The sequence below is a fragment of the Leucopleurus acutus genome, assembly GCF_964270905.1.
Source record: "Leucopleurus acutus genome assembly, chromosome: 16".
Taxonomy (NCBI): Eukaryota; Metazoa; Chordata; class Mammalia; order Artiodactyla; family Delphinidae; genus Leucopleurus; species Leucopleurus acutus.
Window position 1 is genome coordinate 64,891,655 of NC_139158.1, and position 252,170 is coordinate 65,143,824.

At 50.2% G+C, this 252,170-nt stretch overlaps 3 protein-coding genes across 6 annotated transcripts; all 3 read left to right on the forward strand.

The window, feature by feature from the left end:
• Positions 1-61,393: 61,393 nt before the first annotated feature.
• On the forward strand, positions 61,394-62,657 carry LOC309973538 (inositol polyphosphate 1-phosphatase-like; the record flags this gene model as incomplete). Its single annotated transcript, XM_082857824.1, is given in 3 exon segments — positions 61,394-61,460; positions 61,463-62,338; positions 62,341-62,657. Coding segments are annotated over 3 exon segments (1,260 nt in total).
• A 66,484-nt stretch (positions 62,658-129,141) lies between these two features.
• DLGAP4 (DLG associated protein 4) lies at positions 129,142-221,703 on the forward strand (the record flags this gene model as incomplete). Of its 4 annotated transcripts, none has more annotated exons than XM_082857354.1 (11): positions 129,142-130,140; positions 133,458-133,699; positions 136,392-136,506; positions 139,126-139,176; positions 142,230-142,470; positions 183,394-183,755; positions 185,896-185,975; positions 186,839-187,251; positions 217,944-218,035; positions 218,924-219,079; positions 219,925-221,703. In XM_082857354.1, 11 exons carry the CDS (start codon positions 129,142-129,144, stop codon positions 220,141-220,143), a joined length of 2,970 nt encoding a protein of 989 aa, XP_082713480.1. In that variant the 3' UTR covers positions 220,144-221,703. The 4 variants fall into 4 exon arrangements, with proteins under 4 accessions (XP_082713480.1, XP_082713478.1, XP_082713479.1 ...); XM_082857352.1 differs by lacking the exon at positions 185,896-185,975 and adding an exon at positions 186,230-186,318; XM_082857353.1 differs by lacking the exons at positions 139,126-139,176; positions 185,896-185,975 and adding an exon at positions 186,230-186,318.
• A 12,679-nt stretch (positions 221,704-234,382) lies between these two features.
• Positions 234,383-242,582, forward strand: MYL9 (myosin light chain 9). The gene is made up of 4 exons (XM_082856436.1): positions 234,383-234,475; positions 238,123-238,332; positions 240,757-240,918; positions 241,796-242,582. Exons 2-4 carry the CDS (start codon positions 238,149-238,151, stop codon positions 241,966-241,968), a joined length of 519 nt encoding a protein of 172 aa, XP_082712562.1. The 5' UTR covers positions 234,383-234,475; positions 238,123-238,148; the 3' UTR covers positions 241,969-242,582.
• The last annotated feature ends 9,588 nt before the right edge of the window (positions 242,583-252,170 follow it).

Genomic DNA, 252,170 nt, shown 5'->3' on the forward strand with positions numbered 1-252,170 from the left:
AGGGCACGTCAGGAAATCCTCTTGGACTTGTGTGCACAGCAGCAAACAATGATTTTGAGCTAACTGACCTCCGAGGTCCCTTCTAGCCCTGGAAGTCTACAGCTTAAAGTTCATGAAATATTCCATTAATTGTCCCCTTGGCTTTATTTCTATTTTAGCATTGCTGTGGAATAGAGATTTTCAGAACATGTATCCATATTTTTTTCTGGAACTTTTATTGTTTCAGTTTCCACATACAGATCTATGATCCTCCATCTTGAATTAATTTTTGTGTGAGGTAAGGATCAAAAATCTTTTTTTCTTTTTCATACGGATATCCAGTTTTGACAGCACTATTTATTGAAAATAAAAAATAAATATACTTTTTTTGTAAATATTTTTTAATTGAAAAATACATATCCTTTCCCCCACTGAATTTCAGGGTCGCCTCAATAGCCAGGTGTTCATATATGTGTGCGTCTGCTTTTTGTACTCTCTGTTCTATACTCCTGATCTACTGGTCTATCTGTGTACTGATGGTACACTGTCTTAATTACTATAGGTTATTTTTAAATTAAACTTTTAAATTCACTTTTTATTGACATATAAGATTATATTAGTTTCAGGTGAACAACATAATGATTTGATATTTATATATATTGCAAAATAATTGAACATTTAATTGCAAGATAATTGTAGGTTCTCATACAGTTGTAAGAAATAATGCAGAGAGATCCTGTGTGCTCTTTACCAAGTTTCTCCTAGTGGTAACATCTTGCAAAGGTATAATACAATGTCACAACCAGGATGTTGATATTGATACAATCTACCAATCTTATTCAGAATTCCCCAGTTTTGTACTCATTTGTGTGTGTGTGTGTGTTTTCAGTTCTATACAGTTTTATCACACGTGTAGGTTCATGTATCCACCACCATCGAGATACACAACAGTTCCATCTCCAGAAGAATCCCCGTGTTTCCCGTTTTTAGCCACATCCACCTCCCTCTCACACTCTCTCCCCACGATATCAACCATCCCTAACCCCTGGCAATCACTGATCTAGTCTCCATTTCTATAATTTTGCCATTTCAAAAATGTTGTATAAATGGAATCACATAGTATGTAACCTTTTAGGATTGGCTTCTTTCTCTCTGCATAAATTCCCTTGAGATTCACCCAGGTTGTTACACTATCGATAGCTTGTTCCTTTTTATTACTGAATAGTGTTCCAGGGTGTGGATGTACCCTTTTGTTTAATCATTCACCCAGTGAAGGACGTGAATTGTTTCCAGTTTGGGGCTATTATCAATAAAGTTGCTATGAACATTCATATACAGGTTTTTGTGTGAACCTAAGTTTCTATTTCTCTTGGATAAATGCCCACGAGAGTGCAATTTCTGGGTTGTATGGTGATAGCATGTTTAGTTTTTTAAAAATACAGACTTTATTTTTTAGAGCAATTTTAGATTCACAGCAAATTGAGTGGAAAGTACGGAGAATTCTCATATACCCCCTGCCCCCGCATTTGTACAGCTTCTCCCACTATCAAAATACCCCACCAGAATGGTACATTTGTTATATCTATGGATCTACATTGACACATCATTATCACCTAAAGTGAATAGTTTATATTAGGATTTACTCTGTGGTACATTCTATGGGTTTGGACAAAGGCATGACACGTATACCATTATAGTATCATACAGAGTAGTTTCACTGCCATAAAAGTCCTCTGTGCTCTGCTTATTCATCCCTCCCATTTCCAACTTCTGGCAACCACTGATCCTTTTATTGTCTCCATAGTCGCCTTTCCCAAAAAAGTCATATAGTTGCAATTATACAGTATGAAGACTTCTCATAGTGGCTTATTTCACTTAGTAATATTCGTTTGTTTCCTCCATGTCTTTTCGAGATGAGCTTGATAGCTCACCTCTTTTTTGCACTGAATAATATTTCATCGTGTGGATGTACCACAGTTATTTATCCATTCACCTATTGAAGGACATCTTGGTTGCTTCCAAGTTTTGGCAATTATGAACAAAGGTGCTATAAATATTTGTGTGGAGTTTTTGTGTGGACCTGACTTTTCAGTTTATCTCGGTAAATACCAAAGGGTGCAACTGGTGGATCATATGCTAAGAGTATGTTTAGTTTAGTAAGAAATTGTCTTCCAAAGTGGCTGCACCATTTTGCATCCCCACCAGCAATGAAATGAGAGTTCCTATTGCTCCACATCCTCATCAGCATTTGGTGTTTTCAGTGTTTTGAATTTTGGTCATTCTAATAGGTGGGTAGTGGTATCTCCTTGTTTTAATGAGCAATTTCCTAATGACATATGATGTTGAACATCTTTTCCTATGCTTACTTGCCATCTATATATCTTCTTTGGTAAGGTGTCTGTTCAGGTCTCTTGCCTATTTTTAATTATTTTCATTTATTTATTATTATTATTGTTGGCTGTGCCATGAGGCTTGTGGGATCTCAGTTCCCCAACCAGGGATGGAACCCAGGCCCTTGGCAGTGAAAGTGCAGTGTCCTAACCACTGAACCGCCAGGGAATTCCCCTCTTGCCTATTTGTAAATTGGATTTTTCATTTTCTTATTGTTAAGTTTTAAGAATTTTTTGCATATTTTGGATAGCAGTCCTTTATTAGACATGTCTTTTTCAAATATTTTCTCCCAATCTGTGGCTTGTCTTCTCATTCTTTTGACACTGTCTTTCATAAAGCAAATATTTCTAATTTTAATAGCATCTAGCTTATTATTTCTTTCACAGGTCATGCCTTTGATGTTGTATTTTAAAAGTCATCACCACACCCAAGATCATCTAAGTTTTCTCCTATGTTGTCTTGTAGGAGTTTTATAATTTTACATTTAGGTCTATGATCCATTTTGACTTAATTTTTGTGAAGGGTATAAGGTCAGTGTACATACTCTTTTTTTTTTTTTTTTCCTGTGGGTGTCGTTCCAGCACCATTTTTTGAAGACTACCTTTGCTCCATTGGATTCCCTTTACTCCAACACCAGTTGACTATATTTATGTGGTTCTATTTCTGGGTTCTTTTCCATGGATCTGTTTGTCTATTCTTTCACTAATACCACACTGTCTTGATTACTGCAGCTTTACAGTAAGTCTTAAAGTTGGGAAGTGTCAGTTCTCTGACTTTGTTCCTCTCCAACAATATTGAGTTGGATATTCTGGGTCTTTTGCCTCTCCATATAAACTTTAGAGTTAGTTTGTCAATATTCATAAAATAACTTGCTGGGATTTTCATTTGGATTGTATCAAACCTATAGATCAGGTTGGGAAGAACTGACATCTTGACAGTGTTTTCTTCCTATCCATAGATGCGGAATATCGCTCCACTTATTTAGTTCTTCAATTTCTTTTCATCAGTTTTAGAATTTTCCTCATAAAGATCTTGTATATATATATATTTTAGATTTATACCTAAGTAATTCCTTTCGGGAGATGCTAGTGTAAATGGTATTGAATTTCTAAATTTCAAATTCCACTTGTTCATTGCTGGTGTATAGGAAAGCAATTGACTTTTATGTATTAACCTTGTATTCTGCAACGTCGCTAAATTCTCTTATTAGATCCAGGAGTTCATGTGTAGCTTTATTTAAAACAACAACAACAACTGTCAAACTGTTTTCCAGAGGAGCTATACCATTTTACATTTCTACCAGCAATGTCTGGGTCATCCAGTTTCTCTGCATCCTTGATCGCATTTGGTGGTGTCGCTACTTTATACTTCAGCCATTCTGATAGGTATATAGTCATAGCTCATTGTGGTTTTAATTTGCATTTCCTAATGGTTAATGATGTTGAACATCTTTTCATGTGTTTATTTGTCATCTGCATGTATTCTTTGGTAAAATGTCTATTCATGTCTTTTGTCCATTTTCTAGTTGGATTGCTTTTTTACTGTTGAGTTTTTTACTGTTAGAGTTTTATATACTCTAGAACTTAGTCCTCCAAAGTATAGTTTTCAATATACCCTGAAATCTAGTATTTTTTTAAAGATTTAAAACATTTTTATTTTATATTGGAGTATAGTTGATTTATAATGTTGTGTTAGTTTCAGGTGTACAGCAAAGTTATTCAGTTATACATATACATATATCTATTCTTTTTCAGATTCTTTTCCCATATAGGTTATTACAGAGTATTGAGTAGAGTTCCCTGTGCTCTACAGTGGGTCTTTGTTGATTATCTATTATAATATCTATTATCTATTATCTATTTTATACACACAGTAGTGTGTATATGTTAATCCCAGCCTCCTACTTTATCCCTCCCCCTCCCATCTTTCCCCTTTGGTAACCATAAGTTTGTTTTCTAAATCTGTGAGTCTATGAAATCTAGCATTGTTAGTCCTACAGCTTTATTCTTCTTCTTCAATATAGTCTCTACAGTAGAAAGTCCTTTGAACTTTCATATAAATTTTAGAATGTGCTTATCAGAACCTTGAGAAGATTTTGATTTGGATTGGGATCTATAGATCGATGTGAGGAGAAATGACACCTTTCCAATAGTGAGTGTGCCAGTTTATGAACATAGTATATTTCTCGACTTATTAAGGTCTTATTTAATTTCTCTCTGAAAGGTTTTGTAATTTTCAGTGTAGAAGTCTTGCACATCTTTCATTAGAGTTATTACTAGGTATTTTATAGGCTTTGGTGCTATTGTAAATGGTATTGTTTATTTAAATTTTATTTTTAATTGTTTAATGCTCATACATGTAAATACAACTAATTTTTGAATATTGACTTTTTATACAGAGATCTTGCTAAATTCACTCATTTTAATAGTTTGCTTGTAGGTTCTTTGGATTTTCCACATACACAAAATGTCATCTGTGAATAAGGATATTTTTACTTCTTCTGTTCCAATTTTGTACATTTTTCCCTTCCTGATTGCACTGGCTAGCCTGTAATGTTGAATAACTATGGTGATAGTGGACAGTTAATCTAAAGGGAAAAGCATTCAGATTTTCACCAATAAGTATGATGTTAGCTGTAGGGTTTTGTAATGCCCTTTGTAAGATTAATGAAGATGCTTCTATTCCAAGATTGCTGAGAGTTTTTATTATGAATGGGTGTTGAAGTTGATCAAATATATTTTCCACATCTTTTGAGATGATTATTTAACAAACTCTATTAAAGTGGTGAATTACATTGATAGATTTTTGAATGCCAAACCAACTTTGCAGTCATGGAATAAATCATATTTGTTCATGATGTATTGTGATTTTATACATGATTAGATTTGTTATGTCAATATTTTGTTTAGTAGTTTTGCATCTACATTCATGGAGATATTGGCTTATAATTTTCCTTTCTTGTAATGTCTTTTTCAGAATTTGGTAACAAGTTTAGGCTGAAATCATCAACCAAGTCACGAAATATTCCCTCCTTTTTTATTCTCTAGAAGAATTTATAGAATTGATTCTTTTTATTTTCTAAACATTTGAAAGAATTCACCACTGAGATCATCTGGGTTTAGAATTTTCTTTATGGTAAGTTTTGTTTTGTTTTGTTTTGGCCACGCCGCATGGCATGTGAGATCTTAGTTCCCCAACCAGGGATCGAACCTAAGCCCCCTGCAGTGGAAGCATGGAGTCTTAATAGGGTAAGATTTTTAGTTACAGATTCAATTTCCTTAATAGATATGACTATTCAAAACTGTCATTTCTTTTGTGTCTGTTTTAATAAGTAATATTTTTTGAGGAATTTGTCCACTTCAATGAAATTATCCATTTTTTGGCATAAAATTGTTTACAATATCTTGTTACCTTTTAAATGTCTGTAGCATCTGTAGTGATGTCCTTTCTTCATTCCTGATGTTGATAATTTGTGTGATCTTTTTACCTCTGTCTCTTCTTGATCTTTTTTCAGAGAACCAACTTTCGGCTTTGTTAATTTGGAGGTCCATTTTATTTATGTATTTATTTATTTATTGCTTGCCTTGCGCAGCATGTGGGATCTTAGTTCCCGACCAGGGATCGAACCCATGCCCCCCTTCAGTGGAAGCACGGAGTCTTAACCACTGGACTGCTGGAGAAGTCCCTGGAGGTCCACTTTAAATTAAAATTCTCAGCTTGAATTTTTTTTTGGTAGCTCATCAATACTTACAGTTCAGACCTAAAAGCCATGTGAGGGCCAGTCAATGTCCATACCTTCGCAGGTGAGATTTTTCTTTACTCTCGCACAGATCTCAGGCTGAGACAGACAGTTGTCTTTGCTGCCTGCCTCTGTGAGGCAGAATTTCTTTTTAAATTCACCATTTTTTTTCTGTCATGTAGCCCTTCCTGAGTCCATAATTTATGCAGGATGGTCGCTGACTCATTTGGCTCTCTGCCCTGTGTGGGCCATAGACTTTGTGTTACCTGAGCTGTAGGTGTCTGCGTGGCATCTCACAGCTTCAGTGTGCGTTTCTCATTGGTCTCATGTTCCCAATTTGAGGATTTCTCTACTTTCTTTAAGGCTTATCCATTTCCATATTTTTTTAAATCTAGGATTTTTAGATGTTTCATAATAGGAAGATTTTAGTATCTCAGACCTTAGGGCATTTGCAGTGGCTGTTCCTTCTATCTGGAAAGCTTTTCCCCCAGATACGTGCAAGGATGTCATATCCCCTTCACTCTTTTCCTCACGTATTACCTTCTCAGAGAGCACTACCTGACTACCCTATTTAAAATTAATAATCGGCACCAATTCTCCAACTCTAGCACTTCCTACTCCTCTTACCCATATCTACCTTTCTCTTCCTTTTTTCATAAAACTTATAATCACCTAATAAACTGTATCATGTCTTTCACTATGTTTTTGCTTATTGACAAGTCCCCTATGCTCTAGGAAGGCTGGACCGGTATCTTTTTCGTTTACGGAAGTCTCCCAAATTCCTAGGACAGTGTCTGACACATAGCAGGTTCTCAGTAAATATTTCTTGAATTAGTTGAACAAATAAAGGAATGCTTCCAGAAACTGGAGCCCTCTTGTTGGACAGAGAGAGAAACAGGGGTCTCGAGAGAGAAAGGGATTTGTCCAAGGTCACCTGGAGAGGTGGTGGCAGAGCCAGGACCAGAACAATTACCCTTGACCTTTGTCCAGCACTCCACAGTACTGAAGTACAGTCACCGTCTCCTTGGAGCTTTGCCCCAGCCCCCAAGGTGTGGGCAGCACAGGAAAAACAGTCCTCACTTCACAACACTGTTGGCCACTTGCTCCTGGAAGCATGGCCTCCCCCAGTTCGGCCCCCCAGCAGTCTCTTGGTCTTTCTTCTGCTTCTCTGCTCACATCATTTTAGCCTCTTCTGCGCAACTCTTTTTTTTTGCCATGAATACCTTTTGCTGAAATACTGTAGGACTCACTTTCACAATAAGGTAACCAAACTGTTTCTAATAGAGGAACCAAGTAACATCCAACTCTCCATGTACAGCGTCTTGTCATTTCTAGAAAAATCCTTTCACATTTTACAATCAGCTTCGGCTGGAAGGCCTGGGCTGTTGATTGAAGCCCAGAGGGTCTCTGGAGATGCTGCTTTGTTGGCTGGGAGCCCCACCTGCCGCTGAGGAGGCCACAGCCCCACCGACGGATGAGGAGGCCAGGCAAGATGAGCTGGAATGTAGGCAGGAGCTGGGTTCTGCATGTAGGGATACCCAGACTGTCAGTTTCTCATCCCTCCTAGATGGGCTCTGGAAGATGGTCATTTATGTGCACCTCTTGGGCTGCACCCCACAGGCCTATAAGGCCTGTGCTTGCCCAGCTTCAAGACCAAAGAAAGAGCCCAGAGTCAGCAACAGAGACATCAAAAAAAAAAAAATTCAAGCTGAGAATTTTAATTTAAAGTGGACCTCCAGGGACTTCTTCAGCAGTCCAGTGGTTAAGACTCCGTGCTTCCACTGCAGGGGGCGTGGGTTCGATCCCTGGTTTGATGAATGGGGGAGCTTACTTGTCTGAAGCAAGTCCTGGTGCGTGACACACGGCTGTGCGCGGTGGCCTGGGGGCAGGACATGGCAGCAGTCTTCACTCTGCTCAACTCTTGAAGGTTGCCGATTCTTAAGGTTCTGCCCAGGTGATTTTCTTGTCTCTCTCGATGCCCTCTCCGTGAGTGACTTTGTCTACTCCATGCCTTCCCTCTCTCTGTCTCCAGCCCCAGCCTCTCCCCTGATTTCCCATCTCTCTGGACATCTCCTTACAAACCTCTGGTGACTGGGAGGCCCCTTGGGTGCAGGAGAAAGGCCTGGGTATGGAAGGCAGAGAGCTAGCTCCATCACCCACTTGGATCAGTCATTGCTGCTGTCTGAGCCTTGAATTTTCTCTCCGAGAGAAATGGGGTTGGCCTCACAGGTTGTTGGCGGGCGGTGGCTTCCAGGGAGTCTGTGGATCGACAGCCCTTTGAAAACTGTAAACTACGGAGCCCGCAGGAGGAGCAGCTCCATGTGCCCTGAGATCCCTCACGTGGCCCGGGTGCCCATGTGGCCTTCCTCCCGTTTGCCTTTTGCCCAGTCCTCGCCTCTCAAGGCTGTCCTATCAGCTGCTCACACCAGAAACCTGAGCCTCATTTTTGCCTCCTCCCCGCCCGTCGCCCCACATCAGGATCCATCAGCAACATTGATGATTCTGTCTCTTTGACATCTCTTGATTCTGTCTCTTTGACATCTCTCCCGACTATCTCCTTCCTCTCCCTTTCCACAGCTGCAGCCTAGTCTAGGCCCATCACTTCTCTGGATGGTTGCAGTGGCCTCGGCACTAGCCTCCCTGCCTCCAGTCTCACGCTCTCTTGATGGCCATCCTCTACACTGGCCACGATTAAACAACATTGGATCACATCTTCCCTGTCCTCTAAACCCTGTAACAGCACCTCTTTGCCTCCCAGATGAAGTCTGAGCTGTTCACCTGGTACTCAAAGTCTTTCCTGATCAAACCCCTGCTCTGGCCTCAGCTCTGCTGCTCTCCACACGCACCCGCACTCAACTGTTTGCTTTTCCCTGAATCCCCTGTGCCTCCCGCCTTTTGTTCATGCCAGTCCCTCCACCCAGCATTTCCTCCCTTCTTCCCTTGCCTGCTGTGGGGGTTGTCACAGCCCCTGTAGTGCACTGCAGAGTAGGAGAGTGAAAGGTGTACACACAGCATGCAGGCATTTTGATATGACAATGATCCCACTTTTGCCAGAAATCTTTGGAAATATCCTCTCCTCCCCTAGGCTGAACCATCAGATGTGAGAGTTGCCTCTTAAACCCAAGATTTAGACTAGTGTGATCAACCAGATGGGCTGGTTTAGGGTTTAGGACACAAGGGTTTAGGGTTGACCAGATATCCACGGGGTGAGGTATGTCTATGAGATGCTTTGAGTGGGATTCACTAGATACTAAGGTGGGATCTGGTCACATCTTTGCTTGAGCTGCTGGTGTCAGATTCCCTGGTGATGTCAGCCTTGGGGCCGGCTCAAGAGGACTGAGGCCAGAAAGGGGCTGAGACCCATCTGTCCACGTCCTTTCATTTCTCCCCCTCCACTCAAGGGTCCTTGAGCTGCCAGCTACCACTCCTTCCCAACCTCACAGCAGCACTTTGTTCGGGTCTCGGGGGGCCATTCCAGCAAGTTTTAGCATAATCTGGGACTTTATCCTGGTTCCACCACTTTCTCCCTGTATATCCTTGGATAAGTGAATTAACTTCTTTGGGCCTCAGTTTCCTTTCTGAAAAATGGGGTTCTTAAATCCTACCAACTGCGGTATTCAGAGGATCAGCTGAAATGGTCCCTCCGAAGCTTTTGGTGTATGCACAGGAAATAAATTGTCCTTCTGTCCATCGCACTCCCCCTACACTCTATTTCAAGGGAGAAGACTTTGTTCCATTCACATCTGAGATACTCTTCCTATTCTGCGTGTGGCCCAGGGCCTAGGGCCTAACGTATGACAGGTGCCCGTAAGCGTTTCTGAATTGGTCATGTAAGGGAGGGTGACTTGGGGGGATAGGTAGTGCCCTGTCCAGGGCATTCGGACATGGGGTAAGGGCAGCACAAATGCACCTTCCCCTTACGTCACACAGGCTTTAGGTTTTGAACCCTACAGACCCGGGTTCAAATCCTGGCTGTGCTCTTACTTGCTCTGAAATTTGGGGCCTGTGATCACCGGTCTCCATGCCTCAGTTCCTCATCTGAAAAGGGATGGGGGGGATCCCCAGGTCAAAGGGGTGTGATGAGGGTCAGAGCCGACACACAGTAGGTACTCAGGAAATGGGACCCAACTCGTCCTCCTCCCTCCGTCCCTCCCTCCCTCCCTTCCTTTCTTCCATGTGAGAGATGTCTCCAAGGAGACGAGAGGAACTATTTAAGGAAAAGAGCTAAGGCTCTGGTGGGAGCAGATGGTAGCTCGGGCATCTGGGAGGCTGAGGCAGGTGGTCTGGCCCTTCAAGGAGACAGTGGAACCCAAGCACCTCCCGTCCCCAAAAGCACCAGGACGGGCCCTGGAGGTGAATCTATGTTGAGGGGCAGAGAAAAAGCATTCCTGGTGTCACAGAGAAGGGACAGAACACTGGACCTGGCTGTGCTTTGGACTCACTTGATGACCCTAGAAAAGTCCCCACCCTCGTCTCTTGCCTGTGGGCAAGCAGCAGGCCCCACTGAGTGGGGTGCGGCAGGGAGAGGGCAGGACTGCGGGCAGGAGGCTGCGTTCCAGGCTGAGAGCAGTGTGAGGGAAGGCACCTGGCAGAAATTCATCCATTCGTTTGCTCACTCATCCACTCATTCCATTCATAGGAATGAACGGAGCGCCTTCCTCAGCCAGGCCCCGAGCACACTTCATTTCAAGCCCTCCTCAGGACATCCTTGTTGTGGTACTTTTCCCCCCAGTGTACAGATGAGGAAGCTGAGGCTCTGAGAGGCAAAAGGAGTTGCCCTGGTTCACAAAGGAAGTCAAAGATTCTTTCCCAGTCTTGTCCTCATTTTTCATAGATCCCCACCACCTTCAGTTGAAAATCCTGATTCCTCAGAGGACTTCAAGGTTGTGATGATCCAGCCCTGGCTGCATTCTGGCTTCACCTTTGAACTCTGAGACTTCAGCCCCAATGAGCTGCCCACAGTGGCTTGCAAGGGCCCGGCCTGGCCTCCAGGCCTTAGTGTACATTGTCCCCTCTTGCTGGAATGTACACTCTGTCCTTCCTTTGCTCATCAGACTAAGGCCTGCACAACTTGGGAGTTACCTCTTCCCGGACATCTTCCCACACTCCCCCGACAGTTGGTCAGAGCCCCTCTGGGAATGGTGGGTTTTCTTGGGTCTCCCCTGGAGCTGGCAAGGCTCCTGAGACCAGAGACATTCCTCCTACAACTGTGTATCCCCGGTGCCCAGCATAGGGCTTGGCCCAAGTGGTATCAGTGAGCATGGAATGAATGAATGAACAAGATGAGGAGCACCCTGGGGCTCCACTACTAGCTTCACTCCTTTTGTTCTCCGGGCTCCACTACTAGCTTCCACTACTACTCCTTTTGTTCTCCAGACATTTCCCAGGCACCTCCTCCATGCCAGGCTTGATGCCAGCCCCAGGGACAACAATAACCCAGGTTTGCAACTTACTCTGTGGTTTACAACGAGCTTCTATCATAAAAGTCACAACCACCCTGCAAAGTAGGTGCTCATGCTTATGTCCATTTTCCAGATGTGGAAACTGAGGCCCAGTGAGGTTGAGTGACTTGCCTAGTCACAGCTAGTACGTGACAGAGCCAAGATCTGAACCCAGGCTTGCTCAGTCCAGAGGTCACACTCCTTCCACACCATCAAGACAAAGCAAAGCAAAGCAAAGGAATATGTGAATACTCAAAAAAATTGGAAAACAGGAAAAGAGAAGGAAGAGTGAAGTCCTATATTCCGCCCCCCCTTCGACCCTGGGATATATTTCATTAACGGTCTGGGAATCTCCTACTTACTTTTGCTGAGCCTCTGTCTTCAAGGAAGTGACTTGGTCAAGGTCACACAATGCAAGCAGCAGGATGTGGACCCAGATTGCTGGCCACAATTTGAGGTGAATTCAATGTGGCTTCAGACGTCAAGGAGCTATATCCAGTTTTATGTAAGAGATGGAAGCAAACAGGTATGTTTTACTTTGGGTTCCCCCCAAAAGCAGCAGCCCCTGAGACAGTGACTTGAGCACAGGTAGTTCATTTGGGAGGTGATCCTAGGAAGTGGGAGGGAGGGAGTCTGGAGAGTGAGACAGGAGAGGAGAGAAAGTCAATAACGTGTGCATTAGCACATGGCCACTGGAAAGCCATCCTGCTGGGGACCTTCCGAGGAACAGTGGAGAAGATGCCTCAGAACTGTCTCCCTGAAGGAGGAGGATTTACCCACTGATTCCTGACCCCATGATGGAAGGATGCTCCTAAGGGCATTAACTCCGCTGCATTTCCAAGTTGTCCTGTGCTTGAGCTCTTGTGACTTCAGAAAATGCTGTCTGTTTACAACAGCTAAGACATGGAAGCTACCTTCACGTGCCCAACAACAGATGAATGGATAAAGAAGATGTGGTACATATATACAATGGAATACTACTCAGCCATAAGAAAGAATGAAATAATGCCATTTGCAGCAACACGGATGGACTTAGAGATGATCATACTCAGTGAAGTAAGTCAGACAAAGAAAGACAAATATTATATGATATCACTTATATGTGGAATCTAAAAAAATAACACAAATGAGCTCATTTACAAAACAGAAACAGTCTCACAGACATAGAAAACAAACTTGCGGTTACCAAAGGGGAAAGGGAGGGATAGATTCTGAGTATGGAATTAACAGATACTCACTACTATATATAAAATAGATAAACAGCTAGAAGTTACTGTATAGCACAGGGAACTATATTCTGTATCTTGTAATAACCTATAATGGAAAATAATCTGAAAAAGAATATACATATCACTGAATCACTTTGCCATATATCCGAAACTAACACAATATTGTACATCAACTATACTTCAATTATTTTAAAAAAGCCATCAGGCAGAAGAATTGGAGAGAGCTGTTGGCTGCCTCCAGGGGACCAGTGTCTGGGAGCTGTCCACCTTGTCTGCTGCTGGACCCCAAGGTGGGTGGCAAAGCCATTTGTTATAAGGTGTTTGAGGCATGGTGTGTCTTTGCAATCATAAAGCATCTGGGGAGTCTACAGTTAACAATACTGTATTGTATACTTGAAATGTGCTAAGAGTGTAATCTTAAGTGTTCTCACCAGAAGAAAAAAAAGGTAACTATGTGAGGTGTGGACATGTTAATAAACTTGATTGTGGCGGTCATTCCACAATATATACATATATCAAAACATCAAGTTGTACACCTTAAATATATACAATTTTTATTTGTCGATTATACCTCAGTAAAGCTAAAGAAGAAAGAAAGAAAGAAATGCTTGGTAATACCAAGGGGAAAAAATAAAGTATCTGGGGTGACAAACTGGAAATGGGGAATGGGGCGTAGAAGTTAGGGAAGGTTTCCCCAGAGTAGGTGACATCTGAGTCGAATTTCAAAAGATGAATATCCAATGGGGGAGAGGCATTCCGGGTAGAAGGACCTGCATAGGCTGAGGTGTGAAACAGCTTGTCTTTGGGAGAAACTGCAGAGCCTGTACCTGAGTCATGGGATTTGACCAGAATTGAATTAGGAGAGGGTACAAAAGACAAATGGTGAAGAGTTTTGAATACCAGGCTAACGCTGAATACCAGTTCAAACTTTCACCCCAGGTGGTGGGGAGCCAATGCAGAGTTCTGAGCAAGGGAGGGACACATCTGTTTTATAGAAAGTTCTCTCTGAGGCTGGTGTGGAGGATGTATTGGAAAGGGAGAGACCGGAGCAGAAGTCCTGGGAGGAGGCTGGAGTGGTCCAGTCAGGGGATGCAGAGGCTGAGCCAGGGCAGAGACAGAGCAATGGGGAGGCGGGGCCAGCCCCAAGGGCTGTGTAGGGGAGAGAGAGTTCATCGCACGCAGTAGGGTGAGGAGAAAGAGGCCAACCCTCACTGCCTGCAGGGGCCCTGGGATTTTCCTCCCTCTCCATTTCCCCCAGGGGCTGACCAAGGCTGACCAGATGCCTCGTTGACCTGGAGAGCAGTGTTGGGGCCAGGCATCCCCAGATCTGATCTTGACGGATATGGACATTATCTGGTTTGGTCACAAGCCGAGACTCATCATTAGCTAGATGTGGTTACCACTCGGATCTAGTCATTACCAGAGCTGGTCTTTACCCAAGGCTGGAGGTTACCTGCTGCCAAGTGGACTCTCTCCACTTGGTTTGAGTCATTCTGTCCTCTCCTAGGGTCTTTCTTGAAGTCTGTGGCTCTGCATGGTCTGAGCTGGGGCCTGATGGCAGGAGTCAGAAGAGAATCTGACACCCAGGCTGCTACAGCCTCTTCCCCATGATAACCCCTTTCTGGCCCCTGGCTGAGTCAGGCAAACATCCCACAGTCCCACAACTTCTGTTCCCTTCAGAGCCCTGACCGCTCTGTGCTGTGCTTGGGTTAGAACACACGTTCCCAAATGGACCATGCCTGTCCTCAACTCTCCCCGTCTCTCTCAGTCTCTGCATCTCTCTTTGAGTCTCTGTCTCTATGAGTTTCTCTCTCTCTTTTTAAATACGGACCTCAGGGACTCATGATTGAGTTAAGAACATCCTTGGCTCATGACACAATCTCAGGATTGGTCCATGCACGGCCCTGTGTATATAATACAATACAATACACTATAAAACACAACATATGTGCCTGTGAACCACTGTCCCCTACCCACCCACCCCCGCCCCAAGAACTAGAACAGAAACAAAATCTGACATCCATTTCTGTGCTCCAGCCCATCCCATCCCCCAGCTCTCTGCCAGAGGTCACTAATATTCTGAATTTTGAGTTTATCCTTCCCTAGTTTCTTTGATTTTAGTCTTCTTACATGGATGAATGCCTAAACAATTTATTTGTTTTTACTTATTATTTTAAACAGCATACTGTATAGAATGTTGTCTTAAAAAAAAACACCTCAACACCACGTTGGTGAGAATTCATCCATGTTGTGTGTAGTTGTAATTCATTCATTTTAAGGGCTGTGTGTGACTATACCACAATTTATTTATTTGTTCCTTCTCTCGTCAATTGATAATTGGATTGTTTTCAGGTTTTCTGATCTTACGAACAGTGCTGCCGTGGATATCCATCTGCATTTCTCCTAATGCTCTTCAAAAATGTGTTGTGTTCCAGGATCGGCATCACCTGGAAACTTGTTAGAAATGCAGACTCTCCAGCCCTGCCCTAGACCTGCCGAATCAGAACCTGCCTTTGAACAAGATCCCTGGGGGATTCCTATGAACACTAAAGTTCGAGAAGCATTGGCCCAGGCTACGTGTGCAGGGTTCTCTTGGGCACACGTATCCAGGAGTGGATTTGCTGGGTCACAGTGGTGTTGCAGTACAGAGAGCTGCACTGATCTACCTCTTTACCCACACTTGGTATTGTCAGACTTTCTCATTTTTGCCAGTCGCATGGGAATAAAGTGGCAACTCATCACTGTCTGGACTTACCTCTCCCTGATGACTAATGAGGTCAGGCAACTCGTGTTTACCGGCCATGTTTCCCTTCTGTGAAATGCCCTGTTGGTGATTTTTGCTCTTCTGGGCTCACTCAGCTCTGCCCCTGCCTTTGCACTTGCTATTCTCTCAGCCTGGAACAACTTCCCCCTTCACTACCCGGTGTCAGTTCTTCCAGGAAGCCCTCCACGACTGCTGCTCAGGCTGTGAGCCTCTTCAGCCTCACTGGCAGGAAAACTTGGTGTCACTGTCCCTTCATTTCATCTCCTGGAGGCTCTTCCTCACCAAAGAGATCGCAAACCTTATGGCTTGGCCCCCACAGAGTTTTGATTTTTTTTTTTTTCAACTTAGTTCCATCATTTAAAATTTGGAAAACTTTGTATTTTAAAAAATCTGAAAAATTTTGTATTTTAAAAAATCGGAATTGCTGATTTATCTTCAAAAAAACAAGCTGTAACCCCACTGGGCCTCTTTTTCTACATGGCAACAATCAGCTGGTGCTGAGTAGGGGCTGCCCCTGCCAGACCATGTGTCACAGTCCCCACACCTCCATGCTCACCGCCTGCTTAATGACCTGCCTGGGCTCTGTGAGCATTTAAGTTTGTGACGCTTGCCTAAGCACACCAGTTGTTTATTCCTCTAAATCTCTCCCATCCTTTTCCTTCTCCCCATAACTCTGTCTCTGTCCCCCCTCAGGCCTTCACACCTGTCCCCTGGACTGTCACACCAGCCTCCCCACGACCTTGCTTTTCTCGTCTTGCCCCTTCCAGTCCACTGACCATGTCACAACCCCACTCAAGAACCAACGGTGGCTCCCCATTGCCTTCCCAGGCATCTCCTGACTTCCTAAAAAAAAAAAAAAAAAAAAAAAAAAAAGCAGGGACTTCCCTGGTGGTCCAGTGGTTAAGACTCTGCGCTCCCAATGCAGGGGGCCTGGGTTTGATCCCTGGTCAGGGAACTAGATCCCACATGCTGCAACTAAGACCCAGTGCAGACAAATAAATAAAGAATTATTTTTAATTAAAAAGAAAGCATTATTACATTATGAATATTTCATGTTCACAACAAAGTCTAGAGAACAGCATAACAAACACCCATGTACCCACCACCCATCTTAAGAAATAAACCATTTCAAGTGTAATTGAAGCCCCATTACATTCCCTTCCCTTTCTCCCTCTGGGTCACTACTCTCTTGAATTTGCTCTTTATTACTGCCATGTGTGTTTTTATGTAATACACTTATATTACATATGCATGTGTCCCTAAACAATATAAAGTATTGTGGGTTTTCAAACTTTATATATCTGGCATCAAACTGTGTCTTCCATCTGCAATTTGCTTTTTTCATCCAATGATGTATTAAAAATTTTTTTTATTGTATTGAAGTATAAAATTCATACAAAGAGTACACGAATCATAAGTGTACAACTCTGAATTTTCACGAATTGCATCAACAGTGTGTTTTTCTGAGATTTCTTTTCATGGATGCATGAGACTTGCATTCACCTATTTTGAAGATCATGGTGTGGAGAGCTTTCCCACTTTCCCATCACTATTTACCCCATCTCTGCTTGATGGACAGCTAGGCTGTGTCCAACGTTCCACTATTACACGACGCTGCTATGAACATCCTTGTATAAGTCTCCTGGGACCCCTGTGTGAGGTGTTCTCCAGGGCAAAGCCTGCTCATCTTCAACCTGACCATATGTTGCCAGGTCACTGCCCAGCCCTCGGCTCTTGCTGGCTCCCAGCTCAGACAATAAGGTCTTCCCAACTGCTCCAGGCGGCACATTCTCTGTGGCCCTATTGACACTCTGCCCAAACATAAACCACCTCTTTGCCTGCCACACACTCTCCTTCCTCCCCCTGGAACTCCAGACTCACTTCTCCTTCCAGGCCCTACTAAAGCTGCCTCCTCCAAGGAACATGACCTCATGGTGTCATCTCCTCTGAGTGATATCCTCTCACCACAGTTGTCAGAGCCCATGAAGACAGAGACAAACCTAGACCAGGCAGTGGGAAAGGAGAAGGGAGGCATGGATGGGCAGCTAGGGAGTGTGAGAAACTGGGATATGTGCTCAGGGCTTTGATGGATGAATAGGAGTTTGCCGGGTAGAGATGGTGGGAACGCATTGCAGACACAGGGAAAGGCAGAGAAGCACTGGAACAGACGTTTCTGGGATGAGGATGAGGCAGGGTGGGTGGGCAGTGGATCAAGCCGGAAAAAGAGCTTGTAAGGAGCCTTGAATGCCAACCTTTAACACCATTTTGACTCCGCATTCAACTGGCATTCTTGGGAGATGTGGGAGCCAGGGAGAGTGAACACATTCATTTGACACTTACTGAATGCCAGGCACCAGCAAGGAGCTTAACATCCATTATCTCCTTGTTTCCTCGATCCCAGTTGGGGATACTATACTAGTGTTGTTCCCATTTTAGGTGAAGAAACTGGGGCTCCAAAAGAAGAGTCTCTCATCTCTGATCTCAGAGCCTCAGGAGAGGTAGGATGGGTACTCTGCCCGGTCCATCCAACTTCAGGGATTGTCTTTAACCCCCGTGCTGCCATAGGCAAGAAGACACCAGGGAGAGGTTTCTGCCAGAAACAGGTCACCAGGAGGGGGCACACGTTCCCAGCGGCAGGACCCCTAGGTTCGAATCCCAAGGGCCTCCTGACTCGCACGGTATGGCCCAGACCAATCTCGTCCTCTGTGGGCCTCAGTTTCTCTGCTCCACGGGGCCGGCGCTCGTCCACCTACGTTCCCGCTGACCCACTCTGCAGCCTGGAGTTCCAGGTTCCCACGCTCCCGCAGCCCGCGCTGTGTGACCTTGCGCCAGTAGCCTGCACTCTCTGGGCGGCCAACCAGGGATCTCCAAGCGCCCTTCCGGCTCGCGCGCGACCCAGCGTCGCCGGCTGCGGAGACCCTCCCCCTCCCCCCCGGGGTTGCGGGGGCGTGAGTGGGGGTGGGCGTTGGAAACGGCGCCCCCCCCACCCCCAGCCCCGGGCCGGTGGCTGCATCCGCGCCTGGTTTTGGGCGCAGCCGCGCGGCCCCCTCCCCCGCGCGCCTCTCCCCGCCCCCCGCCCCCCGCCCCCTCCCCGCCGCTCTCGGGGAGCCGGGGCCGCGCGGCTCCTCCTCCCGCAGCCGCATCTGGGGCGCCGCGCCGGTCAGAGGAGAGGCATGGGGCGCCCGCGGGCCGGGGCCGGGGCCGGGGCCGGGGCCTAGGCGAGAGGACCTGCGAGCGGACCTGAGCGGCGGCGGCGGCGCAGCGCAGCGGTCGAGCGGGCCGGAGGCGGCCGGGGCGCCGGGCGCAGGTGAGGGCGCGGGGGTGGCGCGCGGTAGCCGGGACCCCCTTTCCGGGGCCGGTGCGCCCCGTCCCTCTTCAAGACCCCCAAATCCGGTCTCCTCTCGGACAGACCTCCCTAAACCGAGGGGCGGCGCTGGCGCAGAAAAGCCCCCTCCCCCTGCCAGTTCTGTCTTCTGAGCCCCAGAACCGAGGGGGCGGCTCTGCGGCTGGGAAGCCCCCTTCTCTGGGTGGGATCCCCCAATCTAGGTCTCCCCCGACCCTCAAGCCGGGGGGCGGTGGCGCTGGGCCCGGAACCCTCTATCCGGGGCCGGGCCCCCATTCCACCTCTTTTTCCCGCGGACTCCCCCTTGTCAACCGGTTGCCAAAGCTGGAAAGCCTCTCCTCCGGCCCAACCCTCCATCAGCAGGGTGGACAGGGGGGTCAGGTAGACCCCTCCCCTGCCCACCAACCTTGGAGCTAAGGAGACGGAGGGTTCTGCCGGCCGGCCGGCCCGGGCATTCCTCCATTCAACCCAGCTGCTTCCGATCCCGCCTCAGTAGCCCCGGGAGCCTGCCCGGCCGGCTACCCCCTTCCCGAGCTCTTTCCCCGGACCTGGCATCTGGGGAGGGGGCAGGGGCCACCCCCCCACCCCCGCTGCATAGCGCCCCCTCCCTGTTTGCGTACCCGGGAGGGGCCGGGCTGACCTGGGCACCTGGGCTGGGGGGGTGCTCACATGGCTACTGGAGGCCCCCACGTGCGGCGCCCCACGGTGAAAGGGGGATCGTGTTCAGAGCGGGTGGCGGGTGGACCAGGTGGCCCGAGAGGCCAGCTGGGTTCAGATGTGCCTGGCCTGCTGGGAGGGGATATGTGCTACCTGGACATGTGATGGCCTCTGGCCTCTTTCGACCAAACCTAATGCCTCCAGTCCCCCTCCATCCTTCCATTCCTCTATCCCTTCATCCCTCTCCCTTCTCCCTTCTCCCTTCTCCCTTCTTCCTCGGTGCTGCCTGTGTTGCAGAGGGGCTGCCAGAGACTGTTGATGTGGGGAGAAAAATGAAATAGGGGAAGGGCTTATGGGATGGGGAAGGCCAGTTGGGGGATGAGGGGGCGGAGGAGGTGCCCCTAGAATGGGAAGCTTCAAGCTTGGAAAGCAGGGCTAATGGGGGGAGGGTTCCTGCACCCACACCTGCCTGGAAGTGGAAATGACAGAGGTGGAGGGGGCTGCAGTCCCCAGCCTCAAGGGAGGCTGGGCTGGCCTGGCTCTACCCGGTTGCACCTCCCGGCCCAGCCCAGTTCCCTGGGGTCCTGGCTCCCTCTACCTCTGGGCCTTCGCTGGTGGGAGGGGGCTGTGTCTTCTGCCAGGCCAGAGGTGGTGAAGCGAGATTGTACAGGACCGTCCCAGAGAGGCTGTTGGAGGAGCCCAGTTTCTGTCCCACGGGGGGGACTGTGGGCTGCCTGGCCCCAGGGTGGCCTGAGGGGCCGGAGCCAGACTCCTGTGGGCACCAGGACTGGGTGGGGCCGCAGAGCCGGCTAGCCCGTTGGTAGCTGGAGTCGGGAGCCACCGCCAGGCCCCGGAACTGGGCTGTTGGCAGCCAGTCGGTGGCAGATGCCAATTGTATTCCCAGCAGCTCCTGGAGACACTGGCTGTGCACGTGGGGCAGGCGTGTGTGCTCGTGCCTGCGCCGTGGCAGGGGTGCGCCAGGGCTCCTGGGTCCTCCTGGAGCTGAGAGACGGCCGCTGGACTTCAGCGAGTGTGCTTGTGTGTGGTGTCCCTGGCACCCGCCCCTCATTCATCTATCAGAGGCCAGGCTAGGCCTGTGCAAGGCGCTGGGGACATGTGATGGCCTGATGTGGTCCCCACCCTCGAGGAGCCCCTGTTTTGTCAGGGAGAGGCGGTCTGTGTTGGGCACTGGAGACGGAAGGCAAGGTCCAGACTGGAGAGGAGGTGTGGGGTGGAGCGGGCTGATGGACGGCTGTTATGTGGGACCCGGGGCAGCATTCCGCTAGTGCCAGCCTTGCTATGGAGCTGTGGGTTTGAGGGCTGTGCCCTGAGCGCGAGGCTGCCTGGCAGCTGAGTTGGTGTTTTTGAAGACAGGCTGTGCAGCACTTGGAAACTAAGGATAGATTGTGTACTTTGGAGCTTTCAGAAGACTCAGTGACGTACTGGATGTACCGGGGGCACCCACTGGCATCTCGTTAGGTTCTTGTGTGGTTTATGGGCCACTGGCTTCATCAGTGCCGGCGTTTCTCCGTGATGGGGAGGCCCTGAGGAATTGTATAGGGCACTCTGTGTGATGGGGGCAGGTGGTCTCTACCCTCCTATACATCTGTGATTGATTGATTGATTCATTCATTCATTCAAAAAAGCATTAAAAAATAGCACTGTCTGATTACAGTGCATTTAAACACTTTCACTTAAACATTCTGGAATGTGAATTCATAAAATCATGAATGCAGATTTTTTTTTAAGCACACAGTAAGTACTCAGTAAATGCCCACAGCTCCCAGGATGAAGCCCAGCCTCCTTCCCCAACTCGCTACTCCTCTAGCCACATCTTGCACCGCTGCCCCCCCCCACACACACACCTTTTGGCTCCGATCCCCCCAGCCTGCTTTCAGTTCCTGGAACAGGCCAGGTTCCCTCCAGCCTCAGGGCCTTTGCACACGCTGATTCCTCTGCCTGAACCTCCTGCCTTCCTTCCCCTCATTTTCCTACTTAACTACTACTAATCATCCAGGTCTCCAGAAGAAAGCTCTCCTTGGTACCCAGGCCAGGTGTGTCCCTGTCACCACCTTTACAGCCCCACGGGCCTCTGCCTTCACTGACCCAGTCACCGTTCCTTATTATTGGATGTCGCTCGGTGTGGTTGGTGTGGGGAGGGCCAGGGTTATGCCTGCCTCTTCATGCCATTCCCCTGGGGCTGAGGACAGGTCTAGGCCATTCTCAGTCAAGGACTGGGTGGTGGGGTATGGTGGGACCCTTGGCCAGTCCCAGTCGCCACCTTGGCCATCCCTGTGGGTTCCTGGCCTCCAGCTGGGTCTGCAAACCTAGAGGCATTTGGCTGGGCTCTGATGGGCCTGTGGCCTCTAAAATCCCAGTACATCTAGGAGCCCCCAGAGGCTCTCCATGAGGGTGAGGGGCCGCACTTGGGCAAGACCCTACATCTTCGGTGGTGTGTCTGTGCCCATCTTGCCAGGCATTTATTCCTGAATCAGTTCATCTGCTCACATCATCACCTATTTACTGGTTCATCCCTTCTTTCTTTCACTAGGCCACCAGCTCCTTCACCTCTCCAGTTCCTCATCCTCCATTCTGTCTTTGGGCCACCAGTGCTTCCTGAGGCCTGCTGAGTGCCCACCCCTGTGCCAGGCATGGGGACCCAGAGGCCCCCCACAGGGCCCTGCTCTGTAAACTCTAGTCATCTGCCAGGCCCCTCTCAGTGATGGAGGCTGGGCTGCTCGAGTGCTGGGAAGGGGCCACTAGTTAGGACCTGCAGGGAGTGCTTCCTGGAGGACACACACTGGATCTGGGGTGGGTTTTGGAGGATTCGAGGGATTCGGGTCGATGGAGAATGGCGGGGAAGGGCGCTGCTGGCTGAGAGAACTGCATGGTTAGAGGCAAGGAGGCAGCCAAGTGCTGGGCAGGCTGGGGGTTGGCGTGGGTATGTGTCCTTCTAGGAGGAGGGGCTTCCTGAGCAGGCTGGCCATGGAGGTGGGCAATGTGCTGTCATGGTGGGTGTCCAGCCTGTGCCAGGAGCCTTGTTGCTGCCTTGCTGTGTGCTCTTGGATGAGACATGTCCCCTCTCTGGACTGCCTTAGTAAAGTGAAAGCTAGGGCCTGGTGAACTCAGAGGGGCCTTGCGTCTACCCACAGTCTGGAGTCTGTGATCCTGACGTCCCGGGAAGGGAGTCCTCAGGGGCCCTGCCTCTTCTTTGCGCGTGAGGAGGGCTGTCCCACATTGGGGCTTGGTGGCTTTGAGGGGCTGGGCGTGAGGCTCCGAAGTTCCTTCTAATGGAGGATCCTGATGGTTTAAGGGAGTGTGGAGGCCGGCTCAGCTGGGAGGGGGCCCCTGCCGTGCAAACTGTCACTCCACCCTCTTTGGGAAAGGCTCTCACTAAGGAGGGGCTTCCTGTGTTGCACCAAAGACAAGCCCACTCCCCTCTTCATCAGACTCTTGTGGGGGGAACCCTTTAAAACTCAGGTGACTAGATTTTCTTTTGTTGTGGCCTCTGGGGGGGTGGGGGGTGGAGCCTGTTCTGCTCCCACACCCACTCCACAGTGTCTTCTGGTGGTTGCCCCAGGCCAGGACTGAGGCCTGTAGGGTGTGTGCGATACTCTACAGTTTGCAGAACACATTTAATCCCCTCATCTTCTAACCACCCCCAGGGAGGGGTATGCATAAAAACAGAAATTGTCTCCATTTGACAGATGAGGAAACTGAAGCTCAGAGCAGTTGGGTGGCTGCTCAGGGTCACTCAGAGAGTGGGGATAAACCCAGGAGTCCAGGAGTCCCCTGGACCGAGCCCTGGGGGTGCCGGCTCCGAGGGCCCCCTTGCTCACGGATCGCAGATCATTTCCCAAGCCGAGGAGCGGGGCCCAGATCCCTCTGTGCTGGGTTTCGCAATGCCGCCTCCTCCTTGCCGAGCTGTCTGACGTGGCCTTTTCAAAAATGAATGGAAGCAAATTTTGTTTGGAAATTTTTGCTACACCCTATAGCAGGGCTAGTTGCAAAACCAGGCTTGGGGATCCCTGCTGGTGTTGATGATGATAATAGTAATGACAACGGATCATTGACTAACACCCATTCATGCCACAGAGCATCAGTGACCGTCGCCTAGGAGCCATGCACAGTGCTGGGCCCTCTGTTGAGCGAGCACCGCCTCTGAGCACCGTAAATCCAGGCCCTCCTTTTGTCCCATCCCACCCTATGATTACTCTCCCCACTTTACAGACGAGGAAACTGGGGCAAAGAGAGCTATAGTAGGTTGTCCAATGCCCCACAACTGGTGAAGTGGTGGCACCAGGATTTGAAACCAGGTGGGTTAGAGTTTAGAGTCTAGTCTTAGCCCTGTGTTATGGAAATTCTAAAGCTCCCATTTGTTCAACAGAAGTGATGGGTGGAGGGCATGGAAGGCGGGTATTAGGCCGTGGGAATCAAATGTGGGTGGCAGACCCAGATCCTGGTTTGAGGGCACCTGGACATACACTGCAGGTGGAGCTCAGCCTGGTCTGAGAGCGCCTGATGTCACTGGTCACTCACTCAAGCAGCACCTCACCTCCCAGGCCCTGCTGGAGGCCCCGGGGGAAGCATGCTGTTAGTAAGAGAGCCGTGGCCTGTCCCAGCTCCTTTAGTTGCCACTAACACACAGTTCCGGTAGGTGGCCCATCTCCCCGGCTTCCGGGGGGGACAGGGAGGTGACATGGGTCCTGAGAAGTGACCGTGACTGCAGAACAGAGGGAGAACAAAGCGCTTGGTTCCTGGGGCCGTCCAGTGACGGGGCAGACCCATCTCACACAGACACCGCAGCCCCCAGGGCCCAGTCACAGGGGTGCGGGTGCTCCTGAGAAGGCAGAAAGCAGACACAGCATTTGTATTCCTCTCTTCAGCGTAAGAAGGCCTGTGCAGGTGATCCGTCTCCCGGAGTTTACTTCAAAAGTGGCTAAAGCGACATTTGGTACACGAGGGGGTCATCTTTAGAAAACACATGATGTGGGCGGGTTCTGTCTTTGACAATGTAGAAATGGGGCCAGCATCCCGGCACATAAATGGAGTACAAGACCACTTATTGAGCGCCTGCTGTGTACCTAGCACTGTGCTGCGCCCCACGACAGGGGCTCAGAACCACACCCCACTGAGGTGCTTGTGATCGTGCAGGTGGGGGTCTCTGTGATTCCAGGTGCCAGGGCCGGGGAGTGAGAACTAGGCCTCTAGTTCAGACATTTTTCTTTCTGCAGTGACAGATGAGCCCGTGGTGACAGAGGTGGGTCCAGGAGGCTTTTGCTTTGCGGTTGCTAGGAGATAGGGGTTTGGAGTTCGAATGATGAGCTCGCTCGCTGCTGTGTGTCACCGACTGAATCCCAGCCCCTCTCTGAGCCTCATAGTCTCCATCTATTTGTGGGACACTAGGGGTTAAGTCTCCGAGGCTCTCCCAGCTCAGCCTTCTGTGATTCCAGGGGTGAATCCAGCTGGGCTTCCCTCTGGGAGCAGTCAGGGAGCCTTCACTGTCCTCACCCCTGACCCTCTGCCTGGCTCCCCACCACCCCCCTGCCCCCCAGCCCCTGCCAGAGGGAAGGAGCCTCCCCTTCCGCCCACTGCGGGCTGACTGCGTGCAGTGACGCAGCAACTGAGGGCTCTGGAGCGCAGCTTGGAAACGGGGACCCGAGTTTGCTAAAGACAGGGGAAAAAAAGGTTCTTCCCACCACCTCCAGCTGCCTGCCTGCCTGCCTCCCTCCCTCCTCCGGCTGCCGCCAAGCCCTGGCACCTCCTTGGCTCTGCCAGATCCGCTTTGGGGTGGGAGGCTCGGGGCTGGAGTTTCAGCTGAACAGGGCCCAAGTTCAAGTCTCTGCATGCTGGGGTCTTGCTGTGTGACCCTGGCATGGTTGCCTGTCTTTTCTGGGCAGGGTGCACTGTGAGAGCCGGGCTTTGGGACACTGGAGCTGAGCAGGCAGCTTTGCAGTGATGGCTCTCGGGAGTTGTCCTGGCTGGACTCGGCCTGCTGTGGGAGGACAGGGCCCTCTGCCACCTCTGTTCTCCACGTGTGCACCCCGCAGTGAAGGGGGCAAGGTGCTGTGATCATCCCCATCTTATCTCCGAGGATACTGAGGCTGTACAGCTGGTGCGGGTAGAGCGAGGATCTGAAGCCAGGTCTGTGTGACTCAGGCATCCAGGTGAGAAGGCAGGCAAGTCCCAGGCAAGAGGCCAGCCTGGTGACCATGACCGCCCCCCGCCCCCGCCATGCCCTCTCTGGGTCTCAGTTTCTCCATCTGTGCAGTAGGAGTGGGATGGGGTAGAAGGGGTTGAGGCTGCCCCGGCCCATCTCTGGGCCCTCACCTGGCTGTGCTGGGAATTTTCTGAGCTGCCCCTCCGGTCCTCGAAGCTGAGGTGAGATGGCAGGGAGAAGGTGTTAGTGTCTCATGCCTCTCCTGGGTAGTGGGGGGAAACCTGCCACCTTGGGGGTGTGAGAGATTCCTGAAGGACTGGGAGTGTGCAGGGCCTTCCAGGGACGGAGTGGGCGGGGACGGAGGCTGGTTGGCTCTGGGCAGCCTGGTGGTCTTGGCGGGTCATGGGGCCAGACCCACCTCTGCCAGTCTGTGCATCTGACCCTTGTCTGTCTGGTTCATCAGGGCACTCGGGGAGGGTGTGGGCGTGGACAGGGAGGTATGGCCGCCCGTGGGCCCCTTCCCACCCCTGTGTGCGATAGGTGTATGTTTGGGTGTGTGGGGCTGGTGTGACGTTGCCTTCGCTCAGGCCAGGCCTTTTGCATATTGTCAGATCCTCCTAACACTGGGAGATAGATATTATCATCCCTCTGGACTTCCCTTCCCTTTCTCCCTTTCTCTTTCTAAGTATTCATTCAACAGACAACATGGTAGGTGCCTGCTCTGTGCCCAGAGCAGGTGCCAGGTACGTATCAGTGAACTGAGCCCCCGGTCCCAGCCCTCTGGGGCCCACCATCCTCTTGGGAGGCCAGTGGTCATAACCTAGCCTCCCAGATGAATGTAAACGCACATCAGTGACAGGCGCGGCTGCTGCAGAGAAGCACAAGGAGATCTGCCCTAGACTGGGGCGGTCCGGGAGGGCTGCCCCAGGGAGGTGACACTCAAGCTGAGACCTGCAAGTGGGAGTTAACTGGTGCAAAGGCCCTGACCTGGGGGCAGCATGGGGAGCGTGAGGGTCTCAAGCCTGGAGGGAGCTTGGAGGAGCTCGATGTGAGGGGCAGTCAGGGCCTGGAGGACCACACGGTGCACTGCTGACGTACAGGGAAACTGAGGCTCAGAGAAGTGAAGCAGCCTGTCCAGGTGGGGCTCGAAACTTGGCCGGATGTGCGTTGGATCCCTGAGGGGTCCCTGGGGAAAGCTTTTGGCTCTCACTGAGTCCAGCTCAGGTCGTTTGAGTGACTTGCCTGAGGCTCTGCAGCAAGTCAGAGTGGAGCTTGGCCCCTCCTCCCAGCCTCTTGGGCTCCCCCTGCAAGGGTGCTTCCCACTGAGAGAAACTGGGGAGCCACAGAAGGTTCCGGAGCAGGGCAGACCCACAGTGTTCTCCTGGCCGGCCACGCCTCAGGCCTTCCCGGCACTGGCACGGAGCGTTGGCCATCTGCCTGCCTGGTGAGGCTGAGGCCAAAGCCGACTGACTGCTGACCCGGTGTGTCCTCACCCTCTGCTGCCACTGGACGGGGCAGGGGCAGAGGCAGCCGGCAGCCCGTTTGGGGGTGGGGGGGTGGGCAGGGGCACCACCGCACAGCCTGCAGCCCCGAGGCTTCCAGGAACCATTTGCCAGCCTGGGTTTGATAAATGACAAGGCCATTCCTGGAGGCTGGGGGAGGGGAGGCAGCCTTAGGCATGGAGCCCTTGGGGTGGGACTAGGGGTTTGGCTACGAAGCAGAAGTTGGGCTCCTTCCCTGCCCCATGTCCCCTTCTCAGGCATCTTTTGACTTCAGCACGTCGTGGCCTCTCGTCAAGATGACTGTCCCGGCCCTCTCCCAGGTCTCCTGCCCGTATACCCTCCACACACAGGCAAAGAGATGGATCCAGAACCACACCCAGCCCCTTACACCCTGTCACGGCCCAGAGCCCTGAGCAGTCCATGCCTCTGTCACCTGCGCCTGTCACACCCTCACCTACGGATCAGCTGAAGGACTTGGGACTCCCAGAGCACACATGTCCCCTGGCCCCCAGCCTCCCTCTGCCTGGAAAACCCTTCCCCAGAGTCTCTGCTCAGGAGCTCCTGTTTGTTATTTCCCACTCAGCTTAGGCCTCATCCTCGTCCCATGTGGGTCACGCCTGCCCTCCAGGCAGGGGCCAGGCTGGTGCCTCTTGGTTCCCCCAGCCGTGCCCAGCCTGAGGCCTGGCACACAGTAGGTGCGCAGCTCATAGGTGTCAGCCAAGCACGGTTGCGCCCAGTGACCAGGTGCAGCCTGTGCCCCCTCAGGCTCCTGTCCCACAGAAATGTCCGGGTCAAGCCCAGGTCACGTGGCAAGTGCCTCAGACCAGAGCCCAGCCCGTACATCCCACTGTGGCCCCTCGCGCCTCTCCTCCCCAACCAGGAGCGGGGGCGGTGGCTGCATGAGCCCATCTGGGGCGCCATGGGGGTGCCCAGGGGCTGAGCAAGTGGGAAGCTTGCTGATGGGTCTCCCTCTTTTAGCTTGTGGACCCACCAGGGCTGTTTTCTGCCAACCTGGGGAGAAGCGCAACTGTTTGAAAGGAGTACAGTTCTTGTTCTTTAAGCCCCTGAAATTTGGGGTCTATTTATCACTGCTGCCCAGTCCATACAGAGTAATACCAACACCTATTATGTGCCAGGTATTATTCTAGGCACTGGGCATAATAAAGAATTGAATGAAAACTGATATGTGAAAGCCTTTATCTTTTTAAATTTAATTAATTAATTAATTAATTGTTATTTTTGGCTGCGTTGGGTCTTCGTTGCTGCGCGCGGGCTTTCTCTAGTTGGTGGCGAGTGGGGGCTACTCTTCGTTGCGGTGCGCGGGCTTCTCGTTGCGGTGGCTTCTCTTGTTGCGGAGCACGGGCTCTAGGTGCGCAGGCTTCAGTAGTTGTGGTGCGCGGGCTCAGTAGTTGTGGCGCGCGGGCTCTAGAGCGCAGGCTCAGTAGTTGTGGCGCAAGGGCTTAGTTGCTCCGCGGCATGTGGGGTCTTCCGGGACCAGGGATCGAACCCGTCTCCTGCATTGGCAGGTGGATTCTTAACCACTGTGCCACCAGGGAAGTCCAAAAGCCTTTAGCTTTGAGCTGGCGCATGGTAGGCTCTGTGGGTTAGAGGAGTTCTTTCTGATCTGTACTTGTGTCTATAAACAGTCATAGGAAGCAGCCATAGAGGGAAGGCTGAGGTCAGGGGGAGGCATGAGAGGAAGGCACCCCTGCATGCCCAGCCTGGGAGACATAAATTGCACCCTCTGGAACCAGCCCCCAGTTGCTCTCTGCCCTCTCCTCTACCCCCTCTCAAGGCTGACCCTCTGTGTTAGTTATCTGGTGCTGTATAACAAATTATCCCAAAACTTAATGGCTTAAAATGATAATAAACATTTATAATCTCTCTCATACATACACACACACATTCTATCTCCAGGAGCCACTCTGAGGGAATCTGGGGATCTTTTTTTAGGGAATCTTACCCTGTCATCAGTGATAGGTTAAACCAGAGTGATGCTGGCTGTTTCCTGTGGGACGTGGGCCAGAACTTGGCCTTGGCCATCTCTCCAGTACAGCCAGTGACACTGGGTCAGGGGACCCACTGTCCTCTCACAGGTGGGGAGATGAGGCACAGAGAGCGAGAGTGACAATCCGAAGGTCTCCCAGCCGGCAGCTGGTAGAGTCAGGATTTGAACCCAGACCAGCTGTCCTCGGCATCCAGGCTCTGTGCCATCCTGCCTCGGGTGAGAGCGGGTGAGGGCCGGGAGGTGGGCTCGGCTGTGTGGGGCCTTAGCGCCTGTTTACAAATGAAGCAGCGAGTGTTGATGTCCAGCTGTTTCAGTAAACAGGTTTTTTTTTTTTTTTTTTTCTGCTTTTGTTTTTAATTGAAAGAGCAAGACTGAGTGGAAAGGTGGCGACTGCCTCATCCCTGAGGACCCTGGGAGGCTTTCTGGAGCCACGGGCGGACCTCCCTGCGTGGCCACCAGTGAGCTCTTCCACCCACAGGAGGAAGTGAGCCGACTCTGAGGGTTGGCTCGAGTTCGAGTCTGGCTCTCCTCACCAGCTGTGTGACCTTCAGCAGGTCACAGAAACCTCTCGGAGCCTCAGTTTCCCCATCTCTTCCCCGTGGGATAACACGTCACTGCCTGCCTTGGAGGCTTGGTGTGACGTTGAGGTGACGTAAGATGTTATGGAAAAACGCAAACAAGCTTTTTGGCCAACCCAGTACCTAGGACGGGGCCTGGCACATAGCAGGTGGTCAAGAAAAAGCAGCTGATGCTGTTGTGTTCTCTCATGACTGCCCCACCCCTACGCACACACACATTCTGGAGGCTTCTGGCGTTCCTTCCCCACACCCCAGTGCAGACCAGCTCACAGAAGGTTGGCCCGGGCTCCCAATGAGACCAGCTTGGAAGGGAGAGCCAAGAAGTGGACACTCCTACGTGCAGAGTGCCTGCACACACAGGGATGCGTGCTTATGGCCATTTTACAGATGGGGAAACAGGGGCCCAGAGAGGACTTGCCTGAGGGCCTCAGTGGTAGAGATGGGGCTGAACCACAGCCTCTTTTTAAACATTTTTTATTTATTTATTTATTTATGCTTTGGCCGTGCCATGCAGCATGCGGGATCTTAGTTCCCCGACCAGGGATCAAACCCAGGCTCCCTGCAGTGGAAGCACGGAGTCCTAAACCACTGGACCGCCAGGGAAGTCCCGAACCACAGCCTCTTGACTCTGAACCTAGTGCTCTTTCTGCTATCCCACTCTGAAAGATCGTTGGGAGAAGCTGAAGAGAATTCTAGAAGCCCTCGGTGGCTGGGAGCCAAGACACTTGGGTTCTCCACCCCTCACTGCCCCCAGACCCCCATGTGACCCTGTTGGAGTTGCCTCCCTCTCTGTGCCTTTGTTACAAGGTGGTGGGGAGAGTCTGGACTGCCTGGGACCAAGGCCTCTTCCCCCAGCTCCGTGTCCCCCTCCCCCAGGTCCCTCCTCTGCTGGCCTGGTTTGTCCGTGGCCCACATTCAAGGCAGCTGCTTTTGGGGAGGTCAGGCATTGGGAACCCTGCTTGGAAAAGCCCACCCAGACCCGCCCCTGGCCCTGGGCCCCAGGGTGGATTTCCCCCTGCCGGGGCAGGGGCCGTGGGCCGGGCGAGTGAGTGAGGCTCTCCCAGCACTCAGGCCCACCGTGCCCCCCACTCCCTCCCTGTGTGTCCTGTGTTGGGATTAGATATATTTAGACAGAACGCTCTGTTCTGTACAGATTCCACGTCCACTGCGCCTGTCAGGGCTGGGGAGGCGGGGCCTGCGGGCAGCCACACCTGGTACCTGGAGCTCTGGGGCCGGCTGGCTAGAGGAGGGCAAGCCCATCAGACGGGTTGCAGCTGACTGTGGATGCCGCCCCACCCCCCAGGACCACACCTCTCTACCCTTGGCCTCCAGGTCACAGCCACACTCAATCACTGGCTCTCCTCCCGCTCCCCTGTCCCCGACTTCCTCTGTCCCTCTCAGTACCTGGAGCACTTTCTCCTTCTTGTAGTCAGTCAGCAAACATGGATTCGTGTCTGCTATGGGCCACTCCCTTGCTGGACTCTGGGACATGGAGATGACTATGGAGGACCCACAAGGTGGCCACATCACAGGCTGGGAGGGGGATCACAGGCCACCAGGTCATCGGGATCTGTGTTGTGATAGCAGGCAGCGCTGGGACAAGGGCTGGGGGGATGATCAGTGAAGGTTTCTTGGAGGAGTTTTCCAAGCTGAGACCCACAGGTTAAGTGGGAGCGAGCCGACTACTGGGGCCGAGCGGGCATTCCTGGTAGAGGGAACAGCACGTGCAAAGGCCAGGAGTTGAGTGAGGACCCGGCTGCACTTGGGAGAGTGGAGAGCAGGAAGGTGGGCGGGGACCTTGCTGAGCCGCAAATGCCAGGTGGAGGGTCTTGCCCTCCCCTTCCCCCACCACCCCCCGACCCTGGGTGCTGGAGAGCTAAGGGACGGTTTTCAGTAGGTCAGTGGCCAGGTCTGGTGTGATGAGTGTGCAGGGTAGCTGGCCAGCGGTTCTACCTGCCGGGCAGCCCCGTTTCCTGCGGCTTCCTGCGGCAGATGCACTGTGCCCGGCCAGGTGGGAATCAGAAATAGCTCACACGTGCTCAGCGCTCGGTGAAGCGGCTCCACCCCCCTCCCCCCCTCGCCCGACCTCCCCCGCCCCCAGCGCATTTCATGTGCACCTGGGTCAAGGACGGCTCCGCTCGGAGCTTGCAAGCTGGGTGACCTTCTCCCTCCGTTTATTAATACACCGCCCACTGGGGCTGCAGGCAGAGCTGGGAGAACTCTGTAGGGGTCAAGGAGGGTGGCAGACGGGGATCCCGCAGACAGGGGAAGTGCTGAGGGGTTGGAAGATGATATCTGCCCCCAGGAACACTATCCAGCCAGATAAACCCCAAAGTACAAAAATGAGAGTAAAAATTCCCCGGAATCCACCTCCCTGTGGTGACCATCGTCGACATTTTGATGTCAGCCTTCCAGAGGCCCCTCCAAGTCGATCTGACCTGGCAGGTGGATTCATTCATTCACTTATTCATTCCTTCAGCAAATATTTGTTGAGTGCCCAATCCACGCCAGGCCCTACAGTGGGCAGAGGGGACCTGGATCTGAGTGAAACAGACACTTCCCCACTCTCAGGGGACTCAAAAAGCAGGTAGAACAGTGGTGAGGTCCACAGGGGAGAGTCCTGGGAATGATGGATGCAAATGAGAGGTCTCAGCCCAGGCTGGGGGTCCGGAAGGTGCCTGGAGGAGGTGACACTTGGGCTGAGACGGGAGGGATGAGAAGACATTCCTAGTGGAGAGAACGGCAAATGTTCAAACCCTGCAGTGTGAAGGCAGTGGTGTTTTCAGGGAAGAGAAAGGAAGAGGAGAAGCCTGGAATGTTGGGATGAGGAGGGAGGATGAGTTAAAGCATGAGGGGGGTGACAGGGACCAGACTGTGTGCAGCCTCAGGGGCTGTGGTCAGGGTTTACATAAGAGCATGGGCACTGGTGCCATAAGGCCTAAGTTCAGATCCCACCCTGCCACTTACTTAGTTGACTTCAATCAAGTTACCTAATCTCTCTGTGCCTCGGTCTTCTCATCTGTAAAGTGGGGCCAGTAATGGTCCCAACCTCATAAGACGGTTGTGAGGATGAAATGATGTAAAAAAGTGCTTAGGCCAATGCTTGGTGTACACAAAGTACTCTCATAAATTTTAGTTCATATAGTTTTGAAGTCATCTGCAAGTGAAATGCATATGTGTAGACGATTTTGCATAAATAGGGTCATATGAGTCCTGTTTGTCTGTAGCTACCTTTCCCCTTGATGCTGGCCATCTTTCTGAGTCAATGACTACAGAGTATTATTATATTTAAAAGTTTTGTATTGAGGTGTAACATATGTGTGGTAGAGTACACTAACCTTAATGTATATATAGTATGGCTTGATTCATGGGTATATGTATATATAATGGAAAATAATGGAAGTAACCAAGATGTCCTTCAATGGATGACTGGATAAACAAATTGTGGTACATCCATTGAATGCAATATTATTTAGCAATAACAAGAAATGAGCTATCAAGCCACAAAAAGACATGGAGGAGCTTTAAACACAATTACTAAGTGAAAGAAGCTAGTCCGAAAAGGTTACATACTGTCTGATTCCAACTGTATGACATTCTGGAGAAGGTAAAACTGTAGAGAAAGTAAAAAGATCAGTGGTTGCCAAGGATTCGAGTGGAGGAAGGGGGGGTGAGTAGGTGGAGCACAGAGGATTTTAGGACAGTGAAACTCTTCTGTATGATACTGAGGTGGTGGATACATGACATTAGACATTTGTCAAAACCCATAGAACTTTACAAAGAGTGAACCCTAGTTTAAACAATGGACTTTAGTTAATAATAATGTATCAATGTTGGTTCATCCATTGTAACAAAGGTACCACATTGATGCAAGGTATTAATCATGGGGAACTACAAGGAGGGAAGAGAAAGGATATCTGGGAACTCTGTAGTTTCTGCTCAGTTTTTCTGTAAACCTAAAATTGCTCTAAAAAACAAAGCCTATTCATTTAAGAATGAAAAATTAAATTAAAATGTAAAAAAATTTTAAAGGAAAAAGATGAAAACAAAAATCACTAGTGGTGTCTGCGGTAGCTTTGGAGCTATGTCCCATTGATCGTTCTGTCCGGGGAGGTTTTTCTTCTCCGTGTGGGCTGACACTCCAGAATACCTCTGTGTTTCACTTCTGTTCCCTCTCCCTGCTCATGCCTGTGGTGGAAGCACATCCCCGTATTACTTAAAACTCTTCCAAAACATCATGTTCAGTGGCTCCCTAAAGCGAGAGGTGATTTAAATTCTAATGACGGAGTAGGAGCCATTCTATTCCTCCGTTCGTGCGTGTTTGAAGAAAAGAATGGAGATGGAGAAAGCGATGGAATCATGCGATCTCAGGTTATGGGTGTTACATTTTAGGAGAAATGATTTAGCATCACAGCCTCTTACTTGGTACCAATGCATCTCAGAACCTCAGTATAGTTATCTTCAAAATGACAGAATGAGGTATGTTTATACTCTGGAAATAAATGATTATGAATCCTTGAACAGATGAGACTTAGCATTTCAAGATTCAAAAAATGATAGAACCTCTAAGTTGAAAAAACCAGTCAAAGTATTCTAGTTTAATCCTTTCCCCCCCGCTTCCAGTGTAACTCTCACTGTTGTGGCCGCTACCATTGCGGAGCACAGGCTCCGGGCACGGAGGCTTAGAGCCCAGCCGCTCTGCGGCATGTAGGATCTTCCCAGACCGGGGCACGAACCCGTGTCCCCTGCGTCGGCAGGCGGACTCTCAACCACTGCGCCACCAGGGAAGCCCTCCAGTGTAACTTTGATTTATTTTCCTTTTTAAAAAACAGCTTTTATTGAGGTATAACTGACATAACAATAAATCACACTGAGTCAAAGTGTTCAAATTGATAGGTTTTGACAGATGTATACACCCTGAAACCATCACCATGATCAAGATAATGAACATATCCATCCCTCCCAAAAGTCTCCTCATGGCCCTAGGTAAGCCTTCCTCTCCCCCCCTTCCCCCCTCCCACTCTACTCTTGCCCCTCCCCATCCCCAGGCAAGTATTCATTTGTGTTCCCTAGAATTCTATATAAATGGACTCACACATACTCTTTTTGTCTGGCTTCTTTCACTCAGCGTAATTATTTGGATATTCATCCATGTTGCAGCATGTATCAGTAGTTTGTTCTTTTTTATTGTATTGAGTAGTATTCCATTGTGTGGATACGCCACAGTTTATTTATTCATTTACTTGTTGATGGAAATTTGGGCTTCTTTCCAGTTTGGGGCTATTACAAATAAAGCTTCTATGAATTTGTGTGTACAAATCTTTGTATGAACCTATGCTTTCATTCCTCTTGAGTAAACACCTAGGAGAGGAATGACTGGACGATATGGTTGGTGTATGTTTAATTTTTTAAGAAACCTATCAAGGTGTTTTCCAAAGTGGGTGCACCATTTAAAATTCACACTAACAGCGTGTGGAAGTTCCAGTTCCTCCACATCCACACCAACACTTTGCAGCATCAATCTTTCCAATTTTAAGTATTCTAATAGTTGCAGTATCTCCTTGTGGTGTTCATTTGCAATTCCTTAATGACCAGTGATGTTGAGCAACTTCTCACGTCCTTATTTTGCCATCTGTATATCTTCTTTGTGAAGTGTGTCTCTTTGTACAACATCTTTGCCCATTTTTATCTTTTATTTTTAAAAATATTTATTTATTATTTATTTTGGCTGTGCCAGGTCTTAGTTGCGGCAGGCATGTGGGATCTAGTTCCCCGACCAGGGATTGAACCCAGGCCCCCTGCATTGGGAGCGTAGGGTCTTACCCACCGGACCACCAGGGAAGTCCCTTGCCCATTTTTAAACTGGGTTGTCTGTTTTCTTATTCTTGAGTTTTGTGGGTTCTTTTTGTATTCTGGATACAAGTCCTATAAAGGATATATGTTTTGCAAATATTTTCCTCCAGTCTGTGCATTGTGTTTTCAAAGCACAGGCATTTAAAATTTTCGATGAAGTCCAATTTAACAATTTGTTCTTTTCTGGATTGTGTCTGTTGTTGTCTGTCATATCTAAGAAATCTTTAGCTCGTCCAAGATCATAAAGGTTTAGTCTGTGTTTTCTTCTTGAAGTTTTATAGTTTTATGTTTATAACTATGATCCATTTTGAGTTAATTTATATAGTGTGAGATATGGATTAAATTTCACATTTTACTCATAAATGTTCTATCATTCCAGCACCATTTGTGGAAAAAACCCTTATGGCTCTGCTGATTATCTCTGCTCCTTTGTCAAAAGTCAATTTGAGAATGAACATCTTAGCAATATTAAATCTCCTAGTCCATGAGCAAGATATCTCAGTTTATTTAGGTGGTTTTTAAAAACTTATCTCAGCAATAATTTAGTTTCCTGTATCCAGGTCTTTCACGTCTATTGCCATATTTATTCCTATTTCATATTTTTGGTGCTGTTGTATATGGTATTTAAAAATTTTAATTTCTGGTTGTTTGTAGCTAGTATATAGAAAAATTGATATTTGTATATTCATCTTATATCCTGCACCTTGGTAAGCTTACTTATTAGTTATAATAGCTTTTTTGTGTGTGGCTTCTATTGGATTTTCTTTATAGGTGAGCATGTTATCTGCAAATAAAGATAGTTTTATTTCTTTCTTTCTAGTCTGGATGCCTTTTGTTTCATTTTCTTGCCTTATTGCCCTGGCTGGAAACTCCAGGGCAGTGTTGAATAGGAGTGGTGAGAGTGGACATCCTTGTCTTGTTCCTGATCTTAGAAGGGAGCTTTCAGTCTTTCACCATTAAATATGATATTAGCTGTGGGGTTTTTGTAGATGCCTTTTTCAGGTTGAGGAATTTTCCTTCTATTCCCAGTTTGCTGAGAATTTTAAAAACCAGGAATGGTTACTGGATTTTGTGAAATGCTTTTTCTGTGTCTTTTGAGATGATCCCATGGTTTTTCTCTTTTATTCTGTTATGAAATACATTGATTAATTTTCAAACATTGAGCCAACTCTACACTCCTAAGGTGAGACCCACTTGACCTTTTAACATATTTTTGAATTAGATTTGCTGAAATGTTGTTTAGGATTTTTTTTTTTTTTTTTTTTGGCTGCGTTGGGTCTTCATTGCTGCATGCGGGCTTTCTCTAGTTGTGGCGAGTGGGGGCTACTCTTCGTTGCAGTGCACGGGCTTCTCATTGCGGTGGCTTCTCTGGTTGTGGAGCATGGGCTCTAGGTGAGTGGGCTTCAGTAGTTGCAGCACACAGGCTCAGTAGTTGCGGCACATGGGCCCTAGAGCGTGCAGGCTTCAATAGTTGTGGTGAGTGGGCTCAGTAGTTGTGGCGTGTGGGCTCTAGGGTACATGGGCTTCAGTAGTTGTGGCTCATGGGCTCAGTAGTTGTGGCTCGTGGGCTCTAGAGCGCAGGCTCAGTAGTTGTGGCGCTTGGGCTTGGTTGCTCCACGGCATGTGGGATCTTCTCAGACTAGGGATTGAACCTGTGTCTGCTGCATTGGCAGGCGGATTCTTAACCACTGCACCACCAGGAAAGTACCAGGATTTAAAAAAAAAATACATCATGTTCATTGCACAGCATTTTAGTACTGTAAAGCAGAGGGGTTTTGGGGTTTTTTTTAAAGATTTATTTATTTATCTTATTTATTTTTGGCTGCATCAGGTCTTAGTTGCGGCACACAGGATCTTCTTTGAGGCATGCGGGATCTTTTGTTGCGGCGCGCGGGCTTCTCTCTAGTTGTGGCGCACAGGCTCCAGGGTGTGTGGGCTCTGTAGTTGTGGCACGTGGGTTCCAGAGTGTGTGGGCTCTGTAGTTTGCAGCACCCGGGCTCTCTAGTTGAGGCATGCGAGCTCAGTAGTTGTGGCGCCCAGGCTTAGTTGCCCCGCGGCATGTGGGATCTTAGTTCCCTGACCAAGGCTGGAACCCGAGCCCCCTTCATTGGAAGGCGGATTCTTTACCACTGGACCACCAAGGAAGTCCCTGTTTAGGATTTTGACATCTATATTCATGAAGGCTGTTGGTCTGTAGTTTTCACTTATTGTATTGAGTTTGTCTGGTTTTGGTATCAGGGCCCCATAAAGTGCAGTGGAAAGTATTTCCCTCTCTTCAGTTTTTTACAAGAGTTTGTATAGAATTCGCATACAAATGTTTGTTTAGAATCACCAGTGAAGCCATCTGAGCCATGAGTTTTCTTTGTGGGAAAGTTTTGTCTAAAAATTCAACTTCTTTAATAAATATAGGGCTATTCAGGTTGCCTATAGCTTCTTCCATGGGCTTTGGTAATTTGTATCTTCAAGGAAATTTGTCCATTTTATCTAAGTTGTCAAATGTATTGACATAAAGTTGTTCGTCATATTCCTTTGTTATCCCTTTTAAAAAATAACAGCTTTATTGAGATATAATTTATATATATTATAAATTATATTATTATATATTATATTGAGATATAATTTATATACCATACAATTTACCTATTTAAAGTATAAAAATCAATGTTTTTAAAAAAATTTTATTGGAGTAAAATTGCTTTACAATGTTGTATTAGTTTCTTGCTGTACAGCAAAATGAATCAGTCATTCATATACATATATCCACTCTTTTTTAGGTTTCCTTCCCATTTAGGTTGCCACAGAGCATGGAATAGAGTTCCCTGTGCTATACATTAGGTTCTCATTAGTTTGTGTATTTCATACATTAGTAGTGTACATATGTCAGTCCCAATCTCCCAGTTCATCCCACCCTCCTCCCCTCCTGGTAACCATAAGTTTGTTCTCTACCTCTGTGACTCTATTTCTGCTTTGCAAATAAGTTCATTTCTACCATTTTTCTAGATTCCACATGTAAGCGATATTATATGATATATGTTTTTCTCTTTCTGACTTACTTCACTCTGTCTCTAGGTCCAGCCACGTCTCTCTCTGCAAATGTCACTATTTTGTTCCTTTTTATGGCTGAGTAATATTCCATTGTATATATGTACCACATCTTCTTTATCTGTTCCTCTGTCGATGAACATTTAGGTTGCTTCCATGTGCTGGCTATTGTAAATAATGCGGCATTGAACACTGGGGTGCATGTATCATTTTGGACCATGTTTTTCTCTGGATATATGCCTATAAGTGGGATTGCTAGGTCATATGGTAGCTCTATTTTTAGTTTTTTAAAGAACCTCCGTACTGTTCTCCATAGTGGCTGTATCAGTTTACATTCCCACCAACAGTGCAGGAGGGTTCCCTTTTCTCCACACCCTCTCCAGCATTTATTGTGAAAATCAGTGGTTTTAATACCATTGTACACAGTTGTACACCAATCATCACATCAAGTTTAGAACGTTTCATCACCCCCAAAAGTAACTGTATCCTTATTAGAAGCCACTCCCCTTTTCCCACTACCCACTCCCCTACCCTCAGTCCTGGGCAACCACTAATCTACTTTCCACCTCTATTGATTTGCTTATTTCGGACACTTCATGTAAATGGTATCATACAATATATGGCCTTTTGTGACTGTCTTTTTACACTTATCATAATGTTTTCAAGGTTCATACAAGTTGTAGCATGTAACAGTACCTCATTCATTTTTATTGCTGAATGGTATTCTATTGTATGGATACACTACATTTTATCTATCCATTCTTCAATTTATGGACATTTATGTTGTATCCACTTTTTAGCCATTACAAATAATGCTGCTATGAACATTGCATATAGGTTTTTAAAAAATAATTTATGTATTTTTGGCTGCGTTGGGTCTTCATTGCTATGTGCGGGCTTTTCTCTAGTTGCGGAGAGCAGGGGCTACTCTTCATTGCAGTGCATAGGCTTCTCATTGCAGTGGCTTTTCTTGTTGCGGAGCACAGGCTCTAGGCGTGCGGGCTTCAGTAGTTGTGGCACACGGGCTTAGTTGCTCCGCGGCATGTGCAATCTTCCTGGACCAGGGCTCAAACATGTGTCCCTTGCACTGGTAGGCAGATTCTTAACCACTGCACCACAAGGGAAGCCCTGTATATAGGTTTTTGTGTGGGCATATGCTTTCATATTGGGGTTATATATCTAGGAGTGGAATCACTGATTCATATGATGTGTTTAAGCTTTTGAGCAACTTCCAGGATGTTTTCCAAAGTGACTACACCAGTTTTCATTTCCACGGCAGTGTATGAGGGTTCCAGTTTTTCCAGATTTTCACCAACATCTGTAGCTGTCTGTCTTTTTAATTATAGCCATCCTAGTGGATGTGAAGTGGTGTCTCATTGTGGTTTTGATTTGCATTACTTTAATGGCTACCGGTGTTGAGCATGTGTTTATTGACCACTTGTGTCTTCTTTGGAGAAATGTCCATTCAAATCCTTTGTCCATGTTAAAATTGGACTACTTATCTCTATATTATTAAGCTGTGAGTGTTCTTTATATACTTTGGAATATAAGTCTTCTATCAGATACATGATTTTCACATTTTTTAAAATATTTATTTATTTTGGCCGTGCCGGGTCTTAGTTGCGGCATGTATGTGGGATCTAGTTCTCTGACCAGGGATCAAACTCGGGCCCCCTTCATTGGGAGCGTGGAGTCTTACCCACTGGACCACCAGGGAAGTCCCCGATTTTCACATGTTTATCCCATGCTATGAGTTGTCTTTTCACATTCTTGGTAGTGTCCTTTGTAGTCCTTTTCAATTTTGATGAAGTCGAACTTACCTATTTTTTTCTTCTAATGCATGTGCTTTTGGTGTCATATATAAGAAACCATTGCCTAGTTCAAGGTTGTAAAGATTTACACTTGTGTTCTCTTCTAAGAGCCTTATAGTTTTAGCTCTTACATTTAGGTCTTTGATCCATTTTGAGTTAATTTTTTGTACATGGTGTGAGGTAGTCCAACTTCGTTTTTTGTTTTTTTTTTTGCACGTGGATATTCAGTTGTGCCATCTCCATTTGTTGAAAAGGCTGTTCTTCCCCCCATTGAATGGTCTTGGCACCCTTGTTGGAAATCAGCTAACCATAAATGTGAGGGTTATTTTTTTTCTGGACTCCTAATTCTGTTCCATTGATCTATCCTTATAACAGTACCACCCTGACTTTATTACTATAGCTTTGTAATAAGTTTTGAACCTTACTATCCTTTTAATATCTGTGTAATCTGTAGTGATGTCACCTCTTTCATTCCTGATATTGGTAATTTGTGTCTTCTCTCCCTCTCTTTTTATATTTTCTTTCTTTGATCTATCTGGTTAGAGATTTTTCAATTTTATTGACCTTTTCAAAGAACCAGCTTTTGGTGTGTCTGATGTTTCTCTATTACTTTTCTGTGTTCTTTTGTTATTGATTTCCCATCTAATCTTTATTATTTCCTTGTTCTTACTTAGTTTGGTTTAATTTGTTCTTCTAGTTTCTTAAGGTAAAAGCAGAAGTCATCGGTTTGAAACCTTTCTTCTTCACTAATATAGGCCTTTAGTGCTGTAAAGTTTCCCCGAAGTACTGCTTTAGTAGCGTCCCAGACATTTTGATATGTGATGTTTTTGTTTTCATTTTCATTCAGTTCAAAATTTTCTAATTTCCCTGTTGATATCCCTTTGACCCATGGGTTATTTAGAAGTGTATTATTCTGTTTCCCAATATTTGGGGATTTTCCAGGGATTTTTCTGTTACTGGTTTTTACTTTAATTCCATTGTGATCATAGAACGTATTTTGTATGAATCGAATCTTTTAAAATGTGTTGAGACTTTTTTAATGGCCCAGAGTATGGTCTATTGTGGTAAGTGTTCCATGAAAAGAATATGTATTCTGCTGTTATTGGGTGGAGTGTTCTATAAATGTCAGGTCAAGTTGGTTGATGGTCTTATTCAAGTCTTCCATATCCTTATTTATTTTCTGTTTCACTTGTTCTATCAATTATTGAGAGAGTGATATTGAAATCCCTGACTATAATTGGGGATTGTCTATCACTTTTTGCTTCATGTATTTTGCACTTTTGTTATTAAATACACAAATATTTAGGATTATTGTTCCTCTTGATGAATTGACCTCTTAATCATTATAAGATGACTTTCTTTATCCTCTAAAAATACTTTTTCTAATGTAAATATAGCCCTCCAGTTTTCTTCTTTCTTTTCTTTTAATTTTTTTTAAAAAAGTATTTATTTATTTGCTGCCTGAGGTCTTAGTTGCGGCACGTGGGATCTTTCATTGCCGTGCACCGGCTCTTCGTTGCGGTGCATGGGCTTCTCTCTCGTTGTGGCCCCCAGGCTTAGTTGCCCCACGGCATGTGGGATCTTAGTTCCCCGACCGACCGGGGATCGAACTGGCATCTCTGCATTGCAAGATGGATTCTTAATCACTGGACCATCAGGGAAGTCCCTCTCCTATTTTCCTTTAATTAGTGTTAAAATGGTCTACAGTTTTCCATCCTTTTACTTTTAACCCACTTGGTTTTATTTTTATATTTGAAGTGCATTTCTTATAAGCAGCATATAGTTAGGTCTATTTCTTTATCCAATCTGAAAATTTCTGCCTTTTAGTTGGAGTATTTAGACCATTTACATTTGATGTGATTGTTAATATGGTTAGGTTTAAATCTTTTATCTTGCTATTTGTTTTCTACTTGTCCTGTCTGTTCTTTGTTCCCCTTTTCCTCTTCTTCTGCCCATTTTTTAGGATTAATTAAATGTTTTTATAATTCTATTTATCGCTTGTTGATTATTAGCTATAACTCTTTGCTTTGTTATTTTAGTTATTCCTGTATAGTTTATAGTATACATCTTTAACTTACCACCATCTACTTTCAAGTGATATTATATCACTTCATGCATAATATAATTATATATAATAAATTCTTATTATATATATAATATATATAATATATAATAAATACATAATGTAATAATATATATAATGTATAATAATAAATATATATAATAAATTCTTATTCTATTATGCATTTTACTTTTACATATTTTAAATACAACATGACATTATTATTATTTTCGTCTAAACAGTAAGTTAATTTTAAAGAGATTTAAATAATGAGAAAAATAATCCTCCATATTATTTATGTAGTTACCATTTCCAGTGCTCTTCATTCCTTTTTGTAGATCCACATTTTTCTCTGGTATCATTTTCCTTAAGCCTGAGGGACGTTGACTTTTCTTTTAGTGTGGGTCTGCTGGTGATGAATTCTTTCAGCTTCTCTGTCTGAAAAAGTCTTTATTTTTAACCTTCATTTTTGAAAGTTATCTTTGCTAGACACAGAATTCTAAGTTGACAGATTTATTTCTTTCAATACTTTAAAGACGTCGTTCCCTGCTTTCTCACTGCATTATCTTTGGCAAGAAATCTGTTGTCATTCTCATCTTTTTTCCTCGGTATGTAACTTTTCTTTTTAACCCAATGGCTTTTTTTTTTTTTAATATTTATTTATTTATTTATTTGGCTGCACCAGGTATTAGTTGCAGCACACGGGATCTTTGTTGTGACACGCAGGATCTTTAGTTGCGGCATGTGGGCTCTTAGTTTCGGCATGCGGGATCTAGTTCCCTGACCAGGGATTGAACCCAGGTCCCTTGCATTGGGAGCGTGGAGTCTTAACCCCTGGACCACCAGGGAAGTCCCTTAACCTGATTGCTTTTAAGATTTCCTCTTTCTCACTGGTTTTGAACAGTTTGATTATGATTTACCTTGGTATCGTGTTCTTCCTACTTCTTGTCCTTGGATTCATTGAATTTACTGGATCTGAAGGTTTACAATTTTTCACATGATAGAGTGACACTCAGGAACAGAGAGGAAGTACCAAGCCGAAAAACTTGGGGAAAGCCACTTCTGACTTAGTTTCCCTGTCAGGTGGGCTGAGGGATACCTGCATTTGAGGGCATTCTGTTTTCCTTATAGGACTTGCTTCTAAGATCAAAGTACACAGTGACAGAGTGGCTAAGGTGTCAGGTAACTGGGTACAACTCTTAACTTGTTGACTCAGCATCTCTTCTGGTTCCTTCTGTGTTGAGACATGGGGCTTCCAGCTGGGAGGACATTAGGCCCTGGCCAGTCATGCCCCAGATCCACAAGGGTGCAAATTGAGACCCCCTTTTTTTAGGACAAGTTGGTATAGAATTGTTTTAAATTAGGATTTAAAAAGCTTAGAATTTTACATATGCTTGACCTGGCAATTCCAGCACCAGGAAGTTATCATAAGAAAACAGTTCAGATTATTAGAGCCAAAAGATGTGAGTTTGAACCTGGCTGGATCAGTGATCAGCTTTGTGACCTTGGACATATTACTTAACCTCTCTGAACCTACATTTGCTTATCTATAAAATTGGGATTTTAATCATTGTATTATCTTGCTGTAGTGAGGATGAAATGAGATCATATGAGGGTTAAATGAGGTAATGTGTACCAGATACTCAGCACAGGGCCAAGTACAGAGCAAATCTTGTGCTGCTGGGCAATGTTTTGATAATGATTATATATGGAAAATAAAAAGACTAGAACAACATGCCCAGAATATCAAAAATGGTCATCTCTGGGAGAGGAATCATTTTATTTTCTAAATGCTTTTCTGTTTTCTTCTAGTTTTCTACAGTGAACAAATATTGCTTTTATAATGAGGAGAAAAAAATAGATGGCAGTTAAAACACAATGTGTGTCATTCTTCCAAAACTTCTTTTGAAAGGGGTGAGAAACCCAATGGGCCAGGCTAGAGGTGGGAGTGGCAGGGCTGGAGAAGGGCCGGGTGACCGGTCCTCCATCTCCAAGACCAGAGCCTGGGTTGGAATCTGAAAGGAGGCTGTGGAGGGAGGTGCTGGAGCAGATAGAATTCAAGGTCCACTTACGGTATGCCTCAGTCAAGCATCTTTGCTGCTCTGTGCCTCAGTTTCTGCATCTGTAAAATGGGCATATAAGAGGCTCTGTCTCATAGGGTTGTTGAGACTTTAGTGACTGTTTAGTTTTTGGCACAGTGCCCGGTGAACAGTAAGTGTCAGCTGTTTTCATTGTTATTATTACTATTCTTATTATAGTCATTCACCATTGCCTCTAGTGTAGGTGGTGAGGGGTGGGGACTGGTCAGTCCAAAGTGGGGCTCCATCTCCCTCACAAGATGAGAGACGTGAGAGAGACAGCTCAACCCAGCTGGAGACCCTTGGGCAGGCCACCCCATCTCTCTGGGCCTTCTCTCTGGGCCTCTGGTTCCCCCTCTGATCAGTGGGGACACTTGTTTCCACATGTGAATAATAAACGGGCCCCCATGTCCAACACCTACACACCAGTGGCACCTACTGTTGGTTTCCTTCCCTTCGTGGATGACACCTGTGTCAGGGAGAAGAGTAGGAGAGGCCATGTGGCCAGGCTGGGTGGGGTCAGGCACCCCAGCCACCCAGAGGCCGGTGCCCCAAAGCCCCAGATGTCCCTCCTCCAGCTCCCTGATGGCCGTGGAGGGAACGGGAGCAACATGGGAACATTAATCTTCCTCATTAACTCACTTTGCTCTGGAGTTGTAGCTATTAGCCCTGCATGCAGTCAGAGCAGCAGTCAGAGCCGGACAGGGGTCACCCAGGCTGCTGGCCCACTGCCTGCCCAACCTCTGCCCAGTACTTGCTCTGTCCCCAGGGAGAGGGGGCCAAAGGAGGGGGTTTCTCTAGCAGCAGAGTTCCTTACGTCACTAAAGACGGAGGCAGAAATGGAAGCCTTGACTTCTGTTCACTTACTGACTCACAGTCATTCGAAGGCTGTTTCTAGAGCACCTACTGTGTGCCAAGGAGACCGCACCTTCCATATACTTCGCATGTGGCTGGGAAGAATGGGGGGCAAGTAGCCGGAGATGAGGTCATAGAAATAAGGGGGCACATAGCTGTAGGGAGGACTTGGCATTTTCCCTGAGTCAAGCCAGAGTCGTTGGAGAGCTTGGGGCGAGGAGGCGACGTGATCAGATTCGCATTTCATGAGACTTTTCATCTGGAGAAGGGGCGCCATGAGGAGGCTGGCTGGGCCAGTCATCCCAGCAGTGTGGAGACTGACCAGGGAGGCGTTGAGGGTTGAGGGTTGAGGGTTACCATGGGGATGAAGGACAGATCAAGGAGCTGGGCAGGGCAAAGGGTTCACGTCCTTCCAGTGAGTCCTTCCCAGTCTTTGCGCCTCATCTTCTTCACCGAGAAGCGCGCTGATCTACAAGGCCCCTCTTCTGTCAGCTTGCAGCCTTTCCGCTGCCTGGCCCATGCCTTGTCCCACCCATCCCAGGCCTCAGCTACAGCGCGGAGCCAAAGCCATGATCGTGAACCTCAAGGACCGTAAGATTGGCTTTGTATGTTAGTGTTGACCAGAGTTTGCGTATATCTTAGCTCCTTTCATCCCACAGCACCCAGGGTAGGTAAACAGAAGTCTTCACATTTTACGGATGAGGAAACTGAGGTGCAGAGAGGTGACGTTTCTTACCCAACGGCACAGAGCTAGTGGCAAGCAGAGCAAGGACTTGAACTCAGGTCGGATGGATTGCCAATCCCATCCTTCTCCATTATTAACTGTTCCAGTGGTCCCTCCCAGCTCTGGGTTCAGTGAAATAAGCACCGGCAAGTGTTGGGCACCTACTGTGTACCAGGTGCCATGTTGGGTGTGTCACTTAGCATCATCTTCTGTCCTTGCCAGCCCCAGGAGGGAGTGTTCCCATTTCAGAATGGAGGCTCAGAAGGGAAAGGAGTTGCCCAAGGTCAGAGCTGGCCACCCGGGTCTCCAGTCTCTCCAGCACCTGCTATCTCATCCTAGCTCCCCCCGCACCATTCGAGGTCCCCTCAAAGCCAGTGACCCCAATTTCCCAAAGTAAGGTATCCTGTTAGCATCTCAAAGAGCCTTCTGCCTGCCGCCATGTATATTCATGGAGGTTCAAAGAGGAAGCTCCAGACAGGAGACTCTCTTCTTTCCTTCCAAGAGCAAATTCTCACCCTCTCAGATGCAGGAAATGTAGTCTGGCTGGGAAAAGACTTTCTTTCTTTTTCCTTTTTCACCAGAGTTGGTAAGAGAGAACTGCTGCCTCCAGCTCTGACGTCTGAACATGGTTGGTTCAGACTTCGCCTGGTTGGTTCTAGGAGTTGGGAGGGCATGAGAGCTGCTGGCTGAGTAGAGTCCTCTGTCCTCTCTCCAAGGCCATCTGGTCTCTCTTTAGAGTGACAGAAAGCGGAGGTCAGAGTGCGAGGGGGCCCCGCAAGCCAGGGTTACCTGCTCACCCAGCTTAAAAGACACCACATAAATGGGGCTCTTCTCCCTGCCTTCGTGTATGTTTGAAAGTTTTCATAAGAAGTTAATAAAGGAGTTTTTTTAAAAAACACTAAAAGCAAAAAACAAACAACCCAACTCTGTAGGTGGATGTCCTTTGGGGGGAGGGCCACCCCTTCTGGGCGTGGCAGCCCAGGCTTTCATAGTCAGGCTTCTCTAGTGCTGGGGCTACAATGAGGGTCTGCTCCCTAACACTCCCTCTTCACTCCACCCTTTGCATGTGCTTTCCCCTCAGGCCTCACGAACTCCTGTTCATTTTTCAAGACATTTCCCATGTCACCTCCTCTCTGAAGCCTTCCCTGATTCCTTCAGGCAGTCACACCTGCCTCTCTCAGAGCCCCTTGTTCATCTTCTCTCACCAGCAGCCGCCACCAGTGCACGAACAGTGCTTTAGGCGCTATGCTCTGTTCTTTACCCAGGCTATGGCTTTGATTCCTCATGCAGTGGTCCCACATGTTCATGAGGAAACTTAAGGCTCAGAGAGGTGAGGTCACTTGCCCAAAGTCACACAGCAAGTGAGTAGTGGGGTGAGGATCCAAATGAACGTGTGGCTACGTGGCCCAGCCCCCAAACCACTCCCCGCTCTGCCCTGCGTTATCACACCATGGCACTTTGTAACACAGATCTTTCTGGCTTGATCACCCCTGCTGGCCTGTAAGCCCCCCAAGGGTGGGTCCCAGGCCCTGGACCCTGTGTACCCAGCTCAGTGCTGGCACCGGGGTGGCCAGTGAAAACCTAGATCCGAAATGGGTGAAAACCTAGATCCAAAATCTTGGAGACCATTTTCCCTGGTCCCTGCCATTACAGAGTGAAAGCAAAGGCTTGGAAGTCTCATGGAACCACCTGTAGAGGCCTCAGGAGCAAGAAACCCAGGGAGGCTAGAAAGCCACCGCCCCCAGCTACCCACAAGGATGACCAGATATTTGGGGAGCAGTGGCTCCTTGGACTGCAGGGAGGGAGGGAGGGCAGGGCTCAGTAGACAGCAGGGAGGTCGTGGTTGCTGGATCGTTCAGGAAGCATTGATTGAGCACTTACTGTGTGCCAGGCACAGTGCGAGGCACTGGGGCAAAGCTGCAAACAAGCCGGACCCAGTCCGTACCCTCACAGGGATCTCACATGTGAGGCGGAGCGTAGGCAGTCAAGAAATTGACAGAAATGCTCCCGCATTGGAAAGAATGATGGGAGGGGTCTGGGGAGGGGGGCAAGTGTCAGAGGCTTTCAGGAGGTGGTGTTGAGGCTGAGCTCTGCCAGGTGAGGGAGCCTGTCAGGGAGGTATGGGCTGCAGGGTCTCCCACGTGGACTGTGCAAAGGCCCTGCGGTGGAGAAAGTCTGGGCTCACTCAGGGACAGATGAGAGGGGGGTGTCCCTGAGGGCAGGGGCGGGGGTGCCAGAGGAGGTAGGGAGCCACTGGCGAGATCTGAGGGGGTGACAGTAGAGGCAGCATTTGGCTTGAGCTTAGTTGCAGGGACCCAGATGAACATGGAGACCCCTGGTAGCAGGCTGGTGTGTTTTTCAGGGGAGTTAAAAGTGGACCAAATCAGGACAGGGGCTGTGGATGTGGAGGTGAGGGGCCAATTAGATTTTAGTGGCAGGGCCTGTTGGCTTTGTGTTGGGCTGTGTAGGGGACAGGAGGGGGACACTGACTCCCAAGACGGGGGCTGGGACACACAGCTGAAGCCCTCCTTGTGAGGGTCCCCAAAGTGGCCCGGGGGCAGCTGAGTCCCTGGCACAGGGTGGTCCCTTTCTCTGAATCCATCGCATCCCAGCCTGTGTCTGGAACTGGAGGTGAAAATTGTGCCTCCCGCCTGCGCCCCAAATTGCCCCCTGGGGGTGGCAGAAAGCCAGGTGCCCATTTTAATTCTCTGACTGTCGTACTGTTTTATTGTTCCTATTTGGGGTTTTATTATTATTGCTGCTAATGGTTTGAAAAAGCCTTTTAATTAAAGCTACAGGTTGGAGCTGGTGCCCAAGCCCCTGGGGTGGGTAGGAGGAGGCCTTGCTGAGTCCTTGCTCCCTGCCTTACAGAGCTGGGGGCTTCCGCGCTGGGGTCTGGGGTCCCTTCCGCAGGAATACTAAGGCAGGAGGCCCTGCCATTGAGACCATGGCAGCAGCCACTGTGGGGCTTCAGCCCTCCTGTGATGCCACCAGAAGATTGTCCCAGGACGAAAGTCACATGACTTTTGTTTCCTGTCAGAACCTTCTGTGGCTCCCTAGTGCCCTCTCCTACAGGAGGCTGTGGGCCTGGTGGTGGAGAGCTTTTGGGACACATCTGGGTTTTGAGTCTTGTCTTTGCCACATACTGGCTGCAGGCCCTTGGGCAAATTGCTTAACGGCCCGCAGCCTCAGTTTGCTCATCTGTAAAATGGAATGCTGAGTTCTTGCCTCGTACATAAGGTTGTTAAGAACAAAGAAGATCCAAGCGTCTGGCCCATACTGAGCACTCAGTGAGTGCTCAGGGTTATGTGGTTGTGATTGTCAGGACTGTGAGGATCACACGGCATGTGCTCTATAAACATGAGCTGCCATTTATCACTGATGTTGTCACTCTTCTCTTTCTCTCTCTTTTCTCTTCTTGTCCCGGAACACGCAGGAGTCTGGACCTGCGCTTTACCTTTGCACAGGCTGTTTCCCCATCTTTGGTGCCTCCCTCCACCCTTGCCCATCCTTTCTGGGAAGCCTTCCCACCCCTCCCTGGGACCTGGGTTCTCAGAGCTGCCCCCTCTTAGGGGCCTGGTCTTCTGCCTTTAATTGCTGGTTTATTCCCAAGAGTTGCAAACTCAGGTGCCTGCATTGACCTAGCAGATCAGGTCAAGAGGAATGTTATGGAGGGAAGGACTATAGCCCTTTTGTAAGACCCTTGTTTCTAAGAGCCGCTCCCATCCTGTGGCCATCCTCCCACCTCCCCAGTTACATTTGCCAATCCAGTCCACACTTACTGAACATCTATTTTTGTGTTGCCCTGAGCTACAGGGTACTTCCTCCACCGACTTCCTCCATTTTCATCCTTGTAACCACCCAAGACATCTTTCTGTGCTCATTTGATGGATAAGGAGACAGAAGCTACAGAGCTGAAGTTTTGCACCACCAAGGTCACCCAGTTGACAACTGTTATGCTCCATCTGGTGCTCACTCCCTCGACCAATGTTGGCAACTGCATCAAAATCAAATTTCTGCCCCAGGGCCCTTGCACTTGCTGTTCCTTCTGCCTGGAACTTTCTGCCCGCAAGATACCTGCGGAGCTTCCCCCCTCACTTCATTCAGTCCTGAGTTCAAATGTCACCTCCTCAAAGAGCCCTGTTCCATCTTTTATCCTGCTTTATTTTGCCTCATGACAGAGGTCACACCCTGAAATATTATACAGTTGTTTGTTTAATTTCCATCTCTCCCAGTGGACTTCAAGGTCACTAGCCACGTTCATTTTGCTCACGTCTTATCTCCAATCCCCAGAATGGTGGCTGGCATACAGTACCAATAGGTTTGTGGCTGAGTGACTTTCCTGGTTTGCAGACTCTCCATGTGAGTGGGACTGGGGTTGGGGGGAGGCATTGGGGTTCGCAATCCCAGGGGCAGGGGAACTGGAAGGCCCAGCTGTGCCCCAGAGGAGGCTGCACCATCAGCATCTCCTCCCTGCACTGGTTTCCTTTGCTCCCTCCATGTGCCCTGACCTCACTGTGGCCCTGAATCCAACCAGAGTGGACAATGGTCCAGCTTTGCTCCTACCTTCTGGGGCTGCTGGAGCCCGGCAGACCCCACACAGACACCCCACCAGCACCTAGTCTCTGTCTCTGCCCTCTCCCTGCTGTGCCCACACCCCTGCCTCCCCTTAACAGCTAATCCATTGGAAGCTTTTGGACTTGGGGGTAAAAAAGGGGAGCTGGGAACATGGGGGAGAGGAGGTGGGTAAGACTCAGTAGCTACAGCGTTTCCCACATTCTCAATCAGGATGACTAAACCCATTTTGCAAATTAGAAAGTAAGGCCCAGAAAGGTTAAATTACTTGCCCAATGGACAGGGCCCAGATTCAAGCCCCACATTTTTTTATTCAGACGCCCATGGGAGGTCAGACATGTTCCAGGCCTGAGGGCAAAGCGAGAACCCATGGAGTGTTTTAGGAGTTACTGCCCAGTCACCCAAGAATTCATTCAAGTGACATTATTGGGTCCAGCGCCATGCTGTGGGGAGGGATCAGAGGGCAGCTGTAGGTGCAGTGGAGGCCGCTGGGACTGCTAGGGGTGGGCTCCGAGAAAGTCCAGATTTGGGTCTTGAAGGATGATCAGGCATCCCCTAGCAGTTGAGGAAGGAGGGGAGGGAAGTCCAGGTAGAGGGGAGGCTTGAGCCTTTCAGCCGTGAACAGAGACGCCTGAGGGGAAGGTGGGTCAGCAGCCCCTTCTGTTTCGAGGCTACTGGGAGCTGGAGGGTGGGGGTTGGGCTCCTCTGGCATTTCCCGGCTCTGGGACCCTAAGGGTTGGTTGCGGCAGCAGAGGTAGGAGTTGTAGTGATAACCCCTCCCCTCCGAAGGAGGAGCTTCCACGCAGGGGTGTTTTAAGCCCAGCCTTCCCTTCCCCGCTGTGTCCCGTGAGGGCCCACAGGTGGGCCCGCTCCTCTACCCTCTGTGCCTCTCCCAGGGGAAGAAGGCCCAGGCTGGTGTTGCCTTCCACCTGGGCTCAGGTGTGAGGGGAGCTGGTGACGCCGTGTGGCACCCAGAGGCCCTTACTCTGTCCAGGAACTGGGGGTCTGGCAGGCCTGAGTTCCTGCCCTGGGCTCCGCAGCCCGCGCATCGTGGAGGCTGGTGGTTTACGCCTCTGAGCCTCAGGGGCCTCAGCTGTCCAGGAAGCGGGAGGGTCAGAGGATTGAGGCGTCCACTTCTTAGACTGTGTGTGCAGTGGGAAGCACTGTCTGCTCAGAGCTGGGTGCTGGCGGAGAATCAGCCACGAGTGCGAGGGGGAGGCAGGGAGGCCCATCTGGAGTCTGCTGGAACAATAGTAAAAATCACCCATTTAGTCAACATGTATCGAGCACCACCTGTGTGCAAGGCCCTGAGCAGACTGGCCTCTGCCCTCAGGGAGCCCGTCCAGTGGGGGAGACAGTTCTCATCCAGTTACCACAAAAATAAATAAATGCAACTGTGCGATAAAGTGGAGGGTCCCAACCTAGTCGGGGGTTGGGAAGTCGAGCTAAGCTCTGATGAGTGACAGCTACCCACGTGGAGACGGACGGAAGGGCAGGGGGAACAGTATGTCAAAGGTGCTGAGGCAGGAGCAAGCAGGCCAAGTTCGAACCCGGGAAAAGCCTGCGAGGCTGGCGCGCGGTGAGCCAGGGGAGTGAGAGCGAGAAGGATGAGGCTGAGGGGGGAGGGAGCCTGTGGCCACAGCAGAGCTGGAGGCAGGAGCAGGGAAGGCAAGGAACCGGGAGTAGCCAGTGGTGTCTGATTAGCATATTCATGTTCATGCCAACCCTCATGAATATGCTAATCACTCAGGGGAGGGGAAGGTGGGGGGTGGTGTCTCCTCTCTCTGGTAGAGGGAGGCCTAAGATCCCAACCCCCTCACCTTCTGGAAATGGAACCCCAAGTAGGGGTGCGGGCCCCCCAGTCCCCAGGGTCAGCTCCTCCCTTCTGGCCGCCCGCCAGTCCCTGCACACCCTCCCTCTCTCAGGAAATCCCAGCTGTTCAGGAAGTGGGGATGGTACGGGAGAGGGGTGTCCCTGGGACGCCCGCACACACGCTGAGGGCTAGGCCCCATCTTGTGACTCGCCTGCATGTGGCCGGCTTCACTTCAGTGACTCACGCTCCGTGGGGCATGTGGGGGGGGTGGGGGAGCTCAGGGAGGAAGCCAGGGCTCCCTACGTCACCAGCCCCAGGCCCAGTGCCTTGGACACGTGCACCCAGCTGAGTGCACCCCTGAGTGCACCCAGGGGTTTCCGCTGGTCTTGAGGCACTTCGGTCCCTGTGGCCACACCCACCCGGGCCCCTGACTGTGAGTCCCCAGGGGGCAGGGCTGAGAAAAGTGAGAAGAGAGAGGAGAAGCTGCTTCCCAGACAGCGCCCCCCTCCAGCCTCCCGTGAGACCCCAGGCGGTCCTCGCGGCTAGGTCTGGCCCCTCAGGGGGCGGTCAGTAGGCAGATGGGTGAGGGGGTCAGGAGCCAAAGTGCTTTGATGCAGGGGCTGCGATTCAGTGGGTGGAGGGGGTAGCATTATTAGCTGTCACCCAAGTAGTGAGTCAGGCACCCCTCCCCGCTTTGAGTCAGCCCCAGGGGCTGGGGAAGGGGACTGGTCAAGGTCACATGAGAGCAGTTCGAGCCAGACCTCCCCAAGCTCCTCCCACTGCTCCCCCAGGCTCCTCCTGGAGCAATTCGTCTGCTCCTTGGTAGTTCCTAGGAGAACCTGGGGCATTTCCGTCACCCTCTTTGCGTAGAGAGGGAAACTGAGGCTCAGAGAGGGGACACGCGCCCCGCTGCTCAGTCCTCTGCCTACACAGCCCTCTTTTCAGGTCCCTGAACGCTGCACCGAGCTGCTCCCTGCCCCAGGGCTCTTGCCTGGCGCTTTCCTGTCCCTGAAACCCTTCCCTGTTCCTTCTTATCCATCAAGATTCTCAGCTTGCTGTCCTTTTCAGAGGGGCCCTCTGTAACCCTGTCTTGGCCCCCTGGTTTTCTCTGTCCCATGCCTTTGGGACACTTATCACGATTTATAACAGTTTTTTTTACCAGTTTTGTCTCTCCCCTTTGCTGAAAGGTAAGCTCTGTGAGCTCCAAGTCCACATCCGTCCCGTTCAGGGCTCTAACCCAGCACCTGCCGTAGAACAACAATGACAATAGAAATACCCGGCATTTACCGAGCAAGTACTCCATGCCAGGCACAGTGCAAACCCCTCCAGAGGCCTTGATCCCTCAGTAACCCTTTGAGACAGGCACAGTTTCCATCGCTCCTGTTTTAGAGATGAGGAACGCGCCTGCAGGAAGGAGACAGGATTTGGTCTTGGGCAGTCTGCCCAGAGCCTGCACTTCCATATAGGCCACTGGGCTCCCCCCCGTCACTCCCTCTGCTCTAATGCACACAGTAGGTGCTTGATAGATATTGGCTGGGTGAATGGACGGGAAGACAGGCTTCTCCCAGGGCCACCCAGACTTTGAGGGAAGAGCCAGCCTGTCACCCCAGCTTCCGCCTCCCAGTGTTTTCGGATGCTACTGGGGCATCGTCCTCAGCACCCAGTGGGCACCACGACAGTTTCCCTGCTTCCTGCCTCCTGGTAGTACGGGCTCAGCTCCCCGGGAACACCTCATTAGGCTTTCTCCTCATTACTTTAAGCAGATTGAAGAGTGGGAACGGAGACAGCCTGTTGGATCCGGATGTCGGGACAAGAGGTTTAATTTCCCAGGAGCCCCTGGCAGCTGGAGCAGACCCCTGAGGTCGGAGAGGGGGCTGTGAACACAGGCACAACAGCCAGTTGGGGTCTTCCCAGGGTTGAATGGAGCTGGGCGGTGGCCCTGCATGCCTTCTCCCTGGGCTGGGGTCTCCCTGGTGAAAGGGGCCAAAACAGAAGTTTTATGGCCAGGGGCCTCCACACACTTGCTGTGTGACCTTGGGCAAGTCACTCCTCCTCTCTGGGCCTCAGACTCCTTTTTGATAAACGGCAGGTGCAGGATGGCTCCAGTCTTTGCACACTGTGAGGAGCTGGGAAGCTGAGGGGCTGCCTCCAGAGGGAGTAATGGGAGCACTTGTTGACTGAACGGTCAACAGGGTGGGCACGTGGGTGCGGCTGGGCGGGGGACCTGTCAGGACAAGGGGAGTCTGTTGGGGGCTAAAGTCTTAGATTGGCAAGCACCCTAACCTTGAAGGCCAAAGCCGCCTGGCAATAGCCTCAGTCCCGCCGATGTTGAGTAATGGCCACGAGATGCCCGGGCGCCAGCAGCCGCCGCACTTGGTGAAATTATCTGTGATTTATGGGTTTGGGCCCCTCAGGAAGCAACTGTCTGAGCTCAGAGAAGCCTCAGAAAAATGGGTCAAGCAGGGTGGGGCCTGGATGGAGGCAACCACAGCCAACTAGAAGGGGCTCAGAGACTGACTCCTCTGACCCATGGTCCTGGTGGGGAAACTGAGGCCCACGGAGGGCAGGTGACATGCCCAGGGCCACTTAGCAGAGGGATTCCTCAATGTCAGGACTTGTTACTCTGCCACTTGTGTGCCCCAAGCTGCCTGGCACACCCATTTTGTACCCTTGTCGTTTGCCAGCAAAGAGGCTTCTCCCTCTAACTGGCAGCAGAAACCAAAAGCCAGAGCTGGTGTGCGGTGCTGGGAGGTACTTTAGACGTCAGGGAAGGCCGCTCAGAGGAGGTGACCTTTTGGCTAAGCCCTGTGGCATGAGAGGGAGCCAGTTGTGTGAAGGTAGGAAGAGAGTGCGCCGAGTGAGGGGACCAGCACAGGCATGAGCTCGGAGGTGAGACGGGCTGGTGCGTTCAGGGAAGAGCGAGTAGGGCAGGGTGGCCACGGGGGCTGAGGGGGAGGGGCAGGGTTAGTGATGCTGGTGAGAAGAGCGGGAGCTGGTTAGACCCCCGAGGGGTCTTCCAAGTCCCAGCCAGGCGTTCGGGCCTCCTCCTAAGTGCACTGGGAAGGCTCTGGAGGTATGTGAACAGCTCTGCTTTACATTTTCCAAAGACCCCTCCTGCCTCTATGTGAAAAGTGAATTGGAGGGGCCCACGGGGAAATGGGGAGCCTGGGATGCTGGCTGCTGCCGACTCTGGGGCAAAGGCAACCAAGGAGGACCCAACCGTGGAGCTGGGATTTATCCCTGGGATTCTCCTTTAAGCCTCTCACCACTGTGTGGGCAGCAGCCAATTCTAATGTCTCAAAACCCATTCCAATCCATGATCCCCTTGATGCCCTACTCTAGGGCCAAGGACGCCCCTTCTGTACAGGCAGTACCACATCAGACAACTTTTTGACTTGCTCAAGGTCACCCAGCTTGGAAGGAGCAGAGCTGGGACAGGAAGCCAGGTTTCTGGGTCCCCCCACTCTTTAATGCCTCCCCTGCCCCTTATCCCCCACCAGAGGTCAAGGCCGGGCCTCCTTAAAGGAAAACAATTGGGGTTTTGAGGCTACCGGGAGCCCTCTGTTGGGTGGATTTGAACTATAGCTGCACGTGCATATGTGCGTGCACGTGCATATGTGCGTGCATGTGCATATGTGCGTGCGCACACACTACACTCAGCAGGGAATTGGGGACGGGAGCAGCTTGGGTGCATGTCTGGACCTCCTCTTTGCTGGAAAACCAGGCCAGAGCTGGAGGGGCCCCAGCAGTGCTGCCCTGGCCCGCCCTCTTCCTGGCACTTAGATGCCTGCTGGCAAGGGCACTGGCGGGCAGTGAGTGGCCGCTGGCCCATGGCTGCAGCTGACACATGTTGTCTCTGGGCCACTTCATGTCTCTGCTTTTAGCAGAGGACCCTCCAGCAGAACAAAGGGATCACCTTGGAGGGAGCTGCCTGACAGCAGTGCCGGCTGCTGTGGGCATGGGGGAGTCCTGTTCACCTTGCCACGGGGAACTTGGTTTGGAGCAGTGAGAAGAGATCTGCACTGGGAGATGGGACCCTGGGTTTTCTGGGGACTTGTGGTAAGTCAGGTCCCTCTCTGGTTCTGGTCCACAGTTTTCCCATCTGAACAGCTGAAGTGGAGTGGGATAGATCTGGTGATTTTAAAGGCCCATTGGTCTGAATCTCTGCTCTCCACTTCACTAGCTGTGTGATCTTGAGCAGCTAACTTCACCTCTCTGAGCTTCAGAATGTTTCTTGTTTTTGTTTTTGTTTTTTTGGTGCACTGAGTGTCGTACAGGGATCTCAGTTCCCTGACTGGAGGTAGAACCCGGGCCACGGTGGTGAAAGCCAGGAATCCTCACCACTAGGCCACCAGGGAAGTCCCAGAATGTCTGTATTCTTATCCTCATTTTAGTCCTTACTTTGCAGGACTTCTGTGAGTAGACGCAGGTAAAATTCTTGGAAGACCGGGCACACGACAGGCACCCAGTCATAGTTAGCCTCACGAATAATAACACGCACACAATCTAACATTAGTAGCTAGCATTCATCGGGCCCCTCCATGCACCACATACTTCTGTGCGTTCACTCTTCACTGCAGATCCATGAGGTCAGAACGCTTATTGTCCCCAGTTTACATCGACAGAACTGAGGCACAGAGAGGCAAAGGGCCATCCTGAGATGACACTGCTGGGAAGTGTGGAGCCTGACTGGCCATGGCTCCCTGCCTGTCCCCAGGTACTAATCTTCCTTCTTGAATTCCCAAACCCCAGCAGAGTCAGCTCCTGGGAGTGTTTGCTAAAGGGAACCCTGTCTTAGGAGAGCTGCTGGGGTTTCAGCACCATGGATAGAGCCCAGTGACCACCGGGCCCTGAGAAGAACGAAATGGCTCTCAGCTGTGGCTGGGGCCCTGGATGGCAGGTCGTCTTCAGCGGGGTGGGACCCTCATCCTCACCATATGGAGATAGCAGGGCTCTAGATGAGCCAGCAAAGCCAAGGGTCCACCCCTTCCCCTGGCTCAATGAGTCCACTGGATACAGAGGCTCGCCTTCCTAGAAGGGAAGGAGCCAGGGCGCCACTTCCAGGTCCCAGCATCACCGCATGCCCATCCTAGGCTCTAGCGTTGCCATGGCAACAGGTGGCGGTTGCACACCTGAAGACCTGGCTCTAGGAAACTCCGGGTGACTTGGCCTTGGGAAACCCAGGAGCTGAGTTTGAAGGGGTCGCCACTGACTCAGCTCTCCCTCCAGCCCACTGTATAGATGGGGAAACCAAGGCCCAGAGGAAGGAAAGCTGGATTCCTGGGATGTGCTAGCTGGAAAGTTTCCAGGGATCAGCTGGCCCCACTCCTCCATTATATAGATGAGAAAATTGAGGCAAAGGGCAATCATCAGGGAGATCTGCAATAAGCCCTCCTGCAGTTGTCTTCTGGAAGCATTGATTCTTTTCCTTCCTCATATGTGCCATAATTTAAAAGTATGTGTTTTTGCGTGTTTGGTGTTTCTTCCCTGCTGGCAGGCAAACTGGGGCCAGGGTCATTTGTTCGTGGCCATATCCCAGGGCCAGTGCACACCACAGTGGTCACCATGGTGTAGACTCTGGGGCCAGTTGTCCTGGGTTCAGATCGTAGCTCTGCCACTTACTGGGTTTGAGACCTCAGGCAGGTCACTTCTCTGTGAGCCTCAGTTTCCTCATCTGTGAGATGGGGAGAACGATGGCACCGGCCTCATGGGGTTGCTTTGCACGTTTGCCCAGTTAGTAGGAGCACTGAGCCTTGTGGGTGGCAAGCGCCAGCCAATGTCAGCTGTTGTCTTTGTTGCTCGTTTGCAGGCACTCCAGGAGGGCTTTCCTTCAGGACATCAGGGGCAGACGTTTTTCATTCCAGCAGATATTTACTCCTCACCTGCCTTGTTAGAGGGCCTTGAAATTTAGCACATACTGAAATCCCTTGGAGAGACTTGACACTTCAGATTCCTGGCCCCGTCGAGATTCCTGGGGTCTGCACCTCTGTGGGCAGAGTCCAGGGTCTGCATCTTTATGAGCACCCCACGCTTGTCATCACTGGTGGGAGACCGTTGTGGCTGCCTAGAGGGGTTCGGTGATGAACTGCCCTGCAAGCACGGGCTGGTGGGCTGCTAAGGCAGCCCTGTTCACCCTTAGCAGGGCCTCGGGCCTCGCTCCACAGACACTGGAAGCCTGAACAGGTGCTGAGCCCAGGGGAGGGAGGGGTAAACCCTAAAGAGGAGCCATCAGGGAAGGCCTCCTGGAGGCAGTGGTGTTTCAAGCAGGCCTTGAAGAGTGGGGAGGATGTTGCCCAGCTGAGATTGGCAGATGGAATCATGGATGGGGGAGCAGCACACGCAAAGTGGTGGAGGCAGGAAAAACAGGTTGTGCCTGGTGTGTGGTGTGCGATGAGCTAGTAGATGATGTATTCAGAGAAGTGGGTGGAGTTTATGCGGCTCACCAAGGACCTCGAAGGCTACACCTTATCCAAGTCCTTTCACTTCCTTTCTCTGTCTTCCTTCCATCACTACAAGGTCTTAGGACCCATTTATTCAACCCCTGACCCCAATTATCCTCCTTCCCAGCCCCAGGTCTTCCCCATTCACTTTCTCCTCTTTCTCATCCATACCCTGACCTTGAAGTCTGTTCCCTATGAAATGGGAAGTCACAGTGGCTGAAAATGGGTTGATTATGGTGGGAATGGGGTCCTGGCAGTGAGGGGGTGTGTCTTGTAACAGGACCTTTCAGTACTTTAGCCCAAGACAAGGGCTCTCGTGGTAGGAACTCAAGACATGACAGAGGAACAGGGAGGAGGCCAGCATGGCTGCAGTGCCTTTTCATGGGTCATTATGAGGATAAAGATTGATGATGCCCGCAAAGTATCCAGGGTTCATGCTGGCACATAGTAGGTGTTCAGTAATTAATGTGCCCATGTCATGATTTTCCCAGGTCAGTTCTGGAGTAATTATTAACAGCTTCCCTTTCAATCTTATAAGCTCTTGGTTTGGAAGATAAATTATACAGTCATTGCATCTATCAATAATTGCTATTTCTTGGGAAGCTTAATTCCCTAAGGTGCTTCTGGGAGAGCAGCATCTCCGGTATCCCCAGGAGGTGGCCGCCTTCCTCATACCGACATCCTCCCCACCCTAGCCCCACTTTCCTGCCCCTGGAGGAGCAGCCCCAACGGGCACAGTGGTGCTCATGCCAGCCCCCCATCCTCAAGCGAACAAGAGTGTCAGCATCTCACAGTTGCCATATTTTCAGCATGGGAGTCCTGGGCGGCTGCGTGATTTCCCCAGCTGCATCTCTGAAGGAGGTGCCTGGGGACAGGAAAGTGATCTGCACAGGGAGGCAGGACGTTGGCATGTGCACAGCCTGGTCTGTCCCCCTTGCTCAATTTGACCTTGGGCCTGGCTGGCTCCATCCCACCATTGGCACCAGTTGCTTATGTGCTGGAGAGGCAGTTCCCCTGTGGATGCGGGGGGCAGAGACGAGGTAGTGGATGAGTTTCTCGGGGCTGTGGGACTTGAGCAAGTGCCTGGGTTGTGGTGAAGACAGTCCCTCCTGGGCAGGGCAGTGGGGTGGCCTCCTGCGATCTCAGCCATCATCCTGGCCCTGGGGACATTCTCTCTTCATGCCAGCACCTGCCCCGTCCTGACCCTTCTGAGACTCAGAATTCAGCTTCTTTAGATACCTGGATTGGCAGGTGCTTGACAAAAAGTGGGCCTCACTTTCTTGGCCTGTAAAATGGGCCTGATATTACTCAGCTGTTATTTCTATGGGGCGATCAGATGATATGATGGCTGACAAGGGGCTTGCTTGCCCACAGTACCAGCAGGTGGGGAGGGAGTGGGTGATGACATTCTTTTGTTCCCACGGTGTCAGCACAGACCTCTGCACACAGTAGATGATTACTCAGTGCGTCCCAGCAGCAGATGGCAGGGAGGTGACGTGTGCTGAGGGCTCTGTCTCCCCTTTGGAGAGGCCAGAGAGGGATGTAGTCACTGATGCCTGGCCCCTCCTACTTTGGGCGTGAGGCCTCTGCTGCCCCCAGAGGCTGGTCTGGCGGGGAGAGGGGGGCACTGTTCCCATCAGGGTGACTTCACCCTACCTGTCACCTGGCAGCACCATGCGCCCCTAACTCAGGAACCCTGAAGACCTGAGGGCTCAGATGCCAGGCCAGGGAAGCTAGAGTTGTGGTGGCGTGTCTGTGGGCCCAACAGATCTAGATTTTAATGCCAACTCTAATGCATGCTGCCTCTCTGACCTCAGGCAAGTCATTTTGCCTCTCAGAGCCTACAGTTCCCTCTGTAAAATGGGGATAATGGAAGAGGGTTCGCAGAGTTAGGGAGACCCGATTACATGGCACAGAGGAGCGAGTAGCACCTGCTGCTGCTGGGATTACCCTGATCTTCGTGTCAGCTCTGCCCGTTGGCAGGACCTGGCATGTCATTGTAATGATGCTGTAAACGGCAGATGCCCTACAAGACATTAGGGCAGTGGGCTCCGCATCCCGGCTTAGGTGATACGCTTTCCTCTTTACGCCCCCCTCGCCTCGACGCCACAGCCTCCCTTCCTGCTCGGATCCAGGTCCCCAGGCTGGGCGACCAGCACGCACCCATCGCCTCTCTGGAAGAGTGATGATGGTTAGGTTTCCCTTGATGCGAATGAGAGTTGTAACAAATTGCACAGGATTAAATTCAAATGACCAAAGGAAGATGTTATTTAATATTGCTTAAGCTGATGGCCCGGAGGGTGGGTGTCGATTCCACCAGACGCTGCAACTGAAAAGCCAGGTTCAGAAATGTCAGGTATCCTCCGGGAGCTGCTCTGTGTCTCTGAGAAAGCTGCCAACATTGCCCGGGCGTGCAAGCCCTCTTCCAGCTGCTGATAGAAGAAAAGAAAGAGGGAGAAAAGAACAAGAAGTTTGCAGTTGATTTCAAGCCCCTGGCTGATGTACTGGTACAAGAAGTTATAAAACAGGATACGGAGAACAAGTTTCCAGGCTTGGGGGAAAATTTTTTTGGAGAAGAATCCAATGAGTTTACAAATGATTTGGGGGAAAAGATTATCATGAGACTTTGTCCAACAGTGGAAGAAACAGTAGATCTTCTCAACAAAGTCCTTAATGGTAACAAGTTGGCATCTGAAGCATTAGCCAAGGTTGTACATCAGGACGTTGTCTTTAGTGACCCAGCTCTGGATGCAATAGAGATCAACATTCCGCAGGACACTTTGGGAGTTTGGGTGGATCCTATAGATTCAACTTATCAGTATATAAAAGGTTCTGCTGACATTAAATCCAACCAAGGAGTCTTCCCCAGTGGACTTCAGTGTGTCACTATTTTAATTGGTGTCTATGACATACAGACAGGGGTGCCCCTGATGGGAGTCATCAACCAACCTTTTGTATCACAAGACCTAAACACCCTCAGGTGGAAAGGACAGTGCTACTGGGGCCTTTCTTACATGGGGACCAATATCCATTCATTTCTGCCTCCCGTCTCTCCAAGAAACAGCAGTGAAACGCAGAGCCAAGTGACCCAAAACCCCAGCTCTGAGGCGGAATGCTCCCACCCATTCTCAGATGTCATTAATACAAGTGAAAAGGAGACCATCAAGGCCGCACTGTCACGTGCGTGTGGAGAGCGCATATTCCGGGCAGCTGGGGCTGGTTACAAGAGCCTCTGTGTTGTCCTCGGCCTTGTTGACATTTACATCTTCTCAGAAGATACCACGTTCAAGTGGGACTCTGTGCTGCTCACGCCATCCTCAGGGCCACGGGTGGGGGAATGGTGGACTTAAAAGGGTTCTTGGAAAGAAACCCCAACTCGCGGCTTGACTTGCCACAGTTGGTGTACCACGTGGGAAACAGAGGCGCTGCTGGAGTGGACCAGTGGGCCAACAAGGGAGGACTAATCGCTTACAGGTCAAAGAAGCAGCTGGAGACATTCCTGGGCCTCCTCCTCCGACACCTTGCGCCTGTGGATGCACATACATGGACGAGCTCCATCCTCAGGGACTCGAAACCCAGCTGTGAACCTAGTTTCCACCTCTCTGTCTTTTGAAGACAGCTTTGTCCTATTGACAGTCAAAGTTCACCTTCCTCTTTTGAGGAGCATTTTTCCATTATGTGTTCATAATGTTAAATGTCAATAAATGACTGATATTCGTGCTGCAAAAAAAAAAAAAAAGACATTAGGGCAGGTGCTAGGGCTCATCCTGTCATAAGTATTTATTGAGCATCTTCTGTGTCCCAGCCACTGGGCTGGGGGCTCCAGATACATCAGTAAGGAAAAGAGATAGTGTCTCCCCTGCTGGGCTTACTTTCGGGATGGGACTCATCGAACCAACCAGTACATATGATGTACTAGAATCCGGGGGATGTTGCATGCTATAAAGCAGGGCAAAGGGACAGAGAGTGAGAGCACGGTTAGACAGGGGGGTCCAGGTCCAGGATGGCCTCTCTGAGGAGGTGACTTTTGGCAGAGACTTCAAAGAAATGAGGGAGGGTGGGAGTCGTGTGGATATCCAAGGAGCAGCGCTCCAGGTGGTGGAAACAGCAAGTGCAAAGGGCCTGGGGTGGGAGTGGATTGTGACGGAAGAACAGCTGGCAGGCCAGTATAGGGGGAACAGAGGGTACTTGATGGGGAGAGTGGTAGGAGATGAGGTCAGAGGGCACATGGAGGCCAGATGTGTTTGGCCCTATAAGCCAAGGCATGGTCTTTGTCTTTTCACTACTAGTGAGGTGAGAGCCCTGAGGGCTTTGAGCAGAGACTTGCATCTTAACAGCATCCTCTGGCTACTGTGTGGAGACCAGGCTGAAGGGATCAAGGGTGGAGGCAGGGAGGCCATGGGGAGGCTACAGCTCTAATCCAGGAGAGAGACGATGGTGGGTGGGACCAGGTAGCAGAGGTGGAGGTGGCAAGGGGTGGTTGGATTCTGGAGATGTTTTGGAGGTAGGGACAACACGATTTCCTGATGGATTGAATGTGAGGAGAGAGAGAATAGGAGGACGGAAGAGGAGGAGGGAGGGGCAGAGAGAGAGAGGGTGTTAAAAGCCACAAGGCTGGGTGAGGTCACCTGTGTGGGCAGAAAGGGGACTGAGCCATGGCCACTTCAGGGAGTAGCATTTGAGTGACTGTAAATATGTCTGGTGAACTGAAAATCAGGATGTGGGTCTGAGTTATACACATAACACAAAGACATAAAGAAGAATAAAATATTTTCTATCATAAAAACCATTGGAAGGTGTCACAGAAATGAGCTGAGTGGTCAGGAGGCCCAGGTTCCATGCTGGCCCCCCGTGTCTGCTGTGTGGCCTTGCTTAGGCACCTACCCTCTCTGGGACTCTGATTCCTTTTGGAAGGTCTTGACTCTCTGACTTCAGGCATCGCCCGTGGAGACACTAGGGCAGCCGTGAGGCTCCAGAGGGCCTGCAGTTGTGGAAGCAGGGAGGAGGGGTGGGCAGGGGAGCTGAGGGTGGGGAGAAAGCTGGCCTGGAGAAGCTCCTTCACTGGAGGATTGCAGACAGGGAGGCCACAGCTGAAAGGAGGAGAGACTCATGCAAAGCCGTGGCAGGTCCTGCTGGGATGACTGAGACGGGGCAGCTCCTGCAAGAGGCACAATGATATCAGGCTGGACCTTTGTCCCAGCGAAGTGCTGAGCCAGCATATAGGCTGGGCTTGACCATATTCCCTGGGTGCAGCTCCTCCAGGGCCCGGCCTGGTAGAGGAGACCCTTTTCCCCCCACCATGGCCTTTCCCTGCTGCTAACCTTCCCAGGGGCGTTTTTTTGTTTCTACCATAAAGGGCAGAAGTGTCTCCGATAAGCACCTGGTCACAGAACTCAGCATGCGGCAGCCACAAGGGACCTAAGAGCCCATTGTACAGCTAGGGAAACTGAGGCCTTGTGTGGGAGAGTGACTCACCCTGGCCCCAGGAGCTGGGGCAGAACTGGGGTTCCAACCTGGTTCACCACTTTGCCATTCAGAACTCCGGCCTCCCCTCCCCCACCCCTCCTGCCGTCCTCTTTTGTTTTCCACACCCTTTGTCAAGGGTCAGTGGGGGAAAGGGGGCAGGCTCTTGAGGCAGGTTGACCTGGGTGCCAAACCCACTTGTGCTACTCACTTGCTGTGTGACCTTAGCTGAGCCACTCAACCTCTCTGAGTCTCATTCTCCTTGTCAGCCAGATGGATGTAATGATGACAACCTGTCAGGGCTGTGGGGAGGAGCCAGCTGATAGCTGTGTGTAGAATTGGAAAAATAGGCTGACCGGTACCAGTCTCATGCCCCCCGGGCTGATGGGCATCTGGGTTATCAGGTGGGGGGGGGGTGATGCCCAGACCTAAAGTGAAGGTAGTGTCGAGAAGTTTCTCCCACTTGACATTTCTTTTTTTTTTTAACCCTCTATTTATTTATTTATTTATTTATTTGGCTGTAGCATGGCTTGTGGGATCTTAGTTCCCTGACCAGGGATTGAACCCGGGCCATGGCAGTGGAAGCGCTGAGTCCTAACCACTGGACCACCAGGGAATTCCCTCCCACTTGACATTTCACACAAAGCTGTCACACAAAGCACTCCCAGAATTTGTCTCCGAGGGCCAGGACCCTGTGGGTGTGGTCTGGAGAAAAGGTCGGAGCGATGCCCGAGAGCCATCCTCTGCTCCATTAAATGCCGTCACCTCCATGTCCAGCCCGGCCACACTTGAGATGCAGCCACACTGCTGGTCAGCGGACAGTGGCCAGGGCAGGTTGGGAGCCAGCCCCAGCAAGAGCTGTGTCTCCCCAGTGTGAGTAGCTGGGGTGGCTTGATGGGGCGTGGCGGTGTGGGTGACGGGCAGGTGGCCCGGTTCCAGGAGTGTCATGGACCTTGGAGTGGCTGCAGCCGCCCCACACCGCCTGTCTCCTCCTCTTCCCAGCCACACCTATCAAGAGTGTGGACTGTGCTCACTGCTTCGGCCTTTGGTTTCCGCCCTGCCCGCAGCTACTCCGCTTCCTCCTTCCCTCGCCAGCTGAGCTTCTCAGCGCTGTTGACTATGCTCACTGACCCCTTGTATTCCTCACCCACTGCAGCCTGGATCACATCTCACCCTTCCGTGGTCGTTGTCCTCTGGGCATTGGCACGTGCCCTGACTGGGACCTCTGCTAGCTTCTCTGGCTATCAAAGTATCTCATGCTTTTGCCGGTTTCCCTTCCTCTGTTGGTCCACGAGATGTTTCTGCTTCTCAGGGCTCTATCGTGGCAGCCTTCTTTTCTCAGACCACACCCTTTCGGGGGGACTCATCCACTGCCACCGCTTCAGTGTCCTTCTGAACACCCACCATCCCCCAGACCCCCAGCTCCATCCCCTCCCTTTACCCGGAGCTCTGCTGGATGGCACTCCCGATGTCCCAGAAGCACCTCCTGCTCAGCCTGTCCAGAGGGACCTCAGCATTTGCCCTCAAGCCTGCCCTTGCCTCTCTGTCCCCTGATTCGTGAGTGGCACCATCGTTCTCTGCGTGGACCCTAATAGCCATAGCATCTTCTTTGCCCCCATCAGCCTTTTTTAAAAACAGCTTTATTGAGGTATAATTTGCATACCCTAAAGTTTACTTATGTTATTCATTTGGATGAGATTTAATAAACTTATAGTTACCACAATCCCAAATCCCCTTGTGCACATTTGCAGTCGATCCCCACTCCCATCCCGGGCCCCAGGCAACCACTGATCTGTTTTCTAGTTTTACCTTTTCTAGAAGGTTCCTATAAGTGGAAACATAATATGTAGTCTCTGTGTCTAACTTCCTCCACTCAGCATATTGTTTTTTATGTTCATCTACGTTGTTGCATATATCAGTACTTCTTTCCCTTTTAGTGCTGAGTGGTATTCATCTTATGGATATATGCCATTTTGTTTATCTGTTCACTGATTGATGGGAATTTGGATTTGGGGCTATTATGAATAACGCTGCTATGTATATTCACGTACAAGTCTTTGGAGGGGCATGTGCTTTTGCTTTTCTTGCATTCCTCCCTTTTTTCCACCATCCTGCCAACCCTGATTTTCACTGGGAGACCACATGGTTTCCTGGACACTGACTCTACCTCCCCCACTCAGGGATAGAGCACATGAGCCAGGCTAAGCCAATCGGTGTTTTCCATCCCCCAGGCACAGTGACTGGTTCCTGGATGGGCATATGACATAAGTAAGTCCAATCAGAGTGACACTTAGGACGCCGGTGCCTCTGAGCCCAAGATGGGCCTCCGGGCACAGCTGCCCACACTAAACATGGGGCCCGAGAGTCGGTAAGCTCCTGGCGTGAACGATTTCCCTCGGACAAAGGAGCTGACGGCAACCCTCGCCAGGCTGCATCCGGAAAGACCACCATGAAGGAGGCGTGGAGACCAGGAGCTCTGCCATCTGGCGTCACCCAGAGGCGTGTGTAGCCCCAGGAGGGGATCTGAGTCTGAGTCAAGTCAGCATTGTGTTAAAGGGAGTGAAAAGCCATGTGGCTGACAGGGTCTTGGTGCTCGGGCCGGTGTCAGGCCTGTGCCTCTGAGGTGGGAGAGCCTAGTTCAGGACATTGGTCCACCAGAGACCTCCCGGCTCCACATAATATCAATCGGCGAGAGCTCTCCCAGAGAGCTCCGTCTCAGCGCTAAGACCCAGCTCCACTCAATGACCAGCAAGCTACAGTGCTGGACACTCTATGCCAAACAACTAGCAAGACAGGAACACAACCTCACCTATTAGCAGAGAGGCTGCCTAAAATCATAAGGTCACAGACACCCCAAAACACACCACCAGACGCGGTCCTGCCCACCAGAAAGACAAGATCCAGCCTCATCCACCAGAACACAGGCATCAGTCCCCTCCACCAGGAAGCCTACACAACCCACTGAACCAACCTTAGCCACTGGGGACAGACACCAAAAACAACAGGAACTACGAACCTGCAGCTGATGAAAAGGAGACCCCAAACACAGTAAGAGAAGACACCCCAAACACAAAATGAGAAGACAGGAAAACACAGCAGATGAAGGAGCAAGGTAAAAACTCACCAGACCAAACAAATGAAGAGGAAATAGGCAGTCTACCTGAAAAGGAATTCAGAATAATGATAGTAAAGATGATCCAAAATCTTGGAAATACAATGGAGAAAATACAAGAAACGTTTAACAAGGACCTAGAAGAACTACAGAGCAAACAGACAATGATGAACAACACAATAAATGAAATTAAAAATTCTCTAGAAGGGATCAATAGCAGAATAACTGAGGCAGAAGAACGGATAAGTGACCTGGAAGATAAAATAGTGGAAATAACTACTGCAGAGCAGAATAAAGAAAAAAGAATGAAAAGAACTGAGGACAGTCTCAGAGACCTCTGGGACAACATTAAACACACCAACATTCGAATTATAGGGGTCCCAGAAGAAGAGAAAAAGAAAGGGACTGAGAAAATATTTGAAGAGATTATAGTTGAAAACTTCCCTAATATGGGAAAGGAAATAGTCAAGTCCAGGAAGCACAGAGAGTCCCATACAGGATAAATCCAAGGAGAAACACACCAAGACATATTAATCAAACTATCAAAAATTAAATACAAATTACTCAACATAAAAAGAAACGAAACTGAGTTATTTGTAGTGAGGTGGATGGACCTAGTCTGTCATACAGGGTGAAGTAAGTCAGAAAGAGAAAAGCAAATACCGTATGCTAACACATATATATGGAATCTAAAAAAAATTTTTAAAAATGGTTCTGAAGAACCTAGGGGCAGGACAGGAATAAAGACGCAGAGGTAGAGAATGGACTTGAGGACACGGGGAGGGGGAAGGGTAAGCTGGGACGAAGTGAGAGAGTGGCATGGACATATATACACTACCAAATGTAAATAGATAGCTAGTGGGAAGCAGCTGCATAGCACAGGGAGATCAGATCGGTGCTGTGTGACCACCTAGAGGGGTGGGATAGGGAGGGTGGGAGGGAGACGCAAGAGGGAGGAGATATAGGGATATATATATATGTATAGCTGATTCACTTTGTTATAAAGCAGAAACTAACGCCATTGTAAAGCAATTATACTCCAATAAAGATGACACTTAGGACTTGGCTGGAAGATTACTCCGTCCTCATGCTCCTGACCATGTGATTTGTGTGGAAGCGCTGCGGCTGTTTGCACTCACATGGGAAGCCAGCCTTAGGATGGAGCTGACGCATGGAGAAGTACTGGGTTGAGAAGATATCAATGAGACGGAACTGGAACTCTGACTGAGCTGTGCCTGAAGTCCACCAATTCTGGACTTTTTCAATTATATGGGTTAATCCACTTTATGTTAAAGCCAGCTTAAAATGGGTTTTGTTGCTGTTGTTGTTTATAGCTCGGGCTGGCAAAGTATGGCCATGGCCAGCCTGTTCTTGTAAAAAAATTTTGCTGGAACACAGCCATGCCCATTCATTTCCATATTGTCTATGGCAGCTTTGGAACACTGAATGGTGCACGAGGCTCAAATATTTACCATTGACCTTTTGAGAAAAAGTTTGTCAACCTCTGTTATAACCCAAAGCTTAGTATTCAATATGTACCCCAGTTACTCAGGATAGAAACCTAGGCGTCATCCCTGACTCCTCTCTCTACTTCATCCTCTACATCTAATCAGCCCCAAGTCTGATTGATTTTATAGTCTAAATATCTCCTGAATCTGTCTGCTGTCCCCCAGCCCCAGTACCCCTGCCCTAGGTAGACCACTGTCAGCAATCAGTGGGTCACAGCGCCCACCTCTAGGCTGCCCCACAGAACTGCTGGGTGATCCTTCTCCCACCCAAACTTGATGAGCCCTTGGGCTCCCCACTGCTCCCAGGGTGAAGGCCACACTCCCTGATTGACACTGCAGGACCCTCATGATCAAGTCCCCACCTGCAGTTCCAACCCTATCTCCCCTCCTGCTCTACCCTCTCTTCCCAGAGCACACAGATCAGCTCCCACCTGTGCGTAATTCCTCCCAGTTCCCCCCACATGGCACGCTGTGTCCCTCTTCCTTACACTCTTCCCCACTTTGTCCACCACTGGACTCCTGTGCGTCCTCCAAGGCCTAGCCAGAGGCTCACCTGTTTTTTGATATTCCTCTGATTCCCCCAGGCTGATCGGGGCTCCCGTGGGCCACGCCCGGGCTTCCTTCCACGGCAGCCCAGTCATATCCACCTCTCATGTCTGTTCACACATTCGCTACCCCCGCTGACTAATTCATCTTCTCGCTTAGCTTGGTCCAGCTCGGGGCCATACACAGACTAAGGGCTCAAGAAATGTTCGTGGGGCACAATGTTCCCTGCCCTCTGCTCCAAAGCCACCGTGAGGAATCAGGGGTCTCCTGGCTGGACGAGGCTTTGAAGGAGGGACCATCTGGGCTCAGTGTTAACAGAGGTGATGGAAGGATTGGAACTGCCTGGGCCTCCCGGGCAAGAGCGCCTCCAGGAGGTGCAGAGAAATGCCTCCCAGGATTCAGAGAAAGGAAAAGTAGGGCAGGAGAGAGCGGGTCACTGCGGCAGCCCCTTGAGAGTGCGGAAGAGAAATGAAGGGATTACGAGGAAATGTCATTAAAATAAAGATCTTCCCTGGCCTCTCGGGGCGCCAAGAGGAGGCCAAATGGCCAGTGAGGGGGCCACCGGGTCCCGTCAGAGCTGCCGGAAAGTTTAGGGATTTACAAGACTGGCCCTTTGGAGGATTTGGGGAACATCTGATTTCTAAATCCTTGAATGAAAACACATTTGGCCACCAGCTGGCTGGGTGCTGGGTGAACCTTCCCAAGAAGCTTCTGTGGAGGATTCAGGGGAACACTGCCCTCACCCACTGTGGAGGTCTTGGCTTCCACATGCCAGGGCTCAGGGCTGTGGCCCCATTCAGTGCTCCTTCCAGAAGCGGGTGCTGATGTGAGTCCAGTACACAGAAAACCAGAAACCAGACCAGGCCTGAACTCCCTTATGGGACTAGAGTGAGGAGCAGATGAGACAACGGATGTGAATGTGCCTTGCAAACTGTAAAGTGCTGTCACACCCTGTCAGTGTCTGTCCTTGATACAGCCTTCCCAGAGACTCCCCCAGCTGAGTGAGTCACCCTGTTCTCCCCAGACTGTATATAAACCTCACTCTTGCACCTGTCCCTTCCGTCACAGACCCTAAGGTAGGACGTGTCCCCCGCCAGACTGAGATCCTTGAGGACGGGGACAGGTACATGATTCTTCCACATCTGGCTCGGTTCCTGGCCCAGAGCAGGAGTTTGACAGCTAGTTCTTGAATGACCTTGACTTGTAGAGAAGCAGTTAACTTGAGGGTGCTGGGTAGGCTCAGTTTGTAAAAACAGGGACCAGGTGGTACGTGGTGGAAATCTTTCTAATAAAATGACACAATGTTTCGTAAGTTGTGGCTCAAGCAGTGTGAGCGTCTGGAAATGCAGTCTCAGGGTTGAGAATGCTAAAAGCTGTCTGGTCCTGTGCTGTCCGGTAGGGTAGCCACAAAGCACGTGTGGCTATTTCGATATCAATTTAATTTAAAGTTCAGTTCCTTAGTTGTACTCGTCACGTTTTGGGTGATCAGTAGCTGCACGTGGCTCTTGGCCACTATAGGACAGTGCAGTTGAGAGCATTTCCATTACTGCAGAGAGTTGTCTTGGACAGCACTCCTCAGTGCGGGGAAAATTCATGTCCGTGCGCTATCTCAGGCCCTGATCATCTTGGGGGCTTACCTCCAAGATTTCTGGGAGAGAGCTGGGGGCTCTGGAGCCTGACCAACCTGGGTTTGGATCCCTGCTCAGCCATCGACTTGTGCAGCCTGAAGCAAAGGGACTTCCGCCTCCTCCCTGAGGCTCATCTGCAGACTGGGTGACCGTGTGCCTGCACAGAGCCGTGACACTTAGAGAAAAAAGCTTGTAAAGGGCTTCTCGGTGTCCCGTGCAAGAGTGAGTGAACCGGCTACGTGGCAGCTCTCAGTGGGGGAGCCTCCAGGCTCCTGGAGCTTGGAGCTCAACTGCCCAGGGGCAAGGCAGGCTGGAGCACTTCCGGGCACTGAGGGCCAGTCTGGGGCAGTGGCTGGTGGGCGTGCCTGGCTGGGGGCAGTCGGTAGGAGAGGGCGAGGCTGGAGCTGGTGGGGCTGAGGCTGGGCAGGGGCAATGAAGCTCACTCCTGAGCCCCTAGCTGCGGAGGAGGACGCTTTGCAGTCCGAGTTAGCATGCACTTCCTCTGTGTAAAACTCTCCGCTGTCCACCAGCTGGCTAGAGGATAGTAATTAACAATAATATGAACATAATAGCAACAATATTTACTGAGCATTTTCTATTTACCAGGCACTGTGCTAAGAGTCATGATACACATATGCATTAGCTCGTTTCCTCCTCGCAACAGCCCTGTGTAATAGGTATATTGCTCTTACCATTTTACAGATGGGGAACACTGAGGACATTTGTTCTAAGTCACACAGTTATGAGGTGGTGGAGCAGGGGTCTGACCCCAGGCTCCAGAGTCTATGCTTTGGATAAAGTACAGACTCCTTACCTGGTCTTGAAGGGCCCTGCAGAGCCCTGCAAAGCCGGCCTTGGTCACCCTTCCACCTTCATCTCGGGTCGCTCCTCACCTGTCTGGTCAAGTTCCTCAGACACCCCAGGTGTCTCCTTCCTATGCCTGTGCCGTTGTTTATTCCTTGCCCTAGATATCCTCCCCTCTTCCCCTTAACCCTCCACAGAGTCCTGTTCATCCTTCAGGACCCGGTTCTAGTGTGAGCATCTTGAGGCCAAGGACTGGGCCTAAGTCATTTCTGTGTCACAATGTCCAGCACATGGCTTGGAGGATTGGAGGTCTTGGTAAATTACGGGTGGTGGATTGGAGGGGGATGAGTGAATGGATGGAAGGATGGGTGGAGCAGGTGGATGATGAGTCAAGGGGAGAGAGTAGAAGTTGGTGCATGATGGGAAACTGGATGGGTGGACCGGTGGCTTCTGCTCAAATGCCAAGGGGGAGATGGGGCCTGAGCTGAGCGCAGGGCAGTGGTGTGGAGAGCAGCGGCAGTCTGAAGGCATTTCGGGGCAGAATCAGCAGGGCTTGCAGGGGACTGAGGGGTGGGGAGGGGTCCAGAGCGACGGCCAGGTTTCTAGCTTGGAGACTTAGGAGGATCATGGTATTTTCAGGGAGGAGCAGGTTTGGGGGAGATGGTGATGAGGTCCATTTCACATGTGGGAGCGTGAGGGGCCCATGGGGGGAAGGTCTGGGAGGCAGCTGGGGAGATGAGCCTTGGACAGGTTCAGGGGCAAGGCCAGACCTCACAGAGACTCGGAAGGTCATGTGGCTTCAGGACTGAGGGCTAGAGCACAAGCCGTCAGGAAAGGCGGAGGAACCACGGTCCCTGAGGTAGAAGAGCCAGGAGGGACACAGCACAAGGGGGGAGGGCACTGCCACGTCACAGACACCCATAAATCATTGCAGGCGGTGTGCTGCGGGCAGCCAGGGCCGAGGGGATGCGGGCAGGAGACTCAGTGCTGGAAATGGGCCAGGAAGGGTGGCGAGGTTTTGACCAGCCCAGGGAGGGGTTACCCTGAGCAGGGAAACTGCACAGGCCGAGGCAGGGAGCAGAAATAGGCAAGTTATGTCCACGTACCCTGAGGGCCTCGGAGCCTGCGGCAGCCAGTCAGCTGGAGAACAGGAGGCTCCACGCCTTTTCTCTGCCCCATCTGGCACCCTGTGACCACAGCCTCCAGGGCCTGGGAGCACTCTGGGTTAATCTGGGTGCTGTGCTACGTGGGACAAGTCACCTCCCCTCTCTGGGCCTCATCTGGAAACTGGAATCAGCGCCACCTGCCTGGTTTGCCGAGAGGAGTGAATGAGATGTGGGAGTGTGAGAAGCCCCCACTTGCATGAGGAAACTCCATAAATGCTATTTTAAAAACCTGTTTTTGCATTTCAATTCCACAAATATTTATGGAACTAAGGTTTGGTGTAAATCCATTTTGTAAATTAAATTTTCATACAACAAATACCATTTTACCTGGGCCTGGGGTGGCAAGGTTGGTGAGGCCGTTCATTGTTTGAAGAGCCCTGAGTCAAATTCTTTTCTTTTCTTTTATTATTATACATCTTTATTGGCGTATAATTGCTTTACAATGGTGTGTTAGTTTCTGCTTTATAACAAAGTGAATCAGCTATACATATACATATATCCCCATATCTCTTCCCTCTTGCGTCTCCCTCCCACCCACCCTCACTATCCCACCCCCTGGGTGGTCACAAAGCACCAAGCTGATCTTGCTATGCGGCTGCTTCCCACTAGCTATCTATTTTACGTTTGGTAGTGTATATATGTCCATGCCTCTCTCTCGCTTTGTCACAGCTTATCCTTCCCTCTCCCCATATCCTCAAGTCCATTCTCTAGTAGGTCTGTGTCTTTATTCCTGTCTTACCCCTAGGTTCTTCATGGCATTTTTTTTTCTTAAATTCCATATATATGTGTTAGCATACGGTATTTGTCTTTCTCTTTCTGACTTACTTCACTCAGTATGACAGACTCTGAGTCAAATTCTTTTGAAAAGCCCCAGTTGGTTCGTTTTTCGAGTCAGTGAGGATTTCAACTTTCCAGGCTCGCAGAGGGAGGCTTTCATTTGTTCCTTGTGTGTTTTGAAAAGATCCTCCCAGCTGCAGTAAGAAGAGGGACTGAGGGAGACAGCAGGGCGTCCAGGAAGGGGGCTGGTGCAGTGGTCTGAATGAGAGATCATGGTGGCCTGGACAGGGGGTGACTCTGGGGATAAAGAGAAGGGGATTCGAGAGATGTTGAGAGAGGAGGAACGTGCATAGGAGCCCTTGGCATCTTGGTTACCGAAGAGCGTGAGCTGGTTCCAGGTACCTGGTTAGATGATGCCTTAAGAGACAAGATCTCTGGAGAAGAGACCCTGGACACGTGGCGTGTGACGTGTCCACAGGGTGGCGGGCAGAGCTGCCCGTGGGAATTTGGCTTTGCGGACCTGGCCCTCCAAGGGGCAGGCTGGGCTGGAGAGAAAAATAAAATGTCTGTGAGAGGGAAGAAGGGAAAACCCAGAGCTTGTGACAATTAGCCAATAAATATTTTTTCAGCATTGAAAACATTTGTTGAGCGACGCCTTCCCTGAGCACCTCCGTGTGCCAGGTGTTGTGGTGGGCACTGGGGACCTGGCGATAAACCAAGCACACAAACTCTCAGCCTCGTGGGGCCGACATTTTAGTGGGAGGGGCAGGGTGTATTCAGGATAAATTGCTCATTTGCATATAAGCCTTACAACCTTACGAGGAAGGTGCTGTAATTATTCCCATTTTAGAAGAGAGCAGCTGAGTCCCAGAGACGTTAAGAAACTTGCCCACAGTCACTCAGCTATGTAACTGGCAGAGCCTGGATTTCTACCTCAAGCCCATGCTTTTCTGTTAAGAGTCTTACCTGTTGTGCTGAAATGCATCTCATTGACAAGGTCAGGTCTCAGCAAAGATCTGAAGGAAGTGAGGGGGTAAGGCTCACTGACATCTGGGCGACTGACATTCCAGGCAGAGAAAGAGCAAGTGTAAAGGCCCTGAGGCAGGAGCATACCTGGTATATTTAGGGAACAACGCAGAGGCCAGGGTAGCTGGGGCAAAGGGAGTGAGCAGAGAGTGAAGGGGAGAATCGGACGTGGTGGAGGGACCACCCGTGGCATCTGTAGGGCTGTCAGCTTTTACTTGAGGTGAAGTGAGGCCATGGAGGGTTTAGAGCAGAGGAGGGGCAGGCTCTGACTTGTGTTCTAGCCCAATTCCTCTGGCTTCTGTGTCCGGAGCAAGGGCAGAAGCAGGAGACAAGAGAGGACGTGACTAATCCAGGCAAGAGGTGATGATGGCTCAGTCCACAGCAGTGGTAACATGCAGGTGGTGCCCCAGCTTCTTGATACGTCGTGAAAGTGGCTTCAGTAGGAGCTGCTGATGGCTTGGGTGTAGAGGGTGAGGGAAAGAGAGGCATCAAGGATGACTGCAGGGCTTGAGCCTGAGTGGCTGGTAGGAGGGGGTTCCATTGACTGCGATGGGGGCAGCTGTGGGGAAGCCGCTTCATAAAGTACTTTCCATGTGCGTTATCCCTTTTAATGCCCTGGCTACTCTCTGCAGTAGGTGTTGAAACTCTCGGAGGTTACGTGATTTGCTCAGGATCACTCAGCCAGAATGAGGTGAAGCCAGGACAGGAAGCCAAGTCGCATTATAGCGTTTGGAATTTTGATCCATTCATTCAATCAGCAAACATTTCTGGAGCACCTTCTGTGTGGTAGGCACTGCACTGAGCGTTGACAATGATGACCAATGACGATGGCCCTGCCCTCGTGGAGCTCCCAGTCTGATGGAGAAGGCAGTGTCATCCAATGATCATGGAAATGATTTCCTCACATCAGCATAAGTAGCGAGAAACTGAGGGAGCCCTAGGAGCCAGTAACTGGGGACTTGGACTGGCTGGAAGGTCAGGGAGGGCTTCCTGGAGGAGGCAAATGTCAAATGCAAAGGCCTCTGGGACAGAGGGTCTGTAGGGGTGTTGGGGGATTCTTGGGAAAATACTCCCTGGTTTCCCAGGCCATAGTGGAAGAACCCCAAGGGAATCACAGGCTCCCAGAGGACAGCTGTCCATTGGGAAGTTGCAGAATCTTTCTTTTAGTGTTGGATTATTCTACCAGCTTTATTGAGATAGAATTCATAGACTGTACAATTCTAGATAGAATCCGTATACTGTACATATACTGTACCCGTTTAAAGTGTACCATTCAATGGCTTTTAGTATATTCACAAAGCTGTGCGTCCGTCACAGCAATCCATTTTAGAACATTTTCATTATCCCAAAAAGAAACCACGAACCCCTTAGCTTTCACCCGCTCCCAATCCCCCCACCGGCAACCACTCGTCTACTTCCTGTCCCCACAGAGTTCCCTGTTCTGGACATTTCATATAACTGAAATCATACCCTATGTGGTCCTTTGTGACTGGCTTCTTTCACTTAACATAATGTTCTCGAGGTTCATCCCTGTTGGAAGTCCCTGAATCTTAATCACCATCAGAGCTGACAAGAACCTAAGAGACTGTCTTGTAGGCTTCTCCCACCTGTTGTAAAGTGGGCAGTCGGGAGGAGACTTGCTCTGGTCCCTCAGCAAGGAAGTTGGGCGGACTCCAGGGCAGGTCTTGGGACCCCTTGCCCCACTGCCCTGCACAGGATGCCTCCCTCTGCCGTCACCTCTCTTCCTTCCGCTTTGGGCTCCCACTGATTTTGGCTAAAAGTGACAACTTGATCAGGCACGCATCCTCCCAAGCACGGAATTTTCACGTACTGGCAATTTTCACACCCCGTGGTGCAGCTTGGAATCTTTTAAGAATTTGTGTCTGCTAATTCAGAATGTTTTGGAGGTCAGTGTTTTCTTTTCCTTTTGTTTAAACACTTTTCATCCAGACGGTTATGCCTGTTTTTCTGGGTTGGTGATTTCCTCACCTGGGGAGGCAGGGCCACACTGGGGTTAAATACCAGGTCTTAGAATCAGATGCCCTGACTCTTCCTCCGTGTGGGTAATTACTGAAGTTCTCTGAGCCTCAGTTTCTCCTTTTGAAAAATATGGCTAACATTGTAGCACTGTGAGGAGAAAATGAGGTCAAAGGGGGTGTAGATATAGAGAAGTTAGAGATTATGAGGGCTTTCCAGGGCCCTGGTGTAACCAGGAGAAAAAGATGAACCTCCCCCATCATCCACTGCCCCTTTCTCCGTATTCCTACTGTGAACTGACCCCTGGACTTCTTCTCCCCGGGCTGAGGGGGTAAGCCTGAGTTCAGATCCCAGCCCAACCACTTGGATTCTGTGTCCCCAGATCAGGTAGATGACCCCTGTGTCTCTGTTTCTCCACCTGCAGAATGAGAGAACAGGGGCGGGGGCTTCCACTGAGTCCTCCAAAGCAACCAGGAGGCTCCTGGGAGCGGAGGTGTGGAATGGGGGGGGGGGGCTTTTTCTTCTCCCAGGAGGGCCTGGTTCCTGCTGATTTAAAGATCCAATCAGGGGCTTCCCTGGTGGCGCAGTGGTTGAGAGTCCGCCTGCCGATGCAGAGGGCACGGGATCGTGCCCCCGTCCGGGAAGATCCCACATGACGCGGAGCGGCAAAAACAATAAAATTAAAATTAAAAAAAAACAAAAACAAAATAAAGATCCAAGCAGAAGCAGCAGCACCACCTGTTCAGCAGAGGTGGGTGGAGAGGGACACCTGGCTTCCCTGTGCCTCTCACGAGACGAGACCTGTGATGTAGGAGGTCAGGGGGTGGTGTTGCAGCACCTCCTGCTCTGAGTGCGGGGGACAGGGACCGAGCCTCTTTGAAGGGTCTTTTTCAGGCACATACTCTGTGCCAGGTATTCTACTTGCATTATCTTCTTAATCCTCACAGGAGACCTCAGAGGTGGTTCTCTTATTTCCATTTGACAAGCAGGGAAACTGAGGCTCAGAAAGGGGCAGGTGCCTGCCCAGTGTCGCCGGGAGAGTGAGGGCTCAACTGGGATTCGAACTCGGGACTGTGTGACTCTGGCCCCTTTCCTGACCGCCCCCATTCAGGGAAAAAGAGGGAGAAGCAAGACGGGGAGGATCTGAGCCTTTGGAACCCCAGCTTCCCAGCTGCTGTGGGGATTCTGTGGGTGGTGGGGAAAGCATTGTAAATATGCATGACATGCAAATACCCCTCTGAAAAACAACGTAGGGGCCCTCGTGAGCCGGGATGCCAGAGTGCTTTGGAAAATGTAGTGTTGTACAAACACTTGGGTTTCTATGATGATTGCTCCGTGGTGTCCCCCTCCCCAGCATCCCCAGGGCCAGTCCAGGGGTCTCAGGGTGGAGGGATTATCCCCGGCCACCTCCTAATTGACGTTCTCCTTCATTCTTGCAGGCACCCGTGCCTCCCCACTGCCAGGGGCCCGGTGGCCGGAACCTGGTCACTCCAGGTACTGGAGGGCCCCGTCCCACGTTGCTTCCCGCCAGCACCTCTGACCAAGCGCCCGGAGGGATGTGTGTGCCAGCCCTCGGTCCAGCACCCGCTCCCAAGGTGACGCCTGCTGCTTCCCGACTGGTTCCCATTTCCCCTCCGCACGTAGCTCCGGGGTTGGTAAGTAACTGTGTCTGCAGCCTGGGCACACGGAATCAGGGCCGCTCATCCACAGACCCGTGCTTGGCACAGTTGGGAAGTGTCCAGCCTTCCCACCCAGCGACACCCACGTGCTGGTGAAGGGACCTCAGTGAGAGCTGTTATACGTCTGGGCTCAATTTATAGTTTAACTACTTGTCTCATCCAGTCCTCCCGACAACCCAGAAGTTGAACACAGTGACTGAGCCCATTTTACAGAGCAAACAGCCTCAGAGAGGAGAAAGCACCTGCCTGAGGATGCACAGAAAGCCCAGCTCTATCCATCTCAAAGGCCAGCTCTTAACACACCCAAGGGGCTGGGGGGTTGGTGACACGGGCTCAGACAGGGAAGGGGAACGGCGGGCTGGGCCGGAAGCCGTGGAGCCTATGAGACCCCGGGGGCGGGGGCTGAGGTGAGGCCATCAGAGTTTCTGAATCTTGGGGAGCCCTGTTGTTCCTGCCCCTCCAGCTTGTTCCACCGGCAACCCTCCAGTCCCCAGCATGCCTGACCCCAACATGGATGAGGGGCCCGGTCCTGCAGCATCTCTGATCATCCTTCCCACAGCAAGGATCCCAACAGGGTGCCCCAACTCAGCGCCGGCCACAGCGCCGGGCACCACTTTCCTGCATCTTATTCTCCTGCCACCTCCCCAGGTTGTGCAGGTGTGACTAGTTCACAGTTGAGGAAACCGAGGCTCAAAGGAGCTCATGGGGGGACTTCCCTGGTGGTCCAGTGGTAAAGAATCCACCTTCCAATGCATGGGACGCAGGTTCCTGGTCGGGGAACTAAGTAAGATCCCACATGCCGCGGGAGAACTGAGCCTGCGCACCACAACTACTGAGCTGGCACGCCTCAACTAGAGAGCCCACGTGCCGCAAACTACAAAGCCCTTGCGCTCTGGAACCCGCACACCACAACTAGAGAGAAGCCCATGCGCCGCCAACGAAGTTCCCACGTGCCACAACTAAGACCCGACACAGCCAAAAAAAAAAGAGGGAGCTCAAGGGGCTCGCCCAAGGTCACCCAGCCACCACTCAGCGCTACACGGGGTTGTTGGTTTAAGATCTACCTCCTAGTCTGGCCTCAGCAACCCAAAGGTCAGGAAACATTGCTTCATTCCCTACCGGACAGCCAGCATCTGTGCCTGGCACGTAGTTGGTATACGTGGGAGGAAGGAGAAAGGGAGAGGAGGAAGGCGCTCTCACCTCCCTCCACCCAGACGCTAGCAGGACCCAAGAGCCCACTGGCCTTTCGGCCAGCCTCTGGTCCCTGCTGACCCCAGAGAGCTGGCAGTCCACTCAAGCCTTCAGCAAGGCGGCCAGCCCCTCTGGTCCCCATTCTCTCATCTGCCAACAACTGGTCAACCTCCCTAATGGGATGGTTATGAGAAGGGAAAAGACTCGTAAATATGGATAGTATACCAATGCCACAGGATAATAAAAACCCGGGAAGTTCGCTGTAGGTAATGTATATAGGAGTGCTTCTTCAGGAACAAGGGCTGCACGCTCGTCCGGTGCCCCCTTCTTAGTACTAATAACTGTGAAAGGGGCCCTAGTAATTAGCTGCCCCCCGGCCCAGCTCCCCCGATCTGGCCTGGGCTGTTGTAGTGGCTACACACAGCTGTTACATTTGGCGGAGCAGCTGTCCTAGGAAAAGACGTGATAAGGCCACCTGGTCTGAGAGCTGTGTCTGTGGGATTTAATCATATGCAGATACTCCTGGTGCTGCCCTAGGCCCTGCATGCCCTCCCTAGGGACTAAGTATGTGAGAGGAGCAACCTGAATGACAGCGGCCGTTGCGTGAGCAGTTACTATGTGCCTGGCATTGTGCTAATGCTTCATTTTCTTCATCATCTCAGTTAAGCTCCTAGTGACCCTGTGGGAGGTCGATGGGGAGACCGAGGCATGGACCTGGGGGAGAGGGCTCACCCGGCAACACTCTGGTCCTTCCAGAAAATTACCACCACTCTCTGCCCACCTCCCTGCCCCGCCCCGCACCAGCCAGGCCTGGCCGGAGGGGCAGGATCGTGGCCTCCAAGAACACAGCATAGCTGGCAGCCCCTGGCATGTGTGGCCCAGTGACGGAGAACGGGATTCCTTGGCACAAGCTGGGAGCGCAGCCGTCAGCACTGCGCCGAAAGATGGAGGACCGGGCGGCAGCGAGGGAGGTGTTACTGCTGCTGTTTTGCTAACGAGCTGGTTATTTAAAGAACAGCCCAAGTCGAAGTTGGGAAATTGGATGGGGAGTCTCCGTGCCCAGGGCAGAGGCAGCCAGGGGTCCGGGAGCCTGGCTAGGGGTAGGGACAGAGTAGCCACACATTCTTTCTTTTCATTTGCTTTCTATTATTAATAATGGTAACAGCACTATAAAAGTCTGGAAAAGGATTACCTTTGTGAAGAAAAGAGGATATAAGGATTGAGAGTGGGGCAGGAGGGGTTTCTGAGGGGTAAGCGGTGTTCTATTCATTGACCCAGGTGGTTTTGTGATCATTTATTGCAGTAAACATTTTTGTTTTGTGTACTTTTCTCTATGAATTAGGTTTCACAGTAGAAAGGCTAAAGAGCAATGCTAACAGTAATAGTTAATACTTCTTGAGCACTTACTAAATGCCAGGCTCTTTGCAAAACATTTTACCTTATTTCATTGAATTCTCACAGAGTCTATTATTCTACCCATTTTACAGAGGAGGAAAGTGAGGCTTAGAGGGGTAGAGTTATTTATCATGTTGTCGAAGAGCTCTCAGGTGGGAGAGATGGGATGAGAAACAGGACAGACTGACTCAGGCCGGCATCACTGTCCCATGTTCGAGATTGGGGGCCAGGAAGTTCCCCCCAAAGGGCAGGGGATCCTCCATTTGTCCCTCAGATGTGGATCGGTGCCATTGCGTTCTTAAGGCTTGGGAGGCCAGGCAGTTGTCTGTGGCCGTAGGCAACACATGAGGCATCTGAGAGTGTGACAAGGGGTCAGAGCAGAGCATTTAGCCATCTAATGTGTTGACGGATAGGAATGGGACCTCCCTAGGGATGGGCTAGGGGAGGAGGCCAGGGCTCACCCAGGAATCACTCAAGGTAAAAAGAGATCATCCAGGTGAGACAGGGTCAGACCCAACCTCTGAACTAACTATACGTGGGGCCGACCTGCCATTTCCTGAGGACCCACTGTGTTCTAAGTATGTCCATTATCTTCCTCAGTCTTTAGAACAACCCCGAGAGGTCAGTGGTATTGGCCCCATTTTATAGATGAAGGTACTGAGGCCTCCAGAGAGGAGATGACTGGCCCAAGTCCACACAGCCAGTGATGGGTGGAGCTGCTCCACCAGCTCTGCTGTCTCCAGGGCCCTGTGTCCTGTGTGTGCAGCAAGCACTGCTCGGGGCTGGGGTCCCGGCCCGGCAGGCACCTGGCACGGAAGCTCCAAGCAGCCCGTGACTGGAGTCAAGTTCTAAGGCAGACCTGTGGGTCCCCAAACTTGTGCTGGGAACATGGCCTGGAGGGTGGCACGGCAGAGGGTATCTCCAAGCCCCAACGCAGAGGCGCCTGCTTTGCAGACGGCACCAGCCCCAGAGGCGTTCCTGCATTCCCGGAACATTTACTGAGCGCCAGTCCCTGCTAGTCTGTGCCCCTTGCAGAGCACACAGCCTTAGGGAGGGACAGATATTATACAAACACCCCAGCAGATAAACTGATTACGCAGCGACTCCATCGATGCTTCGAAGGAAATTAATGGTGACGTGATAAAGATGAAGGGGGAAGGGGGCCTGAGTGACACAGAACAGCATCAGAGGGTGGCTGTGGTGCTTTACTGAGTAAAACAGTCCGATTGTTGCATCTCTGGTGGCGGCTGCTTTCACCACTGTGACCTCCAGAGGTGACACCTACCTGCTGCGCACTTGTCACGTCCTGCCTGGACCCTCAGTGGGTCCCAACCGGTCCCCCAGACTCGCCTTTCCCCTCGTTACTGAGAGTCAGACCCAGTTGGGGATGAGGCCCAGGGAGGAGGGCAGCTTAACGGGGTGCACATGGCTGGCTGGACCCCGGGCCAGCACCACCCCCCGCCCCCATCCCCAAGCCCCAGCTACATTCCCATCAACTCACTTGCGTCTTCCAATAAGCACTCTCGCCAGAGACACTGCTATGGAGACACCCTGGATTTGCTTTTTTTGATAACCGTTTACCCTGCCTGGGAAGACAGATGCTACCTTACAGACACTCAGAGAATCTTAAATATTTGGCAGAGAAACTTATACTGGTGAAGTCAAACTCTTGCAGTCACGGAATCTTAGCCATAAATAATCCAGCGAGAGCAAACATACGCGTTTTACAAGTAGGTTCACTGCACCTTTCCTGAAGACAGTGATAAATTAGAAACTACCCAATTATCTATCAGCAAGAGATGGTTAAATAAATTACGGTCCAGCCAGACAATGGTGTTCTCAGCGGCAGTGGAGACAGTGCTGTAGATATATTCTTGTTGACATGGAAACATGTCCGTGGTGCATTGTTGAGGGAAAAATAGGAGGTTATAAAATGGTGTATGTTGTATGATCTCATTTTTGTTAGGAAATGTATATATAAATATATGCGTGCTCCTGCCCAGAAGGACAACCATTATACTGTTCGTAGCATTTTCCTCTGGGTGTGAGATATGGACAAGCTCTATTTTTATTTTTGCTTGTATCATTCAGGTACTTTTCAGGTACAAGTGACAGAAAACCCAACCCAGACTGGTTTAAACAAAAATGGAATTGATTGGCTCGTGAATGTAAAGTCCAGAGGCAAGTCCAGCTTTAGGCTCAGCTGGATCCAGGGGCTCAGACCTTGTCACCAGGACCTGATTTTTTTTTCTACCACTGTTTTTTAAAACATTTATTATTACTATTATTATTATTTTGGGCACACCATGCAGCATGCGGGATCTTAGTTCCCCGACCAGGGATCAAACCCATGCCCCCTGCAGTGGAAGCACGGAGTCTTAACCACTGGACCGCCAGGGAAGTCCCCACGACCTGATTTTTATTATTTTTTTTAAACACACTTTATTTTTTTTTCTATTTTTATTTATTTATTTTATTTTATCTTTGGCTGCGTCGGGTTTTAGTTGCGGCACGCGGGATCTTCGTTGTGGCGTGCGGGATCTTTCGTTGCGGTGTGCAGGCTCCAGAGCGCGTGGGCTCTGTAGTTTGCGGCACACGGGCTCTCTAGTTGAGGCATGCGGGCTCAGTTGCTGTGGCGCGCGGGCTCCGTAGTTGTGGCGCGCGGACTCAGTAGCTGTGGTGCGTGGGCTTAGTTGCCCCATGCACGGCATGTGGGATCTTAGTTCCCGGACCAGGAATCGAACCCGAGTCCCCTGCATTGGAAGGAGGATTCTTAACCACCGGACCACCAGGGAAGTCCCCCCAGGACCTGATTTTTAGTCACCATTTCTCAACTCTGCTTTCTCTGGGTTGTTCCCATGTTCTCATAGGGCTTTCTCATACAGGTGATAAGATGCCTGTCCAGAGGAACATGCAAGACTTCTTCCCAGATAGCTCAGACACAAGTCCCAGAACAGAGTCCTGGCATTGATTGGTCAAATTTATGGACACGCCCATTCCTTAATCAAGTGCTCTGATTGACAGCCTGGGCCTATGTACCACCCCACAGCTGGAGGTGGAGTTGACACCCAGAACTTTACCAGTGGAGAGTGGGGAAGAGTAGCTTCCCCAAAGAAAATATAGGGCTGTGGCCTAAAGTAGACCCAACAATAGCCAAACACAGCAAATTCCCCCTCCTGTACTTATCTGAATTTCCCAAGATGTATAACTTTCAAATCAGAAAAAAACAATACAACTATTGAAAGGAGTCCTGATCCCAGACCTTACCATCAGAAGCTCCCTGAGGCAGCTTTAGACTCTTGGAATCAGAATGTCAGAATCTCTGAAGTGCCAGTTCGGCTCAGGAGACATCGGCTCTCTCTGTGTCAGAGTCCACTCTGGGCCCAAGGGGCGGTGGGGGAGGGGAGCCGTCCTGGCCTCCAAAGGTCTTGTAGTCTTTGGAGGAGTGAGAGGAGCCCACGGATGATTCATCTGGAATGTGGGTGTGCACACTGGGGCTGAGGGAACACAAGGGCTAGCATGGGAGCAAAGAAGGCTTCCTGGAGGAGGTGACACCTAAGCTGAGTAGCCAGGAATACAGGAAGAACATTGTAGGTGGAAGAAACAATGAGGCACATCGAGGCACATGTGGTGGGAGAACAACCAGTGGATGAGCAGCAGCAGGCCCTGATCACAGGGGCTTTGAATGCCAGGATAGAGCTTGGCCTTGATCCTGAAGGCAGTGGGGAGTCTTTGAAGGATGTTGTGGAAGGAGGAAAGTGTCAGCAAGCTCAGTCTGGCTGGTGCTGAGAGTACAGCCGTGGAGGGGTCAGCTTGAGGCTCCATGTGGGGAAGGAGAGAAGAGACCCAGTGGCCCCTTAAGAGGGGGCCTTAGATATCTACTGGTCTAAATTCCTCCCTACCCTGGGTCAGAATTCCTGTCCCGATGTATCCAGCCACTGCTTGCATACCTCCAGAGATGGGGAGCTCACTCTCTGTTCCCTCCACCTCTAGTTAGAAAACCCCTGCACAGGATCAAGTCCACAATCCTGCCATTGCCTGAGGCACACCCGGAACACTGCCCACCCACCTGCCACTGAGGTCTTTCTCCCGAATGACCTGCTGGGAGGGCTGCCAGGGGCTTGCATTTTCAGGCCAGAGGGTTCCAAAGCCATGGAGCCCTGAGTGTCTGCACAGCCTGCTGGGAGCTTGAAGAGGGACAGGCAGAAAGTGTCACATCAGCCCAACAGCAGAGCAGTGTTTAGGCCTTTGGACACACATCTGCCTCAGCAGTTCTCCAAATGCCCTTTGCATTTTACAAACAAGAAACTGGACTCAGAGAGGCCAAGACACTTATACAAAAACACAGAGCAAGTTAGAGGCAGGTCTGGGACATGGACCTAGTCTCTTCCACCCCTGCCCCCTCCAGGGCCCTCCTATCATCCTTCAGGTGAGCCCTGGTTACTTCATCTACTTGGACAGCTTTTTTCTTGGAAGCTCCAGCTACCTCAGATCGTCCCCTGATACCCTTCTAAATTCAGAGGCAGCCAGCAAAGTCTTCATTCACCAAAATTTTTGTGTCTGTTTATTTTGACAGCAGCATTTTTTGTCCCCGATACATCAAAGCTGTGATACACGTGAGCCACGTTTTACGGGTCGTCTCTAATACTTCATTGCGTCCCACGGTCCCCATTTAATCGTTCTCTCTCACACTCCACAGATATTTATTAGCACCTGCCATGTGCCAGGCGCTGTACTAGACAGCAGGCTACAAAGATGCATTAGAGCAGCCCCTGCCTGGCGGGGGGGGGAGTTCACAGTTCAGACGAGGAGAGAGACGCCTCCATCACCGATGGCAGGTGACACATGGCAGGTCAGAGGGAGGTGCTGATCACTTGGGGATCTCTGGGGCCAGAGCAATTGATTCTGTCCCTCTGAGCAGAGTCTTGAAGGATGAATAGGGGTTCTTCATGAGAAACAACTGGGAAGGTTACATCAGGTAGAGGAACTGGGCTACACAAAGATCTCGCCTGCTTTCTGCTAAGCGTTTAGGCCACCGGGCATGAGGGGTTGGGGGGAGAAAGGGCTGGAGAGGTCAGCCCAGGCCAAAGCTTGGAAGGCCTCAACTGTTGGGCCAGGGAGTTTGCATTTGATCCTTGGAGTAGAAGGGAGCCAAGGGCAGAGCAGGTTTGGGTGTTAGAAAAGCCGGCACATTGGGCTGGTGACAGTTGGGGGTGACAAGAGGCAGGGCAGGACCATGGGAATGGCTCAGAAGGGCGCTTAGCAAGGAGGTTTAAAAGGACTTGGGGGCTTCCCTGGTGGCGCAGTGGTTGGGGGTCCGCCTGCCGATGCAGGGGACGCGAGTTCGTGACCTGGTCTGGGAGGATCCCGCATGCTGCGGAGCGGCTGGGCCCGTGAGCCGTGGCCGCTGGGCCTGCGCGTCCGGAGCCTGTGCTCAGCGGGGGGGGGGGGCACAGCAGTGGGAGGCCCGCGTGCCGCAGGAAGAAAAAAAAAAAAGGACTTGGGGACTTAGTGGGTGCTGCAGAAGGGGAGAGGGAGGGTTGAGTTTGATCCTGGGAGGGGGGTGGTGTGGGCTCGGGGGCCCTGTGGACCAGATTTGAGGGAAATCCTGGCAAAGCCTGGCTCAGTGTCAGTGAGAGGGTCCCCAGGTGGGGCCAGCAGGGACCTCTTCCGCTTTCATGAGACTTAGAGCAGCAGTCCAGTGAGGCCTCCAGGGTCCCCATGTCCCCACTGAATGACTGAGGTAAGTCCCTTCCCCCCATGGAGCCTCATTTTGCTTCTCTGTAAAATGGGGTGATGATAGTACCTCCCCAGGAATTATGGGAAGGGTCAGGCTTTGCAGAGAACCTGGCACACATTAAGTGCTGGGGGCTGCTCTGGTTATCATGGTCACGGGTGTAGAGGTGGGCAAGGGAACTAGGGTGTGTCACCTGCAGAGGGGAAACCAGAGACCTTGAGGGGGCCTTGCTCCCTGCCTTTCTCTCTCTGTGGGGGAAGGCAGGGGTCTTCCAGACCCTTGGGTCTGGCACTCCAGGGAAGGAGATTCCAGCTAAGGCTAGGAAAACCATTTGGATACAAAGAATTCTCTGCAGATGGGCTAACTTGGTGATAATGAACTCCCCATCACTGGGACTATTCAAGCATCAGCTGCATCACAACTTGACCAAAATGTCTATAGAGTATTTGTAATTCTGCTGAGAATCTGGAAGGTCCTTTCTAGTCCCGAGAGTCTTTGACTTCATGTTTTTTCTTCTCTGAGCCTCAGTTTTCTCATCTGTAATATAGGGAGAGTAGCAGCCCCTGTCTTCGAGTGGATTGTAAAGTTTAAGTGAAATCATCCAAATAAAGCGCCTAACCCAGATCTGGCAGAGCAAGTGCTCTGTGCGTGGTTCTCATCATTGTTGATGTTTTTACTAAATTCCTGGGTGTGTCACTTCCATCTGAGGACCTCAACTTGCTGTATGTGGGTCAGATGCTCGTGCCAGCCAAGCTTTCAGGACCCAGTCTCTGGACTTCTCCTTGCCACTGTCTCTGTCTCCAGCTCCTCCCCTCCCCCCACCCCCCTGGAGGTGGTAGGAATTCCAGACCCTTCTGGGCCCCTTTTAGTTCCTGCTTGAGCGAGAGTTGGCAGGTTGGGGCGGCGGGCGCCATCCGCCTCCCATATGCTTCCTGCTACTTAGAGGAAAACTCTCCCCACGTTCCTGCAACCACACGGGCTGACATTTCCAGACAGACGCTGGAATCAGCTCTTCGGGGGACTGGCAGATAAATTTGGCTGTGGCTGTTGGGAATATCTTCAGCCTTACCGGGGAGGTGGAGCCCAGGCTCACTGACTTCCGTCCACCCCACGTCTCCTCTGGCCTGGCCCTTGGTGGGGGCTAGAGCACTGTTCTACAGCCTTGCAGATTAGGGTAAGTCTTACCAGCCCAGCTCTCCCCCTGGAGAGCCCCAGGTCAGAAAGGGTGGCTTCCAGCTTTGCATTCAGAGGCAGCAATAGTTTGCAAGTGGAAGCCGTGCATCCTCCCTTACGCCACCGAGGCCCCTGGGTGTGGCCAGATCAGCCTCGCAGAGGAGCAGGTTTTGGTTTAGAGAGACCCGAACTCAAGACTACTTAGGGGCTTCCCTGGCGGTCCAGTGGTTAAGACTCTGTGCTTCTGCTGCAGGGGGCACGGGTTTGATCCCTGATCGGGGAACTAAGATCTGCATGCCTTGCGGTGTGGCCAAAAAAAAAAAAAAAAGAAAGAAAGAAAAAGAAGACTACTTATGTGTCTGTGACCTTGGACAGGTGGCTCCACCTCTCTGAACCTCTTTTTCTTCATCTGTAAAATGCGGATAATAATAGCATCTGTCTGAGTAGAAGCCCTTAGGATGGTGTCAGACTCGTGCTAAGTGCTCAACAAATGCTAACTGCTGTCATCATCATCATTATCGTCATCGTCGTCATTATTGTTTGGCCTAGAGCAGCGCCTGGCACATAGTAGAGGCTTAGTAAACATTGCTGTTTTTCTCTTCTTCTTTCTTACAGTGGCAGCTACCTAGGGAATATCGGAGCGTTCCAAAATGAGCTCCAATAGTGGTGACCAGAGGCAGAAATGCAAGAAAAGGAACATACAGAGGCTGCCACATCCAGGGTAGAGTGTAGGTGGCCAGACACTCCAGCACGTATGCACATACACACACAAACACACACGCATGCACACACGCTCTCTGTCCCAAAGTTTCATTCACCCCCGCTGGAGTCTGGAATGCCCATCTGCTTGAATTCTGTTGGTGCTGAGATATAAGCAACATCCTGAGGACACGAGACACAGAACAGCTTGGTTTTGATGGACGGAAGGGAGAGGAAGGCCTGGCTGGAGGCGGAGTTGGGGGGAAGCTCTGGGCATTGACAGCAATAGGAGGGTTCAGGAAGCCTGAGTAGTGCTGTTCGGCTGGAGTAGAAAGGGGGAGGCGGGAAGGCGTGGGAAGCAAGTCTGAGCTCCATTCAGCACCTCCTGATTGAGCCTGAGTACTGGGCCTCATGCCAGGCATGGGGAAACGGGTGGAAAAGATGGGCCTGCTTCCTGCCCTCAAGAAGCTCTGGTTCTCCTGGGGATGGGGGGAGGTTGTAGATGGCAAACAGCAAACTAACAAGATTGTAGATTGTGCTCAAATTGACCAAGGGGCTGAGAGAGGAGGTGGCATGGGCTGGTGGTGGTGGGTACCTACTCGAGGCAGGGTGGGCAGAGGGGCCTCTCTGTGATCTGAAGTTGGAGCTGACCCTGCAAATGCTGGTCAGGGTAAAAGGACAGGGGGCAGAGGGAGTGTAGGGAAGGAGGCAGGAGCTGGATCCTGGAGGCCTTGGATACCAGGTCCAGTAAGAACTGCTCTTGCGGACGGTCATTCTGGTGGGGGGTGCAGGAGCCCGGTGGGGAAGAGATGGGAACCAGGACACGCATCTGCAAAGACTGATTGACAGCCCGCTATGCACACTGTTCTGGGCCAGGTAGAGGTGGGTGAGCAGAGAGGAGGGAGAGAGCAGTTCACTGGGGTCAGGAGATGAGCAGAATCCTGGGACTTGAGACAGGACCGTTTGCAAGGGAGGATCTGCACCTGGGTGTACTTGAGAGGTGAAGTCAGGTGAGAGAGGAGACATGGAGGAACTTAAAGCCAGACACCAGAGTGGTCAGGAAGAATCTTAGAGGAGAGCCAAGTGCTAGGTGTGGGGTATCAGGCCTGGGACTGACAGCATACTGGTGAGGGAGTGGGCACAGGCTGAGGCACTTACCTGCACTAGACCTAGAGGCCGATTCCAGATCTGTTTACCTGCTGTGTGACTTTAGGAAAATCACTTGACTTCTCTGAGCCTCACTTGTTATAATACTGAATCAATTGGAATTGAATTTGGCTGCATTTAACAGAAGAAAAAAAGAAAATAACAGTGATACAAACACCCAGGAGATTATTCTCATGTAACAAGGATCCCAGGGGCAGGCCGGGGCCAGTGCAGCATGTCAAGCAAGTGATCAAGGGCCCAAGCCTCTGTCATCCTTAGTGTGTGTCTTTTGTTCTCATGGCTGCTCCACCTCCAGATGCATCTGAATTCCAGGTGGAACAAAGGAAATAAACACTGCATGCTTTCTGAATCTACCCTTCTTAAAATCTGGAAAACAATAGATTTCCTAGAAGCCCCACTCAGTGGACTTTTGGCTACATCTCATTTATCAGATGTGGTCACATGGCCATCCTTGCTGCAAGGGCAGCTGGTGAAGTGAATATTTCTAACTGGACACTTCTGCTAATTAGGCAAAAAGAAACAATGGCTAGCAAGATAGCTAGCAGGATCTACTTTAAAGTGCCCACCTCACAGAGGCTGTTGGGAAGATTCTGTGAGATTATTAATGTGTATAAAATATTTAGCACCTGGAATAGAGCACCCTCTCAGTATATGGTGGCTTCCTTTATTATACTGCCCTACTGTATTCATTCACTCATTCATTGATTCAGCAAGCATATATTGTATTCTGGGCACCGTATACAGTCCTGGAGACATGACAGGGACAGTGTTTGCCCTTTCCACAAAGAGTAGGGAAAACAGGCAAGGAAACAGGCAGATTCACTCCAGTCCAATCAGTGTCACAGGAGGATCGGAATGTCCATTTACTTATGTCTGTTTTTTCTTACTGCTGTGGTCCCACCACCTAGAACAGTGCCTGACACACATTAAGCACTTAATAAAGAGTTCTGAATGAATGAAATAATTTAAGAACTACTCATTAGGGGCCTACTGTGTGCAAGGCTCTTTGGACTGGATAGAGAAAGCGGGTGACACATCGCCCCTCCCCGCAGAAGAAGTGGGGAAAGAAAATTGCTGCAGGCCAGGCCTTGAGGTGGGTGCTGGGGACCTAGCAGTGAACGAGAGTGTTGTGGCTCCTGCCTCCATTGAGCCCACAGTCTAGGCTCAAGAGCACTGGAGAAGGAGTCTGGAGTCCTGAGATCACATCTGTTCGTGTATCCTGGTGTAAGTCCCGTCCCCTCCTTGGGCCACAGTGTCCTCATCTGTATGACAAGTGTGAGTGGCCCTATGTGGGATCTCAGTGATGCTGGGCATGTAGGCAATACATGGGCAGGTGGGCTAGTGCCAGCTTGCCATGTTAGGAGAGGGTGGGGAGGGGACTGCATCTGAGCCCCTTGAAATCTGCTGGGGGCCTGAGAGGGCAAGGGCTTTGGGTTCTGCTCCCATCCTTACCTGCTCCAGTATCTGGGCCCAGCAGCTTGACAACAGCCAAGTGGCTGGGCATGGAGCGTCCAACATTGTATGTGGACGGGTAGCAAATGGGCTGTGCTGGGTCCCCCAGGTGAGAAGTATGACTGTAGTTATCAGAGATCTCCTGGAGGCAGGGGGAAGCATCCTGGAGTGTGAGGGTGGAGATCTGGTTCTGTCATTTGGTTGATTATGTGACCTTCGGCAGATTTCTTGACCACTTTGAGCCTTGGTTTCCTTAACAAAATAGATATAATAATCCTTGCCTTTCCTGCCTCTGATGACCTTGACCCAGCACCTGGCATGTAGTAGGCGCTCGATATTGGTAGTGATCATCGTTACCATCGTTATATTTTCCTTCTTGGGAAGGGGGAATGGACATTTACTAAGCCCCCATTGTACGCCAGGCTCAGTGTTGGACACACCACCTCATTATATCACAACTCTGAGAAGGTGGCCTTCTTCCTGTTCATCAGAGGAGGACACTGGTATTCTTCTGTGGCCTCATCTTCCCCTTCTGCTGTCTCAGAAGGACTGAGTTTCTGGCTTTTCTTGGGTCCCTGCTGAACTGAAACCCTGCAGATCTTTGAAGAAGGGCCCGAGGCAGCCCATGATGCTGCTCTGAGACCATGTAGGTGGCCTATGAGGTCAGGGATGGAGGTGGGTAGGGCAGGAATCTAGCCCTCATCAAATGGACAAGGAGCCTATAGAAGGTGGCCTCAGAGATGAGTGATGGAGTGGGATCCACTCCACTCAGAAGTGCTTTTCCTCTTTATTCAGTATCTTGAGAGCAGAGCAAGGAGCCCAGCCCTTGAGATGAGGTGGCAATGGGCCTGGCCCTTGCTGCCACCCTTGGCCATGACACTCTGCCTGGTGGCCATCACTACTTGTGTCTGAAATTAGGCCAGGAGTGAAAAAAAGGAAAGGCTTGGGAGGCTCTCCTGGCCTAGGAAGATGGATTTTCCCAGCCGAATACCCCTAGAAAGCCTTCCTGAGGTACCCCAATCACTGGGTGAGAAACAGGAAAACAGACCATTGGCATAGATGACTACAAATGGAAATAGAAAAAGAAGTAGCCTGTTCTGGGCCTTACAAATTCCAGAGCAGATAACAAGCTGGAAAACAGAGGCTTTCACTGCCCCCCCAGCATGGGTGGTGGGGATTTTGTCACCGACCTTGGCACTGGGCTGTTTGGAGTGCATACGATATGGTTGCCTCGTCCCTGACATGGATGGCAGGAGTGTTGTCCATGGTGCTGAAGAGAGGGTTTGGCCCTGTCCCAGTGTTTGGGGATGCTGTCCATGGTTCTGTCTTCAGAGAGTTCTCATGAATCATTTCCAGGACTGGTTTTCTGGGAACCCGGTTGGGACATCAGAGACTTTGGCCTTGGCATTGATAAAATCCAAGCAGTATCTGCAGTAGGATTCGGGACCATGTTACTGTCTACCAAGCACTCTTTTAAGAACTTAAACGTATTATGCTGTTTTATTTCTAAACATCAAACTGCAGGAAAGGTACTAATATGTATCCCCATTTTAGATGTGAGCTAACTGAATCCTAGAGAATTTAAGTGAACTGAGGACTCTGTCTCTCTCTAGCCTCTGTTTCCTCAGTCATAATAGGAAGGTTGTTGGTAGCACTACACAAGCTAATGGGTGGGGCTGGGCTTTGTAAACTGATGAGTGGATGGGGTGACCTTAGTCTTACACACAGAGGGAGGCAAGAAGGGATTGTTAAGTATATGCTTTTAGAATCTTATGGGGTTTCCTTAAAGGTGTGAGATTTGAGCCAGATCTGAAAGAGGGTGTGAGGGGCTCAGGGATTGTATGGAAAAGAAGGGGATGCCCATTTACTGAGCACCTACTATGTGCCAGGCCCTGTGCTGGGCACTTGACAAACCCCCGCAAGCACACCAGGGAGGAGTGACTGGTTCTATTTTATAGCTATATGAGCAGAGAGGAGAGACTTCCCAAGGTTACTTAGCTAGAACGCGATAGAGCTGAAAAAAGCCTTGAAGACTGGAAACCACGCACTTGAACATCAAGGCTGGAAAGGATTCTGGGTGTCATCTGGTCCAGCCCAGAGAAGGGACGTGACCTGCTGGGGGCATAGGGTCGGCAGCAGGACTCAGACGATGTTTGGCTTCCTTTAGTGTCTTTCCTTTCCCAGGACTATGGCGCTACCACCCTCCCCTCACCACTGGCCTAGGCTCCAGGGAGGGCATTGTGTCACAAACAAGGACTAGATGTCAAAGAGGCCCAGAACTCAAGTCCTGGATCTGCCATCTGTGAGCTGTGTGGCTTCAGATAAGTCATTAAACCTCTCTGGGCCTGTTTCTCCATTTTTAGCAGAGCAAAATAGTGCTGTAATCACTGCCCTGCAGGGTGGTCTTGAGAATCAGAAGAGACAGTGGGTAGGAAAGGGCTGACAGGTTAGTTGTTAGTAGAAATTAGACCCAGAGAAGGGAGAGAAACTCCCCGCCTCCAGGCAGCACAGCAAGTATCAGAAGATACAGAGAAGGGCCTAGAACTGCTACTACCCAGCGGGACTGGCAGCCAGGCTGGGGCAGCCCTGGCAGCCCCAGCTGATGGACATTCCTTCAGGCAAGCAGACTCGAGCCCCAGAGCCAAGTGTCCCTGGGGGGTTCTGTGGCTGGGCCAGCCCTGGCTGTTCCTCCACCAGCCACCCTAACAGCTCCAAGCTTAATACGCCCACAGGGCTGCCGTCATGCCCGATTAGTCCGTCCTCCAGCACCCTCTCCCCAGGGCCCTGTGTGGCCATCTGAGGCCCTGGCTGTGACCATGGCTGCTGTCCTTGGCACCTGTTTGGCTTTTGGGAAGAGGTGGCCACCTGCTCTTCTGGCCACCTATGGCCTTAGGGATCTAATTCCCCAGCCCAGACAAAGAGGCATTAGTTCATGGGCCCAGACATTTGCCTGCACCCTCCCCCTACACCCTCCCCTGGCTCCAAGGCATTAAAGCAAATGAAGAAGGAAAGAAGGGAAAGATGCAGGGATAACAGAGGAGGACGAGGTGGTGGAGGAAGGGAGGCAAGAAACTTAGCACCGGGCTTCCCTGGTGGCGCAGTGGTTGAGAGTCCGCCTGCCGATGCAGGGGACGCGGGTTCATGCCCCGATCCGGGAAGATCCCACGTGCCGCGGAGCGGCTGGGCCCGTGAGCAGCGGGAGAGGCTGCGGCAGTGAGAGGCCCGCGTACCGATAAATAAATAAAAAAAAGAAACTTAGCACCACCAGCCGCTCTCCTCGGTGACTCTGGTGTCAGCTGGTGCACTTTATGAGACACAAGCCCACCTCATCCACACGCTCCCGTGAAGCTCTCAACAGCCTGGGAAACCAGCAGGACGCAGGATCATGTCCATGTCACAGCCCCCGAGAGGTGACATGACATGGGGTCTGAGGTGAGGGTTTAGTCTGGGGCCAGGCTCAGGGGTCATGGTGGGATGCTTTTCATGGCAAGGGTACAACCTGGGGCCTTGGCCTCATCTCCAGCACCTGTCAGCACAGGGCAAGCATGTCAAGGGAAGGGAGGGAGGGAGGGATAAAAGAAGAAAAGAAGGAGGGAAGGAAGGAAGGAAGGGAAGAAGGGAGGGAGGGAGGGAGCGAAGGAAGGAAGGGAGGGAGGGAGGGAGGGAGGGAGAAAATGCTGAAAGTCTTCCCAGGTACTAGAGGGAGCTTTCACGGACCCAAACTCATGGGTGTTATTTGAATGATTTTCTTATATAAATTATGTCATAGTAAGTGAATTATCTTTGTATTTTGCTTTGTCCATGTTTTTGACATCTATCCAAGTTCAAGTGTATCTGTAGTTCATTCTTCTGCTGAGCGGTGTTCCATTATATGTTGTTACCACATTTTGTCCATCCTCCTTCTGGTGGACATTTCAACGTTTCCAGTTCTTCACCTCAAGCGGTGTTGCCATGAACTTCCTTGTAGATGTGTGTTAATGCTTCTCTGGAAGCAGGATTTTCTGTTTTAACAAACACTGCAAATTGCCCTCCGAGGTGGTTATGCCACTTTGCACTCCTGCTAGTGACGTATCTGAGTTCCCATTTCCTCAGCACCTCCCCATCAGTTGATTTATCACTCTTCAATTTTGCCAGTCTGCTGGAAGAAAACATCTCATCTTCATTAGCATCACCCGACTATCAGAGAGGCTGAGCTTCATTATATGTTTAATGGTCATCTGAATTTCCTCTTCTGCAAAATGCCTGTTCATATACTTTGCCCAGTTTTCTACGGGTCACTTATCTTTTTCTCATTCATTTGTTAAAGAGGTTTATGTATGTGAATCTCAGTCCTTGTTATGTTTGTTGCAAATATTTTCTCCCAGTGTGTTGCTTTTCTTTTAATTTTGTGTCTCCTTCATTCAGAAGTTTAAAATTTTGATGTAGCAAAGCATCATTTTGCCCTTTATTTGCTTTTGTTTACAACTTCCCCACCGAAGGTCATAAAGATATGCTATATTTCCTTCTAATAATTTTAAAGTTGGTTTTTTTTCATGTTTCACATTGAAGTCTTTCATCTATCTGGAATTTTATCTTTGCATGTGGTAGGAGGTAGGGAATCTAATTTCATGTATATATGGATAGCTTGTCCCAGCAGCATTAGTGAAATACTCCATCCTTTTCTTGCTAACTTGAAATACCGTCTCTGTTTAATGTTTAAGTGCCCATGTATTTATGGATCTATTTCTGGGAGCTCTGCTGTGTCTCATTGATCTCCTTGTCTACCGCTTTGTCTATTTGAATTCTACACTAATTACTGTATCTCATTGTTTTTTCAACAGGGACTTGTTGGTATTTGGGGGTAGAACGATTCTTTTTGGGGGCTGGACTACCCTGCTCATTATAGGTTCTTTAGGATCCCCGATCCAGTCCTCGGTACTCAATGCCAGTAGAACCTTCCCCTCGTCCCCCTCAGTCATTGTTACAACCGAAAATTCCCCGATCGTTTCCACGTATGCCCTAAGAGGGCAGTTCCACCCACTGTTGAGAACCACCACAAATGGCTGTCTAATGTGGTTTGATCTCTGATAGGACAAGCCCCTCCCCCACTTCTTGATTCTTCTTTTTCATGATCTCTTTCCACTCTGCTTTGCTGTCAAGAATGGAATCCATAACATGACATTCTGTCAGGCACCTCTGGATTTTTGTTGGACACACTGGGTTAGAATTCCTGCCCTCCTACCTAGTAGCTGTGTGACTCTGGGAAAGTCAGTTAACCTCTCTGTGCCCCATTTGTTAAATGGTGATAATAGGTCCTCCATTTCACAGGGTCAAGAGAGATATAAATGATTAGGAGCATGACAAGTCCTGGGCCTGGTGGGATTGCTCAAGAAGTGATAACTGTTAACATTGTTCCTGTGATTATTCCTTCTCTGTGACTCTCGTGATAGTCACTGTCCCATGCCCATCCATCAGGAGAGGTGCCCCAGAACTGAAAGGAGTACCTAGTTGGGCTCTGGCCAGGCCAAAGAACACCATTGCTTCCTCTGCCTGAGAAACGAGATGGCAGGATTTGCTGCTGGGCTCGTTGTGTGGATAACAGAGTCAAGGCTGAATCCAAGGTTTGGGTCTGATCAATTAGGAGGGTAGAGCTACCAGCACCTGGGATAGGGAGACTGTGGGGAGAGCAGGTTTGCGGGGTCAGGAGTGCAGGTTTGGACATGTCAAGTTAAAGATGCCAGTTAGACATCCAAGTGGAGATGCTGAGTGGACAATTGGATACATGAGTCCAGAGTTCAGGGGAGGGATCCAAGCTAGAGATGTAAAAAGACCTTCCTAGGACTTTTTCACTGCAATTGCATAGATGTGTTATTTTGTGTGCTTTTCTCATAAATGGAACCATGCTTTAATTGACCTGCAGCCAGCTTTTTTCAGGTATCCTATGGTTTGGAGATTTCTTCTCAGGTCAGTACATAGAAATGGACCTTATTCTTTTTCATGGCTGCATAATATTCCACAGCATGGCTCGATGGAAATTATGTTCCCAGTCTTCTACTGTTGGCCACCGGGTGTTTCTGCCTTCTTTTCTCACTCACTGTACCATAAGCAACCTCACAGAGGTCTCTTTGTTCAGGAAGGGTGGAGTTACTCTGGCTGGCCTCGGGGCTGTGGAGCTGCCAATGGCGGCTCCAGGCTTACCCATTTTTAATATTTGGCCACTGCCCAACGGTTTATTTTTAAAGTTTCTTTGGAAAGTTTGAAAGCAAATATTTATTGAGTCAGGCCTTGAACTGGGCCTGAATTCACAGCTGTGGACACACCTGAGGACCCCTAGAGATCCCAGTGTTCTGTGGCTGGGGAGATAAGAAAGCACAGTGGTTAAGCAGGCTGGTTTTACCTCTTCCTTATGGGAGTGGTGGGGATTGCAGGAGATAATGAATGCCAGGTCATGGGCTTCACTGAGGCCTGTCACGGGCAAAGCACTCTTACTGTATGAACTCAGTATTTATCATTTACAGCTGTGAGTCTAAGCCGTGATTTCCCCGATTCATTACTTTGTTCCTTTTCTTCCTCTCTTCTTTTTTTTTTTAAATTCCCTTGTATAAGTAAGAAAAAGAAATAAATAAGAGATCAGATGAAGAGTAAATAGAGACAGTAATGAGATAATTCCAGGTTATACTTTGGAAATATCCAAAGTATAATTTTGGATTATTTTTATAGCAAAACTATAAATTTGCCTCTGAGCTTCTTAATAGACAAAAAAGAGAAATACAAGATGTAGCGTGACTCACAGTGCCCTTGAAAGGGAAAGAAGGCAATTAATCGCTCAGGTGTGTGCAGAATGACCAAGTCTGCAGTGCCATTCATACAAGTACAGTAACAATGGGAGCTGCTACAGCTCTAGTCTCCGAAGGATCTGAGGGTGAGGACTGTGACTGTGGGACCCTGAAGGTCAGGATACCAAGGGGTGGGTGGTGGAGCCTGAGGTCCTGGCCTCCCAGTCTGGTGGGGGAGAGAGCTGGGACCACTCCGACCCTACTGCATGGTAGAGTGGGCTCCCGGCTGAAATGGGGGCTCAGAAATGTGCAAACTGGACCAAGGGGCAGCGAATTTCAGTGGGGGAAGGCTTCATGGAGGAAGTGGTATTTGCCCTGGGGCCTCAGAGGCCAGGTCAGACTTTGACCACTGGAGATGAAGGTGGAGGTCATGAGATCCCCACCAGGTCCCGCCTGGGGAAGGAGCATCTATTCATGACATTTCACAGATAAAGAGAGCTTAGAGACCCGAGTTCAACTGTCTTCTCCGCGAAGGGAAACCTGAGGCTCAGAGAAGGCAGGGATGAGCCTGAATTCTCACAAAGAGGCAGGGACATCGCAGGCCTCAAGCCCGAGCGTCCTGCCTCCCTGCCCAGGGCTAGTTCTCCCCCTCCCCACACCCTTACCCACCATGGCGCCTTCTCCGGATTCTGGCTCGCCTCCTACAGGGTCATTAACCACCTACTGCCTGTCACGTGGTGTCCCCTTCTATTTAACTCCCACGCTGTGGCTTACAGAGGCCTGGAATAGCAGCCCCAAGAGAGAGGTCTACCTCCGCTGCCCTCCCCTCTAGCCTAACTGAATTTCTCACAGTCACAGCTCCTCCCCTAAGACAGAGCAGAGTCCTGGCTCCTGGGCCTCTGTGTCATTGCAAGAGAACTGACTTGTCCCTAAGTAAGATTCAGGTATCAGAGGTGAAGTACCCACCTGGGGAGTCCTGGATACACACTGAGGCCCAGCTTTGATCCCAGTCTGTATCCTGACCCTAGCCCCACACTGGGCCCTGACCTCACTCCAAGACTGAATCCTGATCCCTTCTCCAGGCTGAGCCCATCAATAGCTGGGGTTGGCCCTTCCCCCCAAAACTGCCAGAAACTCAGCTGAGGATACCCCCCGCCCCCAGTGAAGGCTAGTGGTTCCTGACTCAGACTGTGCCCTAAGGGTTCTGCCTAAAAGACCTAGCCCCCACTCCCTGGCCTTGGCCTCAGTGGCGTGGGCACCAGTATCGATGGGTAACGGACAAGCCATGCAGTCCCGCCTGCTCTGACTGTGAACTCTGCTCCCCCAAATGGGCTGCCAGCACAGCTGAAACCCTCCCTCCCCCTCATCCCAATTTGCCTCCAAGCTAATTCCCCGTGCCATGTGATCCATGGTGAGGGCTGAGATATTTATAAAATCTGTGTCCTTCATGACAAAGCCAGCCCCAGGGACCAAGGCCAGAGCCACTCTATTCATTCTCTAAAGCCCCCGAAACTTCAAACCACACCCACCGCAAGGTCCCTCATCAAGGTCCGCCCGAAGCCACAGCTCCTGCATTTCGGAGCTGCCCCCTCTCTTGGGCCCTACCAGGCTTAGAACACTGTTCCCAGCAGCAACCAACCTTGGCAGAGCAGAAGGGGCCGGGCGCTGGAGGCGGGCAGCAACTCCCCTTCAGCCCGGGTGCACCTGCCGGTGAGTCACTACCCATCTCTAAGCGCAGGTCTCTTTGTCTTGCAAATAGAACAATGGCCCTTGAGTCTGTGGGCTGGGAGTGCGATTCAGTGAGGGGCAAAGTGCTCAGCACAGGCCTGACAGAGGGGGTCTGCTCGGTGTTAGAACTGTTCCCACCATAACCAGTGCCACGTGAGCAAGTGGGCAGGCCCTACTATCCCTTTCCCACAGCCTGTCACAGGGCCTGAAGGTGCACCATTTGGGTTGTCTAGAAATCTCAGTTAAAATACAGATCACCCCGCGAAGGAGGCAGCTTAAGGCTGTCCTTCCGATGAGTCGCAGAGGCTCCATGGTGGGCTTTAGGGCCTGGGTGATAGGCAGGGAGTGACTTGGGGTCATCCCCCTAAACGGTCCCCTGTACTAACACCACCTTCCCCAGTAGGTCAGAGACCTCAGAGGTCTTCCAGGCTGCCTCTTCCTGGGGCAGAACCCCCTCCTCAAATTCTGCCAGCATTCCTCTGGCCTCTGCTTGCATTCAAGTTCACCATCTCTTGGGCAGCTCCTTGCACTGTTGGCATTTTTTTTTAGATTTGTGCCAAAATCTTTCTCCTTGTAATTTCTGCCCTCTTATCCCAATGCTTCTGCTTGGAACATGGATTGTTGAGCCCAGTCCTGTGTGCTGGGCTCTAAAGACCCAGAGGAAAAAAGCCTAGCGTGATCCCTGCTGTCTTCACAATCCACTTTTAGAGTCAGATGGGCTTGTATCCTAAACCCAACTCCACTTGGTACTTGCTGTGGGATCTTGGGCAGGTCACTTAACCTGTGTCCTCATCTGTAAAATGGGTTGCCGTGCAGATGATAAGAGGTGATACATGTGAGGCTCTGAGGACAGGGCCTGACGCGTGTTTGGAAAATGATGAATGGTTGGGTTGGAGGAAGCAGGCTGAGGGCAGCATGGCCCGGGGAAGGGAGAATCAGCCCACACTTGGTCAGAACTGCGCTGAGAAGCTGGGGCAAGCCAGGATGTGATCAGCCAGGCAGACAGAGGGGAAGGCTCTCCTGGCAGTGGGCACTGCTGAGTAGAGGTCTGGAGGCTTGACACCCACAGGCTGTCGTGGTGTCAGAAGCCTGGGTGTATAGTGGCCGTGGATGCTGGAGAAACTGCCTGAGTCGTGTCACATGTAACACATGTCACGTGGTGTTACTGGGCCACAGAGTTTGGGCTGAATCCTGTGGCCACCGTGGAGGCTGTGGGGTGGTTAGGAGGCCTGGCCAGGGGGGCATAGATTGAAGGGGCCGGGCTGCTGTGACCCCCCTGACAGGTGATGGTGGCCAGGTCCAGGGCTGAGGCAACAGAGATGGAAAGAAACAGGCAGATTTGATAATTGGCTCAGAGGTGGAACCACCAGACCTGGCCAGTGGGCTACAGGGAAGGGGGGCTATTGGAGTAAGAGAGGGGGAGCAGGGACACCACAGCATCCAGCCCAGGTGCTGGAGACTGACCCTAGGATGGGGACACGGAAGGAACAGGTTTGCCAGAGGAGATCTGGATTCAGTTCAAACGTGTTGAGTCTCAGATGCCTGCCCACCTGCCCCTTCTCCCAAGCTCTGGTCACTGCCGTCACTTTCATCCATCTGTGTAGTTATGTTTATGACCTCTCTTCCCTGAGAGACTGGTTGTCCCTAAGGGTAGGGGCCATGTTTCTCCTGGTTTCCACGGAGCCTAATGCAGAATAGGGCCACTGGAGCTCTGACTGGGGGAGTTGCCCAGCACCTCTGCCCTGTGCGGGTGTGGGGCTGCAGGGAAACAGAGGAGCCCTAGCCCTGCTGGTCCTCCTGGGCACCTGTCCGCCATCCTCCTCCTAAGACAGACTCCAGGCCCCCATCTCCTCCGGGGCGTGACGTCAATCATTAATTGCTTCTGAGATGTGCTGGGATTGCGTGGGTTCCAGGGTACGCGTGTGTGCACGTGGCCCTGGGTGCACATACGTGTGCACACGGGCCTCCGTGAGTAATTCCAGTGGTGCTTCCAAATGCTATCTCCATGGAGAGGCCTCCGCCACCGCCCCAGCCCAGGTGGGTTGCCTCTCCACCCCTGCCGGCTCCCCTCCTGGCTTCTCCATGACCCAGATTCGACCCTCCCGCATCCGCAGGTCTCTGGCTTCTGAAAGTTTGGGGTTCAGGGGCCTTTCCCCAGACATGCCTCTCATTCAGGACCAGCCATGCTCGTGGAGGCCGCGTGGAGAGTGGGCGCTGGCCTGTGACTGCCTGGGCCGCACCCCACTTCCTCCACCTTGGTGTGCGGCTAGGAGATAATGACGGCTCCTCTGGGGGATCCAGTCACGGGACCCTGCAGGCTCTGGCGTCCTCTGCACACTCCGCCTCACTCCTGCGCCCGCCACGCTGGCTGCCTCACAGTAAGCCCCTCACCCAGGACACACTCACGTGCTCTGACACCCACTCTCTTACACACTCACGTTCTGACACGCTCCCAAGTACTCATGGTCTTGCACATGCTCACACGCTCTCTCACACTCACAGCACCAGCTGCATACCCACTTAGGCACCTGCCATTCCTCTACCTGGAATATTCTTTCCCCAAGTATCCACAGGGCTCACCCCTCACTGCTGCCCAAACATTGCTTTTCCAGAAAGCCTGTCCTGACCACCCATCACACCTGTTCTTCTTCACCTGCTCTAATCTGCTTCCAAGTAGGTATCGTTACCTGACGTTACATGATGTACATTTCTCTGTTGTCTGCTCCCTACCCCCGCCCCCAGAATGTGAGCTCTGTGAGGACAGGAGCTTGGTCTGTGCTTCTGTAGCCCGGAGCCTTGATTGCTCTGGGCTGCAGGATTAGGATTAGTCAACAGATATTGACTGAGCATAGAAGGTGCTCAGTCAATATCTGTTAAAGGAACGAATGAGTGAACCTACAGCCCATAGGCCAGAGCCCGGCCCCTGCTGATCGGTACTGTAGTTCTCACGGTTGCCGCCTTTCTTCACTCTGAGCGAATGTTAGTCAGCTCCGTGCTGGGCACTTCCACACACCTTATTGCCTGTGAGCCTCCCAGTCGGTCCCGGGAGGAAGGTACAGATGTGATTATCCCCACTTTCTAGAGGAGGCTGTGAGGCTCCGTGAGTTGCCAGGGGTCTCTGAGGCTGGCCAGGCTGATGGAGTTGGAGCCCAGGCCTGCCTAGTCCCAGCTCCAAGCTAGTGCTTCCTGCCGGCTTCAAGATCACCACCTGCAAATGCAGCAATCTTGGGAGCCCCACTGATATAGTATCCTGGCAGCGGGCACTCCAGCCCACTGAGGAAGGAGGCGGCTCCGTGTCAGAGAGAAAGGTGGGCCCCAGAAACAGGAACCGCGAGTTCCCATCCCAGGTTGACTTCCTCGTTGCCAGGTGACCTTGGGCCAGCATCTGCCCCTCAGCACCCCGGGAGGTCACTCGGCCAGCTCGAGACCTCTTTCAAGTCTAAGAGAATGAACAGAAAGCCTGGGGCCAGGGGCCTCCCAGCCCTAATCCCCTCCTTCAGCGCACACACACACTCACTCACACCCCCGGACCCCACGAGCAATAGGGACGACGAGGTTTGACCTCCTTTGGGGGTAATTCCAGGGACCCATTGAAGACCATGCACCTCAAAGCCAGGCTTAATCAGCCTCAGTTTCTTCATCTGTAAAATAGGGACCCTAATAAGCACTGCCTGCCCTCCCCAGGCTGTTGTATTCAAATGATTCAGAGGAATGAGGACGGCCTTTGTGAGCCCTTTTGAAGAATGACAACTTACCAGTGGTAACCACGCCCTTCCCCACCCCACCCCCATCCCTACCCCACTGCCCCTTATTAGGAAGTTGACCTGTGCCCCAGGGAAGATTTGCTAGGAAGAAAAATCCTGAGGCTCTGGAAGTGTAGGGAAGTAACCATCTTTATTCCCTTATTATAGACAAGTAAACTGAGGCTCGGATTCGGGGCATGATTTCTCTAAAGTGGTAGAGCAGGTTATGAAAACATCACTGGGTGGAGGGTCCTTAAGGGAAGAGCAGGTCCCCTTGACAGATACACCTGACCTCACACTTCTTCCTGAGGCTGCCCTGCTCTCCCTCACCTTGGGGCTCAAGGTCAATACACATGGGATTGCCCAAAAGCTTGTTAGGAAATGCAGGTTCTAGGGCCTCAGCTCATACAGACTCGGGTGGGCCCAGGTGACCTGATGCAGTTTTCACGTTGGGAACCCAACCTGAAAAATACTGAGATGGAAAATGGAATAGTGAGAAACTAAAACTGTTGTACCCACAGCATGCATTCAGCTGACACTTCATACAATCCTCCAGCACTGAGCCCTGGGCCAGCCTGTGCTGGGGACCCAGCGATGCCCCCCGTGTGATCAGGGGCACAGATGTGGACACTAGCGAGCATTCCCTCCCTTCCGCCTTCTTTGGATTTATTCTGGTGTTCTTTCTCAACTTCTGGATGTTCATCATACTATTTTTCAGTCTTTTTTTCCTTTTCTAATATAAGCGCTTAAGCCTATACATGTCTCTCTAGGTATTGCTTTAGCTGTCTCCCACAAATTCGGTATATTGTATTTTCATTATCATTCGGTTCTAAATATTTTCTCATTTCCCTTTTGGTTTCTTCCTCAACCCATGAGTTATTTAGAAGTATGTATTTAAAAATTTTCAAACATACGGGTGATTTTAAGTTACCTTTTGTTATTGCTTTATGGTTTTTAAAAAATGTATGTATGATACTGTTTCTTTGGTACTTGTTGAAACTTGCTTTATGGCCTAAAACATGGCCAGTTTTTGTAAATGCATGTTTGCATTTACATGCAACATGTAAATGCATGTTGCATACATGTTTGAAAAGAACATGTATTTTCTAATTATTCGGGTCAGAGTTTTCCACGTGTTCTAAAGGTTCAGTAGTAGTTCTGGTGCATTAGAGAGAGGAACTGGGGGTTGTGGGAGCCAAGAGGAAACTCCCGACGCAGGCTGTGTGTCTCAGTGAAAGCCTCCTGGAGGAGATGCTACATAAAGTTGTGTTAGCCTGGTAAGCAAGACAGGAAGAGCATTCCACCTAGAGGGAACAGTGTGGGCAAAGGAATGGAGGTAGGGAGTAACTTACAGAAAAACATGGAAACACTGATAGAACTTGCTAGGAATCCAGGGGAGATAAGATGAATCTGGTTGAGGTGGCAGGGTCAGGGAGTGATGTTTATTGGAGGACATATTTATCCTAGGATGGTGGGATGAGTCCAGTTTTAACTAACATAGACATGCAGAAGGGCATGTCCAGTGGCAGGAACTGTGAGAGTAATAATACTAATTCCAGTTGACATCTGTTGAGCTCTTACTACTTGCCTAGCAGGATGCTAAAAGTTCTATATAAATTCACTCATTTAATCCTCTCAATAGCTCTGTGAAATAGACACCATTATCATCTCCATTTTATAGATAAGAAAACAGAGGCCAGAGAGGTTAAGTAACTGGCCCCAGGTCACTCAGCTCCAAGTGGTAGAGCCAGGATTTGAAGCCAGCCAGATAACAGTCTTGACTGTAGCTCCCATGCTCTTAGCCACTACACTGCTGTTTCCCAGGTATGATGGGGCTGGTGGGGAATGACCTGTGGCCCACTGTCACTGGGCTTGGATTACCTGAGACAGGATGGAGAGAAAAGCACAAGCTGGACAAGGTGAGGGTTTTATACTCATGAGAATGGGGTTCCATTGCTGACTACTTCCCAGCTCTGTGACCTTGGGCAAGTCACTTCCACTCAAAGAGCCTTGGTTTCTTTATCTATAAAATGGGCCTGCCCTCCTGCCCTGCCTGCCTCACAGTGATGTGTAAGGATCAAATAAGATCCTGTGTGCTTTGTAATCTCTGAAGTGCTCTGCACGTGGGTGTCATTGTTGAACCAACTCAGGGAGAGCTTGGAATGTCAGGCCAAGGGAGCAGGGCTGTCTTCTGTCAGTGGTGGGAAGCCTTGGGTGGGCTTGGAGCTGGGGATGGGCCGGGAATCCTGAGCCTGAAGCTGAAAAGAACCTCTCAGATCCTCTCTCCGGCTCTGTCAATTCAGTAAATATTTGTAAGAGCTGAAGGTATTTATACGCTGAGTCAAGTTTCAGCTCATGAGCAAGTTCCAGTGGGTTGCACAGAGTGCCAATTTGAGGTTTCGGTGAGGAAGTGAGCTTTTTTTTTTTTTTTTGCGGTACGCGGGCCTCTCACTGTGTGGCCTCTCCCGTTGCGGAGCACAGGCTCCGGACGCGCAGGCTCAGCGGCCATGGCTCACGGGCCCAGCCGCTCCGTGGCATGTGGGATCTTCCCAGACGGGGGCACGAACCCGTGTCCCCTGCATCGGCAGGCGGACTCTCAACCACTGCGCCACCAGGGAAGCCCTGGAAGTGAGCTTTTGATTAGCCATGTCTGCCAGGGGTGCAAGAAACAGCAGTGGTGGCAAAGCTTTATATCTGCCATTCAGGCTGTAGTCCAGAGGTTCTCAACGGGATGGCACTGCCCTTCAGGGACCATTTTTTTATTACCACAGTAATTGGGCAGACACTACTAAGCACGTAGAGGGCAAAGACCTGGAATGCTCTGGCGAGCCCCTCACAATGAAGAATTGTCCCACGTGCATCCCACATGACTTTCAATTGTCCTACCCGTCATTCCAGCAGACAAAAAAATCTGTTTCTAATTCCCTGAGCCTGTCCCCTCAGTATATCTCATATACATGCATGAAGTATTTTCTGCACAGTTTTAACATACCCTGAATTGTCCAGGAGCATATCTATCACATATACAAAGGAAATGATATGTTTTGCTTGTTCGTTCAGAACTTTACCAAGTGTTGGTTGCCGTTTTGGAAAAATCGCACCCTCTTCTAACTTTTGGTTCTTGTGGTATTTGAGTAACTGATTCAACAGCACATCTCTGTCTGCATTCATAGCTGTCACTGACTATGTGTGTGTAGGGGCCAGCACCCGATCCCTTCATGATGCTTTCTAGTGGAGTTGTGGCCCAGCATTTATGCTTTATAATATACTCTGTTATAAATTACTTGCCTTTCACGTCTCCATTATATTTCAGTTAGGGCATTTTTTTTTTAATTATGTGTAGGTAGGTAATATTATCTGTGAATTTCATTTTGGGATAGTAAAGCGAGACATTACCAAATATTTGCTATAAAAATGGGAATTGGAGGGAATTCCCTGGCGGTCCAGTGGCTGGGACTTGGCGCGTTCACTGCTGAGGGTGCGGGTTCAATCCCTGGTCAGGGAACTGAGATCCCACAAGCCGCGTGGTGTGGCCAAAAAAATAGGAATTGGGGTCTGATGGGTTTGGACGGGGTTGAGAATGACTGCTGGAGCCCAACCCCTTCCTTTCATGGGGACACTGAGGCCCAGGGAGGGAAGAGGCTCGCCTTTGTTCACATGGCAAGTGGGAGGCAGAACGTGAAGCTCATGTGTTAGGAAGATTTGTCTCATTTTACAATGGGGGGAGCATGGAGGCAGATCAATGAAGTGCCTGAGGCAGAAGAATGGGGGTGAGAGGAGGGGTTGGCTGGGGATGAAAAGACGGTGCAGAGTTGGGAGATGATTGGGAGGCCAGGCAGGCATGTGTCATAGGCCCTATGACATAAGGCACTGGGCGGGGGCGGGGGTGGGGAGTGGAGGGGCCATGCGCCTTTAGTTCTTTCTTGAGGAATTCCTCCCTTTGCTGGAAAAGCTGGCCATCTCTGGCTGGGAACATCAGAGGAAATCAGGCCACCCCACAGAGAGGCAAGACAGATCTCCTGCCATCTACGCCCAGAAGAAACTGAGACTCAAACTGAGTCCAGCCAATCAGGCAGCCTGAGGCCAAACCAGCTCCCACCCAATCCTGGGTGGCAGAGGCTTCCGTTCCCTGGGAAAATGATGTGTCTGTTCCAAGAAATAAAATATCCTACGATGAGTTCAATTAGATTTCACAGGCACATGAAAACGCGATCCATCTCAAATGGCCTCTGCAAACCTCCAGCCACAGATAAATATTTTATTCCATTCCAAGCGGTCCCAGGCAGAATACCAAGCAGCATCTAGCCACCTCCCTGGTGGGTCCAGACAGTCCTGGCCGAGGAGGTGGTTCTGAGCGGAGAGACGGAGCCCTCGGTCTGGGCCGTGTGCTGCTGCTTTAGCCCTCAAGTGACCTTGAGCAGTTTGCTTTTCCTTCCTGGGAACTGCATAGCCTCACTTGCAAAATGGGTTTACAAAAACTCCTGTCCTGCGTCTCTTCTCCCCACACAGTGCTGACCAAGGTGCTAGGCACACTGGAAGCTCATGTTCATCGTCAGATAGTCACTAAATAGCTGCTGTGGCCAGCATCGTGGTTGGTGTAGGGACACTCAAGACAGGCCAGTCCTCACCCTTGCAGAGCTCATGATCAGGGAGGAAATCGACACGTAAAGAAAGACCGCTTTTGAAGATGAGTTTTGCGAAGAACATAGGCTGCTATGTTGGAGAAAAACAGGGAGCACATACTGTAGACTGAAGGGTCAGGGCAGGTCTCCTGGAGGCCAAGATCTGAATTGGGAAAAGTATTCCCAGCAGAGGGCTCAGCAAGTGCAAAGGCCCTGAGGTGGGAGACTTTCCTTGGTGAGTTTGAGGGTCAGGAAAACCAGTGTGGCTGGAGCCAAGTGAGCGATGGGGAGAGAGGTATCAGGGTCATGCTGCATCTCTGTTCAACAGAACTGTGAAGCTGTTCACAACTGTGCATAGGGCCAGGAAGACACGCATCACCCCAGTGGGAAGAGCTCTGAGTCAGTGCGGTTCGGTTCCAGGTTCCCTGCTGGAGCTCTGCTGATGAGAACAGGCTGGCAGAAAGGAACTGTCCCTTACCCAGGGTATCTCTCGACCTGGGCAGTTGTTTGGGGTTCAGATCTCAGCTTCAGCACTTAACAGCTGGGCAAGTTACTTCACTTCTCTGGGCTTAGTTTCCTCTGAAAAAGGAGGCATGATCTCACCTCCTCTGCAGGACTGTTAAATGGGCTAATATGTGTCAAGGGTCTGGTGGATCACATGTGCCCAGTGAATGAAATAGTTGGTGTTATTATGCTGTCGTCATCATTACATTACTCACATACTCCTCCTACTGACCCATGGTTACCCCAGAGTCCCCGAGGGGCACCAAGGTAGGCTGCAAGATGTTCCCCCAGAAGGCGTCATCCCTAAGTATCAGGCCACATCTTATGAGGCACAGCCGGAGTCCTAGGGACAGGTAGGCTGCAACTGGCGCATCCCTCTGCTCCCCAAAAACTCCCTCGTAGATCAGATCCTGTATCATCCATCTCCGCTTCCAGTGTTCTTTTTCTGAAAGCTTCTCCAGAGAGATGGCATATGAGGGGGTGGAGCAGAGTAAGGGTTGCAGAGCGGATGGACATACGCAGATGGGGCTCTGTGTGTGACGTTGGCCTCCCCACGAGACAGCTCTGCTGGTAAGCACTGGCCTAGCTCACAGGAGGTGTTTACAAATGTTTGTTGAATGAATGAATGAGCTACAAAAATGAGTACGCTGCCACCCCAAATTGTGGGGAGCCCCTGGTCCAGTGAGGACCCTGACAGCTCATTCTAGCACAGGCAACATGCTCCAACAGCCTGGAGCAGGAGGTCCTGGAGGGAGAGACAGCTGACCGGGCTGCAGGCGAGAGGAGTGGTGGGTGAGCAGATCAGGGAGTGCCTCTGGAGGAGGTGATGTGTGAGCCAGGCCTTGCTCCAGGCCCAGGGGAAGGGAAGGGCATTCAAGGCTGAGGGACCAGCACACACAACAGCCTGGAAGGAGTGTGTCTTGGGAAGTGTGGGTGGCGTGGGATGGAGATGCTGCCGCAAAAGTGGGCGGGGACAGGGTTGCAGAGGGCCTTGAAGGCCGGGGAGCAGGCAGGGAAGGGTCTTTCTTTGGTAAAGGAGGATGTGATTAGAGTCAGGAAGACATGTAGAGTCATTAAGAGCAAGGATTCTGGACTTAGATACCTAGGTTCAAATCCCAGCCCTACCACAGACAGGCTCTGTGACCTTGGGCAACTTCTCATCTGTAAAATAGAGATGCTGATAGTACTTAAGTGCCATGTGGGGCTGTCAGAGGTTAAAATGAGTTAGTATATGTGCTTAAAGTGCTTGAAACAGAGTCTTAACACATGATGAGGCTGTTTAAGTGTTCATTACTATAAGTATTATATACACATGTGAGAGAGACGTAGGCCATTTCTGAAAGACCGCATGAGAAATTCCTTGGGGGGTCAGGTGGGAGGGAGACTTCCTAACTTTTGAACACATCCTGGGCATGTGCTATTTTAATAATGATGGTGGTGGGGGCTTCCCTGGTGGTGCAGTGGTTGAGAGTCCGCCTGCCGATGCAGGGGACACGGGTTCGTGCTCCGGTCCGGGAAGATCCCACATGCCGCAGAGCGGCTGGGCCCGTAAGATATGGCCGCTGAGCCTGCGCGTCCGGAGCCTGTGCTCCGCAACGGGAGACGCCACAGCAGTGAGAGGCCCGCGTACCGCAAAAAAAAAAAAAAAAAAAAAAATTGATGGTGGATGGGCCAGGGAGGCTGGAGGGGGCTGGGGAATTGTTGGACCAGAGCTGATGAGTGTCTAGTCATGCAGAGGATGTGGGGAGGGATGCAAGGGCTAGACTAGGGTGTTGGATGCTGCCACCCTAGAACGGCCTGATGACCTGTTAAATGTGGAAGACAGGGAGAGGGTAGAGTGAGGGCACCCCAAAGTTGGCACAGCCATGTTGGAACATCCAGTCCCAAATGGACACCAGACCAGGGGCCTCCATGGAGGGGAGACCAAGAAACCATGCCAGGCTGGTCCCTGAGAGAAGGGCCCAAGGTAAGAACAGTCCATGGGGCCCAGGGATGCTTCCTTGAAGGTGCTGAGAAAACGACCAAAGCAAATTATTGGTGTCCGTGGGGAGGCTGGGGCCGCTGGCCCAGGTCACGGAGGTCGCTGTTGGGAGCTGGAACCACAGTGGGGAGCTCACCCCTTGTCCTACCTGTTCAGCCCCTCACCTTGGCGAGGGACTAGGTGGGGGTGAAAGGTTCACCACTGAAGTCATGTTGGATGAGTCACCTCTGCTCTGCAGAGTGCACATGCCCTGTTCGTCTTGGTCTCAGAGCTGGAAGGGGTGACGGGGCACCTATGGGGGGAGTATGGCTCATTGCAGGATGTTCGGATACCACAGATGGTTCTTGACCCTGGAACACAGCTTTGTAATTACCAAGTCCTGTACCTGACCCTCCCTTCCCATCCCTCCAAGAGGAGGGAACAGGGCTGAGTCCCCTTCGCCCAGGGCAGCCAGCTGGCAGCCAATAGAATCTCAGACTGTGAGCTGTAGAGACCTTGAAGACTTCCTATTCCAGCCAACCCCCGTGTTGTGCAGATGGAAAAACTGAGGCCCAGAGGCCAGCAGGGGCCAGCCTGAGCTCACACCGTGGGTTAAGGGCCCAGCCAGGACCAGGTGGCAGGCTCCGTGCTCCATCTTGCTGGAGTTGTGGGGTGGGGGGAGTGGAGGGGGGGACAGTGGAAAGCCTTCAGGAGTCAAGTAGACCCCAGTTCGAATCCTAGCTCTGCTACATACCAGACAAGCACCTCACCTCTGAGCCCCAGTGTCCTCCTCTTTCAATCAGAATTAATGATGCCTCAGCCTTAGGGTGGTGGGAGACCCAAGGATACCATGTCTTAAAGAGGCTGGTGATAACAACAAGGTCCTACAGTATAGCACATGGAACTATATTCAATATCTTATAATAAACTATAGTGGAAAAGAATATGAAAAAGAATACACACACACACACACACACACACACACACATAACTGAATCAGTCTGCTGTACACCAGAAACTAAGACAACATTGTAAATCAACTATACTTCAATAAAAAATACATATATTTAAAAAAATTTTTTTAAGAGGCTGGTGCACAGCAGGCCCTCAGTGAGCACTGTTCCCCCTTAACATGTGGTCCTAAATGGGTGTGCACTTCTTCCTGAATTTATCATTTATTATGCACCTGCTGTATACCAGGCTCTGGGAGGTAGGTCAGACTCAGGAGCATCTTTGCCCTCAAGGAGCTCACAGTGTGTAGGAGAGAGGAGTCCAGATTTGCTGGAGGGGTGACTAAAGCATCATGTGCCCCCTGAGGGTCAGAGAAATACTCCCAGAGGAGATGGCATTCGGGCTGGGCCATTGGCGTGAGCAGGAGTTTCCTGGGCAATCGGGCAGCGGGGGGACACTCCAGGCAGAGGAAACAGCAGGTGCAAAGTCGTGGACATCTGAATCTCTCGTGTTCGGGGAGCCCCAAAGGACCCTTTATGTGTGTGGCTTCCGGGCGGGAGGCACAGATTGGGGCACGGGCAGCCTAGGAATCAGGCCGAGGGGCTTGGGTTTTATCTCAGTTGGTGTTTTCCTGGAGATCTAGAGACAGGGATTGCAGGGAGATCTTTTGGGGGGTGATCCCAGGAAAGCCTCGCTGGGGAGTGGAGAAGGGAAGAAAAGGGGGTCGGTAAAGGATTGCTATCTAGGCAGGTACCGCTGTGGACGACGGGGGAGCCTGGGAGACGGAGTAGAGCACAGAACTCACAGTTACCAGCACCCAACGGCTAAGGAGGCTGGGGAGGTTATCCACTAGCTCCCCGTCCATCATGGGTTGAGGGCTACTTCTGGGGGCATCAGCTCCCGGATATTTCCTGCTTGCCTTGTGCCCGGGCTGAGCTTGCTCCTATAGACAGAGTCACAGTCTTTGCAGGAGGCAGCCTTTGGTGGGTGGAGGTGAGTGTCCAGGGGATATGGGCAGGGCTCTGCCGGCATCTGCTACAGGTTTCATCCTTCCGTTGTCTTTTGGGGAAAAGGGACCAGCAGATCCCTGTGCCGGGAAACCCAGCCCCTGTGTGCTGCCTGTACAGCCCCAGCTCACCTTCCCGCAGGCATCCAGTGCTGAGGCTCTGTCCGCTTACCCCGGGTCAGGTCATGCCAGCTGAGAAGCTTTCAGATGACTCCTAGGAGCTGCAGTTTATTATTGTTTTATAAACTTCTGCAATAGATAATATACTCGCCCAGATCAAAATTCTAAAGACTAAATGCAATGTGATATCCTGGATTGGATCCTGAAACAGAGAAAGGACATTAATGGAATTGGTGAACTACAAATAAGGAAGTCTGGAGTTTCATTACTAGTAATGTACCTACGCTGATTTCTTAGTTTTGACAAATGTACTATTGTTATGTAAAATGCTAACGTTAGGGAAAACTGGGTGAAAGTTATACAGGAACTCTCTGTACTCGCTTTGCAACCTGGAATAATCTAAAATGATTCCAAAATAACAGGCTTATTTTTTCTTCATTCTAAAAAAACATAGTAGAAAGGTCCTCCTCCTACCCCGTCTTCCATCCACCTCATTCCTAGAGTTTTGGTTACCCTTCCACAGATAAGCAAAGATGAATAATATTCTTTTGCCCCTTTTTCAGATGATTGGTACCCTTCTGTGGCAGATGCCATAGGGGCCCTTCCCGCACCTCACTGTCTTGTTCACGTCAACGGCTTCCTCCTGGAAACACCTGCACCTCTCCAGCTGAGGGATTTCTTTCAGCTTGCACAGGGAGGGCGGAAGTGCTGAGAGTTCATGCCCCCAGGCAGCCCTCAGCCTGTGCAGGAGGAGGTGGAAAGTAAACACCCCTGCTCCCTTGGCCCTTGCAGGGAAGACTCTGAGATGTGAGTTCTCGCTGCCTCGCAGAATTCCCCCGTGGGCCTGAGCTCAGTTGCCCACAGCTCAGGAACGCATCCTTTATTGCCTCTCCTTGCTTCCCACTCCTTCACTGTGCTTCCTAGAATCATCTCCCAAATAGACCCAAATCATTGGCTAGGGGTCTTCTTCTGAGAGAACTCAAACTAAGACAGGCCCTTGCTGTTTCCACTTACTGGTGCATTTCAGAGAGATTTTCATGTCGGTACTTGGAGCTCCCTCATTCTGCATAGTATTACATAGTATGCTAGATCATAATTTGCTTATCCAGTCTCCTAATGGACACTTGAGTTGTCTTCAGGCGTTTGCTAGTACAAACAACGTTTCAAGAAGGGCCCTGTGGGGAATTCCCTGTTGGTCCAGTGGTTAGGGCTCTGCTCTTTCACTGCCGAGGACCTGGGTTTGATCCCGGGTCAGGGAACTAAGATCCTGCAAGCCTCATGATGTGGCGAAAAAAAAAAAAAAGAAGACGAAGAAGAACCCTGTGCACCACCCTCATTTCCTGTGCCTAAAGCTAGGCTGCTGGATAATTCCTGGAAATGGAATTGCTGGTGGCAGTGGCCTTTGGGGGCCTGATCTGTTTTTTTGTTTGTTTTTTATGTTATTTTATTATTATTATTATTATTAACATCTTTATTGGAGTATAATTGCTTTACAATGGTGTGTTAGGTTCTGCTTTATAACAAAGTGAATCAGTTATACATATACATATGTCCCTATATCTCTTCCCTCTTGCGTCTCTCTCCCACCCTCCCTATCCCACCCCTCTAGGTGGTCACAAAGCACCGAGCTGATCTCCCTGTGCTATGCGGCTGCTTCCCACTAGCTATGGATTTTACGTTTGGTAGTGTATATATGTCCACGCCACTCTCTCACTTCGTCCCAGCTTACCCTTCCCCCTCCCCGTATCCTCAAGTCCATTCTCTAGTAGGTCTGCGTCTTTATTCCTGTCTTGCCCCTAGGTTCTTCAGAGCCATTTTTTTTTTTAGATTCCATGTATATGTGTTAGCATACGGTATTTGTTTTTCTCTTTCTGACTTACTTCACTCTGTATGACAGTCTCTAGGTCTATCCACCTCACTACAAATAATGCAGTTTCGTTCCTTTTTACGGCTGAGTAATATTCCATTGTGTATTTGTGCCACACCTGCTCTGTGTTGATGGCAGATGGTCTACAGTCTAAATCTAGAGTCCCTGGGGTTCACCAAGGCCCCCCATGATCTGACCCCAGGCATCTGCCTCACCACCACACGGACAACTTGCTGTTTCCAAGATTTGCCTACGCTTTTCCCTTCTATGAAATGCTCTTTCCTGGTTTCATCTGTTGAAATCTTTCTGGTCCTCAGAGATCTGGCTGAAATGCCACCTCTTCCAGGGAGCCTTCTGGTGCCCCAGTGAGTATGAATCCCTCTTTTCACTGGGCCGCACACTCTGGCTTTGATGCTTCTTGGAATTTATTTTTGTGTTGTCTGATTGCCGTGTGTATTTGTGCTCCTGCACTTGGCCACATGCTCTGTAAGGGCTGGAACCGTCTGAGTCACAGAGCAGGCTCCATAAATGTTGAAGGAAGGTCCCTCAGCAGGGCCCAAAATGAAACAGGCTGAGGCAGGTGATCTCTGGGGCCCACCTGCCCACAGTCAGACCTCTGGGGCTGGAGAACAGGGCGGTGTGGCCCTTGGATGACCTTTCCCTAATAGACCTCTCCCAGGAGGGCCATGGTGAGCAGGCAATTAGAGGTTGTGTCCCCTGATCCAAGCTTGGGGTTCCGTGAGCTGGTGGCAGATGGGACGTTGTTACCTGAAAGCTGAGAGGTAGCCCAGGGAGGTGACTGGAGCCACAGGTTCTGGAGCTAAACTGCCTGGGTTCAGATCCCAGCTCCATCACATCCTACCTATGTGACCTTGGACAAGTCACTTCTTTCCGTGCCCTCTGTAAAGTGGGACTAACAATGGGATGCCCTTCCTAGGGCTTACTTGAGGATCCAATGAGACAATTCATATAAAGTGCTTATGCATATGTAGGAAGCACTTGATAAATAAGCTTCAGAAAGGTTTTGAAAGGTTTTGTCGGGGTGGGGGGGCGGCGGTCCCTGTAACAAGCACCTACAAAAACCTTTCCTGGGTGCTGTGCGGCACGCTCTTGCTGAAGCTCACACGTACCCTACAAGTGAAGTATGTTAATGTTTTGAATTGTGGTAGGATATACATAAAATTTACCATTTTAACCATTTAAGAGTGTGCAATTCAGTGACATTAAGTACATCCACCATGTTGTACAGCCGTCACCACTATCTATTTCTAAAACCCTTTCATCACCTCTAAGAAGCATCTTGCACCCATTTAACAGTCACTCCTCACTCCCCCCTCCTCCTAGCCACTGGCAACCACTAATCGACTTTCTGTCTCTATTAATTTACCTTTTCTGGGTATTTCATATAAATGGTTTCATACAGTATGTGGGCTTTTGTGTCTTGTTCCTTTCATTTGGTGTAATGTTTTCAAGGGTCATCCATGCTGGAACGCGTATCAGTACTTTGTTCTTTTTATGGCTGAATAATATTCCATTGGATAGCAAGTGAAGTATCTTATCCATGCTTCCCAGTGAAGAAACTGAAGCTTGGAGAGGCCAGCTGACCTGCATAAGGTCCCACTGCTGGGAAGAGGTGCCGCCACGTTCAAACTCAAGTCAGATGGGATCTGACACCTGCTTTCTTCCTCTCTTAGCACCTCCTGGTGGACAAACGCTCTCCTGTCCAACTCGTCCCATTTGGCCCTTCACAAGGGCCCCGCACAGTTGGGATAATCCTCTCCATTTTCCAAATGAGAAAACCGAGGTGGGGAAGGAAGGTGACTTGCCTGAGGTCCCACAGTGAGTCAGCCAGGACTGAGGGTCCCGGCCCCCACGAGCACCAGTAATGCTTTGACATGACAGACAAGGGGGTTATTGAGGTCCCTCCAGACTCTGATGGCATGGGAAGGGGAGAAGTCCTGCCTTTGCCCCCTTCTTAGCCCTATACAGTCATCCCAGTGTGACCTTGGGGGCTGTCCATGGTGCTGATGGGCACCCTCTCTGCAGCTGTGGACAGCTGTCCCCCGCCATCCATCCCTGAGTGGTTTTTTGGCTTTTGTTCATCAGCAAAAAAAACCCATTTCTGTTGACCAGCACCTCAGTCAGACTGCTGACTGTCCCACCTGAGCAACAGGGTGCCGGGGCACAGTACGTACAGAGTCAGGAGACCTGAGCGCCTGGAAGCTTCCACCTGCTGTGTGACCTTGGGTGAGTCCCAGCCCCTGCCTGAACCCAGTCAGCAAAGTGTATCATGATGAGGTTGGACAAGATATGACAGATTCAGTGCTGAACATGCCACGATTAGTAGGCTTTAGAGAGGCTTCCATGGGCACTGCAGAGGGCGAGACCCCATCCCTGTCCCCCTCCAGTCCCATGTAAGCATCATGGGCAACAACCACATGCAGTGATCCAGTTCCAGGCAGTGCTGTCCCAGCTGTCTGTGCTGGTGGAAATGGTCTCTATCTGCACTGTGCATATGGTAGCCACCAGCGAAATGTGGCCATTGAGCAGTGGAAATGTAGCTAGTGAGACTGAGAAGCTGAGCTTTCGTTTTTATTTAATTCTATTTAAGTTTAATTAAATGACTAGAGCTGGTCTAGACACTTGGGCTCTGGGGACACGAGGAAGGGAGAGGGCCACTCAGAAAGTGCCCACAGCACAGAACACACCCAGCCCTTGTTGGTTCTCGACCTCCAGAGTGCACTGGCCTAGGAGTCCAGAGGCCTGGGTTCAAATCACAGCTGCCACCAACATGCTGTGTGATCCAGGCCAAATCTCATTCCCTCTCTGAGCTTCTAAGTAGCTAAACATGGATGGTGTCCAGCCCCGTCTGCCTGTGGGGATGTCCTGTTGATAAGGATAGCGGTAGTGAATACATGTAGGACACTCACTGTGCCAGGTGTAGTGCCAAGCCATCTGGCTATATTAACTCACTTATCTCTCCCAACAATGCTTTTAGGAAGCTGGACTCAGGGAGGTTCAGGAACCAGCTCAAGGTCACACAGCACCAAGATTCAAACTTAAGGAGCTTGCCTCCAGAGCCCACATTCTCAGCCTCCATATTGCACTGCATGCAGGGGAAGGGCTGTACTCAGTCCTCCCTAGGGCCACTGCAGGGAGTGGCTGGAGTAAGGCAACGAGGCTTGGAGTGCCAAGTGGTAGCCCCCGGTGAGGCCTGGAGGTGGAGGGGAAGGGATAGTCATGATCATCACCCTCTCCTCTCCCCAACTCAGGGTTTTCCTAGGTGAGGGTGGGCTGACCTATTAATTCCCCTAGGATTGAGGGGGTCCTGGCTTGGAACTTTGGAGCAGAAGCTCAGATCAGACCTCATTTACTCCCTCTCAGCCACAGACACCTCTTCCTTTGCCTGTGTCCCCATGTTCCCTCTTGCACGGGGTAAGCATATGATTCATCCTTTAAACCGTGACACTTATGAGAATGAAACAGGGACTGGCCATCTGAGATTTAGGATAATGGCTAGAATCCGAGTGAACCACGATGTATGTCACGCTCTTCATGCGTGAACATTTATGAGCGCCAGCTCTGTGCAGGGTCCTGCTTCTGGTACAGAGGAACACTCAGGACGGCCTGTGATCCCTTAGGGTGGTGGCTCCCATCACTGGGGAACCCAGAGGAGGCCTTACCCCCAACCTGCAAGGTCAGAGAGGACTTCCTGGAGGAAGAGGTGTCTCTTCTGAGCTTTGAGGATATTAACTAGGGAACGAGGCTAGGGACAGAGCATTTTTCAGGAAGGTTCTAGGGAATAGAAATAAACTGGCCCATCTGGGACCCAGACATGGAGAAGAAGCAAGAAAGGGGAATGGGTCAGCCCAATAATCAACTCCCTTCTCTCCCACTGGGCAGCTCCAGCTCTCTCCAGCTGCTCTCCCTCTGAGGCTCTGTCTATCCGACCACCTCATCCGTTTAGCAACTGCTTACTGTGCACCGGCTATGTGATGACTCTGCCCTTGGTACTGGGGATACAGTTGAAAATGAAACAGGCGTGGTCGCCCACCCACGTCTCAGAGCCCAGAGAGAATGGAGAGACAGATATTAATCAAGTACACAAGGAATCAAGCAGTATAACTGGAAACCCTGTGAGTGCTTTGAAGGAACTCGAGAAGAGGGTCAAGAGAGAGGAGGGTGGGACAGAGGAACCGCCTTGGACACAGGGGTCAGGGAAGGCCTCTGAGGAGGTGATGTTTGAGCAGAGATTCGAATCAACAGAAGTAGCCAGATATGTGAAGAATTGAAAGGAAGAATGTTCAGTCAGAGGGAACAGCATGTGTAAGGCCCTGTGGCAGGAAAGAGCTGGGGGGGTGCCGGAGAAATGATGAATGAGGGGACCAGTGTGGCTGAGTCAGGGTGAGAGGAGGATGGGGTTTTGCCTGAGAGCGAGGGGAGACCTTGAAGGGGTTTAAGGGAACTGGGTGAAGCGATTCTATTCTGTGTGGGTTTCTCAAAGGATGACTCTGTGATTCTGCCCCTGTAGTCCCTTTGTTCTGAGGGTCTGGGTCTGTTTCCTTGCACCTTTTCTGTGTCTGCCACACAAAGGTGAGTGCTGCGTGGAGGGTGTGCCTGTGACCTCCAGAGCCCCTGCTGAGGACAGGCAGTTTAAATGGGGTGTGGTCTCAGTGAGGCCCGGGAAGCAGCCCTGTCCGCACAGAGCCCCTCAGCCCGAAATCTGTGCCCCTTACCTCAGAGGAGCTGCAGCACCCCGTGTCCGGAGTTCACCAACAGGATGGGCAGCCCAGGAATTCGGCTTTGAGCAGAGGAGGGGGCCCAAGGTAGGGACAGTGTCAGCCACATGTCCTGAGCAGCCTGATCCAGGGGTGTCTGCTGGAGCCCTCGCCTGCTCTCTTGTTGACCAAACAACCAGTTGATTGAATGTCATGCTTTTCAAACAGTTGCTATGGACACAGACTGAGGCTGGAGACAATTCAGACCTTGAATCCATCAGGATAATGGAGGTGTCATAGATGGGAAGGATCCTGGAACCTCAGCCTGGAATGTGGGCTCAGGAGTCAGATTGATTTGCACCAGGCTCTGACCCCTACCAGCTGCGAGGCCTAGAGCATGTGACTTTAGCCATTTGAGCTTCTCTCTAACATGGATGTATCCGTTACCTATTTCTGCATTAAAAAAATTATACCGAAACTTAGCAGTGGCTTAAAACGACAAACATGTATTATCTCACACAGTTTCTGAGAGTCAGGAACCCAGGAACAGCCGCAGTGTGTGGTTCTGGCCCAGGGGCTCTCATGAGGTTGCAGTCAAGTTGTCAGCTGGGGCTGCAGCCGTCTGAGGTCCTAACTGGGGCTGGAGGATCCACTTCCACGTGGCTCACTCATGCAGCTGGTAAATGAATGCTGGCTGTCAGCAGACTGCCTCAGTTCCTCCCCGCCTGGACCTCTCCTTAGGGCTGCTTGAGTGTCCTCACAACATGGCGGCTGACTGCCCCCAGGGCCGATGATCCAAGAGAGCAAGAAAGAAGCTGCAGCGTCTGTTCTGACCTACCTCAAGTTATACTCGGTCATTTCCACAATATCCTGTTAGTTATACAGTCAACGCTGTTCATGACGTGAATATCAGGAGGTGGGATCACCGGGGTGTATGTTGGAGGCTGGCTACCACAGTGGGCTCATCATCTCCACCAGGAAGAGCTGCAGTGAGGCTTAAATGAGCTCACACATGGGAGGTGCCTGGTATCCAGTAAGCACTCAGGAAAGGGTCACTTTGACTAGCGTGAGCTGAAAACTAACCACCCCGTTGCTGCCTCACTTTCTTCATAGTTTCTGGGCATCCCCAAGACCTTCTGCCACTCTTTCATTTAGCAAAAGCTTGATGAGTCTCTACTGAGTCCAGGCCCTCTGCTGGGTGCTAGTGACACAGCAGTGACAAAGACAGATCCTGTCCCTGCTATCCCAGGTTCCACTGGCATAAATCCGGGTGATACAGAAGAAAGGGCTCCAGGTAAGGGGCTGCTTGGGACGGTGGTCAGGGCCGGCTTCTCTGCAGAGGCAGCCTGTGTTGCTGAGATCTGGATGAAGTGAAGGAGGAGACACGTGGTCAGAGGCGGGCAGAACATTTCAGGCAGATGCACCAGTAAGGGCAAAAGCCCCGAGATGGGAGTTAATGATCTGTGTTCAAGGAACAGAAGGGAGGCCCAAGGGAGTAGGGGCAGGAAATAAGGTCGGAAAAGCAAGAAGTAAGAAAAGTAAAAAGATTGGCTTTGAGTCTAAGGGCCATGGGAGTTTAGATCATCTAGGTGAGATCCAATGGGGGCCTGGCCCCGGGCAGGGCAGTGGAGGTGGGGAGAAGTGGTGGGATTGTGGGATATCTTGAAGGTGGAGTTGTTTTTGAAGGATTTGCTGTTGAATGGGATGAGGGGGTGGGGTGAGAGAAAGAGGAGTCAAGTATGATTCCAAGGTTTCTCTTTTTTTTTTTTTTTTTGGCCGTGCCACACAGCATGTGGGATCCTAGTTCCCCGACCTGGGATCGAACCTGTACCCCCTGCAGTGGAAGCACGGGGTCTCAACCACTGGATCACCAGAGAAGTCCCAATTCCAAGGTTTCTGACCTGAGCAAGCAGGAGGATGGAGTTGTCACAAGCTGAATTGGGCCAGACTGTCAGAGGAACAGATCAGGGTGGGTGGGAGATCAGACATTCGATTTTGGACCCATCAGACACCCAGGGCGAGATGTCAAGGAGGCGGTTAGAGATATGAGTCTGGTGTTTGAGACAGAGATTGGGCAGAAGATGTAAATTTTGGAGTTGTCAGATACAGGTGGTGTTTAAAGCCACGAGTCTGGATGCAATCAGCAGGAGAGGGTGTGTAGAAAGAAGCAAGGAGCACCCAGCTCCTCTAGAATTTAGAGGTCAGAGGAAGGAAAGCCAGCAAGAGATAGAGCATGTGTGGCAAGAGAGGTGGGAGGAGAATGGGAGGGTTACCCAGAGATGAAGCCACAGTGTAACACAGCCTGCCTCTCTCTACTTCCAACCCTACCCCAGGTAGCATCAAGGTCCTGGAGGCCCCACAGAGCCCGTCCTTCCCTTCCACACATCATCCCTTCAGAGGCCTAAGGCAGTGCCTCTATCCTCCACGGACTTCTGTTTGGCCAGAATGTTCGGCCGTACCACCCACATCATTGCCAGCCTTTCATCACTCCACTAGCTCTCCCATGTCCCACTCTAGCTGTCTCTCTCTCTCTCTTAACAGCAGGGCTCAGCATTGAACAGGACTATCCCCTCCCTTCATTTAGACTCTTTCTCTATTAATGCGACCTTAGACGAAACCAGCCTTTTGGGTAGCACCAAATTCAGATATAGGTAGGAAATAGTAAGAGATCTGGGCAGGTTAAAGGGAGGGGCTGTCGCATAGCACAGGGATATCAGCTCGGTGCTTTGTGACCACCTGAAGGGGTGGGATAGGGAGGGTGGGAGGGAGGGAGACAGCAAGAGGGAAGAGATATGGGAACATATATATATGTATAACTGATTCACTTTGTTATAAAGCAGAAACTAACACACCATTTTAAAGCAATTATACCCCAATAAAGATGTTAAAAAAAAGGGGGGGGAGGGGCTGTGAAGAAGGGAAAGGGGCTGGTAATGTCTGAAAAGGGGTTAGATCAGCAAGGGTCTTGATTGCCACACCAAGGAGTTTGGACTGAGGAGGGAAGAGGATCCAGAGACAGTTCTAGATTAGGGAAATGGCTCAATCAAGTGAGTTTTGCTTCAGGAGGGGCCGTGCTGGGTTGTGTTCTTGACCTTGTCCCTGATTAGCTCTCCCATGCTCACTGGCCAACTCTGGCTCCAGGATGAGCTGGCGTAGGGCAGGGAGGCCCCGCTCTGTGCAGATGGGGGTAGTGGCTGCAGACACAGAGGCTCTGTGGAGCTGGGAGGGCTCTTGGGGAGGCAGCTGCTCGGCTGGTTCCTCCACGTTTCCATGAGGGCAATGAGGCTTATATTAATGAGAGGTAATTATTGGCACCCGGATGGGCCTAAGTATAGCTCAGAGACAAAGGCAGTGCAAGGCAGCCAGCCGCTTCCCCTGCAAGGCTGAGGCCTGCCTATTTTAAGACTTCCCCAAGGTGAGGCTCCTGCCACCGCTGGGTGTCGGGTGACTGAGGGGTTGGCACCCAGAGTTCCAGGAATCCTGACCCAGAGAGCTCAGTGTAGCCAGATGCCCAGACCACCCTCATGCAGACCCTCTACTGCCTAGAGGTGGAAACTGAGAGGGACCAGAGAGAGGGACCAGTCCAAGGTCACAGCAAATACAAAGCAGAGCCAGAGTTTGAATCCCGGTGCGGTTGCATGCACTTTCCACTAAGCTGTGCAGCGTCCTACACTGGACACCTTGGCCCGCCCCCAAGAAGCACAGTGAGGTGAGGACCGGAGCGTGACTATATTTATCAAGCACCTCGAGGCTTTCTGTATGACGTCACAAGTCATCCTCATCGTAATCTTGAAAAGTAAAGATCCTCATACCCATGTTAGAGAAGAAGAAACTGAGGCTTAAGAGGAGTAATTAAATCGCCGAATGTCCTGCAGTAGAAAGAAGTAGGACCCAGTTACACCCTGTCTTAGGGTCAGATTCCCCAGGAAAGAGACTCTGAGGTTTGCATGGGAAGTCTCTTGGGAACACCTGTGACAGGAGAGGAGCGCAGGATCGGGCAGGGGGAGGAGTTGAACGGAGATGCAGTTACAACAAAGGCCCTCAGTAAATCCCAGGGGAAGCTCTGGAGCTGGGCTGGCCCTTTTTTTTCTTTTTTTTTTTTTTTTTGCGGTACGCGGGCCTCTCACTGTAGTGGCCTCTCCCGTTGCGGAGCACAGGCTCCGGACGCGCAGGCTCAGCGGCCATGGCTCACGGGCCCAGCCGCTCCGCGGCATGTGGGATCTTCCCGGACCGGGGCACGAACCCGTGTCCCCTGCATCAGCAGGCGGACTCTCAACCACTGCGCCACCAGGGAAGCCCGGGATGGCCCATTTGTTCTGAATTGGACAAGGAGGCCAGACCTTGCGGCTGCACATCAATCAATTACTAGACACAGGCTGCCCCTGGGAAGAAGCATCACCTTGGGTGAGGCATCTCCCTTTGGCTGAGAGCAAGTCGTAACAGGTACCCGGCTGTGAACTGTCAGCAGCCAGTGCCCTTGGCAGCTGGAGACGTGAGTGCCTCAGTCCTGAAGCGAGGCTGAGGCTGGAGAAGCTGGCAGAAGCCAGAGCACACTGGGTCTTTTGGACCTCCACTCTTCACTGAGGCACCTCTTCATGCTGCCCCACCCTCCTCACCCTCTACTCCTCAGCTGGCAACGCAGCCCCAGCGTGGTCCCCTTCCTTCGCACACCCTCTAGTTCAGGAGGGCCAGTGGGGTTAAGAGTAAAGAGCCCTGGGTTCCAGGCTGGAGCGACCTTGCTGTGAGGCCTCATGCTGTCCCTTCCCCAGGATGACACTCTTGGTCTCGCAGTTCCTTTAGCTCCAGTAGGCCACGTGGCTGGAGCTGAAGTTTAGAGGTCTGCAGAGACTAGCTCCCCAATTGCCTTGAATGCCAGGCTCAGAGTCGAGCGTTCGTCCCAAGAGCCATGGAAAGCCACTGAAGGGAAAGAACACTATTGCTTTGGCGTTTTAGAAATACCACTCCAGCTGCAATTTGCAAGCTGGATTGTAAGGGTCTTAGAGTGGATGCAGAAAGACCAGGGAGAAGGCTGGTGTGATTTTCCAGTGAGCGGTGGGAGTGACATAGGCAGAGGCTACAGAGAGGGGATGGCGTCAGAAAATATAACTGAGGCAGAATTGCTGTGGCTGTCATAGTTGGGGTTCCTCAGAAGCATGACCAAGATAAAGATTCAAGTGCAAGTACTTTATTTGGGAACAGGCAGCACAGTGTGGGAGGGGGGAGATAAGGCAGAGAAGGGAGGTGGCCAATGAAAGGAACATTATCAGGCAAGTGATCTCTGTGCGTAACTGGAGGTCCATCCCACTGAGGACTGTAGAGCCCATTCCTCAGTTGTCCCACCCAAGTGGGGAAGACCTGGGGTATTTATACACAAACTCCCCAACAGTCAGTGGCTGAGAGCTGCAGCCTGATGGCATATGGGGCAGGTGGGTAGGGTGGGTAATTCCCTGGCAGTTCCTGCCAGCCACGTGTGAGCAGAGCACACTCCAGCTGCCACAGAAAGCACCCCCTCCCTCCGGCAGGGATGCACATGGTGACAGTTGGAAGCCAGCCTGTTGGGCACTGCAGTGATGAGGCCACAGGAGATATGGGTGGGGTACCCACAGCCACTGCTGTAGTGACCAATTGGACATGAGGTCTGTATCAGGCTCTCGTTGAAAGACACAGACACCGAACTCACACTTCAGCAAAAAGTCTCTTAACTCTCATGTCGGAGACGTCAGGCAAGATCTTGACAGAGGACTCAAGGCTGACACTCAGACAAAGATAGCAGCCCTAACAGGAAGGAGGGTACTGCTTTCCCAAGAGTTCAGCCATAATCCCGGGGCCGACTCTCATTGGCTAACAAGGATCCTGTTCCCATCTCTGAGCCAGTCAGCACTCAGGGATGCAGGACTCTGATTGGCCAGGCCTGGGTCCTATGTCTACCCCTGGGGCTCTGGCATAGGACTGGCTCCACCTGGACCACAGGAACTGAGCCTGAATCATTTTCCAGGCACAGTGGGAGCTGTTACGAGGGGAAAGACAAGGAAGGTCAGGAGAGGGAAGAATTCATGGAGGTGCCAAGGTGTCTGGCTTGAGCCCCTACTGAGTGACATTGAAGCATTTTACTGATAGGGGGATACTATGGGCCTTCTCAGAACCCTGGGATGCACCGGCATTTAAGGTGGGGTAGAAGGATAGACACGCAGGGCCCCAGAAGTCAGAGACTATTTTAACAATGAGGATCCAGTCCCAGGAAGGAAAGCGGAGGTCACTGTGGTCCTTAAAGTTTCTAGCTGGTATCTAGAGGTCTCCCTGAGGCTGGCAGCCCCCACTCGCCCTCCTTTAATCCCAGAGGCACCTCCAAGGCAGGGACCTGTCTAACTCCTCCCCCCACAAGCCCAGCAAGGGACCTCATCATCAAGACCACCAGGACTGAGGGCAGGGTTTGTCCCCCAGGGAATGAGGCTGTGCCCGCACTTCACAGTTCACCAAGCACTTTCCTGCCCCCTCCCTCCCTTCCTCCTTTGGCCCCACTTGGCAGTCTGAGGCTCAGGACCCAGGTTCCCATGGTCCTCCTGGGGCAACTCTGGATTCCTGGGGTCGGGAGTGCCTGGCCTATGAAATTGAAGCCAGCTTCTCCCTGGGAGGGCTGGAGGAGGTGCCCCGGTCTGGGAGGAGAAGTGTTGTGTGCACTTCTGGGGCAGGGCTCTGCGGCTATCTTCTGCTTCTGGTGACCAGCCCTCTCCACCTCTGTTATTTCTAGGGAGTCAGGCCCCTGCCAAGCCAGCGAGCCAGAGGGCTGTGTTTGCAAACTCTCCTGAGTTTTCAGTATCATTGGCCTTACTTGAGTGGCCATCAAGGACATACTGCTGCACACACAGTTCTCCAGCTGGAGAGCCAAGGAGGCTGGCCTCTGAGTCCAGGGACACTGCAGCCCTGAGGGGATGCAAGGAGGCCAAGAAAAGGCCAGGAGCAGGAGGGATCTGCGGGTGGTTTTGCATTTGCCTGAAATTGTCTTCAAGAAGAGGTTTGCCCAGAGGGAGCTGCTGCGGGCTGGAGTGGAGGAGGATACTTGACAGTCTGGGACACTGACGGGGTGGCTGAAGTCTGAGTTACCTATTTCACCTTGGCTAGAACTGCTTCTCTCGGGCTCAGTTTCCCCACCTGTAAAATGGAGATAATGGTCCCCCACCACGTGTGGCTGTTGTAATGAAGATAAAAGTGTGAGTCGGCAGACTCCCTCTCCAGGCTGGGGATAAATGCTCTGACAAGTTGCCTGGTGGAAGCAGAGATGCTTCCGATGTGGCTGTTCAGCTACAAGGACCATTGCTCAAATGCTCTGGACTTCAGGATTGGGGTCCATCAGGCTCCCAGGGTCAGGGAGAGGCTCTGGCAGAGAAGGGGGAGAATTCCAGCCAGTGGACTCCGCAGAAGTCTCAGGGCTGAGGAAGCCTTGGGGCACATTTGGTCATGAAAATGGCTAGGTCCAAGGAAGTGATTCTCAGATCCCTGAGGGTCTTAGGGCCAGCAAGCTCCAGGTGACAATTGCAAGGCAGCTGTGCAGAGGGATAGGAAGAGCTGTGGGTCTCAGCCCTGCCTCAGCTACTGAACCCACTATGTGATCTTGGGTAAGTTCTTCCCCTCAGAGGGCCTCAGTTTCCCCATCTATAAGATGGGGGTTTTCACCTAGGCCAGTGTTTTTCATGCAGTGTTTGGTGGGGTCTGGGCTTTGCCTTAAGAGCTGCCCTGTGGGGTGGGAGGGTGTCTCGGACACCTAAACTTATGCTTGGTGTATGAGTTTCCTATTGCTGCTGTAACAAATTACCACAAACTTAGTGGCTTAAAACACACAGATTTATTACCTTACAGTTCTAGAGATCAGAAGCCTAAAATGGGTCGCAGGGCTGCATTCCTTCTGGAGGCTCTAGGGGAGAATCTGACTCCCTGCCTCTTGCAGCTTCTAAAGGCTGCCCGCATTCCTCGGCTCATGACCCCACATCGCTCTGACCTCTGCTTCTGTCATCACATCTCCCTCTTTGACTCTGACCCTCATGCCTCCCTCTGACAAGGACCCACGCGATTAGGTTGTGCCCCTGCTGAGAATCCAGGAAATCTCCCCATCTCAGGATCCTTAACCATATCTGCAGTGTCCCGTTTAACATGTGACGTATCATAATCACAGGTTCTGAGGATTAGGCCTGGGCATCTTGGGAGCCATCATTCTGCCTCCCGTACCTGGCTTCAGCCGGAGCCCGTCCACTCTGGCCCAGCCCCTCTGAGATATCCTCTGTCCCCAGTGCCCTTGGCCTCACTTGCTCCGTTCCAGCCGTACCAACTCCTTGCAGCTCCTCAGCACACCAGGCACACAGGCCGGACCAAGCCTTGGGACTCCTCCAAGCATGACTAGTGGGGTCCAGGGCTAAGAAAGCTTGCTGACCTCCCCCTCTGCCCCATGGTACAGATGGAAAGACTGAGGCCCAGAAAGGAAAGGGACTTACCGAAGTTTGAGACTGGCATTTCCAGGATGCTTCTGGCTGGAAGGCCCATTTTACAATAGAGAAACTGAGGCACAATGGCTTCACCTACTTGTCATCCTGAGGATGTGCTCCTGCTACTGACTTGCTGGGAACTCTGTCCCAGGCCAGGTGTCATTGATTCATCCCAGTAGGAAAGGATGGGCTGATGGGCTTGTTGGCCTGTCTGATGGCTGCAGCCCCCAGCCTCTAGCCCAGGGGTCACACTCAGTAGACTTTTGTTGAGGACAGAGTGGGTTTTTACAGAGGGTTTACATTTTGATGTAAGGATTCTTCTGCTAAAATAGAGGTGGGACAGTACTGCCCTCAGACCTGGGTAAGAGGGGCCCCGGCCCCAGGCCCCACTCTTCAGAAGGCCTCTCTGGCCCTCTCTCAACCTTGTTGTTCCCCACGAGTCAAGGAATGTTCAGGGGCCAAGGGAACATGCCCACCCAGAGCCTACGTCCCCCTTTCGACCACACTCTGCAGCCTGGGCAGACCCCAGCCTGGAATTCCCTGCCCCAAAGACCCCAGGCCTGCTTCCAGGGCCAGCACAGATCCTCCCATGGTGGCCTACCCTGCCAGTGGGACCAGCCCTAGGGCTGAGGGGTGGCTGTTTGGGGGGCATGTGGAGTGAGCTGGGGGTGCACGCATGGGTGGGGTTCCTCGTGGTGAGGAACAGAGTCAGAGACAGGAGGAAGAGGGAGGGCAGGCAGCTTCCCCCTGACCACATGCTGCCATGGAATTCGGAGGAGACCAAGAAGTCTGAGTGCGAACCTGGCTTTCCAGGTTATTGTGAAAATATGTTCGTCAAGGTAGGAGAGTAGAACGTATTTTGTTTAAAGTCTTGCTAGCCTGAGATGTCGCTGTTATTTATCCGTATGGTATGTGGGTCTCCATTTGTACTCGTGATTCCCGACCCACAATGTTAAGGGCAGGCCAGGAGTCTTCAGAAATCCTCCCAACCTTGAGATCTGCGGGGGTCTGGCTGACCTTCCCAGCATCCTATCCCCTCCACATCCAGCTAACGCCTGTCTGTCTTCTCTCCCCAGATTAGCTGCTGCCCGGGAGTGGAGACCCGGGCAACGCGCTAGGGCGACGGCCCCTGCCCCGAGGGCCGGGATCATGAAAGGCCTCGGTGACAGCCGCCCCCGCCACCTGTCCGACAGCCTGGACCCACCACACGAGCCCCTGTTCGCAGGGCCTGATCGCAACCCCTACCTGCTATCGCCCACGGAGGCCTTCGCCCGCGAGGCTCGCTTCCCTGGGCAGAATGCTCTGCCGGGGGACGGGCTTTTCCCGCTCAACAACCAGCTGCCACCACCCAGCAGCACCTTCCCCCGCATCCACTACAACTCCCACTTCGAGGTGCCAGAGGAGAGCCCCTTCCCCAGCCACGCCCAGGCCACCAAGATCAACCGGCTGCCCGCCAACCTCCTGGACCAGTTTGAGAAACAGCTGCCTATCCACCGCGACGGCTTCAGCACGCTCCAGTTCCCCCGCGGGGAGGCCAAGGCCCGGGGCGAGAGTCCTGGCCGCATCCGCCACCTGGTCCACTCGGTCCAGCGGCTCTTCTTCACCAAGGCGCCCTCCCTGGAGGGCACGGCAGGCAAGGTCGGCGGCAATGGCGGCAAGAAAGGTGGCCTGGAGGACGGCAAGGGCCGGAGGGCCAAGAGCAAGGAGCGGGCCAAGGCCGGGGAGCCCAAGCGGCGCAGCCGTTCCAACATCTCGGGCTGGTGGAGCTCCGACGACAACTTGGATGGTGAGGGTGGCACCTTCCGCAGCGGTGGCCCAGCCTCTGGACTGATGACACTAGGCCGCCAGACAGAACGCAGCCAGCCACGCTATTTCACGCACGCCTACAACACCATCAGTGGGCACATGCTCAGAGCCGCCAAGAACAACACCGCCGAGCTGACCGCCCCGCCACCTCCGCCGGCACCCCCAGCCACCTGCCCCAGCCTTGGGGTGGCCGCGGACACCAACTATGTCAAGCGGGGCTCCTGGTCCACCCTGACCCTCAGCCACGCCCATGAGGTCTGCCAGAAGACCTCAGCCACCTTGGATAAGAGCCTGCTAAAGTCCAAATCCTGCCACCAAGGTCTTGCCTATCATTACCTGCAGGTGGGTCCCTGCCAGGGTCGGGGCGGGGGGAGGGATTGTGGGGAAGGCACCAGTTTGAGGCTCAGCTCTGTCACAGATGGACTTGGAAAGTTGTTTCACTCAGGCTTCTGTTGACTCGCCTAGGAAATGGGTGGCTGGTGGTATCTTGCTAGTAAGAGGATTCCTTCCACTGGTCATGCTCTCAGCAGACATTGATTAGGACCCTTTTGAGACCGGCCCTGAGTAGGGACCAAAACATGTCCCTTCCCTTTAGAAGAAAAATATGGAAGCTGTGCCTTCTATCCCCTCCGAGGACCAATTGCATGGCATTCTGCTTGCCAGCCTCCTGCCTGGTCCTGCCCCCAGACTGGGGGCTCCCTGAGGATAGGGACCATATCTGGTGCAGCTCTGTGTCCCCAGGGCCCAAGACAGGGTCTGTCATACAGGAAGTGCTCGATAAACATGAGAGGAGAGAGGGGTAGATGAACAGATGGACCCTTGAATGAATAGAGTGAGAAATAGATAAGACATAGTCCGGATTATCAGGATGCTGGGAGAGAAAGACACATGAGCAGACACTCCTGTCAGCATGAGCGGAACGTGATGGAGATGAGCAGGGGGACTGCAGGAGCCCCGAGGCCCTAGATCAGTTTGGGGGACTAGCTTTTTTCTTTCAAACACTAATGTTTATTGAGGCACTTATTATGCACGAAGGCTGCACTCCTGGTAAGTGGCAGAAGGCTCAGAGACATCTCTGCTGCTACACTTGTGCTGGGTCTCTCAAGGGCAGGGTGAGTGGCTGAGAACTGGGTGGCTCCCGGTACCAGAGCCCAAGCTGTGGGTGAAAGTTACAGGAAGTAGATTTTGGTTCACCTGCAGATGGAAGGGGCTGTTTCAGTAGGTAGTGAGTCCCTCATCCTGGAGGGCGTCTCAGCACAGGCCTGGCCAGCCTTTGGGAACACATTAGATGCATTTTGTGCGTGTGTGTGTGTGTGTATGTGTGTGTGTGTTACGCGGGCCTCTCACCGTTGTGGCCTCTCCCGTTGCGGAGCACAGGCTCCGGACGCGCAGGCCCAGCAGCCATGGCTCACGGGCCCAGCCGCTCCGCAGCATGTGGGATCTTCCCGGACCGGGGCACGAACCCATGTCCCCTGATCGGCAGGCAGACTCTCAACCACTGTGCCACCAGGGAAGCCCCATTAGATGCATTTTGAACCGGATGAACATCAAAGTCTGACCTGAGTTCTTGTCATTCCATATAAAATTCCAAAGACAGTGAGACTATGGGGGGAGGAGGCTATTTTTTTCAATAGGAGGGAAATGAAATCTAGGCAGTATTTTATATATTTAAGGCTTTTGTGGCTCTCAATCTACTTCCTTAGCTTAGAAACATCAGACGGGGTGGTGTGTGACCTAGCTCCCTCTCGAATGATATGGTTTGGTCTGATCACGTGAAAATGCTTCAGAAACACCGTGAAACGGTGGCCCTGCAGGCCCTGGAGTGGTGCTGCCTGATTGCTCAACAGGAAGTAGGTGGGTGAGGGCTGGGGAAGCAACAGGTGTTGAGCAGGGATATACAAAGCCACCTTCCCAAGGGACAGGTGCAGGTAGGAAGGATTGACTAGCAAATGGTTTGGGGTAGAATGTGCAGGTCCTGGTGACTGGCTGGGCAGTCAGTTGGGGAGGAAAGCCGCAGGGGTGGGGACCTGGGATGGGAAGCCCAGGCAGGGACCCTCCCTCAGCTAAGAACCAGCCACTGGCAATGTGGGAACTGAGAAGAACGTGGTCTCTGTGCAGGCGTGGTGACTTGGGGAGTGTGGTGTGCGCTTGTGGGCATGGCGAAGAATGGGTGTGCTGTGTACACTGAGAAACGTGTGCCTGGGTGTCCGCGGTGACATATAGACCCAGTGAAGGTGTGTGCTCTGTGTGTGTTGAGGCGGGGACACGGTGAGGAGGGACACGCTGAGATGTGTCCGCGGTGCAGTGGTGGCTGGTGTGCACGTGAGGAGGTGTGTACGCTCTGTGTTCACATCGTGCACTCACTGAGGTGTGGGCACATGATGAAGTGGCTGGGGTGCATCCTTGGGGAGAGGGGTGCATCCTTGGGGAGAGGGGTGCATCCTTGGGGAGAGGGGTGCATCCTTGGGGAGAGGGTGCATCCTTGGGGAGAGGGGTGCATCCTTGGGGAGAGGGGTGCATCCTTGGGGAGAGGGGTGCATCCTTGGGGAGAGGGGTGCATCCTTGGGGAGAGGGGTGCATCCTTGGGGAGAGGGGTGCATCCTTGGGGAGAGGGGTGCATCCTTGGGGAGAGGGGTGCATCCTTGGGGAGAGGGGTGTGCGGGGAAAGGGTATGCTTGCTCTCTGAGGTGCGTGTACATGGCACGGCGTGTTCACCCTGTGCTCGGGCTGAGGTACGTGTGAGTGCTGAGATGAGCGTACTCCATAACGAGGTGAAAATCCACTGTGTGGACACATCGGTGGGTATCAAGTGAACAAGAGTGTAGACAGTGTGTGCTGCCCTGGAGCAGCTGGCAGAGCCTGGCCTCAGAAGGGCAGGGGAGGTCCCCTCAGTTGGTTTCTGCCACTGTAACCACTGAGGACCGGGGCTGCCCTCACAGCTGTGACCTTACCTTATCACAGCCCCCTTCCACAGATGGGGTCCCTGGGGTTCAGATGGGAACACTGAGCGCTTTTTCCAGCTCACCACATGGCTGCCAGACCCCACAAAGCCCTTGTGCTCTCTGTACCTCAGTTTACCCACCTGTAGGATGAGGAATGTTGTTTGGCCCCAAAGACCTCGCCTCCGTACTGATGCGCTAGGGTCCCCTGATTCATCCTCCCCCACCATCCTAGGGTCCAGGGACCTCTCTCAAGCCTGCTGTTCTTATCTGGGCAGTGGGATCGTAAGCCATCCACTGAGATAGCAGGGGAAGTGATGGGAACACAGGGGTTGCTCAGAAGGGTAGCTGCAGTGGAAGCCACTGTGATCATTCTGTCTGGACGGTTTTGCTGGGGCACGCTCAGCCTGGGGTCCACGGAGATCTGAGGCTGGAGAAGGCCACACAGGGAAGCTGCGGCAGAACTGGCTCTGGGACCCAGGTATCCTTCCCAGCCCCGGCTCCGCCCTGCTCGTGGGTGCCTTTAGTGGCAGTACCCCGCACCGAAGGCCGAATTCCCCGAGGTGGGCAGCGAGGGAGCTTCAGGGGCCTGGAGATGGGGCTTCTAGCGTGCAGCTCACTCCCCAGGTGATGAGCCCGAGGCTGGGTGGCCGGCGGCGCGCTGGGGGTGTGCACTGCCCCCTGAGCCACCCTTGCTGAGGGCTGTCCGCCCAACCCCAGGTGCCCGGAGGCGGTGGCGAATGGACCACCTCGCTGCTGTCCCCGCGCGAGGCGGACTCCACAGGCGAGGGCCCCATCCCGTGCCGGCGAATGCGCAGCGGCAGCTACATCAAGGCCATGGGCGACGAGGACAGTGACGAGTCCGGCGGCAGCCCCAAGCCCTCCCCCAAGACGGCGGCGCGGCGCCAGAGCTACCTGAGGGCCACGCAGCAGTCGCTGGGAGAGCAGAGCAATCCCCGCAGGTGAGCGCACGGTCCCGCCCCCTAGAGTCTCGCCCGCAGGCCAGCCCTGACCCCAGAAGCCCCACCGTGGGAGAGCCTCTCCGAAGTCCAAGTCCCGCCCCAGGAAGCCTCTGCTCACCAGTGAGTCCTGCCCCCTGGGAACCCCGCACCAGAAGCCCTGGTCACCTGTGAGTTCTGCTCCCTAAGGGGACCACTCCCTTAAAGTGAGCCACGCCCGCAGGCTTACCCTGCTCCACTGGGGCACCGCCCACTTGTGAGCGCTCCTCTGGGAAAGCCTCTTTACACTCGTACCGCCCTGGCTCACAGGCAAGCTTTGCCCTCTAGGTGAGCCCCTCACAGGTATGTCCCACCCCTGGGAACCTCGCCTTCCTCCTCTTCAGCCGCCCGCCCGGAGATCCCAGCCCCACAGATGAATCCTGCCCTCCAGCCTCAGACCCAGGTGAATCCCCACCCCCAATGATCCAGGCCCCCTAGGTGAACCCTCCTTCCGGTTAGTCCCCTTCCTGAGATCTTCATCCTTAGCTTGGCCCCTGCACTTTGATGAGTTGACTCCGGAGAGCCCCGCCATTTGGTGAACCCACCCCATAAGCCCCCCACAGTTAAGTCCTGACCACAGGTGAGCCTTATCCTTTGGTAAATCATAAGGGGAGTCTCTCCGGAGTGATTGGCCCAGGTAAACCCTGCCTACATCCCCAGATGATTTCCACTCGTACAGGGGAACTGCCCTCGGAGACCCTCTTCTTCAGGTTAGAGAACCCTGCCCTTAGTGAGCCCACCCCTTGTGCCAGCACTGGCCAGGGAAGGCCAGAGCCCCCTCTGCCAGTGCCCCTGTAATTGACCCCTGAGTTGAGCTCCGAGATTGGGGATGAGGGAGGATCCACAAGTGAAAGGGAGATAGACAGCCTTCACCTGTCCCATCACCCGGCCTGGCATTCCACCAATGGAGCCCCATCCTGTTGCTTTAAGACTGGGAAGAGTTAGTGAAAGCGTGGAAAATGAAACACGTGCACACAGGAAGCAACAAATAACATGTTAGAGAGAGAAGTGAGCCTTTCACATGCAGAAGTCACCGTGGGGATTAGAACAGAAAAGAATGAGTGCAAATCAGGTGAAAGTCGGTATAGGTGATTCAGAACCCGCTGAGGAAGAGAAACAAAAGCAAGTCAGAAACAGACAAAGGACTTGGAAGAGTTAAAGGAAACAAGCTTAGCCCTAGTTCTTCTACTCCTGGGGGCAAGAGCCAGAGCTTCATTGGAGGAGGTAGCCTAGGAGGACTGCAGCAGAGGGAATAGAGCAGGGCAGGTGACAGTAGACTGAGGCAGGGAGTCTCATTGGCTGGGACAGAGGCAGGGAATGGCCTCCAGGTGGGAATTCAGGACGCCACCAGCCATTCCTAGGTCTCACCCTCTCTGAGCCTCAGTTTCCCTAGCTTTAAGTGAAGGGGGCTGAGCTAGATGATCTCTAAGACCCCTTCTACTCCTGAGATCCTGCAATTCCTTGAATGACCTGTGGGCATGGAGGTGGGAGAGGTGGGCAGGACGAGGGCCCAGGCCTTGAATGAGAGGGAATTGATAATAGTAGTACAGGCATACCTCAGACCACCGCAATAAAGTGGATATGGCAATAAAGTGAGTCACACGAAATGTTTTTGTTTTCCAGTGCATGTAAAAGTTGTGTTTACGCTATAGTCGAAGTGTGCAATAACATTATGTCTTTTTAAAAGTACATACCTTAATTTTAAAATGCTTTATTGCTGAAAAATGCTAACCATCACCTGACAACTCCGGGTTGCCACAGACCTTCCATTTGTTAAAAAGAAAAGAAGAGAAAAACAAAATAAACAATATCTGCAGAACGCAGTAAAGTGCAATAAAAGGAGTATTCCTGTAGTAACAGTAATGCGGGCCATCTGTCAGCCCTTGCTGCGCTCTGGGCTCTATGCCTGCCCCAGTGCCCTTGAATCTGCATCACTGAAACCTCCTTACAGCCCCAGCAGGCAGGCACAGTGACATCCCCCACTTTATAGGTGAGGAAACTGAGACTTAAGGGGTGACGACTTGCCCAGGGTCACCCAGTGAGGAAGCTGGATTCCAATCCAAGTTTGTCTATGTCAGGGCCCTGAGCTATTGGCGGCTTGGACCTTATTTCCAGAGCAGGGGAGTTGGGGAGGGGGAGGCCCAGGGTCAGGTAGATGTGCGAAAGATTGAAGAGCCAGGGCTATGGGGAGAAGTGGTGAGTCTTCAGGGGCCTGGTGGAGGCCACCTGGACATTGGGTCAAAACTGATGACCTTTGGGCGGCCCTGGCCGGAGGTCAAGGCTGTGGGCCTGGGCCCATCTCCTCTGTCCAGCCCCTGGAATTGCCCCAGGCCTGCAGAGGAGGGGGCTGTAGAATTGAGCTGGTGTGGCCCACCCCTGGTTTGAAACAGTCAAGAGCAAGCTTGTGCTGCCACCTCGCGGTTGCAGTGGGCATGACAGGTGAGGGCCATCGGCACTCTCCAGACTCACAAGGCCTCCAAAGGCTGGGAGCAGCTCTCCCCTTGCTCATCACCCCCCACGCTACCCGGGATGGCAGTGACTTCCATTTTACCCTCTGCCCCTGGATAACCTTGGCCCGTTTCTCCCCCTCTGGGCCTCAGTTTCCCATGCTGAACAAAGGGTGGGCTGAGCCCCATCTGCTCCCCATCCCCACCAGGAGTCTGGACCGCCTGGATTCAGTGGATATGCTGCTGCCCTCCAAGTGTCCGAGCTGGGAGGAGGACTACCACCCCATCAGCGACAGCCTCAACGACTCCAGTTGCATCAGCCAGGTAAGGGTGGCAGGCAGCCAGAAGGTCAGAGGGCTTGGGAGAGCCCCAACTCCCACCCAGGAAAAGGACAGACGTCCAAGTCCAGCCTCTGTTGAGTGGCCCCCGAATATCTGCCCTGTGCTTCTGTTCGGTCTTTGTTCCTGAAGCTGCCTGTGTGTGTCTCTTCCCCACTGACTGTCCTGTGGCTGGAGAGCAGTCACAGGGCCTCACACTGATGGCCTAAGCTGTGGGCCCAGAGGAAGGGGCCATACCACTGCCTTAGACCCAGGAGCCCTGAGGATAGGGTACTGGAGACCTGGGTTTGAGTCCCAGTCTTGTCACTGACAGTATGAACCCAGGACAAAACACCCCCTCCCTGAGCCTCAGTTTCCTAATTTACCATCGGAGGGTGATAATTCCAATTTCAAAGGGTTGTGAGGAATCAGTGAGATACAAACGTAATGTGCTCAGCAAAGGGTGGCTCCCTTGATGGTTAGCATTGTCATCTTGCTGTGTGACTTCAGGCAAGTTGCTTCTCCACTCTGGACCTCCATGTCCCACCTGATCAGTGGATAGTTGGGCTTCCAGGGCCCAGCCAGCTCTGCCACTAACAGCGGTAAACACGCTGTGCTGTACTATTAATTCTCTCGACCATCAGCTAGCTCCTTGATCCCTCACAGCCACCCCCAGATATCATCCATATCCCCATTTCATAGATGAGGAAACTGAGGCCCAGATAGGGGTGGGTCACAACAGCTAGGAAGAGGCAAAGCTGGGCAGAGATCTAGGACCTCAGCCCCTACCGTGTTGTGCACAGTACTTTACAGTTTGCAAAGGGACGACCAGTCAAGGCTTGAGGGCTCCCCCCATGGTGTGGATGGGGAGACGAGGCCCAAAGAGGGCAGACATCTGCCAATAGTAGCACAGTGGGGCAGTAGAGGCAGCCAGGTGCAGACCCAGCCACCTCTCTGGGCAGGAACAGGCCCCAGGTCCCGCCGTGTGCAGCCCCACGGCCTGGGCTAACGGACTGCTTAAAACTTTCGGATTCCAGCTCCTTACCACCCCATATTCCTGGCCCGGCCAAGCCCGCCCCAACCCCCATCCTCAGCACTGTCGTTCCCACGCTCCAAGGAGACGGACCTCAGATGTGGGGAGAGGGAGAGCCCCCCACCCCCGGCCAGGGGACCCTCTGCCCCACCATCCTCATCCAGGCCCCACCAAGTCTCACCTGTGCCATTGTCCTGTCCTGGACTCCGGGCCTGCCACCCCCAATCTATTCTCAGCGGCCAGAGGGAGCTTGTAAAAGACAGAAGTCAAATCACGTCACCTGCTCCGAAGCCTCCCATGGCTTCCGCCTCACCCTAGTGAAAGCCAGACCTGTGAAGCCCGGCCTGCCTCTCAGATGTGCTCCCCGACTTGCTCTGTCACTCACTCTGCTCCAGCCACTCTGGCCCCCTTTGGCCCCTCACACACCTCATTCCTGCCCCAGGCCCCCTGCATTTGCTCCTGCCTCTCCCAGGAGCATCTTCTCTCAGATCTTTGCACAGCTGGTTCTTCTCCGTGTCCCAGGTCTTGGCTCAAATGTCACCTCAGAGGGACCTGCCCTATCGCTTGCCTCAGGGGGACCCGGGGCCCTGTTTCCTTACTCTGCTTAATTTTCTTGACAGCACTTCTCACTATCTGGAACTATACTTGTTAGTTGATGTCTGTCTCACTCTTAAGACTGGGAGTTCCCTGCAGACGGGGACCTTGCTGTCTTGTCCCCACAGAGTCCCCAGCACATGGCACAGGGCACGTAGGTTTGCTGAATGGATGGCGTCCCTCCCTGTCTCTCCCATCCTGCCTGTTCTCTCATCCCTCAGTCTCCCTGTCGGTCTGTGTCTGTCTCCCTCTGTTTTTCTCTCCCCTCATTCACATTTTTCTCTGATTCTCTCCAGCGTGTCTCATTTCCATGTTTCTCTCTGGGTCTGTCTGTTTCTCTCACACCCACCGTCTCCATCCCCTGCCTGGCCCTGGCACCTGGAACAATTTTGTCCTTTGGCTACACGAAAAGGTACACGGAATGAGCCAGGCTGGGGACCCCAGCAGGTCTCTCCAACTACGCCCTGCCCAGCCCCAGCTCTCCCCCAGCCCAGGGTCCTCTGAACCCCCAAACCCTCATCCCATGAAGCTTGAGTGACCTGAGCCACATATGTCACCCCAAAGTCAGAGATGTCCAGTTCTGTCTGTGTCTCTGAGGCCTCAACTCCTGCCAGAAGAAACCCCGCTCCCACCAGTCACTGGACTGTGTAAGCCCTGACCAGGGAAGAGAAGCCTCTGGGCTCTGTCCCTAATCTGTACATCCTGGAAGCTGCCTGCCCAGGTGAGAGGCAGCAGACAGGACATCCATGGTCCCAGAAGCCAACCCAGGAGAAAGACTTACAAACAGCAGATGACAAGTCTCCAACAACACCCAGCCCCAGAAGGAGTGAGCCTCCCACCCCTGGAGGAAGCCAAGACCTCCCAGCAACTGGGCCTCAGCCAGTCTGGGAAGGAGGTTAGACCAGCCAGCCACAAGTTCTCTTGCAGCCAGGCCTGAATACCCAACCCTAGCCCCCAGCCTCGGTCTCCCCATAACCCTCCCCCATCTCTTTCCTGCAGATGTTTGGACAGGCCTCCCTGATCCCCCAGTTGTTTGGCCACGAGCAGCAGGTCAGTATGTTTGCCATTCTCTTGTCCCCCAATCCCAGAGGCCAGGGCTGGGTCTCAGGCACCTCAGTGGTCCTGGCCCCTGAACCGGGCAGGGGTAAGCAGAGCCAGCACCAGGAAAGCCCCCTCCAGTGAAGGTAGTGTCAGGAATCACATTGGTGCCTGGACCTTCCGCTCTTTGGCCCTATCGCTTCACTTCTCTGTGCCTCAGTTTCCTCTTCTCAAAAATGGAAAAGAATGGGCTAGGATCTATGGATGGGGCAAGAATAACTCCAGGATATTGGCATAACACTGTAAATCAACTATACTTGAATTAAAAAAAAGGTTTTTTTAAATAATAACCCCAAGATAAAGGAAGGTATACCCTGAGAGCTTCTAGCTCCCTCCTTCCTCTCATTCCCCAAAGCCTGGGAAAGGCCTGGGGAGACTTTTCCATTTGGACAGATCAGGGGCTGGGGGCATTGGCCTTCACATCCCAGCCACAAGATCCCCTGACTTATCTCCTTTCTTGGGTTCCAGTAAGACCTTTAAGGATGTTAGGGTTCTGGAATGAATGCAGAGACTTTTCAAGCTTACCAAAGGTGGTGAAGACGACGCCAGTCCTGGCACTGTCTACCTGTCCTAAGGGTGCCCCATCCCACGCATACCCATCCTGCCCCTGGAGGTGGTCCTCTCCTCCCTCCAAGGCCCCAGCCCCAAGGCCAGACAGAGAGGCAGGCAAGGTGCTCTGGGCCCAAGTCCTCATTGGGGCCAGGAGTGGCAAGGGACTGATCCAAGGCCACACGGCCTACAGGGCAGAACTGTGACTGGCTCCACATCTCCTGATTCCAGCCACGAATGCCTCATGTGCCTCCCACCTTCATATCCTAATTCTTCTTGGGCACATTGTTGCAGAGGGTCTTTGGGAGCCCACAGTGGGCCAGGTGACCTCTTCCTTCCTTCAACAGCCTCATGATAAGGGTGTGATGTGTTCACATATAAAACCCCCAGGGCAGTTCCCTGCGCATAGTATGTCCTCAATGATATACATACCAACAGCACTAACCAGCTGGCCTCTCCCTGGGAGCTTGGGAGCATCTTAACCGACACTGACAAATCTTTGCACTTGCCCCCCAAAGTTGCCTGTAATAACAGGTACAGGTTATCACGTGCTTAGTTTTCCCAACTCTATTCGAAGCATGTGATTATGAATGATCTCATTTCATCTTGACCACAATCCTGTGAAATCTGGTCTCTAATTAGCCCCCATTTTACAGATGGGGAAACTGAGGCACAGAGCAGTTAAGTGACTTGCCCATATTCCTCTTGTGAGAAAATGATGGAGCCGGGAATGAAACTCTGGCAGTCTAGCTCCAGAGGTGGACCATTACCGTGCAATCCCTAATCAAGACCTCATCGCCTTTGGCAATCACAGCTGCCTCTCAATATACCTCAGGCTGCAGCTTTGGAGGATAAACACCTGTCTCTTTAATACCCTATCCAAGTGAATTTTGGGTATGTCACATGGACTACGTTTTAATTTATCAGTGCTGTCTGATAGAATTTTCTGTGATGATTGGAAGCGTTCTATCATCCATGCTGTCCAATAAGGTAACATGAGCAAGTGAAACGTGGCTAGTGTGACTAAGGAACTGAATTTTGTTTACTTTAATTAATTTAAACCGAAATAGCCACGCATGGTTAGTTGCTACCATATGGAACAGAGCAAATTTAGGCCTTTCCAAACATATACTCCAAATTGGGTGATGATCAGGAATTCTCTGGCAGGCCAGTGTTCAGGACTCCGCGCTCTCGCTGCCGAGGGCCCGGGTTCAATCCCTGGTCGGGGAACCAAGATACCACAGGCCGCGCGGTGCAGCCAGAAAAAAAATTGGGTGATGATCTGTCCAGTCGTTTTCCCTGATGCAGTGCCAGACGAGTCCACAGGCATTCTAGTCCATTTAGACAGGGAAACACTGACCCAGAGAATAGTGCTGGCCCGCCTGAGGTCACACAGCCAGGTCCAGGGCACACTGGCCCCAGATCCAGCTTCATCTTTTCCTCCACATGGTGTTCAGTCAACTTTTGCCCCCTCCCGCGTAGCCCAGGTGTCTTCCCGGACCCCCACCCAGTGTCCATGTTTAGCCAGCTGACTCCTCAGCTTATACTCTGTGATCCCCAGGTACCAAGATGGCCTGAGACATGGGTCAGACAGACCCTTCCAGAACCATTGGAGAGTGTATGTATGGTGAGCCCCCTCTGCACTCACACCCCCAGCTGCAGATCTGTAGGATCTTGTTTCTAGAGGGACACCTAGAAACCATCCAGATGAGGTTGAACTAGATGTGAGACGGCAAATAGCATATATACCTCTGTTCCCCATACTGTCCATGGCAGGTGTGACTAATCAGTCCTCACTGCCACTACCCTCGTTCCAGTATTATTTTCTCTCACCAGACTATCGCATCAGCTTCATCTCTGGCCTCTGCCTCCATTCCAGACCCTATATCCAACATCCATTCTGTACACCAGGGCTAGATTAATCTTCCTTAAATATACATTGGGAGTATTGATTCTGCTACTTCCTCACTGGGTACAACTGGCAAGTATCTTCCCCTCAGTAGCCCTCAGTTTCTTTGCTTATAAAAATGAAGGAATTGGACCATAAGATGGTAAATATCTAGCACACCTACTGCCACCTCCCCATTCCAACATCCAGGGCAGACGTTACTGATTATAGCCTTCTTTCTGGCTGAATTCAGATATGACCTCAAAATCTATTTAGTTAATCAGTCTGGACACACAAGTTATAACCTAGCTAACATCCTAGAAAGTATATTTACTAGTTTCTCCTCCATTGTAGAGATGGGAAGATTGAGGCCCAACGAGGTGAGAGAGTCTGTATATTTCTTAAGGGCTCCATCTGCCCATCCCGTGTCCTAAGTGAGACGGGAGCAGGAGCGTGGGCCGAGTTGAGGCCCCACAGACTCCAGCTCTGCAGCTGAGCCGACCACCAAGCACCCCATCCCTCCCCAGTGGGCACAGCCGGCCCCTGATGCCTGCTTTTGCCCTGACAGGTACGGGAGGCAGATCTAAGCGACCAGTATGAGGCAGCCTGCGAGTCGGCCTGCAGTGAAGCAGAGTCGACCGCGGCGGAGGCTCTAGACTTGCCGCTGCCCAGCTACTTCCGCTCCCGCAGCCACAGCTACCTGCGCGCCATCCAGGCGGGCTGCTCGCAGGAGGAGGACAGTGTTTCCCTGCAGTCCCTTTCCCCCCCTCCCAGCACCGGCAGCCTCAGCAATAGTCGCACGCTTCCGAGTGAGTACCGAGATGGGGGACCCCTGGGACCGTTCCTGGTGGACCGGAGGTGGGGAGGAATCCATGGTTGGTGAGCCAGGATTGGAGGGGTGGCCAGCAAAAGCAGGAGGCCTTGGGGCTGATCTTCCCACCAACTGGTGAACTGGAGCTCAAATGGCAGCAGTGGGGGTGGGGGGCTGTCACAGAGGCAGATGTCAACACTGGGGATGGGGTGAGGGGGTCGTGAGGGCTGGAGCTTGTGAGATACTTGGTTGCCCCTGACTCTCTAGACCCTGGCTCTTACTGAAGCCCTACTTCCCTGTTTGGATTAGTTCAGGTAGGCAAACCTGTGGGGAGGGTGGGCCCCTGCAGGGAAGAGGATGGGATCTGCATTGAGCCTTCTCAAAGGGGTGGGTTTGCAGGTTTCTCTCATATTCACAGTCAGGGACAACCTGTCCTTTCTGATATTTGTTCTAAGTTCTCTGACAATAACCCAGGCACAATCAGAGAAAAAGGGGACCCTGTGTCCCAGAGCAAGCCATGACCATCAAGACCCAGGAAGATCATAGCACAATTTCTGGCTTCGTAGAGAGAACTTTGATCTCACTCTGACTAGAGAGTTTTCCTCCCTGAGCCTCAGTTTCCCCATGTATAAACTGAGGCATAAGCCAGACCCCAGAGAGCTCTCAGGGGAGATGAACTAAGGCTGTGCCTGGAGAGGTTTAGGCGGGCCCTTGCACATGGTAGGAGCTGACAAGTGTAGCTGTTCTTACTGGTTCTCAGACTTGACTCTGAGCCTCCTGACAATCAAAGGCATTGAGGTTGGATTAAAACCACATGTTTCAAGCGCTCAGTTGGTGTTTGATATAAATAAATGAGCCTGAATCTTACGGATATTCTTTCTATACACAAGAAACCAGCTTATTGACTGAAAACTGCAAAGGCAGGGGCAGAGCAAGAAACCACTTTGTTTCACTATTGCCTTTCAAATCGTGGCTGATACCTGGGCAGATCCCCGAGCTTTTCCAGGCATTTTTAGACCCTAAGGAACAGTCTCATTTTCAGGTATTGAGGGTCTGGTCTCATTTCAAAACATCAGTCTCATCTACTTCAGACCTCATGCACCTGCAGCTAGGGCCTGACTGGGCTCAGAAGCCCACAGTGGGGAGCTGGGCGTGGTGGTGAGTGTCTTCTCTGTTCCTTGTTCATCAGTGGCCATTTCTGGTTCCTCCAGGGGGAGGGGAAGGTCGCTAGTGCAGATGTTGTCTGGCATCAGGAGTATCTGTGTGACAGATGCCACCTGCTAGCTCTTTCTCTTAGGTGGTGCTTTCAGAGTTTCTCCTATCTTGCAGGGCCCTTGTGGTGTCTTCTTTCCCAGCATGGGCAATCCCCCTCCAGGCCACTGCTGCTTATTCTGTCTCAGCTTCTCCAACCAGTGGTTGCCCTCCTCCGCACTCAGCCTCTTTTTGCCAGGGGACCTGGCCCTGCCAGGCAGGCATCTTGGGCAGACTCCTCTGATGACAACTCCAGCCCTACTGTCTCCCTCAGCTCCCGCTTTACCCATGTGAAAATGAGGCCTGTGCCTTGCAGAACTCTGAAAGTATAGGCTGGTCTGCTACAGCCTTCCTTCTAGACCTGCTGTCACAGCTAAGCCTGCCAGCCTCTCCACATTAGAAGTCTCCAAAGCAGGTGTCGGGGTCCAGTTTCTTCGGCCTCCAAATCCAGGGTATCCCTGCCAGGCTCTCCCAGGCACTCTGTTACAGTCTTATAAGAGTCTCAGGTAAAGGATCAGATTCCCCACATCATCAGGCCCAAGGGAAGTTCTCTAAGCAGGAGGTGGGCCTGGGGAATCAGATAGCACATCAACAATTTTCTTCAAATAAACCTTCACTCACCAATCTCCCCCGACCCCAATCACTCATGAATGGACTGAAGATGGGTGATGGGCTACATGTCCCAGAACTGTCTGGGTCCCTGTATTGGTCAACTATTGCTACAATAGTGCTGCAAAGCAAACAACTACAGAATCAGTGTAATACAACAAGTAACATTTATTTCTTGCTCCCAAGTTTGTGGGTCAGCTGGAATGGCTCTCCTCCACATGTTTCTCACCCTCCTCCTGGGACCAAAGTGTCCTCCTGGGAGCAGTGGCTTTAGCAGGGCATGTTCTTCTCATGTTGATGGCAGAAGCACAGAGAGCAAGCCTAACTACACAGGCACATTTCAAGGTCCCTGCTTGCATAATATCTGCTAAAATCCTATTAGTTAGAGGAAGTCATAGCTCAAAAACAAGGGATGGAGAACTATCCTCCCACCGTGTGGACAGAGGAAGGGGTGAAGAATCAGGGTCAGTAATTCCATTTACTGTGGTCCACTTTCTTGGCCACATTTATTCGTGTCCCTCTCACAGAAAATACCCTTATCCCAAAGATCCTGAAAAGACTCATCCAATCATAACATCAGGATCTCATGGTACACCTGAAACTAATATAATATTGTAAATCAACTCTCCTTGAGTAATAAATAAATACATGCATACATGCACACATACATACATTTTTTAAAAAGGAAAAAACATCTCATGCTCTGTGTCATATATGGATTTGGCTCCTCTTGATCAAGCAACCTAAAATCTAAAATTAAAAAAGAAAAAGGTATCTACCTCCCACCTCCCAATCCCCCCACACACACCCAGCATACCTTGGTAAAATAGGGACAGGATGACTGCAGTCCACACTCCTGTTCAGAAAGAGGGAGAAGGGGTCCAGAGACTTACTGATCCGTGGCCATTCTGAAGTCCTTCTGGGCAGATGTTGGGCAGATACTCTGGGAAAGGGAATGTCTCTTGTCCAGGCCCAAGCTCTATGCTCTGGGGCTGATTCCCTAAGCCATGGTTTTCCGTAGCTCTTGGCTCTGCTCTCTGAAAGCCCTTTCTTTTCCATTAGCCTTGTTGGCATTGTCTAAAGAAAGCATTGGAGAATAGGCCTTTGGGCAGCCAAAGAGCTTTCTTTGTCTGCTTCCTGCCTGAAGAAAGTTAGGGACCCAGTTGTCTTTTTACATCTTGAGTGGTCTCGGTCCCTTGAGCCTCAGCTGATCATAGTTTTGGCCACACACCTCCCTCAAACACTTTATGGGTCTTCTATGTATTTGATTCCACTTAACCCCATGTACCAAAAAGCACACCCACAATTATTTTTGAGTCATGTCAGTCTCTCTCAACTCAATTATGATGACTTTGGGTGCATCAGGCTTCTGTGGGGCCATGCTCTTAAGCTTTCTAGAAGCTCTTTTGAGCAGCTGAGAACATCTACTGAATGGTACCTTATTATTTTAGAGTATTAATAAAAGATGTCATAACCACATCCTCGATTTGATCTGACCCACATGCTGTATCTTAAGGCCATGACCTTGGTCTGATCTTTGTCCCCAGGCTGTATATTAATTTGAAACTGATTTACTGGCTGGAGAAGCTGGAGTTGACTGATCTCTTGTCCAACTCAGCGAGTTCTGGGCTCTCTGTATTCCCTCTAAACACTCCCTGTGACACTCCCTATTTCTTTTATGAATTCCTCTTTCTTCTAAGTCCTTATCAAATTCAGCCCAAAGGAGCCAGCTCATGCTTTCAACATTTTACCTGGAAACTCTCTTGCCCAAATCCATTGGTTCTCTTCAAGTTACTGTAGATTGACAGTTTCACCAGGCACTTTGTCTCTGCAGATTATGGGTAACCTTTTTTCAAGCCTCCTCTAACAGTTTGCTCACTGCTCACCACTTGGTCCCAGACCCGATGCTACATATTTTTGTTTTTGTTGCTTATACACCCCGCTCTTGGTACCAATTTCTGTATCTATCAGCTATTATCGCAATAATGCCGTGTAACAAACAAGCACATCTAATGTCAGAGGCACACAGTAATGCGCATTTGTTCTCATTCACGAGTTTTTTGGTTGGCTGGTTCTGCTCTGCATGGCCTATATTCTCCTCCTGGAACCAAAGCGCACTCCTGGAATCAGTGCCCTAGCCAAGGCATGTACTTCTCATGGTGGTGGCAGAAGTATAAGAGGGCATATCCCACGGTACAAGCTCATTTCAAGTCTCTGTGTCACACCTGTGAACATCTGGTTGGTCAAAGCAAGTCACATGAGCCCAAAGCCAAGGTCCAGGGAAATACACTCAACCTTTTGTGGGAGAAACTGCAGTTACATTGCAAAGGGCATGAACACAGGGAAGGGTTGAGAATTGAGGCCAAAAATTCAATCACAAAAAAAAAAAAATTCAATCACGGCCCCTTCAGCACATCCTGTATGAATAGTCTAGCATTTCTGGCTTTAAATGTAGGGATGTGGGGCTCCAATTATTCTCAGTTTGGGAGCTTAAGCCCAAACCAGGATACTCAAGAAAGTACTGGTAGCAACATCTGACACCTACCCAGACATGTGTGCACATATATACCTACTTATGGACATATATAAGGTTCTGTACCCTTAGACCTCTCTCTCTGAAAACATATAAAAACACATGCACACTGATATTCTCACATGCACAAACATACACCTAATCTCTACATACAGTTGCACATGCTCTCACATATGTGTGTGTCTCCTTCAAGGCTCATGCCACCTCCACACCCGTGAGGAAATCATGCCCCTAACAGATTGGAGCCACCAAAACAATCCCCCCTACCCCGTGTTTCCCCACTCAGCCCTGCCTCCAGGTCTCCATAGTGACTACTACGTATGTGCTCCTCTCTCCTCCAACCCCTGATCCCCTCAAGCTCAGCAAGTAAACTCACCTGCCTTTCAGGGAAAACCAAAGCCACCAGATTTTTCAGACCCGTGCCCAGAGCTGCAGTTGGTCCCTACAGTACCTTAGTGCTGGGTTAGGAAAGACACTTAACTGTCATCTATTGGAAAATTATCACGAAGCACAATTTTTATTAGAATAATGTCCTTTACTGCCATCTGCCACAGATGTGTCATAATAAATATACAATTCGATTATGTCTGTGTTGTGAAGAGCACCCCCCTTATACGTGGCACCCTTCATCAGTGTAAAGCTTGCACCAGCATCCATGGCATTCTGGCCCGTAACCACCTCCCTCCTCACAGACACACCCCACCACCCACAGGTACACCCTCCCTCAGACACTGTCTCCCTGCAGGGGTCACCCTTGCTCAGAAGGCTGCCCCCTGTCCTCAGCATATGTCTCCAGGAAGTGAGCAGTCCGGGGCCTGTCCCCCACCTAGGGCTGTTCTGAGCCCCCAGTCGCTGAGGGGCATGAAAGCTCTTTGTCACCCTCACATGGGCACATATGCTCTCAGGCCATATGCCAGCAGGTGGGTGGATGTGAAGGCCACTTACTGAGATGGTGAGAGCCTGGGAGGGGCGGGCCCCTCCGGAGTGGCCCTGGGCAGGGCATGGAGCTTGCCCACCCCCCCCCACCCGCTTGCTGGGGGCTGACCAGCTTCCCAGCTGTCAGCACCCCCTCTGTCCCGCCCCTTCTCTGACCCAGATTCCACACTCCAGAAATAGCTCTGGCAGGTGACTGGCAGGCAGGGTCGGCCCCAGCCAGGATGGTGGGGGAAACAGAAGCTTCACTACATACACATGCCCCTCCCCAGCCAAAGGACCTACCTGGGAGGGCCCACGGGGGTGCCATTACCCCCTCAGTCTGCCCCATCCTGCCCCCTCTCTCTCCACTTCTGAGAAAGAAAGAACAGAGAACGCGCTCCGTCCCACTCCTCCCTTCGCTGACGCTGCCCATCCCCCATTAGCGCTCATTCTCCTCTTCTCCCTCCCTTCCTCCATCCCTTTCTTCCAGCTTCCCCTCCCCTCCATCATCTTAACCTTCTGTCTGCCTGTCTCCCTCAGCCCTGTTTCTCCCCGCCAGCCTCTCTCCCTTTCTTTCTTCTAAATTTCTGGCCCTTCTCCCTCCCCAGCCTCCTTTCTGTGTCTCTCCCACTCCCTCTGAATCACAAGGGAGACTGTGACAACACCTAGGAGCGGTGGCTGCTGGGTGGTACCTGCCACCTACCCCTGCCCCGCACCAACTGCATTCCCCGCAGCTGCACATGGGTACACGTGTATACACGCGCACATGTGCACACACCTGGAGTCACTCTCTGGCAGCGCTTGGGATAGGTTTCTGGACTGGGAAACACACTTGCTCCTTGCTTAGGGGCCCTGAGTTCTAGTTTCAGCTGTGCTGTGTCACTCTGGGTGGGTCCTGACCCCTCCCTGTGCCTCAATTTCTCCATCTATGTTGTGAGGCTTGGGTTTGGGGACCCCCAAACACCTCCTATCTGAGTCACAGAATGCTCTGTCCTCCCTTCTTTGTCCCCTCTCCCCTCCCCCAGAACTCTCCCACTTTCTTCTCTGATTTACTCTCTCCTCCATAGACACAGGAAGGGAGGCTGACAAAATTCCAGTAAGCAGCCAACCTTCCAGGCAGCCTTGTCCCCCAAGCCCTTTCCCAGGCCTAACCCTCCACAATCTCCGGTTATTACACTACAGGCCCCTATCAGGCTGGACACTCCAATCCCCAGAATATCAGGGCTGAGAGGAACCTGAAAGACCATCATGACCAGAGATGCAAATAGACTTCAACTCACATGTCATCTCTGATCCCTGGAGCTCAGGACTGAGATTGGGTTAAGCAGAGAGATGTGTCACCATCGATCAGTGATGGCTACTTTGTCCAGGAATGTGGCACTTATCTGACGTTCCTTATTTAGCCCAGTTAACCACACACACACACACACACACACACACACACACACACACACACACACATACATGTTTACAGATACTTTACGAAGAAACTGTAGCCTAGAGGAGGTGAGTGTCAAGTCAGGGTCACCCAGTTAGAAGGTCAAGGAGCTGTTTCCCACCTCGGTCTGCCTGGCTTGAGTTCCCCATTATCCTGTGTTGGGGGGGCCATCCAAGGTCCTGGTAAAGAGATGCAGTGTGGTCACAGGAGTTTCAGGGAGAATTATCTGGCCACATGGGCAGGATGGATTGGAAGCTGTGTAGTGGTCCAGGCAAGGCACAGTGAGGCCTGGGCAGGGGCCATAGAGTCAGAGAGTAATGGGAGTGTCCAGGAGGCCTTCCTAGAGTGAGAATTCCCACCTCCTGAAATAGGCACCTCTCCCCAGAGGGCACTGGGCAGAAGGTGGCTTCCTCCCACAGCCCCACCCAGCCGTGGACCAGGAAGTTCCTGGTTAACTGGGTCACTCTCCTAAGTCCCATTTTTAGGCAGACCCACTGAGCCTTCTGGGGGAAATAGTGATTGGGCTTAAGAACTGGTGGGCAGGCTGGGAACCCCAGCTTTGAGATTCTTGAACAAGAATAATTCCTTACTCCCTCAGGGGTAGAGAGGTCAGGCCAAAGGAGGAGAGACTAAGGTGCTTAAGTTGAACCTCGGAGGCCCTGAGGCCATAGTTAAGGGCAAGAGCTTTGCAGTGAGGCAGCCCTTTCATTGAATAGATGCTTACTGATAACCTCAATGGGCCAGGCTCTGCTCTAGGCACCAGGGACACATCAGTGAACAAAAGGGAAACCTCTGCCTTCATAGAGAGTACATACTTTTTTGGGGGGGGGGGCATATGGGAGGAGGCAGACAAAACAATAAGCATAAATAACTCAAATAAGTATGTGGTTTACTGGCAAGTAGTGTAGGGCAAGGAGTACTGGGAGTGCCGGCAGCAGGAGGACAGGGCTATTGCAGCATAAACAGGGTACCAGGATAGAACTCACTGAGACAGATGTTTGAGCAAGCACTTGAAGGAAGTGAGGGAAGGAGTAGTGCTGGGGAGGTACTCCAGGCAGGGAGAAGAGTGGTACAAAGGCCCTGAGGCAGGAGGGTGCCTAGTGCATTGGAGGAGGAGCAGGGCTGGTGTGGTTGGGATGGAGCAAGACAGAGTCAGGCCTGTGCTTTGGGGCTTCCTGAATTTTCCTAAGTAATCAATCTAAAGATAAATACTAAGTGAATGGTATAGGTGTAGCATAGTGACTGTGAGACGGGCAAAGTAAGCTAATATTTTCGAAGTGCTTAGTACAGTGCCTGGCATCAAAAAAGGCTCAATAGCCCTCAGTTCCTTTTGTTACTATTACCTTTATGCAAGACAGTGGTATTGGAAAGACTGTATCATCTTCTTGAGTAAGATGCTTTTTAAGAAAAATTTATTTATATTTTTGGTTGCGCTGGGTCTTCGTTGCTGCGCGTGGTCTAGAGAAACTAGTTGTGGCGAGAGGGGGCTACTCTTCGTTGCGGTGTGCAGGCTTCTCATTGTGGCGGCTTCTCTTGCTGTGGAGCACAGGCTCTAGGAGCATGGGCTTCAGTAGATGTGGCATGCGGGCTCAGTAGTTGTTGCACATGGGCTTAGTTGCTCCGCGGCATGTGGGATCTTCCCCAAGCAGGGATTGAACCAGCGTCCCCTGCATTGGCAGGCAGATCGTTAACCACTGCACCACCAGGGAAGTCCCTTGAGTAAGATTCTTTTCTCCACTTTACATTTGGAAAAGAGATGCACAGAGAAGGGAAGGGACTTGCCTGGGTCACCCAGCAAGGCAGGTGGGGGAGCAGAAGCTGGATCTGCAGGTAGGCGCAGATGAGGGATGAGACCCCAAGGACCAGGACTGTGAGTAAGGGGACTCGCAGGGGAGAAGTGGGGAACTGGGAAGGCCATGAGCCACGAAGGGAGTGATTTATGAATTCAGGCAGCTCCTACTGCACTTAGCTCTCCAAGGCATCCTGGATGGGATGGTTTTTACTATGGAGGAAATGAAGGCTTAGGAGGTTGAATGAGTATCTTGTCCAAGGTCACACAGCCCTCCGGAGTATGAGCAGGGATTCTAACCCAACTTGGAGGACCTCAGATGAGCACAGCAAAGTGAGGATGGAGTAGAGGGGACAACTAGAAACACTTAAGACGTACAGTCGATAGTACCTGGGGGGCTAATCTGACCACACAGAGATGAGAAGACCACCTCAGACTGCTTGCTCTGAGCCTCAGTTTCCCCTGGGAACTGCCAGGTGTCGCCACGGTAAACTGGTGCAGATTCTGCTGGCCGCTCTCGCGTCAGGGAGCATGCGTCTGGTTCCAGCTGGAACCGGTTTGGTGGGGGCGGCTAGAGGGGCGGAGTCCCCCGTGCTTAGGCATGCGCGTGCTGACGTGGGCGCGCGCTCCCTCTCGGGGTCGGGCGGCCTGGGCGTAGGCTGGACTGAGCGCCCCGCGCGCTTGCGCACACGCCCCTCCGCGCGCGCGCTACGGCCACGTGCCGAGAGGGTTGCGCGCGCCCCCGCCCATCCCGGGAGTCCCGAGCGACGCGCGCGCGCGTGACGCGGGGGGCGGGGCGGGGCGGGGCCGGCGCGGGGCTTTAACCCAGAGGCCCCGCCCCTCGGGCGTACAAAACCGGAGACTCGGGCCGGGCCGCGTGAGGGAGGAGGGTGAGTGCCCGCCACTGGCCGCAGCTGCCGCCAGCCCGTCGGTCACTTCGTCGGTCTGTCCGGTCCACGTCGTCGCCGCCGCCTCCTCAGCCCGGACGCTTGGGGCCCGCCCAGCGCCGCCCGGAGCAGCCGCGGCCCCGCGAGGAGACGGGCGCCGCCCCCGCCCGGCCCTGCCCTGCCCCCGCCCTCCTCCCCTTCTGTCCGTCCGTCCGTCCGTCCCCCCGCCCGCTCGCGCTTCCGTCCTTCTGTCCGGCCACCAGCCCTCGGGCCCGTAGCCCCGCTCCGCCCGCTTTGTCTCTCCCTGGCTCGCTGTCTCTTTGTCTCTGCCCTCGCGCTGCCTCCCAGCCCCTCCCTCGCTCCCCGATCTCGGGTCCCCCTCAAGGCGCTCGTCTCATCCCTCAGAGCCTACCCCCTCTGAGCGCCCCTCATCTTTGGGGACCTTTTTTTTCTGAACACCTTCCACACTCCCCCAAGGCTCTCCTCTGAGCTTCCCGCACATCCCTTGAGGGTCCTCCCTTCCATCTGTCCCCCCAAATCCCGGGGGTCTTGCCTCCTCTTAGCCCTCATTGCTTCAGGGTTTTCCCTCTTTTGGTGTCCCCTGTATACGCTGATACCTCCTAGATCCCTTGGGGTCTCTCCTTGGGACCCCCAAAGCTCCCCAGCTCCCAGACTTCAGCGCCCCTCCCTGCCTTCCCTTCGTTTGTCCCCTGTCGCTCTCTCCTTGTTCTCTCGGGCCTCCGCGCTCCTCATTCCTCTGGGTCGGGGCCCCCTGCTTTGCTCTCCCTGCCTCTCTCTGCCCCCGCATCTGTCTTGCTGGTGTCGCCACTCGATGTCTCTTGCGCTGCAGACCTCCCTTTAAGGCTACTCCTTTGCCAGGGCTCTTGCCGCTCCCCCTTGCTTTCTCTGCCCCGGTCCCCTGTCTCCCCTTCTCTCTGCTCCTGTGTCTCTCCCTCTCCCCTTTTCTGTCTTTGCCGGTCTCTGGGTCTCTGACCCCCATCCGGCCCTCATGGCTTTGTGTCTGGAGCTCTTGAAGCAATGTGAGTGGTGGGGTGTCCGGGTCTGGCTGGAGTGCGCCCGCAGGCTGGCCGCGGCCGAGGCTCCATGGGGTTGGCGCTGGGGCGAGGGCTGGCGCTGGGGCAGGAGGCTCTGGGGCCTCCCCACAAAGGGGGCATGGAGGGAGGGGCCAGGCTGTCTGGCAGAGGTGGGAGGGGGAGCCTTCCTGCTCTGAGGCTTCTGCTTTAGTTGCTTGTGTGTGTGGACGGTGCCACGGGCTGGGCATCCCTGCCCGCTTGGCCCTGCATGGCCTGGCATTTTGTGATTGCTTGTGGGCAGGCCTGGGCTATTTTGGAGCCAGCAGGATGTGATATCACTTGGGCGTTTATTTAGACCCGATTGGGGGTGGGGAGTGCGTTCTTGCCAACTTGAGTAATCAAATTTTGCATGGGGGGTGCGCCTCCTAGGCAGCTGGGCTGTGCGGTTTGTGGCCAGAACTTTGCCAGCCACCAGACTGGGCAGGTGAACCAGGGTCTGTGCTGCCTTGGTCTTGCGGAGACTGTCAATCAGGGTGAGGGGAGAGAGGGGTTGTTTTTAACCTGACCACCCTTGAGGATTGGGTTTGGTGGTCTAAGACCTCTGCGGCCAGCCTCAAGCTGTGTGACTTTGAATGAGACCTTCAACCTTTCCAAGTCTCAGTTTCTCCATCTGTAAAAAGGGAATAATTATGGCAGCCTCACAACGTTGTCGTGACAATCAAATGAAACATCTGTAAAGACACTTCGGGAACTGTCAGCCTGTCTTTAAACTGAGCCCCACAGAGGGAAAGCAGCTTGCCCGGGGCACACAGGCTAGTTCATGGCAAAGTTGGGACAGGGATCCAGGCCTGGGACTCCCCAGCCCAGAGTTCTTTAGCCTCCCCCCCACTCCATTGCCACCTGGTTGTTCAGAAATGCACCTGCCCTTCCAATAGGGCAGGGGGCAGGCTGCCCCTTTTTATGCCCCCATTCCTGGTTGCTCTTTGCCAGTTTGTAAAGATAGGTGGGTGTGCCCAGCTGGATGTCTGTGCTGGAGACAGTTGGATTTTCCATGTTCCATCCTGTTGTTGTTTAAGGGTGGGCCCTGCTTGGCCAGTGGCACTTGGGAATAAAGTCTGTCAGTTTGTGGCTGTGAGCCCCACCTGCTTTTCCAGCTTCCCATAGAGTGGGGGAACAAAGGCTTCAGCTGAGAGATGCTCCACAGACAGCTGGGGTCTGCTTTCAAGGAGCCTCAGATGTCCCAGAAGTTTGGAGCAGGAGATAAGATCAGCTGTTGTAGCCCCCTCGTCTCACGAGAGATCAGGGACCCACAGAGGATTTCAGCCAGGACTCCTGTGTCCTCTGCCGTAGCACTGCCTCCGAGGAGGTCGCTGTCTGGCTGGTGTCACCTGCGCACTGGTGTATAATGACAGTTTCCAGCATCCGTTGACCTTTTACTGTGGGCCCTGAGCTTGACACGCTACACAGACTACTTGCAGCAGGGAGGAGAAAGGGCTTGGTCTCTGGCCTGAAAGTGGAGGGAATCAGGGTTGTGGTCCCACATCTCACCTGTCAGGGAGGCTGCTTTCGCCTGGGCTTCAGCTTCCTTATCTGTAAAGTGGGAATGATAATCCTTGTCCTGAGGCTGATTCTGAAATCATGGAATCCCTAGAGAAATTGTGTGAGGCAGAATGCCAGGGTTCTATTCTCGGCTCTGATGCTAAGATGCTGTATGACTTCAGACAAGTGTCTTCCTCTGTCTGTATTTTTCCTTCGAAAAAATGAGGAAGCTGGTTGTTGTGCTCTCTTAGGTGCTTCCAGCCCTGACATTTGAGGATTTTAAGGTAACTGAAATGCCACCTATTCGCACCTACATCTTATCTTACCTGTTAAAAGTGTGCTTGATCACAAAATAAGAGGCAGAATGTGTTGAGTGCTGCCAGATGTGTGCTGATAATGTGCTGTGGAGTTTCATCGGAGAGAGATCTTGTCCGGGCAAAGGGCTCAAAACGGCTTCCAGAAGGAGGCAGTGCTTGAGCTGGACCCCTATACCAGACATGTTCTGCCTCTTATACAAACTGTTCCAGAGAAAGAGTGCGGGTTTTTGGGCCGCAGACACCTGGTCTTGGTTGGTCTGCATCACTCGCTGCCTGTGTAATCTTGGGCTAGTTACTTTCTTTGAGCTTCAGTTTCCTCATCTGGACGCAAGATAATCATAATTACACTGCAGGGTTGTGGTGAGGATTAAGTGAGATTCTACATTAAAAAATAGTACAGAGTAGGCGTTTAATAAATGTGAACTTTCACCTCGAGATAATATCTGGATCCCTTTTTGCTTTGTGGGAACAAGGCAGAGGCCCAGCCTCTCCCTCTACCCGCTGTGGCTGGGGTTCAGGTAGCAAGGAAAGCACCACCTGGCTGTTCTAATATGTTAACAGCAGTGATCCTCTAACCTCTCGCTATGTGGGACATTGTGTAATCTGCCAGGCTCTTTCCTTTCCATTGTTCCTCACAACAGCCCTGGGAGGAAGTCAGAAGCCAGTGGAGTTCTCCCTGTTTCATGGGTGAATGAAGAATAGGGGCCCAGGGAGGGCTTGCGCCCAGGCCTCTTGACTTGGCTCCCCCTGCAACCCACAGCGTTACTCCACATTTATTGCTGCTTCCCGGTAGCCTACGGCTCGGGCTGCCTTCTCTGGATCTGGCGTCTGTTCTGCAAGGAGGGTTTGTTTGGCATTTCCCCAACCTCTGAGCTCATCTCAAATTTAAATGGGACTAGCTTGAGGTTGGGTGGGGACTGAGTCACCACCTTCCCCGGCTTTCTCGTCCTGAGCAGCAGCCAGACACACCCAGAGGGCCACTGCCGTAGACCTGCTGGTTGTAGACCCTGCACACAACAGGCTTTCCTCCCAGAAGCTCGGATGGCTCAGGAATGTCTCCCTCTGGGCTCTCAGGGGAAGGCGGCAGTGGTGGCTCCATATGTATTTCTTCACCTCAGGGCTCTGGAAGGACAAGCCACACTGAGCTGTTGTTGCCTGGCCTCTCCTGCTCCAAGCCTTTATTTGTGCTGTACCCTCCCCCGTGGTGCCGTCTCTTCCCTTTGAGGCCCACATTGTCAAATGCCACCTCTTCCAGGAAGTCTCTGATTGGTGCCTCTGGAGTCAGACTGTGAATTCGGTCCCAGGTCCATACTTGCTGAAAGTGTGACCTTGGAGATCACTTTACCTCTCTGTGCCTCAGTTTCCTCATATAAAAATTAGGCTCCTCATCTTTACAAAGTTCAGGTTCCTGAGCTCTATCCCCAAAGATTCTCATTTGGCAGGTCTGGGGGCAGGAATCAGCTTTTTAAACCAGCCCTCTGGAGGAGTCTGATGTTGAAACCTGTGGGCCGCACTCTGGGTAAAGCTGAACTGAGAGTTTCTCGGGTTGGTGTCACAGTTTGGCTTGTCCCTGCTGTGTGACCTTGGATTGGTCGACTTTCTGCGCCTCAGTTTTCTTCCCTGTCAGACTGGGATGGAAATGCCTTCCTCACAGGTTGCTCTGAGGATGCAAACTCGTGTTGTAAAGGCCCCTCAAGAAATGGGAACCTGTCTGCTACACTGCCGTTCACTGGGTGTCGGGGACTGTGCTAAGCACTTTCTGGCATTATCCCACTGCATTATTGCAACAATCCTATGATACAGGTCCCAATATTATCCCCATTTTACAGGTGAGGAGACTGGCCCCTCATCATGGTCTTTGTTTCAGGCAGAATTGGTTGTTTCCAGAAGCAGATTACCCTTCCCCTGCTCAGTCCCAGCAGCAGACACTGTCAGACCTGGCCAGGGTGAGGGCTGTAGAATTGAACATCTGGGCAGGAATGCAATCCAGTCGTCAACAGGAACTTAATGAGGCTATCGAGGTGTGAGGTGTGAGTGCCTCTCAGGTTCCCAGGTTTCCCCGTCCTGGCTGTGGCTGCCTCGCCTCCCTCAACCTATGTTGGAATCAGCTGCTTCCTCACCCACCCACTCGTGGGAACCAGGGCTACCTTAAAGACAAATAAAATCCATATTCTAGAGCTAAAAGGTTATTGTTTCTTGTCTCACTATAAGAAGCATGCTAAGGGAGGAAAAGGGACAGCGATGTGCCTCGGATCCCAGAAGAAGACCATGTCAGGGACAGGTGAGAGCCGTAGTGCTGTCTCCCCACCCAGGTCTCCCTCATTTCTCTGTCCCTGGCCTGGGTCACCCTCGGGAGAGCTGGTGCATGGAGGTCTGGTTTGGCCAGTGAATAGGACAAAAGCAAGAAAAGTGGTCCCAAGTGGTTGGAGCTGGACTTGGCTCAGCCTGGAGCTGAACTGGGCTTGGAAAACACTTTCTGTCCAGGAACCTGCCCTCCCAGCCCTGGGCCGGGCTCTGAGAGGATGGGAGAGACCAGACAGACAGGGCCTCTGCCCCTGGGAACTTAGGATCTGACAAGGGAGACAAGGCCTACAATTATGAGAGACTGTGTGACAGTCTGTAATTAAGCATCTGCTGAAGGAAAGCATTGTCTGAGAAGGAAGAAGTGAGCATGACCCAGAGGAAACAAGAGCCCTCGTGAGGGGGGCTGGATTCGCAGAGGCCGACATTGGGGCTGACGTTCCTGGGAATGGTTTCTGCAGAGGCACAGGTGTGGGGGCTAGACAGGGTAAGTGCATATTATGGAAACAGTAGACTAGTTTTGCTGATGCATCAGGGCTCAGGGAGGAGCCAGGAGATTGTAGGCAGCATAGAACGCGAGCTGAAGAGCAGAGGCTTTGGAGAGCCATGGAAGATTTTAGAGCCGGGATGGCACAGCTGGAGGATTTTTTCAAGATGAGTCAGGCTGGGTGAATTGGAATGAATGAAAGTGACCACAGGGAGGAGCTTTGTAGGCAACTCGGAGAAGGGAGAGGGCAGGGTTCGGGTGGGGCCCGTGCGAGAGGGAAGGGCCAGCTGGGGGAGCAGAGGATGTTGTGTTCTCTGAGGAGAGCCTGACCAGGGGGCCTGATGGGCCAGCGGGAAAGATGTTGGGTGTCGCTACTTGGAGCAGGAAATAATAGTCTGGGCACATTGCTCGCACACCTGCTCTGTGCCAGGGCCTTCATGGGTGCTCTCGTGAAATCCTTACAGCAAGCCCGAGGCAGGTGGACTTACCGTCCCCATTTTACAAATAAGGAACATGTGGCTCAGACCCGAAGCTGACTGTCTGCAAATGCTGGCTCTCCCCACAGTTCAGCTCTGCTTCTTGGAAAGGAACCTCCTACTGTTAGGATCCCAGGAATCTGAGCCTTCTTGCCCCTTGAATTGGGGGCACCTAATACATCCCCTAAAGGACAGAACCCCCTACTTTCTAAAGACCTGGAAGATTGGGGCTGGGTACCAGCTCAGAATTGCTTCAAGGTGGGAGAGTCAGGGAATTGAGGGGCCTTCACATCAGCAGTTTTACTCGCCAGGCTGTGAGCATCCTCCAGAGCTGGCTCTCGTGTGTGTCTAGTGCAACAGTGGGCGTGTCCATGACTGGGCCCACTGGGATTCGCAGCCAGCCCCCACCGGAGAGGGTGGGCCCTGGCCCAGCCACAGAGGCAGGGAGGGACTTGACCGAGGTGCTCGCGACACGGGAGAGCCAGGTGATGAAGGTGATGAAGCCTATTTCCCAGGCTGCAGCCAGGGATAGCCACTGGGCAGAGGGAAGGGGAAGGGGACTGGTGCTTAAGAGCGGCTAGCAGGGGAGGCAGCAATGGTTGGCGGCAGTGTGCAGCTAGGAAACTGGTGGCCAGTCATTCTCGGTGTGCCGCCCTGAGCAGGGCCTTGTCCTGGGGTCGTGAGGCCACATGGCAGGCACAGCCTCTGTGTTCCGCTCACCCCACTCCTCCCTTGTCTCCAATAAACACCCCCAGGATCCTTCTGCCAGTCTACTTTGGCAAATTCATACCAAAATCAGGACAAAGGTTTTGATGAGGGATTTTTGTGCTCCTTTGGAACAGACACAGCCTGAGAAATGTTCGGATATTGGAACAGTGAACTAGACTGACCTGTGCTGTCCCTTTCAATTGTAGTTATTCACTTGATTAATGCTTTACCATTTGCCAGGTGCTTTCTTGTAAATGTGATCATTCTCATATGTATTCATTCTTTTCATTTCGTTTATAGCACATTGTTTCTGGATCATTAATATTTGTGTAGCCTGTTTTTTAATTTCAAAGCACTTACATCTACTTTATCTCATTAGGTTCTTATACAGCCCTAAGAGGATTGCTATTCTTGTCATCATCATTTTCCAGAAAGTGACTTGCCCAAGGTCACTCTGGGATTCACTGGCTGAGCTGTTGTTCACTTATTCAACAAATATTTATTAAGTGCCTGCTGTGTGCCAGGCGATGAGCTGGCCCTGGGGATACAGTGGCAAGCAGAGCCGTCTTAGAGACTTAGCTTCTGACCTCCCAGAGTCCACAGAATCATCAAGGTGTAGCCAGGATTCACCCTAGCGCTCCTGACCCCCACCTTGGGCTCTTTCCACTGCAGACCCCTGGAGTTTGGGCCTGAGGCTTAGATCTAGACTGTTGTAGCCTGTGAGCCTTCAGCCTGGAGCGTCATGGTAAAGCAAGCCAAGGCAGCAAGTCTCTGCAAACTGAACTTCAAAAGTGGCAGAGGAGGTCTTTGGTAATGACTTAATTATTCACGAGAAGGTGAAGAAGGGCATCTCTACAGAAGGCCATCTGCTCCTCCCCAGGGGGAGGAAGTCGCTCAAGGGCTGCTGTACCTAAGATCCGGGCCTGAATTTTCTGCAGCCTCCAAATATTTGATTACAGTCTGCACAGGTGTGGAGCCCTGTGGCCATGTGCTAAGCTGGGGACCCTCCTTGCTTCCTTTAATATTAAATGAGATGAAATAAAGGCATATCTTAGGATATCAGTCTGGAAAGGACTCTCCCAGCCCCCTCATTTCCCATGAGTGGGAACCAAGTATTGGAGGGGACAGGATCCCATATTGAGAGAGACATTATTCTTCCCCTTCCCCAGCCTGACTTAATTTCCTCAGTCCTTCCTGTAGGAACCCTCCCCTCTCAGCTGTACCTGCTGAGCATTCAAAGCCCTCTTGAAATTCTTCTTATGCCGTAAGGCCAAGTTTTTCTGAGTCTTCCCTGCTACTTTCTGCCCTGCCCAGAGGCCTGTGCTGTCCAGGCTGCCTCCATCTACTGTCAGAGGCTGACCACCTGTTCTGCAAGACTAGACCAGCAGCCCTTGAGGAGACTTCAAAATCCAGGTGTCTGGGCCCTGCCCTCAGGGAGTCTGATGCCTGAGACCTAGAGGGAAGCTTCTTGGGGTACATTTTGCTGGAGTTATTTTTTTATGTGCAAAAATTATGCTTTTATTGAGAAAGCAATACATGTATGTGGTTAAACATTTCAAACTTTGTAGGAAAAAAAGGGGTCCAGTGAAAAATTAGTCTCTCTCCCACCTAGGCTCCTAGATAATGACTGTGAGCAGTCTTGATGTTTCCTTCCAGAAATACTCTGCATACACGGGCAGCTGTGTCAATACATCCCATTTTATTACCTACTGCCTGCTGTTCTGTACCTTGTCTTCTTCACACAAGGATGTCTCTCTTGTCGGTATTCCCTGTGGGTACACACGTGGCTGTGTGGCAGTCCATTGACGGATGGACCACCCATTGTTTGTCCAGTCCTCTGCTCAGGGACATTTAGGTTGTTCCCAGCCTTGCTGCTACGAGCAGCGCTGCAGCCAGCACCCTTCCCACCTGGCTGTATACATGTGGGCAATAATCACTGTGGGAGCCATTCCTTCCTGCAAGTGAAATTGCTGTTTTGAAGAACCTGTGCACCTAAAAGTTTGTTACCTTCTTTTGCATTCTGAAAACCTATATATATATATATATATATATATATATTTTAACATCTTTATTGGAGTATAATTGCTTTACAATGGTGTCTTAGTTTCTACTTTATAACAAAGTGAATCAGCTATACATATACATATATCCCCATATCTCTTCCCTCTTGCGTCTCCCTCCCACCCACCCTCACTATCCCACCCCTCTAGGTGGTCACAAAGCACCGAGCTGATCTCCCTGTGCTATGCAGCTGCTTCCCACTAGCTATCGATTTTACATTTGGTAGTGTATACATGTCCACGCCACTCTCTCACTTCGTCCCAGCTTACCCTTCCCCCTCCCCACGTCCTCAAGTCCATTCTCTACGTCTGCGTCTGCATCTGCGTCTTTATTCCTGTCCTGCCCCTAGGTTCTGAAGAACCTTTTTTTTTTTTTAGATTTCATATATATGTGTTAGCATATGATATTTGTTTTTCTCTTTCTGACTTAATTCACTCTGTATGACAGACTCTAGGTCCATCCACCTCACTACAAATAACTCAATTTCGTTTCTTTTTATGGCTGAGTAATATTCCATTGTATATATGTGCCACATCTTCTTTATCCATTCACCTGTCGATGGACACTTAGGTTGCTTCCATGTCCTGGCTGTTGTAAATAGAGCTGCAGTGAACATTGTGGTACATGACTCTTTTTGAATTATGGTTTTCTCAGGGTATATGCCGAGTAGTGGGATTGCTGGGTCGTATGGTAGTTGCATTTTTAGTTTTTTAAGGAACCGCCATACTGTTCTCCATAGTGGCTGTATCAATTTACATTCCCACCAACAGTGCCAAGAGGGTTCCCTTTTCTCCACACCCTCTCCAGCATTTATTGTTTGTAGATTTTTTGATGATGGCCATTCTGACTGGTGTGAGATGATACCTCACTGTAGTTTTGATTTGCATTTCTCTCATGATTAGTGATGTTGAGCATCCTTTCATGTGTTTGTTGGCCATCTGTATATCTTCTTTGGAGAAATGTCTCTTTAGGTCTTCTGCCCATGTTTGGATTGGGTTGTTTGTTCTTTTGATATTGAGCTGCATGAGCTGCTTGTAAATTTTGGAGATTAATCCTTTGTCAGTTGCTTCACTTGCAATTATTTTCTCCCATTCTGAGGGTTGTCTTTTTGTCTTGTTTGTGGTTTCCTTTGCTGTGCAAAAGCTTTGAAGTTTCATTAGGTCCCATTTGTTTATTTTTGTTTTTATTTCCATTTCTCTAGGAGGTGGGTGAAAAAGGATCTTGCTGTGATTTATGTCATAGAGTGTTCTGCCTATGTTTTCCTCTAAGAGTTTTATAGTGTCTGGTTTTACATTTAGGTCTTTAATCCATTTTGAGTTTATTTTTGTGTATGGTGTTAGGGAGTGTTCTAATTTCATTCTTTTACATGTAGCTGTCCAGTTTTCCCAGCATCACTTATTGAAGAGGCTGTGTTTTCTCCATTGTATATTCTTGCCTCCTTTAACAAAAATAAGGTGTAGGGCTTCCCTGGTGGCACAGTGATTGAGAGTCCGCCTGCCGATGCAGGGGACACGGGTTCGTGCCCTGGTCCGGGAAGATTCCACATGCCGCGGAGCGGCTGGGCCCATGAGCCATGGCCGCTGAGCCTGCACATCCGGAGCCTGTGCTCCACAATGGAAGAGGCCACAACAGTGAGAGGCCTGCGTACCGCAAAAAAAATGAGGTGGATATATTTTTTTCAGGGCTACTGATATTTTTTAAAAATTTTATTTATTCATTTTTGGCTGTGTTGGGTCTTCATTGCTGCACAAGGGCTTTTCTCTAGTTGCGGCGAGCGGGGACTACTCTTCGTTGCAATGCGTGGGCTTCTCATTGCGGTGGCTTCTCTTGTTGCAGAGCACAGGCTCTACGCACACGGGCTTCAGTAGTTGTGGCACACGGGCTCAGTAGTTGTGGCTCACGGGCTCTAGAGCGCAGGCTCAGTAGTTGTGGCACACTGGCTTAGTTGCTCCGTGGCATGTGGGATCTTCCCCGACCAGGGCTCGAACCCATGTCCCCTGCATTGGCAGGCGGATTCTTAACCACTGTGCCACCAGGGAAACCCAAGGTGTGTATATTTTTAAAAGCACCTTGCCCCCACCCCTGGATTCAAATTCCTTTCCTTGGTTAAGTACTGACAGTACTAATCCAGCCCAGAGAGGGGGAGGAGGCTGGCCAGTCTTCGCTCAGAAGCCCTCAGCCAATGAGATCTCTCCAGAGTAAGGTGCAGATGGGAGGAAGTGAGGGATGAAGGGAAGAAATGGGCTGGAGGGATATCGGGAGTGGAGCCAGGACTGGGGGGAGGGGATTCTGTTACAGGTACCTGGGGACCTGTTTGTGACTTGGTCTCCAGGGAGGGATGCCCCCCCCATACACACACACACACACTCACATACACTGTGTCCTCCTTCCTGTGCTTCTCTGGTGTGTGCCGCACCTGCTTGGCAACGGCTGGGCCATCAAGCTCAATCATCCCGCAGGTATTTACTGGCTGGCTTGGCCACAATGTCCCTGTGCCTTTCCGAGCCTCAGTTTTCCTCATCTGAGAGGCAGGGAGGCTCATCCCTGCCTCTCTCATGTCACCAGCCTAGAGGGGAGATTTGGTAAACCAGCCAGTGGGAAAACACCATAAAACAGATTACAGTGGTCTTAGCTAGACTGTGTCAGGCACCCTGGGGTCAGCGGAGAGTGAAGTTTGGACCAGTCCTGGGTGGGATGCTGTCTTAGTCCTGGGTCTTAGCAGATGGCCTGGTCGGCCCTCAGGCGGGGAGTTTTCAGGCAGCTGTTGGTGGCTCCTCTTGCTGTGCTAAGACCAGGTCAGGCTCGTCCCTGGGGTCTTCCTGAATTTGCTCTGCCCCAGGGGCTGCTCAGGATAAAGGAGTTGAGTTGACAGGTTGGGGAGAGGTAGTCAGAGAGACCAGGACGGTCTCCACACAGTGGCCAGAGTTTGCCTCGTCCTCCAAGCCAACAGGAAGGCCCTTTTGGGTCCCGCTCTGGTCATTTCTGCAGCTCCTTTTTAGTCCTCAGTGGTGGCAGGGATGAGGAAGGGGACGTTCCATCATTTTTCTAATTTAATGACACTTTAAAGCATTAGCCGAGTTCCTCCCTCCTATTTTATCAACGGAGAGACCGAGGCGGGGGGGTTGAGGGCCTCCTCCCACGTTTCCCAGCGAGTCAGCAGCCTCACTGGGATGAGAAGCCAGGTGTTCAGGCCTTAACTCTCACCATCTTTCCCACATCATCCCAGTCTTTAGTTTCACTTTGGGGTTAAAAACCAAAGTGAAAGAAAAAGGTAAAGCAGGAAGCAGCCGCGTCAGATCCAGCCCAGGCTGGGGTGGGCCCCGGGGGACCTCACTAGGCCTCACTAAGAGAGGAGCAGGCCTCTTCCCTTGTTCTGGAGGCCCGGCCGGGGTGGGGGCCGGGTGGGACCCCGCAGGGAGAGGCGCCAGGCTGCAGACCAGGGTGGCCTTCTGGCCCGGCCTGCCCCTGCGTGGGGGAGAGCCAGTTCCACGGGTTCCCCGGTAAAGTCAGCCTCACCTGGGTGTGGCCCCAGGTGGGGAGCTACTGCCTTTGAAATTCCTGTCCTTCTGGGGCAGGGCTGGGGCTGGAGGTGGGCCTGGGACATCAACCCTGACTTCCCGAATCCAGCTTTCACAGAACAGTTCCACACTCCCTGAAGGTAAGAGCTAACGTCCTGTCTCCACTGAGAAAACTTTTAAACTTTCGGTCACTGTAGGCACTTACCTCTCACCCCCTGGCGGTTTCTTCTTAAGGACGCAGATGGCCTGAAAGCCTTTTGTCCTGGTTGCAGTCCCAGGGACTTGGAGAGCACTGGGCGTAAGGGAACCGGAGCCGTGCTTCTCCAGTTGATAGGTGGCCTCCGACAAGCCCCTTCCTGGCTCTGGACCTCAATCCCCATTTGTTTCTTGGCAGGAGCTCTAGCTCTGCTGTTCAACCGAATAGCTTTTGGTCCCCTGGTGAGACCAAAATCATAACACACGTTTGGTTCGCCTGTGTACTTCAAAGATTAGCCGTTGCCTAACTCGCTGGGGTCTCAAGGTCCTGTTTCTCTGTGCTTTTTCTAAGGAAGTTCTCAGCCTTGCCAGAGCAGATAATGGTAGCAATTTTGTTGCTTCAGCGAATAGGATTTTCGTCTACTTCTCCTCTGCTCTGCGTAATCCCAAGGTCCCCAGGCGCAGAGCTGTGTTCGTTCAAGTCCACTCCCTGACGGCACACGCTGAGCACACAGTAGGTGACCTGGAAGTTGTGGCTGAGTGACTGCACTGATGAGCCACACCCATTAGCCACGCTGCTCCCCTGGGTGGCAGAACCTGGCACCTACAAAGCCCGACTGTGTACGGAAGCCCACACACCGATGGTCGGGCAGCCCCGTAGTTAAGAGCATAGCCCTGGAGTCGTGCTGCCGGGGTTCAGATCCTGGGATGCCACCTGGAGCTGTGAGGCTTTGGCAAGTTGCTTAACCTCTCTGGGCCTCCGTTTCTTCACTTGCAAAATAGAGGTGATGATATTACCTGAGTCACTGCGCGAGGACAAGAGAGAGAATGTATGTGTGTGTAAAGCACTCAGGACAGTGCCAGGCACAGAGGAAGCACTTAAGAAATGTTTGCCCCTGCTCTTCTTGATATCCAGGGGGAGACAGAAGACTTGAAATATTTAAAGACTGTGCATGTCCCATGTCTGGAAAGATGCAGGTGCGCTTGGTATTTGGAGAGGAGTTAATCATTCGATGGCTCTTTGTTGAGTGTGGGGCTCTGATGGGGAAGATGCAGCGAATCAAGGCAGGCTTTAGAGAGGAGGTGACCTTCAGGACCTCAGAAGCTGGGTAGGCTCCAAGTGGATGGAGATTTTTAAGGGGAGGCTTCCCTGGGGACGGGAGGGGAGGCAGGGGCTGGTTGTCCAGGGGCCTGGGGAGCTGAGATCAGGCTAGAGAAGCCTGCCCAGGGCTGTCAGAGTCCACCAGGCACTCAGAGTCAGGGTTTATCTCGGCAGGGTCATCACTCCATTGGGCAGTATCCTGCTGGGGACTGCAATGAAGAGTCTGCTCTTGAGTGTGTTGTGAATACAGTAATAGTTCAAGGCTCTCCTGGAACTTTCTTGCCTTCCCAAGCTTCCCACGCTTCATGACGTGACTGTTGGCCCAGCACAGAGCATGGTAGCAGTCAGGAGGTGTTTGCCTGTGGGGTAGGGAGAGCGGGGCTTGTCTGACAGCACCTATAAAGGCAGGGCTGCCACTGCTACTGCTGCCCCAGCAGTCTTCTCAAAGGGGGTGCACGCAGCAGTGCGTGGGAACAGCCCAGGGGAAGAGGACTTGGGTTCATCCCAGCCAGCTCCTCCCCACCCCGCCTCCACTTTCTTCCCAAACAATCAGCCATTCATCCCAGGTGCTGAGCCAGGGGAAGGAGAGGGAACAAGACAAACCTGGTCTCTTTCCTCATGGAGCTTGGAGACCTCATCCAGCATGGAGACCCCATTCAAGCAGGTACAGACACACAACATACTGTCTAATTGGGATGAGTCCTGAAGGAAACATAGTTGCCGAGAGGGACTTATTCAGAGAAGATGGGGAAGGCATCTCAGGGAAGGTGGGGTGGGGGATGGGAAGGAGGCAGTTAAGGCAGACTGGGAACAGCAGGGGGCAAGACCCTGAGGTATAAAGTGTTTGGTGTATTTAGGGAACTGGGAGAGGTTTGGGTTATGTCTGGAAGGGTCTGCAAGGTCAGGCAGGGCCTGGCTGGGCTTGGCAAGCCTGGGTAGGTCTGAGGCCAACAGCTTTGCTCACCCAGAGGTGTGATAACGAAAGTATTACAAGTGATTTTTGTTTTAAAATTAACATCAGAGCTTCTGAATACTTGAATCGTCATCATTATTATTATTATCATCATCAGGTTTTCATACTGATCATTAGTCATCAAGAAAAGGCTTCTTCAGCACTCCCTACTTATTGCTAATGCCCTTTCACATACTACTTCACAATTCACAAAGCCCTGTTGCTTCTGTTGCTGAGGGAGGCGAGTTGCAGTTATTACTGCTGTTTTTAGAAATGATGGAACAGAGAGGTAAAGTGACTTGTCCAGAGTCATACAGCTTAATCAAGATTTGAAGTCCTGATTCACTACTCTTTTCTGTACTACCAACTGCTTTTGTTTAAGAAGGCCAACGTAGAAGTTGCTATTTCTTTTTAGCCAGATTGCCATTCCTAAATGATCACAGTTTAAAAGTTTGGGTATAGAATGATGTAACAGTAATTGTGTTTGGGCAATGGGATTAGAATCACTTTTTAACTGTTTTCTATAATGTTATACAATATATTTATAGTTCTTTTTTAAGTTTTAATTTTTTTAACCTCCACACAGTCTCCCATCCAACTCCTTTCCAAGGTTCTAACACATCCATTTCTACCCTTGTAGATCTCCAGTCTTTTTGATTTTCTATTTAAATTCTTTCTTTTTCTTTTATTTCTATTCCCTGAATCTCAGGAAAGAGATTGTAGCAGATTATAAATCAGCCCCTGCTCACAAATACATTTAAGTCAAACCAGAAATCAACACTTCATGCTTAAAGTAGCTTTCAGTATTTTATTTTATGACTTCTGGATTTGGGGTGGAAAATCAGTTTGATAGCTGGGACTCGTTTGTAGAGAGTTCCTCAGTAGACTCTGCACTAGCCCACTTTTTAAAAAACTGTGTTAAAGTGCACATAAAACTTTACCACATGGACTTCCCTGGTTGTCCAGTAGTAAAGAATCCGCTTTCCACCGCAGGGTTCGATCCCTGGTTGGGGAAGTAAGATCCCGCATGTTGCATGGCACAGCCAAAAAATAAATTACCGCTTATACTATTTTTAAGTGTGCAGTTCAGTGGTATTAAGTACACTCACATTGTTTTACAACTATCACCACCCTCCATCTCCAGAACTCTTTTCATCTTGCAAAACTGAAACTCTGTACCTATTAAACAACTTCCCATTCCCTCCTCCCCCACCCCCTGGAAACCACCCTTCTACTTTCCGACTATATGAATTTAACTACTCCAGGTAACTCATTCATTAGTCCATTTTAAGGAGGTATATTTGAAAGGGAGAGTAGGTTTCATCTGGAAGTAATGAACTCTTGGTTAACTTTCCAAGTTGATGCACACTGCAGCTCTCAGCTTTATGTGGCTGTGTTCCAGCAGAGTTTTTAAAAGGCTGCTCATCTCCCAGGAGGGCTTTTCCCACAGAGGCAGTGTTGGTTCCAGCGCCCGTGGTAGCTGCGTGGAGCCTGGACACAGCCTCAGGATCCTTCTTAACACAGGCAGGTACTACCAATTAACCAGAAGTAGCACACCTTTTGGAACCTGTGCCGTCCACAACCTAGTGCAGTGCCCAACTTTTACAGATGGGTGTCAGTCCTAGGAGGGGAAGGGACCATTTGAGGGGCAAGTGATATCACAGGTCTCTTTGTGAGAGACGAAAAGGGCCTGGTAGGACAGCCCGAAGCCTGGGGAGGTGATTAGTATGTTTGTAAAAACATCAGGGCAGAGCAGCTCCCAGAGGGGTAGAAGTTGTCAAGGTAAAGTCCGCTTTCTTCAGATGCTCTTTGGGATGCTGGCTTGGGCTTGAGGTCTTTGTAGAAGTGTATTCTAGTCAGAGTCTGCCAGCAGAAGGGAGAGACCAAATGTGTCTTTCTACGGTGATTTCTAAGCTTTGTAGGAATGTGTGTGTCAGCCTCCTTGTCAGCCAACTTGTATTTTTGTTGTGAGACCGGATGCTGTGAAGGTTGGGTTCTGGAGACTGCAACCTGGAAGGTTTGCACTCACTTAGCAGATAGAACACTTGCTGTGTGATGCTGAACAAATCCCTCAAACTCTCTGAGCCTCCATTTCCTCAGCAGCACAAGGGGCGATGGTGAAAACATCTCTTTGTGGGGCTCAAATATAAGGACCTCAGACAGTGACTGGGCCAGGGCAGTAGCCAGCGATGCCCGAGCAGGCAATAAACACCGGTAACTATGACGATTAGTCGCTAATATTCAGCGAGTCCTTACAGTTGCAGGGTGCTGGTGACTTTCCCTTGGGGAGGTCTTCTTTTAAAAAGATCTTCCCAGATGTCACCATGCTGTGCTTTTAGAGGTGGTTGGGAGAAAACTCGAGTAGAGTTTGGAGGGTATGGATGGTTTGGAGGCGGAGGGTAGGCCTATAGTCCCTGCTTGTCCCAGCACCTCTGTCTTTTGCTTGCCAGGTTGCCCCTCACAGACTTCCCTACTGCTGCATTCTCAAGTCTTCCAGGGGAAGGCCCTGCAGGCCTGTCTCACTTTTGGGGTGAAGACAGAGACAGGGTCCCACGTCGTAAGTGGCAGCAGGCATTTGCCTGGCACCCTTTCTGGGTGCCACAGGCATGGGAACCTTGCAGTCCCTGCCTTCAGGGGACTCAGGGTCTAAACGGAGAAGGAGAAAAGTAAACAGGCCTGTAAAACAGTGTGACGGCAGGGGCCTGTGGCACCTCTAAACCTGGGGCGCGACCCAGTGAGGGGTGCCTGGCGGGTGCGGAAGGACAGTCAGGGAAGGCTTGTAGGGAGTGATGCTGGAACGGAGACCCGGAAGAGGCGGTGGGATTAGGGAGGAGGAGGGGCATTGCAGGCAGGGAGCAGCCTTGCAAAGACCCGGACGCTGGGAACATGGGGCGTTGGCATGGAGAGGGTGGCAGAGAAAAGTTACAGGGGTGCTTGGCAAGGCAGGGACACCAGAGGTCACTACCCTAAAATGTTAGAATAGTGATACAGATGCGGCATGGGGTGGGGGTCGGCTGCGGTCCTCAGGGCACTGAACTTTCCTGACCTGCCTCAGGCCAGAAACCCCCAGCTTCTGGCGCATGGAGTCCTTGGAAGGCCTAGAATCAGGCAGCTGCTCTGTGGGCCCCTTGCTCAGATATTTGGGCCCCTCAAGTGATTGTAATGGTAGTTCCTCACCTGCCAAGCCCTTTCCTGCCTGTCTTCCCAAGAGAGTCTCACAGCAGCCCTAGGGCAGTGAACAGGGCGAGTCAGTACTGTTCCCATCTTACAGATGGGTGAGAGTGAGGCCCGGGGAGCCTTAGTCATACAGTCAGTGAGTGCAGGAACAGTGCTCACTCTCAGGGCCTCCTGACCTACAGGCCACTTCTGTAACTCAGCAGCAGGTATGGCGGGGGGCGGGGGGGGGGGGGAAGGGAAGCCAGTATCGGCTGGTCTCTTGTTCTGAGGATGGGTTTATCATCTCAGGTAGGAGCTCTGTGCTGCCCGACTGTCCAGAGGAAGGTGTGTTAAGCCCTGACCGTGCTGCCTTAGACCTTAGAGTTAGTCCTCCCATCATTTCCCCTGTAGCTAGGCCATTTGAACCTTCTCCTCCCTCTCCTCTGCTAGTTGGTAACAATTCTCTGGAGGCAGAAAAAAAAAAGAAATTGAACTGTGAATGTCACACACACAAAAATGATGTCTGATGTCACCTCCATTACTGAGTGTGAAGTAGGAAGGCAGAGAAAAGAGGAAACATCTCAGGCCTGGAAGGAATCTTAAAGGTCACCCGCGGGGGCTTGAGTCCCTCCCTGCATCCGTCGTGCCTGTGTCTAGCCTAGCTGATCGCCTCCTAGGCAGCTCTGCCCCTTAGAAACTGCCTCCTTATAATGAGGCAAAACCTGCTCCCCCTTAACCCCCACCTTCCTGTCCCCCCTCTGGTTGTGCTGTAATGACCTGGACCACATGGACAACGTATGTGACAGTCTCCTAGGTATTTGAAGACAGTAGCCATGCCCTTCTGAATCCCCTCTTTTCCAGGCTACTACTCCAGTCTCTCTAAGCACCTCCTCCCTTGTGTTAGACTAGGCATGGCTCATGGCGCATGTGCGTCACACCCCATCTGTGGCAAATCTGTGACAGACGTCACCAATCAGTCGCAGCACTCTTGTTCAGTCAGCCCCAGGCTTTCTCCTGCAGTAGTCCCTGCGGCTACGCCCAGTCGGTGGAGTTTTACTTTATTGTGAGTTTCTTGAGGTCTGAGGACTACTAACACTGGGTGGGTCCCTAGTGCCCACCCAGAGCCCAGTGCGTGGCCTACTTGTCGTAATGGGAGGATGGATTAGAGACTTCTCCGTGTGCGATTGCCCCCTTCTCATCGGGCTCCAGTTTGTCAGTGTCCCTTGTCCAGAATCGCCAACAGTACCCACAACATTATCCAGAGTTCAGTGGGGCTGCCCCCTCCCTGGTCCTGCACCTTCTCTGTCAGTGTAGCCTCAGACCGTGTCTGTGATCAACTAGAGTCGCTAAGACATTTTCCCACATGTCTGTTTTCTGTGTAATTGTCCAAGTTGGGGTCCTGAACTCAAAATCTTAATATAAGCTCTGAGGACTGGGCCCTTGTCCCTGTCCCCAGGCCTGGCACCAGGCAAGGCGACCTGGCCTGGGCTGACCTGACCTGAACTCACGGTTTTCCCCATTCACTTCTGCTCTGTTCATTTCAAACCATCTCTTGGCCGCCCAGGGTTCTTGGCTCCGGGTTCTGACACCCGATATGCCACCTGTCACTGCAGGCACAGTGAATGAGCCTGTTAACACCGTCTTTCTATTCTGGGATCCGCTTGGTCATTCAGAACAATGAAAGAGGCCAGCAATCGAGGTGCACAGGGCCTGGCAGTGTCTGGCTTTGCACACTGGATGTGGGCCCCTGTGACAGCTTGTAAAAAGCCAGGCTTTTGTGACCCATTACTAGGGTTTGACATCAGCCCTCCAGAAGTGAGGGTGGTTTTTGAGGCTCTTTCTTCTAAGTAGTACTTCCCAGGCTGGGCTCCTGGGACCTTAGGGCTTTGGAAAGACCACAACAAGGTCCATGTGCTAGAGCCAGTATTTGAAAAGCCAAATCTTGGATTCTCCACCCCCGACTCCTCCACCAGGCCAGACAGGGGCTGTACACATCAAGTTTTTGTCTTGGACTGGAACCACCATAGCAGCCCTGTAACTCTGGCCATCTTCTCCTCATCAGCACTCCCTACTAGTGTTTATAGCTTTAATATACGAGAAAATCATGATTCAGGAACTGCTGCTTGGAAGCTGGTGTCTCTTTCAAGCTTGGACTCCCAGGGGTGGTGGTAGTAAGGTATCCCGAGGGGTAGGATAGGGGCCTCAGCAGAGCTGCCAGCAGAGCCAACTCTGCCGGCAGGTCTCTGGGGATAAATAAAAGGACATTTGCAGCAGATTCCAGCACAGAACGGGCGGTGAGGGGTGAATGTTGCCTGACAGGTTGCTTACTGGATACAGTCGCAGTATTCGTGGAAATGTTTTTTGAGAAACAGCATGCCGTCTGGGGTCCCCTGGTCAGGGGCTGGAGGAGGTGGGGCTCAGCCACACGTGGGTGCCTCCCTGAATGCCTAGAGCTGGTGGTCTCCAGGCTGGGAGTCAGGTGGGCAGAGGGAACACACCCACACTCAGAGCCCCAGGCAAGGTCCCTGCTCTGCCACCTGATCCTCAAGGAGTACATTTGCCTTTCTGATCCTCAGTTTCCTCATTTGTACTATGAGGAGGTTGAATTAGTCCGGTGGATCCCAAAATACCATATGGAGGAAAAAAAGAAAATGGAGGTGCTCTGAGGGCCCTGGCGGGGGGTGGGAGTCAAAAAGCCTCCCCAGGCCCTCTTGAGGGCCCCCAGAACCTGGTTTGAAAGTCACTGGAATTACTATCTCCTCGGACCCTAGAATTTGGAGGTTTTCACATCCTCGTTCCAGTCCCAGTACCCCATCAGCCAGCTGTGTGACCTGGGATGAGTGGCCTCACCTCTTTGGGCTCTGCCTTGAGGCTGTAGTGAGATTTAGCCAAACTGGGGAAGTCCTGAGTGACTGGGAAACCACGTCAGGGGTTCTGGTGTTTCTGGTGGAGGGTCAGAGTGTCCAGGACTGTACATCCAGAAGAGAAGGGCCTGAGGAAGGGCTGTGGGTGGCAGTGATCACAGGCAGAGCAGGCCGCCTTTTTCTGCCACGTGCTGGGGTTCTGGTCCAGGGGCACCAGGCCTCTGACCCCATGGCCAGCAGAGCCAGAGGCAGCCACCATCTAACCCACTCAGAGGATATCGCCAAACCCTACGTGAGGACCCAAGATTAGGGTCCTGACTGGGGCACTGGCCTGGCCAGAATCTCAGCCAGGCCCTGCTAAGTGCACCTAACTCCAGCCCTGGTCAGTGTGGTGAAGCAGCAGCTACAAGTGCTGGCTCTGGAATCAGAAAGCCTGAGCGCAAATCCTGGCTGTGTGACCTGGGGCTGTTCACTTCTCTCTCGGCCTCACTTTTTTCCTCTTTGAAGTAGGAGTGATAGGCCTGGTGAAGAGTTGATGAGCCAATACAGTTAAAGCTTTTCATGCTAGGCCAGTTCACGGCCAGCCCTCAGTCAGGGGAGATGCCCGGGAGCTTGTGAAGGCTCCTGACCGGCAGCTTCCTGTCCTCAGAGGATCAGCTGACCTGAACTGTGGGTCCATCTGGAGGGCATTGCTTAACCCTGTCCTCCAGCACCTCTGGCCTGAACGTGTCAGGACAGAGCCACCTCATACCTTTGACCCCAACTGGTGTGTGAACAGGGCTTCTAAGGAGCAGCTGTCTCTGGAGGGGGCGAAGGGTGTTGTCCCAGCAACCAAGCTGGTCCCTCTCAGGCAGCTGCTCCAGGCCCATGAAGGGGGGCGGCCATCTGTGCTCTGGATGGGGCTCTCCCGCCACCTGTGCCCTGGTGCCAAGAGCCTGCAAGCAGAACTGGCCTGCCGACCAGAAGGGGCTTCTCTGCTTTTGCCCAACAGACCTGAGACACCACCAGAAGGGCCTCCTGCTGCCTCGATTTCAAGGTTCCCAAGGGTCTCCTGCCTTTCCAAGGGGGAGGTTCTAGTGGACCGGCTTCCTGGGGAGCAGGGGGAGAGGGGCTGGAGCTCCAGAAGGAGCAAGGAGGCCTGAGGACAGCTGTTCCAGCAGTCACAAACCTGTGTGCCATGGGCCACGTTAGCAGGCAGGCACGTACCTGCCCAGTGTTTTTTAAAACTTAGAATTGACTAACTCCATTTTTAAAAGAATCAACTAACTCCACTTTTAAATTTAGAGGTTTTATTTATTTATTTTTAAGGCCAGATTTCTGGCTTCTCTCACCCAGGTCTCCACATGACAGCTGTGGGCCAGAGGGGTTACATGCATGGTCTCCTGTAGACGTTTAAACTTGTGACGCCCATTCAAGGCCAACCCACTTAGCTGGGGAAACGAAGGCCCAGAAAGGATTAGACCCTTTGCAAGGTACACAGTCGACCACAGCCTCACAGAGCACGGCCACTGTTAAAAGCTAAAAGCCTGTTCTCTCATCTATAAAACATCAGTGATGATTATCTCCCCTCCCAGGCCTGTGTCTGGAATAAAGTAGTACCTGGCCCAGGACTCACTCAGTCATGATTCTTTTAAATCTGTACATATGATATGCCTTGCCTGGAAGATGTTGCCGGAAGCACTGCTTACTTTCTTTCTCTGCCACCTTTCAGAAATGGTTGTTTTTCAAGTTGTTTCTGATGCCCAGTGCTTAGGGTTTATTGAGCTCTCGTTCCCACAGCTTCATTGCCGAACTTCAAGCAGAGCTGCTCCAAGCTTTACCTCCCACAGCACTGGCCATTAGATTCCGACTCAGAGTCAGGAGTAAATCATTCTTCCCTGAGCTTCAGTCTACCCAATTGTCAAATAGGGGGTTGTTCATTAATTCAGTAAATACTTACTGAGCCCAGCCATGTATTGGGCCTGGTGCTGGGAAAGCATCTTAATTCTATAAGGTATTCAGGGTCCCCACCCTCAGGAATCTATATTAGATACTCAGGATCTCTGTCTGGTAGGGGAGAGAGACAAAAGACAAGTGAACCAGTAAGTTGATCAGTGCTCGATGAAATAAACAGGATCCTCAAAGGAAGAAGAGCAACTTTAGACAGGGTGGTCTGGGAGGCCCTCATTGAGGACATGACCCCTGAGCCGAGACCTGAGTGGGAAGCAGAGATGAGAGCAGGATGGGAAGGAGTAGGTGTGCGGAGGTTGGGGTGGGGATCATCTCAGACAGGGAAACAGCAGGTTCAAAGGCCCTGAGGTCGGCGCATGCTTGGAGTGTTTGAGGAATAGCAGTGTGACTGGAATGGAATCAACAAGGGGAAAGTGCAGGAACTGAGGCTGGAGAAGGGGGCAGTGCCTGTAGTAGGCCAAGGTGGGCAACTTCATGGAGTGGGGAGCCTTTGAAAAGCTTTAGAAATGGGAAGCATTAATCCAATTTGTACTTTAAAAAAACTCCTCAGGCTGCTTTCTGGAGAGTGATTGTGGGTGAGTTGGATCACCGACAAAGCAGGGAGGCCAGAGGGTAGAAAGTGGAAGCCTAGACCAGGGTGGTGGGGTAGAGAGAAGCCCGGCTCTGTGACATGTGCTTTTGTGGGGGAGGGGCAAAGCCTTACAGATGGTGGAGGCCTGGGAAGCAGGGGGCAGGACTCCCCAGGCTTCTGGAGTGTGTGACGGAGTGCGTGCGTGGGGGTCCCCTCTTTAGAAGAGCAAGGCCAACGGCGGGGAGGAGAGACTCAGATTCATTCTGGACACACTGAGCTTGAGATGGCCTTGGCACCTCACACAGAGCTGCCTGGTGTGCCGGGCTATTGAGAAAGGAGGCAGTGCGCCCTTCCAGCTGCAGTCAGGTCCACGTGCTGTAAATCCTCTGACTGCAGGCCAGTTTGGAGGGACTTTGTGAGGGATGCTGTGGGCAGGAAGAAGATACCACCGTTCCCGGTGTCCAAGCAGCCCCAGGAAGCCACGGACCCTGTCCGAGAAGAGGCAGCCCTCTCTCAGGCCTCCCTGGCTTCCCTTCACCAGCTAAATTACCTAAATGCCACTTTGCCGAGCCATGCCCTGCTCAAATCTGTCTTCCCACACCTTGGGCTGTGCTGCCCCGCTCCTTTGCTCGGAGCATCCCTCCACCTGAAAGCCCTGCATCTCCTTGCCCCTCAGTGACTCTGGTCCATCCTGCTGGACCCAGTCAACCTTCATGTCTTCCAGAAAGGTCCTCAGCTGTCCCCCAAAAGGTGATCACTCTCTCCTTCATCGAGAAACCGTGGTAAGTGGAATCATAGGGGCCACCCCAGGATTACAAACATCTTCATGTCTGCCATCTCTTTGAATTCTACTCAGAGCACATTGGGAGTCATACCCCATTTTCTGGGTGAAACAGTTAACATGTTCAAGGCTGTTGCCTCTACATGACCCTTACAGAGTTGGCACAGTGGGCGGGGCATAGGGTAGGGGTCAGGCTTCAGGCAGCCTGGGTTCAATCCCTGGCCCCAACACTGCCTGGCTAGAAGGTGAGCTTGGGCGAGTCTCCCCACCTCTCTGAGCCTCACCTGGAAAACAGGGCAGTGAGAAACCTACCTCACATATCTGTTCTGAGGGTTCATTTGGCCAAAGTACAATCCATTCTCATTATTCATGGTGCTTACGTCCGCAGTGTCTCACAAACACTGAATTAGTGAATACTGAACCATTCCTCCTATGGGAAACGCAGAGTCCCTGCGTTTCCACCCGCTACCAGCACAAACCACCAAGATACCTTATTTAATATATTGTTGATTTATTAACACTGATCTAAGCACTGTAATAACTCAAGCCTGAGCAAAGCTTATCTGACACACGTGTTTTCTCCATAAGGCACATCACAACCTTCTTGCACTTAGGAACATTGGACAACACTTCAGCACTGTACTTGGGGGCCATTTCAAGCAGAGAAATCACCACCAACGAAAAAACACTTAAAAATGTGAAAGCACAGCACTAAATAGACCAGGAAAAGGGTGCTTGTTTACAGTATGAGCTGAAACAAGAAGGCAGTGTTGCCTTGTTCAGCCTCAGCTGGGAACCTGTGTGTTGGGAAACTCAGATTTTCAGGTTCTGCTCAAGTCTGCGAGTGGCTGCAAAAAAAGCCCCGCGAGTATGAGTCTTGGCAAGTAGGCAAATTCGCAGGTACAGAATCATGAGGAATGAGGACTGAGTATAGATGGAGTGCTTGCTCAGTAGCACTGTTAACTTTGGCACTGATACCAACAGGAGGGCATCCTGAGTGCACCCCTTCTGGGCAGGGCTCCAAGGGTGTGGCCGGACTCCCTAAGCTTTGTGGCTTCGTCTTTCCCAGACACCTTTGTAACCTCTTGACTCCTGTGGACTTTGGGGTCTGAGGCAGGTACAGATTCTGGAAGCCCTGAGTGCCCCCACTGAAGGGCTTGTTCCACTTCCACTGGGTGGGCGGTGGCACCATCGGAAGGTTTCAAAGCAGTGGCGTGATTGGATTCCTCAAGTGGCCCATTGGCCAGGGTGGAAGAGGGACAGGAAAGGTAAGATAGGAGGGTGAGGGGCCAGGGAGCGGCGGTGTGGGGCGTCTAGGGGAGGCTGGCTCTAGAGGGGGGGAGAAGGGAAGGATGGGGAGGCAGGTAGGGAGCCCCTGGTTGTGGGCAGTGGGGAGGAGCCCCAGGAGGATGCTGGGGTAAGAGGTGCTGCCAGTCTCTCTTGCTGGCGTTTGAAATTGAAGTTTGATCTTGTTACTCTTAAGATACAGTGAGGGAGGTGGTGTCCAGGCTGGCAGAGGGGGAAAGTAGAGGGCACATGGGCCATCGGCAGGAAAGTGGCTCTGAGAGGTCAGTCTGTCCCCGATCCTGACTTAGCTCCTGGGAATTCTCTCCCAGCTTCCCCTGCTCTGGGGGAAGAAACAGGGAAGGAGGGAGGAATTTGAGGCTAGGTGGGCGGGAGCCGTGAGTTCTGCTTTAACCGTAGCACACAAGTGAGCTCCCCGATTTAGCTGCGTGGTTTGACAGGTTACTTGTCGGGTGAGAGAAGGAGAGCTCTTACAGGCTCTCAGCCCTTCCTCCGACAAGCCGGGCAGAGTCGGCAAAGGAGTTTAGGGGGTTCTGGCTCTGAGGCCAGCTCCATTCACGTGGGGTCTTGCATGGGTCCGCTGCCTCTTATGTAAAGCCTGCAGCCATGGCTCCTACACTGTTTAGGCCGCTTCTCCTTCAGCACCCCTGCCAAGCTCGGGCCCTTGGGAGCCAGCAGACGTGAGGACTAGGCTGGGCCTCCAAGGCACTTGCAGGAGGCTATCATGCTGGGGCTGCTGGGGAAATGGAGCCAAGCCAGTACTCAGAGCACCTGAAGCTCTGATTGGCCATCTTATACACCTTGACATTAAAAAAACAAGATGTGGAAACAAATTCATTCTGACCTGAAAAATAGAGTTTGCAGGATAAAATCTAGGGCAGAAGGCGGAAATGAGACAAAGGGAGCTTCTACTTAGAAGAAGCAAGGACTTGTGCACAGTGGGGCAGGGAGGCTGGGCTGGATGTCTGGGGCCGGGGGCAGGTGGCATCACACAACCAGCTTCTGTCTGAGCCTTGGCGTGATGGACCGGCATGGCCAAGGTGAGGGCAGGGAAGCATGCGGCCCCCGGGCACAGCTGTGCAGTGTGCAGACAATGCTGTGTCTCAGTGATGTGTCACTCAGGATCTTTAAAAATATGCACAAGGACCAGCTGGAGGAGACAGTCACCCTGGAGTGATGTTCACCCCCAAGCTTCCTGGGCAAATCTGAAAGTTTTCCAAGAGTGGACACAGAGTTGGACCCATATGCCATTTTGGTGTAAATTGTGGCACATAGAATATCTCCCCAGGGCAGGGAGGACCGCAGTTACATCCTGGCCGGGCCAACATCTTAGGTCTCGGGGGCACTTGCTTCCCTCTAAGGTTTAATTGGCAAATGATGGTTGTGCACCCTCTGGACTGGGGACCAGCTGCTGACCCGCATGGGACACACACTCAGTCGGAGACCTGGCCACATCCCTGAGTGCTCCAGAGGAGAGGGTCGGACTCTGCCTGGGCCAGAAAGGGCTGAGAGTGGAGGGACTGGCCGGAGGACGGGAAGCATGAAGGATGCGCGGAGGGGTTCTGGCAGAAACGGTGCACGTGCAAAGGCTTTGGTGCCTGAAGAGTGGTGTGTTTGTGAAGGGGGTGTGGGTTCTGTGAAGCTGGAAGGGGCATGCTGAGCGGGTGGGAGGGCAGGAGGTGAGGCTGTAGGATGGGTGGGTGGGACCAAACAGAAAGGGCTCCAAATTTGAGATGGGACTAGAACCTTGGGTTCTAAAGTGTTGGGAGCCTTCACTATGGCTAAATCTTGATTTCTGGCAACCGAGGGTTTTTGTAGCGATGATGAGGTTCTTCTTCTTATTCAACAAATATTTACTGAGAGCTTTCTATGCTTGAGATATTACCCTGGGCCCGGGACACGACCTGCTGTGCCAAGACAGACAGAGCCCCCAGCCGCCTCAGGCCTGTAACCACCAGCAAGTAAATGCCTCGCTGAGCTGATGCCAAATGTGATGGGCGCTCTGATGGAGATCCTGAGTGATGGGAGAGTAGGGAGCAGTCAGGGGAGGCCTCCTAGAGGAAGTGACACTTGAAACATGTGAGGTGCTGAGAGAAGCCTTCCAGGCAGAAAGAACAGCTTGTGTAAAGGCCCCGAGGTGGGAGGAAGTGTGGTGGGCGTGAGGAACACAGACTGCCTGGATCGCCACGTTGGAAGGGGCTGGGGGAGGTGTTGGCCTATGTTTCTTGGCATTTCACGCCTGTGAAATGAGAGCTGTCCTGTAGATTCGGGCCCCATCCCCCTGCCCTGGGGGGGACAGTGCTCGCAGCTGAGAGATGCCCCGAAATCCTCTCCATTAGTCACACCACTTGTCTGGCTGTCACCTGTGCCCCAGGAGACATAGAGAATCCAAGATGAGTTCACTTTTCCTTCTTTCACATCTGGCCATCTGGCCTGGCCTCCCTCTAACTTTCTCTCTAATGAGTGGCTGCGTCAGCAGGACTCTGGCCTACACAACCCTGAGACAGAGGCTGGAGGGTCAGTCCTCTGTCCAGACCCTTGGACAGTCCCATTATCTCCTGGGTGGGGCAGGTCCCTGCACAGACTGACTCCTCCAGGCCAGTGTTAGCCCCACCACAGGTGGGGACAAGGACCCTGACTGGGGCCACACGGCCTCCGCCAGGCTTAGAGCCCAGTTCTGGGTCCTCATGCTCACTGCCACCCCCTTTAGGGGCATATTCCCCCCCTTAAACATTTTGAGCAGATTAGGGCTTCGCTTTTCTAATCTGGGGCAGAAGACTCCACTGAAGCTTTCTTGGGATATTTAGGCCAAACAAACAAACAAATCCTGAAATCCCCAATGAGTCGTGTCTCTGCTGGGCTCTGGTGGTCATGGGCTTCAATGGGCTTCTCTACGTGTCCAGCTCTTGGGGGAGACTGCCCCTGGCTGGTCAGGGAAGCAGTCCAGCCTCCCCACCAGTGTCTGGGGAGTGGTAAAATTTTGGCTCACCCCCTGTCCTCCAGGCCTGTCTCCCTCTGTACCAGAAACTAGTCAGAGCCATGCCAGCACTGTGCTGTCTGAGCCTTGACCTCTGTGATGTAGCCTATGTAATCACTCCCTGTGGCCACGCAATTGGTATATGACAGAGCTGGGGTCTGAACTCAGGCTTGTCTGGTTCTCTGCTGCCTTCTGGCTTTTGGATCCTCACTACCAAAGGAATGACTCTCAAATGGTAGAATTTCAGGCAATGGGGAGGAGGGATTCCTAGCAGGAGTCTCCCTTTCAGTCACAGTGAGGGGAGCCTCCATACTTACCCTTAAATGAGAGCATAAATGGGAAAATGCTGTGAGTTAGTCAAGAGCTATGTGAATACGGTGTGCTGTTAGGACTCCTCCACCCCCACTGAACAGATAAAGGTACTAAAAAGTTCACTGGGGGACAGGGACTTCGGTGAGGCATTGTCGGGGCCTGGAAGCCAGGCCTCTGCCTTTAGTCTAGGCCCCTCCTCCTCCAGCTGTCAGGCCTCAGCTTGGATGTGCCCCTGCACACTGGCTCCAGAGTCCAGCAGGATGCTGAGGGGCAAAGTGGTCAGTGAAAGCCTCAGACACCTGCAGCCCCAGCCCAGCAAAGGGGGGCGGCCTGAGGCCCGGGGAGTGGAGTGTGGTGGGCTGTGCAGCCGAACAGATGTGGTTGTCACTTGCTGTTGGCAACTCTGGGCAAGTTATCTAACTTTCTGAGCCTCGTGTGCCACATCTTTAAAATGGGCATAATCATATCCCCACCTCACAGAGTCACTGTGAGGTGTAAATTACAAAGCCAGAAAGCTGCTGAGCACAGCTCAGTAAGCGGCCCAGCTTTCGGCTGTCAACCTGTGCCTTACAACCAGCTGAACACAGGAGCTCATCTTCCAGAGCAGGCCTGTCCCTTTCCACGGGGCAGGGCCCTGGAGGGTCCTTCTCCCGCAGACCGAAGCCCCGCCTCCTGCCCCTGCACCACCCTTCTTGGGTTGGGGAGTCAGAGACTGTGGGTGTGTCTGTCTGGGGGGATCCCTGAGCAGAACTGGGAAATTTTGAACAGAGGAGGAACAGTGCTCTTGGCTCTGAGCTCCCAGAGCACTTAGTCACCTAGACTAGGTCAAGCACAAGACACGGCTCCCAGCTCCTGGGCTTTTCTACTGTGGCCTCTATTGCTGTTGAAGTAGTTGTGTCACGGCTGTTTCTCTGCTGATGGGGGCTCCTAGCTTTCCTGAACCCCAGTACAGGGCCTGGCTTAATACACGTCTATCAGGTGAACAGACGGATGGGCTTTTTATATTACATTTTCTATTGTTAGGTAATTGTATATAATTTACATACAGTTGTAGGAAATAATACAGAGGGATCCTGTGTACCCTTTACCCAGTTTCCCTCAGTGGAAAAATCTTGCAAAACTGTAGTATAATTATCATAACCCGAATATTGACATAGGTACAACCCACCAATCTTACTCAGATTTCACCATTTTCACTTGTATCACCTTGTGGTTTTTTAGTTTGATGCAGTTTCACTGCATGTGTAGGTTCATGAATCCACCACCACAGTCAAGATATAGAACTCCCATCACTTTGTACACGCTGGGGTCCTCCCTGTCGCCCCTGTATAACCAAGTCCCTCCAGCCTCCCCATCACTCTCTCCCCCTAGTCTCCCCACCAACCACTAATCTGTTCCCATCTCCATAATTAGGTCATTTCAAGAATGCTTTATAAATAGAATCATGTGGTTTGTAACTTTTTGAGATTGCTTTTTCCCTCGGCGTAATTCACTTGAGATTCATCCAAGTAGTTGCTTGTATCAGTGGTTCATTTCTTTTTGTTTCTGAGTGGTGGTCTGGGCGCACCACAGCCATTCACCCATTGAGTGGTAGGTCTCTCAGTGAGCTTGTTTCCACTTTGGCCTATATCAAATAAAGCTGCCATGAATATTCCTGTATAAGTTTTTTGTGAATGTGTTATCATTTCTATGGGATAAATGCCCAAGGTGCACTTGTTGGGTTGTATGGTAATTGCATGTTTACTTTTCCATGGTTTTATCATTGTATACTCCCACCAGCTGTGAATGAGTGATTCGTTTTCCACATCCTCGCCAACATTTGGTGCTGTCACCGGTTTTTATTTTGGTCATTCTGATGTTTGAGTAGTGATATCTCACAGGAGCAGATGAATGGATTCTGCTGTGCCTTGTCACTGCCCCTGTGGCACTGGGCCTCATTTTGAGGGTTTCCATTGAGCCATCACCATCACTGTGATTGGCAGTCCCTTGAAGGCAAGGCTTAAAGCCACTCCTCTGGCTCCTCTTCTGGCCCGGGCCTCACCGGGGGAGAGGCTCATTTCAGTCCTCACTGGGGAAAGGGCAGTTGGAGTTAAGATGCTGAGAAAAGCCGCTGGATGTGACCCAGCCCCTCACAGCAAGTAGCTACTGCTGTTTGAAAAGCACCTCCTGTTTCAGAACAAAAAGTTCAGCATTTACGAAGCCAGCTGTGGGCCAGCCCTGGGCCAGATTCAGAATGGGACTCTGAGACACCAACTCCCACCTATGGCGGGTCCTGGTTCCCTGAATCTTGGTGGAGAACAGAGAGTCTGACCGGGCGTGATGGAGTCTTGGGGGAGGTAGACTGGTGTGTGGGGTTTTCACATAACAAGGTGAGAGGTGGGGTGGGAATGGCAAGATGTGGGGAAGGGTAGCTGAGCCCTGAAGGATGTGTTGGTCTCTGACCAGACAGGGAGAGGGCATCCAGGCAGAGGAAACAAGGGTGGAGGGAAGGTAGGGTAGGAGGAAAAGACCTGGGCAGGGGAGTGGTAGGTCTCTCGGTGAGCTTGAGGACAAGTGAGGTTAACCATTCCTTAGCTGTCCTGACCGTCACTCTGCTGTCACCATCCAGCCCATGCCCCGGATGGATACGACCTTTGTGGGGGACTCAGGTGGAGGGTGTGTTTGGTCCATGTGGGCATCCCCCACTAGACTTGGCCTTGGCTCAGCATGAAGGTGGGCAGGGCCTGTGTCTGTCTGTCTTGGTCATTGCTGTGTCTGACCCCCATTCTCCTGCTCCAGAAATCCTCACCGAGGCCAGAGCTAGGGTCGGGTCAGGTAGGGCCTCAGCCCTGAAAGGGGCTCGAGAGGGCTGGGGCCTCACCTTCTCCCCTGCCCTCCTCTCACCCATCTGCAGGTTCATCATGCCTAGTGGCGTATAAGAAGACCCCGCCACCGGTCCCTCCACGCACCACATCGAAGCCGTTCATCTCCGTCACTGTCCAGAGCAGCACCGAGTCTGCCCAGGACACCTACCTGGACAGCCAGGACCACAAGAGCGAAGTGACGAGCCAGTCCGGCCTGAGCAACTCGTCGGACAGCCTGGACAGCAGTACCCGGCCGCCCAGTGTGACACGGGGCGGAGTCACCCCAGCCCCCGAGGCCCCTGAGCCACCCCCAAAACATGCAGCTTTGAAGAGCGAACAAGGGACGCTGACCAGCTCCGAATCCCACCCTGAGGCCATTCCCAAAAGGAAACTGTCATCTATAGGAATACAAGTAGGGGCCCCTTTCGCACTCTGTCCTCGGCCCCCGCCGTGCACCTGCCTGCGTGTAATTACATCTGGTGGAGGCCCACTAGGTCTCTTGGGCAAAGGTGGTTTGTCTATTTTGGGAGGTCGGCCCCAAGTGGCCAGACCAAATTCCACCCATAGTCACGTCTTCCTCACGTTCGCCCGAACATGCTGCGGGCTCTGCAGCTGTGGGCAGGTGTCCCTCCTCCAACGATGGGTTGTCCCAGTGAATGTAGTTACACTCAGCCAGCCATCTCCTGTCCACTGTTTGCCTGTCCACTGTCTGTCTGTTCACTCCACCCTTTGCCCTGGCAGCTGACGCGTGGGAGGCGGGACTGGCCTAACAGTTCTCTGATCCAAGGTCAGCTCCGGTGCGGAGGCCACAGCCCCGCCTGGCGGTGGGAGCAGCGTGGAGCGTAGACGCCGAGGGCCAGGGGCCCAGGACTCAGGGCCCTGGAGCCTTGGGGGTTGCTCAAGGGGAACTTTGCCCAGAGCCCTCTCGGGCCTTGGGGACAGGTAGGTTGCTTGAGGTGCCAGGCCCATGTCAAATTGAGAAGTGGGACGTCGGTCCCGGTGCATCCCTCTGTGAGAAAGGATCCAGGCAGATAATTCCCCGGGACCAAGTGGCCAAAGCCAGCAGACCCTTCAGGAAGCCAGGCTCACTGTGCGCCCATGGCCAGGGCACACAGCAGGGCAGGGTGTGCCAGCTTCCCCTCCACTGCTTCATTGCACCTCCTGCATGCACTTAACATCAGTAATCTGCCTGCTGTTAGCTGAGTGGGGAAAACTTGGGCCCTGCCTTGCAGCTTTCAAGAGTTGCTCTAAATCCAGACTAAAGTGGAGCATACTCAGGGCAGGGAGGGAGGGCAGCTACAGTGAGCTAAGAGCTTGGGGGAGGCAGAGCCCCTCCAAACCCAGAGGGCGATCAAGGCGGTCCAGGTGGTGTGCATTGTGGCTTAGATTGGACAGGATCTCCGTTTCCCCAGCCACCCCTGTGCAGTGGGGCATGGCCGAGTAGATGACAAAGCACCAAAGTTACAGAAGGAACATGGGACTCAAAGGGGGGCAGAATGGACCAGAGATGGCTCACTGGCCGATTTCTTGCACTTGCCTCTTGGAGAGGAAAAATTGGGGCACATATACAAGAAGAAAGTCAGCCAGGAGACTACTCAGTTTTCTGGGCTCCTTCATAAGGGGTCCGGCCCCTGTCCTGTACAGCTCTCAGGAGAGACTAAGGAATACAGAAAATAGTCTAGTCCCAGGGTCTTTGTTTGGGCAGCCCCACCCTCTCCTTGGCCAAACCGGATGTTCTTATCTTTCCAGAAGACCTGAGAGAGTTAGACTCACCCTGATCCTTTCACTCGGCAGTTCACAGGGGGCTGAGTACTCTGGCTCTTGGGCCCATCCAGGCTTCTCCCCCGGGTTCACCCCACCCGCACTCCATGCTCTCCAGGCAGCTTCTTGAGATCCGGTGATATTGCATCCTCTGAGCTGGCTCTTGCTGAAGGAGAAATGCAGCTGCACCCCCATGGCAAGGAGGAGCCTGGTGCTCGGTCCCTGCCCGGGAAAGCCTCCCTGGCCTCTGTGAAGCCAAGAGACGAGAGTCTCCTATTTCCAAGGACACCCCTACAACTCTCGTCCCACCCCTTGGTGCCTCGAGCCCTGGGTCAAGTGTGTGTTCTCCCTCATTCATGAGCGGTGGTGGAGGGGCTGGCCTGGCTGCTCCGTGGCCACGTACCTCTGTCCCGGAAAAGAAAGGTAGGCCCAGGGCATCACTGGTATAGAGAAAGAGTGCCAGCTTTGCACGTGGCTCCCCTGGCCCACCCAGTGCTGAAGGTAACCTCAGCCAAGTGTGATCAAGGCCCAGGGCCGGCATCCCATGGGGCCCAGGGACTTGGCCGGCTCTTGCCTTCGTTGCAGCTTTCAAATCCAGAACTGCTGTCCGAGGTGCGCCCCTAGTGCCGCCGCCTCCAGCCTGCCCTTCACCTGCAGGGTTGGGGGAGCGATCTGTGCCTCGAGACAGCCCCGCTTCAACTACACCAGATAACGGCTGTGGCTTTGTGTGTGTGTGTTTTCTTTCTCTTTCGTTGTCCTTTTTTCTTTTCTTCTCTCTGATGCGTGTGAAGGAGAGGACTAGAAGGAACGATTCCCACCTCTCGGAGGACAACGGACCCAAAGCGATCGATGTGATGGCACCCTCCTCAGAGTAGGGAAAGCCAGTCATCTCCACCCCATCCCACCTCCCACCCACCTGCCCGCCCGCCTCCGCGCGAATGAGCAGTGCCCGGCTTAACCTGGTCCGGCCTCGGGCCCACGTGCAGTGTCCGCATGCCTCGTGTCTGTCTGTCCACACGTCCGTTTGCGTCGTCCCACTAACGTGAATTTCAGCAGCAAGTGTGGTGTTTGTTCTTTATTTTTGTCTTTGTCTCCGTGCCGTTGCTGTCGTTGTCCTTCAATAAGGTTGACTGCGTTCAGCCAGTGCCAAAAGAGGAGCCCAGTCCCGCTACCAAATTCCAGTCCATCGGGGTTCAGGTAGAGGACGACTGGCGGTAAGTGGCACCGAGGTGTTGGCTGCCTCTCCCCTCTCCTCTCCCTCCCTCTGCTCTCCCCTCTCCTGCGCCTTCTCCTCCTGCTCTCCCTAACCCACTTCTCCTTGCTGGATTTCTAGTAACCGAGCTGGGTTTGGGGTGCGGGCGGTGGCCCAGGTGTGGGAGGCTGGGCGGGCGGGCGTGCTCAACGAGCGCTTGCTCTGTGAGATTAATCAGCCACGGGGGCCGAGGCCGGGCGGAGACATGGCCTGGCACCCCGATGTTGGTGGGCGTCCTGGCCCCAGTGCAGTAAACAGGCAACCTTATGACCTTGTCTGTGTGTGCGTGTGCGTGTGGGCGGGGCGGGGGCTGAGCAGAGAATGAGACGGGGGCTGTGGGACCCGCTTCAGGCGCATGGTGAGCAGACGATGCATCCGTTTCTCTGTCTCCCGTGTGTCCGGGTCGGGGTGGCCTCTGGTCTCTGGCCCTCTGGGTGACTCACCCCTTACCGTCCCCACCCCACTCCACCCCGTACCCACAGAAGCAGCGCCCCCTCTCACAGCATGTCCTCCCGACGGGACACCGACTCGGATACCCAGGATGCCAACGACTCGAGCTGTAAGTCATCTGAGAGGAGCCTCCCAGACTGCACCCCACACCCCGACTCCATCAGCATCGATGCCGGCCCCCGGCAGACCCCCAGGATTGCCCAGATCAAGCGCAACCTCTCCTATGGAGACGACAGCGACCCTGCCTTAGAGGCATCCTCGCTGCCCCCGCCCGACCCCTGGCTGGAGACGTCCTCCAGCTCCCCCGCGGAGCCAGCACAGCCAGGTGCCTGCCGCCGGGACGGCTACTGGTTCTTGAAGCTGCTTCAGGCAGAAACGGAGCGGCTGGAAGGCTGGTGCTGCCAGATGGACAAGGAGACCAAAGAGAACAGCCTCTCTGAAGAAGGTGGGCGCTGTGAGGCCGGCCCCGGGGGCGGGGTGGGAGGGGTGCGGGTGCCAGCCCCAGCCTCCGAGGTGGGGGTGGGGGCTCTTAGGTTCTCTTCCTGGGTCGGTTGTGATTCCACCCCTTACTCTCATTCTTTCCTTTCTTCCATCCATCCACCGACCTAACCAAACCTTTTTCCAGAAAGGATTTACGGCAGCAGCTGCTAGTTGCACTGGCTGTGGGGTCAGCAGCCCCCTGGTTTGAATCCTAGCTCTTCCCTTACTAGTGAAGTGACCTTGGGCAGGTTCCTTGAGCCTCAGTTTCCTTACCTGTAACGTGGAGATAATCCTACCCTCTGATGCGGCGGTGCATGTTCAGGGCCCGATGAAGTGCCGGACACAGAAAGTTGGCACCATAATTAGCCTTTGGCGGCTCCTTATTGAGCACCTACTGTGTACCAAGCACCAGGGATCTAACTGTGAACCTCAGCAGGATGTGAAGAACTATGAATGGGTTAGACAGAAGTCATCTACTTTCCCACTTAGGCTTCTGTCTATACCATGCCTGTTTCCAAAAATTCCCCCGAGAAATTAGAGAATAGTTCTAGAAAGAGCTAGAAATATGTAGGGAGCCTAGATTCACAGGTGTTTGATACAGGGGAGGGGTGGTTTGGAGGCAGGCGCCTGGGAAGCTCCGGCCCCTAGATGGCTCCCCTTCACAGACCGTGCAGGAAGCACAGGTCTCCGGGGGTATCCAGAAGGGATGGAGCCAGCATCCCACTGACCCCTGGTGGGGCAGGGCCTGGGGAAACCACCCCTTGATGACTCAGAGGCCTTGTTTTCACTCTCTCTAGGCCAGTCCCCAGCTTTGATGTCACACCCACTGGTGTGCAGGGAACTGTTGTGAGGTATATACCTAACAACCTTTTACAATACTCGTATTTACAAAATCAGAACAGAGGCAAGGATCAGAGAGAGCACTAAATGGCTTCTAACAGAAACCATCCAGCCCTCTGCCCTTCCTCAGCCTTCCCCACTTGCAGCTCTCGTCAACTGTGTATTCTGGTATTTACCTTCATATTTCTTTTTCATTTTTAAATGGGATTACCTTTTATTTCCTCTCAAATTAATCATCATTATGTATTGATCTCTACTATAATAGCTCAGTATTTAGCTCTGTCACCTCCACTTCCTGTGCCCCACCTTCCGTATATTACATCAGTTTGGGGTTAAAAAACAACCAATATTTCTGGTTGCTATGAGCATGTAAATGATGTTCACTACAGAGCCTTGTAGTATATTAATGATTTCATTTTCTTATACATTTTGTTTTTCCTAGAATGAATGGTTGCCTCATTTTTTTTATACACTTTATTTTCTAAGCTCTTATTTGTAATTTTTTTCACATGCTCCACCAGATCGGCCAGCCCCTCATCAATATTATTTTCCAGGTGTGCAAACGTATCAGATAATCTCATGATCTCCTATTTTTCCTGGTGCCCTCTGTCCTCTGCCCTGATCTGGCCAGCTTGCTTTCTGGGCCTGCTGCCAGGCTGCTGTCCAGAGACTTCCCTTTTCGTCACCTGGGACTGCCCTTGGCTACTTTACTGTGATGGACACCCTGCTTTTTTGGACAACATGGTCTTCCGCTTTCCTGATTTTAGCCCCTCACTTTACGGGAGCACACCTTCAGTTGGAGATAAATTTTTGGAAACTGTATGTCTTTATTCAGACCTCATATAGTTTGGCTGGGTGTAAAGTTGAAAATAGTAAATACAAATTATTTTTGTGTATAAATATAGATATAATTTATATATAAATATTAAAGTTGAAAGTAACTTTCCCTCAGAATCTTAAAGAGGCCGTATTATGTTTAGCTTCCATTACTTGCGATGAAAAGTTTGAGGCCATTCCAGGTCTCAGTCCTTTGTATTATTTTATCTCTGGAAGCTGTTAGGATCTGCTAGGATCTTCACTTTACCTCTCTTATGAAATTTCTCAGTGATGTGCCCTGGAATGGGTCTTTGTGCCAGTAGTTAATAGGCCACTTTTATGTGGAGACTCAGGTCTTTTGTTTCTTGCAGAAATAGTCTTGCATTAATTTTTTAAAATAATTTCCTCACTTCCACTTGTTCTGTTTTCTCTCTCTGAAGTTCCTGTCACTCACATGTTGGATCTGCTGAGTTGATCCTGTCTCTGATCTTTTCTTTCTCTTATCTTTTTGTTGTCTCTCTTTCTGGAAGGCTTTCTTTTTTTTTTTTCTTTTTTTTCCCACGCTATAACAACTTTATTGAGATATAATTCACATGCCATAAAATTTACCCTTTTAAAGTATACAGTTCAGTGGCAGTTAGTGCACTCATAATGTTGTGCAACCATCACTGTTATCTAAATTCTGAACATTTCCATCACTCCAAAAAGAAACCCCGTGACCTTAAGCAGTCACTCCTCATCCCTTCCTCCCCACTAGCTCTTAGCAACCACTAATTCTCTCGTGGATTTGCCTGTTCTGGACATTTATGTAAATGGAGTCATACAGTATGATTGTGTGACAGGTCTTCTGTGTCTGGCTTCTTTTGCTGCATGTTTTTAAGGTTCATCCATGTTGTAGCATGTATCAGTTCTTCATTCCTTATTGTGGAGTAATATTCCGTTTTATGGATAATACTACATTTTATTTATACATTTATCTGTTGATGGACATTTGAATTTTTTCCACTTTTGGGCTAGTATGAATAATGCTGCTGTGCACATCTGTGTACAGGTTTTTGTGTGGATCTATGTTCATTTCCTTTGGGTATACAAGTAGGAGTGGAATTGCTGGGTCATATGATAATTCTGTGTTTAACTTTTTGAGGAACCTGCTAAACTCTTCCACAGTGGCTGCACCATTTAACATTCCCACCAGCAGCACACGAAGGTTCTAATTTCTCCACATCCTCACCAACACTTGTAATTATTGCTCTTTTTGATTATAGCCATCATGGTGGGTATAGTAGTACCTCACTGTGGTTTTTGTTTTTTTGTGGGTTTTTTTGCGGTACGCGGGCCTCTCACCGTTGTTGCCTCTCCCCATTGCGGAGCACAGGCTCCGGACGCGCAGGCTCAGCGGCCGTGGCTCACGGGCCCAGCCGCTGCGCGGCATGTGGGATCCTCCTGGACCAGGGCACGAACCCGCCTCCCCTGCATGGGCAGGCGGACTCTCAACCACTGCGCCACCAGGGAAGCCCCTCACTGTGGTTTTGATTTGAGTTTCCATGGTGGCTAATAAAGTATAGCATCTTTGCAAGTGCTATTTTTTTGGAGAAATCTGTTGAGTTTGAGAAGTTTTCTTGAATTTATCTCTAAACTCTGTACATCAGATGTTTACTACAGCCATTCGTATAAGAGCTCTTTCTTACTCTGTTCCTTTTTTCATAATATTTTGTCCTTGTTTTATGGATAGAGTATCTTCTCCTACCTTTCTAAGATTTACATATATATTTAAGTTTTCATGTGTCCCTGTGTTGTCTCTGTTTCCTTTAGGCTCCTTTTTTCTATGTGTCTTTTTGGGTTGGAGTCTTTCCTGGAATGTCCAGTGATCTTTAGTTGTTTATTCATATTAAAAGTGAGGAACTAACTCAGGGGTAGGAAGGGATGGAGTAGAAGATTTCTGTTTTTGTTGTAAGCCTAGTAGTTCCACTTGCTGTTTTTTAATTTTATGATTTAATTTAAATTAAAACTTTGGAATTCCCTGGCAGTCCAGTGGTTAGGACTCGGCACTTTCGCTGCTGTGGCTCAGGTTCAATCCCTGATTGGGGAACTAAGATCCCGAAAGCTGTGCGGCGCAGCCAAAATATTAAAATTAAAATTAAATAAAGGACTTACCTGGTGGTGCAGTGGTTAAGAATCCGCCTGCCAATGCAGGGGACACGGGTTCGAGCCCTAGTCTGGGAAGATCCCACATGCTGTGGAGCAGCTAAGCCCGTGTGCCACAACTACTGAGCCCACATGCTGCAACTACTGGAGCCTGTGCTCTGCAACAAGAGAAGCCACTGCAATGAGAAGCCCACGCACCACAACGAAGAGTAACCCCCACTCACCGCAACTAGAGAAAGCCCACATGCAGCAGCAAAGACCCAAAGCAGCCAAAAATAAATAAAATAAATTTATAAATTGCATGTTATGTTCTTTAAAAAAATTAAATATAATAAGATAAAACTTAATTTTAGAGTTAGCAAAAGCAAACTATATAATATAAAAATAGCAAAAGTCATGGTAATATACTGGTATGTTGATAACATATGGTAATAACATCAAAGATGAAGAAATAATTATTTAACTATCATGATAAAAACTCTTTGGGACTTCCCTGGTGGTGCAGTGGTTAAGAATCCGCCTGCTAATAAAGGGGACACGGGTTCGAGCCCTGGCCTGGGACGATCCCACATGCTGTGGAGCAACTAAGCCCGTGCGCCACAACTACTGAGCCTGCGCTCTACAGCCCGTGAGCCACAACTACTGAAGCCCACACACCTAGAGTCTGTGCTCCGCAACAAGAGAAGCCACCACAATGAGAAGTCTGCGCACCTCAACGAAGAGCAGCCCCCGCTCACCGCAACTAGAGGAAGCCTGCATGGAGCGACGAAGACCCAATGCAGCCAAAAATAAATAAATAAAATAAATTTATAAGGAAATAAAAAGAATGGCATTATTTAAAAAAACCTCTTTAATAGCAGAATAAAACTCATAATGTACAAGATTTTGTTTGAGTACCTCTGTTCAAGTCTTTTGAGTACATACGTAGGAGTGGAATTGCTGGATCATGTGGTAATTCTATGTTTAACTTTTCTCCATTTTTTTATTGTAAAATATATATATAACATAAAATTTGCCATTCTAACCACTTTTAAGTGCATAATTCAGTGGCATTACTTATATTCACAATGTTGTATATTACCAACATCTATTTCCAAAACTTTTTTATCACCCCAAATAGAGATTCTGTTTCCGTTAAGCAATAATTCCCCATTCCCTTCTCCACCCAGTCCCTGGTAACCTCTAATCTACTTTCTGTCTCTATGAATTTCCCTATTCTAGATCTTTCACGTAAGTGGGAAGATACAGTGTTTGTCCTTTTGTGTCTGGCATGTTTTCAAGGTACATCCATATGTTGTAGCATATTAGAACTTTATTCCTTTTTATAGCTGAATAATATTCCATTGTGTGTAAATACCACATTTGTTTGGTCCATTCGTCTGTTGATGGACACTTGGGTTATTTCCACCTTTCAGCTACTGTGAATAATGCTACAGTGAACACGATATGAGAATCTGTTTCAGTCCTATTTTCAGTTCTTTTGGGTTTAAACCTAAGAATGGAATTGCTGGGTCACATGGTAATTAATTCTATGTCTAGCTTTTTGAGGAATTGCCAATGTTTTCCACAGCAGTTGCACCATTTTACATTCCCACCAGCAATGCATAAGCGTTCCCATTTCTGTATATCTTTGCTAACACTTGTTATTTTCCATCTTTTAAAAAAATTATAGCCATCCTGGTAGGTATAAAGTGGTATCTCATTGTCGTTTTAAAAAAATTTTTATTTATTTTTAAATTATTATTATTTTTTTACGGCTGCATCGGGTCTTAGTTGTGGCATGGGGATCTTTCATTGCAGCACACAGGCTCTTCAATGCAGTGTGCGGGCTTCTCTCTAGTTGTTTCTTATGGGTTTTTTTCTACTCTAGTTGTGATGTGCGGGCTCTGTAGTTTGCGGCACGTGGGCTCTAGTTGAGGTGCTGGAGCTCAGTAGTTGTGGCACGGGATTAGTTGCCCTGCAGCATGTGGGATCTTAGTTCCCTGACCAGGGATTGAACCCACATCCCCTGCATTGGAAGGTGGATTCTTAACCACTGGACCACCAGGGAAGTCCCCATTGTCATTTTGATTTGCATTTCCCTAATGACTGATGCTGAGCCTCTTTTCATGTTCTTATTGGTCATTTGTATATCTTTGGAGAAACATCTATTCAGTCTATTTAATTGGGTTGTTTGTCTTTTTGTTGTAGAGTTTAGGAGTTCTTTGCATATTCTGGATAATAGACCCTTGTCAGATATATGATTTGTAAATATTTTCTCCCATTCTGTAGGTTGTCTTTTCACTTTCTTCATAGTGTCCTTTGATGTGCAAGTCTTTAATTTCGATAAAGTCCAATTTATCTATTTTTCATTTATTGCTGTGCTTCCATTTATTTTTAAAACTATGAGTATATATTAATTTAATAAAAATTAAAATTAGGACAAAAAACAATTGAAGCAGTGAGAGACTAACTGGCAGCTCTGTGGGCAGGGCCCGTTGAAAGGTAGGCTTCTGTAGACACCTTCTCAGAAAACTCGTTTTAAATAACATACAGTAAAAATTATATCCAGGGCTTCTCTGGTGGCGCAGTGGTTAAGAATCTGCCTGCCAATGCAGGGGACACGGGTTCGAGCCCTGATCCGGGAAGATCCCACATGCTGCGGAGCAACTAAGCCCGTGCGCCACAACTACTGAGCCTGTGCTCTAGAGCCCACAAGCCACAACTACTGAGCCCATGCACCACAACTACTGAAGCCCGCACGCCCAGAGCCTGTGCTCTGCAGCAAGAGAAGCCACCTAACGAGAAGCCCACACGTCGTAATGAAGAGTAGCCCCCAGTCGCCACAACTAGAGAAAAGCCCACGTGCAGCAACAAAGACCCAACACAGCCAAAAATAAAAATAATTTTAAAATATTATATCAGGGCTTCCCTGGTGGCGCAGTAGTTAAGAATCCGCCTGCCAATGCAGGGGACACGGGTTCGAGCCCTGGGCCGGCAGGATTCCACATGCCACGGAGCAACTAAGCCCATGTACCACACTACTGAGCCTGAGCTCTAGAATCCACGTGCCACGACAGCTGAAGCCCACGCACCTAGAGCCCTGTGCTCCGCAACAAGAGAAGCCACCACAATGAGAAGCCCACGCACCACAACGAAGACCCAACGCAGCCAAAATTAAATAAATTAATTAATCTAAAAAATTATATCAAGATAAAGGGAACCAATTACATTAATATACAGTTTCTAAAATAGTGAATAAATTTGTGATATGATAATACTATATATACTTCTTTGTTAAGGCATTAAGTAATACAGTCTAGCAGTCAGTCTAAAATTACTATAATTTTAAAGTAATGATGACAGTAAACATTATTTCAAGATAACTGTGACCACTGTAATGTGATATGAAATTATCTTTGATTTCTATTGGTGACAATGTGACAGGTTCTGCTGACATTGAACTGAAGTGGTTTGTTGCCCATCTAAGTTTAAGGGCGTCCTGCTTTAGGGTGATTCGGTGACAAACTGGCCTTTGCCTTAGAAGATCTTGAAATGTCAGTATCTTTTCTCCAGAATCCTTCAGAATCTTCTTCAGAAAAGAATCCTCTAGTTTCTTTGGGGGCATGTGTCTGGTTGCTGGCATTCCAGGTGCAGGGTAGAGGGAGGGAGCTCGCAGACTATCATTCACTCCATGCCGTCTGCCATTGACCCTGCCCGGTGGCCTAGGGTCAGAGCATCTAGAGCAGCGCTATTTGGTAAAAATATAATGTGAGCCATGTGCTTTAAATGTTCTAGGAGCTGCATTTAAAAAGCAAAAAGAAATAGGTGAAAATAATTTTTGTAAGTTATCTTACACAGTATGTCCAAAATAGTAGTGTTTCAACATACAGAATTATTGAGGTGTTACATTCCTTTTCATGCTAAGTACTTAAAATCCAGTGCATATTTTACTTTATCATACATCTCAATCCAGAGAAACAACATTGCCGGTGCTCACTTGCTGCAAATGGCCGGGGGCCGTTGTATTGGACGGCGCAGATGAGGAGAATAAGCCTGGGTGGGCGTGCGCGGATACCTTAGCGACTCAGTGTTGGTGCAGCAGGTTAAACTTTTCTGTACTACACTTAATTCTAATTCTTTCTGGATTGAGAAGATGCTTACCTGCTAAGCATATGTCACGTCAAACAGTATTGGTATTACCTTCCTGTAATATTATGGGGGGAGGGGTGCTCTTTCAACATGATGACATTTCTTAATAAGCAGCCCTCAACCCCTGCTGTTGAACCCAACCTCTGGATGGAGCCCTTTTCACAGCCCTACACCAGTGACTATAACTTAAAGATAGATGTAGTCACGTTGCTCTGTCCCTTAGATTCATGATAAGTATTCTGACTGCTCAGGTGAATCAGTAACACCCATGCAGGTGGCTGCATCTCTTGAGTGGGTTTTGTGTTATACCACCATCCATCTCCAGAACTTTTCATCTTCCCAAACTGACACTCTGTACCTATTAAATGCTAACTCCCCATTCTCCCTCTTCCAGCCCTTGGCAACCACCATTCTACTTTCTGTCTCTGAATCTGACTACTCTGGGTCCCTCACACAAGTGGAATCATACGGCCTTTGTCCTTCTGTGAGTGGCTTATTTCACTTAGCATAATGTCCTCAAGATTCATTCGTGTTACAGCTGGTATCAGAATTTCGTTCCTTTTTAAGGCTGAGTAATATTCTATTGTATGGAGAGACCACATTTTGCTTATCCATTCACGTGTCCGTGGATGTTTGGGTTGCTTCCATCTTTTTGTCTGTTGTGAATAATGACATTTCCTATCTCTTAGGACCACAATTCTTCGTTGACACCACCATGCTTTCTGATCAAATTGTGTACGTCCACCCAAGGCCCTGTCTGACTTATGGCCACAAGTTTTAATGTCACTGTTCTTACATATGTGGAAGAGCTTCACCAAGGAGGTACCTCAAGGAGAACATGATACCTTCATATCGTGCAGAAGCTTGGAGGATATTTACAGGCAGGGGGAGAGGACAGGGATTCCAGATGGAGGGAGTAGCACGTGCAAAGGCACAGAAGCAGGAAGTGCAGGGCAGGTCCAGGAATCACAAGTGAAAAGAAAGGGGTGGGAAGAGGGGGATGGTGGGTCACAAGAGTAGGAAGCTGACTGAGAAGGGCCTCAAATATCAGATCAAAGTATTGGGCATTACCCTCCAGGCAGGGGAGAGCTGGGGGATCTGAAGCAACAGTGAGATGGTCAGATTTTCTTTTTAGAAAGATCACCCTTGATTGCTGTGTGGAAAAAGCTTTGGAAACAGGGAGACCAGGGTGGTGGGGTGGAAGAGGAAGGAATGGATAAACAAGAAATTTTCTGAACGTTCTGAATGGACCGGCTAAAGGGGCACAGGGTTGGAGTCAGGTGAATCCCTCCAGCTTCCCTGGTTTGGGCCACAGGTGGATGGAGAGGTCATCAACTTGAAAGAGGGAGGCGGAGGCAAGGCGTGCTTGGCTGGATAAGGAGGGGCTCGTGGGGAAGCAAGATTACAGAGGTCAAGTTGTGCAGATGTCTTTCTTGCTGTAGAAGGAGATGCGGATGAAATGACCGCTTCAGCGTAGTCTGGGAACTCCTGTGGCCAGGGGGTTGATCAGGATCGTTCCAGAGTGAGTGGAGAATCAGAGAGCCTTGAACGCTGGGCGGCCTACCATGAGCCAGCACTCGGCATTCATCGTCTTGTTTACTCCCGGCTATCCCGTGAGGTTGGAGCTATTAGAATCGTGTCTTGAAGAAGAAACAAATGGAGGTGAAGTGCTCTGCCACTCAACAGCTGTGTGACCTTGGGCACATCTGAGCCTGCTTCCCCCCATTGTTCAGTGGCGATAATGACCCCACCCTCAGCCTGTAGTGGGGATACGATGAGACCCTGTGTATGCGGAGTGCTTGGTGGTGAACGGCAGCAGCCGTGTCTGCTGCATCTGCTGTCACCATCACCCTAACTTGTGGATAGACGCAGCCCAGGCCAGGAGCCAAAAAGGCCACACCTCTAGCCTCAGTGCTGGGAGATGAGAGGTGAACAAGGGTAGACATAGAGCTAGCAGCCTGAGGGAAGGGGCCTGCCATCCCATTTCCCCAGCTCTGGCGAGGAAGGAAACTAAGAGACCTTGGGCGAGTCACCTCAGTTCTCCAGGCCTCCACTTCCTCACCTGTGAATTGGGTGGACCAATACCAACGCGACAGGACTGTGTATTAATGTAAGATTAGAAACACAAAGCCCTTGGCAAGAACCCAAGAGGTGGTAGCATTTATTACAGTTGTTGTCGTTAATGTTGATATTAATATTACTAGAAATAGGCATTGTAGCCTCCTCCACTTTCACCAGTGGGCAGTTCTGAGTGCAGGCCTCCTTTTTAGGACCTCCCCTAAATAACGAGTTTGTGTGTAGAGGCGTATACAAGGATGTCTTTGCTGTATTATTTGTAATAAAGCAGGCCCCTCACTGCCTATCACTAAGTGTTCAGTTACCTTTGTTGCATAAAAACTGACCTCAAACTTAGTGACATAAAACAACCAGCATTTTATTATGGTTATGGCTATAACAGTAGGTCAGCAATTCAGCAGGAGCATGGCAAGAACATCTCATCTCTGCTCCAAGATGTCTGGGGCCTCGGCTGGGATGACTCAGGGCCTGAGAGCCGAGGGAAGGAATTACCTGAAGGTAGTTCACTCACATGCCTGGTGCCTAGACCAGAGTGACCTAAAGAGCAGGACTGCTTGCCGGGGCCCCTGTGTATGTCTCCTCCACGGGACTTTGCTTCCTCACGGGCAGCCTCGGGGCAGTCAGACTTCTTACCTGTTGGCTCCGGGCTCCAGGCTAACAAGGCTGCCTTGCCTTTGATGACCTCGCCTCAGAACTCACCTGGGATCTCTACCGCTGTATTTTACTGGCGACAAGAAGTCACAAGCCCACCCAGGTTCAAGGACGGGGAGAATTAGACCCCGCCTCTTGATAGGGGAGTGTCAGGGTTCTAGAAGAACTCGAGAGACAGGAGACACTGCTGGGGTCATCTTTGGAAAATACAGTCTGCCACAATACAGAACCAGTTCAATCTAATATGCAGCAGTTACAAAGAGCGCTTTTACTACTGAACAGTGTGTTGTGAAGTTCTGTCTAGTTTGACGCATACAGATCTGCTTCAGTTTGGTTAAATTCTGTGACGTGTTCAGTGAGATACATGAAATACTGCATTTTCTTTGCCCACGTTCCTGATGATGGGTGTTTAGGTGTTTTCAGGGTTTTATCAGCATCTTGGCACACGTCTTTCTTGGCATCATATGTGAGAGAATCTCTCTAGGATACTTACCTTCCTTGGACAGAATTGCTGGATGGATGGAAACATTTTATATTTTAATCAGTTCTGCCTGATGGCTCTCCAAAGATTATACCAGTGTATCCTTACACCAACGGTGTTGGAAAATTTCCATTTCTCTGATATCCTCACTGATGCTTGATCCCGTCAGACTCTAAATTAATTATTTGGTAAGTGGAAAAGTATATCTGGTTGATTTATTTTGTATTTACTTTGTTATTTGAGAAGCTATGCATATTTTCATTAGTTAATTGGCTCTTTCAACTTTTTCTCCTGTGAATTGCCCAGATAGTTCATTTTTCTATTGCATTGTCAGTGTTTTGAAAATTGATTTGTAGTTCTTTATATATGTGGATACTTAATACTATGTCATATATATATTGTTTTATTTTATATATTTATATATATATGAATGCTTGTGGGATCTTAGTTCCCCAACCATGGATTGAACCTGGGCCCCCTGCAGTGAAAGCACCGAGTCCTAACCACTGGACCGTCAGGGAATTCCTAAAATTAATGATGTCTTAATCACTTTTTTTTGGCTTGTTTTTTTGGCCATGCCACACAGCTTGCGGGATCTTAGTTCCCTGGCCCCCTGCAGTGGACCACCAGGGAATTCACGAAATTAATGATGTTTTTTATCACTATTATTTTTGTTGTTTGGGGTTTTGTTTTTTTGCAGTACGTGGGCCTCTCACTGTTGTGGCCTCTCCCGTTGCAGAGCACAGGCTCCGGACGTGCAGGCTTAGCGGCCATGGCTCACGGGCCCATCCGCTCCATGGCATGTGGGATCTTCCCGGACCGGGGCATGAACCCGTGTCCCCTGCATCGGCAGGCGGACTCTCAGCCACTGCGCCACCAGGGAAGCCCCATCTTAACCATTTTTAAGTGTCCATTTCAGTGGTATTAAGTGCATTCACATTGTTGTACAGCACAGCAGCTGTGCTATTTTACATTCCTGCCAATAGTGCACAAGAATTACAGTTTCTCCACATCCCTGCCAACACTTGCTGTTTTGTTTTCTTTTGATAGTGGCCTTCCTAATGCGTATGAGGTGGTATCTCATCGTAGTTTTATTTTTAATTTTTATTGGAGTATAGTTGATTTACAGTGTTGTGTTTCAGGTGTACAGCAACGTGAATCAGTTATACATATACATATATCCACTTTTTTAATATTCTTTTCCCATACAGGTCATTACAGAGTATTGGGTAGAGTTCCCTGTGCTATACAGTAGGTCCTATTAGTTAGCTATTTTATATACAGTAGTGTATGTCAATCCCAATCTCCCAATTTATCCCTTTCCCCCTTCCCCCCTGGTAACCATAGGTTTGTTTTCTACATCTGTGACTGTATTTCTGTTTAGTAAATAAGTTCATTTGTACCATTTTTTTAGATTCCACATATAAGTGATACCGTATGATATTTGTCTTTCTCTGTGTGACTTCACTCAGTATGACAATCTCTAGGTCCATCCATGTTGCTGCAAATGGCATTATTTCATTCTTTTTTATGGCTGAGTAATATTCCATTGTATATATGTACCACATCTTCTTTATCCACTCCTCTGTCAATGGACATTTATGTTGTTTCCATGTCTTGACTATTGTAAATAGCACTGTAATGAACATTGGGGTGCATGTATCTTTCTGCATTATGGTTTTCTCCAGATATATGCCCAAGGAGTGGGATTGCTGAATCAAAGGGCAGCTCTATTTATAGTTTTTTAAGGAAAAAATTTACATTCCCACCAACAGTGTAGGAGGGTTGCCTTTTGTCCACACCCTCTCCAGCATTTATTGTTTGTAGATTTTTTGATGATAGCCATTCTGACCGGTGTGAGGTGATACCTCATTGTAGTTTTGATTTGCATTTCTCTAATAATTGGTCATGTTGAGCATCTTGTCATATGTTTGTTGGCCATTTGATTTTTTGGGGGGAGAAATGTGTGTTGAAGTCATTTGCCCATTTTTGAATCAGGTTGGGATTTTTTTGGTTGTTAAGTTTTAGGAGTTCTCTATATATTCTAAATATTAATCCCTCATCCAGATATATGACTTGCAAATATTTTCTTCCATTCTGTGAGTTACCCTTTTACTCTGTACGTAATGACTTTTAATGAACAAAATTTTAAAATTTTCAGGAAGTCCAGTTTTTCTATTTTTTCGTTGTTTCCCTGTGCCTTTGGTGTTAGAGCTAAGAAATCATTGCCAAATCCAATGTCCTGAAGCTTTTGTCCTATATTTTCTTATAAGAATTTTGTTGTTTTAGGTTTTAAATTTAGGTTCTTGATCCATTTTGAGTTATGGTATCACATAACAATCTAACTTCACTTTTTTGCATGTGGATATCCCGTTTTCTCCACACCATTTGTTGAAAATATTGTTCTTTCCCCATTGAGTGGGCTTGGTACCCTTGTCAAAAATCATTTGATCATGTTTGCAAAGGTTTATTTCAGGGCTGCTATTTTATTCCATTGATCTATATGTCTGTCTTTAGGCCAGTACCATGCTGATTTGATTATTGTGGCTTTGTAGTAAGTTCTGAAATCAGGATGTGTGAATCCTCCTGTTTTATTCTTTTTTAAGATTGCTTTTAATGTTTGGGATGCCCTGAGATTCCATATGAATTTTAAGATGGATTTTTCTATTTCTGCAAAAAACATTATTGGAATTTTGATAGGAATTGTATTGAATCTGAAGATGGCTTTGGGTAGTATTGACTTTTTTTTTTTTTTTGCGGTACGCGGGCCTCTCACTGCTGTGGCCTCTCCCGTTGCGGAGCACAGGCTCCGGACGCGCAGGCTCAGCGGCCACGGCTCATGGGCCCAGCCGCTCCGTGGCATGTGGGATCTTCCCAGACTGGGGCACGAACCCGTGTCCCCTGCATCGGCAGGCGGACCCTCAACCACTGCGCCACCAGGGAAGCCCAGTATTGACTTTTTAACAGTATTAAGTCTTACAGTTCATGAACATGGGACTTGTTTCCATTTATCATATCTTCTTAATAACTACAAAACAGCAGTGTTTTGTAGTTTTCATTGTGTAAGTCTGTCACCTCCTTAATTAGTTAATTCCTAAATATTTTATTCTTTCTGATGCTATTGTAAATGGAATCGTTTTTGTAATTTCCTTTTCAGGTTGTTTATTGTTAGTATTAGAAATGCAACTGATTTTTGTGTGTTGACTTTGTATTCTGCCTACTTTGCTGAATTCATTTATTAGTTCTATCGGGAGTTTTTTGGTGGAATCTTTAGGGTTTTCTATGTATAAGATCGTATCATCTGCAAACAGAGATAATTTTACTTCTTCCTTTCCTATTTGGATGCCTTTTATTTCTTTTTCTTGACTAGCTGCTCTGGCTAGAACTTCCAGTCCTACGTTGAGGTAAAGTGATGAATGTGGGCATCCTTGCCTTATCCTCGATCTTAGAGAAAACACCCTGGAGTATGATGTTCGCTGTGGGTTTTTCATGTATGGCTTTTATTTTGTTGATGTAGTTTCATGTAGTTCCTAGTTTGTTGAGTGTTTTTCTCATGAAAGAGTGTTGAATTTTGTCAGATGCTTTTCCTGCATCAATTGAGATGATTGTGTGGTTTTTCCCCTTCATTTTGTTGATGTGGCATGTTACACTGACTAGCTTTCATATGTTGAACCATCCTTATAATAAATCCCACTCGGTCATATGTATAATCCTTTTAATATACTGCTGAATCCTGTTTGCTAATATTTTGTTGAGGATTTTTGCATCAGTGTACATAAGGGATGATGGTCTCTAGTTTTCTTGTAGTGTTGTTTTCTGGCTTTGGTATCAAGGTAATGCTGGATTCATAGAATGAGTTAGGAAGTGTTTCCTCCTCTTCAGTTTTTTGGAAAAATTTGAGAAGGAGTGGTGTTAGTTATCTTTAAATGTTTGGTAGAATTCAGCAGTGAAACCACTGGGTCTAGAGCTTTTCTTTGTTGGGAAATTTTTGATTACTGATTCAAAGCTATTCAGATTTTCTAGCTTTTCATGATTTAGTCTTGGTAGGTTTTGTGTTTCTATGAATTTGTCCATTTCATCTAGGTTATCCAATTTGTTGGTGTACAGTTGTTCTAGTACTCCTTTATAATCTTTTTTATTTCTGTAGAATTGGTAGTAATGTCCCCACTTTCATTTTTTATTTTATTATTTGAGTCTTTTTTTTCTTAGTCTATCTAGTTAAAGTTCTGTCAGTTTTGTTGATCTTTTTGAAGAACCAGCTTTTGGTTTTTTGAATTTCCTCTGTTGTTTCCCTACTCTCTATTTCATTTAGCTCTGTTCTAATCTTTATTATTTCCTTCCTTCTGCTAGCTTTGGGATAGTTTGTTTTTTCTAGTTTCTTAGGTTGTAAAGTTAGGTTGTTGATTTTAGATCTTTCCTAAGTTTTTTTTAAAGGGTACATAGTGGTGACTTTTTTTTTTTTTTTTTTTTTTTTTTGCTGCATTGCGTCTTCATTGCTGCACGCAGGCTTTCTCTAGTTACGGCTAGCAGGGGCTACTCTTTGTTGTGGTGTGCGGGCTTCTCCTTGCGGTGGCTTCTCTTTGTTGTGGAGCACAGGCTCTAGGCATGTGGGCTTCAGTAGTTGTGGCATGCAGGCTCAGTAGTTGTAGCTCACAGGCTGTAGAGCGCAGGATCAGTAGTTGTGGTGCACAGACCTAGTTGCTCCACGGCATGTGGGATGCTCCCGGACCACAGCTCACTGGAAAGATGTTTTGAAGTCTCTGCTTTCCTCACTGATTAGTGATGCCAGTCAGTCATAATAACCACTGCCAGATTGCTACACACACAGGGGTGTGTTTCTCAGTTCTGTTCTGCTGCCCTTTTGTCTATTTCTGTGTTAATACAACTTTTAGTTGCCGTAGCTTCTTAACATGCCTTGGCATCTGATAGGGTGAATCCCCTTCCTTATTCTTTTTGTTCAGAAAGAAAAAGTCTATATCTTCATTCTTCCAATACCAATTTGAGAATTAGTATATCAAGTTCCTCAGAAAAATTTTCCTGGGTCGCTGACTAGAAATAGAGTTTACAGATTACTTTGGGAAAAACTGATACCTGAGAAATATTGAGTCTTCTTAGCTATGAATGAAGTTTATCTCTCCATTTATTCAAGATCTCCATTTTATATCCTTCCATTCAAGTTTGATTAATATATCTAGGAAGGCCTTATGCATTTTTATTAGATTTATTCCTTGGTACTTTCTAGTTTTTGTTTTGGTAGTAAAATGAATTTTTATATTTGCATACTCTAATTAGTTATGTTGAGACTTCTACTTTGATCTTGTGTCCAGCAACCTTGTACAACTCTCAGTCCTCTTAGATTTGCATAATAAATGATCATATTATTTGCTCTAGTGGCAATTTTATGTCTTTTTTTTAAGATTTATTTTATTTATTTTATTTTTGGCTGCATTGGGTCTTTGTTGCTGCGCGCGGGCTTTGTCTAGTTGCGGCGAGTGGGGGCTACTCTTCATTGTGGTGCGTGGGCTTCTCATTGCAGTGGCCTCTCTTGTTGCGGAGCTCGGGCTCTAGGCACGCAGGCTTCAGTAGTTGTGGTGCGTGGGCTCAGTAGTTGTGGCTTGCAGGCTCTAGAGCACAGGCTCAGTAGTTGTGGCACACAGGCTTAGTTGCTCCGCAGCACGTGGGATCTTCCCGGACCAGGGCTCGAACCCTTGTCCCCTGCAATAGCAGGTGATTTCTTAACCACTGCGCCACCAGGGAAGCCCTGTGTTTCTCTTTCTAATCTTACTGTGTCTCATGCATATCTTGTCTAACTGCAAGAGTGTCAGGACATTGTGCGATAGTGGGAGGAAAGCAGCATCCCTCCCTTGGTCCTGACCTTCATCCACTCAGTGAGTATTTACTGAGTTCCTACCGTATACTGCACAGGCACTATTCTAGCTTCTGGGGATGTAGCAGAACAACACAAGGTCCCTGACCTCGTGGAGCTTACATTCTCATGGGGAGAGACAGAAAATAACCAACTAAACATATAATATGCAAGATGGTTAGACATGCAACAGAGAAAACAAAGCACAGTAAGAGCAGGATGAAGAGTGCTGCCTGGCTGGGGGCAGTGTTGCTGCCCCACACAGTGTGGTCAGCGAAGGCCTCCCAGGTAAGGTGACCTTGGAGCAGAAACCTGAAGGAAGGAAGAGAGAAGTCTTAGAGCTCTGGAGATCAGAGAACTCCAGTGGTGGGCAAGCGCCTGACGTCTTCTAGGGCTGGAGAAGGCGGCCAGTGTAGCTGCAGGAGTGAGCAGAGAGAGGTGGGGAATGGAGTCCGTGTGGTGGGGCCTCAGAGGTGTCACAGGCTTGGCTTTGACTCCCAAAAGAGAACGTGTTGGAGAGTGCAATGTGACATTCTTTTTTACAGGATTAATCTAGTTTCTCTGTTCAGAAGAGAGTGGGGGGAGGGGCACAAGTGGAAGCCGGGAAATGAGTTAGGAGGAAGTAACATAATCTGGGAAAGAGGAGATGGTGGTGGCCATGGAGCATTTAAGGGAGGGGTCAGATTCTGGGTATACTTGGAAGGCAGAGCAGGATTTCCTGATGGATTGGATATGGACTAAGAGTGAAAGGAGTCCAAAATGGTTTGGAGTCTGAGTGACGGAAAGGATGGCATTGCCACTGCGATAGGGAAGACTAGTGTAGATGTTAGGAGAAAAGTCAGGAGTTCAGTTTTAGACATGTTTAATTTGATACACATTATTAGGTATCAGAGTGGAGAGGTGAAGCAGGCAGTTGGTATATGAGTCTGGAGAGAGGTCCAGGTTGGAGATCAATTTGGGAGTCATCAGAGTATAGGCAGTTCCCAAATGAGATGAGAATTCTCAAGAAGAGAGAATCAACCGTGTCAAATGCTTTTCTGAAGGACACAGCAGGTCAGACTTACACATGCAAGGTCATTACAGACTTGAAGAGCTGGTCTGCTTTGGAGATGGTGGGGAGCAGAGGGAGGGACAGCCTGATTGGAGAAGGATTAAGAGAAAATAGGAGTGACCGGGAGACCACAAGTATAGACAACTCCATTGATGAATTTTTCTGTATGGGAGCAGAGAAATGAAGGGATATACGGGTCAAAGGGGGAGGGCTGGAGTTTTTGTTGTTCTTTTTATTTTTAAATTGAATGATACAAGCATGTTTTTGTATTGTTGAGAATGAACTTGTAGGGAAGGGGAAGTTCATCATGCAGTAGAGAAAGGGGATAACTGTTGAGTGATATTCTTAGGTAGGTGAGAAGGAACTGAATTAATGCCCAAGTAGAGGATACATAGTTCCTCCATAGTGATAGGAGGAAGGTGTTTGGGGGGCACTCTAGCGGGAGAGCAGAGTTATCACTGCAGAGTGAGAAAGCGGGAGGGGGCATTGGGAGGTTTGAGGAGCAGCGTCTGAAACGGTCGTCTAGGAGACAGTCATCTAGGAGAGCGCAGGGGCCACTGAGATGAGGCTGTAGAGGGAGAACTGGGCAGGGGGGTGTTAATCCAAAAGATTAGCTTGTTTTTATTGTGTCGTCGATGTAATTGTGTTGTATTTAGGGAATGTGTATCACTGCACTTTCTGTAAAATGGTGAATTTGTCCGTTTCTCCTTAAAATTCTGTCAAATTTTGCTTTATATTATTTTGAAGGTATCTTAGACGCATCAAGTCTAGAATGTAATATTCCTGGTGAATGTTTAGTGATCCACTCTCCCTATTTTTCTGGATGTCTGTTTGTGTTTTGCCTCAAAGTCTTATTTTATGTGTTATAAGTATTGCTGTACCAGCTTTCCTTTGGTTAGTGTTCATCTGGTACACTGCTTTCCATCCTTTTACTTTCAATTTTCATGTGCCCCATAATGTCTCTTATAATCAGCATATACCTGGATTTTGTGTTTTGTTCAGTGTGTTGATTTTTATTTCAGAAGTAGAAAATGTCATCCATTTACAATGGGATTTCACTGTTTGGATTTATTCCTACCATGTTATTTTGTGCTCTTCATTCTACTTTTTTTGTTTAATTTATTATTTACTTTGGCTGCATTGGGGCTTTGTTGCCGTGCGCGGGCTTCCTCTAGTTGCGGCGAGCGGGGGCTACTCTTTGTTGCGGTGCATGGGCTCCTCATTGTGGTGGCTTCTCTTGTGGAGCACGGGCTTTAGGTGCCTGGGCTTCAGTAGTTGTGGCACGCAGGCTCAGTAGCTGTGGCTTGTGGGCTCTAGAGCACAGGTTCAGTAGTCGTGGTGCACGAGCTTTGTTGCTCCGCGGCATGTGGGATCTTCCCAGACCAGGGCTCGAACCTGTGTCCCCTGCATTGGCAGGCGGGTTCTTAACCACTGTGCCACCAGGGAAGACCCATTCTACTTTTTTGAGGTTTCTTTTATTCCTCTCTCTTTTCTTGCTTTCTTTTGCATTAACACACCTCTCTCTCCATTCCCTTTGCTATTTTGAGGCTGTGTTAATTGGGATTAGGTTTGCCTATAAATAACATTAAAAAAAAAAGAAAAGAAAAAGTGGTTTGAACAAGACTATTTATTTCTCTCACATTCAAGAATGTCTGAGATAGTAATGCTGGAGCCCCAGGCTTCTTTCTTCTTGAGGTTTGATGTCATAATTGGCTTCCATTCACAAGATCTTTTCATTTTTCCAAGTGGCTGCTGGACTCCAGAACCCCAAGTGCATTCCAGCAGCAAAGGAACCAGTTGCAAAAAAGAGCAAGCCGGCCCCACACACCACTTCCACTTCCCCCACTTTGACCAGCTACTCACAGCTTGTTGCAAGGGTAGCCTAGGAAATGCCTGAGTTCGGGCTGCCATGTGCCCAAGTTAAAAACCACAGGTCCCCACAGATCACTTGTTTTCCGACGCCTGTGCAGTGCTTGGTAGATGGAGTGTGCACATCATGGAGATATGACATCACACTCACAGCAGAAGTCCTTATTCCAGTCCTGATGCTAGTGTAACTTGTTCTGTGATTCTAATACTTTGCATACCATACCTCATATTTTCCATTTGACAATACTTTGTCCTGGAAAATTCACAGTATGCCTGAGAAATTTCTGTGTTTTATTTCATCTGTGTTTTATTTCATCTGAAAAAAGCTGCTACTTGACACGAAGAAAAAAAATGGTTCTACTTCTGAGGGAGAAGGAGAAGCAAACACTGGGGACAACTAGCCATATCTGCCACAGAAGTTACAACTGTATTTCCGTTCTATGAACCCTTAAAACTTTAAGTTACTCAACATCTTTACCTTTCTCCCAAACAATGCAAGAACCTTAAAATATGATTTATCTAATTGTTTTCTTATGGTTTAAAACCTCACAAATTATTATATAATTTTCAATTATATAATTACAGATAAATCTAAAGAAATACATGTATAAATAATAATTATCATGTTTATCATTTTCTCTGCTCACCCTTTCTTATCTCAGATCTTCCTCTTGGATCATTTTCTTCTTTGCTGAGTTCATCCTTTCTTTAGTGAGAACTTTCTTTAGTGAGAACCTGAGAGCTGGCATTAACTCTGTTTTTATTTATCTGAAAATCTTTATTTTGCTCTCATTCTTCTTCTTAACCTTTATTTTCATTGTGAAATATACATGCAAAGAGTCAACAGAGTAAAGGAAAATAATAAAAAGAACACTCCTGTACGCACCAACTAGTTTACAAAATGGAATATTACCAGTGTCTTTGAACCCAGTGAGACATCACCTTCTTTCTGCCATGGCAGAACGCACTATCCTGAATTTTGTGTTAATTATACCCTTGCTTTTCTTTATACTTGTACCACATATATGTGTGACCCTAAGGAATATGCTGTTTAGTTTTTCCTGTTTTAGAAATTTATATTAATAGAAGCACAGTGTATGTATTCTTCTGAGGCTTGCCTTTTTTGATTCAGCCTTGTTGTTGAGATCCATCCATATTAATGCGTGTACCTGTAGTTCATTCTTTTCATTGATATGTCACATTCCACTGTATGAATGTGAATGTACCATTGCTTATCCATTCCACTGATGAACACTTGAGTTGTTTCTAGTCTTTGGTTGTGAATAATTTTTTATAACAGTATTGAGTTGTAATTTATATACCATAAAATTCACCCCTTTAAAGTATACAAAACAGCTAAAGTGGTTTTTAGCACATCCACAGAGTTGTGCAACCATCCCTGCTACCTAATTTTAGAACATTTTCATCACCCCAAAAAGAAACCTTGTACGCATTTAGCCATCATGCTGTATCCCTCTAAAACACTAATCTGCTTCATTCTCTATAGATTTGCCCATTCTGAACATTTCACATACATGGAATCATACAATACGTGGTCTTTTATGTATGGATTCTTTCACTTTGCATAATGTTTTTGAAGTTTATCCATGTTGTAGCATGTTTCAGCACTTCACTCCTTTTTATTGCTGAATAATACTCCATTGTGTGGATATATTGCATTTTGCGTATCCATTCGTCAGTTGTTTCCACTTCTTGGCTATTATGTATTCTTTGAAACACAGCAGTTTAATTTTAGTGAAGTTCAATTGTTTTTTTTTCTTTTGTTGCTTGTCATTTGGTGTCAATTCTAAGAAGCCATTGCTAATCCAGTATTGTAAAGATTTACTCCTGTTTGCCTTCAAGAGTTTTATAGCTTTAGCTGTTACATTTAGGTCTGTGATCCATTTTGAGTTAATTTTTGTATATGGTGTGAGGTATTGGTCCACCTTCATTCTTTTACATTTGGATATCATTTGTCCAGCACCATTTGTTAGGGAGACTGTTCTTTCCCCATTGAATAGTCTTGGTACCCTTGTCAAAAATCAGTTGACCATAAATGTAAGGGTTTATTTATGGTCAACTGATTTATTTAAGGGTTTATTTCTGGACTCAGTTCTATTCCAGTGCATTGATGTACATGTGTACACTTATGCCAGTACCACACTGTCGTAATTACTGTAGCTTTGTAATAAGCTTTGAAATTGGAAAGTGTGAGTCCTCCAGCTTTACTTTTTAAATAAAAATAAAAGAAGTTTATTGCCAGCTCTCAGGTTCTCACTAAAGGAAGTTCTAAAGTTCATATTTCGTTCTTGCATTTCCATATGAATTTTAGAATCAGCTTGTCAGTTTCCGCAAAAAAGGCAGCTGGGATTTTATTTTAATAGGGATTGTGTTAAATCAGTAATTCAATTTGATGAGTGTTGCCCTCTTACTTTAAAGTCTTCTGATCCATGAACATGGGCTATCTTTCCATTTACTTAGGTTTTTGAAATTTTCTTTCAATAATGTTTTGTAATTTTCAGTGGACAGGTCCTACATTTCTTTTAAATTTATTCCTAAGTATTTTATTCTGTTTGATGGCATTGTAAATGAAATTGTTTTCTTAATTTCATTTTCAGATGTTCATTGTTACCATATAGAAATACAAATGACTTCTGTATGTTGATCTTGTATGCTGCAACCTCACTGTTTTTTGGGGAATTCTTCAGAATTTTTTACATACAAGAGCATTTAATCTGAGAATAGAGATTGTTTTACTTTTTTCTTTCCAGCCTGGATTCCTTTTATTTTGTTCTTTGCCTAATGGCCCTGGCTCCAACACAAAGTTGAATAGATGTGGCAAGAGCAGGGGCATCCTTGTTTTTGTCTCATTCCTAATCTCAGGGATAGATTATTCAGTCTCACACCACTAAGTTGATATAAACTGTGAGTTATTATGACATATTATAACATATTTGACCATGTCTCCTCTATAAGAGTTCTCTAAGGTATATACTGGGAACCGTTTGGGTCACAGAGTATGCCTGTGTTCAGATTTATAAGAAATGCCAAATTGTTCTCCACAGTGATTACACCAATTTATTAGTCCCTCAGCACTGTGTGAAAGTACCCATTGCTCTACATCTTTGCTTACACTTAGTATGTAATAGGTTTTTTCTTTCCCCCAATCCACAGTTATAAAATAGTGGTTATAATTTGTATTTCATTGGTTACTAATGGCATTGAGCATCTTTTCACATATTAGCCATTTATGTTTCCTCCTCTGTGAAATGCCTGTTCATATGTTTTGCTCATTTTTCTATTAAGTGGTCTTTTTCTTAATTGCCTCATCGGTGATCATTACGTATCTAGATTCTGGAACCTTTGTCAGTTATATGTATTGTAATTGTCTTCTCCCAGTTTGCAACTCATCTTTTCATTTTCTTTATGGTATCTTTTGAATGAATGGATACTTTTAATTTTAATGTAAATTTATCAATCTTTTCCTTTATGGTTTATACTTTTTTGTATGTTAAGAAATCCATCCTTCTCCCAAAGTCAAAAAGATATTTTACTATTTACTTGTAAAGTTTTTGAGTTGTCTTCCACGTTTAAGTCCTTGATCCCTTGGAATTAATTTGTCTGCATGGAGTGAGATAAGGCTCTATGTTAACTTTTTCTCATTGGACAATAATTTATTAAAATGTTCATCCTTATCCTGTTGATATGCAGTACAGCCCTGACAAATATCAGGTTTCCTATATGTGTTGATCTATTTCTGAGCTTTCTATTCTGTTCATTAGTCTATCCCTAGGCCCAAATCTGACTTTCTTCATTGTTATAACTGTCTAATGAATCTTGATAATTGGAAAGACAAGTTTCCCCAACCTATTCTTCAAGAGTGTCTGGCATAGGCTCTTTGCTTTTCCATATAAATTGTAAGACTCAGCTTTTCAAGTTCCATGTTGAGGTTTTCATTGGAATTATATTAAATGTGTAGATCAGTTTGGTGGGAAGTTGACATGTTTATGAATAATTCTTCTCTATCCAAGAACATGATTATATCTTTCCATTTATTTAGGTCTTCTTTAGTGTCTTTCATTTAAATTTTATATGTTCCACATAAAAGTTTTACATATTTTTTGAAGATTTGTTAGATTAGTATTTTCATTTTGGAGGGATGTAAGTGGTACTTTTTGTTACTGTATTTTCTGTTTATTGTTGATGAAATGCTCTTGGCCTTTCTATTGATCTTATATCTAGAAATCTTGCTATATTCTTACTTTATTTGTAAATAAGGAATTGCTTTTAACCTTGTACCATTGAGTATGATGTTTACTATAGGTCTGTTGGAGATACGCTTATTCTGGTTAAGAAAATTGTTGAATTTAATGAAATTTAGTGTATCTAGATAATTTTTAATCTGTAATGTGGTAAATTTTATTGATAGTTTTTTCTCCTTTCTTGCCTTCTTTTTGGATTAATCAAGTATTTATTTCCACTTTTTTCATGTTAGCTTATTATTAACAGTTACTCTCAAGATTACAACCTGCATCCCTGACTTTGTAAAGACTAAATTAGTACCTTTACCACTTCACAGATGATGCAAGGACCTTCGATCACTTTTATCCTCCTCCTAACCTGTGTACTATTGCTGTTAAGTATTTCAGTTCTATATATATGTTCTAAATGCCACAAGACATTATTTTTTGTTTTATACAATCAGTATTACCCACATATTTACTCTTTCTGGTACTCTTCTCTCCTTTATTTCTTTGCTTCTAGTTAGGATCATTTTCCTTGTGCCTGAAGAACTCCCTTTAGTATTTATTTTAATGCAGTATTTATCTCAAAATGTATTTTTCCCTCTTTTTTTTTTTTTTTTTTTTTTTTTTTTTTGTGGTACGCGGGCCTCTCACTGTTGTGGCCTCTCCCGTTGCGGAGCACAGGCTCCGGACACGCAGGCTCAACGGCCATGGCTCACGGGCCCAGCCGCTCCGCGGCATGTGGGATCTTCCCGGACCGGGGCATGAACCTGTGTCCCCTGCATCGGCAGGCGGACTCTCAACCACTGTGCCACCAGGGAAGCCCTCCCTCTTTTTTTGAACAGTATTTTTTTAAAACTGTCCTCCAGGAGGCAGGCTTTTGTTTGTTATTATTTTTAAATTTTATTTACTCTTTTGGCCGCGGCATGCGGGATCTTAGTTCCCTGAACAGGGATCAAACCCGTGTGCCCCCTGCAGTGGAAGTGCGGAGTCTTTAACCACTGGACTGCCAGGGAAGTCCCTGAACAGTATTTTTGCTAAGTATAGAAATTATAGGTACGTACTGATCTTCTTTCAACACTTTATAAATATGTCTTTATGTCCTGGTTTCCAGCCTTTCTATTGAAAAGTCAACTGTCAGTCTTCCTGCTGCTTCTTTGAAGAAGAATTTGTTTTCTCCCCTTTGTCTGCTTTTAAGATTTCTTCCTCCTGTGTTTGAGTTTTATCCACTTTACTGTGATGCCTAGGTATGGTTGTCTTTGTATTTTTCCAACTTGATGCCCACAGGGTTTCTTGAATCTGCAGCCTTAATAACTCTCATCGGTTTCAGAAAAGTCTTGGCCATCATTTCCTCAAATTTCTGCTCCATGTTATTTCTTCTCTACTTGTGGACTCCAATTACACATATTTTAGACTGCCACATCTTATGCTTCTTCATTCTCTCTTCTGTATTTTCCCTTTTTTTTTTCTTCCTCTGGACCTCAGTCTGGATATTTTCTACTGGATTATTTTATAGTTCAGCTGTAACCTATCTATTGCAGTCTTTTTTTTTTTTACATCTTTATTGGAGTATAATTGCTTTACAATGGTATGTTAGTTTCTGCTTTATAACAAAGTGAATCAGCTGTACATATACATATGTTCCCATATCTTTTCCCTCTTGCGTCTCCCTCCCTCCCACCCTCCCTATCCCACCCCTCCAGGTGGTCACAAATCACCGAGCTGATCTCCCTGTGCTATGCGGCTGCTTCCCACTAGCTATCTACCTTACGTCTGGTAGTGTATATATGTCCATGCCTCTCTCTCGCTTTGTCACAGCTTACCCTTCCCTCTCCCCATATCCTCAAGTCCATTCTCTAGTAGGTCTGTGTCTTTATTCCTGTCTTACCCCTAGGTTCTTCATGACTTTTTTTTTTTCTTAAATTCCATGTATATGTGTTAGCATACAGTATTTGTCTTTCTCTTTCTGACTTACTTGACTCTGTATGACAGACTCTAGGTCTATCCATCTCATTACAAATAGCTCAATTTCGTTTCTTTTTATGGCTGAGTAATATTCCATTGTATATATGTGCCACATCTTCTTTATCCATTCATCTGATGATGGACACTTAGGTTGTTTCCATCTCCAGGCTATTGTAAATAGAGCTGCAGTGAACATTTTGGTACATGACTCTTTTTGAATTATGGTTTTCTCAGGGTATATGCCCAGTAGTGGGATTGCTGGGTCATATGGTAGTTCTATTTGTAGTTTTTTAAGGAACCGCCATACTGTTCTCCATAGTGGCTGTACCAATTCACATTCCCACCAGCAGTGCAAGAGTGTTCCCTTTTCTCCACACCCTCTCCAGCATTTATTGTTTCTAGATTTTTTGATGATGGCCATTCTGACTGGTGTGAGATGATATCTCATTGTAGTTTTGATTTGCATTTCTCTGATGATTAATGATGTTGAGCATTCTTTCATGTGTTTGTTGGCAGTCTGTATGTCTTCTTTGGAGAAATGTCTATTTACGTCTCCTGCCCATTTTTGGATTGGGTTGTTTGTTTTTTTGTTATTGAGCTGCATGAGCTGCTTATAAATTTTGGAGATTAATCCTTTGTCAGTTGCTTCATTTGCACACATTTTCTCCCATTCTGAGGGTTGTCGTTTGGTCTTGTTTATGGTTTCCTTTGCTGTGCAAAAGCTTTGAAGTTTCATTAGGTCCCATTTGTTTATTTTTGTTTTTATTTCCATTTCTCTAGGAGGTGGGTCAAAAAGGATCTTGCTGTGATTCATGTCATAGAGTGTTCTGCCTATGTTTTCCTCTAAGAGTTTGATAGTTTCTGGCCTTACATTTAGGTCTTTAATCCATTTTGAGCTTTTTTTTTTTTTTTTTTTTAACATCTTTATTGGAGTATAATTGCTTTACAATGGTATGTTAGTTTCAGCTTCACAACAAAATGAATCAGTTATATATATATACATATATTCCCATGAGCTTATTTTTGTGTATGGTGTTACGGAGTGATCTAATCTCATACTTTTACATGTAGCTGTCCAGTTTTCCCAGCACCATTTATTGAAGAGTCTATTGCAGTCTTAATTTCAGTTACTCTGTTTTTTAGTTCCAAAATTTCCATTTGATTCTTTTTGATAGATTTCTGGTTCTTTGCTGAAATTCTTCATCATGTCATATATTTTCTGGGACATATTCACAGTCATTTTAAAGCCCTGGTCCTATACCTCTACATCCCTATAGTTCTTTTACTTTTTGCTGATTTTTCTCTTTTGGTGTGCAGTCATTTGGTCCTACCTCGTGGCATGCTTGGTAATTTTTATTCAGTGCCAGAAACTGTATACAAAAAGTACAGAGATAACTTGAAGCTCAGGATGATTTTTTTTTCTTTTTTTTTGAAGACGATTTTCTATACTTTGAGAACGAATTTACTTTTGCTTCTTGCAGACAATTAGAGTAGGGCCAGACCAACTTAATCTAATATGGGATTGAGCTGGCTCAGAGCTGGGTTTTGTGACAGCCTGGGGTATTTCCAAGCCCTTCCTCCTTGGCAGACACTGAGCTCCAATTTTTGTTTCTCCCCCATCTTAAGACTGCTGGAAGCTTGGCTCAGCCTGATGCACTTTTCCCCAAGTCCTGTCTCCTCTGGTAGCTCCGAATTCCAGTTTTGGTCTCCCTGTCCCCATGGAACTGCCACAAGTTCTGCTTAGCTTCTCAGGCTCTGAACCACCACTTTCTGCTTGGCTTCTTAGACCCTCAGCCTTGCGCTGCTTATAAACTGGGAGATGCCTTGGGGTAGAAGGCGGTTCAGAATATCAGGCTTGGCTGAATATAGTTTCCGTTCTCACTGACATCTTAGCCTCTCAAATTCTGGTTGCTTTGGTAATTTTTTAATACCTTGAAAGAGATTTTTTTGTTGTTTTTGGTATTTTATTTAGGTTTTATTTTTTTAATTTTTCTTCATGGGAGGGTTCAGTTTGTCTGATAGTAACTGGTTTTTCATAGTCAGAATCAGAAGTCATTAGAATTTTCTAATGTTGAATCAGTCTTGTATTACCAGAATAAACCCAGCTGAGTTATATTATTTTAGTACACTGTTGTACTTTTGTTAATATCTAATTTAATAATTTTGCCTTTCTTCAAAGGCAGAATTACTTGGCTGGTAATTTTCCTTTCTCATCCTTGTCCTGTTTTAGTACCAAGGTTACCTAGCTTCATAAAATGAGTTTGGGATGGTTCCTTTATTCATATTCTGAATCATCTCTCTGAATAAGTTTCTTTTCTTCCATTCTCTCTGTCCTTTTAGAACTCTGATAGATGTATTTTAAGTCTCCCTCTCTCCTCCATGTCTCTCAGTCACTTTTTTAAAAATAGTCTCATCTTTTTAATACATCTAGTTGCTTCCTTTATTTCTTAAAAAATAAGGTACCTAAGTGCAGTCTTATGGGTAGGAGTTCTCAAGAGAGACTTTTCCTCTTATTCCCATCCTACTTTTTTTTTTTTTAATTGTTTTACTTTTGGCTGGATTGAGGTCTTTGTTGCTGTGTGCGGGCTTTGCTCTAATTGCAGCGAGCAGAGGCTAGTCTTCATTGACGTGCGCAGGCTTCTCATTGCTGTGGCTTCTCTTGTTGCAGAGCACAGCCTCTAGGTGCGCAGGTTCCAGTAGTTGTGGCACACGGGCTTCAGTAGTTGTGGCTCACGGGCTCTAGAGCACAGGCTCAGTAGTTGTGGCGCACGGGCCTAGTTGCTCTGCGGCATGTGGGGTCCTCCCAGACCAGGGATCGAACCCACGTCCCCTGCATTGGCAGGTGGATTCTTAACCACTGCACCACCAGGGAAGCCCTCCTATCCTACTTTAGACCAAGCCAGGCACATATACCCACTACCTTCTGCGGGTGGGGGGTCATTTTATCCCCAGCAGCTTAGCTATTCATTTAAGACGCCTTGTCTTGTTAATCTAGCAGTGTAAGTGTTTTGTGCCAGGAGCTTTTTCACTCCTGTCCTCCTTGTCCTTATTGGTTTTCATCAGGGTTTATTCTTTGTGCTGTGTCCATCATGGCCCTTGTTTCTGTGATGCCTGATTTTTCTCTTGCACTAGTTCCAGAGCTCATGTTTTATCCCCTTCCATTGTCTTGCATCTCTTTTCAGAGTACCTCATCTCTGCTTTGAACTACTGTTTAAATATTTGTGGCTAAATGTCACACTTTTCATCTGCTCTCTGGCAACAGCTTTCTGGTGAATGTGCATCTGCCATTTACTGCTCCTGTAACGTGTTTAGCTCCTGTGTTGGTTCCTTTTTAATAACTAATTTCTGAATGAGGTGGAATTCCTCCTTCATGAGCTGCTGTAAGTAGACCACTGTGGGAGAGGAGCCAGGACTGTGTCCCAGGCTGGCAGGAATTCCTCAGGCATGGTGATGGGTGCAGGGTGTGTTCTTCAGCCTAGTGTTCTCCCCAGGCAGCTAGAGGGCGGTTACCATGCAGTGTCGTCCCCGCCCCCCTGCCCTCCACCTTTGGTGCTGAACCAGGTCCGGGAACGCTCCTGCTGCAGTCCACACCCCCTTTTTATTTCAAATAAGAGATTATTGGCTTCTCCTCTCAAGTTATGCTACATTTGAGAACTCAGAACTGCCACCTTTATCTGAGCCTTTCAATCCCAAGAATCCTCCTTGTGTGGCTATCACTGCATGTGGCAGCCTTCCTCGTATACTACGTTCGAGAGTTCTGTCAGGAGACAGTTTGCATTTTTATTTCTTGTTTGTACTGTTTTGCTTTTCAGTGATTTCTAAGGGGGCTAGGAGGTAGTACCGTTTTCCTGCCACCACTTTAAAACTGGAAATCACACTACAAGATTTCAGCCTTGTTTTCCTGGGCTGAACACTTCATGGTGAACGCTTCTGTTGGATTCTCTTTGCTTTAAGACTTTTATGTTCATAATGAAAGTGCCCTATTCTTGGCATGTCCTATGTTCTCTCAGCGCTCCTGAAATTTGCTGTCATTTTCTGTTTATTTACTCTCAGGAAGAATTTGAATGTATAAAACAAGGATTATCTATTCCTGGAAGGTTTTGTAAAACCACACCTGTAAAACTACATAGGCCTGGTTCCTTTTTCTGGAGAAGATTTTTAACTCCTGCTTCAGTTTTTTAAAACAGTTATTTGCCTAATTGGATTTTCTATTTCTTCTTGAGTCTATGATAGTAATTTATGTTTTCCTGAAAATTTTTTCCATTTTAACTTAGTTTTTAAATTTATTGCCATAAAATGTCCTTAGCAACTAGGGGATGGGGCTCACTTTATGTGTCTGCTGTGCATTTTTCACAGTGAGAGTGGGTTAATGTGTAAATAAAATGGAGACTGACTGCCATCACCAAATGATGATTGGTGTCCTAATGCGGGGAGGGGAGGTGGAAGCCATGACCCTGATCCTGTGTTCCACCCCAGCAGACCCTGTGCTCTGCTCAGTCTTTTTCCACCTTCTCTTTCTCAGTCTTAGGGAAAGTCCTCAGTGCTGTGGGCAGTGCCCAGCTACTGATGTCACAGAAATTCCAGCAGTTCCGGGGCCTCTGTGAGCAAAACTTGGTGAGTGTGATTCTTCTTCCTCCACAGTGGGTCTTCTAGCCAGATCCCCCGGCTGGATTAGCCTCTAAGCCTCTGTGACCTCCTCTCTAACATGGAGAAGGTGCTGCTTCCTCATGGCATTGGAAAGATGACAGTGGTGTGTGTCAGTGCCTAGCACAGGAAAAGGGCCAGGAAAGGTCCTTTCAGAGCTCTGCTACCTTCTGAAATAGAAAAGTGAACTCTATGTAAAAACAGCCACATGAAAGTTAAAAATCAGTTGGCACTGATTTATTTATATACAACATACTCTATATCTAAGAAGACAGTCAAGGTAAGAACTAAAGAAATAACCACCATGACACTTGGTGGGTTTCCCTCTCCTTCACCCTTGCCGCTAGGCAGCAGCTTTTCCTGTGGAGCCTCTTTCCATCTGGCAGGGGTGGTGTAACCCCCAGGGGTGGAGGACAGTGGCGAGTGTTTGTCTCTAGGTCCGGTAGGGGTTTGGGTGTTCACTGGGGAAGTCCTGATAAGGAATGTGCTGTCAGAGAACAGAATGATGGGCTAGAAAGCACACGGATTCTGGAATCACACCCACCTGGAAGTGATCCTGCCTCCTCCCTGTAGCCCTTCAGTGGTGGCGAAGGCCTCAGTCCCCATGTGTGTGCAGGACCCACTCTCACGATAGGACTGTCTCTCTCTCCCAAAGCTCTCCACCATCAGGGCCAGCAGTAATCAGGAACTGGGTTCATTCGCTCATACAGATACTGACCCGACCCTGGGAACAGGAGAGTAAGACCAGGCCTCAAGGGAAGCCAACCAGGGCTGGCAGAGCTAGGAGACAGTACTTGGGATGGGGTGCAGGACAGGCCTCTGCCCTGCTTGCCCCACTGATCCCCGTCTGTCCCACAGAACCCTGATGCCAACCCACGTCCAACAGCCCAGGACCTGGCAGGGTTCTGGGACCTGCTGCAGCTGTCCATCGAGGACATCAGCATGAAGTTTGATGAGCTCTACCACCTCAAGGCCAACAGCTGGCAGCTGGTGGAGACCCCCGAGAAGAGGAAGGTGAGCATGGAGCAGTGCGGAGGGGAAGTCCAGGGACAAATTCCTGGTCGGCAATAACGCTGGCCACATCGGTCAGTGCTGCTTGGCTCCCTTCTCTGTGTGTCGTCTTTGAGCTGGGGGCTCACGTCCATCAGTGTGCGGGGTCCATGCTCGGCGCTCGTCCAGCATGCCACTCGCTCTGTGTAGTTGAGGCTGCCCCCCCGAAGCATGCCTTCCTGCCCTGCATGTTCAGAAAGTGGGCGACACATGCCCACAGCCCAGAGCACTAGCGTAGACACAGCCGTTGGAACCCTGGAGGTAGAAAAATGGTCCTTCTCCTAGGACCACGCTGCCAGGAGTACAGGGGTCTGGACCCGATTCTGCCTCCTGGGCCAGCCTCTTCCCTGAGGCTCAGGCTTCCATCTGTAAAACAGTGGCACCCAATGACCCCTTTGGTTATTGGTTACTGGACTGTGGCCCTTGTGAGTTCTGATCCCCTAGAATAGCATGTGAAATGTGACCTGGGAGTCGGAGGCCCTGAATTTAAATCCCATCTCTGGCTATATGATTCCTGCGTGAATTTCAGGCTCTCAGTGGTTCAGAGCAGGGGTGGGAAGAGGTGATCTGTCTGTCCCTTCCTGCTAGAACATTCTAGGACTGTAAGCTTGCTTTTTGCTCCTATGCCTTGTGCTATTCCCACCATCATCGCTTCTTGTGGCTTCCTGATTCCAAATGTGTGTTGCTTGTGCCCGATGCGGGGAAGCTGGGGTGGAGGCTCCAGCTGCCAGCATACGGTGGGTGGTAGCACCACACAAAAGGTGGCACCTTTATTTTATTTTCCTTCTCTCCTCACTGTCTCACTAAAGGAAGAGAAGAAACTACCCCCTCCGGTCCCAAAGAAGCCAGCCAAATCCAAGCCGGCAGTGAGCCGCGACAAGGCCTCTGACGCTGGGGACAAGCAGCGTCAGGAGGCCCGCAAGAGGCTCCTGGCGGCCAAGCGGGCAGCTTCCGTGCGGCAGAACTCAGCCACGGAGAGCGCGGACAGCATCGAGATTTATGTCCCTGAGGCCCAGACCCGGCTCTGAGACCAGGAAGCAGGAAGCAAACAATTTTAAGTCATTAAAAAAAGAAACCTACAAACTAAATGCGAAAGGAACAAAATTTTCTCAACCTTTAGTGTGGTTATTCTGTCTAGAGACCCTGAGCCAACTTTCAAATTGACGCATACAAGGGCTCACAATTTGGCTTTCTTGGGTCCCTCCCAGCTTTAGGTTATGAAGACTTCACACAAAAAAAATCAACAGAAACACAAAACTATAAAACTTTTTTTTCCTCTTGCTGGCCGTGGTGGACTAGATAGATGGACTTCGGCAACGCCCCGGCCCAGCCTCCAGACTACAGTCTTTTTACTTGCTCTATCTAATGAGAACTTAAACTAGCTTGTTTACAAGATGACGACAACCCAAGGGCAGCCTTGGGCACCTGCCATGTCCTTCCTCCTTTTCCTGGCTACCCCAGCTCTGACCTTGGAGTTTTCATTCTTATGTTTTTCTCTTTTCCCGTAAGAGCTCACACAGGGGTCACCATCCTGACTATCGGCTTTCTGGTTCTCAGCCCTTTTTGTGGGTGAGCCCAGAGGACAGAGAGATGGACACGCGTCCCCTCCCCCACCGAGTGCTCACGCTCACGCGCACACACACACGCAAATACAGGTTCCTCTCAGCAGAAGCAGCCCTCCCACTGTGATCTGCCAGCCCTAGGCAGCGTCAGGTGGGTGACTCGCTCTCTGAGACCATGAGGAGGGCTGAAGTCTTTGGGGGGGTGGGGGTGGGAATGAGATAAAAACCACAGCTTACCACCCTCCAGACTCCCGCCTTTTTCTTCTCTCCAGCCCCTTCTTCCTTCAGCAAAATGTATGACCTAGAGTGACTTGCAGGGGCCACTCGAGAGGGACCCCATTTTCCAGGGTTCACGTGTCCCTGGCCGAGCCTGTGTACAGTACCCGAGGGGCGGGCGGCTGTGTCTGTATGTATGTGTACATATGCACATAGACCTTAGAGTGTATATTTAACAAACGCCCCTCTGCTCACCCATGCCCACCAGCGCCACCGCTGGCTCTCGGGGGCACCTGGCAGGAGGCGGGTGTGTGAATAGCATATATTTTTACATGTACTATATCTAGGTGTGTGTACAAGTGTGTGTAAAAATATATACCTTGTGTGTAAGCAGCTCCCCTTTTTGTCTCTCCCCTGCCCCCGCTCCCCGGCCATGGGCCCATCTGCCTGGCCTCTGAGTTTTCTATTTTTTTACCCCGTCATCCTTCTCTCTCCCCTGCCCCCCAGCCCCACTCCCAGGGTGTCATGAGTCCTGAGCTGCGATGGCCCAGGCCTGCAGGGTGAGGTGGGGGGCAGGGAGGGCGAGGGCGAGGCCAGGCCTGCAGCAAGCTCCGAGCACGACGGCTGCGGCACTGGAGACGCCCTCGTGTCCAGCACCTGCCACAGGGGCCTGCTCTAGGGCCCATTCCAGCTTGGCCGCCGTCTGTGACCTTGGGCAAGTCACTTGACCTCTGTGTGCCTCAACTTCCTCCTCTGTAAAATGGGGACAGTCCCCGCCCCTCCCTACCTCACAGGCATGTTGTGAGAATAAATGAGGTAACGTGCACCACGGGCTCATGGTGTTATTGCAGCGGGGCGGGCCAGGCTGGGATGAGGCGGGTGGAGCAGACGCCCCAGGAGACAGCCAGACCCCTTCCAAGTGGCAGCTCCTTGGAGACAGGCTGACGAGTGCAAACTGTAACGCCAGCGCTCTCATGCACCAGCTCTGTGACCCCCAGCAAGAAAACTAAGCTCTCGGTTCCCTTCCCGAAAGATGAGTGTGTAACATCCGCCTGACCAGCTTCCTCCAGAGAAATAAATGCTTCATCGTTGCTATGTGGGAGCTGAGATGGGCTGCTCACGCTGACGACTCGCGCCCCCTCCGCAGACCCCGACTCTGCGTGCGCTTCACCCAGGACGGGGCACTCGGTACCCCAGCAGCTGCCTGTACCCTGACAGTTACATGCACTGGATGCACTTCCTGAGCACCTACCCTGCTCATAGAGCTCACGCCCCGGTGGGGGAGACACGGAACATGCCGTAGGTGAGTTCCAGTCTACAGCAGATGGTAGAAAAGGAGGTGCAGCACAGTGAGGCTGTGGGAACCCATGACAGCCCCGCCAAACCCAGGTCAAGGCTGAAGGACAGTGGGTATTAACCGGCTTTGGGAGATGGGGATGGGGTGCAGGGGAGAGCAGGCGGAACAGCAGGTGCCCATGTCTGGTGGTAAGAACATGTGTTTCAGAAAGTTCTCGGGCCCGGCCGAGCTGCAGGCACCTGGTCTCCTCCCTTGGCACAACGCAGCGGAGGTGCTGGTGACCTCAAGCCCAGGGGAACTGCCTTCGCAGGAACTTTGTTCGGGCTGCCCTGCCTTCCCCAGAGGGGCCGCTCGTGAGCTCCTCTGAAGCCTGTGGGCCAGACCCCCTGCGCTAGGAGTGCTGTGCCCTCATGTCTAGATCCTGGTAGTGGTGGCTGAGCGCCCAGTGGCCATGGATGGCTCAGATTAACTCCTGGGGCTGGACCTACCCCCTGCCCCGAGACATGGCTGAGGGTGACTCAAAGGTAAGTGGATGGGTTTCAGGTTGCCTGGGCACTGAGCCAGATACTCAGAGGTGTGAGTGAACACAGGAGGCAGTCACGCTGGACTTGACCAGCGAGCAGCCCAGCTCTACTCCTGACGGGCCTCGGGGAACTGGGTGGACCCTTTTACCCCTTCAGAGCCTGAGTGTTTCTGCGGCAGCAGGGGAGGGGCCTTGAGGGTTAGATCAGGGTCTCAGGGAGGGTCCTGCACTCCCTGTATCATAGTACCTGGGCCCCCTCTCCCAGCCCTGCTGGTGCAGCAGAGGAGAGGCCCACCCTCCCGAAGTTGAAAGAATAGTTTAATGTCCTTTACCCAGAATCACCAACTGTCAAGATTTTGCCATATTTGCATTGTTCCTGTCAGGGACACACACAAACATCCCCCTCACCTTGAGCCATTTAAAAATAAGCCGCACATACCATGCTGCTTCACCCCAAATACACCAGGCGACACCTAAGAATAAGGGCATTCCTGCGTGAGCACAATACCACTATTCCTCTAATTTAACACACGAGTGACCCTCGAGCACCTCCCTTACCCAGGGGGGCACTTAGTGCCCAGACATCAACACCAGCTAAAGCAGGGCCACACTCCGAGTGCCGGAGGAATGTCCTCCATGGCGTTTACTTTGTATCCATCCAGGATCCAGTGAAGGATCATTCGCTGCTTTCAGTTATCAAGTCTCTTTAGTCTCCTTGAATCAGAAACAGTTTCCCCACTTTTTTTTTTTCATGACATTGACATTTTTTAAGTATCCAAGCATCTCAGAGAATGTTACCTAATTTGGATTTCTGTTTTCTCATGACTCAGATTAAACAGTCTGAACAAGAAGATGGCTTAGATGATGTCCCATCTCCTGTACTCTGTTCTATCAGGGAGGCATTTGTCATTTCAGGGAAAGGCTGACAGCAGCTTCCTAGAGAAGCTGGGAGTGAGTCCTCGGTTTCTGCATTTCCAAAGCACAATCCTTGAGGGAACAGGGCCAAACAGAGACAGAAAGCACCCTCCTGAAGGGTGCTGGGGAAGAGGAAAGGGAGCAGAGAAGGAGACTGTTCACCGTCCCTGGGTCCCTGAGAACCACCCAGAGGCTGCAGGTCAGAGAGCAGGGAGGCCCAGGTTCCCCTGTAAACCTCCTGCTCCCCAAAAGTTTGTGGGTCCCCAAGCCTTTCGGAGTCCCCACCCCATAGCCTGAGAGCAGAGAAAGAAGGCTTAGCCGTAGCCAGGAGCAGCACAGGGCTCAGGGGCCTTGTGGCCAGGCCAGCAGGACAAACCCATTGTCACCAGTGGCCTGAGATCCAGAGACCATGAGGACCCCCAGACCAATTGAGATGAAGTTCCTACCACCAGCACTGGAATGGGGTTTATAAAAGAACCTTAAAATGAAATTGTATCAGGACTTCTCTGGTGGTCCAGTGGGTAAGACTGTGCTCCCAATGCAGGGGACCCAGGTTCGATCCCTGGTTGGGGAACTAGGTGCTGCACGCGTGCCGCAACTAAGAGTCCACATGTCACAGCTAAGAAGTCTGCATGCCGCAACTGAGAGATGCCATGCCGCATCTAAGACCTGGCACTAAATAAATAAATAAATAAAATCTAAACAAAAAAATGAAGTTGTATCTCCTACTGATATGAATCTGGCTGATCTGAAAAATCAATGTGATCCGCACTGCCTCTTCCTTATGGCAGCCAGAGGGACTCCTCGAAAATCCCCCTCTGCTCAGGACCCTTTGAAGCCTTCCCAGTACCAGCAAGAGAAAATCCGGCCTCCTCACCTTGGCCTTGGAGGCCTACGTCCACCTTTCTAGGTACATCTCCCATGGGAGCCCATCCCCTGCTCTCTGCCTTGATCCAGCCTCACCTCAGACCTTGCACAGGGAGCCATGGCTCCCCCACCAATGCATCTATTCTTGCCTCAGCTCTCAGGCCAGCTAGCATTTCTGCAGTGAAAGCTTCCCAAAGCACCTCAGCCAGGCCAGGTTGGTGCAAACCCCCTGCTCTAACTCTTGGAGCTGGACAGTCACTTCACTTACCTTGCTTTGTTGCTGTCACTGATGCTTAGATCTGTGAGATGACTTATGAATATCTGTCTCCACCAGGAAACAATGGGCTCCCTGAGGGCAGGAATAGTTTTTCTCACTAGTCTCAGTGCCTAGCACAGAGGAGAGCCTCAAGAACTGTTTTCTAAATGAATGACCTTGTTGCGGGGAGTAGAGGTGGGACTTCACAGAGAAGATAATATTTGAGCTGGGCTTTGAAGGATGAGCAGGAGTTCCCCAAGCTGTGGCAGTGAAGGGCACAGCAAGCAGTAAGACTCTGCTGCTGCTCAGGGAAGGGGTGGTGCTGGGCAAGCCTTGAATGCCAGGTTAAGTAGTAAGGGCTTTTACCAGCTTTGAACAGAGCAAGGGCACTTCCTTCCACAGAACCCAGCTTCCCATGAGACAGGAGCCCCCAGTCCCAGCCTCCATGGAGCCATGGCACTCTGGTGACCCAGTCAGCACGAGGGTTTGTCTCTAAAACATGTCAGCGGACCCCAGGCCTGGTGAAGCCCTGTGACCAACAGGGGAATGGGCCCTTGGAGACCCTCAACTGCTAATGGCTTTAACCTTCTACAGACTGACAACTCCTACACCTAAATCTACAACCTGTACCTTTCCTTGAACTTTGCACTTCCCACTCACCACCTCCACTTAGACATCTAACAGGTAATCTCAAAGTTAACACGTCCACCAACCAGTAAAAGGAAGTGAGAATGGTTAGAAAAATCACCATTGACAAGCATCATAGTAACAACTGGATCATCAGTGCATGTTAAAAGCCATGGGTAAAAGTTTGATGAGGAACAGAATATTTAGTCTCAAAGGAGCACCCCACAAATTGCCTATTAATGAACATATTAATTACAAAAGGGAAAAACAGTAATTTTCTGATGAATAAATCTGGCAGACACTAGATGGCCAAAGTTAATTTTTTCCCATCACTGGTAAGAATAACATCATACGTGTTTCCTGATAAGATGCACTGGGAAGAATACAGCATCACTTCTGTGATATTCCTGTCAAAAGTCCATAGTCTGAAGCTAATCATGAGGGAGCACCAAGAAACTGGCTGGGACTCTCCAAAAACGTCAGTGCATGAAAGACATAGAAAAGCTAAAGGACAGTTCTAAGGGCCAGAGATTAAAGACATTTCAATAGATGCGGAATAAACATTTGATAAAACCCAGCACCGTTTCATGATAAAAACGCTCAACAGGGCTTCCCTGGTGGCGCAGTGGTTGAGAGTCCACCTGCCGATGCAGGGGACACGGGTTCGTGCCCCGGTCCAGGAAGATCCCACATGCCGCGGAGCGGCTGCGCCCGTGAGCCATGGCCACTGAGCCTGCGCGTCCGGAGCCTGTGCTCCGCAACGGGAGAGGCCACAGCAGTGAGAGGCCTGCGTACCGCAAAAAAAAAAAAAAACGCTCAACAAATTAGAACATCCTCCAGCTGATAATGGACATCCAAAAAAAAAAAAAAATCCACAGCTAATGTGTTTAATGGTGAAAGACTGAAAGCTTTCCCCTCAAGATAAGGAACAAGACAAAGAGGTTCACTCTTGCCACTTCTACTCAATATTGTACGGTAGGTTCCAGCCAGGGCCTTTAGGCAAGAATGAATAAATGAATGAATGGATGGCATCTAAATTGGAAAGAAAGAAGTTAAACTACCTCTACTTGCAGATAACATGATCTTTCATATAGAAAACCCTAAGGTATCCACAAAAAAATTATCAGAGTTAATAAATTAGTTCAGCAGTGTTCCTGGAAGCAAGATCAATATACAAAAACCAATCGTGGGCTTCTCTGATGGCACACTGGTTGAGAGTCCGCCTGCCGATGCAGGAGACACGGGTTCGTGCCCCGGTCTGGGAGGATCCCACATGCCGCGGAGCGGCTGGGCCCGTGAGCCGTGGCTGGTGAGCCTGCGCGTCCAGAGCCTGTGCTCCGCAACGGAAGAAGCCACAACAGTAAGAGGCCCGCGTACTGAAAAAAAAAAAAAAAAAAAAAAAAAAATCGTATCTCTACTGTGATATAATAAATAATAAATATTTGGTCTTCATCCCTAGCTCCTGGTATACAGCTCCTGAAACCCTTGGACTCTCTGGAGTGATGAGAATCTTTTGTATGCTAATGGCAAGACTGGTGGCTGGGGGCCCCTAGATAGCTTCAGGATAGGGGCTGGTTGCTAGAAAGACAAAGGCATGGTTAGAGGGTTAGAAATTTCAGCCTCATTCCCCAACTTCCAGGGAGGGAAGAGGGGCTGGAGATTAAGTCAGTCATAATGGCCAAAGATTTAATCATGCCTCTGTAATGAAACCTCCGTAAAAACCCCTACACAACAGAGTTTGGAGTGCTTCCAGGCTGGTGAACACGTCAAGGTGCTGAGAAAATGGCATCCCTGGAGAGGGCATGGAAGCGCCCCCTTTCCCCTGCCCCCACTTTATCCTGTGCATCTCTTCCATTTGGCTGTTCCTGAGATGTATCCTTTATAGTAAACTGATAATAGTAATTAAACTGCTTTCCTGAGTTCTTTGAGCAGTTCAAAGAAATTATTTATCCTGGTGTTGCAGGAAGGGGGACCCCTTCAAGGGCCCGAGAGTGGGCTCTTGTCTAACACTCAGAGATGAACTGTCCAAGGAGACACACGTGCTGACAAAGCAAAAGAATTTACCGGGAAGGGGCGCCCAGGCAGAGAGCGGTAGGGTAAGGGAACCCAGGAAAAGTGCTCTGCCACATGGCTCAAAGTCTCAGGGTTTATGGTAATGGGATTAGTTTCCGGGTTGTCTCTGGCCAATCATCTTGCTTGGCCCATAGTCTCACTCGGGATCCTTCCTGGTGGCATGCTCATCTCTCAGCCAAGATGGATTCCAGTCCTTATCGGGACTTTCTGTTGTGAGACAACTCAGGCAAGTGAGCCTGGCTAAGGCTGGTGGTTTTGGTCAACAGTTCCCTAACACTGGCGGGGAGGGATGTGTAGTAATCCGCAATTTGTAGTCAAGTTGGACAAAAGTGTGGGTAACCTGGGTCTGATGTGAGGGAAATCTTGTGGGACTGAGCCCTTAAACCTGTGGAGTCTGACACTAACTCCAGGTAATTAGGGTTAGAATTGAACCGAATAGTAGGACATCCAATTGGTGTCCAGAGAGTTGGAGAATTGACTGGTGTGAGGAAAATACCCACATATTTGGTGTCAGAAGTATCGTGAGTAAAAACAGTTCAACTACCAGTGAACACACTGAAAATGAGTTTAAGAAAACAATTCCATCTACAATAGCATCAAAAAGATCAAAACAAAACAAACAAAAAAAAAGATCAAAACACTTAGGAATACATTTAACAAAAGAAGTACAAGACTTGTAAACTGAAAACTACAAAACATCATTAAGAGAAATTTTAAAAGATCTAAGTAAAAGGAAAGGCACTTCATGTTCATGGATCAGAAGACTTAATATTGTTAAGACGGCAATACTCCCCCAAAATAACCTACAGGGTCAGCACAATCTCTATCAAAATCCCAGCTGCCTTTTCTGTAGAAATTGACAAGCTGATCTTAACTGATATGGAAATGCAAGAGACTCTGAATAGCCAAGCAATAGTGAAAAAGAAGAACGAAGTTGGATGAAACACTTCCTGATTACAAAACTAAAGTAATCAAGATTGTGTGGTACTGCCATAAGGGTAGACATATATATCAATGAAGTAGAAATGAGAGTCCAGAAATAACCCATACATTTATGGACAACTGATTTTCAACAAGAGAGCCAAGAAAATTCAATGGAGAAAGAATAGTCTTTTCAGCAAATGGTGCTGCGACAACTGGATATCCACATGCAAAAGAAGGAAGTTAGACCCTTACCTCACTCCATATACAAAATTAACTTAAAGTGAATTAGAGACCTAAATTGAAGAGCTAAAACTACAAAACTCTTAGGATAAAACATAGGTATAAATATTTACAACCTTGGATTAGGCAATGGTTTCATGGATATGATAAAAAAAAGGCACAAGAAACAAAAAAAAATAAACTTCATTGAAGTTAAAAACATTTATGCATCTTTAAACAAACCAAAAAATGAAAAGATAACCCACGGAATGGGAGAGAAGATTTGAAAATCATATACCTGGTAAGGGTGTAATAGCTAGACTATACAAAGCACCTTTGCAACCCAACAACAAAAAAAGAAATTTTAAAATGGGCAAAATATCTGAATAATCATTTCTTCAAAGAAGATATACAAATGTCCAATCAGCACGTGAAGAGGTGTTCAAGATAACAAGTCTTTAGGGAAATGTTAATCAAAACCACAATGAGTTACCACTTCACACCCAATAGGATGACTAGAAGACTAGTGTTAGTGAGGATGTGGAGAAACTGGAACCCTCACATTTTTGGTGGTAATATAAAACAACGCAGCACTGAAGAAAACAGTTTGGAAGTCCCTCAAAAGTTTAAACATAGAGTTAACAGATGACCCAGCAATTCCACTCTTAGATATATATCCAAAAAAGTGAATATATACATCCACACATAAACTTATACACCAATATTCATAGTAGCATTATTTATAATAGCCAAAAAGTGGGAACAACCCAAATATCAATCAACTGATAAATATGGAAACAAAATGTGGTATAGCAGTAGAATGGAATACTATTCAGCAATGAAAAGAATGAAGTACTGATACATGTTGTAACGTAGATGGACCTTGAAAACATTATGCTAAGTGAAAGAAGACAGTCACAAAAGGCCACATATTATATGATTCCACTTACATTAAATTTCCAGAGTAAACAAATCCGGAGACAGAAGGTAGATTAGTGTTTGCCAGGGGATGAGGGGAAGGGGAAGTGGGGAGTGACTGCTAATGAGTGTGTTGATTCTTGGGGGATGATAAAATGTTCTGGAATTACATGGTGGTGATGGTTGTATAACTCTGTGAGTATTCTAAAACCACTGAATTGTACACTTGAAAAGGGTGAATATTATGGTATATAAAAAATTATATAAATTTTTTAAATTATTTTAAACAGAGAAGTCCACAGCATGGAAGAAAATTTTTGCAAATCATATTATCTGATAAGGGATTAATATCCAGAATATATTAAAAAACTCTTACAACTCAACAACAAAAAAACAACCTGATTTTTTTCTGCGGGGGGCTCATGTCATGTAGCATGTGGGATCCTAGTTCCCTGACCAGGGATCGAACCCGTGCCCCCTGCAGTGGAAGCATGGAGTATTAACCACTGGATCACCAGGGAAGTCCAACAACCTGATTTTTTAAATGGGCAAAGAATTTGAATAGACATTTCTCCAAAGAAGATACACAAATGGTCAATAAGCACATGAAAAGATACTTAAGGTTAGTTATTATGGAAATACAAATCAAAACCACAATGAGATATCACTTCACACCCATTAGGATGACTATTATTAAAAAGAAAGAAAGGAAGGAAGGAAGGAAGGAAAGAAGGATGGAAGGAAGGAAGGGAGGAAGGAAGAAAGAAGAACAGAAAATAACAAGTGTTGGCGAGGATGTAGAGAAATTACAACCCTTGCGCACTGTTGGTGAGAATGTAAAATGGTACAGCTTCTGTGGAAAACGGTATGGCGGTTCCTCAAAAAAATTAAAAACAGAATTACCATATAATCCTGCAATTTTGCTTCTGGATATATACCCCCAAAGAATAAAAAGCAGGGACGTGAAAAGATATTTGTACTACACCCATGTTAATAGCAGCATTATTCACAACAGCCAAAAGATGGAAAGAACCACATGTCTGGTGACAGATGAATGGATAAGCAAAATGTGGTCTCTCCACACAATGGAATATTATTTAGCCTTCAGAAGGAAAACAATTCTGACATATGCTAAAAAATGGATGAACCTTGAAGAAATTATGCTAAGTGAAATAAACTGGTCACAAAAGGACAAATACTGTTTGATTCCTCTTATATGAGGGACCCAGAGTAGTCAAATTCATAGAGACAGAAAGTAGAATGATGGTTACCTAGCAGCTCAGGGAAAAGAATAGGGAGTTACTATTTAATGGCTACAGAATTTATCAATAGTTCTGGAGATGGATGGTAGTGGTAGTTGTACAACAATGTGAATGTACTTAATGCCACTGAACTGTACACTTAAAATTGGTTAAAATGATAAATTTTGTTATTTTACCATACACACACACACACACACACACAGAGAAGGAGATCAAAGAAGTATGATAACCTTTGATTGGCTACTGGACCAGAAAGAAATTTTTTATAAAGGATATTATTGGGATAATTGGCAAAACCTGAATATGGATTGTAAATTAGATAATAGTATTAAATCGGGACTTCCCTGGTGGCACAGTGGATAAGAATCCACCTGCCAATGCAGGGGACACGGGTTCGAGCCCTGGTCTGGGAGGATCCCACATGCCACAGAGCAACTAAGCCTGTGTGCCACAACTACTGAGCCCGTGTGCCACAGCTACTAAGCCCACATGCTTATAGCCCATGCTCCACAACAAGAGAAGCCACCGCGGTGAGAAGCCCACGCACCGCAAGGAAGAGTAGCCCCTGCTCACCACAACTAGAGAAAGCCTGCGCAGCAATGAAGACTCAATGCAGCCAAAAAAAAAAAAAAAAAAATTAAATCTTTAAAAAAAAATAGTATTAGGGCTTCCCTGGTGGCGCAGTGGTTGAGAGTCCACCTGCCGATGCAGGGGACACGGGTTCGTGCCCCGGTCCGGGAAGATCCCACATGCCACAGAGCGGCTGGGCCCGTGAGCCATGGCCACTGAGCCTGCACGTCCAGAGCCTGTGCTCCTCAATGGGAGAGGCCAAAACAGTGAGAGGCCCGCGTACCGCAAAAAAAAAAAAAAAAAAAAATTGTGAATCACTATATTGTACACCTGTAACTTATAATACTGTACATCAACTATATTTCAATAAAAAATTTTTTCCTGATTTTAATCACTGTAATATGGATATGTAATATAACCTCCTTTTTAGGAGATACTCACTGAAGTATTTTGGGGTAAAAGGGCTTGATGTGTGCAACTTACTCTCAAACGGTTGGGGAGGAGGATACACACACACACGGAAGACAGTATAATAAAGCCAAATGTTAACAATTAGAGAACCTGGGTGAAGGTATATAGGAGCTCTTTGTACAGTTCTTATAACTTTACTGTAAGTTTGAAACTATTTCAAAGTAAAGTTTTTAAAATTTAATATGTCCAAAACAGAACTTCTGATCTCTCACCAAACCTGCTCCTTCCATAAGAGAAAATGTCAGCTCTTTCTTTCCAGCTGCTCAGACCAGAACCCTTGGAGTCTTCAAGTCTTCCTTGACTCTCATACACATACCAATCTATGCGAAAATCCTATTGGATGCAACTTCAAAATATGTCCAGATGGGAATTCCCTGGTGATCCAGTGGTTAAGACTCCACGCTTTCACTGCCGAGGGCCCAGGTTTGATCCCTGGTCGGGGAAGTAAGATCCTACAAGCTGCACTGCATGGCCACCCTCCCTCCCGAGCCAAAAAAAATATGTCCAGAATCCCATCACTTCTCCCACTGCCACCACACTAGTCTGGACACCTCATCCTGTTGAATAGCTCCTCACTGGTCTCCCTGCTTCCCCCTCCCCAACCCCAAAGGGGATTCAGTTAGAACATAAGCCAGATCACGCCACCCTTCTGCTCAGAACTCTCTGATGTCTTACAGTGGCCTACGAGTGTAAGCAGGTAAGTTAAGGGGTCCCTGGAGAAAGAGAACCAGGAATGGCTTTCTTGACATAAGAGAAGTCATTTTGGCCTAAGTCATTCTGTGATCTAAGCCTGACCACAATGCTTGCCCTTGAACAGGTCTCAGTAATTAATGATCTTAAGAGAACAAAGGAATGCAGGAACAGAGAAAAGGCAGTCTGACAACAGTGCACTGATAGAGCAGAGTCCTAGTTCCTCCTCAAGGGATAGGCATGATAACTGTCTTTGCGCTCTGCAGGGACTAAGACCCCCCACCCCAGGTGGAGGACGGAATGGTAATGCTGACCCTCCTGACTTCAGCTAAAGCTTGGACCTTGGCCCCATTTCCATGCCGATTTCTGCTCTGCTCAAGTCCCTTCATGAATATGCATGTACCCTTAGCTTAAAACTTCCCCCGTTTTGCTGTTCAGGGAAACACTGCTTTGGGAAAGATCACCAGTAAGATTCTCCTTACTGGCTGTGAGTAATAATAAATCCTTCCTTCTCCAGATCTTTGGCGTGTTAGTGTCTATTGGCTTGACACCCACCAAGAGGCAAATCCAGTTTTGGGGTAACACAAGGATCCCCGGGCTATGTCCCTAGTGCTTCTCAGACCTCCTCTGCCACCCCCCTCCCCTCAGTCACACTGACCTCCTGCTGCTCCTTGACCGTGACCTGGCCAAGCTCCCCCTACAGGGCTCTGCCTCAGAGCCTCCCTGGGCTGGCTCACTCCCTCACATCCTTCAGCGCTGCCCAGATGTCCCTTCCTGGGAGGCAGCCCCACCTCCTGTTACTCTCTCTCCCCTCACCTAGTTTTATTCTCCCTCAAGGCATTTATTTCTACCCTCCAAGCCATGGAGCCACTTGTTCATGGTACTTCCCTCCACAAGAACAAATGCTTCCTGAGTGCAATTACTTGGGTACTTACCCCAGCACCCAAGCACAGTGCCTGGCAGGTAGCAGGTGTCAGTTAATATTTACAGACTAAGTAACTGGGCGTTGAAAAGTTCCCTTGGGAACGTCCGTGTTGGATCAAAGGGGAGAGAGAGCAGGACGGGAGTCCAGGTAGGGGCTGATGGGTAAGGTGTTGCTTCACGGGTCAAACTGATGGACCTGATGCCCGATGGCAGAGGGGATGGGTCTGTCCTTCCAGACTCCATCCTCCAGCTCAGGCCAACAAGAGGGGGAGAGGGGGTGCAGCCCCTTTGGCAAGGATGCTCCGGGGGTCCGCTCGCCCCTGCTCCTCTCGCTGGCTCCCCAGGGTCTACGTGGGGCTTTCTGGCCACTCTTTCACTGAATTCTCACCACCACACTCCCATTTTACAGGTGAGGGAACTGAGGGCACCTGAGAGAAGAATGACTTGGCTGAGGTGGGCTGTCCCCAGTACGGTCCTACCCAACTTTCATGTGCGCCCCACACCCCAGGAGGCCGACTGCTGGCTCTGTATGAGGATAGTGGGTTCTCTCTGACACGCCTCTTCTCTGGGACTGGAAAAAAGCCATACTTGGCCTGGTGGAAGGAGGCCCTCCCCCGGGAATGGGCCGGGCAGCGCGCCTTTGGGGGAAAGATGGGGGTAGGGTCTGAGGACTAGAGGCCCCTGCATGTTCTGCCGGCCTCGCAGGAGACGAAGGGCCGGCCCATATAAACCCCCTTCCCCGGGCAGTCCAGGCCCCCTACTCACCCCCGTCACCTCCCCGGTCCACGATGGGGAAGGCCCTGGCAGCCTGGGGGTTCACCCGGGAACACCCCGCCTCCCGGGGCCGTGGGTCGAGGCCAAATAAGGCCGGGCTGCCGCGGCCCCGCCCCCATCCCGCCGCTGCCGCACATTCTTCTGCCTTGTAAGGCCCGGCGCAGCGCCCCGCCCCGCGCCCCCGCCGCGCCCAGCCCGGACCCCACCGACGGCCCGCCAGCCTCGGCTCCGCACCCGCTCCGCGCACCGAGCCAGCGCCTTCTCCGCACCAGGTGGGAGCCCGGCGGCCCGGGTGGTCTAGTGTGGGCGGTGTGACAGCCGCGGCCCGAACTTGGGGACGCAGGGAGGTGTCGGAGGGCCTCTGGGCAGGGACAGCTCGTGGGCCTGGCTGGGGCTGCGAGGTTGCTCGGTCTGACGGGGATTCTGGCTGGGTCTGGGCAGCAGGGAGACTGTTCCCGGCTCCGGGAACCAGTGGGCCTATGGCCAGGGAAGACTGTCCGGGCCCTGACCCTTTGCTGTGCAGTTAGAGGTGCCAAGCCCAGGACTCGGGATGCCCGGGAGGACGGGAGGACGTGTGGCTGCCGGTGTTCCCTGCCCTAGGGGACCCATGTGTGTCCTCCAGAGCGTCCGTGTCCCATCCCCCATCTCCTGGGGCAGGAGAGAGGGATGGTGACTGGAGTAACCCCCGTCCACACACACACACACACACACACACACACACACACACACACACACACACACACACACACACACACACACACACACACACACCGAGGCTGGCAGGAGAGAGGGATGGTGACTGGAGTAACCCCCGTCCACACACACACACACACACACACACACACACACACACACACACACACACCCCCCGAGGCTGGCAGGAGAGAGGGATGGTGACCGGAGTAACCCCCGTCCACACACACACACACACACACACACACACACACACACACACACACACACACACACACACACCCCGAGGCTGGCAGGAGAGAGGGATGGTGACCGGAGTAACCCCCGTCCACACACACACACACACACACCCCGAGGCTGGCAGGAGAGAGGGATGGTGACCGGAGTAACCCCCGTCCACACACACACACACACACACACACACACACACCCCGAGGCTGGCAGGAGAGAGGGATGGTGACCGGAGTAACCCCCGTCCACACACACACACACACACACACACACACACACACCCCGAGGCTGTGTGCCGCGCCCTGGGGCTTGCCCACTCTGAGCCGTCTGCCCACCCGGGCCAGCTGGGTGGGGAAGTTGCGCCAGGGGCCCTCTGCGGGCTCACCCCGCCCCCCGGCTGGACAAGGACCTGGGCTTCAGGACCTGGTCCCCGCGCCTCCCCAGCCCTCCAGCTGCTCTGGCTGCTCTCAGGAAAGGGTCAGATAACTGCCTCAGATGAGGTGAGCTTACCAGCAAGGCATCTGGCACTGCCAGCCATAGGGACCATGAGGTAATGGGGGACACAGGCCTTGTCTTTGCTGTTGCGGTGGGATTTCAGGCACCAGAAAGGGGGAGGTGGCACGTAGTTGCAGCAGGCCAAGTACCCGCTATATCGGATCGCCGGTGGCTAGGATTCCCCAGGAGGATGAGGGGACGGCTCCAGGGCTAAGAGGCCAGCCTGTCTCTGACCCCAGTCCCTCAACCAAGACTGGAAACTGCCTCTGGTCACAAAGAGTCCTCAGCCCCTCAGTAGCCATCCGCCCACCATGAAAGGCCATTTGCCACCCCCAGACCCACCCCTAGCCCAGAGGTCCTGGCTTCCAGTTGGACTCTACCCCTCTCGTGGACACACCACTTCACGGGCCTCAGTTCTTTTAATTGCACAGTGAGGGGCGCCCCACTCTCCCCACCCTGCTTCCCAAGACTGCTGGGATGGACAAACTGTACAGTTCAGTGCTCCAAGCCCTGTCACGGCCCCTCAGCACAAGAGGGCGGAGATGGGGTGGCCAGGGAGGCAGGGGAGCCCAGCTAGTATCAGAGCAGTGGGTGAGCTCTTGGCCACTCCCGCCTTTGGTCGCGGCTTTCTCTCTCATCCTGCCACGTCTGCCCTAGAACTTTACGGGGGCCGGGGGGGGGGGGTGACAGTGATGATAACCATCACAGCCTCTGCTGGGCACAGTGGACTTCTCCTCAGCTGCCTTCTGTGGGTGCCATGAGTCAAAGTTCCCAGAGAACACCTGGCTCAGGGCAGGAGTGGGCCCCTCGAAGCACTAACCACAGGACACGGTGGCACGCCCTGCCAACAGCACCATCCCACTCCCACCCAGGTCAAGGGTGGGAAAGGCTTTTGTCTACCCACCCTCAACCACAGGAGAAACCCTGAGGGCCAGGTGTGTCAGTCCAGTGGGACCCAGTACTATAGGCAGCCGTGGCTCTGGGGAAGGACTGGGGCTGGCCAGCATCCCAGCCCAGGGTTTAAGATCTCAAAGGCCAAAGACGGCAAATGGCTTGAACAGGGTCATGAGATACAGGCCTGGCGACAGATCGAGGAGCACTTAAGGCTTCCTGCAGATCCTCGACAAAGGGACTCAGGGCAGAGGAAAGAGGGCAGCAGTCCTGGGGCCTCGGCCAGGCCCACAACTGCCCCAGCTGAGGGGCACATGACCCTAGGTCTTCAGGGGCACAGTCCCCACGAGCCATGACCAGGGTTCAGGGAGAGCCCCTTGCTGGGCCTCAGTTTCCCCATCTGTACAGTGGGGCCAGCAGACTGGCTGCAGTTGCCTTCATAGTCATTCATTAAACAAGCATCTATGAGCACCACCATGGGCTTAGGTTTAACTCGGGGGACTTACACCAGCCCTGACTGATTGTGAGGGAGAAAGACCTTTAAGTGCTTACTGTCAAAGCCAGGGTGGGGGAACTGCTCCCCAAGGGCTGCCTGAAGAACTGGGCTGGAGAAGGAAAGGCATTCCAGGGGGAAGGACCAAGAAGGCAAGTCGGAGGGGGGGGGTCTGGGGAGCAGACACAGATGGCAGGAGGGACACCATGAGGGATGCCATGGCCAGTCAGAGAGCAGAGCAGGAGGGGTTCACACAGGGCCTTTGATGCCAGGCTGAGGGGCCAAGACTTGCTGGGGGAGGGGAGGGGATGGCGGGAACCCTCAAGGGTTTCGAGGTGAAGTGTCTGGGTCTGTATGCAATGGGTGAGACAGGCTCGGAGGCCAGGTCTAAACAAGGGTGACAGGAAGCTGGGCTTCTGAGCCGGGGGGAGCTCTATGCTCCTATAAGCACTGAGGAGTGAGAACAAGGGGTAGGGCCCAAATCAGGTCTATCTCCCACCCTAAGGGGCTGGTCAAGTGTGGACAGGTGGGGGGAAGGGAGACTGCCCAGAGCACTGGCCTTCCAGAACCTCCAGAGGAGGGAGGGCAGAGGGATGGGGAGGAGGAGAGGATGAGGAATGTCAGGAATGCGTGCCGCTGACCCAGCTCCTTCCTGCTGGTGGGGGCAGGGAGCCTCAGAGCCTCTCACAAGGCAACCCACCCTGTAAGCTGGAGAGAGATGGACAGTGTAAATGCTATTAAGGCTTAAAGGAGATAAAGCACGGAAATGGTTGGCACCGAACCCAATCCTAAGTGTCTTACCCAAACAGTCACAGCAAAAATAGCTTCCTCTGTGCCGGGCACCATGCCAGGGGCTTCTTGGGCATTAAGTCAATTAATCCCTTCGGCTGGGCAGTCCTATCCCATTCCCAGATGAGTATACTCACTCAGAGAGGTAGAGGAAGTTGTTTCAGATCACACAGGGCCAACACTGTATGCTGAGCTGGGTGGCAGAAGCCCCAGGCCTATGGGAGCACGGAGACCGGCCCAGGCGCTGACAGCCGAGCAGGGGCAGGCCAGAAGATTCTCTGGCCTGGGGTCACAGGAGGCTCTCCCACTTACACCCACTGCCTACAGGAAAGCCCCACACGCCCGCAGCCAAGATGTCCAGTAAACGGGCCAAGGCCAAGACCACCAAGAAGCGGCCACAGCGGGCCACATCCAACGTCTTCGCGATGTTTGACCAGTCCCAGATCCAGGAGTTTAAGGAGGCCTTCAACATGATTGACCAGAACCGAGATGGCTTCATTGACAAGGAGGACTTGCATGACATGCTGGCCTCGCTGGGTGAGCAGGGGTGGGGTGTGGGAGTCCAAGTGGGCCCAGCAAGGGCTGCAGCTGGAGCAGGCAGTGGGGCTGCTCATCCCTTACGGAACACTTCCTGAGCACTGACATGAGGCACCCACCCTGGAGAGTAGCTGCCATCACTTTCTCCATTTAGCAGGTAGGGAAACTGAGGCACAGAGCAGTTTGCCACTGGACTTGAACCCAGACAGGCCCACTCCAGGGCAGGACTGCCTCAGGCAGATTTGTGGATTGGGCTGCCCGGTACCATTTGCTTTAAAGAAAGGGATCAGCAACTACAAGAAAGTTTGAACTGCATGGACTTTCCATTGTGCAGTGGGGAAACTGAGGCCTTAGAAGGGAGGCCAGGGTATCTGCCCCCCTCCTTTAAAGGTCACCTGTGTCAGGCTCTGAGAGGCTGACTCCAGTGATTTCCCCAGAATCAGAATCAGAGCTGAAAGGGCTCAGGAATCTAGTGCATCTCACCATTGTTCAGATGGGGAAACTGAGGCCCAGAGGCCAGGCCTCCAGACACCAGCCCCCAGCCTGTGGCTCTGCTTCCACATCCCTCCCCATGTGCTAGCCACAGACAACCACCCTCAACCCAAGTTTCTGGTGCCCCCTTCATCCAGGTGAGAGCATCTGGACCAGACACTGGCTGGGGGAGGGGGTGGTCTCTGGCAGTAGAGGCAGCAGCCTATGGCCAGATAGGCCTGAGTCAGTCCCTGGCATTGCCCCTCACAGCTGGGCAGTCCCGCTCTGTGCCTGTTTCCCCTCCTGTGCAATGGTGACCGTGGCCCTTGTGTGCACCCCCAGGGTGTCTGGTGGGAGGAGCAAGCAATGTGGAGGGAGCAGGAGGGCTGACATCACACACTGCCCCCGCGCTCGGCACCACACCCCTCCCAGCTTCAGGCCAGACTCACCTGAAGGCTCCCTCCCTGAGGAGGTCACCGGCAGGAAGGAGGACTGAGGCCTGGCGAGGGGAGGAGCTGTGAGTCCCCATGTCACAGCTCTTCAGGCCTCAGCCATCCCATGGGGACAGAGCAGAGTGTGTGAGGCTCAGAGGAGACAGGGACACGAAGACTCCTTTCCATTTATGAGGCAGCGCCTGCACCCAGGGCCCTCAACCCCAGAGACTTGATGACAGGCCTGGGCATCTACCCAGAAAAATCCTCCTGTTTGTAGCTCGTGTCAGTGAGTCCACAGATCAATCGTGGCCTCTGGTTAAGAACATCATCCTCTGGGAATTCCCTGGCAGTCCAGTGGTTAGGACTCCACAATTCCACTTGCAGGGGGCATGGGTTGGATCCCTGGTCAGGGAACTCAGATCCTGCATGCCACACCGGCATGCCCAAAAACAAAGGAACCTCAGGTTAAAAAACAAGAACAGGGCTTCCCTGGTGGCGCGGTGGTTGAGAGTCCGCCTACTGATACAGGGGACACAGGTTCGTGCCCCCGTCCGGGAAGATCCCACGTGCCGCAGAGCGGCTGGGCCCATGAGCCATGGCCGCTGAGCCTGCGTGTCCGGAGCCTGTGCTCCGCAACGGGAGAGGCCACAACAGTGAGAGGCCCGCGTATCACAAACAACAACAAAAAAATAAAATAAAATAAAATAAGAGCAGCAAATAATAAAATAATAACAAGAAGCAGCTCTGCAGGTATTATCTTAAATCTCAAAGCAATCCTGTTAGGTAGGTGTGATTATCATTCCCACTTTATAAATGAGGAGACAGAGGCTCAAAGAAGTTATGTAATCTGCCCACGGTCACACAGCTACTAAGCGGTAGAGTTGGGATTTGAACCAGCAGTTGACTCAAATCCACAGGGCCAATGCCAATCATTGTTCTGCCCATTTTACAGCCATTGCTTTCTTCACCTTCACAGTTCTCCTCAGAGGCAGGGGAAACAGGCATAGAGCTGGGATTCAAACCCTAGCCTGTGTGGCACCAAAGCTCACTGGTTTAACTACTTTCAAAACTGCCTGGGACCTGGGGTCTGGCTGCCTGGCTTCAAATGCTGGCTCTACTCCTTACTCGCTGTGTGACTAAGGACAAGTCCTAACCTCTGGGCCTCAGGTCCCACACCTGTGAAGGGGGATAAGACTGCTGACCTCACAGGTAGTGAAAGTTAAAGCAATAAGGCACATGGAGCACGGGACGCCATGAGCGGTCAGCAGATGGGGGCCCTTATACTTCAGTGAGCATTACCAGTGGCGGACATCCAGACCCCAGACCTGAGGAGGAAAGTGGTCAAGGCCACCTGCCAGGAGAGTGGGGAGGGAACAGTCAGAGAGCCGGCCGTCCCAGAGACATGCTTTACAGTTTACAAAACGTACTGTCTCCTGTCTGTGGGGCCATGAAGGGAGGGGACAGGGAGGAGGGAGGGGACGGGAGGGGATAGCAGGCACAAATGGCCCTCCCACCACAGGGAAGAACCCCACGGACGAGTACCTGGAGGGCATGATGAGCGAGGCCCCGGGACCCATCAACTTCACGATGTTCCTCACTATGTTTGGGGAGAAGCTGAACGGCACGGACCCCGAGGACGTGATCCGCAACGCCTTCGCCTGCTTCGACGAGGAGGCCTCAGGTCGGCAGCCTCTGGATGGAGGCCTGGACGGGGCTGGGCCTGCACACCTCCCCCAGGGCACCCCCACGTATGCCGGGGGGACCCGGCCGCGCTTGCCCCCAAAGGCCAGAACAGAAATCACCCGTTTCTGTTGCCAGAACCATAAAAGCTAGGCTACTTTCTTGTTTTCTCCCCCAAATGCGAGACTAAAACAGCCCACATCCACCAAGCTTTCCCATTTCCTAGTTCACCTGTTGGCCCAACACACCAGGCCTCTGCTTTCTACCCTTCCAGACACCAAACCATTTCAGGCCCTCTGGCCAACGAGGTACAGAAACCAGCCCCCATCCTCGAATCTTCCAAAGGGCTTCTGTCTCACAGCCGGTGTCTCCCAGGAACAGGCCAGAGCGATGCTGGCAGTAGCTGCTCCAGCAGTTTCTCAGGGGCCACAGGCACACCACTGGCCTAAGCATGTTCGAACATTTTCCTGCCATCACAGTCCCCTACCAGCTTGGTATATTTTCACCCCCATTTTCCAGATCAAACAGGCAAAGAGAGGTTAAGTAACTTGCCCAAGGTCACACAGCTAGAAAGAAGGGGGCGATCAGCATTCAAACTCAGGCAGTGGAACTCTGGGGCTCAGGCTCTTAAAGCAGGACATACCCAGCACCGCCCCCCAGCCCCAGGTCCGCTGCAGAAACACCTCGCCGACAGTCCCACGGCGGAACTCTTCCCTATGGGCCCTGGCGACCTTGAACTGAACAGAGACCAGGGCTATGGCTTTTCCTGGCCTCTCTGGGGTCTGAAAGGGCTGATGGGGGCCCCGGGGGTAGAGGGTGTTAGGTGTGTCCTGGCCCGAGTTCCTGTCTCATGGCCCTGGCCCTGCCCCCCCCCCCAGGTTTCATCCACGAGGACCACCTCCGGGAGCTGCTCACCACCATGGGCGACCGCTTCACAGATGAGGAAGTGGATGAGATGTACCGTGAGGCGCCCATTGATAAGAAAGGCAACTTCAACTACGTGGAGTTCACCCGCATCCTCAAACATGGCGCCAAGGACAAAGACGACTAGGCCAGCCCAGCCCCCCTGTGCCCAGGCCCGCGTCCCAGTCACCTGCTCCCTCAGACACTGTCTGCACCGGCTCTGCCCACAAACCCGCGAGCCCACAGGCCCCTCTCTAGAGGATCCTCCCTCTGAGGGGTTAGGGTCCCAGCTCCCAGTGGAGGGAACAGGCTGAGAGAGTGCAGTGCCAGGCAAGGGGCGGAGCCAACGTGAGGCAGGGGTTCCCCCCGTGACCCTCCAAGGAAACCCCATCTTCTTGGGAACTGGGCCAGAAGCTGGACCTGGAGGCACCAGGGGAAGGCCCCTCAAGAGAGCCCAGGCCCCGGCTGTTGCCCGTCCACTCCCAGGCTGCTCCCCACGGGCAGGGCCCTGCGTCCTGGTCTGGGACACCACTGCACGTGCAACCCTGTGCAGGGCATGAAAACCCTTCCCCAGCCACTGCCACAAGCACGCGAACCTCACGCAGGCCCCCTCCCAGAGGACAGGATGCCAGTCCTGTCCCCTACACCCTGCCCAGCCACTAGAACACGCGCCACCCCGCCGGGAGTGCACTCCAGAAGATGCATGTAGGGTGGGTGTTTGTCTCGGCGAGGCAGAATGTCTAATAGAAGGCTGAGCACTGCCTTTGGTCTGTGTGTCTGTGACTGGGGTGAAATAAAGGAGCCCCCATGCCCCAAACGCCCTCCCACCCTCTCCTGCTATCCCCCGGGGCCGCCCTGATCCTCTCCAACCCAGCCCCTGGCCCAGGGAAGGCTCAGCTGAGACCAGACCAGCAGTGGGGAGCAGACAGAGGTGCTGAGGGGAAAAGCCCTCCTGGGAGGGAGAGGGCAGAGTGGGGAGGGCCCACAGGCATCACCACAGCAAATCCCAGTGGGGGGTCTGGGCCTCTGAGGGGGCAGCGGTCAAGGTCACAGTGTTCAGGACCACAGCCTGGATCTCCAGGGCCACTCAGGTGGTCCTGGAAGAACAGGGAAGCTTTGGTAACAGTGAGAAGGGCTCATCCCAATAGCTCAGGGATGGAGATGAGAATGAATGGATTCCTTGCGGGCAGCTCCAGGCAGCTACCAGGTGTGTTCTGAGCTGCACCCGCCACAGCTGGAGGGTCAGTTCAGCCACATGACCAGCAGCACAGCAAGCCAGAGCTTTTCACATCCCACATGTGCAAGAGACAGGCAGACGGGGTCCCTGTTACATCTGAACGATGGGGACACTGACCACGGTGCCTGGAGCATAAGAGGAGGGTTAATAATGGTTGAATGAACAGAGAGTCAATAGGGACAGGGACTGCCTGAGGTCACCCAGTGGGTCTGGGGCAGAAAGAGAGCTGGACCTTGGCCTCTGGACCTTCCATGGGGCTCAGGCCAGGGCTGGACACATCCCACCTGACCCCAGCAGGGAGGAGGTGCTGGGCCCCGCTTGGTCCTGCTGCCTTCCCTAAGGGTCACCCAGAGCCAGCCAGCCACAGTGCATGACAAAGGTCTGAGATCAGAGCCAAGGGAGCACTGAGCACTACGGGGATCCTGCACTGGTCCAGGAGGCCTAACCTCCCACAGGTCTCTGCCCCTATCGGGGCTCCAGGCCCCTTCCAGCCAAGCCCTGGTCAGAGCTCCATGAAACCCCTCCTCTTGCCTCCAAATTGAGCCCCACAAGTCCCTGATCACAACTTTAGATGGAGCCAGCCCCGAATGAGTCCCAACCAGGCCCAAACACTCCCCAGACTCAGGCCCAACCACACCGCACCCTTGATCCTGACCCCAGACTGTGGGCCCCAAGCAACCCTCGCCCCAACCCCATGCTGAGCCTGGCCACCCACTCACTGCAGCCAGCTCCCAGGACTCCCAGAGCACTGGCCTGACACCAGGGTCACAGATCACTCGGCGGGGCCACTGTGGCACCAAAGGCCTTCCTGGAAGGAGGCAGGGACATGCGGTCAGGAACAAACCTCCTCGATCCCAGCCCCCAGTTTTTTTGTTGTTTTTTTTTTGCGGTACGCGGGCCTCTCACTGTTGTGGCCTCTCCCATTGCGGAGCACAAGCTCCAGACGTGCAGGCTCAGCTGCCATGGCTCACGGGCCCAGCCGCTCCGCGGCACCTGGACGGGGGCACGAACCCATGTCCTCTTCATCGGCAGGCGGACTCTCAACCACTGCGCCACCAGTGAAGCCCCCAACTCCCAGTTTTGTCACAAGCCTACTCCCCCTCTGCCCCAGAGAGAGAAGGCTTCACACCCAGGTGTGGGTGGGACAGAACCAGTGCAGCCTCACTGGTTTCAGAGCTGGCCTGGGGCTCACAGGACCCAGGGGATGGGAAAAGGGAAGTGTTCTGTGTGGAAGGGCAGGCCAGCAGGCCAGGGGGACTCTGCAGGAGCCGCTAAGAGGGAAAGGTGTTGCAGGGAATGGAAATGGCCTGAACAAAAGTCTGGGAGCAGGAGTGCATGTGGCACATACTCAGGAGCCAGGGGGAAGGCGGTTTTTCACTCATTAATTTATTAACATCTCACAGCAGCTTTTCAGAAAAGAAGCAGCAGCAGCTAATGTTTTATTTCTCACAGGCAACATTTAGAGGTAACAGTGAAGCACCCCCAGAACTTTCAAAGTCTGGCACAAAACTCAGAAGACACACACACAAAGACCAGTGGATTTAAATGCATGAAGACTAAATGCTTCTGTAGGGCTAAAGAAACCATAAGCAAAGTTAAAACCAAATACAGATCGGGAGAAAATATTTGTAGTGTGATTAATAAAAAATGTCAATGACATTATCCTATAAAAAGAGCTTCAACCGTTCAATATGAAAAAGGCAGAGCGTTTCCTGGCAGTCCAGTGGTTAGGACCTGGTCAGGGCAGCCAAAAAAGAAAAGACAATGGTAGGAAAAAAATGAGCAAATAATATGAAAAGAGAATCTCAGAAGAAATATAAACACTTAATAAACATGTTTTATTTTATTTTATTTATTTTATTTTTTGGCCATGCCACACGGCTTGTGGGATCTCAGTTCCCTGACCAGGGACTGAACCCAGGCCACAGCAGTGTAAGGCTGGAATCCTAAACACTAGGCCACGAGGGAACTCCCTTTTTTTTTTTTTTTTTTTTTTTTTGCGGTACTCGGGCCTCTCACTGTCGCGGCCCCTCCCGCTACGGAGCACAGGCTCCGGACGCGCAGGCTCAGCGGCCATGGCTCACGGGCCCAGCCGCTCCGCGGCACGTGGGATCTTCCTGGACCGGGGCACGAACCCGCGTTCCCTGCATTGCCAGGCGGACTCTCAACCACTGCGCCACCAGGGAAGCCCCGCACTGGAATTTTTTTTTTTAACATCTTTATTGGAGTATAGTTCCTCTACAATGTTGTATTAGCTTCTACTGTATAACAAAGTGAATCAGCTATATGTATACATATATCCCCATATCCCCTCCCTCTTGCATCTCCTTCCCACCCTCCCTATCCCACCCCTCTAGGTGGTCACAAAGCACTGAGCTGATCTCCCTGTGCTATGCAGCTGCTTCGCACTAGCTATCTATTTTACGTTTGGTAGTGTATATATGTCAATGCTACACTCTCACTTGTCCCAGCCTACCCTGTCCCCTCCCCGTGTCCTCAAGTCCATTCTCTACGTCTGTGTCTTTATTCCTGTCCTGCCCCTAGGTTCATCAGAACTATTTTTTTTTTAGATCCCATATATATGTGTTAGTATACAGTATTTGTTTTTCTCTTTCTGACTTCACTCTAGGTCCATCTACCTCACTAAAAACAACTCCATTTCTTTTCTTTTTATGGCCATGCACTGGGATATTATTCAGCAATAAAAAGAGTGAAGTACTGATTCATGCTACAACATGGATACACCTCAAAAAAATTACACTAAATGAAACAAGTCCGTAACAAAAGACCACATATTGCATGATTCTATTTATATGAAATGTCCAAAATAGGCAAATCTACAGAGAATAAGGTAGATTAGTGTCAGCCTAGGGCTGGGGTAAGGACGGTGCAGAAGGAGAGTGAAATTAAATTATGCTGAAGGTTGTACAACTCTTTAAATCTACTAAAATTAATTGAGCTGTATACTTTAAATGGGTGAATTTTATGATATGTAAATTATATAGCAATAAAGCTGTTAAAACAAATAACTAGTCCAAAAAAAACCCTCTTAAGCTAACATTTTTGTAAAGCTTAGTTGTTGTTTCTCTTCAAAGGCTAGCATATTTAAACTGCTAAACTTCCATTTCTTTATTTTCTTGAAATTTTTGTATTTCCTTATATTTATGTAAGCCCCATTAGCTCTGATAAACCAATCAAGACAAACCTTCTTAAATTTAAAAGGTATAATTTGACTTATTAATTAACATTCTGTGGAGGTAATAAAATATTTCAAACTCATAGAGAAACACCGAAAACTTTCAGCTTCAGTTCAACAACCTCAGCCAGGTGCCAAAATAAACCAAAAAAACACAAAAACCCACTGGCCTGTATCTCAGTGGGCTGCTCCTTTCAATGCTTTCTATTTCTTTCAATATTTTCTTAACCGATTTGAGCTCACAAATAATAAGCAAACTATCAAAAAAAAAAAAAGAAGACTAACAAATCAGATTCTCCCTCTTTTCCCACTGGATAGAGAATAGACCCCCAGTGTCCTGACAGAGATCAACAAACAGACCATAAAACCAACTGTCAGTCATTGCTGGCCACCATGAGAATAGCCTGAACTAAAATAAAACACAGAGTCAGAAAAAAAGCAACCAAGAAAAAAGAAAGTTAAAAAAAAAGAGAGATGGTATGAGGGGAGAAACAGAGAGTCAGCGAAGGTAAAGTTTTATAGACGCTTAAAATTCACTCCAGGCGCCAGAAAAAAGGTGTGCCTTAAACAATCCACGAAACCCCCTTCACAGACAACAGCTTAATTGGCTCCGGCAGGTAAGTGAAGTCCACAGAGCATCATGCCCTGCAAAACTCAAAGCACAGTGTTCAAGAAGCTAGACATTGCGCAGAATACCTGATCAGGACTACTCAAAACTGTCAAGGTCATCAAAATCAAACTGACACATTTGGAAACAATCCAAATATCCTTTAAACAATAATCAGGGACTTCCCTGGGTGGTGCAGTGGTTAAGAATCCGCCTGCCAATGCAGGGGACATGGGTTCAATCCCTGGTCCAGGAAGATCCCACATGCCGCGGAGCAACTAAGCCCATGAGCCACAACTACTGAGCCCGTGTGCCTAGAGCCGGTGCTCCACAACAAGAGAAGCCACCGCAATGAGAAGCCCGCTCACCACAACTAGAGAAAGCCCGCATACAGCAACGAAGACCCAACGCAGCCAAAAATTAAAAAAATAAAAAACAATAATCGGATAAACAAAATGTGGGTTGTTCATCCAATGTAATGCTATTCATCAATAAGAAGGAACAAACTGCCTACTGATACACACACAACAGAGAGGTGAACCTCAGATGCATTCTGCTCAAAGGAAGAAGCAGATTCAAAAGGCTGTATCTTGGACTTCCCTGGTGGTCCAGTGGTTAAGACTCAGCGCTCCCAATGCAGGGGGCCCTGGTTCGATCCCTGGTCAGGGAACTAGATCCCACATGCCGCAACTAAGACCTGGCACAGCCAAATAAATTTTTTTTTTTTTAAATAAAGGCTATATACTATATGATTCCATTTGTACGACGGTCTGAATATGACAAAACTATAAGACAGAAAACAGCTTAGCGATTGCCAGAAGCTAGGGGTGGGAAGAGAGACTGACTGTAAAAGGGACATCAGGGAATTCTGGAGGTAGGGTGGGGGTGGGGACGATAGAACTGTTCTCTGTCTTGATTATGGTGGTGATTATATGATTGTTTATGTTTGTTAAAACTCATTTTTTAACTAACGCAACATTGTAAATCAACTATACTCCATTAAAAATCAATTTTAAAAAATTCATTTTTTATTTTTAAATTTTTCTTAATTTTTATTTTATATTGGACTATAGTTGATTTATCAATACAATGTTGTGTTAGTAAAACTCATTTTTTAGAAAGGGTGAATTTTTACTATATTAAAATGAAACAAGGAATTAATATCTAAAATATTACAAGAAAAAGTTATAGAATCTAATAGGCGAATGAGCAAAGTGTATAAACAGGAGATTCACAAAAGGGGAATTTCAACTAACAAGAACAATAAATCAATCTCACTGGTGTCCAGAAAGCAAAAGCAAGAGACCACTTTATACTCATCAGATTGCCAATCAGAGAGATGGATAATACCGAACATTGGCAAAGATGGAGACAAAGGGGAATTCTCCTACGCTGGGTGATCAGGGATGGACTGGTCCCGCATGCGGGACAGCACTTGCCAGTACTTGTGAACAAGTAAAGCCCCTCCGGCTCAGCAACTCCACACCTGGAAACATCTCCCAGGGAAACTGGGCAAGCCTAGAAGAGGCAGGACGACATGTCCGCTGCCAGCAGCACTGATGGTAGCAGGGTGTTGGAGGAAACCCCCATGCCTGTCACAAGGAGAATGAGTAAGTGAAATGTGAGGATGCATGCCATGGAATACCATGCGGCACTCTTATGCAATGAACTCAATGTTCCTGCATCACATAAATAGATATTAAAAACAATGTGTGTGTGTCGGGGGGAGAAACAGAATGAGAGCTATCGCCTAACAACTTAAATGTAATTTTAAAACGTGCATAAGATTTTAAAACCAGCATAGGATTGCTCAAGGGACTGTATGGACAAGGACCCAAAGAAAATATTTTAGAGGGGATTTGTAGGGTGGGGGAGGGGCACAGGAGACAGGGAGGAAAAGGAGGTGGGAGTCACCTGGATTGGGGGAAGAGAAACAGAGTGAGACAGAAAAGAGCACCTGAAATTAACAGGGTGCTACCTGATGGATAAACGATAAATCTCCACAAGGACAGGCATGCAATGATATGTACACAAGAAGTGAGTGAGGTTAATCTGAAGTTCAGAAGGAAGCTTGGTCAACTTAACTGAGAAATAAAGCAAGTCAAACAGGGGAAATGACTTTGCCCCAGTATCAGTGCTGGAGTGTGAGGCAGGGTGGGGAGGAAGACGCAGAGCCAGATCTGAAAGGACCTGAATGTGAGGTGAGAGCATTTGGTTTTCCCTCCTGCCTGCCCCCAGAGCACCAAGGAGTCTGATGCATCTGAAGCAGGACACAGCTTGATCAGCTTTGCCCAAGAAAGACCAATGTGGATGTAGGTGAGGGGCCTCTACTGGAGATTGGATACCAGGTACAACAAGCATCTATTTAGAGCCTATTATGGGAGGTCGCAGGTGCTGGGAGATTCCACAGTGAACAAAACAGTTTACCATTGAGCAGGGGAGAAAGAGAGAGACAATAAACAACAAAACCAACCATCACCAACTAGGTTAAGTGTGATGTAGGAAAGAGATTAATGGGGGGAAGGGAGTCCTGAGTGGTCAGGGACAGCCTTCCTGAGGAGGTGACATTTAAACTGAAATCAGAGGAAACAACAAGAGGTTAAAGACAAAATAAAACAAAACAAAAAACAAACAAGGGACTTCCCTGGTGGTCCAGTGGTTAAGAATCCACCCTCCAACGCAGGGGACGTGGGTTTGATCCCTGCTCGGGGGACCAAAATCCCACATGTCACAGAACAACTAAGCCCACGCACCACAACTACTGAGCCCGCACGCTGTGGAGCCCACGTGCCACAACTAGACAGAAGCTCACGTGCCGCAACAAAGAGCCCACGTGCCGCAACGAAAGATCCTGTGTGCCGCAACTAAGACCCAATGCAGCCAAAAATAAATAAATAAAAATAAAAATTTAAAAAAAGAATGGTCTTGATATTCAAGGAAAAAAACCCACTGTATACATATGAACTTGGCATAAAGTAAGTGGGGTTGAGGCTGGTATGAGAGAAGGGGCCAAGGTGGCAGGGGCCAAATGATGAATTCAGAGTCTTCTAGGACCCCGCAGGAGTTTGGATAGGACTATAAATGCCATGGGAACCACCGGAAGGTTTCAAGCAGGGACAGACTTTCATTTTTATTGGGCACTTACTATGCGCCATGTGGCAAGCTCTACATTTTACATGGACAATCATATTTTATTCTGTACAACTCCCCCATAAAGACGGGCTGTTATTAACCCAATCCACACCCAGGAAGCTGAGGCAGGAGAAGGTTAAGTGACCTATTCAAGTCAAGGTCCCACAACTAGAAAGACCCACACTCAATCACTGTATAAGATGTTTTTTAATAAAATAATGGCCGGGCTTCCCTGGTGGCGCAGTGATTAAAAATCCGCCTGCCAGTGCAGGGGTCATGGGTTTGAGCCCTGGTCTGGGAAGATCCCACATGCCGTGGAGCAACTAAGCCCGTGTGCCACAACTACTGAGCCCACATGCCACAACTACTGAAGCCCGCACGCCTAGAGCCCATGCTCCACACAAGAGAAGCCACCAAAATGAGAAGCCCACGCACCACAACCAAGAGTAGCCCCCGCTCACTGCAATTAGAGAAAGCCCGCGCGCAGCAACAAAGACCCAATGCAGCTAAAAATAAATAAATAAATAAATTTATTAAAAAAAAAATTCTGAGTAAAAGCAACATGTGAACAAAATAAAATAACTTTAAAAATAATGGCCCACACTTAATGAGCAATTACTATATTTAGGTAGTCTGATTTCAGGGGTGAAAGGGATCTTTTTAAGAATCCCTCTGGCTGTAAAATTATATGGGCAAATCCCTGTCCCTCTCTGGGCATCAGCATCCTCACACATAAAATGGAAATGTTGGGAACACCATAGCTAGATGGACCTCCAGTATCCCAGCTGTGGCCCAGAACGGGGCAGAGGCAAGCATAAGGTTGCCCAGATAATTTGGGACAAAGAACTTGGAATTCAAGCAATAATACTCCAATAAAGATGTTAAAAAAAAAGAACTTGGAATTCCCAGCCTAGTCTGCTATCCTGATGTTAGCTGCCTCTAAAGGACCTCCAAGGTCCCTCCAGTTCTAACCTGTTAGGATCCCACCTCAATGAGCCAGCAGTCTAGGTCCATGGAGCCTGCAAGAGCCTCTGGCTGGCTCTTGGACACTCAGGCTGAATAGTCCCTTTCTTCAAAGCTAGCACTCAAGGTGGGGCAGCAATGGCCACAGGCAATGACTATAGCAGCAACCAGAAAGGACATCACAAGGACTAGAGTCTCACCCACCCATAGCCTGGCCTGATTCCCACTCACATTCACTGAGTCACCTGCGAAAAACCATTGACCCCCCTTTCCCACCACATCTGCCAAATAAAGGAAAACAAGAGAACCAGCTTCATCAGTCATTGTGAAGTTAGGAATTTCTTTATATCACCTCTTAAGGTGGGACTTAATTCTAATAAGAAATTACCAGCAATTACCATAGAAATTACCATAGAAAGAAATTACCATAGAAATTATCAGCAATTTTCCCCTGGCTAGAAATTAACTCCCAGGAGAGGTAAGGTGGGGATGTTCATTAGAGCTAGTCTTCCCTTCATCCCCAGGACATTTATGGGAGGACCACTGTCTGTAAAATCCTGTGCTAGGCTTGGGGGCGGTATATGCCAGACCGTCTTTGTGCATCAAAATGGATCTGAGGAAAGAAATATAAGTGTAAATAAATCAAACCTTAAAACAAATCAGGGCTTCCCTGGTGGCGCAGTGGTTGAGAGTCCGCCTGCTGATGCAGGGGACACGGGTTCGCGCCCCGGTCCGGGAAGATCCCACATGCCGCGGAGCGGCTGGGCCCGTGAGCCATGGCCGCTGAGCCTGCGTGTCCGGAGCCTGTGCTCCGCAACGGGAGAGGCCACAGCAGTGAGAGGCCCACGTACCGAAAAAAAACAACAAAAAAACAACAGAAAAAACCAATTCATATAATTCTTCACATGCCCACCCCCATTTTACAGATGAGGCTTAGGGGGCCTGGGGTCACTGCGAAGAGGAACTGAGGCTCAAACTTGAGGTTAAGTTGGGTTAAGTCCAGCTGTTAGTACCATCTTTATTGGTTTATAAGATACACAAGTACATAAGATGCATCCCAATTTTACATGGAAAGCTTTGCAGAAATAATTTTGAGGTCACAGGTAACACAGGATAATAATTAAGAGAACAAAATGAGGTTGCAATCCTGGTTCTGCCATGTATCAGCAGCTTGAACTTGAGCCCGTTATTTAACCTCTCTGAGGCTCAGTTTCT

Coding starts and splice junctions, on each gene's coding strand:
- MYL9 (XM_082856436.1), top strand. CDS start 238,149: ATGTCCAGTAAACGGGCCAAGGCCAAGACCACCAAGAAGCGGCCACAG. Junction 238,333..240,756: donor TGACATGCTGGCCTCGCTGG/GTGAGCAGGGGT, acceptor CTCCCACCACAG/GGAAGAACCCCACGGACGAG. Junction 240,919..241,795: donor CTTCGACGAGGAGGCCTCAG/GTCGGCAGCCTC, acceptor CCCCCCCCCCAG/GTTTCATCCACGAGGACCAC.